Source organism: Catharus ustulatus, chromosome 2, assembly GCF_009819885.2.
Source record: "Catharus ustulatus isolate bCatUst1 chromosome 2, bCatUst1.pri.v2, whole genome shotgun sequence".
Classification (NCBI taxonomy): Eukaryota; Metazoa; Chordata; class Aves; order Passeriformes; family Turdidae; genus Catharus; species Catharus ustulatus.
In genome coordinates, this window is record NC_046222.1 from 103,423,790 (window position 1) to 103,712,147 (window position 288,358).

Below are 288,358 nucleotides of genomic sequence, written 5' to 3' on the forward strand. Positions count from 1 at the left end.
TTTTAGTATATTTCTTTGGAGGCAAATGTGTAAAATTATTAATAATAGACAGATTTTCTTCCTAAGGAAATTCTTTATGTACAACCTATATAATATTTTCTGATTCCTCATTTTACTCTATCATATTTACCTAGTCCCTCTTTGTACTACTCAGTATCCTTGTGCTCTCTCATTACTATTAAAACCATTATTTAAGTATCTTCATACATAAATACTTCCTGCCCTTCATCCTTCAGGTGCACTCATCAAATGTCTCCTGAAAATTCATATTTTCTCACACTGTGTAATGTAAGTTCAATGTGATGTCATCATCTGGAAAAAAGGGAGGTTTCTACCTGTTCTGAGAGGCACATATTCTGAGTATGCCATGATAAAGGTAACACATTATCATTAGATAAACAGAGAAGGGAAATCTTAACTTTTCTTTGCCATGTTATTAAGGTGGTCCAGCATAATCCAAACAAGTACCAATTCACACTCTAAGGTCAACAATTACATTCTTCTACCACTGCTATCTTTAGGATAGCTCATCTTACATGTTAAAGAATGCCAAAATATACTTTGTGATATGTATAAATGCATCTCCTTACTCTACAGGGAGAGGATAGGACAGGTTGCACTGTAGCAACTTTCTGAAGGTACTAATAGTGTGAGAGGAGAGGAAACATTAATTTTAAGCAGTGTTTTGGGGCAAGATTTTATGGGTTTTTTAAGAGGTTAATGTATCAAGCCAGTTGTCTTTTTTTCTTTCCTTTTTTTTTTTTTTTAATTGACATGTTTATGTTATGTTCAAGCTCTACCCTTAATTCCTAAGTTTCTGGTCTCAGTTGTAAAGGAAATCAGTGCAAGAAAAGATATCACTGGATATCTGGTATGAACTCATCTCTTATCTCAGACTTTCTGAGCAGATCTGGGAACCTAGTGCTGCACCTAGAAGAGGGAAGCTAAAATTTCATTATGTTGTGGTTGCAGAAACAGAGATCAGTTGTCCCAGTCTGGACAAGCAGAGCTGTCATGGGAAAACTCTTTGGGGCACTACATCTTTTTTAGGATTTTCTTGAAGAGCAGTGGGTTTTCTGTGGGTCCGTCTTACAACCTGTGTCCCTAGCACTTACAGTAATTTCAGGATTATAAGCCACACCATTTTGACTAAAATTTTGGTCCGAACCTGAAGTGTGGCTTGTAATCAGGTGCGACTTATATATGGACAAAGAACAAAAAGTTGCTGTTTTAGTTTGGAGGACAGGTGTCTGCTGAGAAAGGCAGAAGCTTCTCTTTGAAATGGAGAATGTAAACCCCCTCCCTCCAAATTATTATAATTTTGAAATCAAGGGGCTTTCAGGAAAAAATATGGGAATTAGGAATAACAGTTCTTTTCTAGGGAAATTAAAATAGAAATACAGTACTACAAAGAAACAAACTCCAAACCCTGACAAAGTCAGAGTACAACCTGACACCCCGTCAGGCAGGGTGTTGGTAGCAGTCCCATTAAATGGTGGCTGCATCCTCCTGCAGTGACAGATGTGGCTCAGTTGGAGCAGTGCTCCTGTAGAAGGTGCAGTTTCCCTCCGGAGGTCCAGTGGTGATGTGGAGAAATCCGGTTTTCCTCTGGAGTTCAGTGGAGAAAGGTGCTCCCTTAGTGTCCCAAAACCTCTGTTTTATCTTGGTAAGAAATGTTGGGCTCTTCCCCCTGGCTGGAGCAACTCCCAATGGGATGCAGTAATTTTATCAGTCACACAGTGGGACTCAATGGGCCATTAGCAGAAAATGACTGGCTGGAGGAAGGATGGGTTGTGAAAAGATAAAGAACAATGCCCTGCCTGGTTTCAATGGATGGCCCATTAGCAGAGTATCTCCCGTTGAGAAACGGATCACTGTCCCCACCCTCAACAGATGGTGATAGAATAGATACCTTTTATCACACTCTGTATTGTAACGTGTCGCTTGTAATCAGGTGCGGCTTATATATGGAGAAAGAATGAAAAGTTGCTGACACCTGGAAGTGCAGTTTATAATTGGTGTGTCTTATAATCCTGAAATTACTGTAATTTTCCCAGCCTTGAGTAAGAAGAAAGACACCTATTTTTGGGGTATCCATTTTCAGGCTTGAATCTTATTCTTACAGGACCCAAATTAAAAAAAAAAAAAAAAAAAAAAAAAAAACCACCAAAAAAAAAAAACCACCAAAAAACCCCAAAAGCATAATCTTATTCAAAATTTCTCTCTGTTGCTCTTCCATTTTCAACCTCGAGCAGCTGACAAGCTGTCATTATCTAGCACAATTCACTCTAAAATAAGTGATGGATGCTGCAAGTACCACAGCTATTACAGAACATAGCTCACTGTGCAGCCAAACCTGGCTGATAAACTAGGTAAGAACTCTGGCAGCAAGTCTGAACTGAGTTCAAGCCATCCTAGCAAGTTCTGGGGACTGTGACATGGCTCTGCTTTATCTGTCACAGCCTCAGGGCTGTACAATAGCTCCCAGCCCTGCTCAGAGTCTCAGCTGTCCTCTGTGCTGTCAGCTGCTGCTGCCTCACTGAATTCCTGCCCCACCTGAGTGCTCCTCTTGCTCCAGCCAGGCACATGACATTTTGAGATTGTGGGAATTCATGTCTCAGAGTGGAAAATTTAAGTGGCTCTCAAGCACACTCAAATATCAAAAGCAGACATTAGAGTCCATGAGTAGAACAATGAGTAAAATTGCACTGGGCCATGGAAACTTACAGTCACATTTAATGCCTGCAGTTTTTTATGTTGTGACAGTACATAAACTATGTTAGCATCCATTATTTCTTTTCCTATGCTAGATGTTAGAAAGAGACAAAGTACAACGAAACAAAAACTAGTGCAGTGGGGAAAAAAAAATACAGCCAGGTTTGAGTCCAGCCTCTATTTTCATGCAGTTTGTATTCATCAGCTTTCCTTGCCTTTACAGTGTCCTTCTGAAAGCATAATTTCCTAAAGAATTTGTTCCTCTTTAAAGGTCAGACAGCTGGGTTGCTATCACACAAAGAACATTTGCAGAATAAGCTCTCACATGAATACATTCAAATACCTTGTACATGTGTAGTCAGTTCTTTCTCACAAAAGAGGTCGAAGTAAAGCAAGTTTTCATAAAAAGATGGAATCATTTTATGGAAATATCATTTATATTAGATTCCATACAACTATAATTTATATAATACTCCCACCTGTATACTGGCTCCCCACCTGGAGCAGTGCACCAGCTGTGGGGTCGGCCAGACCTTCCAGCACAGGAAGGACATGAACCTGTTGGGGTGGTCCTCCAGAGGAAGGCCAACAAGATGATGAGAGAGGTGGAGCACCTTTTGGCACTTTTCCCATGAGAAAACACCTTGGGAATTGGGATAGCTCAGCCCAGAGAAGAGAAGGCTCTGTGGAGACCTTACAGAAGCCTTCCCATACCTAAAGGCAGCCTAAAAAGAGGCTGGAGTGGGACTTTTTACAAAAGCATGGAAGGACAAGAGATGTGGGCTTTAAACGTAAAGAAACTGGGCTTAGATTAGATATTAGGAAGAAATTCTTTACTGTGAGGATGATGAGGCACTGGAACAGGCTGCCCAGGGAAGCTGTGGATGCCCCGTCTCTGGCAGTGTTCATGGCCAGGTTGGATGGGGCTTCAGGAAACCTGACATAGTGGAAGGTGTCCCTGCCCCTGGCAGGGGCCTTGGAACTAGATGGTTTTAAAGGTCCAGTCAGCCCATGCTATTCTATGATTCTATGATAATTATATAGATACACTGCCATTAAAAGCAGAAACCAGAAACAAGATACAGTTTTTGAATGATCATTACCAAAGCTAACAGCAAATTTATAAAATGTTATGAAGAGGCACAGGGGACTACATATCCCACTACTGATTTCACACAAGAGTAGCAGTGATGAGCATTAGTGGAGACAGGAATAGTATGAAAATTATTTACAGGAGGAGAAGTAATTATTAAGAAATAGAGAAACCAAGTTATAAAGCAGAAAGGAGCTGGCCTGCTAGGACTGTTCTGCTGGAAGCCTTGAGAAAAAGCTGACTAAAGAAAGAGAAAGATGATATATGTCAGTGGGGTGTGAAAATTCAGACCTGAACTTGTGAGCTGTTCATGCACACTTTCTATTTAGCAGCTTTCTGTCTTCATCAAAACAGTCTCCAAAACTGTAACTATTATTTTAGAAATATATCTGTTTAAAAAAAGAAGTAGCAATAAGAATAATAAAACTTCCACTGTCTCTTGGAAACACATACCTAGGAATTTCTCTTGCACTCATCCAATAAACTAGTCTAGAAAAACCAAAAATTTATCACAGGGTGGTTTTTATTAGCTTTGAAACAATTAGAAATAAAGCTGATATCAAACTAATATACATTCTAAGTAGGATATAATGAAAAGCATTATAATAAAAAGGATAAAGACATGAAAAAAGCATGAAAAAGTGTGGATTTATTTGCTGCTTCAGGGAAAAATTTTCCTTCTTAACAATAAAAACCTCATTCACAGAGAAAATACTGCTTCCAATATGCTTTATTCCAGCATATTCCCATTTCACGGTAAATGAATTATGCAAAATATAAATAGGAGTATTCCTATTGGTCACTGAGGCTGATTAATCTTTTTACCTTTTGCAGACATCAAGGCCATTAGTCTGCAACAACTGCATCTACTCTCAAAACTTGGGGACTGGGGGTGGAGTCCCATATCTGCAGTTCTGAGTTCCGAGTAAATTAAACCCTTTCTGGCATTATCAAAATAACATTTTATGCTTTGTACACTTCCAGTTCTGCTGAAAAACTGTTGCTCCTGACTTAAAGCCAAATCTGAACATTTTTTTTTTTAACAGCTGGATACCCTTGTGACTAACCACTCAAGAGTGCTATTATTGTGTTCAGTGCCAAACTCCTACAACATGCAGATATACAGTAATTTCACGAATACAAGCCGCACCAATTTGACCAAAATTTTGGTGGAAACCCGGAAGTGCGGCTAATATTCCGGGGCGGCTAATCTATTAACAAAATTCTAAAAGCTGCCAACACGGAAGTGAGAGCCCGCGGCAGCCCCAAGCCAAGCTGGAGCCCGGCCGGCCCCGGCAGAGGTGGGAAAGCCTGGCAGAGGCGGGGCCAGCAGTGTGGGGGGCGGGCGGCAGAGCCTGAGCCAGCAGGGCGGGGCAGGGAGGGCGGCAGAGCCTGAGCCAGCATGGCGGGGGAGCCCGGGAGAACTGGGGCTAGCAGTGCAGGGGAGCATGGCAGAAGCAGGAAGGCCGGCGGGTGGGGCTGCCTGGCAGCGGGGGAAGCCCAGCAGAATCGGGGCCAGCAGCGTGGGGGAGCCCGGCGGTGCGGGGGCCTGCAGTGCCGGCCAGGGCGAGGAAACGCGGCGGCGGTGCAGACAGGAGGGGGCGACCGGCGAGCCTGGTGGCGGCGGCGGCAGCCCTGCCGGCGGGGCGAGCGAAAGCGCCGCCGCTCGCGAAAGCGCCGCTCGGCGAGCGAAAGCGCCGCCGCTCGCGAAAGTGCCGCTCGCGAAAGCGGCGCGGGGCGGGGCGGGCGCGGCGCGGGGCGGGCGCGGCGCTCACGAGGCGCGGCGCGGGGCGAGCGAAAGCGGCAGCGGGGCAGGCGGCGAGCCCGGCGGCGGCAGCCCTGCCAGCCGGGCGAGCGAACGCGGCAGCGGGGCGGTGCTGACGGGAGAGGGGGGCCAGCGAGCCCGGCGGCGGCGGCAGCACCACCCGGCCAGCCCCGCCGAGCCGTGGCGCTGAGCTGGGCCGCCCGGCCCCGTCGGCAACCATGAGCGGGCCAAGCCTTCCTGGCCCCGCCCCGAGCCAGTAAAGCCCGCTATGCCGCGATCCTGTTACTAATTGGCCAATTTGTGAAAGCTGCGCACGGATTCTCGCGACGAACGAAAGTGCGGCCAATATTCGGGGTGCGGCTTATCTATTGACAAAGACAGCAACATTGTCGAGGCACCGGGGGTGCGGCTTATAATCCGTGCGGCTTGTATTCGTGAAACTACTGTAAGTGTTTTTTATTTCCTTCAGTTTCTGCTAAACTGGCACGCATTCCACTCCCCTGACTGAGGCCTTGTCAAGTGGTAATTTCTTTAACAGCAAAGAAAAATCAATTCAAATTAAGATAGGAGTGTGAGATCAAACTTTCTCATCATATACTGCAAGCAATAAATCATTAAAAAGTTAATAACCCTAAATGGCATGGTATTTAGTGATCACCACAGTGGTATTGTATTTAAAAATGTGATAGCATAATCTGTACTCATAGTGCAGGCTTTTATGTTCTGTCTTAGCCTAACCTTGAAACACCTGAGATGTCTCCAGCACCTCCTTGACTGCCTACCTGCATTCCTGGGCTTTAGGCAGACATCTCTGTTAGAGCAGGCTTAATCCACTGCTCCAGAAAATCCTCAAATCTCCTTTACACACAGATCACAGGCAGCAAAGATAGAGGGTGTGAAGTCTCTCACAGAAGTTAAATGTCTCGTTTTCCTGCTACTTCAGGACCACTTCAGTTGTGCTACAACACATACAGTAAGGAAAGAAATGAATAACAATCAGCAACATGAAATCATTTGCAATGCTGAATGTAAGTATTGAATTAATCACCACAGAAACTAAATTTAAAGGACATGAATTCCACAGATTTTGTGATATCCAAACAAGTATGGGATTTACTGGAACACAGGTGAAGAAAGGTCTCCAAGTGCAGCTATCAAGCATAAACACAAAGTTCTTCCTAACTAGCACACACAAAGGTCATAGTAAAAGGTGAGCAAGGATGGCCCTCTTATCTTTTTGAGAAAAAGTTCCTGTGTTTTACTGAAGTGGGAAAATTAGCATCAGCTGAAGTGAAAAAGACAAGCTGTACAGAATATAGACAGTTTCAGCACTGTTGTGCCTGTTACACCTCTCTTACAAGGTCCTATGTGACCTGGAGATTTTTCTGAAATAAACCAAGCAGTATGTTTATGTATGCAACTTTTCCATGGGGTCAAAAATGTGCCTTTAGATTTGGAAGTGAAAGAGAGATAGAATTAGCATACAATTGTGTTCAGTAAACAAAGACTTCTTTGCTTATTGCTTCTATGCTTTTATTATATGAATATAACTAAAAAGAGTAAGCTTAGCTATTGCTCTGGGTTGACCCTGGCTGCACTCCAGGTGCACACCAAAGATGCTCTGTCATTCCCCATCTCAGCAGGAAAGGGAAGAGAAAATGTAGCAAAAGGCTCATGGCTATGGTAAAGTCAGGGAATTACCATCACTCACCAATTACCCTCATGGGCAAAACCGACTCAGCTTGTGAAATTTAGCTTAATTCATTACAACCAAATCAGAGTGGTGATAAATAAAACCAGAACATCTTCCAACCACCCTCTCTCCCACTGGAAAGAGTACAAAATTAATTTCTTTAATGTAAGGCATTCCACAGGCTGCAGTTCTTCACCACTACTCCAACACAGACCCTTCCACAGGGTGCAGTCCTTCAAGAATCAGTTTTTCCTGCTTGGATCCTCACAGGGTCACAGATTGTGCCTGCAAACTTGATCCTACATGGACTTCTCTCTCGACAGATCCACAGGTCCTGCCAGAAGCCTGCTGCAGCACATGCTTTCCATGGGGTTGTAGACTCCTCTGGACATCCATCTGCTCTGGCGTGGGGCTGTCCATGGGCTGCAGGAGGATATCGGCTCCAATGTCAACTTCCAAGGGCTGCAGGGACAAACTGCTTCACCATGGGCTGCAGGGGAATCTCTGTTCTAATGTTGGAGGAACTCCTCTCCTCTCCTCTCCTCTCCTCTCCTCTCCTCTCCTCTCCTCTCCTCTCCTCTCCTCTCCTCTCCTCTCCTCTCCTCTCCTCTCCTCTCCTCTCCTCTCCTCTCCTCTCCTCTCCTCTCCTCTCCTCTCCTCTCCTCTCCTCTCCTCTCCTCTCCTCTCCTCTCCTCTCCTCTCCTCTCCTCTCCTCTCCTCTCCTCTCCTCTCCTCTCCTCTCCTCTCCTCTCCTCTCCTCTCCTCTCCTCTCCTCTCCTCTCCTCTCCTCTCCTCTCCTCTCCTCTCCTCTCCTCTCCCCTCCCCTCCCCTCCCCTCCCCTCCCCTCCCCTCCCCTCCCCTCCCCTCCCCTCCCCTCCCTCCCCTCCCCTCCCCTCCCCTCCTCTCCTCTCCTCTCCTCTCCTCTCCTCTCCTCTCCTCTCTCCCACAACCACATGATATGGTTCAAAGCAAATATTTTTGATAAGCCTCTTGTACAGTATGAATCCATAGTAGAGATCTCACAAACCTTTCACATGAGTTTGTAATGTTCAAAGTCGTCAATATTTTTAAAATAATATTTTTATTTTTACTTAGTTTAAAAACACTACAGATTATTGGAATGAGGCATATACCTTTTTAGTAAAATGCTTAAAGATTTTGTTTTCAGAAATTCAGACTTGTTATTATTCTGTATTGCTAGCAAGAATGATTGGTACATGATCAAAATTACTGATATGCTGCTTCTTATTTTTGAAGGGAAAAAAAAGAGGATTTTCCTGGAATTTTAGTGGTGACATTAATTCTTTAGTATCTCATAAAAGGCTATACTCAAGCATGTGAATTTGATGGGACTAAAACTGAGCCCATTGGCAAGTCCAAAGGAAAATTATTCATGAAAGTAGAGCTTTCTAGGTAATTTGGAAGCTTTCAAGACCATATTTGTCATTTAAAATTTCCAAAGACCAGATTTGTTCTGCTGAGAGATTAATAGACTTCTAATGTGAAGAAAGATTATGTTTTTCATAGCCTTTCAAAGTTACTGTAGCTATTTGGAGTCACTTAGAATTTTGCACATTAGAACAATCTCCTTGAAGAAAGATTAGTAAATGGTATGCCAGAGATATTCTCAAGGGCTTCACTCCAGATCAAGTGATTCTAATGATTATCACCCAGGTTAAAAAATAAAGGAATGGATGTTGCCATCATGGAACTATGTACTAATTTCAATATATGCAAGAAACTAGAAAGTTTAGATTATTTTTCTATAGAAACATTTCACCAAGGAGTCATATGGTTCATAGACTGCATCTTTGACTTTCTTTAATCTTTGAGTTTGCACTACCTGAAGATCAGATTCATCAGATTTGATTTCCTGTGCATTCTTGGTCTTGGTTTTAATTTAATTGCTCAACCATAACATTACAATAAAATAGCTGATTCATAGCAAGCCTATTTCTTTTAGATGTGTAGTTTAAATTTTGTTTCCTCTAAATAGAGGCAGCCTTCTCATATAATGAATTCTCATTTGCCTCCAATAACAACTAAAATCCATTAACTTCATTGAAACTAGTCATGTCTAGAACATTAAGCATGGGTATATGATTTTTGCAAAATGCCTCTAATTTTATTCTCATTAAAATATAAGAGTACATTTTTGAGAAAAAGAGAAATTGGGATAAGTTTTTAAAACTGCTCATTTTCAGAAGTAGAGTTAATTTTCTTCACAGTGGCTGGTATAGGGGTCTGTTTTGAATTCATGCTGAACTAAGAGTTGATAATGTAGAAATGTTTTTTGTTGTTGTTGAGCAGGGCTGACAGAAAAAGGCTTTTTCTGTTGCCACACCAGGAAGGAGACTTGAGGGTGCAAGGGAGACTGCGTGGAGACACAACCAGGATAGGAGACCCCAACTGACCAAAGGAATATTCCAGACCATCTGACACCATGCTCAGTATATAAACTGGGGAGAAGAAGAGGAAGGGGGGAGACATTTGGAGTGATGGCTTTTGTCTTCCCAAGTCACAGCTACGCATGAGGGACCCCTGCTCTCCAGAGATGACTGAACCCCTGCCTGCTCATAGGAGGCAGTGAATTTATTTTTTTTGCTTTGCTTTTGTGTGTGGCTTCTGCTCTCCCTATTAAACTGTCTGTGTCTCAAACCATGAGTTTTCCTGCTTTTGCCTTTCCAATTCTCTCCCCAATCTCTCTGGTGGGGAACTGAGTGAGTGGCTGCATGGGGCTCAGCTGCTGGCTTGAGGTTAAACCAAAACAGTCATTTTTGGTACCCAACATGATGCTCAAAGAGTTGAAGGTTGTGGCAGATTTGAGTGGGATAGGTTAGTTTGAATTTATAGCTGTTAGTTTGTTTAGCATGTCCTTGCCATGGGGTTCACTTTCCTTACCGTGTGTTAGAGTCTAGAGCTTGTTGGTGGCCACCTTTTGCTTTCACTGCTTGCTGTGGGGCTGTACTGCTGATCATACTGATCATACTGAACTGCGCCTGGGAATGTTTTGACAGCAGCGATGGCAATGTTCCTGGGCTGGCAGGTGGCCAGGGCACTGCTGCTGTTTTCTGTGCTGCTTTGCCAGACAGGCTGGAACTCCAGGGTGAACTTGAGTTGGAGGAACTGTGACATGTGAAAGGGTCCACATTGGACCAGAGATCAACAGAAGGCTATGCAGGGCCCCACAGCAGAGCAGATGGATGCCTGGAGGATGGGACTTTTGGTCCTGTGAGAAGCCCGGGCTGGAGCAGGATTGCTGGCATGCCTTGTGACACCACAGGGAGCAGTTTGTGATGAGCACCATCCCATGGGAAGGACCCATGTTGGAGAAGTTCAAGGAGGACTGTCTCCTGTGTGCGGGACCCCAAATGGGAGCAGGGGAAGCAAAGATTCCCTTGAAGGCTGTGGTGCAGAGCAGGGTGAAGCAGCTGTCCCTCCTCAACCCGGGGAGGACTAGGATAAGGATTATATCAGTGGTGGGCTCTAGCAGGAACCCCACATTGCTATTCAGGCTGGGAACAATTCAGAAGTTCATTTCAATGTTAAACCAGACTATCTGGCCCAAAAAGACTGGGGTAGAGATTGGAATGGAGGGGCCTTAAAATTAAATAAACTGTGATTTGAGTAGTGTGTTACAGGAATTACTTCAGCGTGCATACTCTAATGCACTTAGATATCCAACTCATAAAGCGGTTGTAGTTTATAATTTCAAAATATTTGAACTGTCCTGGGAGACAGGGTTAGGAGTCAGGACTATCCTACATGAATTGAATTACCACTGCACTGTGAAGTCTGCTATGCTATTCAAGACCAAAGGACCTGTACTATTTAGCCTTTAGTGTGCTGACAAGGTGCTGTCTTGCTCTCAGTATGCATGATAACTTGCATTCCAGAGATGCTCATGAGTGCCTTAGCCAGAAGCTCTCTTGAAACAACAGAAAGGAAAACATTAAATTAGATGTGAATTCTCAGATGCACTGCTGAGCTGTAGCAGGATTATTAGTGTGGCCAAAGAGGAGAAAAAAAAAAATATTTTGTGACTTGATCTAGATTTTTTTCTAGTGTTTTGGGTGTTAATATTGCATAATGAAGTCTTTTAATCTCTCTGGGAAATTACAAAATTTTAAAGTATTTTTTCTGATGCTTCACTAAATAAAACTCTTTTACCATTTGAATCAACAATCTGAAGCTTTTCTCTAGCTCAGAGATTCAGACACAGAAGTTGAAAAAAAACATTTTTACCACAGAATGACAATGAAAGAAAATGTATTCCAGAACACAGCTATAAATTATAGAAATATCATATTTGCTGCAGTAAGAATATATAATAGCTCAGGAAGGAGGGAGGAAATTTTCCAGTTGCTAATTTATGCCTTACACAAAGTTATGAGTATATTTTAATTTTGTGTAATTTTGTATTAAAGGGAGGGAAAAATCTCCTTTTATCCAAAGTAATGTTCTGCTGTGCATGAAAATATAGCCTGAAGGTCAGATAATGCTAAAAGAGAATCACTCTTCTCCTGCAGCACCAGTACAGAAAGGTAGCTAGCTTTGATCTTCCAATTATTTACTCCAACTGCCAAGGCTTTCTTAGCTCCTTGAAGATGGAGCAGGTTTCAGTTACACTCATGTCAGGGGCCAAGGCTGAGCCTTAACCCCAGATGGGGATTGAACTCCCAACCTTCCAGTGCAAGGATATGTTTGGCTCCAGGTCACTTGCTCAAACCTTGTGTCGTGTACAAAGGTCCATGCACCAGACTAAATTTATCTATCCATCTAGTTTATGCTCCTCAGTCAAACCCACACAGACTGTAAGACCCATCCCACCTGAAGCTTTTTTCCCTTTTACAAGACACTTTCTTCCTCAACAGGTATTTTGACTATTTTTAGAGAAGTCATCTGATGAAATAAAAATAATTTTTTTTTTAAATATTGATGACTTTGAATATTATAAGATTATAAGTGATGAAGAGCATCACTTATCAGATGTTCTTCATTTGAGAAGTGTAATCTGTTTGGGTTTAAGCATTTTAAAAAGAGTCCTCCATTTAATTTCCTGTTCATCATTCTGAATTAATTCCTGACTAGTCCACCTTAAAAATTAGTAACAAATCACTTGCTCACTCTTGTACCTCCTGCTATAATCTCTGGTCAAATGCCATTTCTAATTCCAAGCCTTTCTGTATCCCAGCCACCTCATACTATACTGGTCTTACCTGCACTTCCCATACCAGTATATCTTCTGGAGGCTTCCTATTTAGCCCCATCCTCAAATTCATACTTTGCAGAACCTCTCCACAAAGTACTGCTGTGTTTTTAAGCAATCCAAATGTCAGCGTCACAAGCTCGTGCCAGTGAATGAAATCTCACATTTGCTGGAATCCAAAGGAGGAGATTTCAGCCCCTGAGGGCATTGCAACAAGATCAGCAAGAGTTCACCCTGACTCGGGAAGGGATGAGTCCTTTAGTCATGTGCAAAGCTGAAATGTGTAATGTACTGCCACACTCAGCAGTGATGGGAACTTTGCTCAGCTCTGTTCAAGGGAGGGAATTAAGTTTGGGGGGAAAATACAGTGAAGATATTAAATAACTGTGATCAAGTTGATAAATCATATCTGTAAGTATGGATTTCATGGAGGTACTCACGCAAAATGCTTATCCCTTAGCCATTATATTTTTCTATAAAAAACTCTTGAAAAGCAGAATATTGCACTTTTAAAAACTATGAGCTTCATTCTGCAATCTAGTTAATGGTTTAATTAATGTAATATAAATAAAGGTTTTTCATAATGACAGAACAAAATATAACCTTATATAGCCTTAACTTTCCCATGAACAAGTTGCATTTTTAAGGAAAAATAAACAGAATAAATCCTTTGATCAGTGAAGCGTTTTCTTATGCTCAGGAACAGCATTAAGTTACAGTTCCAACTCTTACTTTCATGTGGGAGATATGAATGTGAAGAAAAATTGTACTGATCCTTTTTATTAAAAGGAACTATTCATCTAAGCACTGTGTTGCAGTGTCTGAGGACTGTAAAGAGGAACATTCTTCCCTGTTCAGCTGTAAGTCACAAGCAATGAGGAAAACCTCCAAAGATACACAAAAGATGTTGGTCAGACTGAGTAGGATCATTATACCAACTCATACTTGGTTCCACTGGCAAAACAGAATACTGGCCAAGTCCCACAGATGCCAAGAACTGAGAAAGAAGGCTTTGATGCACAGTCTACTTTTATGATTTTAATTTGTATTTATTTAGGAAATGTATTACAGTCAGCTATGTAGAACAGTTTCACAATACTCTATTTCATTAGAGCTATGTTCTGAAGCTGATGCAATCTGGGCATGAGCTAAAAAGACCGTGAAATAAATAATTCGATCAGTAGAGTAAAATGCAAAATGTGCTTATTCAGTGGTTTCTTAAAAGGACAAACAAACCATATTTTGCTTGGAAGTAGTGTGTAAATTTCAGTTCTTATTAAAAGATTTTTTTTTGGTCTTTTTAATCTTTAAGAAACAGTAGAATGGAATACTTTTATAGTTCCATCCATGTGGAAAATACAAATCCATATTTGGAGCAGATGATTCTCGAGATGTTGCAGCAAATGCTTGGCACCTCCTCACACTCAGAATAGATACTTGAATCCTTTAATACCAAAACAGGTGAGCAATTTTCAAGCTATTTAAGTGTAGCTAGCAACCATCAAAGAGAAGAGAGCAAGATTTTGTTGGTACATACTGTGGGAATAACATAATGGCACAATCTCTGGTACACGATGTAAAACCTTCTCTGCCTTTGAGAGCAGACTGCAAATGGCAGCTATATATAAATCTGTACCATTAGTACCATTCTGCATCATTCCACGGTGCTTGGGGATTTCCTACAGTTTTCAGACATTAACAAATTCATCACAGAAAGGCAGAACTGAATGCTTCAGAGCTGAAGACAAATATAAATCATATCTGATAAAAATTCCTTTGAACATATCTGAGAATGTGCCATTTCCCCCTAAAAGGATAATGCTTTTGGAACTCATCTAAAAATCTGAGCTAGTCCCTTCACAAGACTAGACTTCTTCACAACTGATGGAGAAAAACAATTCACCTAAGATGTGCTCCTTTAAAATTAAAAAAAAAAAAAAAAAAAAAAACAAAAAAAAAAACCAAAAAAACCCCACCAAAACAAAACCTTCAAAAAGCATTGAGTCAGATACATTCTCTCCTGAGAGCTTTTTTCAGTTGAAGGTTTCTTTGATGACTGATTCAAATTTAGAGCCATGTTAAGGTGAGATAAATGTTACCTTATGTATAAAAGCCATCAGATCCAAGCTCACTGATCAAGAATTATGGTTGTAATGTAGGCCTATTCTTCTACAGAAATTTTCTGAGAAGGCTCAGACAAACTTTTCATTAAATCAGACCAGATACCAAGGATATAAATTAGCTGGGTCTTTAGTTGTCATTAAAAACTGACTTTTAAAACACAGTTTCACTGTCTGTGTTTCTGATTGTCTAAATCAGCTTTTTATTTGAAGAAAATATTTATTCCAATTGTTCTCAATCTGGGACTATTTTGGATAATTTTAAATTTTTCCAGTCCTCTGAATCTCTCACTAGATCTAGAAGCAGTGCTATGGACAGAGAGTCTGAAGCTCCCATAGAAGACAACTAATTTTATTTGTTGTTTCAGCCACCAGTTGGAAAAGCACATACAGAGGCATTTGTATTAAACTTTGATGGTTCATTAATTTTATCTTCCTGCTGGTCATGTTAGCAGAACGACAAACATCTGTGGCAAAATGAGTAATTTCTTTATTTCTATTGCTCGTAAGAGTTTCAGCTGATGGACAATACAAATAAATGTTATCTAAAAAGATACTTTGCAATGCTGCTATGCAAAACAATAAGGGCACTTTCTTCTTGGGAGGCTGGAAATACACAGGCATTAGTGGTTGTGGTTACCTCATTAGATTTCACAGACAGGAGCATGTTAAAATGTGTAGGTAGAAGCAGATCTAATTCTCCAGAAGAATATGAAGACCACAACTTTGGTCAGAGTTCAAGTTCACTTAAAAAGCTGTCCCTGAACAGCAGTATAAGTCATAGGCCAGTCAGGACAGATTTCTTAAGGGAAGTGGTTTACCATAATAACTTGATAGCAGTGTCACATCAGAAATATTTGGAAAATGTAACATTAACCAAGAATATAATTCTGAGATGTCAAAAAATGTTTTGCCTAAGAATAATTCAAACACCACAGTTGAAACACAAAAAATGAAAGAAAAACTTAGCAGGACTGCTGTCTCATATGAGAGTATGCTGGGGTTTTCCCATTGGTTTTAGCATCAAATGAGACGAGGAATAAATCTCCAATTTATCCTAACCTTGATCCAAAGTCCATTGAAATCAGAGAGAAGATTGCTGTTATTCTCATGGGTGTGACCCTGAGATTAGGGATCAGGATCTATAGACCACTGCTTGTGTTTGGGAAATCTCCTCCTTCCCATTGCCTGTATGCCAGTCCCTGAAGAATAAAGGAAAGAGAAAAAAATGTAAGGAATTGGCTGTGATGGCATGCTACAAGGATTGACAGTGATCTGGTATTTTCCCTTGTGTCAGGCAGCAGATCTCAAATCCTGGAAGAATTAACTACTCGGTTCTTTGTTTGCATTTCCTGATAAACACTCTAGCAGTGACTAGTTGGTCTCATCAAATAATAACATGTTCAGCTGTCTAGAGTAACTGGGATCCTGTGTGTATTACATTGCTTACAGTATTTACATTGTTTGTTTTTCTCTGACCACAAAAATCATAAAGCATTACCATTAATTTCACGATTACAAGCTGCACTGAGTATAAGCCGCATCTCTGGGTGCCAGCAACTTTTCGTTCTTTGTCCGTACATAAGCCGCACCTGATTATAAGCCACACGTTACAATACAGAGTGTGATAAAAGGTATCTATTCTATCGCCATCTGTTGAGGGTAGGGGCAGTGATCCTTATCTCAACGGCAGATATTCGGCTAGTGGGTCATCCATTGAAACCAGGCAGGGCATTGTTCTTTATCTTTTCACAACCCATCCTTCCTCCAGCGACTCATTTTCTGCTAATGGCCCATTGAGTCCCACTGTGTGACTGATAAAATTACTTCATCCCATTGGAAGTTGCTCCAGCCAGGGGGAAGAGCCCAACATTTCTTACCAAGATAAAACAGAGCTTTTGGGACACTAAGGGAGCCCCTTTCTCCACTGGACTCCAGAGGAAAGCCGGATTTCTCCACATCACCACTGGACCTCCGGAGGGAAACTGCACCTTCTACAGGAGCACTGCTTCAACTGAGCCACATCTGTCACTGCAGGAGGATGCAGCCACCATGGAATGGGACTGCTACCAACACCCTGCCTGACAGGGTGTCAGGTTGTACTCTGACTTTGTCAGGGTTTGGAGTTTGTTTCTTTGTAGTACTGTGTTTCTATTTTAATTTCCCTAGTAAAGAACTGTTATTCTTTATTCCCATATCTTTGCCTGAAAGCCCCTTGATTTAAAAATTCCAATAATTTGGAGGGAGGGGGTTTACATTCTCCATTTCAAAGAGAAGCTTCTGCCTTTCTTAGCAGGCACCTGTCCTCCAAACTAAAACAGCAACTTTTCGTTCTTTGTCCATACATTAGCCGCACCTGATTATAAGCCGCACTTTGGGTTCGAGCCAAAATTTTAGTCAAAATGGTGTGGCTTATAATCATGAAATTACTGTAATACAACTTGAAAGAAAGAAATATCCCTATAAAGCTCTGATTCTCATTCCAGTGGCCCATAGCTGGGTCACAGAGTCTTACATAATGCAATTCTGAAACTACAGCGCTGGGGACAGACCTGGCTGCTCAGGTCTTGCACCAGTCAGGGACTGAAATCCTCTAAGGACAGAGACAGTGCAGCTTCTCTGTGGGAACCCAAGACATCCCTCTGGCTTCCCTGGATGGTTCGAGACCCTGGCAGGGGACTCAGGAACCTTGGCACAGTGTCCAGAACCCCTGTGCCTTTGATTTCTCTCCCTGGGAAAAACTACCACCCTTACTTGAAGAATTACAAGTCACAAAAATTAGGTAGAATATAAGTTAGATTATTATAAGTTGAAAAAGTAGGTTTTTAGGATTGTTTATAACAAAGGTCTGGGGTCAAGATGGAGGAATTTGGGCATGTTCTGTCCTTCTTTCTCTGTCTTCCTAGCATCCATCTTTTAGGTGATGTTGGCATTTTTAGATTGGTTTAGAGTAGAACCAGGCTGTGCAATATAAGTGATAGGTATTGGAAGGTAATTGTAAATAATGTTTACGTAGTTTATATTATAAAAAAGCTAATGCCATCCCAGGGGCAGACAGAGTGTGCCTGGGCTGACTAGCTGGAAGGACTGCAGGTAGTCAGGGAAAGAACTTTTAGATTAGATAAAATAAGCCATCTCTGGAAACAACAGAAGATGTCTCCTGACTCTTTCTCCAGTGCTCGGGCTGGAACACAGAGACTCTAAAACAACATAGGTGATTGTCTCAGGCTCCAGAGACACCACCGACCACACCTCTCAGGGCAACCTTCTCCACTGCCTCACTCTCTGTGGGAACACTGAAGAAAAATTTCTCTTTATGTCCAGCCTGAACTTCTTACAATCTGTACTTGTTTTCTCTCACCCTCCCACTCCACACCACTGTGAGGGCCCCAGCTCCATCTTCATGACCCCTTGTAGATAAACAGGGACTCAGTTGTCCCTGAAGCCATCCCTCTTACTGCATGACCCAGCCAAGCTCTCCAAACCCTTCCTCACAGGGGAAGTGCTCCAGTCTCACTGCCTTGGGGACCTTCCTCCGGACCTTATAATTTTTGCTGATTAAAAACATTCCCCTAAGGATGCTGCATCTCTCCATTCCCTAGAAGTTACAATATAATTTAGAAAAATCCTTTTATAAATTGTCTAAATTTCTGTGGGTGCTGTTTCATTCACTTAGACAGCTCAAACTAACACTGTATTTGTACAAAGAATATTTAAATATCAAACTAAAATACATATTTTTTTAAGCTATAACATTTAAATATAAAACCAAAACAATTTTTAAAAAATCAAGCTGTAATTTTAAACAAGTATAAACTTCTAAACTATATCCATCCCTTTCCAGGCACAAAATTTCTTTGGAAAATGGCTGCAACTGCCAATTACACACATATTCCTACACTGTACATTCTCTCAAAATATTTTGAGTTGCTGCATTATTTCATTGGTACTTCTCACACTGCAGATCTTCCATTTAGTTCCAAACCTTCTGAGAAATTTTGCCATTCAGCTATAAATAGCTGGTAATTTAGCTAACTGTGAAAATGCTGACAGAACATCAATGTTTGTGGGATACAGTTAAAATGAGAAAGACCCTGGATAGTGCAATCAGTCCCACTTGAGTAAACGAATTCAGTCCCTGAAGGGCTATATGGTAGGGTAGCACATAACTGTGGAATGTATTTAAGGACCCAGAATAGAACTCTCACTTGAGAAAAATGGAACACTCAGGTAACTATAAAAATAGTTAAATAAAATTAATAATTTCTACAATTGATAGAGGAAAAAAAAAACTCTTCTTGTCACTGAAAATAATTTTTCAATTATTAGGGCTAGGAAGAAATGATAGCAAAAACATATTTTATCCTGTCAAACTACAAAAAGAATTCCCATGGTTGAGTGTAATCTATAGGCTCGAGAGGTGGGTGCATGGGAACCTCAAGCAGTTTAACAGGACCAAGTGCAAGGTGCTGTACCTGGGGCAGCCCCTGGTGCCAACACAGGCTGCTGGATGAAGGGATTGAGAGCAGCCCTGCCAAGAGGGAGATGGGGGCGGTTCATGAGAGGCTGGATATGAGCTGGCAGTATTCCCTTACATCCTAGAAATCCAATTGTATCCTGGGCTGCCTCCAAAGCAGTGTGGGCAGCAGGGGGAGGGAGGGGATTCTGCCCCTCTGCTTTTCTCTTGTGAGATCACACCTGCAGTGCTGCATCAGCTCTGGGGTCCCCAGCACAGAAAGGACATGGACCTGTTGGAGCAAGTTCAAAGGGGGCACAAAGTTCATCGAAGGAATGGAGCACCCCTCCTGTGAGGAAAGGCTGAGACAATTTGGATTGTCAACCTGGACAAGAGAAAGCTTCAGGGTCACCTAACTGTGGCCTTCCAGTGCCTGAAGGGAACTTACAGGAGAGACAGAGCGAGTCCATTTGCAATGGTATGTAGTGACCAGACAAGGGAAATTTGGTTTAAAAGGAAAGAGGGTTCTTTATATTAGCTATTAGGTAAATGATTCTTGGCTGTGAGGGTGGTGAGACACTGGAACAGGTTGCCCAGAGAAGCTGTGGATGCTCCATCCCTGGAGGTGTTCAAGGCCAGGTTGGGTGGGGCTCTGAGCATCCTGGTCTGGTGGGAGGCATCCCTACCTGTGGCAGGAGAGTTGGAGCAAGATAGTCTCAATGTCCCCTTCCAACCCAAGCCATTCTATGAATCTATGATTCTATGATATATATATATAGAATCATCCTGCTTTTGGTTTTTTTGTTTGTTTGTTTTTTTGGTTTTTGGGTTTTTTTTGTCAGCAGGATACCTATTTGTAACATTAATGATTTTACAGGAGAAAAAATTAACCCTGATTTTTTACCAGAGGTTAAAGAACACTAGTGTTAATGGAAATGTTTTTAAGAGGGAGGGTCAGAAGATTTGGTGCTGTACCAAGAGTAGGAGTCTTTTCCACAATGGATGTGCAGGTCTTTACTGTTGTGTTGAGCTCAGCAGGACAGGGTGCTGCCTGTATGTGGCTTTGATCCTCCTAGACCAGTTAGTAGAAACATGCTGAAGGGACATAAATTACCATTTTTTCTTCCAAAAACAAAATTGAGCATGGAAATACTAGGAAATCTATGAATAGCCTCATGTCTATTGGTTCTTCCCTAGCTGTCTTTAAGCTATGTGGACACTGAGCTTCAGTCCACAGCATTTACCCTACAAAGTCCACATTACCCAGCCTTGAGAGTGAGCCACTACCATCTTTTAGAGTTTCCTTGCCTGAGAAATTAATTATACAGTGGGAATATGAAGAAATTTAGGCAGATGCAAGGAGTTGTAAACCTCTGGGACAACATGGCCATCAATCATTTTTGCAGTTCAAAGAGGAAAGAGCAGTGAATCTATGCTAATCTTCTCTCCAGTCCATATAACCAGTGATAAATATGGCAAACTGTCTTCAGGTAGCAGCAAAAATCTCAAGGGATCTTTTAAATCCGTGTCCCAGTGACAGTAAGTTCTGTAGCTTAGCCAGGTTTCAACTTCTCCAAGAGGTGGCTAACAACATCAGATGGCTCTGTTTCTAATAATCAGCTTCCAAAGTTTCAGCTAGATCTAGACATTTTGTGCCGTAAGTATACAAGAATTGTATCTCAAATCTTATCATTGAAGGAGAAGCTGTGCGAAAAAGAATCAGTAAGAGGAATATGAAACTCTCCCTCTATTCCAGCACAGTATTATAACAATATTTTCAGAAAATTTTACTAGTAGCAGTAAAATAAATTCTTTAATTAAAGATACCTAGATAATAACAAATACTTGATTTTAATGTTCAAAGCACTTGAAATAGATAAAGCTACCCTTGCATTCTAGATGGGAAAATTAGAAGATGTAATAAAAATATGATATTGTGGTCACTATATATAATGCTATGATGTTTTGGTACACTCTTTTTTAAAAGTGCATCTCACTACTGCCCTTATTTACCATACGATGCCTAATTATTTTTTGGTCCTGTTTCAAGTCCTTGAGATAAAGCCTTAGAAGGTGTCATTCAGTTTCATCTTATTTGAAGGCAGTTTTTCTTTCCTGAAAATTACATACCAGTTCAACCAATTTTAAAGGAATACCTTGCATGCAAATTGAATTAAAATTCTCAGGGTAAGATTATATTCAGGAAAAAAAGGTATTTTTTTCTTTGAAATGCTCACAGGACTCTCACTGATTTGCTGTAAGTTCATTCCTGTAATACATACAACAGCTGTCATTGATGTTTCTGTTCAAAGTAATGATGCCCATGAAGCTACCATAGATTAGGTCTCTTTTCAGGAAAAATAAATCCATATAAATTCTTCTTAGGACTCATTTAATATCAACAGATACCTGAAAATGCACATATTTCAACCATGATTCCTCTAATTCATCCCAGCACTGGCATATATAACAACTGTATGCAAACACACAAACATGTTTTCACAATTTTTCTAATGGCATATTTATTACAGACTCAAATACTAAATTTTAATAGTTGAAAGGAATAAGGCACAGGTTTTCATTAAAACCCATCTTTTTGAAAGGCATGTAATGAACAAGTCATACTCTTAGTTGTGACATTATTTTTCCAAAAATTTGTTGTGCTCTTTAAAGTAGTATACCAACATAAACCACTCTTGCCAGTAAGTTTTAACTCAATTGCAGTTAATGTTTGATAATGTTCAAATGAAGTCCTTGTGTGACGTGCTTTTCAAACCTTGATATTCTGAAAATCTCTATAATAGTACTTCTGTTGACAGAGAATACCATGAAACTGTTGCTCACAGTTCAACAGATGGCAAGTAGAGCATGTCAAAGTCTAAAAAAAACCTCAGAAATTAAGCAAAAACTAGGATAATATCTCCTATGTTATAAAAATTATTTTTTATTACAATATGAATGAATATGAAATTTACACAAAGTATTATTTACATTTTCTGAGGCTGAAAAATACTAGTTTATGATTTTGTTCATTTTTTCTTCTTCTTCAAGAATATTTTTGGGGGAAAAAATACTGACATTTGTGTCAATGTAGAGTTAGATGTACTGTTTCCACTGTTTCTTAGAATCACAAAAAAGAAATTCTAAAAATGTTCTGAGAGATTGTCTCCCCTGTTCTTCTTCTCCAGGTTAGGAATGCACACCATTCCTCCTAGGGTGATCACACTGCTGACAGCATAGACATCACTTTAGGATGTCAGAATTCACACTCAGATACTGATCTGTGTGTCACCAACACTGTCACAGGTGACTTTTCAAGATACCTCAGATCACCAAACTTCAAGAATAAGCTTCAGAATGGGCTGTGAATATGTAATATTGACACTGATTATCATAGTGAGGAGTTCTCAAATAGCTACAGCTTGAAAGGTATTTGCAAAGAAATGTTTGTAAACACTGTAGTCTGTTCTCAGCTCAGGTGAGGAGATAAAACTTGGTAAATACATTGCTGCTGTGTTCACAGCGCACCATCGGGATGGCAAGACTGATGCTTTCACTTTTTAAAAAAAGTATGTGAAGATTTTACATCACATTTCTCATTAAAAGGAAATGAAAAGGCTGTTAAATCAAATCATATTTTGTTAGATTTATTCTTAATGGACTTGTATGATACCACAATTTGGTGCTCATAAAGAATCTGAGAGTTTTATTTCTTCAGGATGCCCTGATGAAAAATTAAGACACAGAAATTACTACCAATAATGGACAAAAGTGGTTCATTCTTTATAAAGATAAATCAGGTATATAGAAAAAAATATCTTTCATGTGTATGTTAAAGCAACACTATAAAAATATACTATACAACAGTATATAAATGTTCACAATATTCTCTCTTGTTAACAGTATTGGAAGTATGGAACATGCTTATGCCAAAGGCCTTAAAAATAATAACTGCTTCCAAATGTGCTATGAAACTATCATTACATATTATGTCAAAATCAAGGTTAGAAAAGCCAATTTTCTAAATAAAAAAAAATTAAATCATTAACTAGTGTGTTTAAGATAAAAAAAAGAACCAGTGGCTATTAGCTAGTTCCTGAACATCACACATTCCATGACAACCTTAGGTTAAACTAGGCACACACTCTTATTACAAGCTTGAGGCTCTAGTTGTAACTTGTTAAATTGGTGTGATTCTAATAGAAGTTCAAATTCTTAAATTCGTGAACAGAAACGATAACAAATGTGTCAATTGCTGCCATTTAAATGCTTTATATAGGTTTATATAGGTTCAAAACTGATTTCCTATTTTAGGAAAAACATAACAGAGATAGACATTAAACTATTTGTAGAATTCTTTACTAAAACATAGTGGGATGAGGAGTTATCAAATTCACTACATGAAAAGAAAGTCTGGGAAATTTATCCTAAAATACATCCTCCTATGTTCCAGCTGAAATCTGGAAGGAAACTTTTACTGTATGATTAGTATATAGAAATGGCAATAAATAATAAAAGACATTATGAACAAATGTAGCAAGTTCTAATTCAAATAAACCTCTGACAAATATGAAAATTTATAGTGAGATTAAAAATAATGGATACAGGAAAATATCATTTACATGGCAATTGTGAGCACAATCTTCCTCATGCACTTATGATAGTTCTACCTCAAAAAATATTTTCATTCCTCCAAGAGGTCAACTTTAGTTTTATAAGGAAAACCCAGCAAATATAGCCCGTTTCAGTGCCCAAAAGTCTTTTTTCAGGCTTTTCTCATAGGCCATTATGGAAACCTTGCACTTATTAAATGAGTGCTTTAAATGACTCATTAAACCCATTCTATGCATTGATTTATAAATAGTTATAGTGGAGGAAAATTACCATCAAAGTTGTGTATGCACCTGTTCTGGGATACCTGTTATTTTTTCTGTTCTAAATAAATTTGAAGTGTAAGTGTGGTAGAAGGTTGTATTTCCTAGAAAAACTTGTTCATAACCATAAGGAATGAGTATGTAAGCACAGAGTAGCAACAATACTACCTTCTTTGAACAGATTAGTATAAAATAATAATTGACTTAACCCATTTTTAAATTTTTTTAATCAGATCAGCTTTTAAATTGCCATTGTTATTCATTGTTATATGAAGGAAACAATCATAGTGATCTCCTGTAAGTGTCATAGTTTTTGTGCTGCTGAGGGTCTGGGCATTAATGATAACAAACTCCCTCTGCTAACACATTGAAATGATATTCAAATGATATTCAAAGGCCCTCCATGACCTTTTATTTTACCTTTTTTTTTTTTTAATATCTCAGTTTCTTGTCCTATTATTACTGTCCTACTTCTCCGTGAACATTCCTGTCTATTCTAGAGAGGATCAATTTTTTTTTTCAGTATTTCTTTGCCTGAAAAATAACCCAAATCCCAGATTAAGAAGTACATGTATTGTAGAAACACATGCCAAAAAACTCTAAATGCTTCTTCAATTTCCTGAAAATACTGAAAGCTTGGCACTGTGTAGGTACAAAATGAGAATAACAGAGCTAGTGAAAAGAGTAATTATAACTGTTGTATCTGGCCACTATTAAGGTCATAGTTCCAAGAACATCATCAGTGAACAGCAATTTATAGATTTGTCTGCAGTCTTCATTTCCCTGTTTTACTTAAGCTTTATGAGAAATCACAATACAAATAAAGCTTAACAAAGCATACCAGTAATCCACCTGGGTCTGGAAAAGCAATAAGTTCTAGCAACATATTAATCTCATAGGAGAAAAAAAAAATCTAATGAGAAATAAAGAGTATCAAAGTACAACCCCTTACCCTGACATTTTGGGTTTATACTATACATTTTTAGCAGTACTCTTTGATTGGACTTTGTCATGCATTTGAGGTTTCTTGCTGCCTCAATTAATAATCTTAAAATAAAGGCTTAATTCTTGATGTCACATGCCTAAAAATTCTGCCATGATTTATGAACTCAGTTAGTTTTAAAAACTAACTTCTCATTGATATATCTGTGTTGAATCTCTTCTTGTTATTCAGCATCTTAATAAATGTAGGAAAAGGTGACCTTCAAGACAAAAAAGTGTTACTTCAGAGGCAGTGAATCAGAAATTGTGGAATTATTTGCTTGTTTATTTTTCTAGCATTGTTTTAGGCCTTTTAATTATTGCAGTTAGGGTGTATAAGGTTCTTAGCAGCTTTTATTTTTATTTTAAGTAAATACTATGCCTAGTTTCTCAGACAGAGCTTCATACTATCAGTAGCCATCTCATCATTGACTCCTGGGCCCAGAAATTTCACATGAGATTGCCTTTCCTTCAGGATATCTTAGACTGAAATAATGTTTTACAAACAAGCAGGAGTTTAATTTCTAGTGAGTTCTTTATCTTCAAACCTATTTTCCTCTGGATTTGTTCTACCAAGTTGGGTACCATGTCTGTGTTCTGGGAAGTTGCTTCACTACTCTTCAGTGTGGCAAGGGCCACAAAGTATTCTATGTGACAAAGTATTTTGTCTGCATTTGGTGCTTCTTGCCCTTCCTACCCAGAGTGCTCCTGGGCTGTGCTTCTGCTGCTCACCTTGAGGTGATGCTGCACTGGTACCTGTGGTGCTGCTCTTCCCTCCCACCTGCAACAGAAGCCAAGCACTGTTCTGGCAGCACTAAGCTATGTTGCAACATCTGAAGGCATTAGTCACCTAAATTAGTTAGGTCATTAGGATACCTATCCAGCAAGCCAGCTGTATTCAGCAAAATTTAATTTAAGACTAATCAGATGTGTAAATTTTGATCTTTAAACTACATGAAATTCTTATCTGTAATTGGACCTTAAAAACTATTTTTGTGTGCCAGTCAGCATTTTTAAATACTTTAAATTCAGAAGAGTTAAGTCAGCATTTATCTAAATTGAGTAAAATTGAGACAGAATTACACAATTGCGATATGCTTTTATCTTCCCAAATTATCCTCCCAGGTGGTTACAAGTACAGATATACCCATACTAGTTCATTTCAAGCTTCAAATTAGGGGGCAGCCAACTGGTGCTCAACCTAAACTGAAAAATGCACTTCTGCAGGATGATGGATTCTCCTCTGTGCTCTGCTCTGCTGTGAAACCAGCAGTTCAGAACCAAGGAGACAGCTCAGACAAAGAGGTAGATGCTGCAGAGGGGTAAGCAGGAATCCCAGGGAAGGGCTTGCATTTGAAATCTTGCAGCAACCCTTGGTCTGCCTTGTTCTTTACATGCCCAGGCTATAAGTGCTCCTGACTGCCAGATGAACACCTCAGGATTTCCCCATCTCACACCTCTGCAAAACCTGACAGGGATGTGAGTTGCACATACATCTGTTTCTGTTCCCAGTTTCCCAGTAGTTTAGATGCAGCCTCTTACAGTGTGTGGGTGAGGACTGGATGAGCAGCAAAGAGCCTTGGAATGACCTTTCTCACTCATGCTGGGTGTGTGGGGCTGCTGCACTCAAGGGCACAGAGGGTGGCTAGAGCTCTCCAGTCTCCTGTTGTGATACCTCCTCTCAGAGCAATTTCTCTGGGCAGGAATCACTTCAGCTCCCACCTTCCCACACACCTTTCCACACACCTCTCCAGCTAGACCCCACTGCTGCTGAAACGCTGACCGAGAAACTTTCACAGCAGTGTCCAAAGTGGGTATCTGCCCTACTTTTTTAAAATTTGCTTTCTTCAAACACCCTCAGTATTAAAGTTTAAACATTCCTGTATTTTCTGTTTTGTCTTTTATCTTCCAGTAGCAAGTTATTTCCTTATAACACTCATAGTTTAATTACAAGGTAAGAAAAAAAAAAAAAAGAAAGAGGAAAAAAAGCATAGGAAATGATGAGCTTCTCCTGTAGTAATGTTTATAGGAAGTAAACTTGAAGTTCCTCTAATAGTTCCTGATGGCTTCGAATGTTAAGCTACCGACTGCAAAGATTTGCACAAAGATGCTACAGATTAAATCAAATGGGTTGTTAACCACTGTTAACCCAAAATACTTTCTTAGTGCACTGCCTCAAAGACAGTTTCAAACTCAGAAAGGAGATCTGACTTATTTCACAGACAGCTGCAAATGAATGCATTCTTACCTTGTGTGAATGTGCCAGAGAATATTAACATTAACCTTTGCACTTAACTCATAAATATGATGAACTAGAACCTATATTAATTTTTCTTCAGCTAAGATGTTAATTATGACCCAGTTGTCATAGGATAGAATAGTTTTGAATATGCTAAAATACTCTTTTCTATCTTTCTTGAAATTTCAAGGTTACCTTAAGAATTTCAAGACACTATAATATATATAGCAAGAATGTTGATATGTAATGCTTTCTGTAATTTCTTTCAAGGTCAGAACAATCCCTTGGTATATGTTTGCATATTGCTTGCATACAAACAAGATCTGATTTCAATTACAGTTGCTAGTCACTACTCTAATTACTCATAATGGAACCAGGTAAAACACATGCTTTTTAGAGTTTCTATGGGTTTCATTAACGGTGTGCATTAAATATTTATGTGAGTTCCTTTCCATATCCACAACAAGGATAACAACACCATAAATGAGTACTCTATGACTCACCGAATCTTTTCACTAATTGCTATAATACAATATGCCAAATTCTGCCTTTTTCCAGGTGAATCTTTGTGCTGGAATACACTTGTCATTCGCAATGACTCAGCAAGTGGAGGGCTTGGATGTCTCTGTTGTGGGACAAAAGTCCCTTTTACTCAACTGATGCATATTTGGGAAGTTAGATTTTTAACAGGACCAGGGATCTTCAATCTTTAGCCCTCAGAGGTAGTTGACTACTTGATGGAAATTAATCAAGTGCAATTGGGCTCCTAGTTACATGACAACCTGTTCCCAAATTTTTAAGCTACTCCTGAGGACAAATGCTTGAGGGATGGTAAAAATTAATAAAGAAAATGAAACCATATTTATTATTGTCTCCTCCACTTAAAATTCTAAATACGAGTTTGAACCTTTTGTCCAGAAAGTAAATAGTCTGTGTTTAGCTCCTGTTTCAGTCTAAGGATATTCAAATCTCCCACCTACCTGAATTAGATATTCCATTAGTTTAAAAAGATAACCACTGGAAAAGAAAAAAAAAAACCTGTTGGAATCTGTAAATCAGAGACCTCTTTGAATTCTTCAGAGAGAAATCAGAGTGCAGGGATTGAATTAAAACCTTTGGATGGATTGAAGTATATTAAGACACTCATACATCAAGTAAAGGTATAGGTTTAAGTTTTAGGTAAATAAGTAAGTAAGTTTAAGTAAGTAAGAATTTATTTTAAGTGCTTTAAAGAGTAAAGGTCTTATATACCAGAGCAGGAGCACGAGTTCTAGTGAAGGTTGAAAAACACAGTCCTAGACACTAGTGTTGAAAACAAGTTTCTGCACAGGTTCCACGAACGTAGTTTTAGACATAATAAAATAGTAAGCCATATAGTAAGAATATTGCTTATATTTTTCAGAAAGAACAAGACAGACCATATGCATAGTTTATACGTAACATAGCGTGCTGAGAAACTAGAATTCTAATAGGTTAGGAAGAAATGGTTCGGGTTCGTGTTTTTAGGCTATTGGGTAATTTGTGTGTAAGAATCTATGCACTGGAGAGAGATTTGCTCTTGCTCTCTCTTTCTTCTCTCCCTGCATCACCATTAACATCACCCAAAGAAGACAGGAGCTGTGGCTGCAACTTCAGCCCTCCCAGGGCCTTGACAAGGAGCAGCTTCTACTTCTGATTGGGACTTTACTTCTATTTAGAACTCTTTGCCAAAAACTTTCAACATGGACTTTAATGATTGGGACTCTTTGCCTTTCGAGACTGATGTGCCTTTACAATAAACAACTTTATAGCAATTAATAACTGCTCAACCCATTTAAAGAACAAACAACCTGACAAATAGTGCCCTGCCTTCAAAAACCAAAACTAATGAAACAAAAACAACAAAAAAACCAGAACCCAACACCACACAAACCCTCCAACACCCCAAACCGCACAGTCTTGGTGGCAGAAACCATACTCAAGCAACCTTGTACCTGAGATGATCTCTACTACCTCACTGTGGCTTCTGGATGCCCCAGCTCTGCTTATAGTGCCCGAACTGGATGGGGCATCACGTCCCATCTTGCACATCGACCCTCTAGCTGCAGCTCTCTAGTACTGACTATGCAATGAGATGAATTTCCCTCTCTTTTGTGATTTGCCAAGAGTACTTTTTTTCTGAGAACATTTAACTGCAGTGCAGAATGTCACATACATTGCCAATGTTATTTAAAGTGACAAATTTAGTTTCATCTAGATGTTTTAATTTAGATCTAGCCAGATTTAGGTGAGTGCTAGGGAAACCGGAATTTGGGGCCAGGCAGCCCTGCTAATGTGCATAAAGACCTGCAGGCACAGGAGAACTCACTTGCCAGAGGGCTTCCCATGTCAGGGAGCTACTGAGGAAAGTTTCTCTAGATCATACTTTTCAATGAAAAGGCCTAAAACCATTTTGTATTTGACCATAAGTCATGAAGACATTATTACCAGAGTTACTGTATCAGACTCAGAGGTCTCTCTGAATGAAAAAATGATGCTTTTATTTTTCCTCTGGAATGCACAGATGATTGCCTACATTCATTCTGGTGTATTTATGCAAGCACAGCATATTTTTTCATTCTTATTTACTCCCAGATGCTTTGTTAATTAACTTTTGAAACTTATGAAAAACATTCTCCGTATTTTCTGAGTCTTTTAGTAGGAGTGTTCTCTCTTCCTTTGCCAAAGTATACATAGCTTAACAGGTCTGAAATAACCAATTCATAGTGTTAGCATGTGGTGGAGTATAGGATATGTTTGGTACTCAATGCAAATAGCAATAAAAAACTACAGTTTTAAAGCTGACAACAAATAAATAGCTTGTTTTACTAGAAATCCTCATCCTTAATAAAAAAAATAATCTGCTTAAGACACCAAGAAATCAAGCTAACTTTTTAATCTCATCTATCTGAATGTCTGTATTTCCTATTTTGATGTTCTTTTTCTGTATAGCCTTGCTAGAAAATGCATTTAAAGTCAGATATAACACAAATATAGTTGAAAGTATTTTTGAATGTTTTAAACCATTTGAAGTTATACTGTGAACAACTCTGTTTTTCTGGATTTTGAAACCAGTGACTTTTAGAGGCATAATATGAATGGAAGTGTATACTAATTTACATGTAATTAGCATTGACATTTTATAAGGCTGATACAGTTTTATGCCTCTCTTGGTTGTCTGTTGTAAACAATCCCATAAAGAGAGCATTCTAACATAGCACAGAACATACTGTGCTCCTGGTTTTCACAAAACACATAACTATTTTTTGCCATGAATCTACTGCCATCAAAGAAGCACGAAACAGCCACTGCTTTGCTTTAGCTCTACTGGGGCTTTGTACTTCTATCATATGTTGCCCTCTATCCTTTTTGTCATTTAGACTTGGATAAAATGAATACCAAATGCCACTAAATACGAGTGGAGACCTTTCACATTTATTCTGAAGTGGCTACAAAGGGTACTGAACAGTAGAGAATCAGACTGAGATTAAGCTTCTGTTTAACTTGCTATATAAATTCAAATGAAGTATAACTTTTTGAATTGAGAGTGAAAAGGACATTAAAATAGACTTCAAAGAGGGGAAAAGTGAAGAAAAGTTAACTCCCAACTGGAATTTCTGTAATGGCAATCGGTCTTTCTCACTGTGAATCACACCATGAGCATATGTCTCTCAGAAGAGCCCTGCTGATTGCTATGGAGCTGTAAGATTTGCATCAGCTTAGGATGTAACCCAGTATTTCAGTGTAGTATCTGCTAACAATTAGCCATGAATTATTTTATACAAACAAAGCCAAAGACATATTATTTTAATTTCCTCCATTAATCTCCTTTTGCTTGCCTAATAACAGATGCCATGTATTTCCTCTGCCAAAATTTATGTTTTACTGGCAACAGAGCAGGGAATCACACATTTGAATTTTATGTAAAAACACTACTTTAATTAACATCTGGCCACTCCCAGAGACAAAATACTAGACAATATGGATCTCGAGCCAAACTTAGTATGGCAAGCCCCACATTCCTAAATACTTCTCTTCATTTTTGGTACTTCACAAGTATACTGAGGACTGTTGGCAATTAACTTTTGTGGTCCATGAAACTAAAACTTCTCCAGTATAGCTAGTGTTCAGCTAAAAGTCCTTTTGCTTTCTTCTAGCTTTTAATGGCCACCAGAATAAAGCTTTAAAAACACAGTGCTGTGGAGAGAGATTAAACACCCAATACACGCAAGAGAGGAAAAAAATAGGATACACAATTCTATCTACTACTGAGGTCAAATAACAAACACCTGGTTAAGACAGGGAAAAAGAGTGTCTCTTGTGATTTCTTTCTTTACATCAGAAAAATGCTGAGGCCTGTCTCAGGCACACTGACACCAGCCAATCTGGCTATTAGCATAACTGTTATAGTGAAATCATAAGTCTCTTGTGTTTCCTTCTTTTCCAGCCATAAAAAGGTGAGGCTTGGCTCACACTTGTATCAAACACTACATTTAAATATTGTAGTTTATTTTCTCTTTAGGGAAATCTCCCACCAGGGTCACCAGGCTAATCACAGCCCACTTTAAATCAACGGAAATGGGAAGAAAGTAGGAGTGAGAGAGGGAAAACAGGCAGATATATTGTTAGTGACATTTCTCAACTTTGTAACTTCTTTTCCCCTGAGACCTCTATGAGCCTCCCAGCAACTTAGAAAGAATGATTCCCGGTCCCCTGAGCTCCCATTTCCAAAAAATTGAGCCAAAATTTTCAAAGAAGTTTAGCAAATTCTCTTTCCCTTTTATCCCTGCAGTTCATTTATTCTACCTTTCTTTTCTTTCTTTTCTTCCAAGTGGTGTCTCACTGTCTGACCCATGAAAGCCTCCCCTCCCACCTTTTGGCAGTGGGAACATAGTAACTGAGTGACACTCTATCAATAATCATTCTGGCTGCTAGAAGAAGATCTTGCTTATTTCTTCCCAGCTGGCAAAAGTAGAAATGTACCCAAAGAGTTTACATCTGACTTGAAGTTTATATGAGATACTGTAAGAAACTAATCTAAGCTAAACAAAAGTATTTTTCAACTGAGATAGCATTTCCTTACAGCATCTGCTATTTTTACTGAATCCAGGTATTAAAACAGCATTTGTCCAAACTGTTCTGAATTGCTAAATGGCCTGCATGAAAATAAATTTTCTAAAAACACACACTGATTTCCACCACAAGAATTGCAATCACAATTTTGACTTTTTCTTGTAGATAGTTACTAATTATTGTATTGGTCTAGAAACAGAAATGACCATTGGGTTCAGTTTCTTTCAGTCACCCATCAATTTATCCACCTTAAACTGTATCACAATCCCTGTCTCAGGTCCCACCCTCAATCTTTTTGCTCCTGGAAGAACAAACCAACAGCTACTCCTCCTTTGCAGGGTACAGCATCACAGTCTGTCTTGAGGCTGTGAATCAACCTCTCATCGTCAAAATAGACAAGAGATCAGCCCACAAACCAAAGCAGAAGATTATTCTGTTATTTTGAATTATGAGCTTCCCAATAACTGCAGTTGGATTTAAACATATCATCCATTAAATACACATTCTTTAACATAGAGTACCCTTTGATGTTTAACTGGAAGGGATTTTTATGACTGAAATGTGACATAATATATAAGGGTAATCTACAAAAATGAAAAATGACATATACTTAACAAAGAAAAGAATTTAGGAAATCTGAGCCCACTGTGAGTCTGGATTCACTTTTGTTGTCACTATGCTCTGTTTGCACGATCAGGCCAAGATAAAAGCAAAGTTGAATGTTCTTCAGACTTAAAAGATTTGTTCCTCATTTCAAGAAGGAATGATGCAAAGTGAGAGATTTTTCTCATGAGTAATCTCTGTAGAGGTTTTAATTTCTTTGAAGCCAGACAGCAAAAAACTTCATGCTATCAACTTTCTCTAGAAGAATGGTAATACACATTATACCCTCCTTTGAATTTGCCTTCTGATGTATTTCTGACCTGTCTGGCAACTAACTGTGCCCCAGACAACACCTGTGTATTTGGGGTTTGTTTTAGATAGGGCATTCCAATGTTTCTACAATGTTTTGGAATAGATTTTAGATGTGTAGATGTAAATCATGATTTGCCACTTAGACCCATATTCAGAGAATGGTTAATGACCTGTCTTGTTTTGCAGAAAATGTGTAGCTTTTCTCTCTTCAAGATCTGAGAAAAATACAAATAATTTAAGTATTTTCTTATTCTTAGCCATGTGACTTTTATATTTTGGGAAATTCCTTCCCCAGGTCTTTTTCCCCAAGGCAACATGATCTAGAAAGTTTATTCCAGACATCTGCCACACCTCAATGAGCTTGAATCCCTTTACTGGTCTGTTACACAACCTGACTCCAGAGCTGCTCTCTGTATTTGTTGTATATAGGTGAGTTAGAGAAGTTCTGATTCCTGCTTCTTTGCATCTTCAGGTGCCAGGTGCCATCTCACTGCTGTAGAAAGCTCGAGGGTAATTGTTTGCACATTGTTTAATCCATCTAGACATGTCTTGATGACACAGCAGAGAGGGGTAGTCAACTCCCACGTCAGGAGTCACTAGAACCTGTGTGACCCCATTTTCCTGAATGTAAATTAGAATCTAGCAAAATTAATGGCAACATTTTAAATAAAATGGCACCCTAGAGGGAGAAAAAGCCTCCCCTTAGTACATTTCAAATTTGTATATCATAAGTGCCCATTTTTACTCCCAAGAACACTATGCTTCAATTTTAATAACCTTCAGCTTTGTTTTGAAAATGATACTAAAGTTAAAATATCTCAATATATTTGTTATTAATTCATAAAACCCATTATATGTACAATTGCTACAAATAACTTCCCTAAATTATGAGTACTGTAAAGAAAAGGTAATTATTTTTTTTCACTCTAGCACATTTTGTTAACTGAAGCTAAGTAACCAAGCATAATGATGGCAATAGTAAGAAAATCATAATTAAATTGACTTGAGTTTGAAGCTAAACCTTAGTGGAATTGATGTTTAATAAGTTTCTGTAATCTGACCAAGTGTGTTTATACAATACTCCTTCAAACTAATAAATTCAGTGGTATTTAAAGGAGTTGGATTGAGACATAGACCTGAACTCCATTTCCTGTGCATATTTCTGAACCACACAAACTTGTGAGTGCACGTACACATATGTGCACACACATGCAAAATCTCAGTATATAACATTCCTCATACAAATTATTCATACCCAGTTTTTTCTCAAGATTCAACCCTTCAGGAGTGCTTAGGATCTCTTGCAAAGTTAACATTTTATTCAGAGTTAAGCTTAATCTGGTTACACTAATTATGCCTGCTGAAATCCCTGAATATGAGAATGAATACCTGATATATCTTTTCATACATATTGCTTCCTTTGCCTTGGTAGTTTCAGTAAGGTTTACATTCACTACCTTTCAATTATTTTTGTTATTTTCCACTCTTTCACCCTTACACATTCTGTGATAAACATTGACATGTATGAGATCAAGTAATTCAAAATTTTTGCCTGTATCATGGAAAAAATACAGCTCATCTTTCTTTTACTGTTCTGAGAGAAATTCAAGCATTCACTGAAGAATACATTCCCAATCATGAAAACTTTCATTCAGCAACTCATATCAGTTTTATCCTTAATAAATCTTAGAAAACACCAAAAACACCTGTTATTCTCCTTTGTGGATGTTTTTCTGTATAAACAGAAACTGGAGTGAAGCTTTCTATTTCCTCTTCATCAGGAAATCATGATTTTTTCCATTAGCATGCTCTTTTGCATTTTGCAGTCTTTGCCATAAGGCTGTCCTGATAGCCGATCTGAGCAAGTCAAGCATATGGATCCTGGAAAACTTTTTATGATGTTTTAGGCAATTATTCTGAATTGCTGATGAACTGTCACCATTGTATTCACTGCCATGAAGTTCCCAATCCCAAAGCACGGATACACTTTGCCTACATAATAACCTAATTGTGCTCTGTCTCATAACACCTTGTCAGCTCTGTACCTGTTGTACCTGTTATACCTGTTATACCTGTTATACCTGTTATACCTGTTACATTTAAGTAATAAAAAACAAATAATGTCCTTGTGGGAAAAGCTGATAGAACAGATCATCCTAAGTGCCATGACATACCTTTGCAGGACAACCAGGGAATCAGGTCCAGACAACACTGGCTTACGAAAGGCAGGTACTGCTTGACCAACCTGATCTCTTTCCTGTAACAAAGTGACCACTCTGTGGATGAGGAAAAAGCTATGGACATGGTCTACTGAGACTTCAGTAAAGCATTTGACAGCATCTCACCATTATCCTGGAGAAAATGGTTGCTCATGGCTTGGACAGGTGTGCTCTTTACTGGGTGAAAAAACTGTCTGGGTGACTGGGCTGAGAGAAGGTGGAGGATAGACATAAATCCAGTTCGAGGCCAGTCACTGGTGCTGTACCCCAGGGCTCAGTACTGGGGTCAGTCCTGTTTAATATCTTTATCAATTATTTGGACAAGGGGATTGAGTGCATCCTCAGTAAGTCTGCAGATGATGCCAGCTTACGTGGAAGTATTGATCTGCTGGAGGGCAGGAAGGCTCTGGCAGAGGGACCTGGACTGTCTGGATCAATAGGAAGAGTACAGCAGCATAAGGATCAATAAAGCAAAGTAACAGGTCCTTCTGAGTTACAACAACCCCATGTAACATTTCAGGCTTGGAGAGCAGCGGCTTGAGAGCTGCTCAGCTGAAAGGAACTTGGGAACTGTTTAAAAGCTAGCAGGATATAAGCCAGCATGTGCCCAGGTGGCCAAGAAGCCCAGTGGCATCTTGACCTGTATTAAGAATGCTGTAGCCATCAGGACTTGAGAAGTGATTGTCTCACTGTCTCAGTATTGGTGAAGCCACACCTTAAGAGTTGTGTCCTTTTCTGAGCCACTCAATTCAAAAAGTACATTGAGGTGTAGAGCATGTTCAGAGAAGGGCAATGAAGCTGGTGAAGGGTCCAGAAAGCACGTTCCCTGAGGATCAAGTGAGGGAACAGGGTAGATTAGTCTGGGGAGGAGGAGGGGAGACTTCATTGCTCTCTGCAGTTACCTGAAAAGAGGTTGTAGTGAGGAGGAGGTTGGTCTCTTCTCCTATGTCACAAAGGAAAAAATGAGAGGAAATGGCCTTAAGTTGTACCATGGAAGGTTCAGATTGAGTACAGTAATTTCACGACCATAAGGCGCACTGGACTATAAGGTGCACCTCCGGGAGTCGGCAAATTTCGCAACTTTATACATTATATGAGGCGCACCAGACTATAAGGCGCACTTTTTTTTTCTGCTGCGAAGGTCTGTGCCGCGCACAACAAAGTAACGAATTAGCAACTGAATCCCATGATTGTGGAGTTTACTGGCATGTGCTCAATTTGCAAACATTTTTCACAGATTGGTGTAGCCTTTAAATGCAGCCCCAAGCACCCTCCCCGTGTGCGGGGCCCAGCACTCCCGCCCGCCCCCGGCTGGCAAGGCGGGGCTCAGGGCGGCCACGGCTCACAGCTGCTGCGGTTCAGGGTGGCCACAGCTCACACCTCGGAATTGCTACAGTTCAGGGTGGCTCGGGGCCGCCCATGGTTCAGGACCATCTGCGGCTCGAGGCAGCGCGGCGCTGCCCACTCCCTCTCTCCCTGTGCAGCTGCTACTGGTCAGGGGCTGGCCGGTGCCGCCCCCCTTTGCATCTCGGTGCTCCTGTGGCACCACCCCCCCGGCGGTTCGACTCATGGCTCACACTTTTTGCAGTGAGGAGCTGCGCCATGTGCAACAAAGTAACAAATTACTGGCAAGTGCTCAATTTGCAAACATTTTTCACAGATTGGCGTAGCCTTTAAATGCAGCCCCAGGTGCCCTCCCCGTGCCGCGGACCCCGGCACTCCCGCCCGCCCTCGGCACCGGCTGGCGCGGCTCGCAGCTCCTGGCTACCATTGCGCCGCCGTGGGTCCCAGCTTCCCCTGCCTGGCAGCTGCAGCTGCCGCAGGCCCAGGCACTCCCGCCCGGCGCTGGCTGGTGCAGCTCAGCTTCTTGTTTCCCCCGCGCCCAGGCCAGGGCCAGTGCTGGCTCTCTCCCTCCCTGTACGGCTCCTGCCGGCTGCAACCACCCGCTCCTGCCCCTCCTCACGACTCGGCGTTCCCGCGGCACCGCCCCCCATTGCGGCTCACACTTCCAGGCTGGCAAATTTCGCAACTTTGTCTATTATATAAGGCGCACCAGACTATAAGGTGCACTTCCGGGTTAGGGGGAAAATTTTAGTCAGAAGGGCGCACCTTATAGTCGTGAAATTACTGTACTAGAAAAACAGTTTTCACTGGAAGAGTGGTTAGGCCTTGGAATAATTGCCCAGGGAGGTGGTGGAGTGACCTTCTCTGGAAGCATTCAAAAGGCATCTGGATGTAGTCCTTGGGGATATGGTTTAGAAGTGATTATGGTGATGCTGGATTGATGGTTCCACTACATGATCTTGACGGTATCTTCCTACTTTAATGATTGTGTGATTGTGTGATTCTGTGATTCTGTGAAAGTGTTAAGACTGCAGTAAATATATGGGATAAACTCATTAGATGTGAGTAAGTAGGCAATATTTGTAGCATTTCTTTAAATAGAATACATTAAACTGAAAACACATTCCAATTTATTTCAATTTTTTATGGTTGAAGCCATTCTTTGTATAATTTGTTCAGGTGCTCTGGCATTTGACTTTACAAGTCCTCTATAAATGCAAACTGTGTTTTTGTGAAGAAGTGAGAAAAGAAAACTTCGTTGAAATGAATGAAAAGACCTTTCAGTGACTCACAGTCCTTTCCAGAATTTTCCTTTGTTCTGGCCAGGTTTCCTGAAGAAATCTCTATCCCTACTTATCCACAAGAGTGTACCACATAGCTTCAGAGGAGAAAGTACTAGTGAACTTTAATGGGAGTTCATATCTTTTCCCAATTATTCAGCGCTGTCTCTGAAACTATCTTTCTAGATCTTCCTCCATCTTCTTAGCATTCACAAGCAATGCAAGACCTGGAATGCGTTCTCAGGGCTGGACTTCTGCCCTAAATGTAGTTTGATGAAGACAGGAAAATACATCAAAAGCTTTCAGAGGTAGCTATAGGGTAAAGAAATTGAGCTTGTTATCCTTTAGAATCTTCAGCTATGAATTAGAAAACTGACTGCATATTTCAGAATGTGAAACAAAAATAAATTTACATTCATAGTGTTTCTACTAGTGTAATTTAGTTTCTCACTGGAAATAACTATAAACTCATAAAATAGTTTGAGCTGGGAGGGATCTTAAAAGTCATCAAGTCCAATCCCCCTGTAATAACCAGGAGTACCTACAACTAGACAACATTACTCAGAGCCCCATCCAGTCTGACCTTGAATGCTTCCAGGGATGAAGCATCAACAGTGTTCCACCACCTTCATGGTAAAAAAAAAATCCTTCCTTATAAAAAAATTATTTCTAATGTCTAGTCTGAATGGAATCTTCCATAGTGTTCTGTCTCAAAACTGATAAATATATTAACAGCAATTTTCTTAAGACTTTGAGGTCTGATGAGTAATGGATAGGTAAAGAAGAGATAAGTGGATTCCAGCAGTGATCCAAAATAATCTGTGATAGTGTTTAGTTTTGTTTTTGGGGGTTTTATTTTATGTTTGCAAGCTGTCTGATCCAGAAGTGTCATCCCCTTTTGCAATAAGAAACACATCTCTTTAGGGCTGCTTCCAATATTATCCAGTGATTTTGAAGTGGTTAGTAGACACCCACATCATTTGGCTTATTAATAATGACACCTTAGAGTATTCCTGCCAGAATATGTCACTTCAGTTCCAAAGAATTTTACGAATGTTATCTTCTTCATTTGAATTTTCCTGTCTCTGTCGTAAACAGTTCCAAAAATTACTTCCAATTGCTTGACCTCAGAAAAAAAAATAAAAATTCAGAAGAATGTCATGCACAGTTTACTCTGTTTTGTCTTTACATCCATTTTTCCACACATCTGTGTTGTTTCCCAAGGTGTCTAGAGCCAGCTGGATATACACTTGTTAAAATACATTCATCATTCTGTAAGTATTAACAGTCATCAAGGTCCCAAGACAAAGTAGCATTTCTTCTGTATTGGCTAACAGTTTAAAACGGCAAGGCCCCCGACTGTAAAGAATGAGACATAAGGATAAAATTTACACAAATATTCTCATTTGAGTCCAGATTTAAGAATTTTAGAGGGTACCAATAAAGTGCACATCACTGGAAGAGAAACAGTGTACAATTAACCAAACACATTTCTATTTATCCCATGCCCAAATCCAAAACACATTGTTGTACACCAGTGACACCCTCAGTAGGTCTCCAAATCCCAAAGCAACTGTGCACTTGAGCAGAAAGCCAGTCCTTTGTGGGAAGGAATATTTACATCACCTTCCATTATGAAACTGATTAATAGGTCTCAATCAGGAGGATAATCTTTCCAGTATCCATACAGAAACACTGAAAAAATGTAGACTATTCCAAATATGTTCCTGCCCTGAATCCCCATATCTAGAGGAAAGAAAGAGAGAAATAAAGTTAAGTGCCTAAAATTAGGCTGTGGAGATTCCTCATAGCAATCAAAAGGAACTTGGCCTGAATATGCAAACAAACATGGTGAAATTTCCAATTTAAGAAAAATTAGATTGGATGAAACTAAAAAAGAAACAGTCTGGAATAATTTTATGATTGAATATGTGCCTTTGCTCTTTAAATTGGTCAAATTCTGATGAGGAACACAATAACAAACCTTCTTGCCCTGATTCTGTAGTCCCTGCATTTTCTGTAAATTTTGCCTTTAAAATTAAAATGACAGGTGACAATGCCAAATATGATAAAAGGCAGAAGAGGGTTAATTGGCTAAAGAAAAACAGAATTCTAATAACTATTCCTTAAAGTTCCCCTGGCTCTGCTTTTAGTCTTCTTAATGAAATAATAAATGTATTTTTACAGATGTGCAATAGCAAAAAATGTAAAAATCAGAATATCATCTAAAGCTCCGTGTCTTATTCACAGGAGGACTTTTGGTGAAAGAAATCTCTGGATTATAGGAGGGTAAGCAGGAGGAGTCAATTGGGTTTACAAATCCCTGGTGTGTGGGATGATTCAGCGTGGATAATGAATAAAATCTCTACCTCATTAAATGAAAAAATTCAATGTGTAGTCTTTTATAGCGGCTGATGAAGGAAGAACAATTCTATTGGACACATTTTCTTTGTGCTTGGTATTTTTCTCATAGGCTCATGTGATGCTGCATTTTTAAGTACAGATAAATGTTTAAGGTTTTCCCTAGCTACTGATAAGGGTTACATAGCAGGTCAAATTATCTCATAAAAACACACAAATGTCCTTCACTCAAGGAGATATATAGGTAATCCTAGGCACATCTACAGGCTGAGTGGAGAAGTGATTGAGAGTAGCTCTGTGGAGAAGAACTTGGGGATGAAGGTGGATGCAAACCTCACCATGAGCTGGCAGTGTGTGCTCACAGCCCAGAGAACCTGAGCTGCACCAGGGCAGCATGGCCAGCAGCTCAAAGCAGGAGATTCTCCTCCTCTTCTCTGCTCTGATGAGATCACGCTTGGACTTCTGCATCCAGCTCTGGTTCCCCCAATGTAGGAAGGACATGGAAGTGTTGGAGCAAATCCAGAGGAGAGCCATGAAGTTGTGTATGACTGATTTTAGATGCTTTGGGGATTAGAAACATGTTGCTGGTGTTAGTCAAAATGTTGCCAGGATGACCATCATCATCTCTACACATTTCTATTTCTGCCCTGTATGAAATCTAAATTTTTATTTTTCTACCCATTATGAGGGAGTAGGGAGGGGCAAGGGTGGCGGGAAGGCAGCTTTGTAGTTCTTTGTATTTCTAAGAGCCTTCCCAGAATTTCTTTGGGCGCTTTATTCTGCTAGTGTCAGGCAGATAGATCTCAGTGATCTGTGTTTTACACCAGGCCCTCCCATCCCTGTCCATTTTTCTAGAGGCATTTATAGATACAAAGATCAAACAATTTCAACTTCTAGCTTCTGGAATATACATCTCTCAGATTTTCATGAGGATGAGAGTTCTATGTGTCCAATGTCCTCTTTACCTCTTTCCAATCCAAGCCAAAGGTATTTTGTAAATTGCACTTCACCTTTTCGATTTCTGTTTATAGAGGGGAAGATAACAGCATTTAAACTGTCTATATGCCTACATTAATTTCTCTGTCAGCTGCCAGTGGTTTTGGAGCAGTTTTGGAAACATTGCTGTCTGTATTTGGGATGCTTTACCAACATAATGCATGGAGACAGCCAGAGCTCTTTGACATGATGTATAGTAGGATGAAATTAAGAAGTGAAATGATTATTTATCATCCATCAAAATAAAAGAAAAACAGGTCTCCAAATGAAATGACAGGTTTAAAATGGAACATAACCCAGTTGCTGAATTCAGTGTCAAAAATGCCATGCAGCCACAGTGAATAGTTTCAAAGAGTAAAATCCAAAGATAAGCTTCATCAGAGGTATCTGAGTAGAGTAAGCAGAATGTCACCTCTACTTTAGAAGTTTTCAATCTTGCAATAACCAGAAGCTGGTTTATATGATTTGTTGAACAGAGTCAGCAATTCAGGGTGCTGAGCTAACAGAGCTTCAGTCTGAACCAGGTGGACCATCTTCATCTTCTTACTTTCCATGCTGTAATGTAAGCAAGCACGGTATTTTTTTTAATAGAGCCACTGTGATGGGCACTGATCTCTACCTAAACAAGCCTGCTTGTACCCTGAGAAATACTTAATCAAATAAATCAATAAAGAATCAATCAATAAATAAATCAAATAAAGAATGCTGTGCAGAGGTACAGTTTGTAGCTGGCACTGAATACCCCTGTCTGTGCTGTACTATCAGCAGCCAGCTCACAGTTTTGGACTGCCTTCAGAGTCTCCTGTTTGCAAGCTGTGAACACTTTGCACACCCATCAGAAGACAATTCTGCATACTTCTATATTTATTTAGAGCAATTTAGGTTTACTAATTTTTTTTAAGTACCCTTCCCTTATTTCCATTTTTATTGCAAAACATCTCCTCTGCAGCTGATTTAAGTTTCTGAATCCTCCTCTTAATCTGCCTGTTATATCATCAGTAATTTCTTGTAAGTTTTTGCTTGACTCTCTCACACATTTTTAAGTAAGCATATGTTGTTCTGAGTAGGACATATAATGTTTCTGCACTATGACCTCTGCTGTCAATCCACAGCTATGGTAAGAGCAATGTCTTATTTTCTAATCTAAAAATCAAGGATCCCTTTCTTTGTTCACAGTACAGCAAGAAAAAAAGACATCAAAATGGAATATATTTCAAGTGTTTCACTGAGTAAGCCATTACCTTGAATAAGGCTTTTGTAATGCCAATGCACTGTGACTCATGTAATTCAGATGTGAAGCTAATATGCTGTTTGAAAATGTACCCGCTGCTGAGATGATTCCTAAACAGGGAGGCAAAGAAGTGATTATTAGATAGGACAAGACATGAGCTGAATTACTGAAATGTGCGATAAAGAAATCTAAGCCTCTACAATTTGTCTGTCAAAAATGAAGCTTTTAATCAATTTAATCAGTGTAGCAATATATTAGCTCAGCAGCCTGCCATCTCGGCATGTAATTTTAACTATAAAGAACATTCTACAAACATTATAAAGCTCCAAAGTGCTCTTTAAAAAGTCCCTAAAACATAAACAAGGTTTTTAACAGCCTGTGTCAGCAGGGCTAGAACAAATCAGGGATGTAATGAAAAAGATTTTTCTCTTTCCCTTAAAAAGGGATTCTACAGTCCTTGCCGGATAATTTGACTACACCCTCATTCATCTGTGGAGGCAAAATTTAACCTTGATTTCTCATCTTGTCTCCAAAATCTCACTATTTTCATGCCTCATGGAAATACTTTTAGTAGTCTTCATTAGTTCTCTCAGGGTACTGAAATCATCCATTCTTAATTCCAGCAGTATCCTGGCATACACACTAAAACACAAAGGAATGTTATAAAACAGTATTAAGGGCAAAAATTCACCTTCAAACTGCACTGAAGTGCAGAACAAATTTTCATAGGAAAGTATTACTGTGTATAATCAGTAAGGTGAAAGAACACAAAATCGTTTATATTATTTTGATATTTTAAAACATTTAAATGAAGGAATTACTGTAATTAACTTTCCTTCATGTTGCCAGTGCCTCACTGTGAAAAATACCTCCCTAAGCCTCCCAGAGGCACACAAGTCACCATGTACTTGAAAACGAATAAAAGCTAAAGGATCAGACATGTATACATGATGGCTTGAGACAAAAAATGGCTATATAAACCCACATTTTTCTGTGACCATGAAAGGTTGCAGTAGTATTTTAATGCACCATGGTCTGCAAAGTTAACTTTGGGTTTATTCACGTATCATAAATATACAGTTTTCTGTGTCCAGGAGACTGTTCAAACTTCTTTCTGTTCTGACACCTTCCAATACAATTTGCTTACCCACAACTATGGGAAAGGATGTCTTTGGTTTTAAACTTATGTGGTAATTTCTCTCTTTTGGAAGTTAAACAAGGGAGCAGTGATGGAATCTTCCACAGGAATGGAAAAGTGTTCTGAGAATTGCCCTTCTATCAAGCTGAGTGTGAGAAGAGCCTGATGAAAACTAGCCCCCAAAGAAAAGTATTTTTATCTTTGTTCTGTAAAAGGAGAAAATTAATTCTCAGTTCCCAAAGAAGGAGACAGCATGTGCAAAAGGGCAGCAGCTGCACCATCACATTTAAGCCTTAGAAGTATATCCAACTGGAGAAACAGATGTGAATTTGGAATAAATGTAATGACACTTCACCCTCAGCGCACTAGTAATAGTGACAAAAGGAAGCAGGAGATTAAATCCCAGGACTGCCATTTATGCCTAGGCAAAGCATATATGTGAACTAGCATGTTAAAAAAGAGGCACTGGACAGCTCTGTGAATTAGTCTAATCAGCAACAGATTTCCTCCCAAATCAGTAGCTTTCAAGTTTAATAGAAATGTTCAAAAAATAAAAATAAGTTCATGGAGACAAAGCACACAGGACCATACACCATAGTCTGTGCACAGGTCACTCTGAAAAAGTACTCTCCTATCAAGATGTAGCAATTGCTCTACCTGTAAAGTGCGGTGGGATCCTGGCATGTTTACTGCTTCTTATTTATTGTGCAAGTCAGTAAGCTGTTCTGAGAAACCTCTGATCTTGTCATCAATTTTATAAAATGGGTTTTTTCCTGGGGTTCCATGAATCCCAGAAGTTTGCTGCTCACTTGCAAGCAGCTATAAGAAGTATGGGTTTCATTTTGTTTATTCTTTCTTATGCAGCTCTTATCATATGTGTACATATGAGAATGACTGTTGACATCAGTGAAAATAATCAGAGTGTATTTACTTCCATTATAAATATATATATATAAACCTTTTGGAACAACTCACGTGGCTATTTCATAAATTTTAACAAGGTTGTTTAACCTTGGGCATAATTCACTTCAAGAAGTTTGCATGGTCTACTCTTGTTTCAGAGTTTTGCATTGTAAAGCAATAAATACACAAGTAAATTTCTGATAATAACCATTATTGTACAACTGAAATGGGTAATCAAACCCAACAAGATATTTCCTATTTACATGTTGTATTAATTTGTCTGACCATAAACAATGTATTAGTCCTGTCAAAATGGATCCCATAGCATCAAAAACCACATCTGGTAGGGAATAGTAACATTCTAGGCACTATATCTCTTGTCAAATAATCCTTCTATATATCTATCCACAGCTAATTATTTTAGACAGTTAATCAATTCAATTATTAGTGAAATATTTCAAATCCTTGGCTTAGTAAATCTTCATTTTTTCTGACAAGGGGTGCGGTTACGCAATGTGTTCTCTCTGGTAGAGGAGTTAGCTAAAGAATCTATTTCCCCTTCCCTATTTTAGTGCTCACTCTCACACTAATGCTATATTCATCATCCTTAATACAATCACTTATGAAGCTACAAGGTAAACCAGGTCATTTAGATTATTTTGAGTTCAAAAAGAAACATCAAAAACCATTACTGCATTTCTGCTTATAGCACAAAACAAGTGAGATTACAAAAGATTTTGGTGGAAGGCAGGGAAGCATTCAGAAAAGAAAGCACTTCTAGATCCTGGACTGCAAACAGCCTAAGGATTTTGGAATACATGTGGCTCATTTCCCGGGAGAATGTTTTTATTACCTGCATACAAAATATCTGGAAGGAGCCAGAAGTCAACCTGGTAAACCATTAGACAAGAGCACAGTGCCAACATGATTGGCAGTGGTAGGTTAGTTCTCTTGTAGGAACTCTCTGTCCTAAACTGACACAGATTTTTCCACTTTTTCATTCCAGTCACAAAAAATAAACAAAGCCAAACTTGGCAACACAGAACTGAAAACACAAATCTTCTTGTTTAACTCAATGTCTAGTCATGAAAGAGCGGCTTTGCATTTATTTTGTCCTTTAGAGCCTTTTTTTCTCCTGGTGTTTCAGAGATGGTCAGAAAAACAAACACATTTAGGCTTAATGTTCCCTATCAATAGTAATGGCCGCCTACTCACGATCTAACTTTTTAGAAGTTTTTTGCCTATCTGAAGAAAAATTCTCTCTTTATCAGTAGTGATTAGGCCTTAGACTAAGATTCCGTTGGACACTTTGCTAGGATCAGGTGAGTAATTTTACCCATTTTTTGTTCAAGCATCTGAGTTGCCTCCCTGGATCTTGCTTAAATCTTGTGATCTTTGAACAGTTCAAGTGAAATGAGCTCTGAAAAGAAGGTCTGAGAGAAGACCTGTTGTCCCCTGAATCCTCCTTTTGGTCATTCTTGTAGGTGGGTACCACATTTACTAACAACTGGAACCTTACCAGTTTGCCAGGACTGGTGAATATTTGTTCAAGCATCTGAGTTGCCTCCCTGGATCTTGCTTAAATCTTGTGATCTTTGAACAGTTCAAGTGAAATGAGCTCTGAAAAGAAGGTCTGAGAGAAGACCTGTTGTCCCCTGAATCCTCCTTTTGGCCATTCTTGTAGGTGGGTACCACATATACTAACAACTGGAACCTTACCAGTTTGCCAGGACTGGTGAATAACAGAAAGCAGCTCTGTGAGAACTTCCACCAGCTCCCTCAGTATACTTGGATGAAGCACATCTGGCCTCATAGAATTGTGTGCATCTAAACATATTATTTGCTCCTTTTTTACTGACTGTGGAGACATTCTAAAAACAACATCAGATGTGGAGGTAAAATATACTTTTACCTGGTCAAATGAAACCTACTCTTAAGATTTAGCTTCTGTGCCATATCTCTTCCTCGTTTTCTTGGTCTTACTATTTTAATGCAACTATCAAGCAGTTGCATGACAATTAACCTTGTGAAATTTTTTTGACAGGAACAAACAAAAGAAAGAGAAAAAACCTATTTTTCACTTTACACTTGACTGGATTCTCCATTCAGAACTCATAAAGAGCTCAACATTCTGGACCAATTGTTAGATTGGTAACCTGTATGTATTTGAACAACTATATATCTTTATATGGAGAGGATTAGACGGATTAGATATGCATTTTAATTATATGCCCTTAAAATACTGTCTTTAAATGCACAAAAATCCTATGTATAAGCAATTGAGGTCTTTAAGACTATTTAAATTACACTACACTGTAGCAAAAAAATAAACCTATATTAGGCTAATTTGTTTGCTTGCTTCTAAAGAAGGGTCTAAATTGTAATAGATTGCAGGAAAGATTGTCAATCAATATTGTTTAGCCATTCAGCCTTTCAACATTTATATATTCTAAACATCTTTCTGGCTTTTTTCCTGCAGGTATTAATGGGAATACTAACACAAAAGGTACTATAAGCTAAATAGGAGCGTGGTAATTATTGTGCAAATGCTAGAATCACTGGACTTTAATTCTCCAGAAATGACAGCTACAGGCAAATATGATGTGACTTACATCTCAGGGGTATCATGATATAAACAAAGACAAATCTTCAAATTAAGAATCAGAAGAGTAAGATTCCAAAAGCTAGCAATTTTTCATAGGTTCTTATTAATCCCTTTAAAATATACCTAGTGGCTGTGGTTTCAATTAATCACATGCACAGCAAACAGTCAGATTCTTAGTTTTATACATGAAAAAGGCAAAAGTAAGGGCAAAAAACATTACTTTGTCTTACAACCTATTTAGCTAGCTATTTATCACAGCTTCTGCAGCCCTGCCATTTAATGCTGCTCCTACAACTTCTGACCATTTTATGATGTGATCCATTTATTCCATCTTCCATTCTATTGAGACATTTGAGCAGAGATTCCCTCCTCCTCACTGGAATGTGGAGACATCTGTTTTCCAGGGTCCTGCAAAACATTACACAGAGCTCTCCATGGATCTCTGACTCTGTCAAAGTGGTCTGACAGTCACTCTCTGCCCACGAGTCTTCAGGTCATTTAATTTAGAGCAGTTGTTTCAGTCCAGGACTTCCTTCTCATGTCAAATCTTTCCTTAGTATAATCTGTCAAAGATGATTCCTGGTTAACAGTTTTGATGAATGTACCAACTGTGTGCATTTTAATGCAATAACAAAAATTGAAGGTTTTCTGTTTTGAGGTAAGAAAAACCTAAAAGTACAAAACCCACCATGTCTAGACATTCCTGTATATTTTTCTTGCAGAAACTGCAGATAATGCTGGCTGAACAGCATCTCAGTTAGAGTCCTGTCCTGCTTCAGAACCAGCAATGTAGTGAAAATACCATTCTCATTTTACAACAGTTCATTAAATTTAGCTTCATGTTCATTCATGCAGTAACAGGTACAAAGCATGTTCATATGTACTCTGATTATTAATGAGTCCTAATTCTACTAACATAGTCATGATTTTTTTTCATTGACTAATTTAGGAGAAAGGGAAGGAAAACTTCAGAGAAAAAAAGAAGCAAAATAATGGAACCTTGAACATTGTAAAGAAGCAACACATGGAACATTCCAGCCCCTGGCTGCCCTGCTCCTGGCTGGGCTGGGCTGGGTCCTGGCTGACAGACCCTGCCCTGATGTCCTCTATGGAGGGTCCCATGAGACCTGAAGTGTCCTGGCAAATTAAATTAATTTGTAAAGGAATGTATTATGCTTCTTGAATTTAAAGTTTTCTAGTAAATCTTGTTAATATAAGTGATTAAATCTCAATATATTTGTTCTTGGGTTTTTTGGATTTTATTTTGTGAGGGGGTTGGGTTTTTGGGGGGGGTGTTTTGGTTTTGCTTTTCTTTGGGGGGGGTTGGGTTTTTATTTTGTTTTGGTTTGGTTTTTTGAGGGGGACTTTTTTTGGGATTTTTGGGGTTGTTTGGTTGGTTTTTTTGTTGTTTTTGTTTTATATAGCAATAAAGCAGAGGAAGTTGTGTTGAGGGTTGGAAATATTTGAGTCTTTTCCTAACAAACTACTTTTACACGTTGCTTTGAATACTCATGGACATAATGGACTAAGTAACGCATCCATAAATTGAAAAGCATACATATAAAAAATTCAAGTAACGTTGGTTACAAATTTCCATAAAACTATAAAGTGCAATAAAAATAATGACTTAAGGATTTCATCTAGAATGAAACCATGAAAATTGCAGAATTAATAAAGTATTCTTGCCAGAATAATAATAATAAAAAAGAAGAGCAAGTTTATCATCAGATATAAATTGAGCTAAGGATAATGAAAAAGGCTATGACAGAACTATAATGAAAGCAGCCAAAATGATAAATAAAATTATGCTAATCTGAATTTTTAATAGACCAATGGAAAGACAGTGAAGATATACAATCCAACCTGCAACTAGGTGTTTCAGTAGAGAAGAATATCCTCTTCAAGCAGGTGTCCTTGTGGTGATACCCAGCCAGCATTACAACAAGTGTAGTTAACTTAAATATGGATATAAATATATTCAAAGATAATATAAGTATCATGCACTGTTTTAGACTTTGTCTTCATGTTTGTTACATAGAATATCACTTTATTTCAAAAAGGGTACAGTAGTTTCACGAATACAAGCCGCACGGATTATAAGCTGCACCCCCGGTGCCTCGACAATGTTGCTGTCTTTGTCAATAGATAAGCCGCACCCCGAATATTAGCCGCACTTTCGTTCGTCGCGAGAATCCGTGCGCAGCTTTCACAAATTGGCCAATTAGTAACAGGATCGCGGCATAGCGGGCTTTACTGGCTCGGGGCGGGGCCAGGAAGGCTCGGCCCGCTCATGGTTGCCGACGGGGCCGGGTGGCCCAGCTCAGCGCCACGGCTCGGCGGGGCTGGCCGGGTGGTGCTGCCGCCGCCGCCGGGCTCGCTGGCCCCCCTCTCCCGTCAGCACCGCCCCGCTGCCGCGTTCGCTCGCCCGGCTGGCAGGGCTGCCGCCGCCGGGCTCGCCGCCCGCCCCGCTGCCGCTTTCGCTCGCCCCGCTGCCGCTTTCGCTCACCCTGCGCCGCGCCTCGCGAGCGCCGCGCCCGCCCCGCGCCATGCCCGCCCCGCGCCGCGCCCGCCCCGCCCCGCGCCGCTTTCGCGAGCGGCGCTTTCGCGAGCGGCGCTTTCACTCGCCGAGCGGCGCTTTCGCGAGCGCCGCTTTCGCGAGCGCCGCTTTCGCTCGCCCCGCCGGCAGGGCTGCCGCCGCCGCCACCAGGCTCGCCGGCCGCCCCCTCCCGTCTGCACCGCCGCCACGTTTCCTCGCCCTGGCCGGCACTGCAGGCCCCCGCACCGCCGGGCTCCCCCACGCTGCTGGCCCCGATTCTGCTGGGCTTCCCCTGCTGCCAGGCAGCCCCACCCGCCGGCCTTCCTGCTTCTGCCATGCTCCCCTGCACTGCTAGCCCCAGTTCTCCCGGGCTCCCCCGCCATGCTGGCTCAGGCTCTGCCGCCCTCCCTGCCCCGCCCTGCTGGCTCAGGCTCTGCCGCCCGCCCCCCACACTGCTGGCCCCGCCTCTGCCAGGCTTTCCCACCTCTGCCGGGGCCGGCCGGGCTCCAGCTTGGCTTGGGGCTGCCGCGGGCTCTCACTTCCGTGTTGGCAGCTTTTAGAATTTTGTTAATAGATTAGCCGCCCCGGAATATCAGCCGCACTTCCGGGTTTCCACCAAAATTTTGGTCAAATTGGTGCGGCTTGTATTCGTGAAATTACTGTAAACTCATTCAAAAAACCATAAGCTCATTCAAAATCCACAGTGTACTTTCTCTTCTGGGTTTAGTTTTGCTGATATGAGATGGGTGTGAGTGGACACACAGAAATGAAAACCAAAGGTCTACTTTGAGTAACAGAAGCCTTTGTTTGGTGCTCATATATATATATCTGTGTCATCAAACATGTATTATTTGGAGATAGATAGATAGATAGATAGATAGACAGATAGATAGATACAAATACATGCATATTTAAGCTATTTTTAAAAAAATATATATGTATCTGTATATATATATACACGCACATGTCCTGATAGATGAAATTTTTGGTCCAGACTTCTTGCTGGCCAACTGCTTCAGATTCCATTTGAGGAAGTTAAACAACTGAGGATCAAAGGTGCTTTTAAGAAAATAAAACCTACAGGTCAAATAGGTACACTTGGACAACAAAGAATGTTAACAAAAAGAGCATGTTTGAAGAACTGCTTGTTTTGAGTCTAATGTCTGATGAGCAAAATCTCACCAACCAATCCAAACAGTGGTTATTGGGAGTAATATTTACATATATATTTATTGTTTTATCTTCCCATATGTACACTGAACATGTAAAGATATAAAGTTAATTATTGGTTAAAATTACTACCAATTGGCACAATAAATTATATTTGTCAGACTCCAAAAAAGAGAGAATACTCTAGAAGGAGTACTAACATTTCAAGCATACTTACTGTACATATTGCAGCAATTATTATTAATGTACCAGTACAATATTAAAATGCATTCCATCAGCCTGGAATAAAGAAATCCCATTGTAACAAAATGGCCATTAAGTTTCAAGGATTTACACACACTCTGAGTGTACAGCCCTCAGACTTGAAGCTAATTATTGAGCAGAAAGGCACCAGAATAGATCTGGAAAAGTTAGATACATGTTCAAATGGTATAGACTTTTTTTTGGAGAGGTGCATGGATAATACGTGGAACAAAAATTTTAAAAAAATAAATAAAAATATATTAAAAAATAAAATTTAATAAAAAAGTAAAACAATGGATAAAGAAGCATAACATGTTCTGAACTATTCACATATATGTACACTGTCGGTTGTTGGAATCATCTACTAATGGGGCATAAAGGGAAAATTATTAAGAGAAGAGATATGAAAACCTATCTTTCAGGTATTGAGATTTGAGTTGAGTTCTATTTTGAGATAGGAGCTCTGCTTCAGGTATATGTCCCATAAAACTGCTAATGAAATAGCTGGTATTTTTCTCATTAACATTAACTTAATAGGAAACAGATAGTTTCTGTTAGTTCATTTCAGTAACAGTCATTGAAAAGCTACAGATCGTAATGACTTTGAATGACCTACTCACTTATTTGAGACCTGAACAACTGACTATTCCTCTAAGAATTTAGAATTGCAATATACATCTGTCACTAATTTTTCATGATGACTCCATCTTTAGAACCCACTAAGGGAAAATAAGGGAAAACATGTTGCATCATTTAGGCTGATTTCTGAAAAAGAACAATTTGTGCCTGGTTGATGGGCCCACTTTAAGCTACTAATTTTTGGCAATACTCAAAGAGTTACATTAAAATAAACATTTTGATAAGTGCTAAGAGGCAGTCATGAAAGTTCTTCCAAGCTCCTTATCTGGTGCACACATCTGGTCGTGAAAAGAGCATTGTGCAGGGGTAGTTTTGTAAATATTTTACATCTACTTGTAGCAGTGTCTGACAGATGATATAGGTAAAGCTGTGCAAACACTTTAAACATAGCCCAGCTACAGCAACTGTCTCTGTGAAACCTGAAAAGACCTGATCAAAATACAGGCGCAAGTCAGCAGCAGCTGAGAAGAAAAAGCTTGAAAGACAGCAGAGATGTACTTGCAGCCCAGAAAGCCAGTCAGGCTGCATCAGAAGAAACACAGACAGCAGGTTGAGGGAGGAGATGTTCCCCCTGTGCTGCACTCCCATGAGACCCCATCCAGAGCCCTGCATCCAGCTCAGAAATTCCCAACACAGGGAAATAATGGACCTGGTGGAGAGAGTTCCTGGTGGAGGAACACAAAAATGATCAGAGGACTGAAGCCCCTCCCCTATGAGGAAAGGATGAACTGAGGTTGCTCAGACTAGAGAAGAGAAGGCTCTGGGGAGACCTTGTTGCAGCTTTTCAGTACTTAAACAGGACTTATAGGAAAGATGGGGACACAATTTTTAGCAAGGTCTCTTTCAATAGGACAAGAGGTAATGGATTTAAACTAAAGAGTTGATTTAGACAAGAAATGTGAAAAAAATATTTTATGTTTTACCATGAAGGAGCTAGTGAAGGTTGCCCAAGGAGGTGGTACATACCCCATCCCTGGAAAGTCAGGCTCAAGTTGGATGAGGTTTTGTGATCTAGTGAAAAATGTCTACTTACTGTGGAGTGATTCAACTAAATGACCTTTAAAGGTTTCTCCCAGCTCAAATTATTCAATGATTCTATGATGAAAATGGATTAGTTTACCCCACAGATTGAGAGTTTCCCCTGTGAAAAGCCAGTCTGCAAACTGTAATATGTTACACCAAGAGGTACTGATGATGTGACATGGAAAATGAAGATTGTGTCAAGGGAAAAGCTATTTAATTTCAGCAGTTCCAGGCTCTGGAACTTGATCTGTACTGTTAAACAAGCAGAATCTCTGGTATGTCCTGTGTATATATTTGGCCTTCACATTTTATTCCCAAACCATTCCAAGGACTAGGCAAGAGTTGACATGGGCTAGGAGCCATCAACAACAAAGTTTGGGTGCAACCTCCTACTTTTGCAGGACAAGGTTGTTGAATGTAACAAATATGGTCTATTCCACATCAGCTGTACACATCTGTCCTCAGCACACAAGTACCACCCCAACACATTTAGTGCTCAAGAGAAACAGATTATGCAACAAGAATATCTTTCTGCAGGGAGATTCTGACTAGATAAAAGGAATTTTTTTGTGGTGACAATGGTCAAACAATGAACCAGGTTACTTAGAGAAGCTATGGGATCTACCTCCTTGGAGGTCTTCAAGATTTAAAAAAGCCCTCATCAACCTGACCTGCTTCAAGAGGAGATTCAAATTAAATCATGCCAAGAGGTCTCTTACAACATAAATTATTATTTGATTTTGTGATTCATGTTCTGTTTCAAATCAAATTTAGTCTGTGCACACAGGTAAGGAGAATTTCATCCACGAAACCCATGGTTTCTTAGTCTGGCACTATACATCAGATGGATGAATTTTAAATTTTTTTATGAGAATAACTCATGTAATTTGAGTCCCAAAAAAGACCATTACTGAAAGACAAAATGAGCATTATTAAGTTACATAAGATAAACAATAGAAGTTTGTGTATTAACTTAACAGACACATGCAATCAGCACATGAATTACATCTGGCAAACGTGCGTGAAAAAGTAGGGAAAAACCATCAAATTCAAAATACAGATAAAAGGGATCTGAACAGCCCTCCATAATGGCCAGTTCATAACATCTCTAACACTAGAAAACAGACCTTCACAGACAAGATCTTGGTCATGCATGAAATTTGATATGTATACTTTCATTCTTTTAAAATTGTGGTTTCAAGTAGATTGATATCTTGGGGTCCTCATTTTACGTAGCAGAGTTTTCAAAAGTCCTGAAATACTTCAGCAAAATACACCCATTTTCAAATGTAACTAACTCACCTAAGAAGTACTTCCCACTAGAAGTCAAAATGGCCATTAATTTATACATTTTATGTAACCCAATCACATGTGTCTATGTGTATTTTCCTAGTATCAGTTTCTTCATTATGAAGTTGTAAAAAAAATTATGTATGTACTACCTTTGATGGTAAAAACATTGATTTAGATTGTAAAGGTATAAAACCAAACAGTCATTACCAAAATCTTTCAAGACTTAAACAAATATCATGGAAAAGATAGATAATGTCTTGCAATTGTGTCTTGAAGTAAATATTCTTGCATGCAGATTTTATTGTTATTTTTCCATGACATGACATGATTAAAAACGCAGAAACATTTAAGTGAAATTTATATTTCTTATATTAAGTGTGTTGCCAGCACTTTCTAGATTCTGATCAAATCAAAATAAAAGATAAATTGTCCTCACCCACAAATTATTTGCAAAGATTACAAAAGTTATTAATGATTGTATCACTTCATGCTTACAGAGACTTTATTCACACGGATCACTGGGAAAATAAACTACAACAGGAACTGTGTCAATGCATATATGACATCCTTAATCTGCAACTCTGCAAATGAACCAAGTCCACATACTGGTTACAAGCATGTTTTTCAACACTGGCATGGTTGATGATTTAAAAAAAAAGTTAATTAACATTAATGAATATTAACCTCAATGATTTCTAATATAAAGACTGTAGTAAACAAGATTTCACACAGAGGAGACACCAAAACTGAATAATTAAATAAGTATTTCTTTCCCACTTTAATCTAGGAGAAGGAGCATGCAATCATCTACAACAGAGACCTAAAGGCAGGGGTCTGGTAGGAACCACTCTGCTCTGTCCTGCAGCACTTCAGTTCCCTCTGTTCTCTCTTCTCAGAGTACTTTGGTTGGAATTCGCTTTCCTACAACTTCTTCATTAATTAGCATACCTTTTTCTCCTTTTACTTTATTTAATCACTTAGACAATCTCATCCTACAATTTCTCTTCCTGAAATTATGCCTCTACAAAACTAATCTTTCAGTGTGTTTTGCCTCTGTTTTTTTGATCTTTCTTTCACTATTTATTTGGACTACAATAAGGAGAGGCATAATGCAATGTGTCCTAATTCCTGAGAGTTTAAAAGTCACCAGGAGTCAATAATAAAAACTGTGACTATTAAAAAAAATGTATCAAATGTATTATTTTCAAGACTAGGAAATAAAATCCCAGCTTTGAAGGGGCTAGCTTTGCAATACATGCCTACAATCAGCTTGACACTGTTAGTCCTATAAAGCACATCTTTTTAGGAGAAATGTTGAAAAGGTTGTTTCACCAGGAGGAGAACACTGGTAAAAAAAAGATTCTTTGTGGAGAAATAAAACAAATATCAACCACAAAAGAAAAATTACTGAATCACCAAAGTCTTAAAGAAATAGGGTGGTTTTTCATATTTAAGAACATGTATGAGAAAAATGCATCTACTAAATTATGTGTGAAACACATAGGTTTCACACAGAGGTCCAAGTTCTAATCTATCTGTTAAAACTGATCATATTCTTCCCCACCCTTTGATTATGTGGCTTTAGAAATGCATTATGCTGCCAAAGAGGATTAAACTGGATTTGAGATCCATGATGGTCCTATTATTTCAAACATCTAGAAACAGCCTTTTGTTTTTGTTCAGCATTAAGCAAACTGACAACCTTCAACTTACCCTTCCTGCTGTGGTACACTGTGTAATGCCTGTAGTCTACTTAGCTGGGACTGATTTTCATTTTCGACATTACAGGGAAAGACTATGAGCATTCAGTTAAAGCTTATGTAAAATATAGCTTAGTCTATCTAGCAATGTTAATCTTGGCCCCAATCCAGCAAAGCTCTTAATATTTCTTAATATTCTCATTACATTCAGCAGAAGAATTCAAAATCAAATCTAAAACTAAGCTTGGAGCCAGTTCAAGGTTTTCAATATAATCTTTGTTATAACACTGAAAACAGTAAAAAAAAAGCAGAACATTGTAAATCAGGAAGGACACAAGAAACATTTCTGATAATAAGTTAAAAAAAGGATACATGAGTTTAATTTTTATTCTGATTGATGTAAGTTGGATATGGACTCTTAAACTAGAACTAGTCAGGCACTGTTGATAGTGATCTCTGTTTGAAATGTCCTGCTCTCATCTGGACAATCAGATTTCTTCCAGTGGATAATGCCAGGCTAAAGTTCTCTCTGGATCCCTCTGTACTGTAGTAAAAAAAGGGCCAAAACTGAGGTCAGCACTGGACCATATGACCCTTAATACCTAATTGTTAACAGCACTTTCTGGCTCCTTTGGCTTTTTGGAATACTCCAACTTGCTTTCTCCAAGACAAATTTCTTACAGAGGTGGCTAGCCCTAAGCATTGTGGACCACAGTCAGCTGGCAGCAGTCAGCCTTTCAGCAATAGATCAATCCCTGGACTTTTATTTAGCTTCCATGGTTGGGAAATAGCTCAGTAAATTAAGCTCCTTTTGCAAGGTGCCTTGTTAAAGATCACTCCTTCCCCTACTTTTTGTCTTCATGATCTCTCTTCTATTATAAAGGTTATGAAATCTTTTTAGCTCTATACATGGATTTCTCAGTCTTTCTGTTTTTGTACAGGTAAAATAGGCTATCATTCCTTTGCTTCAGATTTGACAGAACTCCTGAAAATCTTGAGGAAAAAATTACTTTTAGAAGAACCAGCTTAAGTTTTAAGTAGCCTTTCTCTAATTTAAAGGGGCAGATAATCAAAATATAAAATTAGTATCTGTATGGTATCACCAAGTTCAGAAGTTGTTTTCATTCTTTCTGTCTTTTTCTTGACTGACTCCCAAAAGCAGAAATCAGATCATTAAACCAGACAAAGGTTTCAGTCTGTTAAATATTTTGGGTATTGAACTCTACAGTTCCAGTAAAGTTTTATCTAATGGTTAATGACCAACAAATTTACAGTAAATTTTTACATTCTTTATTTGAAACAGTTAAAACACAGCTAAATCACAAGAAGGAAAAAAATTCAAAAGAAGAAGATAAACTTCCTTGGATGCCCTGATGAGATGCAACATAAATTCCTTAAAGGTATTTCCCACAATCATATATTAGATATATATTAGCTCAGCCCATTGGGAATTTCCATACACATTTAGTTTGTGTCATACACAGAAAACAAAACCACTCTCCACATCCAGTTGTGCTCTAAGCTATACAGTTATGAACTTTGTGAATAAGTTTTGCTGTAGTTTTGGATACAAATTATTTTTTGACTGTGCACAGGGAGCAGATATCCTCTTTGACTGATTATAATTTGCAAAATAATTTTAAGAAAGGTAAGTGTACTTACTTTTGGACACATGTCCAAAAAAACAAAAATAACCCAAAGTTATTCTTCTTGCAAAAGGAAAAAAAAGAAAACAAGGACTTTTAGTACCTGTCACCTTACTAAAAAGACTTGAACAGCAAGATGGTGTTTTAAATAAATGGAAAATATTTCATCAAAAAAAGAACTCAGCTATTACTTTATTTTACTGATTGTTTTGTAGGCAGAATAACGTGTTTATCTTTCACTGACCTCAAAGTGAGTGAAAGAAGGCTGATATAAATTCTTGCCATTCAAAATGACATAATGATAACAGTAGCTCTGAAAAACCATGGGAGATTATTCTTGAGCAACCACTGGAAAGTGATGAATGTAATTATTGTAGGTTAAATAAAACAGATTAATACAAGGAGAGGAGTTATATGGGCATCATATGTGGGTGATGATATTATTTTTCCTTAATTTATTGACTTTTATAACTTGTATTTCATTAATGAATGATATAATATTGACTTTTAATATGTCTAGCAACAATTGTCAGGAGCAGTATTATATAGTACAACTAATTGTAATAGCCTTGGTAGACAAATATTATCAAAAAACACAGTTAAAGGAATGAAAATAAAAATATTCTCGTTTTTATGAATTTTGTGTGCCAGAAATCTACCAAAAATAGCAATGTGTATACAGACTTCAGGAATTGCTCATGAAGTATCCAAATGAAAGTTTATATGTCAGGACATAAAATGTAAAATGTCAATCATATCACTGGATATGTGGTTTTTTTCTTGCTTTGCTGAATGGACAAGCAGAAGCACTGCTTTCAGTTTCTGGCATTAGATGAAATTAGGTGTGTTGCTTTGGATCTTGGAATATGATATGCAATGCTCTGGACAATAAGTTTCACAGAAATATTTTATTTTTCCAAGGCACTAAGGCAAAAGGACATAAACACAGCTTATCTACCCTAGGGTCTCAAACTGAAAAGGCACAGCAATTCAATTGAGTCCAGCTGATCAGACAGAAACTACGATTCCTTCTGGAAGGAAGATCATCAGAAAAGTTTAAGATCAGATATAGTGAGAAAGACAAACTTCCCAAGGAAAACAAAATTTTGTAAGCAACATAAAGGGATACTGATTAATCAAGCCACCTAAGCTCATCACACGAAAAGTAATCATGCATATACTACCTCAAAGTAATAGACCATGAAAGGTCTGGTATTCAGTCAAGATCAAGCCACATACTTATTGCTAGTCTTGGAACTCTACCAAAGCAGCAAATATGAGACATAAGTAAGTTCAAAATGTTCCTTCAAAACATTTCTACTCTCAATCAAGATGAAATGATGACTCCATTTCAGCTCTGTAAGACAAATGTCATCTTGCAGAAAGAACAGTGAATTTTTTCAGGAGGGCCTCTGTTGAGCCAAATGCAGTATCATTGTTTTTTCAAAGCAATCAAGGTGACAAAGAAAGATTCCGATGACAGCAGAAAGCAAGGCTATTGCTGCGGTTAGTTTGACTCCTGTGTTATTCTGTAACAGACAGAATAACACCTATGCACATGCTATGGGGCCAATGACATGCAGCTGCTATGTGTCAGAAAATATCCCCAGAAATCCAGAGCTCAGATTATTGGAATAAAATATTTGAAGGTTTGTAAATGGTTCTTTTTACATATTAGTTTTTAAGAAGTATTTTTTCACCCATAATGTGCACAACTACTATAATAAAGGTAGAAGGAACAAGTTTCTCAATTCCTCTTATATATTACTATGATTCCTGTTGGGGAGGAGGGAAGGTCAAAGTCTCCTTATCCATTCCCCTCCAACTGTTTTTTTAACCTTCCTGATGTTGTTGCTAAGCCTCCGCAAAACAAGAATAAACAGAGGGTGAGGATGAATTAGAATGGAGCAGATGAAAATGTTTTACATCATGAAGAAAAAGCTGATAACCTAGGAAAACAGATTATGACTTCCCAAGCTCATTTTAGCAAAGCAGATACATAATATAAATGTAGCAATGCATTTAAATATAAATGCATTTGCCACATGTACAGATTTTCAGAGTTACTGCAGTTTCATATTTCAGAGCTACTGAAGTTTAATATTTTATTTGTGAACAGAAATATCAAAATGGCTGTGTGCAGTTCATACAGACTTAGGGCTTTCTGTGGCCCTAAGCATACAAGCAAAACTTCTTTACCCCCTTTAAGAGCTCTTTTTTTCTTTGGTTAGCTTTTTGGATATTTGACCTCTAACCTAAAGCCTGCTGCAGGAAAACACTATCAAACCCTTCCTGAGTTATGAAATAAACATGCAAAAAATTGCTTTCTTTAGATTCTGTTGTACTTCATTCATCTTATCATTGTTTTCACTCTGCAAAGGTATGCTAAGCTTTCTCCAAAGCCCCCAGGCAGCACAACAGTATTACAATAACATTTGCTGAAAGGCCTCAGAAAGACCTCCTACGCTGCAATTCCTGTTTGCCTGGCACATCCAGGAGTAAGTTCTTTTAAATCATGTGTCTCAGCAAGTTTTACACACACACACTAATTCATAACAAGTGAGCTTGTTGGGTTTTGGGGGCTCACTTTCTTTTATCACAGGTTGACATGTTGTTGAAATTAATCACAAGCTGTTTTCCCTAATGGCTTCTGCAGGGAAGTTGGGTATTTTGGAAATCCTATTGTGATTTGGTATAAAATATGAATGTCAGTAGCAGCTGCTTTATCTTATAATGCTGTGTAGAGTTAAATAGTAAGGCAGTTAGTTATATTAGGAGGTTATCTGGAAAATTACCATATGATTTGTTATATCATGATACATTGTATGGATAAGCCTTAATTAAATAATGAATTTATAAATCTTTCAAATGAAGGATTTCTTTCTATACACTTACTTTTCTTTTTTCTTTAAGAACAAGTGACTATCTATGGCTCAAAGTTTCTTAAAATCCATCCTTATCACCTTTATAGAAGTTCATACCAATCAACCAAACCCAGGCTGTTCTGAACTTCATTCAGAGCAAGCATATTTACACTTCATGAGAGATAATTGGACTAGTGTGTGGACCAAACTAAGTTTCTAAAGTATGAAACCTGAATTCTGTCCCTCAGCTGAAGAAACACAACAGCATAGAGCTTCAAGCAGAAATCATCTGGTGGTGTTTGTGTTCATTTACTTTGGCTCAGGTGACTTGCTCATACTTGCTGAAAGCCATCTAATGTGAAGAGAGTCGAAGAGTGCTTAGGAAGAAACCTAGAATTGTTGCATCTTTAAAATGTTTTTCTCATCAACAGCTTCCCTAAGCTACTGATGGTTTAAATGGAAAATAGATCATGCTCCAAGTGAATTAGGGATTCATTTGTTGCCTGGAAGCTTGGCCAGGAATAATGGTCAGACAATGAATATCATAACTGATGAATATTTAAAAACTGGCAGGGACCAAGCTAAAGAGAGGAAAATAAGAATTATTACACAGACAAGGAGATGGAAAATGTGCTTCTTACTTAGAAGGTGAAATTCATGTAAATCGGGCTTTGCACACATCAGAATTAATCTGCAGGACAGGGTGCTCTATATACATCTTGTTTTTATTGCAACACTGAGAAAGAACCATCTCAAGCAATTTATAAAGAAGCAGTTCAGTCCTGAGAAAAAAAAACTGAAAAATATCAATCACACAGTCAAGGACCAGATTCACCTGACAATGTTTAAGAAGACACCTATGCTGTATAAAGTGTTTATACTTAAAATATTTTCCCCATTAAAAATTTCCTTTTTTATGATTAGGTTTGGAGAGGAGCATCTGGTATGTTTGTTTGTTTGTTTGTTTTGTTTGGTGCTTGTTTGTTTGTTTGTTTGCTTGGTTGGGTTTTGGGCGTAGTTTCATTTATTTAGCAGGAAAAAGTCGTACTTTAACATCACATGTCAATTGGGAAATCTCTTATCCCATTTAGAAGCGAAGATTTCAGAAATCCACCTGCAGAGTTAGTAAAATAAAATTCCACTGGGAATATTTTTTATTGTTGCATTGTATGGCTGCATTTTCTTCTAAACAGGAAGAAAAAGCAGAGTATTAATGTAATGTACTAATACCCTCAAATGATACTTCTATACATTGGGAAATTAGAAAAGCAGAAAGCTTATGGATGCTTGAAATGCTGAATATTCCAGTTTAAATTAAAATAGTTGAGCCATTAAAAAAAAAAATCTTTAAACATTCAGATTCATAGTGCAAGTGATGACAGATTTATACCTGGGCTTCCACACGTGTGTCCTAATGTGAGATTCAAATGATTGAGGAATCTGAGAAAAGTACACAAGATGGGCAGCATAAAAAGATGTTCCCTAAAACAGACTTTATATAATCCACAGTAAAACGTTAACATCATAATAACAATAATAAGCAGAGCCTTGCAAGCTAACTGAAGAATTTATGCTTGCAAATGTGTCCCACATGTCTAATTTTGAAATCGTGAACAGAGTTTTTCTGCTTTGCCTTTTAACAGGATGAGTTACTACCTTGCTCTTTAATGCAAGGGATGCAAATTTGGTCTGCGTTAGCTCTCTCGCCTTAGTGGCAGAACACTCCATTTTGTCTCGGTCTTGTCCTGTTTATCCATTCTGACTCTTTCCAGACTATAAAAAACTGATTTTTTACTCTGCTCATATTCCATATCAGGCTTATATGTAATGGAGGATTTGAGAAAACAGGTGGCCATAATTGCTTTGATAAAAGTTTCAACAGAAAAAGTGGCTTGTCAGAATGGAAATTGGCTACATTCACCACTGTTAATATAGTGGAGAGTTATTCACCAAAGGAAAAATATAATGCTGGCTAAATATGCTATCACTTATAGCCATTGAAATTATTCAAATCTATAAAGCAAATTATTTTAAGACATAACACAAATGAGAATGATAGCAAAAAATGTGGGAGTGATTTTTTTCAGGTAGAAAAGGAACTAAAATTTAGTTTCCCAAATCCCAGATGAGTGCTACAAATATAAATACAGTAAACAAAACTAAACTCCTTTATTCTTGTCTGAAAGTTTAAAAAATGTTATGTACAAAATCCTCCAATATTGTTTAATTTTTAAAAGCCATCCCAGCTGGAGAAGGTTCATTGTTATAAACTCAGAAGTTATAAAAAGAAATAAGGTTAAAAAACATCTCCTATTCTAAATGTTTGTTGCTGGCTTAGTTTAGATGGCTCCTCACTCACCGTGCTGATTCAGCCAGCCCTGAATCTAGCTCTGCACCACATTGCCCTCATACTCTACTTAGAGATAATATTTGTGCAGGATTCTTTCCTCCATTGGAGAATTTGCAGATAATGTCAAGCCTCGTAGGGATCCCTGTTTTCCTTTGGCAAATATGACTGCAGAAATCTTGATAACCTTCAACAGTACACTGTCTGGTGAGTATAAAAATATTTCATAAAGAACTGAATGAAATTCTGATCAGTGTTGTTTTTCCATGAGGGTTTTGTAGTTGGCAGTAAGTCAATTTGTCAGAACAGAATGCAGCTGCAGCAAATATTAAGTGTTCTGAAAAACATCATTCCAATTATACAAACTCTAAGTGTTTTTTTCTTGCCAAATATGCCACCCAGAATCATTGGTCCTGTTAATCGCCAGTTTAAAAAAGTTATCTCATTACTAGTACTTACAATGGATTTCTGGATATGACTGTGTAGGTTCACTGAAAGACCTATAATGTCTCTTCCAACACTAATAATTCTATGATTCTAATGCTAGTACCTGACTAATATGACATGAATTATCAAAACTTGTTTGCTGAAGGCTATTTCTAGCAAGAACAGAACATTTTTTTGCCAAGTAAACCTACAATGCTCCTCTAAAGCAGAAGATTCTCTAATATGGGTGGTCCATTTTACAGGATTTCCAGCATCTAGAAGAATCTCTCTTTGCTCTTTCCATTTGGAAAGTTACAAAGCCAACATAAAAGTGGCCAGGAAAGGCTGGACTAACCTTTTCTAATTATGAACTAGCTGGGTCATTGGGAATGCCTGCTGGCATACATTATATTATGCAAGACAACTGTTGGACGGTAATACAACACTGGCCACAGCCAATTTATAAACACCTGTGGATTTGCAGGAATCCCTAACCATATGACAAAAACATACACTTTGTACCAGAACTGTGTACTGTTGGAATCATGAATCATTTAGGTATCTCTGGTCTAATACTGATCATTTGGAGTTCCTGCATATTCTCAACAGGAACTACAGAGTAGCATTTTACATTTCTTCCAACAGCCACCATGTGTTTCCAATAAGAGCAGCAGTCTGCAGGTGCAGTTATCTTTTGCAGTACATAAATTTTAAGGAGACTGAATTCTTTTTCTCCCTTAACAAACACCTCTGAGACTTGCCATGCAGTTGAGACCTTGCCATTGAGGTGTCACCTCTGACCTGCAGTGCAACACGCTGCAGAAGAAAGCAAACTCCGTGGTCTGCACAGAACACCTGTCTGAAACATCTGCAAGCAGCCAAGTCAACAATTTAATGAACTGGCTCCTCACAGCCCTGTGATTGCAATCACTCTGCAAAGATTCTTAAGGAAGCCAAAGCTAAAAGTGCTCGGAATAGTATGATTTATAACACCAAAATGCTGACCTTTTGTAGACTCAATATGATCAAGACTTATATTTCAGTTTGATGTAGCCTGTTAAAAACACCAGTAACATGCTAATGCTTTACGTGCTTAGTGGCTTAATTTGCCTTTTTACCTATGGACTTGTACCCATTTGGAATATCCAGTGGAGGAAAAGTCCACTGTAAAATCTTGGAAAGACAACTTCTGTCCACTTGTGACAGTAATACTTCTATCTGCTCATGCAGTGATTGAGATCCCAGGATAAAACTATTCTTTCTTAGAGTTTGCACAATCTGGGCCAATATAAGGATGTCATATATAAGCTCTCATAAAATCCCACAGATTTGTATTGTCTACCAAACTTCCTAGGAACTCCACTGTGAATAGTATCTTCGGGTTTTTTTGGCAGGGGAAAAGTGTTGGTTTATTGGGGAGGAAGATGGTTCCTGAAAGGTAAATACTTCAAAATTTCAGAAGCTTGGAAAAGTGTTCTGCTGTGGAGCACACAAAACTGCTTTGATATGCTTATGGGTCACCTCTCCTTACCTACCAGGGACTATGTGTGTGCACAATGAGGTAAATGGCACCTGTCCCACAGCCCATTACCACCTGTCTACCTGTCTGTGCTTTGTGACAATCTCAGCTGAGATGAGCTCAGTCAGTATTGCAATCATGCCATATTCTGAGCAGTACCTCTCCTTCTGAGTTACTAGTTCTCACTTGCTAAGGACCTGATGTCACACTGAAATCAAGGTAAGCAAAAAAAAAAAACTACTCAGAATAAGGTCCAACACACCTTTACTATAAACACAGCATAGTTATTCTTCCACTGCAAAACATGTAAAACAGTTTTCTGTTGAGCCTTTGCCAAATTATAAATCTTACTCAGTTATCTAGAGCATCCTAATTGAGTCATTAGCTCTTCCCACTTATCTGATCATTGCGAGGCTTATCTTTCCTGCTTAGGCACAACTTTTTCTTTGCTTCTTCCTACTGCAAAAGTGCATGACATAGCCCATCCCTTTCCGCATACTAAGACTTATAAATCTCTAAGGTCCCTAGGATTTTAAAAGTGGCAAGTTTGCCCTTTGTAAGCCCTAGTATTTGGAGGTCAGGTTCTTTATGTACTGCAAACTGCAATGTTGCAGAGCATAAATTGAATGCCCAGACTTATTTTCTCAGATAAATTTTTTTATCTGAATCTCTTTAAAAACGGGGATTTATCCGGTCATCCTCAATGGAAACACCTGTAATGCTGATAACCTGGCCATTCCAGACAAGCCAGTCTGCTGAAGAAACAGATGTTCCCTGTCTGTTAACTCTTGAAACTCATTTCAAGTAATCTAAGGCACAAGGGTGGCATAGCTCAGGTAGACGGTTCAAGTGACAGGTTCATTTTAACACATTGCCATGTTGTGGTATAAGAAACTATCACTATATACATATATATATATATATATAATTATATATACAAGCAGAAACTACTTCTGCTTGCAGGTTCTCAAGGTATCCCACTCAATATAATTTGAAAATTAAATAAGTTTGCATATTGAAAAACTCTTTAATATCATGTAAGGAGAAAAATCCATTTAAAATATGTTATTTACGTAATCAGCAAAAGTTGCTTTCCAGCTCATTTTTTAATGTACCAAACAGTCATGGTTTCTCGCAAGCGTCCCTACATTTTTATCCCTATTGTTCTGTTGTAAGAATGATTGTAACTTAAATAGGAACTTCTTTACTCTGATGGAAGAGATGTGAGCATCTAGGGACATGAGAATTAAAAGATTTACTGGTTCCCAGTTAATTCCAGTTCAGGACAGTTCTCTGTTAATGCCTCTCTTTCCTACCCCAGTATTGGGTCTGGTGAAAATTATATCTGACAAGATTCCATAAGAAAAATAACAGTATGACTGTCTTTCTCAAGTGAATCTCTAGATTCACAGCCATTTACAAGAGTAAATAACGAAGATGATCTACAGGACATATATGCAGTAAAAATTACCTAAATACACATCAAGTACTTCAAAAGAGTATGACTGACTTTCTCCATACCCATGTCATATCCCCTTAAGGATTTTTTTTCCTTCTTTTGAACAGAAGAATCAACCATTCCTTAGGACTGAGAAATCCTAGTCCTGTCCTTACGACTCAGCCTCAGGGACCACTCGTGGCTCTTATAGTCTTCAGCATCTCTATTAATGATCTGAATGATGGCACAATGTGTGCTCTCAGCAAGTTTGCAAATGATTCAAAGCTGGGAGGAGGGTTTCATGGCCAGATGGTGGTGCCATCATTCAGAGGAACCTCAAAAGGATGGAGAAAGGAACAGAGAAGAATACACAAAGTTCAGCAAAGGGAAAAGCAAACTTCTCCACCTGAGGAAAAATAAGCCCTGTATTTGTACAGGCTGATTGCAAAATGGCTTGAAGGAACCCTGACAGAGGAAGATCTTTCAACCAGGTGCACAACATGTTGACCATGAATCTGTAGTGTGCTTTTGTGGCAATGAAAGCCAGTAACAGCCTAGACTGCATTAGGCAAAACATTGCCAGCAGGTCCAAGAAAGTGATCCTTCCTCTTTGTTTAACACTGGTGAGTGCTGGGATCAGTTCTTGGCTTCCCACAAAAAAATAGATGTAGACATGGTGGAATGAGTGCCGCAAAAGATGACAAAGGGGATTAATTGAATGGAACATCTTATACGTGAGGAGAGGCTGAGAGAGTTGGAACTCTTCAGCTTGGAGAAGAAAAGGTTCAGGGATGATGTTATCCATGAGCGCAAATATGCAGTGGGGAAGATTAAGAAAAGTGAGACAGATATTTCTCAGTAGTATCCACTGAGAGCACAAAGGCATGAACATGAATCTATGAACATCAGGAAACATTTCCTGTGAGGGTGATTCAGCACTGTAACTGGTTGACCAGGAAGTTGGTGGAGTCTCTGTCTTTGGAGATACTCAAAACCTAACTGGACACAGCGTGGAGCAAACTGTTGTCATGGACTCTGCTTGAACAGGAAAACTGCTCTAGACCAAAGAGAATAGACAATCCAAACCCATCTACTCAGTGAGATTCTGAGTAATCCTTTTTATGTTAAAATTAAATGTTACTTCTGGGATCCATTTTCAGATTACATGAGACAAATGGCCAAGCTGGCTGATCTCAGTATACTCTGAACTCAGTTAGTCAAGGTTCATATAGAACTAAGGAGAAGTTTTTAAAGGGACTTTAATCTAATAATTTTAAAAATTGAGTGAAACTTGTCTAGCTTCTAGGACTCACATGACCAGAAACATAAGAACTTTTTGAGTAAGCACTGACATGATAAAGTGGTAAAGCCCTTCTTCCTCTCTGGGCAGCCAGGAGACTAATTGTCTCCTTGAACATAAACTAAGGTGGAATAACTGTGTTGGCTGTCCAAGGTAGTTCTGGATGTACATGCAAGTTTCATATAAGCTTCCTGACCCTCAGTTATTAACAAAGTAATCCTTCTGCCCCTGCCACACCAATAAGTGATGCTTTTTCATTTTATTTTAAAATATATATACTTGTTTATAAAAGTTCAGCATGTTAAATTATCTTTTTACTCCTTTAGAAAATGGACAGGTTAAAAGCTACATTCACTGATGGCAAAGACTGTGTTTCATTAAGCATTATTGTCACAATAAAATTAAACAAAATCCTTTCATAAGCTTCATTTCAACCAGTCTACCTTTTCTCAGCTTGCAGGTTCTTCAGTTTTTTAAAAATTATACTACATAAAGCAGAGAGAAATAGTCATTGCAAACTAAAAGGATTTCACAGTAAAAAAACACAGAAATGAAAGACCATATTGTGAAAAGTGTATGAAGTAATTAGCACATTGAGCTGCTCTAAAAGCTGCTGGCACTGTCTGGAGATTAAGTCAGTCTTTGGCATTGCTGATCATTATTATTTCAGAGTTGCACTTTTAAAGAAGGATTTTAATGAAAGGCTATGGGATTAGTAGTTGGGGAAGAAGAAGTCTGTATTATGAAGCAGTTTTATAATGAAAGTCCATGTTGTTTGCAATGACAACAAAAGCAACATAGCTCCGGTAATGCAAATTGCTAGCTTTGCTTTATGCTGAGCTTTTACCTGAAAGCATGACTTTGTACAGCAGCCAGTGAATTGGGAAAAAATGAATCTATTTTCTTTACAAAAGAACAGAACAAAATAATCCCAAAGCAGGTTCAACATGTGGCTCTGAGAAATTTGGCAATCTTTTCTTGAAAAGGAGTTTCAAAAGAATGTGTTGATTCCTGGAGACATGTCTCAAACCATCTCTTGATTCTCCAGTGTGTTTTTTTCTCTCTGGAATTTGAATGAGTTGCTGAGTTTCTTCTCACTGAAAATAGAATTTTTAATTTTTTCAATTCTTGGTTTAGATATGTATGAAATATTTGGCAATCAGCAAGCCTGTTAAAGGTTGAGGTCTGAGTTTCAAGATACAGATTTTATCAGGACAATAACCATTAATAGTTGTGAAGTAGTTCATGAGAACAGTGTAAGCTGTTTTCTCTGGTTTTCAGGTTGACATTTTATGCAGCTATCTAAAGACAAATAAACATTGAAAAAATAGATATTAAAAATTAATTAAACTTGCATTAGCCTTTCTGAATTTAGATGGGATGCATTAATTCACAAGAGATACATTGCTGTATATTCTTTGTATATTTGGAAATACCAGGGAATCCCAAACTTAAGGATAATAAGAAATTCCAGATCATCAGAAACTAGAATAAACAGAATAAACATTAGAAAAATATGTTTATCACTGCCTCATTCCATCTGATCATGTGAAAGCAAAAAGTTTGCTTTTGGAACATTCATATTTTCTTTTACAGGAAAGCATAGAGATTCCCATCAATGCAAAAAATCTGTTTCTATGTGGACAAAGTTAAATGCTGCTCAACTTTTGCTCTTTAAAGAATTCTCTCTTTGGCTTATTCTTCAGATTCCAATATAGACCATTATAATAATTTGAAATAATGACAGATCTTAATGTCACCCGATCAGATATTGCAAATGCAATGAAAACCAATTTCTTCAGGACAAGAAACATTCATTCTGCAGGTATCTTACAAAGAAATTATTTTCAGGATACAAAATTAAAGATGAAAACAAAGTCTATGTTTTTTCTCTATTTGATATGCTGCCCTAGGCAATCCTGTGAACCTTGATAATTTTGTAATATTTCTATCACTTTGTTCTTATTCCTTTTATAAACTGGTGGAAGTAAAGCAATTTGGAGTAATCAGATGCTTTCTGTTAGCTTCTTTATGCCATCAGCACAAAAGAAAACATTCATTCGAGAACTTCATTTTTTCTTCAGATGAAGTTGTCTGAGATTTAACATTTTACAAAAAAAAATTTCCTGTGTTCCTTGCCAGAATGAGGCAACAATTTTATCTCTGAACATAAGGTGAGCAGTTCTTTAAAATGCAAATATATGTAAAGAAACACTTCACACAGTTTTAAACCATAAACAAAATTATTCTATTCATGATTTTATATTAAATCCTTATTAATATGGTAATGCATTATTAGGTACAAACCTAAGTGCTTAGAATCAAAGTAAAGATTAAATAAAAGTAATTTACTCTGTCACAGTCTCAATCTTTTATAGATACTTTCCAGGTGACTAGTATGCCTGAATCTTAAACAGGGTAAATTTGCACCATTTGGAACTACTTGGAAATCCTTTCATCATTTTCTTGAAAGAAATGTGTCCCAAATAGTTCAGCACATCATACTCTGGAAACCATTTAACTAATTTATAGAAACAAGACCACTGTTGAGAGTGTGGCCTGCATCTACCAGACATAATGATGCTGCCTTATGTTTTGTTCCTTCTGGAAACAATCAGTAACACACGTGCCAGAAATAATATTTACTGCATGTTCAAAAAGTACCCAAACACCAGAGACACATGCATCTCATTGACTAGGTGGGGAGTATATATATAAATCTACAAGAGAGAAGGATATCCTGATATGCATAAGGTATTTCAGTGGCTGGCAGTTTCAGATCATTTTTATATCTAATGCATCATGATTCAAAAATACCATGAAGATAAAACATGTGAGAAAAAGAGAGGACTGATGTGAATTGTAAAAGGAAAGCTACAGAGAAAAAACAGGTAGAAGACAAATTAAGAGTTTTCTGTGACAAATTTTCAGAGCTGCTAGAGATATCAAGCAGATATCAGAAACAAAATATCCCATTTCTACAAATTCTTTGTAATATGCAGCCAAATTATACATGTTAGATGCTAAAACTGGGATATCTGAGAAGCACAAACTAATTTCCTGGGACTATCCAGGGGGTTAAGTGTTGTACAATTTCGTGAGATTCAACAAAATCAATTCTATAACTTTTTTTTTTTAATAAATATTATTGACGAGAACTTGCTTCCTTAAAATCTCCAATAAGCATTTTAGAAAAGCAGCCACTTTTTCTACCTACTTCTAAAGCTTTTTCATCTCAGTTAACAGAGGGAACTGGGGAACATTGCTGTATACAAAAGAAAAAACATACTGAAAGCTATGTAAATTGTACCTGACTAGAAATATTTTTTTAGTACCTTGTCAATCTTTATATGTTCCTGTGGAATACAAAATATCATTTGTTCTTTAATTTATTCTGCCTGTGAAGAATCTCAGTTCTTGTTGGAACTGGAAGATACTTTCTCTTTGTCAGTGACGGACAGGCACAACACACTACATTATCAACAGCAGTCTCTTGTTCTCTTGTCTAGTTCACAAAGCATTTGTGGGGATGCATCCTCCAGTGACAGGATTGCAGCACAGTCTGCCTTTAGCCCTCTGATGTAAGAAAGTACATCCCTTTAGTAATGTGATTTACTTTAGTATACATTCAGAATAACTACAAATAGGCCAATAGTTTGAAAGAGATGCAAATCAGCATGTTTGAATCAGATTTAGTAAGTGAATTAACCAGTAAAATGTACTTTTACATTGAGGGAAAAGACAGAAACCACAATTGACCAACTGCAGGCAGGGAACAGAAGTTACTGCCTTAGGGGCCCACAGGTTGCCTCAGCATAACATCAATGAAGGTTCAGATTTGATCTCACCAGATGAAAGGATTAGTGCATCTGAGAAATGTCAGAGAAAACAAGATTACAGTGCATGTGATACATAAAGAACTGAGGGTTAAGTATGCAGAGGACCTCTGCCAGGTCAGTTTGCTGGATCTGCTCTTTTTCTCTGAAGGCAGAGTAACCTACTAGCAAATCTTCACTGAAAATGCACTGATAACTGAGTGCATTATGGTTCATCTTAGAAGTGTAAGTGCTACATTGACAGCTGCAGCTTTAAAGATTGACTAATACACAATTGGATGTAGGTAAGCTAACAGAGGACTGGATGGCTGTGATAAGCCCCACATGGACTGGGAGTGGCTGATATATAAGGATGATTGGAACTGGCTGCTGCTGGGACTGGAGGACACCTCCAGCTCACCTGGGCACCTCTGCCTCCCCCAGGGCCCCCACACCAGACCACAGGGAGGCTGACTCAGCCATGCTGCCCAGAGTCCATCACAGCATTTGCTCTCCCTGTTTCCTGCATCATCATTGCTCTTGTGTGGGTTTTTCCCTAAACTCTGGAATAATGAGAGGATTATGGTGTATCCCACTAGAGTGTTTTTATTCTAAAATGAGACTGGGGGATAAGTGACACTGCTGGAGTTGCCATGTGGAGGGGTGCTAGGGTGAGCCAGGGGGACCTAAAAGGTGTGGTTTAACAGAACAGCCTGATTCCTTGTTTTATTCACTGCCTCTGGAGTGTAGTGTCAAGGGAAACTTATCCAAACTCTGGGCTTTGTCCCAGGCCTTGTTAGTTGGAGTGATCCTACCTAGGGTAAGAAATAAAGCAAGTATTAAGCAGTGTGGCTGGTCAAGCATCTGGTACTGGAGCTTCCTACCTGGATGTCTTTCATACCCATGGAGGCAGCACATATGTTTAATTACAGAGCAACTGAGCTTGTCCTGCCAGACAACTTATGATGGTTTTCTTAACTCCACTTTACCTATCACAGGATAACAGAATGGTTGGGGTTGGAAGGGACCTCTGGAGGTCATCTGGTCCAAGCCCCGTGCTCAAGTAGGAGCATTAGAGCTTTTCATGCAGACTATGTGCAGACAGTTTTTAAATATCTCCAAGGATGGAGATTTTACAATCTCTCCAGGCAACCTGAGCCAGTGCTTGGTCACTCTTACATGAAAAAGTTTTCTCATGTTCAGAGGGAAATACAGTTTAATAAGTTTGGGAGATGTAATGGAATATATTTCCCTCCATTTACAACACAGCATAAAATTCAAGCAGTATCTCAATCTTGCACCCTTTTAACAGGTGCATCAGTCACTAAGAACTGTTTGACATTAAAGAGGCCTTAGCTTAATACATATTAGCACTTAAAACCTTATGTCAGACAAATTCTTTTCTCAGAAATATTTGTGATAATATAAGCAACAATGAATTTGCTCACCTGGAAAATCTGCTTTGGTATCATATTTTAGCTACATACAAAACTAAGACAGTCTTCACTTTTCAATTTACATTATTTCTATATTACTTAAAAAGAAAAATAAAACTTGAAAACCAATGGCAAAAATATTTAATATTTATATGTAACTATTATTATGCACATGTGTATATATACATACCCTTATGGTATGCATGTGTACACACATAGAAAGAGATAGATATAGATATAGACATTGATTATAGATATAGATATACACCTGATGTTTCTAGACAAAGTAAAGCTTTATTGATGAGAAAAATTTGTCAGGAAGAATCTCTGACCTGGGTCAAGCTGATGAGACAAAACCGACAGGTCATGAATATCAAGACCTCCTTCAGTTAACCCCACACCACGTGAATGTTATTAGGTAATTACTGCTTTAGATGTGTCAGAGGGATTAATCATGTCTCTATTAGCATTTAGACAATGAAGTAGCTGTAAGTGAAACTTACAGTATAATACTACTGTAACATGGCAAATACTGATACTTGAAATATTTTAAACTATATAAATGTCAGCTTTCAGGCGATGAACTAACCTCATGGCCAGAATGCTGCCATCAGTCATATGAACCTCCCTTCAAGGCTCCAGAGTTAGAGGTAAGCACACTACCATTTAATTAAAATACTAGCTACAGACCCTTCTCCAAACAGCATGGAAGACAATGACTGACAACAAAGTTAATTGATAAAAAAATATGCGTAGTCTTTAAAATTATTTACAAACAATATAATTTAAAGAAATGCATATTATCCATGTACAAATTATAAATTTATCCAATTTAATACTGTAATTAGTTTCTTATGGTTAATTTGTTCACCTTTTCAAAATCTATCAGCATCTTGACTTTACTTAGGCAATAACACGTTTATACTTTCAATATTTATTAGGTTTCTGAGCAAGACTACAGAGATAATTTCAGTGAATTAGGGCTCAGATATTTTTTCTCCTTTCTCTGCTAGTATTCATTGGTTAAAAAAAAATTAATTTGCCTGGAAAAATGGGAATGTTTCAAAAGTTTTGCCTCTTTGTTGTTCTCATAGACTTTGGAGGCACAGTAGCTGGGTAAACATAGAAATGCAGTTGCCAAACATTTAGGGGCATGACTTTTACTGCTGGCCTTGCTTGATCATAAAATTGTACCTCTCTTAGAAACTACGGTTTAGGCCAAAAGGTTATTTTTGTTATCCCATTTTCAATATTAAGTTATAAAATATCAAGGCTACCTAATTACTGCAACAGTAATTCAACAGTCTATATGTTCATACTCACAGATTGCTGTCCTGATTTTGGCTGGAATAGAGCTCATTTTCTTCCTAGTAGCTGGTACAGTGCTGTGTTTTGGATTCAGTATGACAGTTATGGCAGTAACACAGTGATGTTTCAGCTGTTTGTGAGCATTGCTTACACGAAGTCCAGCTCTTTTTTTCCAGGACTTTCCAGTTTCCCATGCACAGGCAATAAGCAGGTGCACGAGGAAGCCGGGAGGAAGCATGGTCAGGACAGCTGACCCAGACTGCCCAAAGGGATATTGCATACCACAGAACATCATGCTCGGTGTATAAATCGGGGAGTTGGATGGCACCTGCCAATCACTGCTTGAGGATGGACTGGGTATTTGTCACTGGGTGGTTTAGGTTATTGTGCATCACTTGTCTGTCCTGGGGATTATCTCCCTCTCTCCCTCTCTTTTTTATTACAATTATTCTATGTAGTAATAGCAGCAGCAGCAGAGGCATTATTATTTACTTTTACTTTGTTCCAACTATTAACCTGGTTTTATTTTGACCCACAAGTTCTATTTTCTTTTTTTCCACAATTCTCCTCCTTATCCCCCCAGTGTTGGGAATGAGGAAATGAGTTCACTTTAATGTAGCATTTAGCTACAGCTGGGGCTAAGCCACTAAATTGCTATGAGCAGATCCCTTTTGTATGATGGCTTTCTCACAGTTGTGACCTCTGAATAGTCCCTGCCTGTGCTCAGGATAAGGAAATCTGGAGCTCATCTTTCCCAGTGAGAAGGTCCCTGGTCCAGAAAAAAGACCAGTTGTGGTGTGAGACTCCAGTCAGAAATAGCTTCTTTCTTTCACAGGAGAAGATACATGAAGGAGAGCCCTGGTTACAAGGGGTACCCTACTGATGGCTGTGTGCTTTGATAACAGCAAAGGATTTATGGCCTAATATTTGCAAAATTAAAGGTGGGAAGAGAAAATTCAGAGCAGGTGAACAGATGGTGCATCTTGAACATAAGAATAGTGGTTGTGTGTACGTGCCTAGAAGAAATCTGAAATTCACAGTTCCACTAAGTATTGGAGGAGGTCTTCCCCTCTGAGCAGTATAGGGCAGTGGCCACAGTAAGGGCTCACATGTAAACTGCTACTTCTTTGAAAAAGAGAATGTAGTTTTTCATCAGTTTTACTCCAGTCACTGAAGTTAGATCCATGCCTTTAGCATCCCTTAATAACATGTCCACAAGAAAGAGTATAGCAATGCTTGTAGGAGGAAAAGAGTATTCTTCGACTAGAGCAGACTTTATGCTTTGAATTTTTATAACCAAATAAATTAGATTCTAAGACTTGATTTTTCAGAGCACAACAAAAAGCTTCTGCCTGGATTAGCTCCCATTCAGTTTCTCATCTATATGCAAACACCTAGTGCAGAAAAAAACTAAAGCAGAACTAAGAAAATGCCTCACAAAACACCTTCATATCCATCCTATTCAGATTTTTCAGGTTTTTTCTCCTGTAAATCGGGTCACTCTCAATGGGAATTCAGGTAATATATTTTGCTTAAAAAGGGCTCTCCATCTAACATCACTGCACTTAAAAATACCAGTTAATATAAACTAAAATCTTTACCTAAAAACGTTTGGATTTCTATGTATCTATAATAAAAATGTTTATCAAAACCAGAATAAAATTGCCAGTGATAGGAACAAAGGATTACATCGCAGAGCAGATTTACAGCTTGGTCTCCATCATTGCAAGGAAGTATTTGAACAATAAAATTTTACTTTTTATGGGCTGGATGTCTGCTTTTCTATGGCCAGACTTGTTCCCATGTAGAATAAAGTATGGAAGTTCTCCAAACAATCCTTACTTTTTCTGGGTAGAGGATTTGATAGAGTGAGAGAGAAATTGTGTTCCCAGTTTGAGCTGTGCTTTACTAGCTACACTGAAGTAAAAAATAATCTCTCCCAAAACATGTGAAGAGAAACAAAGTGGCTTATAACAATCCTTGCCAATGTTTTATTGCAAACACTAATGCGGCAGGATTATTGACCTCTTTGGACCTTTTGACCTTGGTTAACTACATCTTTAAAAAATACCATTTACTCCATGCATTTTTCTCCATTAATGGCAGTAATTTGTAACCTTGTGGTATTTGTTCAGCATAGTTCAATGAGGTCTAGGGAGAAAATAAATGTTGCAAGCATAGCTGGTGGCATTTGAATACTGAGTTTTATCATTGAAAAAGATGTTTACAGATAGTCTTTTCTTTCCTTTTTTTCTAAACTTTATAAGAAAAAATATTATTCTATCAGTTTGTGAAGACTAAAAGATTGTTATTACTATTTTGAAATTTTCACACAAAATTGTAATCAGAAGTATCATTGAAGTATATAAACAACCCATATTTTTTGTTAATAACCTAAAATAAAAACAGTATATATGGCATTATGTATGTGACCTTTAGAAACACAATCTCTTCTTTCACCTAATGTCCCAGCTTCTTGCTTAGGTGTTGGCTTTAGTGACAGAAAGCACAAATTTGATGACAGAATGAAAGGCTGAAAGCACCTAATTAATTATAGCAATAAAAAGGTTCATATTTGTCTTCGTGCATGGTGTGTATACTTATATTTTAAATGAGAAAGAATCAACACTTCCATGTACTTTTAGACATCAGAATTATTTTAGGAAGATAATTTCCATTTCAAAGCTGTTCCTTTTTTCTTCTAAGAGCATGTGACAAGGATCTATTTCCCCCTGTCCGGTTCTTTTCACAAACACTGACTTTATCAACATTCAATCTCACAGGGGTTTGCACCTTTTTTCAAAGCCAGAGAAACAGTACTCCACTGCTTTGGTTGTACTGCTCCTCATAGAAACTCGTTATAATGACACAGAATATTAATCCATTCATCTTGATCTTAGTTCTTGCATGTAAATATGTTGCCTTTCCAGCCTGAGAGCTAGTATATCCTGAAAGCCAGAAGTGACAGAATATGGGCAGTGCTATAGGAACATCTCCATTCCAGTCCCACTGATTCACTGAGCTGTAAGGGGTCTAAGTCATCCAGGTACAAGATTAGCTACAGAAGATATTAAGGATAAAGGACACCAGTGTTTTACCCTAAGAGCAGTGCCAACACAAGACTCAGCTGCATTTGTGTTGTCAGAAATCACAGATTTTCTGCTTTCACTATAGTACTGATAATATCAGAGCTACCCGAGCCTGTAAAGAGTAATATACTTAATAGCTAAAGATTTTTTATCTGTAGCAAACGATGTGCATGGCCCTAATAAAATGTACTGCTTTACAAATGGGAAATAAAAATCCATCACATATTTCAGTGTGAAACAAAGTCTCAGGTAATTTGAGATTTTATGCCAATCTAATGGCACTTGTGAGGTAAACAGCTATGTAACTGGGGGAAAGAGCTGAGGAAAGGCTAACACACCCACCTTTCCAGGTGTTTTCAGTCAAAAAAGAAGTGAGAAAAAGTCCTTCAGATATAAAGCTAGATAGAAGATATTGATACTGTGGTACCGTAACAACTGATGAACCAAAACATTCTTCAAACATTTATCTACCTGATAAGACAGAGGCAGTTTTGGAAACATGTTCAACTCTTCTATAGACTGAAGTGTTTACTCTATCATGAATTGGCATTAATCAAATCACTCAGTATCTCCAAAACCTCAGTTGCCTTTTTAAAAAGGAAAAAAAAAGCATTGTTTTGCATTAACTATAATGTAATGTATGATTTGTCTGATGTTAAAGAATTGTACTGCAATATGATGAATCCATTTCTTCCAGAAGTGTTCCAAAATTCCACATGTCTGTTCCTTGGAATAATAAATAATTTAGCAAGAAAAAAGAGGGCAAAAAGGTAGACATTTGAGAAACTAAATTAATCCAAGTGGTTTCTTTTAAAATTAACTTGATTTCTCTACACCAGACCTTAAAAAACTTGACTCCCATCTACCAGGTGTGCACAGTTAAGGCTGTTTAGCTTTTTTACTGAAATACCAACAAGCAAGACATGCAACCTTAGTAATTACAAAGTACACTACAGAAATTTCTTTTGCTGATTAATCCTGATTTATTGGTATGTTGCTCTTTGAATCTAGAGGTCAGGTCTTGCAGTGAAATTCGAGTGGATTTCTTAACTTTTTTTTCCTGAAATACTGCAATGCAGAAATACTGAGATTTTGTTAAAAAAATCTTAAGCTCCTTCAATGCCATTCAAATCATTAAATCCTAACCTCTATATGGCCCTATTTTACCAGTTTGTGAAGTGGAACTAGACACCTTCATTAGCCTCTCAGCTAAGTATGCAAAACCTGAGCATTAGCCAGTGCTCCTTGTACAGAGCCCTCTTTATGAATAACCTGGGAAATATTCAGAGAGAAAACGTGCCTTGCTCTCAAATCATTCCAGAAATCTTCTCTTACATCATAAAAGCCCTGGATTCTACCTCAGGCTGATGCAATTTAGAGGCTGCTTCAAGGATTCAGGGGAAAACAATAATTGATTACTGCTTTCTTCTTTTGCTTTATTTTCCTTTTGTCCCTCCCTTGGGTAATGCAAAGCAAAAATTTAGAATAGAATCTGGATTAAACTGCTCTGGAAAATATCCAGTTCACAAAGTGCATAGCTGTGAAATACCATCATATCATTGATGGCCGGAATTAGCTATGTTATATGTTTCTTTTGAAATAGCAGCAGCAAGTTGCATAAATGTTTCCTTACAAGATGAATACATTAATCTATTATGTGATGAATGCCAGTGCTCACACTATTGGTAGTAAATGTCCTTACAGTAACCTGTAAAAGTGGTTATAATGTATAGTAATATCATTTAAGCACGTTTAACTCATTATGTAATGGAAATATTCTGAAATGCTACTACATCCAATACTATGTTTGTAATTGTAGAATGACTTTTTTGTAGTTAAAATACTGATTTTTATTTGATCAGTATTGTGAATAGGGGTCATGTTACTGCTCAGATAGCCTCTGCGGGTCTGCAACCACCCGAATACTACTTTTATGATAGCAGAATTGACTTCCAGCCTCACTGGTTTGACTTAACCAATGAGCATACCTTTAGCATTCAGAACACAGCTTTTGCTTAGATTTTGCTGAATAAACACTCGACAAAAACTTTAGAAGGGGATGTTTCTCACTTCTACAGTTAATTTGCTTTCTGAAGGTAAGACCCTTATTAGTTGTGAAGAACACAGATTTAATATTCAGTGATGTGTATTTTTAAGCAAATTCAGTCAGTCTTTAATCCACCAAAATCTTACAGAATGCTTAGAAAGCTTTACGGGGGGTATTGTCACACGCCTGGAAGCTTACTTATATAGGAGTAGTTCAAAGCATTGACATCAAAGCCCTAATTTTTTTGCCATTTAACATTGTGGAGGTGAGTTTGGCAGACACAACATCTTCAATTTAAAGCCTAAGGCAAAGGTATATATCTCTAGTCTTGTTCCATTCATGTTTTCATTAATTCCAAAAAAATATTTTCCTTTAGACTTACTCTATACTGCACATAATAGAATCACTTCAGCAGAGTAAGAATTCTTGTAATCATCCACCGAATTATCTTAAGTTATGGAAAGGGAAGAAGAAAACTGAGTTGGGATCAGGGGACTTCAAAAAGAAAAATGTTTTATTGTTTTCATGGCTCCAGACTGTAGTGATTTTGTTGATAATTATAAAACTTCTATTTTTGAACCAGGCATACCTGCAGGGACCCATACAACCCCCATTTACAGTAGAGGACTGTCAATGTATCTGTTGGCTCATCAGCTATGTGTGAGAAAGGACAACAAAAAGAAGGGCATATTTGTTGATAGGGTTTCTTAATGTGGGAGTTGCAGAGACAAATTTAAAGGAACTTAGAAAATGAGAAAAAGGAGCACTGAAAAGTAAGCTATACATAAACAGTTATTAGAACATTCATGGTAACAATCTTTATTTCTTCAGGAGGAAAGGAAAATCATAGATTTAGACAGCCTTATTTTCATATTTTTTTACACACCATTCTAGTTACAGCTAGGACACATCCTAACCATATCAAACTATTGGTCTGGTAGGCAGGTGACTGTTAAAGATGAAGAAGTAAGGAAAAAAGAAAGGAAAGTAAGGAAGGAAAAACCCTCTCCTGGCTCACTTTTAGCATAAAAACCTTTTCATTTGGGGTCCCAGATAATGTGGGTGTCAACTATGGAGAATCATGCAGCCAACTTTCCAGAAAAACCCCTCTTCCAAAACCCTAGCTGAATTGGGAAATCTCCTTATCCAACATGTGAACAGACTTGCTGTGCAATACCTGTGGGGACAGCTGTCCCTCCAGTTGGAATGGGAAAAACATACAGTCACTTCAAAATGCCTGGAATACTGATGTGGTGATTGCTATTAATGCTAATACTACAATTTTTAAGTGAAGTCTGAGATACCTGAGTCATCTATGGTTGCAGAAGTTTTGTGCACTGGTGTGAACACTGGTGTGATACCCAAAGCTTGGTGTATGCATGGGTAACAAATCAGTTAGTTTAGCCAGCTAAAGTATTTATATCCCTACAAAAGGTGGACACTCAGATACTTTTTCTCCAACTTGAATGGAAAGATCACAGGGGAGCCAAATTTTTTGGTAATTCCAAAAGCATTGAATTATCACTGGATTTTCTCAAATTCCAAGGCCGTGTTTGCCCTTACAAAAGAGTGCTCTATTTCACACATACACAAATTCTCAGGGGACTAAATCTCTGCTTGTGCTTAAGGCAAAAAGGAAAAGCTTGTTCATTTGTGGTGATACAAAAGCTTAGGCCAGAGTTTTTAAGCACACGGGACAATACTCTCAGTAGTATTGTTAACCACAGAAAGTTACAACAGCATACAAGAAGCAACTCAGTGGGGTAATGTAAACACATGCTGGGGAAGTAAGGGATGCTCTTGAGAAATTAAGGAAGTTAATGTTTTGGGTTAATGATGACTTTCTGGAAATTCTTGGGAGGTCAAACTGTATTCTGAGAGATCTTTGGTTTCTCATGATTGCAAAGCTTCTGAATCCCCCCCACACACACACAAAAACTGGTGCCATGCACTGTATAGTTGTGTGAAATGAAGCTCTCTGTAGGAATAGCTCACAATTTTCTATGCATTCCAGTGAAGCCAGCGTTGGAATGCCACTGAGGTCCTGGCATCTGTGTTTTTAGTAGGTGGTTGAATGGAAAAAAAGCCTTTTGGGAGGTTCTACCCAGAAGACAGCTGTAGCAACACAGGGGTTACCACTGTCAGAGTTGTGCATTTGGCTCATCTCACCCATGCATGTGTGTTTACTAATGGAACAATTTGATTACCTTTTAAAAGGTGTACTCACTGCTTGGTTGGTTTAATAACCAAGGATCTAAAAAAAAGAGTTTTTATATGGTAGGGTTTGGATTATCTGCCTTCATGCTTGTGTTTCTTTCAGTGCTCTCCCTTCTCAGTATCCTATTAATCCACTGCTGTTTGAATCCTTCGCCTCCTCTGCCCTGCTTTTGGTGCTGTTCTCCTCCCATCCTTCACCACCCTTTGTTTGTTACAAATAAAATGTGATCATAGTTACACACCTGCTGTTCTCATTTCCTGATAACATCAGAATACTGCTTTCCCAGCAATGTGAAACCCACAGCAGTCAGAGACTTCTGTTACATTTTCCTTCTTTTTTTGCGCATCTTTTTTTTAATATTTGACATTAGGTGAAAAGCAGTCTTTACTTTTACATTACCGCTGTTTTGAGCAAGCAAGGTTTCTATTTCTTTGAAGATAAGAACAAAAAATCTATTCTTTGGACATAGCTTTGCTATTTTGCTCTATAATGGCAATATTGACTCTTCTCATGCCATTAGATCATCTACCTTGAGGCCAGGGCAATAAAGATGCTTAATTTGCCTCTCACCTAACCTTGACATCTATTTTAAAATATGTGATGTGTTATGGGAGAAGCATAATACCATCATCCTTTCCTCCCTTCATTTCAGATTATCTAAAATGCATGTCCCTGCTCATGCTACCTTTACCCTTCTTTTCAGTAAGTTATTTGGGAGTTGCTTCCTCTATTTAATTCCTAACTACTGGAAGTTGATACTTTCCTTGCTTTTACTGTTGTTTGCTCAGCTCTATTCTAATTCCTTGAATATATCCCATGACCATTCCCTTCATCTTGTTTGCACTGTTAACAGTGCCAGCTCCCTATTTATTGCCCTTCCTTCAACCCATTTTTCCAGTTGTTGCCATGTGTTTGCTCTTGCCATCTGCTTGCTACAATTACATCTCACTTAAAAATCTCTCTGTACACACGTGAGTTGCAGATGGAAAGTTCCTTTTGTCGGTTTGCTCATACGTTTATTTACTTTCAAAGAAAAAGAAAAAATTACCTGAAGTGTCTACTTCCTCTTAGTCTGCATTTTGCAAGGTGGGAAGGGTAAATTGGTCTTGTGTAGAAATATAGAATCAAGTATGTTGTTGGTGCTAAACAACTTTTGCATACGTATTTATTAAATTACACAGAGATATATATTTAAGTTGCAACAACCATAAAAGATTTTCACAGTTCCTTACTGTGCTTTGAATTAGGCTTTCCTGTTATCAGCTGCAGTATCTGAGTCAGAAATTAATCTCTTGCAGCTTTGGGGTAACTGTATAATGCCAAGATTACAGGGAATGCTATTACCATTTTCATGCCTCTCAAATCAATTAAATAAATGAAGCCAATGAAACTACGAGCTAAGTAAAATGTTAACGTCACAGCAGATTTTAGTCATGATTACATACATAAAAATCTGAAATACCACTGCTTGGACCCTGATACCACCTAATTGCCTTTGAATTTGTATTGGTAAAACTCAAGTTGGAAATTAATTAATTCTCCTTGCAAGGAGAATTATATAATATCTTGGCAAACATGAGTGCTCTTTATAATCATTTTATGAATGGAAATTAATTCTATTGTGCATTCTGAAGATGTATTAGAATATAAGATGGCTGAATATGTGATAACTCCAACACCACATGCTAGAATTATTAGAGTATAAAATATTTTTGAATATGCAGTCTTTCATACTAAGAATATTTTCTGTTATTTATATTGTAATGGTAAATATGTACAAATTCATTGTAAAAAATTAAAATTCTATATGATCACATTTTTACTATATATATATATATATATATATATATATATATATATAATATACATTTCTTCAAGTGCAATATTGTACGTTTTTTGTAATTTCACCTTTCCTGAAAAATTTAACATTTTTTAGATGAAAATTCAGGTGTAACCTACTTTGGTCCTACCCAGGGAAGAGTTTATGCCAAGAATCTGTAATGTGGAAATAATTCAGACCTCTAAAAGCACAAATAAGAATTTAAGTATTTTCCATCGTGTAGCCATTGACTATAAAGAAAAATTGGGAAATGTTGAATTATTATCTTTGTTCTAACTCTGTGTCAGCAAATTTCACTTTTTTTTTTTGTCCTGTCACCTGTCTGTTAGCTCTAATGAAGCTGAGCCATTCCGAGGCACTGAGAGGACTGGAATGAAAGAATATGAGGTAGTCAAAAGTTCTTGCTTAATAAACCTTTATTAACCTTCTTTAGATTCCTTCTCATTATGTTGATTTCAGTCTTAGGAAAGATTTAAAAATGTATTCAGAGAAAGTGCCTGCTGTGGAAAAGTTTGGTTTGTGAGGAATGTGGTGGTATGCCAACTCTTTCAGCATGGAAAGAAAAAAACTAAGAATACTTGCCAATTAAGGTAATGTAATTCAGCAAGCCAGAACCAACTGCAAAATAGTCCTGCTAAGAGTGAAATAACATAGCAGCAACATAGGAGTGCAATCCTAGCAAGGATTTGTGAGAATCAGTTCCTATAAAACAACTTTACATTAAAATTAATTTGTGGTTGAAGACCTTCACCAAGGAAAGTAATACCTGGGAGGAAAAGAACGGCCTCACTCTTTATGGTGTGACCAGGTAGCATAAACTAGTAGGGACCAAGTAAAACATTATTAAAGTCACTACTGAGCAAGAGGATAATGGAGTCTTGCAAAAACACACTTTTATTGGTAGCACCTTAGAGTCAAAATAGTGATTTACAGTAGCTGAGAAGGTAGTCTTTTATCTTCAAAGAACTCCAGTTCAAGGAGCTTTGAATTATATTTCCCTCAAGACAGTTTCTTAGTATAGGGACGCTGCTACAGGGTGAATTTATTGATTGCATCTTTGATGCTACTGGCTAAAGGGAAATGGCACTGTATTTTCTTTTTGTAAGCTCAGTGTTAAGGATTTCAAAATCAGTGCTCTTGCCTTATGGAATGAAAGATGAACTTGTTAACTTTCTCTTGACCTTGAGGAATAACTATCATAGAAACCATTGTTCCCTATATGCAGATTAATATTTCTCTTGCTTTTCTGATTTCTAAAGAGAATACAAACTCTTTCCCAATTTGGATGTTTAACCCAGGTATGCTTACATTCCTCTTTGGCTGGACAGAAACAATCCAGTCTGTGAGAAACTCTGGTATAAAATACAGTTCTATCTTAATAACATTACTGTAGGTGAATATTATGAGCATTATTAAAGGAAAGAATATGTCTACACAGAATCTGAGGTGCTATAGTAGCTGGGAGGAGATTAATAAGACCCCTGGCACCCCAGTCATTGGATTTCCCATCGAGCAGCAGAACTGAAAGAGTTTAAAATATCTGTGACATGATGCAAATGTTAAACCAGGACTCAGAGCCAAATTTTGCAGACTAGCCACGTCTATTAAATTTCAGAATAAACAATGCTCCTATTGGTATTACTTTCTTGTTTGAAACACAGCTCTACCACATAAAAAAATAATCAATCCAAGATTCTCAAGCATGCTATGCTCTCTCTCTATTGATTTTCTAACTGTTGCCTGTTCAGAGAAAACAACTTGGGATTGTACATTGGCTTATTACAAGTATAATTTTGTGAAAACATCTACTTCTTTCCTCTCCTGAAGGCATGCAAGTGGGGAGGACACCAGCTGTACTGGATCCATAATAGTAGGATTGGTGAAGAAATTTGGGAGGGGAATCAGCATGCAGAAGAGAGAAAAGATGACCAGAAGGGAATCATTTATTGTGTAATATAGATTGCTTGTCCTAGGAGCAGGCTTTGATTACCTTATTAAATTAATCAAATTTGGATTTTCTTTTTAAAATATCCAATAAAATAAAAAATTCTAGAGTACAGAGTGAATATTTTTCTTTGAAATTCCTTGTCTTTACTTATTTCCTATCAAAGAAATACCTAGGAGCTTGAGAATACATTTATTGATTAATTATAGGATTTTAAGTAAAAACAAATCTCTAGTCAGACAAATTGATTACCTAAATAATAACCAAGAAATTGCTGTTATCTATATTTCAGTAGAGCAAAAATCAGGAAACAGCAAAATTCAGTGATGTATTTGCCAAAGTTTATACAACTTTGATGCTTTGAACGAAGCCAAATTTCCTCTGTCTCTAGCCCTCAGAAAGAGGTTAGCCTTGCCTGCTGACAGGGTTGGTGTCCAGCAGCACTTCTGGTTGAATCCTCTGCAGTAGGACTGTGCTGGACTCCAGTCCTTTGGCTACATCCATTTCTTGTGTACCCTACAAGACACAGCACTGTGCAGCCAGGTGGTCGCTGCTTTTTCCATACAATAAACAGCATTAAGGCAAATGTCATATACAGACCTGACAGAAATAAATTGCACAAAAGTGGTGAAGCATATGGAGAATTATTTAGTGGTGTGGAAACTCCTGGTCAGTACTGGCCTTTCCTCAAGTGGCAATGTTTCTAGGTGATGAATAACTGCAAACATACAGTGCTTATACACATTACCAAATCTTTGACTTTCTACATGGCTTTTGTCTGTTTAACCAATACTTTTTCCTTTCTACTGTATTTTTCTATTAAAAGATACCAAATGAAAGCAGTCTAACTTTTTTCCCCAAAGTTTTACTTAATTTACAATAAATTTTAAAACATTTTTTACATAAAGCAAATAATAATGTATGACCTTCTGCAACATCAGCTCTACATTCTGAGGTGATAAACAGTTTCCAAAATACATCTGGTATCTTTCATCTCTCAGTCATAACTTTGCTTCAAAACCAGTGAAAATATACCATGAACAGCTTAGATAACATTCCTTCAAAAGTATGTTAAAAATCAGAGTTGACTAAGGCTAGGATTTATTAATTTATTAATAGGATAACTCATGTACATAAGAAACATGCTTAGATATTTATATATGTAAGAATTATCTTCTGATGTCGTGAAAATCACCAAAGAAGCTTTTAAGTCTTGTACTCTCGCACATATGTTATACCAGTGCAATAATGATGCAGACAAAATTCGGTTTGAAAAAAAGCTACTATACACAGGATAGGTTCTTCTTGAGATCTCCATTTCATACTATGAAACAGTTTTACATAAGTACTCTATGTTCACTGAGTCAAAGACTTACTCTTAAAAGTAATGTGATTCTATGATCCCTTTCAATTTTAACAGCAGTCCTCTTAAAAATGAGACCCTTTATAAAAGCAATCAGAAGCAATCTTGCACTAGTGATAGTATTATTAGAATTATTTACACTGCTTCATCTATTTTTTGAGAAGTTTAATAGTGTATCCAGAGCTAGGAATTCAAGTTCTAAGCAGAACAAAAATATAAGTAAGAAGTCAGTAATCTTTGATTTAGCAGTAAGAGTTTCTTTGTTTCAAATAGTAATAAATACTGGAAAATTGAAGAGGATCATTGATTTTAATCCTTAAAGAAGAGCTAATATTCTGCAGTAACCTTTATCCACTTTAGAAATGTATGAGCTATACTTTTTCCCCTCTGCATTTGATATTCTAAAATTTGACTTTTCAGAATTTATTTTACACTGTATTCCACTCCTGCCTGTGTTAATTTCAATAAATTTATCTATCATCATTTTGCATTAAATAACTGTAATTACTTCAAATGGCAAATGCTTTCCATTCTGCCCTTTCCCCTTCAAGTCCTTTAGGAACCAATGAGAATAACTTTGCAGTTTCTTGAGGAATGCACTAAAATGTTGCAGAAAAGATATGCAGGCATTTATGAAAAGAAGAACTGGGAAAGATTCTTTCAGGCAGGGTATTAACCTGCTTTCACTTTTCTTTCTAAGTGAAGTAGACTTAGACTTTTCTTTCCAAGTGAAGACAAATAAGAGAGTGATTTGCTTGAATACTGGACTGAGAGATGGTGCCCCACTGCCTGGGAACACTAGATGCAATAGGTAATGGGAAGACTCAGGCTTCAACTGGGAATTGGAACAGGTCTAAGAATGCTCTTCAAGAACACTAAGTTTGAGACAGATTCCTAAACTTTGAAACATGCAGCACAAATATTGAATGAACAATGCGTCATGGATAGGACAGAGAAAGTGCATATGTAACAATCACATAAAGTGTGTGCAACTGAGAGCTTTGCTGCTTACACTGAAAACCAAAATTGAATGTAAAATATAAGTCACTGCTGTAAGGTTAAACAAAAGATAGAGATTATTAATGCAATAAAAGAGTATTTCCATCTTTTTGGAATGGCAACACATAGCAACCACTACATGACTGTTAGGGAAACAGTAACAGACTGAAAAATGAAATGAGCTTGAAGTATCTGGCGGCACTTTTTGGGGACTTGCTCACTGTCCATTTCACTTGTGCTGCATTTCCCCAGACATCCACCTCTCCTGAAAACAAGGCTTTCAGGAATGAAGTAGGAGCCCAGTCCTCATATATTTAATGTTGGCTGAGACTTTGGAACATTCCTTTTAACATTCACATTCTCAAAAACAAAATTAATAATTCTTAGGATTGTAGTTTATTTCAGTGCCTCTTAAGCTCTGGAAACCACATAGAATCTCTTCAGGCCAAGTTCCCTAGTTCTTTATTTTCTCTACCAATATAAAATACTTCCCAAATACTTTGAGTCCATTAGATATTCATCATCCTGCTTCTGCATTAGTCTTCTGCTTGCCTTTTCTGAGCAAACTATATCCTTCAATTATTAATGCTGTGACACATGTCAATCATCCAAGAAGTTTTTAATCAACCAAATGTCATTTACAGCAAAATGCTGCCCATGTAATAAAGCCTCTGCTTCCTCCTAGCTAATCCCTACACCATCAAATATATTTGATAAACAACCCCCCATTCCCTTTTTTGTCCCTTCTCTGACCTTATGGCAAATACTTTTTTTTTTTGCTAATATTTAGATTTTTTTAAGGGCAGAATAGCTCACACCAATCTGGTGAGTTTTGTGAACCTGTCTCAATAAATCAGTAAATTAGTGTGAGAGAGGTGCAGTTCTTCTTTGTGTCATAGGGTTTATGTAACATTATTCCATGGTCAAGGCAGCTGACATTCTGCTGGCAGCACCATCTGTTCACAGACATATTTATTTCCATGTCACATCTGTCCCTAAAACTTGACCTTTGATCAGCAGAATTAACAAAAAAGCCACCTGAGCTCTTGACCCCTTCACCTCCCCATTCCAGATCCTTACAGTAGCTTCTAATCTGTGTAAACTCATTCCCAGTAGTGTTATAAACACCCACACAGAACACAAGCGTGGAGGGGTGTCCAGAGGGTTGGAGGAGCCCTGGCAATATTTCAGTATCAGCAAGCATTTGGGTTCCTCAGAGTGAACATGTCTCCTACAATGTCAAGTCATGTCAACAGATGGGTCCCATTGTCAGGCTCATCACCACTGCCATGGACAAATCTTATAATCTCATAACAAAAGTGGTGTTACTTGGTGTTCCTCATTCAATCTAATCCTTTAAATTCTGAACTGGATGACAATTTCACATTCTTCTCTTCCAACCTCTCTCCCTCCATTACCCTTGCTCTTTTAAAATTATAGCTTTTCTATCTACAGGGAAAAAATCTCAAAAACATAAATATTGATTGTCAGTAAACCAGAAGGTAAATTAAACTGAAAAAAAAAACCCCAAAAAATGAAACCTCATATTTTCTCTCTTTATAAAAGTCTAGTACTTTTTAAAGCATAAATGAGTTTGGTAATTCCAGTGATTATTTTTCCAATGACAATTAAAAGTACTGTAGAACAAAAGGATGCAAACTCATCTATCCTTAGGGGTAAGAGGTTGAAGAGAAGATAAATGTCCCTAGTTATAATCTTCTGCTTCAGCAAAACCCCTGGCTGAATTCCTGAAATACTTCCTGAAATAGACTCTTGTAAAAAGTCCAAGTTACAGCAAAATGAACATATACACATGGAGTGCAGTGCTATAGACAATATCCTCCATCAGAAACATTTCAAGGTAAACCTAATATAATATCAAATCAATCTTTTTGTGACATGCCAATTAGCTGCTGTGCAGATGTTTATTTTTTTAATTCTAGCATAAAAGATTTGTTGAGTTGGTGTAAAAACAAGAAATTGAACATTTTGAGACTGAGGTATACATGACAGTGTATTTTTTAATTGGAATTTAAAAAAAATCTTGTAGCTACTAATTGTATTTTGTCTTAAATTAATAATGGAGAAGCATCACTGTCCAATTCAGGCAAAATTCAAGATATCCAATGAAAAAATAGGGGAACAGCAGTTAACAAAAAGCAAAACCAAGCTCCATAAAGAAACAAGGAACCCATAAAAATGCTTTTAAAAGAGTGGACTTCCCATGGCAGAATTATGGCTCTTAGGGGCAGGGCAGACCACAGCAGAGAGGACAGAGGCTCAGACAATAGAAGCTGTCAACATCCAGGATGTGTAAAGGAAAAGTCAGGAGGATTGTCTCTCAAAAAGAAATAACTAGAAAAATCACCAAATAAAGGGTGAGTGGTTCGCGGAACCAAGGATCTGTTTTCAAAGTCAACAATGATAAGCAGGTTTGGTTTGTTGGTTTCAAATCTGGCAGTTCTACTATTAAATTTAAAGTGGATTTAAGGGCAGAGGTGACTGTGATTTGTAAAGACACTGCAAGAGATGATCCCTGGAAGCAGATGGAGTGGTTACAGAGAGTGCTCTGTAGCCCTGGGGACACAGGAGGTGCCTTGTTCAGTGCAAAGTCTACCTCAGTGACATGGGGAAGGCGTGTGCCTTCAACAATCTGAGCACTAATGAGATTCCAGACACTGAAACCCTTAACTAAATCACAGTTATTGAGAAGGAGATTAAAAGCAATTGGAAGAAGCTTGGCCTAAATCTGGCAATAATGGCCTAAAATCATGAAACAAGGGACCTTTTTTCACGCCTTTTGCTTATGCCTTTTTTCGTGCCTTTTGCCATTCTTTCTGCTCATGTTTAAAGAACATGGAGACGCCAAAGCAGCAGTCACTACTAAACTGACAGTGTAGTGGGCCTTTCAGAGCTGATGTTAGTCATCACTTAGCTAAGCCACACACATTTCTAAACAGCATTAAAATGTGTTAACAGTAATACAATGTTAATAAATAACTGCAGTATTCCAAAATGTCCAGCCTCACTGAAATGCCACAACTAAAGGCTTCCATTGTACAGGTGGGTTTGATTCCCATGACATGTTAAAACATATTTCACAGATTGACAGTATAGAACTTGCAGAAATGTTCTCTTCAAGTTTCTGATAGACTTTGTCACTTCATTCCTTATATATTTCCATAATTTCCAGATGTCTAAGTAATATGTAAAGGTTCTTTGAATTTATTGGTTTTTTCACTCTTTACCTCATTAAAATATTTCTTGTTCCTCTTTAGGTCACTTTAGCATAGGTTTCTTCCCACAACGACTTAAGAAATTATCTCTTCTCAAGTGATGGATCTGTTCATTTAAGAGAAAGCTAAGTATTCCATGGGAGTACTTATTCCATATGTATACCACAGGAGAGTTTACTAGAATAATAATAATAATAGCAGCTTGACAGAGAGAAGCAGCTTTCTTTGCTCTTTACAGAGTGCTGTCCTGTGTCAGTGGCACAGTTACTGAATTTGTGGACTATACCTTGAGCAGTCCAAATGCACAGCAAAGAGATGTGCAGGGAAGCCAAAATTCACACCTGTATGCCTTTTACTTTAGTCCATTTAGTACCCCAGCCATGGTGATACTCTGCACTGAGGTCCCAGAGTTGCAGGTCTGCATCTGCAGATGTCTGGGCTAATGGCAAAGAGAGGGATTTCGATGAATCTTCTGCAAAGCAAAGTTTTATGGCAGAAGCTCTGCATGGATTCCAACATGATGGGACTTGTGCCCGTCTTCTTTGCATTGTGTCTGCCTACCCTGTCACCCAGTCTCCTCAGAAAGACAGTGTACTGGGTGTGAGGGGCTCCTCTCTGCCCCTGCTGTAGACATTCTCTGCTTCAACATGGATGGCTTCTATGACCTGTTTGCTCCTTTTGCCAAGGATGTGCTCACGCAGTCATTACACCTCTCCCAGCTTGGGTCAGTGGGCACCTCTGTGCTGTCTTTTTTCCCTTCTCATTCCATAGCTCTGCAGTGGGACAAGTTGCCTTTCCACAGCATTTTCACTGAAGGCACTCCTTTCTTTCTGCTCCCAGACAGCCCCCGCTGTCTCCCTGACATCCCCAAGCTTGGGGACACCTGTGGTACAAGCAGAGCCAGCTGGGTGCCCAGCACACTGCCACAGCCACAGCAACCCCACCCACCTGCCTCAGCTGAGCTGTCCAGAGCCCTTGGTGGTCTCCCCAGAAGCTCATACCCTGCTAAGAGTAATGTGCTACCTGACCAAGCAGTACAAATTCTGGTAGCTGCAGCTCCTCAAACCAATGTTAGGTATGTAAAAGAAGCAACACAAACAGGCCATTGCCATTGTCAGTTAAATACTGAAAAACTCACTGAATGGTAATATGGTCAAATACCACATGAATCCTAATTCATGCAGTTTTGCAAATTAAGCAACCAGTAAATTCTCTAGAAATATGGCTGATCAAGTTTTCATTTCTCAAGACCTGAGCAATAACTAATATCTGACAAAATAAAAATATATTGAGAAGTTGTGGGTTTCATTTCCTTTTAGATTTGCATTCTCAGGGGCAGTGTATGAAGGGTTTAATCACAAACCTACTGAAAATAAAATAATTTATAAACTTCTGCTTTAAAAGAATATTTTTCAATTTCTTTGTAATTTGACAGGCCTGTAATATAGTTGAAGTTATTTTGCCACATTTTTTTGGTTTTTTTTTTCCATACAATTTCCTTGCTATTTAAGATGTCAGTGCTTGCCTTACTGTTGTTTCACAAGTAATTAATTAGAGAGGATGCGGAATCCCCATTCTTCATTATCTCCAAAACATGAAAGGGCAAGTCTCTGAGCGACCCATCATCTGTGACAGAGATGTTCTAGAGATGTTGAGGTCAGCTGAGATAAAAGAACAAGCCTCCTAGATAAAGTCTGGAGCTAATGAAAACACTGATTCTGATGTTTGACTCATAGTTTCCCAACAACTATATATAAAATTCTGAAATAAAAGTTGTTCTTTGTTCCACATATTTTACAAAGCTACTGACAAATGTTACAAAATCACCTACAATATAAATATGGGGTCACCTTAGGATTTTATATAAGTTTTGCAGATGAAGTGAGATCCATTTTTAGTCAGTGTGACATATTTAGTTAACCGGAACATAAATTATTAATGGCATTTATCAATGCAAATATGAGTTATAACTATCCATTTAATATTCAATTTTGTATGCTCACCACAATTTCTTGTGGCCAGCATGGCTGATGTGTAGAAAGACAGGTTTTCTATTCTACAAAACTATGTTGGGTTCATAATAATTTAAATGAGATACAGCTGCAAATATTCTTTATATTGAAAAGCAAATATTACTTTGCTGACAAGGAACCTTTTACTGAAATCTGCTCTAAATACATTAATACATATTATCTTAATGGATTTCTTTTCTATTGGAAAGGTATCATAAACCTAAATCTTCACAGCATTAAGCAGTGATGAGAAACATGCTTTCAGTGTGTCACTTACAACCAAGAATAGTAACAGAGACAAGTCTTTCACAACAAAAGTAATGCACACAGATCCACTGTAAAGCAAAACTAAAATTCCCTTCGATTCAGGTTAAAAGACAAGAGAAATTAACACCATCTTCAGACAAATAAAAAAATACAGGCTTCATTCACTAGTGTAATTCTACTGTCAGTCTCTGGTGACTCAGCGATTCATGAAGCACTTTCATCAATTAAATGCTATCCTTTGTGACAAGAGGTATTTCCCTCAAAGCATGAGAAAAATGTGTCTAGATGTTCTTTGTTTACAGTATGATTCAATAAACACCAAGCAAAAAATAACAGTTGTCCCTAACTGCTCCGAGAGGACAACTAGCACTCACCAGTTTGTTTTTTTCTTGTAAAATTCCTGCTTTATGGTTACAGTCTAGCAGATCTTGGCTTGCAGGCACATTCACTGAAAGTCTGAAATATTTATATTTCAAGCAAGTATTGCAGCACATCTCAGAAAATAAATTTAAAATATTAATTTGAACATTTGCAGACAACTACAAATACTGGAATTAATACTAGAACTTGGATGGTGGCAAAGAAATTAATACATCAGGACAGTAGATTCTTTTGGTACCACCTATGCTTTTCCATTTCCAGTGCCTTCTCTACCTTTAACTTACATAAAATGACAGCATGGAAATTCCAGCTTATCACTCTGCATCTACTAACTGTGCAGTCAGAACCATTTAAATCAGGCAACATCTAAATAAAATATAAAAATATGATAAAAATGTTGACTAATCATTAGTAATCAGCAAACCCAGTTACTGCCAAAGATTGAAAATTTTGAACCTATTACACACATACTAATACTGAACAGCTTGTGCAAAAGATAAGCAAGGTCTATATGCTGTACAAATACATTTGCACACAAATATAAAGAGATATTTGTGTGCAGCATATTTGCCTAACTCTCCTGAAAAAATGACAGTCCACTGTTTCCGATGTTGATTTTCCATTGAGAAGAAACAGACCTTCTGAATGCAGCTCATGATTAAGTAACATGAATAAATCACCAGCACATGTACGGACCTGGGTACAGAAAGCAATCATAAATTCTTTCGTTTCTGTGCCTCACAGCACTCTCAGTAAATGCTCATAGCAAGGCATGTATTAAATATTCATGGACGCTCCTGCAGCACCTTGAGCAGAAGCAAGAAGGAAATGAAGCACAAAGCAGAGGGGACACAGCACTGCTCCCTGCACATTGGCTCTGTTTCAAAGCTCACATTCTCACTGCTCTCCTTGGTGCTTGCTTTACCCTCCCAGGTGCTACAGGGCCTCCAAGGAGCTGGCAGCCACTGCCTTGGCCCAAGCCTTCCCTGGGAGGTTGGCACAGATTCAGAAAATGGCAATATAACACCTGTAATCAGAAAAGAGTAAGGTGGAGGGTGCACTCGTTTTGTACTGGAACAAGCTTTCACTGCACTTATTTTTTTATGCTATAGAATCCTCTGAGTGTATTCTGGTTTTATGTGCACAAAAGCCAGGTTGTACAGAAGGGCAAGTGGCAAAACCCACCCCCCAAATGGTGAATACTGTTTAATATATAACAAATTTGCCTTATTTCATATGCTTTATTTAACCCAGTCACTGTGTCCTTTAAACCAACGTAGAATAAAATATTTATTTGAAGATATGGAAAGAGAAAATGAATGTCTATTCTGAATTATAGCGTATAGAACACTCCAACCATTTGTTTTTGACAACCTACCCATTCACCTCCTCAAGTAATATATCATTCTTATCTGGGTTTACTGAACCACAACAGTAAATATTATAGAAATAGTCCAACTTGCAGAGAAACTTAACAACAGGGATGTTTCTAAATATTATTTATTTATGTAAAAAGAAAACCAAAACCAGAAATGTAAGCATTTATTCTAATGAGATGGAAATACCAGGAAATTTTGGAGTTTTTGATCAAGTTAACAAAAAATAAATGTTTGCTAGGTAAGCCAAGAGTTACCCAAAGGTGCATCTCCAAACTAAGGCTATTGCACCTGAGAATAATAGTGCATCTAGGAGAATTTGAAACAGTTAAATATTTGTACTAAGACAGATATTTATATTTGTTAAAAATACACAATTTAAACCATGGGGTACTGCACTTTAGAACAGAAAATACTCCAAATCTAATGCATACACAGACTCACCATGAGTTTCAGTCATGGAAATCTTGCAGGATCAGGCCACTGGCAGCAATCCAGCAACTTAATTAATTTAAGTTAGCATAACAAAAGGATCAACAAATCTTCACTGTGAACTATCAGTTAGAATAGAGAAAGGGTAAGCTCTTATGCCTGACTTTTTATTTCCAGTATTGGTTTGCAATGTAAATTACTCATATGATATTTAAACTTATTTTCAAGTCCTTTTGATGACTACTTAAACAAAACAAAATGCTGTAGTAAAGAGAAGATAAAATGGTATGATTTCATACACAATGAGATTTAGATGAAGCAGAGGTACATGATGTGACACTGAATTTTCTTAGATGGTTCTATCTCTATAACTCAAGAAAAGCAAAATTCTAAATTCTGCACGGAGGAGATAATGTAGCAATATTTCAATGTAGGATAGTTTATTACATAAACAGTATGTACAAATTCTAAACATGAAAATAGTGAGTAAAAGAAATCAGACTCTATTTACATTTATATTTTTTTACAAAATGTTTTTACAAGAAGTGTATATTTTTTCTCTAAATAACAGGACAAACACATAAGACCAATCTTTTTGTATTACATACATAAATAAATATTGACTTTAAATGACTGTTATAGGAACATAATTTCTACAGCCAATCTGGGTAACAGAGAAGCATTTGTTACCTCTACTACAATATAATTAAGTAAAAAGGAAAATTTTTACATATAGAGCTCTGTTAATTACTTTGTAAATTGTACCTTATTAATATATCAGTAGAGGTAATACAGTCGTTACATTTCATGCCCACAACTGAACAATGAGTTTTGGCATGCAAACCCACATATAATCATCAACATCTGCAGGTATCCATTTACATTTTTTTAAATAAAGGGTTTTCTTAATCATTGAAAACTACATGCAACAGCTTATTAGTAGCATATTCCTGGTTAAAATGCACAAGTTTTGCATAACATTGTTTTTAGTAATTGATGTTCACAGGTACTGATCAAAAGGGTAGGAACATACTTGGCACATAGTATAAGAAAATGAATTAATAAATAAGTCAATATCACTATGACATTTACATATACACAAAAATAAAAATTTTTATGCTGTTTTACACAGAATTTAGAGCTGTCTGGTTCCCCCACTTTGTTTTACAAGGTCCTGATTTAAGACATTATTCAAACAAACTCTGACATCTATGCTTGCTTGATTTGAAGCATCAGTAAAGCTCATTCTAAACTGCACAGGTTTACTTCCATCCAACTGACTTCCTTTTTGTCAACCTTCCAGAATCAGGGCCTGCTTATTGGAAGCTCCCCCTGACTCTAGCTGGGAGCATGAAGATGAAAGTATTGTGAAATAATATTCAGTATTAACTCAGTGTTAAGATTTCTATACAGTTCTGCTAATACCAATTAGCAGAATTGCCAAATTCCCATTCACATTGGCAATGACTTTGTGTGGGACCACACCAAGTATCAGTGTCAATGTCAACATTACCACACCATGTCCTCAGCTCTTTCTGAAGACACTAAGTTGAGAATGTTCAGTGTTTAAAAAATCAGACTTCTTATTTATTGTCTGTGTGCTATATTCTTAATGAATATTCAAGTTGGTACAGCACAAGCTCTGTCTTATTTTCTCCTGCTCTATAAACAACTCAAAAATGGTAAAAAAAAAAAAAAAGATATAATGAGAAAAAACCAGCTTCTTCTTATACAAAAATCACCAACGAACAAAAAAATGCACTTCACAAAGCAGTTAGCAAAAATAGCATAATCTTATAATTCTCCTTTAAGAAATAAAAATAAACAAAATACATCCTGAATTCAACTGACAAATCCATCAGAATCGTACACAGTAAATAATACATTAGTGTAAAGGTGCAGAGTATCTTAAAACATACTAATATCTCTAATATCATCCCAATATTAACTCTGAATTACACAACATCATTAGAGAAAATAAATCTTTAACTAGGGAATTAAGTAGTAAATTGCAACTCCATTGCTGAATTAAATGTTTCATGTGGCTTAGTCTAGTAAATTAGGACAGTACCCTGTGTGATTCAGCAAACAAAGCTTTAGAATTAGGCACTAAACACTTCAAATCTTTACTGCTAAATTAAAAAAAGTAATCACAAAATCACGCACAGCTGGGAATTTAACATCCATGCATGAGCTTTGTTGACTTTGTATTTTTCATTTTTGGAGAGTGACTCCAAAGGTGAGTTGATAAGATCATTTGTAGAAGGAAAAAAATAATTTACATCTTAGTGGACTCTACATAATACACTTGATCAATAGATTTCTACTTTATCAACTTTTGGTTTTGATCAATCTAGTTCAGAAGGGAAAAACCTCTCAGTGTTCTTTACAAGAACCTTGTTACATAGAACAGAAGAATGTTTCAGAGAGAATCAGCAAACAGTAACCATTTTGATTCTTCCCAGAAGGATGATTATATGAGCACTCACGGCTCCTAACTTCCTGCTTAACTCCAATGAATTGGCATCACTGTAACAAAGACCAACATCCATGCTTTACAGTGCCACTATGAATGAAATGTAATTTCATTAACATTAATCAAGTCACTGTAGATTTGATCCAGCACAACTAGAACAGACTGTGATTGAAAGGTTTGGACAGAATTCTTTAGAAAAGCCTGATGCAATTACTTTCCCTGATTCTGCTGATCCAGCAAACACCACAAAGATTACTTCTAGACACATCTATGCCCTGTGCAATCCAAAATGTGAAAGCAGTGCTGCACACCAGTCCAACAAAATTTTGTTTTCTTTGTAAAAGCATACACATGAAACATTTCCATCCTGACAAAAATATCTCAGACTTTGGCATTCTGAAAAAACTGAAAATAAACCTTTATACTACAGATTTTTGGAAGAAGAATTCATCTGCTAATTTGTTAATGTATTTTGGAAAATAGAGGAAAGAATTAAAAGCACCATAGCCTTTAATATATTTTAAGTTATTTTTAAAGGCTCAAACCAAATAACAATAGAAAATGTCTGGGAAAATTCTTGGTCACTAAGTGAATATCAAAAAAGACAATATGCAAAATAGAAAAGGAATGGAAAAGAGCCCTTTAAAACTGAAGGTAAAACTAGAGAAAAATTGTAGTGAGCAAGTGATCAGAAATTAATGTGGTCTCGTTCTCCCTTTGTGGTATAAATGCTGTAAACTTCAGTATAGATAAAACTGAGTATTTTGTGAACATTCTGCTGTGATAAACATAGCTCTGATCCTCAGTTTCAGATAGGTATTTCTTCACAAAACAGTTTTTTTCATCAAGGCAAGGGAAATACATGTACCACTAATGTCCAAACTCCTCTTACTGAATATCTCAGAAAAATATGAAGCACAGATGAGTCTGTAGCATCTGCTGGTAGAAAAAGTGGCCACGTTGTCCAGTTGGAGTCAAGTTTTGAGGTACATTAGTCTGATGTGATGATTCCAGGAGCAATGAAAGCTGTGCCAAAGAATTCAGGAGCACTTTGAACATCTTGAACATTAAGACCTGATTATGGGTATTTGTATGGATGTTTATTGGCAGATACTTTCTACCCTCTCAATAATAAATCCAAGCAGTTTCTGTTTACTATTGAGACATGTGTCTCTGTGTGACAAATTATTCTAGACAGTTTATATTGCACAATAAGGCAATATGAATTCCCTTATGGTTAAAAAGGGCACCCTTCTGTCTAAATTTGAAAAATGAATTCAAATAAACTATAAGCCAATGTTTTCCAGATGCCAGAATATTGTCACATAATTCTTTCTGTAAGCAGAACAGCAAAATAGAGCCAATACATCTATCCTTCTGTTCTAAAGATCCACAGGGAAAAGAAATATGTGCATCACAATTCAAAGCCAAAAAGTAGCTACACAGCTACTTGAATAATAAATGTGCCTCAGAATTTCAGTTTCTAAAACTTTAATGTTAAATATTCAGATTTTTAACTAGAAAATTGGTGTTTCTATTCAAGGTAATATTATACCTTGAAATATTATGCACCAAAAAATTTTAAGCAACATTTTAAAAGTTATCCTTCTATGACCTATCAATTAATTGCATTCACTGCCATCAATTCTACACAATTCTACTAATTTCCATTTGTTTCTCTACAATGGTATTTCTACCCTGTATATCCTTTAACTATTGGCCATATTAATAGAAGATCTACATGATAGAAGATTACCACTTTAGACCAGATGGGTAATTCATATGGATCATCATCCTCCTCCATGGTGACACTGCAATTATTAAAAACTGGGTATTTCAGGGTTTCTGCTACTGGTGTTTATTTTACTTATGTCCTTATTTCAGACAAATGGAGATATCCTTTAATAGCACAATACACTAGGGCTCAAATTTATGACAGGCAGGGCTTTAAGTAAAATAGATAGTTTAAATCTACATGGCCTCTTTCAAAAGTATGTATACATCACAGCACCTTGCAAATAGTAACACTGAATTCAATAAGAGAAAAAGCTGTATACACTGCATCATTTCAACCTACTTTAAACACAGATTATGAAAACATTATAATGAACAATATAATGAACATTTTCTCACAGGTGTTCAGTTGGATATGATCTTCAGTGCTGGTACTGAAGTGATATTTGCTGTTTGATTCATCCTGGGCATGGTGCAAACATAATTCTTCATGGCTAAACTACAGAGAAGTAGATACAGATCGTACGGGATGGTAACTTCCATTGGAAAACTGGGTTCACTGCTCCAACAGATGTGCTGTTACCCAGCCCTCATTTGGGAGCTCAGTTTTTTTCCCTCAGTTATTTGAATAATCATCTGAAACAGTCTAATATTTCTCTGGGGATGGCTTGTAGTGATGTGGATGATGCTGCTTCAAATGAGGTCCTAAATAAAAGAACAGGAAATTATGCACATATCAAACCCTGGATATGTAAAGCCAACATTTATCCATACTGAAAAGGCTTTGTGAGACCTTCAGCTTTCAATCCTTCAGCTTATAAGTGCTGAGTCTGTGCTGACAACTACATGTATTTTCTGTCCAGGAAACTTTAGTGGGCCTGTGAAAGGCTGAAATTATTCAAGCAGACAAATTTTGAACTAATTGTATTTTTTATTTGGTTTTTCAAATACTGAGCTGTATTTTTCAGAAACACATGAAGCACTGAAAATGGCCATTTAAAGGTTCGCACTGCTTTAGAAATATGTTTAATCTCTAGCCATGCTGGACTGAGAGAACCCAGAAAAATTTAATCTTGAGAGCTATATAATCCTCCAGGCTGCACCTGGTGCACGGACCAGCTTTGAATCCTAAGTGCTACAGACATAAGCCAAAGAGCTGTGGCTGCAATGAATGGCAAATGATAGACCACAGAAACTGAGTGAGAGAAAGACTGGGTTTGCTTCCACTCTCGTTGATCGACAGCCATTGGGGAAAAAAGCCAGTATTTTCACACATCTTAAGTTTATGGAATGCTACTTCAATCAGTAAAAATTTTAAGGCTTGACAAAGGCTTCCACTCTTTACAGGTGGAAGACTGGAATTTGATAAATTGTCCCCAGCATGTGTGAACAGTGCAGTGCTTACTGTGGGGTGCAAAGGGAGGAAGGTCAGGCGTCCGGAAGGATTTGATGGTGGCTGGCCCTTCCCCAGCCGTGGTCAGCACCTGAACTTCCAGGCGGTACAGCATCGAGGGCCGCAGGTTGGGCACCGTGAGGACGTAATGATCCTACAAACAAACAAACAAACCAATTCTCACACACTCGAAAATAAAACACAGCTGCTCTGCTCAAACACATCAGTGGTTTAAACAGGTCCTCTCCCTGCTAGCAGCCAAAAATTATTTTCACAGAATTCCGTTAAAATGGTTTAAGGTATGCATCACTTTTTTGATTGAGTGTGTTTTGAATTTTTTGCTTTCCATTCCCTTTGAACAGACACATTTTTGATCATAGTACTATGGTTTCATGTGCACAAGGTCCAAGTTGTTACAGACTTTTATGGAAAGTATAATCACTTTAGTGATTCGCTCATCACTAATAAAATGAATTATAGTGTATTTTTCTAACCATTCCTTTTAACAAACATGTTCATTACATAAATTTGTTTTTATTTTGGATTTGCATGTGAGTTCAACTAATTGGTAATTTAAGTAGTGGCTGGCCTGGGGCCACTTCTGCAGCTAGTGAAAAATAATGGTGTCCACACTAATTTCAGATTTGTCCCAGTTACACCACAAGAATTTGTCTTCTGTTCTTAAGGTCATTTATGGTATGATGGACTCACTTTTCATTGCTCCATACATTTTGTGGTTCCTTAGACATGTGCTGAATAATTTCAAAGGAATTTTACAGAAACTTCCAGATGGGAATACATCTGGATAAAGACAGACAGATACTAAGGAATCAGAAGTAATTCATCTAAATCAAAATCAAAACTATAATCAAAGCATCATCTGAATTAAGTTAGAACAAATCTCTCATTTATTCCAAGCTGTGACGCCTCAGTCCGAGGAAGAGTCCAGCTGGAGCAGTGATGCTGGACAGTGTGGGCTACAAGATGTTCCTGCCACCAGCCAGGCTGGTCTGGCCAGGAATCCACAGGACAAGTTATTCTGGTTGGCACTGTACCCACCCATGTGGGGCAGCCAAAGCAAGTTGTGGGAATAACTTTGGTTATTCCTGTGGGATAATTTGCTGCTACTGCCAGAGTAGACAGCAAAGGGAAAAGGAGAGAGAGAAAAAGTGGGGGAAACATGTTGTTTTCCTGGCAAATCAGCACATATTCTGAGATGGGACTGCCTTTAACAAACCGGGTTGAAGCTGTTCCATCCCATATAAAATCCTGCTTGGGTAGGGAAGAGAGAGGAGTGCATACATTGTACACTCACTCTGCTCATTCAGGTGCTCTTCCAGCAGTCAGGCCCTGTGCATTTCAGCCCTGTTTAAATACCACATTTTTAGTCAGAGTGAATAGTCCTTGACATAAAATACCCTAAATTTTGGTGGTTTCTGAGAGACAGCAGATACTGTTTCAACTCAAATCAGAGCCTTCTGCAAGTTAACCAAGTGCTATAAGTAAACAGGTATGTACAGTGATCGATAATTAAAGGCATCTCCAAGTTCTATAATTTAAAAGACTCTATAGTTTTAAGACTCTATAATTTTATAGTTTATGTTTCATGTATCATCAAGAATAGCAGCTATACTTTGTATCACTATCAAGGAGGAAAAATTAAGCACTTCCTGCTCCAACTTACTTGCAGAACCAGTGTTTGACACCTGCATCACCACTAAACATTACAAATGAGCTACAGACACACAAACTTAGGGAGCCAGTGGCAGAAGGAAGTACCAGATGACTTACTGCTGGCAGTATCTGTGACTGCGAGATGATGCTGTTGGGTAAACTGTTCTGCCGGCTCTCTGTGGTCACTTCTGCCCAAGTGACCTGAAACCCTGTCATGGGCTGGTGCAGGTCTGCCTTAGAGATCTTCCAGGAAAAATGACCAGTGATGTTGCCTTCCTGAACAATGAAAGATGCAGACAGATTCTCGGGTTTGGCCAACACTTTGGGTGGAACTGGCACTACAAATTTGGAAAGCAGGAAAAAAAAAAAAAGATAAGCTAAACTCTGAGAGATAATCTTCAATAATATTAATTTAATTTAACAATCAAGGCCAGGCAGAGCTGTGTTTCTGGTGTTACACAGGACCCAGTCAGCTTTCCACCACCACGTTTTCAGTGTTAACCAAAAACCTATGTTTGATATATTCCACTGACATTTTGGGCCAAACTCAAACTTCAGATAAAATGCTCTCAGCTGCAGGTGCAGAAAAGAAACCTATGGCACCTAAAGAACTACGTGCCTCATTTACAGGGAGCCTTTCTCCTGCTGCTCGTATTTCAGAATACCTGAACTCAGACTGGAAGGTTTGGGACCACGAGAAAATACACAGGGTAGCACAGAACTCCATAATTCAGCCAAAAAGTAAAATTCATGCACTAAAACTGTAGTACAAGTTAAAGGGCTTCCCTCTAACCAGAGACAGAGATATTCACATTTAGCAGTGCAAAGCCGTGGCTGACCTGACCCAGGACCAGATGCCAGTTCTGCAACCAATATCTCCATAATACTGCAACTTCCATAACCTCTAGTAACACATTGTGATAGTGCTGTAAAAGATATAAGTGCCTGTATTTCTTATTTGAGAGCAGAATTAACCTGAACAAAATCAAACTGAAAAAGCTGCTTGCATCTGCAGATGGGTCATGCCACCATAATCATGTTTACAATTATCATCCATCATTACAATAAATACAATTGGAAAACTGCTCTTCCTTACAAAAAACCCCCAGCCATGCCATTACAAATATTATTGTATGTCCACTATGATTACACTCAATTGACAAAACAGTAATAATATACTAGCCAAAATCAATACTGCTGTGTATTTTTGCTGATTTTCTCATAAGCATTAGTGGTATTTTTATTTGGTTTGGATATCTCATTTTCTGTTCTAGAGCTGCTTTTAAAGACTCTCTTTTGGTGATTAGAAATGCTTTTGGAACTAATTGGCACTTCTCCAGATCATGCCTTACCGCTTTCAGCAGGACAATTAATGTGCTTGTGTTTTTTTTCTTTAAACGCAGAGCAAGGTGGGGTAACAAAAAAAGTACTCTCAGCCTTAAAACGACCTTTAGATTTTGCAGGCAGAACAGTTACTTTGTATTTGCATGAAAATGACAGGTCCTTCAGAATAATGTAGTTTTCCTACAACAAGAAAAACAAAAAGATCACATGCTGCAAATAGAGCCCGAGGAAAACAAAAAGGAAAGAAATATTAACAAATTGAAAAATAACTTTGGCAAAAGATGAAAAGTTTTCTCCAAAAAAAAAAAATCTTCCTGGATTTTAAACACATGCCAATGTGGTTTTAACTCAGAGTAAAAAGCAAGTATTGTCAATGTTATGATTATTTTCAGTAGTAAAATATATTAGCATGGTATTTGAATATGTCCTTCAATTCTACACAGTTCCTTCAACACATCTGCTGCATCAAAGCAAATGACTTCTAATATTTAGAACAGTCTCTGTGAATGATGGCAGTGGGGGGAGCAATGTGAGGATATAAATGCTAATAGAATTAAATAAATGTAAGAAAGCTGAGTTAAGCTGCTGTAAATGACAGGCTTCATCTATGTTTAACTTTTTCAAAGCACATTTAAAGTTCAGCATGGCATTATGAATGCATATTTTTCCTCTTCAGTACATTAAGTACTTCTATATTCTTATCAGGAAGAAAAACACCACAGCTAAACACAAAGCAAAAGTCTCTATTTAAGGACAATGGGTGGAGAAGTAAACTACACAAAGTGTAAGTGTCCTGCAAAATTCTTACTGTTGTCTGAAATACTTTTGAAAATTACAACCTGAAACTTTTAGTACAAATTAAATATGAAAAAAATGTTTAGTTTGTTGATTTTTATCCTGGAAAAATCTCTAAAAATATGTTACTAGGTAAGGTCAAAAGTCTTTCACTACTTTTTAGCTCTTTAATTCCCTTCAGAATCATTAATTTCCCATATTCTTCTGCATAACTCCCTCTTTTCTCTCATTGCAAATTGGTCTACCCTTCACTTGGAAGCTCATTTTTGATGGGACACATGGACTGGACTGAGAATGGACTCCCAGCCTTCCACCTGCCAAGAGAGGGGTCCAAGAGGTTCGATGTCTACTTAAAATTGTGATAGAACTATTTTTATTTATCATTACAGATTGGATGAACCCCCATAAAATGAATGGAAATAAGGAAAAAAGTAAATAAGTTCATTAATCCCACAATGCATTTGGACAGATGTCCAAACAGTCTTTCCTGACCTCTAGTGGAAATAAACTTCTTAAATGTTAACCTTCTCCTATCTCCAACGTGCATATCTTGAAGTATTGCAAATGATCACAACATTTTGTCAAAATAATTTTTTAAATCCACCTCTAAAATGTGCTTTGCTGACCCTATGAAGCCGTAAATCTTACAAGCTGGCACCATACTGTGTGAGAAATCACATCTTTTGATTTACTCTTTTACATGCCATTAACCCTCCTGAATTGATGGGGTAGGACAGATCAGGGTAAGAAGGAAAGGTGAATTGTGATTTTGTCCATTCTGCATAACACACTAAATCAATTCTGATGCACCAATCACATCACTCTGTTTTTCAAATAATGTGTTATAGAGACAGATTACACTGGATTGCCAACAAACTGAGTATGAAGTACTGCCACTGCAATATATATCTGGGCTGACATGTGCTTACATGAAGCTTTTCTCCCCATCTGATACCTGTCTGGTTTCCAGATTTTCCAGATTTAATATCTAGCATTTGTCACCTACAGTCCTTCTTTTCTTATCTATTATTCTCCCCAGGGAGAATAATCACCTGAAACTCACCTGAATGTCTAAAAGAAAACCTGGTTTATTAATTACTACTATTACTGTTCAGTATTTGCACTGCACTAAAGTTCTACATTATTAATTGCAGATAAAGCTCCATGTTCTATATGCTGTAGAGATAAGTACCTAGTTAAGAAGTTTGTCTGGTCTCATTTTCTGAATAACAACAAAAACAAATAAAAGATTTTAGCCTAGTGTGGATTAGGAAATCCAGGCAACCCAAACCAGTCCAGATACATAATTTTTATCTTTTGCCAAAGAACATAAAAAAGAAAGCATCTTTACTGATCTATGGAACAGGGTATAACACATACTGTTATGTTACAGAACCATCCTTTCTCTTGCTACCTAGGAACTACTCAGAGTCAAGCAGAGGGCTGAATGGAGACTTACATAAGTCAGCTCTGTGACTTTCCTAAGTCCTTTGGTGTCATTGTGTGCACAGGACTCCAGTAACCAGTGGACTTGGAATTGATTCATGCTGATATCTAAATGATATAAAAAGAGAGGAAAAGACATATATCATAGGTATGTTTTCACCAAAAGATATGTAAGTATGTTTTCACCATTGCAACTCTTCTGGTTTCTCTGGAAAAAAAACAGGACTTTCAAGTATTGTGGAGTTGGTAATTCCTCACTAAACAATCCTGAATATAATAGAGAAAATATTATACACCAATGTAATTTAAACCTTGTATCAGCTAAAGGAGATAAAATAGTGAAATTTCATTTTCAGATACGTTACAATATGCTGCTTACATGGAAAAAAAAGGATTTAAATTGAGAATTAAAAGAAATAATTTCAATGCTGCTACTTCTAATCATCCTGCAAATAATGGGACTGACTTGGTGTCAACTGCCTGACTGTTTATATTGTTACAGCATTGCAATACTGCTGCCTGGCACTGCTTGAGAAATCTGTGCCTGAAGATATGTGAAAATGTCTGTAAATCCCCAAGCTTTCTTCTTTCAGGATATGCCATAAAACCTGTTCAGTATCTGTCCAAATAAAACTCTAGTCTTGACTCTTATGAGTAATACTGAAGGCTTAAGTTTACTCCCATTTAAATCAATGACAAAACTTGCTGCAATATCAACAGTATAAGCTTTCAACTTATTTCCAGCTTTTCTAGCTTTTTATCCAATAATGCTTGAATAAGGAAGCAAAACAAAGAGCAAAAAAGAACTGACAAAAGAAGGAAAACTCATTAAGTAGTGCAAGTAGTTCCTGACAGTTTTCTGGATTTCATTCCCTATACAGGGGATATAAAATTATGTCTGTTATTATTAATTAGCTTGGTATGACAGAGCCACTAATGTGCCTGCCTGTGGGTTTCGGAAGGGAAAACAAATATCTCTGACGCCTTAAGGGCTGATCGGGTATTAGACTGCTATGAGCAGTTTGGATGCAGAAGAAAAGGATTGTAAACTAAAGAGAAAATGACTAGTGTAGGAATCTAGCTGAAATGGCCTCTTGAAATAGATTTTTGCAGCAGCTATTCTTCATAACAACATGTATGCTAATTATTTTTGCAATTTCTTTGGAAACAATATTTCTTTCAAAAAGAAATCTATTAAAAAATACATTTCCTGCTTTATGATTGTTCCCTCTCATTTAAAGTACATAAAGAAATGGATGTGCTTTTGCTTGTTTCTTCAAGTTTCCATTTGATGTGCCTATTGGATGAAGACTTCCAGTTCACTCCATTATCGAGTATCACCTGCTAGATGATCCTTAAGCCATTCAATCCTTCTCTGATTATTTTAAACTATCTCCCTGGGTGGACTGCTCTTTGCAAAGCTACAAAATATGTATTTTCACTTGTAATACTCTTCACTTGAAATCTATAAATAAATCACTATCATTTGGCTAAACATTTTTCTAAACTTTGTAATTGTCCAGCAGTCAGGGGTTGGATAAAACACATCCCTATGGTGGGTCACAAAATACCACTACATGGGCAACTGGGATAAGGCAAATCCCAACCACCAAGACCTTAAAACAGCTTAGCATTTAGATATATTGGTGTAGAGGTTTACTAGGCCTCTGTTCAGAAATGTAATTCAAGATAGAATCACAGAACCATCAAACGGTTTGGGTTGGAAGAGATTTTAAGGATCATTCAGTTCCAACTCTGCTGCCATGGGCAGGGACATCTCCCACTAGACCAGGTTTTGTTCAATGCCACATACAACTCAGCCTTGTACACTGCCAGGGATGGGAAAAAATATTTATTTCCAGCTACTAGCACACTGGAATCCTCTTTGTATTTTCAGGCAGGTCCACCTCCATTCATTATGTGAGTTTCTACTCCCAGACAGTCCTTTTCTTCCTTCCTTCCTACTTCTTTTCTGCATTAGCAAACCCTTAGTAACCCTTCTGTAAACCTGTGGTTTCTGATAACTGATAACCGGAAGAAAATAGAAATACATTAAAGAGCATAGAAAATTAGAAATACATTTTTTAAAAAATCTATCTGCTTGTATTGTAAATATAGGGTGAAGGTTTTCATAAACATAACTTCTTAATTTTATTTGAGCTAATGAATCTTAAATTTGATAGTATTCTGGTATTCTGATAACAACCTATACTGAAAATAAAGGATATTTTTTCAGTGAATATGTAACTAAAGGTTATCTGAAAAAGATTTTTGTATCACATCTACAAGCACATCAACTGTTATAAACTGGAAGGCATCATGACAGCGAGCAAAACTAAAACTTCTTCAATTCTCACCTCCATATTTATGATTGCTGTTATCAAAAAAAAGGAAGATACACAGGTTAAATAGGAGAAATGTAATAACAATTCACAACAACTGCCCCCCCCAATTTTCTCCTTTTAAAAAATCTGTCCTGTCAGTGTCCAAAGTCTGACAATACAACAGAATAAAATGTGAAATACAATAAGGAAATAGCTCCTACTTGAGAGAGAAACTTTTTTTAAAATAGGGAAAGGTGGGACATTTTTGTTTAAATAAAGCTAGAAGGCTGAAAAACTCAAAATGTATATGCAAGTATGAAGTATGCCTTTAATATTTTTAATAGCAAAAGGAGACAAAGTGCATGAAATTATCTAAAAAGCCCAATAAGAAACTGAGTATAAAGGATGAAAATATGCCTTTGTCTCATAAAGTTGCTCATAAAGATCAGGCCTCAAGAGTTTTATGAAACATTATACAGCAGATTTTGTATTTACCATGCATGCAAAGAAAAGCTTCTCCCAGCCCTCCTCCCAGCAATGCACACTGTCCTAGTGAGATCACAGCTATAAATTTTCCTTAGATTTTTGGGTTTAGCTGTGCAATGCCAACTGAGAGATAGGTACAGGATGAGCTGCTGAGCTGCATCCAGCTGAATGTCAGCCACTGCCACCAGAGCCAAGCATTCTGGATCAAGCTCAACTAAGGTTAATACACTGAGTCCACAGCCACGTCTTTTTCCAAAAAGTCATTTGAGTAGTTAATATGAACAGAATACTCATTACCTAATGGGACTGATTTTGGACAGTTTTATCAGAAAACTCAGCTATTCCTTCTGAAATAAGTACAAAACACTGTGAAGAAATTGCCAGACTGCTTCAGTCTGGTTCCCTGCTATTTCAGATGTCACAATATTAATCTCTTGAATATCTGGAGTTTTCTTGATTTTAAATTTCCAAATATAAGTCTTTATAAAGCTTTTAAACGTCATTATTCTCATGGTTAGAATGTCTATAATTTGATTCTAGAAATAGTGATGCTTGCACAAACAGCAAGTATTTCCCAGAATTCAAAATATTTGCATAGAAACACTGAACTTGAAGGACATAATGAGTATTAGCACTCATTTGAGCAGGACTAAGCTTGTGAAATTAGTCAACAAAATAGCCACTTAAGTAAGAACAGCAGGCAGCTTATTCAAATAATTACTTTTATTTCAAATTTACATAAAGAGAGAGGAAAAAAAAGAAAAGGCAATGCAGGACAATTGCTTCAAGAACATCTTAATGATACCGACATGGAAATTACCTCCAAATGCCCAAGCTAAAGGGTTTTAGGTCTGTAAGACAAATGCAGATGATTAATCCTTTCAAATAAACTAATAGTTGATGTTAATTACTTTGACTGTGATTTTAAAAGTAGATTTTCTGAAGTATAAATTGAGTTTCTAGACCTAAGAAAAAATACCTACACAGATACCACATGATCATGTTGTTAAATCCCATGCATGCTTAGCTTTTTTGCTCAACAGGGTATGCAGCTAACTTTTCTGGACAGAAATCTTACATCTCTAATTAGAAATGTATGGATCAGGGAATGCTTTAAAGCATGGGGTTTTTTTTAATTTACCCCAAACTGCCTTTATTTTCACAAGAGTATCTCCACAAAGCCCTCTATCAATAGTGTTTAGAAAGATGTTCTTCACCAGATATTTGTGCTTTCTCCCCGCTCCCCAAATTAAACACTTTAGTTCTTTTTTAATAAATACAAATAAATATATTTCTGATTTTTCTGGATGGAAAATGTGCATTTATTCTATATCTTCAAGCTGTAAAAACAGCTCAAAATTCTACTAATGCCAATGCCAACTACAGTAATTTCACAATTATAAGCCACACTGAGTATAAGCCGCATCTCCAGGTGTCGGCAACTTTTCATTCTTTGTCCATATATAAGCCCCACCTGATTATAAGCTGCACATTACAATACAGAGTGTGATAAAAGGTATCTATTCTATCACCATCTGTTGAGGGTGGGGGCAGTGATCCTTATCTCAACGACAGATATTCTGCTAATGGGCCATCCATTGAAACCAGGTGGGGCATTGTTCTTTATCTTTTCACACCCCATCCTTCCTCCACGAGTCATTTTCTGCTAATGGCCCATTGAGTTCCTGACTGATAAAATTACTTCATCCCATTGGAAGTTGCTCCAGCCAGAGGGAAGAGCCCAACATTTCTTACTAAGATAAAAACAGAGGTTTTGGGACACTAAGGGAGCCCCTTTCTCCACTGGACTCCAGAGGAAAACCGGATTTCTCCACATCACCACTGGACCTCCGGAGGGAAACTGCACCTTCTACAGGAGCACTGCTCCAGCTGAATCACATCTGTCACTGCAGGAGGATGCAGCCACCACTTAATGGGACTGCTACCAACACCCTGCCTGACAGGGTGTCAGGTTGTACTCTGAATTTGTCAGGGTTTGGAGTTTGTTTCTTTCTAGTACTGTATTTCTATTTTAATTTCCCTAGAAAAGAACTGTTATTCCTAATTCCCATATTTTTGCCTGAAAGCCTCTTGATTTCAAAATTATAATAATTTGGAGGGAGGGGTTTACATTCTCCATTTCAAAGAGAAGCTCCTGCCTTTCTCAGCAGACACCTGTCCTCCAAACTAAAACAGCAACTTTTCGTTCTTTGTCCATATATAAGCCGCACCTGATTATAAGTCACACTTTGGGTTCAGACCAAAATTTTAGTCAAAATGGTGCGGCTTTTAATAGTGAAATTACTGTACATGTATTTGCCACTTGGAAAACTTCAGGCTCATATGCACAATTTAAGCATCTTAAATTGACAGACCTCAACATAGTCTAAGCCATGGCTGCACAATGGTTAATAGGAACACCCCGGGCTAAATCACTTTCCCACAGAATTTAAAGCTCTGAGTATCTTTCAAAAAAATAAAATGTCAGGTAATTCAGCAAATTCTCCTGGATGGAAGTTCTGATTTAAATTGTTCAATAGTTTATTTAAAATAAACTACATTTTAAGGGTTTTTTTTCCTTTTCTTTTTCTCATATTTTTCAACCTCATCCATGTTTCTTTTTTATACAAATACATTACTGCCAGCCATATGAATAATTTCATTGAATGGGGTTTCTTTTTTTTTTTTACCATGCTACTGCAGACAGCTACTTTCTCTGCCTGAAATACTTTTTCTCCTTTATATTGCAGTTACTGTTCCAGGAGGGTGTCAAATCGACTATCACAAGGAACTGAAACTTTGTAGCTGAAAAATTGCCATAGCATGGCCATAACAGCAATGAAATTTGCTCATGCAGCCCAACACAATCAATTCAGAGCTTTTTACCTAGGAAACCAGAGGTATTTATTTCTTTGTATCCCCTGATCCACAGCAAGAAAATTGCAGCAGACTGTTTCAGGAACTGGGAGAGTTCTGCCACTGGTTTGCTTGAGGTCTTTAAGTAAAGCACTTCATGGTTCCTTATCTCTGTTCCACCCCTGTCAAGTGGTGAAAATTATAACGGTGTGTGCTGTAAAAGTGATTTCAGCTCTTGCATTTTATTCTGATGTGGGTCTCTAGTATTTGGTACAAAAATGCCAATTAATACCAGCTGTGACAACACTATTATGCAGGCAACCAAATTACAAAAACTTATTAGAAGGAAAATCAAATGGAATTTGCTGGAAAACAAGGTTTCACAGCAGACATGTTCAACAACAGCAGCTCAAATTAAAGTTTAATTACAATAAAAATGTCTGGCATCAATGGTAACATCAAGTTGATTTCTGCATCATAACAGGATTGAAAGTAATTAACATGCAGTGTCTGATAGATTTTTCCATTAGAACAAAATACAGTATAAAAGTAAATATTACAAAATAAGACATATGAAAACCTTTACCTGCTAGCATAAAGTTAGTAATTTAATACAAATAACTAGCAGCTGCAAAATGGGTATTTCAGTAAAAAAAGAAACAATGTTCTGTAATTTTTGTCAAGATACCTCGGCAAACAGACTCACTCCAATATATACACATATAATTAATATACTAACTGTATGTCAAAAGGAGTTGTTATCAAAGCTTGGAAGATAATGAGGCCTACGTAAGCCTGCTGTCTTCATTGTAAGCTAAACTTTCTTCAAACAGAATGCCATAAGGAGGATGAAATAGATCTGCAACTATTTTAGAAATAAAATTATTGAAATAATTTGCTCTATGTGCAGTTGAACATTTAAATTTATTACATTTTGTTAGATCTGATATTTCATATACCAAACCACAATGATTTTTTGTGATTGGCCACATATTTTTTGTTTTGCTTTGCATAGTGGTGGGATTGTTCTTTCAAGCTTCTGAGCACATGGGCCATTATTCAACAAAGCACTTAGGCATATGAACAGCTGTGTTAACTTCAAGAGCTAAGGCTAGATAAAGGATCAGGCCAGAAAGCTTAGAACCTAGCAAGATCAAGACACTAAGGATCATCAAAACTATGGTTTAAAGATGGTCTTGAACATATCTTTGATGGTCTTAAACTAACAGGAAGAAGAAAATATGAAAAAAAATTAAGTAATTTCCTTTCTGGATCATGTGTCTTGCACCATTACTGCTCTGAAAATAGGCTAGAGCAAGGAGAAAAATATTTCATATTTAATATCACAACACAGGACAGAATCTGCTCAGGGCATATGAAGTACATGTCTCAGTATCTACAAGCCTGTAAAGTCATGGTATGATTTTTCAGAGCTCTGTACAAATCCTGTGCCAGCATACCATCCAGGAAACAAATAGTTACCTCATTGTATTGAATGGCGAAGCTGCAGCAATGGTAAATGGTGAAATTAATGATGTAAAGTAAAAGATATTATCAACTCTGAGGTGCTCAAAGATTTGTACAAGTCCAAGGCTTCCTGAAGAAATGCTCCTGCTCTTTCTCCTCCCAGCACGAAACCCTCTTTACAGCTGGGCATCTGCTACAACCCAGCACTGATTCCAGCCCACCACTCCAGCAGAAGGATGAGCAACAGTGCCTGCTCTGCAGCAACCCTGCCTGCCTTTCCACACCACAAACTAGAAAGCAAATATTTGAGACAGAATGTGAAGGCTCACGTTCGTATGTTTTTTGGACAAACATTGTTTTCCATGTCTACATAGACATTGAATATATGGAGTTTTCCATCAATGCTTTTTCTGATGAAATTCAGTTGCTGGAGAGGTCCTGAAAAACATGCAGGGAAGGCCGAAATGTGGGCAAAGTCCAACTGAACAATTGAAGGAGTGTTATTTACTACTAGTTCCTTCAGTTTTGAAGACATGATTAGCATGAAGTGATTCACATGGTATTTATTACATTTAAATAACAGCATGAGGGAAGATCAGTTTGGGAAGGGACACTTCAGTGTACTGCAAAGAAGTAAAATATTATCTCAGTCACTACTAGATCATAACATTTAGTTATTTCTTCATATACTGGTTCATGAGCCATTGTACTACTCTGATTCATGGTATCCAACATTTGCAATCTGAAACTAATGATAGGACAAGAAGTAATAATATAATAACAAGTGCTATTGTACTCATGGTAGTTAAGCAAATGCAAAATGAGGTTAACATAATTTACCTTCAACTAAAGTCAAAATGCTGCATTGATGAGCAATGCATTGCAAGTCTCTCTGCAATCCCCTTTTCCTTGTAAAATCTACTTGTTTTGCCACATGCATTTAATAGGTAAGCTCTCTTGAAAATTATTAAATTATAACAGCTCTGTCTCTTTTGCTTCCTCTGCATTGATTCACCTGATGGTGTAAAAAAAAATCCAAAGTTTTATTTGGTTATGAAATTCACAGTACTCCTGACATCCTTGAGAAGAAAAAGCTTTTAATAAATACCTATTCAAGGAAAATGTTTAAAAATAACACCCAACCTTCAGTTGACATTTAAACTTCACTCAACAAACAATTCCTAGCAAGACAAACTATACAGTTTCCTGCTCTTACAAGAAATATAAGCAGTTTTTATTAAATCACAAAGATTTTATTTCTCACATTATGCCATTTAAAACAAACTTTCTTTCTATAGAACAGATTCTTTGTATAATAGAACAGTAAGCCTTTCCAAAGATGATATTAACAATTACTGTGTAAGTTGAAAACAGGCCTGAGACACAGTATTTTTGTCCATATCTAGACCTAGGAAGCCTCAAGGTTTGAAGATGTTTATATTGAAGGATTTAAGCCTGGGATCATCTCTAAGCCGGATTACCTCTACCCTTACTTATTTTCCCACACACAACATCCTATACAAAGTGAGTTCAACAGTATCTCATTCTGGTTTTCCATTACAAGGAAATTTGCCTCTTGTAAGCTCCAAGTCTCACAATAGCTGCTTTTAGCCTGAATAGAGGCTTTCTACATTACTCCCTCTCAGCCAGATTTTCAAAGCTAGCTAAGCATCCCAGACCTGAATTTAATGGAAAAGAAAAAAAACCCAAACAAACAAGTCCAAGGTTCACTAAGGTTATACATACACTGAAAATGTCACCAGGTACTCTACCATTAACTTTAGCCTTCTGTGTAACTTTGAAAAATATGGACAGTAATCTAGACGAGCAGACCATAATGAGGGTAAGTTCACTATATTAAGGATAAGTAATTTTGGAACCTCTGCCAATTCCAGAGTCAAAGTACAGACTCATCTTGCCCCTAATTCCACAGTGGGAAGAGATGCAGGGAGGCACCAGCTGCTCCCTTCTCTCTCAGACCTCATGCAAAAGCTGTATATGGGTGAGTTCGCATGGATCCACAGTGACCCATGGCGTTCCAAAACGGGACTTTCCTGGTATGCATTACGGAACACCATACCAGGATGTTGCTTTGCTGAACTGGTTTTCAAAAAGTTTACAGCTTTAATATGCAGTTTCTAAATCTGCAGTTTAAGATTGACATGTCTACAAGAAATAGAACAGAGTAAAACCAGGTTAAATATCTATAAAATCATGTGTTTACAGACAAGGTTAACAGAGCAAGAATTAGGATTCATATAAATGTAGAAGAATTGGCTTCAAAACAAAACAAACAAACAAACAAACAAACAAAAAGTGGTTCTACATAGAATAAGTACCAAAAAACTCTGGAACTCCATAGCTAAGGATGTTTCAGATGCCCTGCAATTTGTTTACCCTTACAGAACACTGGATATGATTGTGAGGATAGAAGCATCAGAAGTGAGTAAATACAGTGAAATCACATTGGGCTAAAGAATTTTGACTAACTAGAAGTTGTCTGAAGCACAGACAATAATATGCAGAAATACCATTACACTTTCCCTACTCTTATGTTCCTTTGGATTTGCTTTTGGCCACTGCCAAGAACAGAATACCTCTTGGGTAGGATCTTTGGTCAAAACTACTACAGGTATTTTTGCATCCAATTTATGGTTACATGAGCAAAAGAAACTAATGTTAACAACTCATTATACGTCAGCTGCATATATGGGTCATCTGAAAATTTCAGTTTCAGATACTCTTTTTTGGTTCCTTTTCCTCCAACTCTAGCTATTCCTTCAAATAGTCCAGTTTCCCTCCCCTGTTTGTAGTGTTTATGTAACTCGTTTTATGGCCGCCTTATAAACCAGCTAATTAAAAATACAGATTAAAAAGAGGCACGTGGAGGAAAATTGACCCAGTTTACAAGAGGACACTCATTAGTTTAAACCACCTTCACCATAAGCATGATGACTCTCTGCTGATATGTTAACCTCCCCTCATCATAAGATCAATGCTTTCTCCAGAACTTAGGCAGGCTAAGAGAGCACTCACGAGCAGTTATTAGCCCATAGCTCATGAGAAGCATCTTGTCAACTGCTGAGCCTCAGTACATTTAACTCACAGTAGAAATGGCAGGATTGCTCCAGGTATGAAAGTGTAAGCCTGTGAGACAGAGCTTTGACTTAATATGACCTAGTGATATAGCTAGGGAAAGGAGAGGAGGAGCTCAACTGGTCAGAGCATGGTGTTAATAGTGTCAAGGTTACGGGTTTGATCCCCACAAGGGCGTTCACTAAAGAGTTGGACTCAATGATCCCTCTGGGACCCTTCCAACTCAGAATATTCTGTGATTCTGCACTTGGATGGTAAAAAGCCTACCATTTTACCCCTCAGTTATTGACACTGCCTAACATCAGACATTGCCACTGACAAGTTTAGTGATACTGTATATGTATGCATATATAAATATAAAGTACAGTGCTTGTGGTTAAAATAATTAACTTCATATGTTATGGTAATACTCAGGAAGTAATTAGTAATCTAGAAAATTGTGTTATTCAGACATAGACATATTGAAGGTACAAAAAAATGCTCGTTTTGAAAATGTGTTTTTTCCTGCAGAATTAAAAATCAGGCAAGAGTTTTTATTTATTAGTTGGCTGGGTAAGTTTTTCAGTGCCTTCAAGTGGATTAATTTTGCAATGGAATATTGAATATGTATCTTTGGCTTGAACTCATGGACCAGGTAATTTGCAATTACATTTCTATTTAAACTTTTAATGTAAGTTCAAAAGAAATCCAGCTTAAATTTCTATCAGTTACTAAATTTAAGAATAAAAAGAAAACTTCTTTTAAACCCATAAATTAAGTCAAATTAAAAATGCTTTCACAATGACTAAAGGTGTTCTGGAGTGTGATTCAGGTGATACTGAGGACTCATGCACAGCCCACACTATACAAAAATTTTAATTAAACAATAAATGGTTTAAATGTACAAAGTGTGCAAATGTACAAACCAATCCAGTACAGCCTTCAGCAAACATCAGCAGGTGTCTGTTAAGTAAAATCAGTCAGTGTTCTGTGCTGTCTGTGCTCTGGGAACACAGTGGGTAGTTCTGATTTTACTTGTGATTATTTGATTTCCTGGCAGACTTTGAATCAATTCCAATTACATTCCTGAGACTAGTAGTTGGACAAACTTGCCTCTAAATCTCCCAAACCAAGAGCTTTAACCACCTACCCTGAAAGGTATGGAGGTTTGGAAGCAAGTGCAAGGCAACAAGTAATGGTTTCTGTTCTGCTTGTGAAATCATGAAGTAATGCAGTAAACTGTGCCTTTGAAAAGACTTTCCAATATTGTCCCATTTGCAGGGGAGACGCCACTGAGGTTGCCACCATTGTAAACGTAATTTTAAAACTTTATAACTGGCCCCACTAATCAATAGCAGACTATTTGAGAATTTGAAAACCATCTGCTCTACCAAATTCTATTATTCGTGGTTGATGTTTTTCATGACTTCCACCAGTAACATTTTAAGTATTGTAAGTATTTCACATCTGGACAGAAACCAGAGTCCTATAGGCACTTCATAAAGTAAAGCAAGCAGAACTGTAGATGGTCAGATGCTCCCCTTTACATCCTTTTAAAAAAGGCAAAGAGATTTTTTCCTGAAATTACATTTAGACAAAGTAAAGGAGAAAGACAAAGTTAGGGAGGTATAGGAACCACACAGATACTTCTGACAGAATATTCTTCTAACTCCAGAATAATTTCCCATGATAATTAAAGCTTACAGCACTACCTATCTCCTCAGGCATGATGCTGTAGAGCCCATAAGATACAGGCATCTGAATCAGCAGTAGCACATGTGGAAAATCAAATTCTGTAATATCTACCAGTGCATTTCTAAAGAGGTGATCTAGTTCAGTGAGGAGTCCTGTGATTAGAGTCAGCTTTACTAATTAAATCCCTAAGTACTAATGCACATTATACATAGCCACACAATCAACCACTGCTGAGACAAAGTCCCTGGAAGTCTGAGGGCAATATATTCACTATAATTAACAGTCAAGTCATTTTGTTGAAAGAATTATCTGGACCACAGTGATATCCTGAAGTACATGTATTCTACTATTTGGATATCAATAATTAGAATATGGCCAGCTGCTCAAAACTAATCCGTCCCGTGCAACAACTAAAAACTAAAACTAAATAATGCTTTAGTGTTAAGCAAGTACTGCAGAATTCTTTACAGTAAGTGCTGGAAACTCCAATTGCCACTGAAGGATTTCTTTAACTTCAGTGGCTCCTTCCATGAGAAAGGACCATTTGATATGTGTTATCAATGGGAAAGCTTTCCTTTCAAAACGTGCCATATGAAATACCTTATTATAAACAAAGAGTCAGCACACACAGTCATTTCATTTATGTCCCTGAACTAAGTGAAAGTTAATTTTGTTTTCCTAAGATCTGGGTTTAAAAGTATTTGTGTTAGCTCTCTATTTGCTTTGCCATGCCTTACGTTTTATTCTTCTCTGTAATTGAATTCATTATTCTTGTTTGGTTGATTTATCCGACAGTGGAGGATTCTCTGCCTCTCCCTGCCTTAAGTATTCTTTTTTCTTCTGCTTCAGCATTTACAGAAACATAAAGAAAGAAGCCTGAAGCCAAGTCTTAATGCATTTTAAATATTTGTCTTTTTAAGTAAAACCAAGAGGCAGATATATTGATTTTAAATATCTGAAAGTACATAAAATGTCTAATTTAAACAGGGGGAAGTAAATGCATATAGACTTAATTCAAAGAAAAGGAAACTAAAGTGTTACCTGAGCAAGGTGAGTTGTATTATACTCAAATAACAGGCACTGAGAAAATGGTAGTGAAGGCAGAGCAATGACTGAGAAACTACTGTTGTGACAAGTGCTTTGGAAAGAAATTACATTCTGATATTTAAGTGTATTATAATTATTGCAGTAATTGATGAGAATTGATGCAGAGAGTTCATAAAAAGTGGGATTATTTTTTCCTTCTGTCTATTGGCAAAATTTTATTTTCATACACAGATTTGCAGCAACACAGAGGCTTTTCAGCTAAGTCCAACACTCAGCTCTTTAGTTGCCCAACCACAGAAAAACAGAGAAAACTTAAGCATCTTTTCTATTTTCACACTTTCAGCCTTGATTACTGCACAATATACTGAGGTTCTTAATCATTCTTAAGTATTAAATCTCTTTAAATAGGGGTTTCAGAGTGCATCCATTTTTGGTAATGATAGTACTCTCTGACCTCAGTACCAAGGAATTAAAAGTGATTTGTTTAATTTGATTCCACTACTTGACAATTTCTAAATTCACACATCAAGATGGCCAAAATATCTGGCCATGGAACATGTTCTACTTTCCATTTACAAAAGGGGGATTCATACTGTTTAAGGAATGTACTGTTTCTCTAATCCCAGGGCTAAGTGAAAGGTAGCAAGGAAGAGATTTTTTTTCCTTCAGAAAGAAGCTAGTATTCATATGCAACATGTTTTTGGATGACTCTGTCTAGTAACATCATGTGCATTTACTAAATACCTTGTACTGCTTGAAGTGTGGAGGTACTTTTGCTAGCATACACCATGCAATGATCATTGCCATCAAACCAAAGTATGCGAACTGAAAGATTATTTCAGAAAGAGCTTTATTTTAATGTAAAGCCCAGATTCTACATTCCATTCATGCCTTATGCTTGCTAACTTTAATGGGACTTAAGAAATGACATTTGAAGAACAGGCCCAGATAAGTCCTTCCTGCTTACCAAATTGTGGCACATTATGATGCGTAAATATGGAAATCCATCCCCTCACTCAGGCTTTTATTCGAACACTGAGTTTTATTCAGACACAGATTTTGAGTACTGATACGCAGTCACTCCTTTGCTGTATAACACAGTCAGTTTGGTAATAGTTTGCAACACCCCCTCTGGTGCAGGTGCTGCACAGGATAGAGGCTTGATGAATTCTGTTCAGAAGAATGATATAAATTATCAAGATGATGGCCCTGATGTCATCACTATGTTCTTTTTACTGCCTTCCTAAAGGTTCATCTGCAAAGTTCTTCATGGAAGAATTGTCTTTGAATAGTCAAGAGACATCATCATACCTTAAATCTGTACCTTAACCTCTGTAAATCCTAAGGCACGCTGCAATAAACTTAGATGGCCTCTGCAGGCTGGTGTTGATGGAGGAAAAATTATCTGTCATTGAAAAAACAGTGACAATATCTGTTACAGGGCCTTACAGACAGGACTGAATAACTTGAATTAATTTCACAGTTAGTTCAACTTTGAGCAAATGGTTGGACCAGCTGATCTCCAGAAGTCCCTTCCTGCCCATTTAAATTCTTCTATGATTCTGCACTATATCTAGCTCTTTAGACTGAGTAAAATGATTGAAATTCAAAAGAAAAATAGTTTCTCAGATAAAATGGGACCAATGAAAATAAAGAAATAATCTAAAACAACCTTAGGAACAATACAAACAATCCAATTCAAATCTAATTAAAAAAATTATATAAGGTCTTTCCTCTTGTTTCTGTAATCTTTGGGATGCTGTGAGGCTACAGTGCAGGGACAGAGTAAAGGACTCTTCTAGAGAGCCATCTTAGTTTAGAAGGAAATTTAAAACAAAAATCAAAAAATCTCTGGCCTGCATAGAATAGTACAAACACAGAATTAGGAATACAATAAAAAATCCTGAGTTATTAATATAGAAAAGTAATAACTCTGTTCTTACCAAAGACTGCTGTTATAGCAGCTATTAAAGTTTTCATTACAGCTAAAAGAACCTATGTCAACATAACAAGGGCAACTGTAGGTTGAGCAAAGTTCAGTAAATTTCAGCAAAGGTAAAGGCAGGGTCCTGCACCTGGGGAAGAACAACCCCTGCACCAGTACAGGGTGGGGGCTGACCTGTAAAGCAGCTCTGTGCAGAAGGACCTGGGGGTGCTGGTGGACATCAAGCTGTCCATGAGCCAGCAGTGTGTCCTGGGGGCCAAGAAGGCCAGTGGGATCATGGGGGCATTGGGAGAGCATTGCCAGCAGGGAGGTGATCCTGTCCCTCTGCTCAGCCCTGTGAGGCCACATCTGGAGAGCTGTGTCCAGTTCTGGGCTCCTCAGGACAGGAGAGATGCAGAGCTCCTGGAGCTGCTCCAGTAGAGGACAAGAAGGGCAAGAAGGATGACTGATGGACTGAAGCATCTGTCTTATTAGGAAAGGCTGAATTAGCTGGGTCCATTCAGCCACAAGAAGAGAGACTTGAGAGCATTATCAATGCTTACAAATGTCTTAAGGATGGGTATCAAGAAGATGGAGCCACAGACTTTTAAGGTGTCCCCAGCGACAGGACAAGGGACAATGTGCAGAAACTGAAACAGAGAAAAGTCCATCTAAATGAGGAAAAAATCCTTTACTTTGAAGTGACAGAACACTGTAACAGGATGCCCAGAGGCGTTGTGGAGTCTCTTTCTCTGGAGATATTTGAAACCTACCCGGCCATGATTCTGTGCAATCTAGTCCAAGTGAACCTGCTTTAGCAGGGAGGCTGGCCTAGATCATCTCCAGAGGTCCCTTCCAAACCCAGCCATTCCATGATTCTGTGATGACATACTGGTTTAAATCTTCATCTAAAATAAAGCCCATCCAAAATCCAAATAATATTTTTATTTCATCATCTCTGCAACCATCTCTTGTTCACGTCATGAAGTCTAACACAGAAAGTCCAAAAATACTTGAAAACCATACCAGACAAAGCAAAGACCACTACAACCAACTGAAATTTGATCAATTTACAAATGTCCAATATGTTTAAGCTTGAGACATTTATTTCTTGAATTACTTTTTTATCATGGTAACTCTCACACTTATCACCCTACTTATTTCACATGGTTTCATGCTGCCCTCTTAATTTTTCTGCAATAAAGTCTAATTTAGGACTATAGAATGGCCGTGTTTCTCAACAAAAAAAATATTGATTTTTAATAGCAAACTACATAAAAATGAGAACATTAGTGCAATCAACAGGGACTTCTGTGTTCATCCACCATGTAGGAGACAAACAGGTCAATTTTTTGTCAGGAACTATTTGAACTCTGATTGCCTACCTGCAATAAAAATAGATGCCACGCCACTGAGCAGGCTCAGGTAAGGTCTCTCTCAGTATTTCCTATTACAGCTGCTGCACTCTACTACCTCCTAGAACTCCCTGAACACCATCTAGTGCAGTTCATAAAGGTGAAAGATGTGTGGGTACAGTTCCCAGCACAGCTGTCTCAGTAATGGCTGTTTTTCATGAAGACAGTGTGATTTTCCTGCTGTGCTCCTTGCACAGTCACACAGACCTGCTCTGCAGTAAATTGTTACTAGCAAATTTACAGTGCCTCATCCATGCACTACATAATCTCCAAACTCTTGCAAGAGCTTATAGAAGCTGCTGGCTTCTCAGGAGCAAGTAATTGGCTATATTTTAGTTCCACACAAGGCAATGGTTCCTGCTGGGTTACTGCATGTGCTGCCACTCAGAATACTTGTTTGTTTTTTTTTTTCTTTAAAAGAAAAAAGAAGAAGGTAAGTGTGATGACCTGCCATATTCTGCCCTTCTTCACACACCTTTGCTGTCACTGCTTGCTCTGGAAGAAAAAGAAAGGCATCTTAGACTGCATGGCTGGGGCATGTACCTAAACGCCCCAGTGCATCTCACAGAACGTGTCCCAGCCAGGGCCAAAATGGGTTTCTGGGTGTCCTCTTACGTAACTGGGTGCACACAGCTCCACACAAGGTGAGTCAGCTGTACAGTCAGCAAATCAGCTAGTACATCCCTGGCACAAGCTGACAGCATGTAAAGCCATGTCATTTTTGATAGGTCTTTGACATAGTTGTCTTTGACGTTCTCCAATTCTGGAAATTATACCACTTTGAAATCCTCTTATTTCCAAACTGTGAGTCACTATAAGAATGCTGACTGCCTTATTTCTTTTTATAGCCATTTATAGCCTTTAATACAAATCTTACCTCCAGGTATGTTGCAGATGGTGAGATTCAGCTCCAGATTTAGATGGAAACATTTACATTTCTATGGTGCAATGCCTCTAAGTTCAATAGCTGTGTTATAACACCATTATAAATAGTGGACACCTAGTTCAAGATATGTGTGTTGGAACAAGAATATTGCTGTTCTGCTCAGGATTTTCCCTCCATTAAGTATAACTAACTTTGGCAAACTATTCACAAGGTGAATGTCAGTAGGGGTGCTGGCATTTTGGTCACAGGACACATGATCTTTCTTCTGGCAGCAGGCTGGCAGGAAAACAGCTGCAGCAGGATTGATGGTTCCACTGGGCAGTCTTGCCTGCAGACTGTGAGTTGCACAACCCTGTCTGACGCCTGTGGGAGACATCATTGTCTCCTCATCTTTGAATCCTGTCCCTCATTTTTTTCAACACAGACTGCCAAGAATAGAGCCTCAGCTCACAGAGAGACGTCAGGCATCTCTAAGCTTCCTACAAATGAGCTGTCTAGGCTCCCCTCTGTTCTCAGTAAAGAAGAGAGGCATCTCCAGAGAGCAATTCTGCTGCTCTGGAGGATGAAGTGCTTCAGAAGTCACCTGCTTCTCTTTCCTTTTCTAACAATAAAAGGAGCTTGGATGATGAGTTAACATCTCACTTGCACAGGCTAAAGTTTAGGGTGATCAGTCCCAACAATGCTCAGAATATATAAATCTCACTTTGAATAACAAAAACCACATTTATGTGGTAAACTAAATATTCCCAATTGAAATTGCCTCAACTTTCATTTAAACTTTAAATTGTTCCAGCTTTCCATGAAGCAACCCAAAAATGAAATTTAATGGGGAAAGCAAGAAAAAACAAAAAAATTAGCATAGCCAAGACAGAGACAAATACTCAAAAAGTGCATGTACTCAGTTGAACCAAAGCTTGCAGGTTTTAGGGAGGAATAAGGATGGATTTGAAAGTCATTAGCATAGTAGGGCCTGGAAGGTAACCATTCAAAAAGGCAGGCAAAGGATAGGAAGCAAAGGATACCTCTCACAATCCACAATATCCTGTGTGACATATTCCTATGTTACATAGCATAACTGAACATTTATATAGCCTGTCCTCTTAAAGGGTGTTGCCACACACATCTAAATCCAAAAGCACTTAAATATTCCTGAAATTCTTTGAAAAATTCAAAAAGAAAACATGACTATCCACTCTGTAACCCTTTATTTCAAGCAAAAAAATGGAATTTATTTAATTTAGTGGCATTGATACATATATAGATTGCTCCAAGTTAAAAAAAATGAACATTGTGAGAACATTTTGAAGTGTTCATAAACAGCATAAGAACCTGTAATGGCTAAACTGGAGCAACCTATATGCTCTTAGAGGACAATAAAGGAAAATCTCTTTAGTGATTTCTGAATATTAATAGAAACTTAAAATTTAGGTCATTTTCCTTTTGACTGGAGGATTAAACCTAAAATTGTCATTAAGATTTTTCTGAAAACCAGAAGGATGCAGCTTAGAAGAAAACTAACTTCAAGATGTTTTCTGGTTGTGTTCAACCATCCATTCTCTTCTAAATCAAGCTGACTGATGAAGTTTGGCACAAAGGTAAACATTCATATGCTCCTCAAAACTTTTGTGGGTAATACCGAATTCTGCTATTTAAAACCTTACAGAGGTAATTCCTATCAAACAAAAATTGTCTCAGCTCTGTGAAGATGCAGTGTCCCAGCATGACTGACTATAATATTTGGATAGCCGATTCATATAATTTCCTCCTGTAAAACATATGCATAGACATAACACAACGAGGAGAGACAGTGTTTCCCTCCAATGTGAATGGGTGTAGGATTCAACTATTAATTACTTATAATATAGTGTTAATGTTCTACAACTCTGAGATGGCAGATAAGAGTTCTCTTCAGAGAAAATAGTAAAGCAAAATTTGACAAACCTGTCTTCTTCCAGTAGACTTTGACCTGAAGTTGATTGTCCTGATAGAAGGGAGTTCCAATTTTAAGAAAACGAGTGGTTTTCCTTCTTTGAAAGGTTGGGTAGGGATCTACCAGTCCTTTCTGTGGTTTCCCAGCAGATGTGCGTTCCTCTGCAAAACACAGAATAATCAGGAAACTATTTAGTTAACTACAGTGCTGTACAATGACTATGCTAAATTTGCTGAAATTCAGAAAATAATAGTATCTTTATTCCAAATGAGCTTATTTCTTTTTTTTTACCTAAATCAAATAAAGAATTAACTCTCCATAGTGGTTGAAAAATCACTTGCTTGAAATTCAGTTGAATTTAGAAAGCGACAGAAAAAGATAAATGTGTTTTTACAGGAAAATGCTTTGTAAATTTTCCAAAGAGTAATAAGGAAATGGACTGTATTTATATCCCCAAGAACAAAAAATGTTAACACAATGGTTTTTTAAACAGGCAGAGTGTCTACCAGTAGTTCTCTGTAATACTTCACAGTCTTTATATTCATGCAGTGTTTGAATATGCACAAAATCCAAGGACAGCATTGAATGTAACCCACAGAGTGCCACATGTGGTTACTACATCAAAGTAAATATAGACCTCTGGTATGCTATATAAGAACACTGTGGTCAGATTAAAGATGAGCACTTAGGAAAACATTGCAAGAGCAGAACTTTCTTTCAGCAATTCCCTTGGTGTTGTGTGCCTTGCTTCCAACAAGAAGTTGCAATTGGATGTCCTTCATCCAGCATTTTGTTTGGTAAAAACTTATCAGCATTTAGCAGGGTTGACAGTACTTACAGGTATTTTTTTGAAGAGAAAGACACGTTCATTCAAACTGCACTTTTCATTGCACACTTGCAAATGCATCTGATCCAATTAGGAGAATCAGATTATAAACAAAAAAAAAGTTGTATTTAATTCAATATTACACCTAAGCTAAAGAGTCCAATAATAAGGAAGTGGTAAATTATTAACTATATACTTGAGAGAAAAAGATTCAGGTTTCAGTGATTGCCACAAATAACATATAAACTTGAACATTTTGCCTTATATGCAGATTCTATTGAAACTCACTTGCTTTACGGCCAAATTTTACTTTCTCAGTCCTTTGCTGAATCTGATATGATTTTTTGTTTTGTTTGTTTGCTTTAAATTAAATACCAAACTTAACAAAATTCTTTCTTAAGGTGACCATAATGTTACTAATACATAAATGGAAATGAAAAAAATTATAGAGAAGAGTATAAACTAAAATCTATTAGGTATTCCTCAATTAAAATTATTTTAATTTTATTAAATCTTTTCTTTGCTATTCTCTGTCTGCTCCACTTCTACAAAAACCAGGACAATCAATTTAGAATATTTCTATATAAAGATCAAGCAAGAATCTTGCTACATTTCCCAGAAGTGAAGCGCACAAATATAGTGAGGCAATGCATTTCTGAGTGTGGGGAAATGTCATGCCAGAGGGCTGAGGTCAAAGCTCACAGAGGTGGGTAGGAGTAAATTACTTCAGAGGGGTGTGGGCTATCTCTGCTCTGACAGTAGGACCAGACACTTAAAAACCAGTTTAATTCTACACAGAGCAGAGTGGGACTTCAGCAAAATTGGCATGTTCCTCCTGGAATTACTTCCCAAAGGCCATGCAAGTCCCAAAATAAACACAAGCCATGAGTGTCATGTCCTAGATATTTCAGGCAATTTTTTTGTTTCTTTTTCATATTTCTCCATCTGCTTCTGAGTATTCTCAAAAATATATCAAGAAGGACTGGCTCTGTACCTAACTAACCTGAGTGAGATATAGAAGATGAATTTGCATCTCCTCCAGGAGTAGTTTTTACTTGCTTTTCTATGTAAAATATAATCTAGTCATTTAAAAAAAATGTCCAAAAAGGCCTAAATACACCTTTCAGCAGAGTGCTCTATCAAATAAAGTGAGTGATATCAGTGGTTTAGGTTCAAAGAATCTTGAATCCTTTACGTCATGGCTTTAAGAGAAGGGATCTTCAGATTTTTCTATAAACTTATTACTGAAATACTCTAAAACAAGTATGTGTTTTAGTTGATACAGGCACTGATTTTCAGTTAAAAAGAAAATACTGCTCATTAAATAAATGAATGTTCGTAATTTGAACAGTTAAATTTCTTGAAGTATACAAGATTAAAAAGATATTGTTCTCCATATAGTTTTGCTCTAGCTTAAAACACAATACAACAATTAATGAACCTTTAAGTACAGAAAGGTCACCCCAGTAAAGCAAAATAAAGCACAAGGTATTAGAAAATCTGTACTAATTAGACATAAGTAGATAGGAGATTTTCATGAAAAGTACTGATGGTCTGTTTTCTGAAGCAAAACCAAGGAGAGGGGCCAAGTCACATGTGAGGGTATAGCATAAATGAACTGCATTTGATAGAGGATTTATAAGCAATAACTCAGATGTGACCTGCATCAGATTCTGAAAAATCCAATGTTTTGAAGAGGGAAAACTGAAACAAAGATCTACTTCTCCCAACATAAATCTGGAGTGATAGAGACCAAGAGAGGTAGAACATTAATGAGGCCATGGAGAGCTAATACAGTCCTTCCACTGAAAGGATTTCTCACAGTAAGCATGGAATAGTACAAAAAATGACATGCTCATATATCAATTACTCAGTTTCATTTCAGAAGGCTTTTGTTATATCGAAGGTCCTTATTTACCACCATATTTAAAGATTATGATGGTCTGACCTAATGTCAAGAGTACCAATAAAGCATGACAAAGGTCAGTTGATTAATTATCCCTGTTCCCAAGATGGAAACATTTATAAAATTATACTAATAATAAAATGAGACAAAGAACTTTAAAAGCTAGCCCATTTTCTCTTTGGCTAGTTGTATATAACGGCATCTAGAATTTTCTCCCACTTAGCAGGACACAGACCAACCTCAGACAGGTAAAACACCAGCATCAGGATTCTTAGCTTTAACATAAACTCAGCTGTGAGTTGAGTTCTTCCTTAAAGCCATGATGTCAAGTGGCAATCACATGGCAATCAAGATGACTGGACTAAAAACGAAATACCTTAAAGTTCAGCACTGAGAGCCAGAACTTCACAGAAACTTTATCAGAAAATTGCATAAGGGGGAAGGTGAAGAAAAAAAATTTTGCTTCTTTATCTATTGAACTTCGCAGGGGATGGGGAAAGAATTAAAAAAGGAGCCCACTCCACAAAAAAGTTCTTAGGAAAAGAATTAGCAAAATTTGAAATCCCTCATAAACACCAGTGATGCTCTCTAATGGCGCTCAATGGCTCAGAGTATGGAATTAAACACCCAGTTTCCACAATTATTTTTCCTCTATTACCTCTCCTGTGTCCATACAGAAAAGGAAGGAGATCTTACTGTGGTAACTGTAAGAAGATTTTAGTATCATGCACAGTCTTGCAAACTAGGCTACTTTCCTAGGAGATGAAAAAAAGCACAGGTACAATCTAGGAGAGCCAAAAAGGAAAAGGGAGAACTTATATTCACTTACATTGGGTTTACTGAGGATTTAACTCAAACTTGCCTAATATACAGCCTGTAAAGAGTCAAGCTAATATTCTGGTATGGATTTGAAGCAAAGACTCAGTGTATGGAAGAGATGAAAACTTGACTTTCTACTTACTCTCAAGATGGCCCAAAAAATTAGTTAAGATTAGTTTAATATGGGAAAAAGAAGGATACTTCAGCTTATTTTTGTTTCTTGGTACATTAATATGTGAAACAACCACAGACAAGAAGGTCTGTTATAGCTAACAACCACATTGCAATATTTTATGTATACACAAACAGAATATGGCAACAATAGCAGTTGGTTAGTGAGGTTGAAAGCAATTACCGTTCTCTTATGAAAATGGCTACAAGTTTAAACTGCAAGTGTACTTTAAAGAAGGAATGTAAATGAATAGAAAATGAAATTTAATCAGGGCAGAACAATTAAAATCATATTCGTTAACATCCTATTTTCAGAACTCTGCTGTACTAGTTAATCAGAGTCCCACCAGCAATTTGGGCAGTAACTCAGTATCGTACTGTAATTGTATAAACAGCATTTAAACAAGGCTAAGAATTGTGGCTTTCTGACAGATTCAGATAAAGTTTGCAATTACATTACTTAGCATGTGAGGTTCTAAACACCTTAACAATATATAATCTAACATCTAAACATCCTGAGATTTTAATTTGAATGTGGGTCCTATGTGTGAAATATTTTGAGAATGCATGGTGGTCAGACATGGAATCTGAATTAATGGGCTACTAAAAATAACCAGGGTTTTGAAAAACATTGCAGGTTAATACTTTCCAATTAAGACACACACAAATGGTTTTATTCCATCAATTTAGAAACACAGTCAGTATTTATACCTGTATTGATTCTAAAAAATATTAACACTAGATTTATGCAAAGGTGTCCATTTTCTTTGCAACTGTTTATTTTAGGTGAGTAGAGTCTAAGTCAAAGAATTAGGCAAAAACTGTCACCAGTTTTAAAATAAGAAATATAACATGAAAAGGTTCTCAACTTGACCAGGAGATGATCATTGTGCTATGGAACAGCCCGCTTTCAGAAAATCATTTTTTAAAATTTAAGAAATCATTATATAAAACATTCAAATTCCAGACAAAGGAGAGAGAAAGTATTCAGGTGTTTGAGTATGATTACTCACTATTATTCCTGATGTCCTGAGTTGTGCTAAAATGGAGAGAAACCTTAGCACTTTTGAGGCGTATCTGACCCCAACGTGTTACTGCCTGCAGCTCCACATTGTAGTTGCTGTTTGGTTGGAGCCCCTCCAGGACCACATAATTTTGGGCCTGTAATGGAATAAATACACAAAGCAGTTACAATATTGCAGAAACACAGGCCTTTATTAAAAGCAGGCTTGTTATCTTAGGCACACTACTATTTTGAAGTTAGAAAACTCATATATAAATTTCAGAGCAAAATTTCCTTTCTGTACAAGATTTCTTTAACTGGACTATGCTTTTCTGTGTAATTTTAAAATACTAACCTACTTGATGTTTGCATAATTTTGGCAGTTTCTTGGCAATTTCAAACCTATTGTTTAGGCAAAACCTAAGGGGTTTTCTTCTATATAACAAGGTTTCTCTTATGCCAAAATCATTTTAGCAAAATGATTAAGCATTTTATTCCCCAATTTCTGTGTTAGTAAAACAATTGGAAACTTTTTTCTAGAGACAGCTGGTCTGAAGAATAGCTGAAGTCCAATATTTAATACATTTTTCAATACATTCTATTTGTTTCAACTCTTGAAAAAAAATTTGAAAAACAAGCACCAACCAAAAATACCCTCTCATTGGAAAGAACACTTTTCCTGTGTAGAATGGAAAATAGAATAGAAAAAATACAATTTCCAATGTCATGGAAGTGTATAACATGGGGAAATAACAGATTAGGTTTATCATTCTCCAGTCAAAAACACATACATTAAGGCATGGAACATGATATTGCAAAGAAGAGTCCAGCCTTCTCAGTCTTACATTTTATTTTGCTAGATTTAATTACAAAAATATCCTTCTAGTCCATATGCCAGGTAGAAGATATTACTCCATATTTTCATTAGAATTCCTTGTGCCTTTTAAGTTTGACAGTCCATATAGAGTAAAAAAAGATAACCATGTACCAAGGTAACCATCTCATATTTAACACCTGGAATTTTAAAAAGGGGATTGCCAGAAAGTATTTAGTATTAATTATCTTTACTTGTTTAGTGCTGAAATATTGACTATAAATCTTGATTAACAGTGTCAATATTGCAGTCAAACTAATTCAATGTCTACCTGGAATTAATTCATACAGAAATCAGTATGAAATTATTTGGATCTGGCTACACCTAAAGGTAAAAACTGGACAAAAATAATCTTCACTAATCTTTAACAATTAGAACTTTTCCACCTTTTCTGTTTTGGTTTTTTAAATGTCCATGCATTTGCCATTCTTTAGCTCAAGAGCTGCTACAATACTCAAATGACCATTGATTTGCAATGGCATCTGGAGTGTCCTGAATGTCACTGGCATTGCTGGGCAATTTCATGACATGCTGCAGATGAAAAAGTACAAGTCAGGAGCACTATGGTAGATATTGAAAGAGCCCATCTTGTCTATAAAACACACCTTGTATTTTCCTATATTCAAGGTCAGAACTTGGTCTCAAGTTACTGTAATGTCCTAAGGGACCTGCTGTAATATTATTCGTAAGTAGGAAGTACCCTATGGAAAGGTGTTAAAGACCCAGCTCAATTTTAAAATACTCTGAGTTTTCTGATGTATGGAGCAGCTTGGAGAAAGAAAGCTCCCTGTTACCTTTAGGCTGAAGTCCTTTCCATTATCCAATGTCAGGCTTCTTGTGGAACACAAACTTTCCTATGTAGCACAGTCTAACCTACTCCTATCCTGACACGATTATTTTTTAAAGGGCAATAAAGACCTTCCTTTCTGAGCAAATTGACTTGCATGATTTCATCACACAGCATTCACTGCCTTTATTTCTGTCAGGGTTTGGTGACTGAGGGACAGAAGGGGAATTGTGACCCTCTGACTGTCATTCATCACAGTGCAATGGGCAGCTGGAGACAAAACACAGTGTTAACATAGACATGGGACCAAATTCTTACTAGCAAAAGCACTGAGAATCAATTTAACTAATCAATTTAACTGCTGTTATGTCCATCTAATTATTTCTATTAATTGCTTTAAAATAATATGCAATATGCTTAAGGATATCATAACAAAAAGTCTTCCAGTAAAGCAAATATTTAATACATTACTCAAGAAATTCATAGGAACTTGCTGCTAAGGAAATATTGCCAGATCTTTGGTGCAGCAGTTTATTTAAAGAGTTTTGAGTATGTTTGTCCCTCAGAACCATACTGACTATTTAACAATTACTCTGTGACTGTCACAAGTTTTACTTGCATAATGAAAGAACAATGTGACAGACAATGTCAGGCTTTTAACATAAAATAAATACCTAAGGAAGCACTAATTGAATAAATCTATATTTAGAGGACTAACAGCATTTAACTTTTCATTCATCTTTCCTGAAAAATCTTACCATATTCACCTGTATTCTAAGGCAGAAATTTACTTCTCTCCAAGTTCAGGTAAGAAAAGAATTGAGAGGTCAAAATTGTCTACGGGCTTCATGATATTAAAAATTAAGACCTCTACTTTACCAGTGGGTGAAATCATTGGAACTTATCACACATTTTATACTTACACTCTGTTTTGTGTCAAAAATAAGCCATATTTCTGTCCCAGTTACTGATTTCTTTCTTACCCCATCAGTAATCTTCCTTCTCTTTTTTTTTGCTGGAATTACGTATTTGCTGTATGTCCAGCTCCAGAAGACTTTGTAGTGGTGCACTGGGATATCAGGCTCTTCTGGAAGATCCCAAGTAATCATTGCATTTACACTTCCATCATTGTTTGCACTGATATTGGCAATCCTTATATTAGATGGAGCTGGTGGAGCAGATGGATCTAGAATTTAGAAAAAAAATGAAAATATTCTAAGGGAAAAATTATCTTCAGTAAGGTAAAGATTATCTTCACCTCATGTGTTTACGAGACATTCACAAGCTGGATTAGACACTCTAAATACATTGAGGAAAATTCAGGCAAAGGTATCCTGTAACTGATATGGCTTCTTGTAAATTCTAGAAATTCAAACGCTACTAAAATCAAAATTATGGGTTAGCATCTAGTTTGTCATTATTCTGTGTTGTTGATAGTTCACAGACATAATGAAGCTTTATCAGAATGTACCAGACTACCAGTTTTCCTTCTGTCACTCACTACTTTAAACACAAAGTGAGAGTAAAACACTCCAGTACTACAAGTGGCCTTGTAGAGTAACCACAGAACTGTATGGATGAAACACTGAATATTTTTTCGTTGCCAGATAATTCTCAGATGATGAAATTATGTTTTGACACATCGAATCTTTCTTCAAAATTCTAATATTGATATCTACCACCATGGGACATAAACACATCCTTACAATAAATGAAATTAAAGCATAATGATATATTACACCTTGGTAGAAATCTATAGGGTTTTTTCCTAGATTGTCAAAAAGCAATTAGCTAGCCCTTTGATTTATTTCACTATTGTGGTTCAATTCCTGGTCAATATAAACTGAGATAGTATACCTTCAGTTGTCTTTGTGTTGACTCTAGAGTCAAGGACAAACAACAGTCAGAGTTTGAATAAGATTCAATATTGAATTTTTTCCAATATTGATTTTAAGGTCCTCCTTGTGGATTCACTATATAATATCCTGACCCCAAGTAATGTGAGTCAAAGATTTTGCAAAAAAGCTTCTGAAAGCTGTTTACCACCTCCTACTTTTTAATCCCACTTTTTAATTTCTATCCTTTTTTTAAATGTCTGCAGCAGCCAAAAATTGTTGACAAAATACAAGGAAATTGCAAAAACAAAATTTCTATAGAAATGAGACTCAAAAAAATCCAAATTAAAACTATTTCAGAAAAGAAAATTAATAATAATTAAGATATGTTATGAACTTGCAGCCATATGAGCCATCACTTATTTGCCAGAAATAAAACTGGAGGTGTGAGGAGGGGACATCAGAAATTCATTTAATGTATGGCTCACCTCCATTATTTTATAATGGTAAATGAGCTGTTAAATAAACATTCCAGGCATACTTAATTCTTCAGATAATCCCTATGACAAATTTTCTCACTGAAAAATTCCATCAATTAGTTTATTAAAAAAGACACATTCAGAATTAATAAGACAGCATTTCCCTCTTAAAGATCAGCAGATGCTGATCAGATGCTGAAATAACAATGGATACTCCTATTTCCTCACACATTCCATTTTAGTTAAATAGTAATGGATGCCCCTGTTTCCTCACACACATAATTCAATCTAACTTTTGGCCATAAAGGTTACAAAGCATACTTAAGAATTCTGGAAATTTAAAGTAATTTCAAAATAGTAAGAATGCCTCAGTTCTTACTTGTTTTTTTTTTAATTCACTAGCGAGTCAGTTGTTTTTATTTTTTCTGGCTATGAAGAAGCACTGCTGTTATGCTTTTTTCCTTACTTTTGAAGTTGCCAACCACTCCATCCTAAAGTATGCTAAACTATTTATTCCAGAATTAAAGAGTAATTTAGCCAAGTGGTTTTTACTATTCTCTCATACAATTTTTCATTTACTTCTATTATTTAAAAGGGAGATATAAAATGTAATTTATGTAAACTAAATATGAACAGAATCATGATTCACACATCTAAGACATTTATTAAGCATTCATCTTCACTGATTTAGAATATTAGGGGTTTTTTTATGTTATATGACATTTTATTAGAGATATGAAACATTTATAACCTGAAGTGCAACATGATCATATTACTGTAGGTAAATTATTCAGATTATCTCCCAGAAGTGGTATGCATCATGTATTATGTATACAAAACATATGGGATAAAATTAAAGTGTTTCAGAGAATATATCTTCCCAAATGGTCAGATATAAGCAAAAATGATTCAACCTATAAAACATGTGTGTCTTCATTCTGCATCTACAAGAGATAGAGAATCATTAAAAAAAAAAAAAAAAAAGATACAAAATTTAAATGAAATAGTTTTTTTGGACAAAGTGTATTACACAATTAAAAACATTTTGAAGTTCTCTTCAACAATCTTTTGCAGGCCTAAAAGCAAATCACCAATTTTAGATTCTTTTTTTTTTTCAAATGTTTGGACACTCATTCCACCAAAAGAAAGTAGTAAGAAAGAACTATTTGTGTACTGAAACCAATAGATCATTTCTTCTAAAATCTACATCACCAGCATATCACCCTGTACATTTTATAATTGCACAGTTTATTGAAAACATTACTTTATCAGTAGCATTTCTTCTGTGCTCACTAGACACAGTCCAGGCAGTAGACAAAACACTGATCCACATTTGAAAGAAAATCTACTAGTGTTTCTACTTTTCTGCGTGAGAATAAAATACTGAGTTAAAAATCATTGGGTAATTACGGTTAAGGACAGAAAGAATGTTCTCTTAGAAGGAATATACATGTGAAATAATATAGCAATAGCAGATATTTTCCTGAGTGCCCTCTTTCTTCAAAGACTTTTGCAAACCTTTCAAATGTCATCCACAAAAACACCTTTGAACAAGAACAGTGGTGGTGGTAGAAGACAGAAAGGAGGAGATCTGCAGCTAACAGACACGAAAAGGTGAGACATTGAAAGTAACACATTTTCTATAAGAGCTTTATTAAAACTAGTAGATTAAGAAAATAATAAGCCAGAAAGATATAAAATATCAAAGATGAAAAAAAAACTTATTAAAATATTGCATTTAATCAACTGGAAAAAAAAATCCTGTCTGTTTGTGCAGATGCATCAGTAAAATATTTTGAGGATTTGGGGTGTATTACCTGAAATATTAAGACACTCAGTGAGGATTTTATATCAGATTAGGATCCATTCCATATTAAGTATTTCAATACCAATATATAATTTATTCATTTATTTTGATATATTTCTGTGACACTCATCACTATTACAAGTGACAGAATGATCATTTTGTAAGTTAAGAATTCAAGAATATTAATAGTTTCTTCATTTGAAAGTATTTTGTTTCACCAGCAAAGCAGACAAGGGAGAAGGAATAGCAGGGTAGATAATGTGATCTCTGTTAACAGGAAGAAAAACCAAACAACCCAAACTCCAAAGAAAGCACTCAAAAAAACCCCTACACCCCCTAGGTCTCCCAAAAGAGTAGGAACCCAAAAAACCAAAAAAAATCTGTGACATGTTTACAAGCATGCTCTTCTACAATGCATGCCAGCCAGTTACCACCTAACAGATCAGTTGTTTTTTTCTGCAATACTGAATGGAAAAGTCATTTTCTCCGAGGTGGTCTTATGCTTATGTCCATGCAGATATTAAAAGCACTATACAACCCATGCTAAAATACTTCAAGGTGTAATAATTGGTACTGAATCATAAAGCTGACCACATAAGGTGTTTGTCAACCTAACTATAAAGCTAAAGTGACATTCTGCTGGCTATAAATCTAATACCATTCTACTGTTAGTCTTCATATACCTGTGATCCCTTTGACTGACTACCACATGTATAATTCAGAATCACAGATGTAAAATTACTGGAATGGAAACTGCTGCCAATTTTTTGAATGCAAAGTACTGAAACTTTATATACATGAATTTATCTGAGTGTTAAATCAAATACTTTGGTTTGCAAAAAAGAGCGATGCTAGTTGCAGTTTTCCCTTTGCAGATGCAAATAAAATACAAGTCATTCTATATATCCTAGAATTTGGCACAGACAGCTGTCCTCAACTCCAAAAAAATTCTGGTCTCAGCAGCCTGACAAGTAAATCGCTTCTCACTGCTAGAAATGATAGCTTCATTAGGTCAAGGCTGAAGCTGCTGTTCCAGCACATGGGGTAAATACTCCATTTGTCTGGATTGTGTTTGGCTTGAGCATACCCAAAGGACTTAAATTCCTGTCTTGCTGGCTACTCAGCCATCACAAGCAAAATTGTGTCTCCAGTTCCCAAAAGGGAGGATTTCTTGCTGCAAATAAAGAAAAAAAAAAGAAAACCCTCACATCATCACCATTTCAAAATGAGCACCTTCCCACACTCATATTTCTGAACATAGTAATAGTTTATATTTTCCAAAATTCTTTAAATCAATAGTATTTGGAAACACTTTTGCAAAACCTTAAAAAACAGTACGGGATAGCTGTACACATGAATCACATCATACACTGCTGCAGTGCATCCACTTTTTCTTTCAATGTGGCAAATGTAGTGAAAACACTCAATGATTTGGAATAGGTGTCAGAGAGGTGAATAATGGCATTGGAATCAGAATTCTCATTCTGAGTTGTAAAAGTGAGAGCAAGTGTGACAATAATTTAAACTCTTCTTTATGGAGCATTTTTCCTGACTTAAAATAGATCTCCCATTGCTATCTTTCAAACATGATACCTTCCAACTCTAAAAGTCTGCTGAAGCTGCTCTACAGACAAGTTTCCAACCATTAAACAGTTCCTCAGCATAAGCAGGAGTACTGGCTCTGCCCGATAGAAACGGCACACATAAACCAGCTGTGCAACAGCATAAAAAAATCATTGGTCTCAAAGGAGCAACAGAAAGAACTTTATTGCCATGAGTGGGTGTCTGTTCTGGTTTTTCTAACACTCAGTTATGTATGCATGAAATCACATCCAGCATGGTACTTATGCGCTGTGAAAACAATGTTGTCTGCTTCCTTTAGCTTGACAATCTATCCAGTGTATGCTGGCAACTGCCTTCACGGTGAGGATAAAAACTTTTAGCAGAGGTGGAAGGGTCAGATGGTTTGGGCTCATTGTGTTGATCTTTTTGTCTCTAGTACCTATCTAGAGACCAGTGAGATAATATATGACATAGAAATGCCTAACACTGACTCCTAGAGTTAACTTTAAGTCTCTGTTACTGAGAGTCATTCTCATCACAAATTATAAAAAGCTAGGAAAAAAATAGCCTAAGAACTCGGAACCAAATGCAACAAATTAAAAATTGTATTACTGGTGCCAAGCAGTTTCTGACCAGTTAGGTTAAGCTATTCAGTGCCTGCTTACTGGAAGAAAAGCACAGGTAGTTTCCATCCAAGGAGACTAATTTATGGATTGTAGGAACAGTTCTCTCCAGCTTCCAGAAGAAAGCAAACAGCTTGGAGAGAGCCAGTCTAAACATGAATAGAAGGATATTTGTATCTCTCTGGATCAAAAATGTTCTGTCAGATATTCAGTTACCTTTATTTATTGCTGCTATTGCAAATTGTTGCCACTCAATTGAAGATACAAGGAAAGCACACAAAATTTAAAAACCCTGAAATAAGAAGTGGAAACCACTGCCAAAATAGCAGAAAATTTTGAACAATTTTAGCTGACTGTATCAATATAAAAGTCCAAGTGCACAATCCCACTTATATGAAAGAATCCACTTTCTAGGTGCAGTATTCACTTAATTTTTCAACCACTCTGCCACAGACAGATACAGTCCAACCCGTGTTTCTTACAATTTTGGAATCACATTTTGGCAAAACAAAGCATCACTTTATTCCCTGTGAGGGGTCATGTCAGACAAGTGCATGAAAATCCTTTGTTTCCTTTATAAAAAAATTATAAAAAAACAGCTTTAAAAAATGAGCTCTGCCTAAGCTCTGAGTATTTAAAACATTCTCAGCTGCGTCACTTTATTTGCTATTTACAAATTAATGCCAACAAATAATGTTCACCCTAGATGAAAAATGAGGCAGTGTAGATCAGCTAATAAACCTTCACCTCAAATGCTTATGGTATAAGAGCATCCAAGCTACAGTGGATCAGACCTCAAAACACAACTAGATGAAGAATGGCAAGTTGAAATGCTTGATGAAATCCTCTTATTTTCCTGGTTTCAACTTTTTCATGACTGAGAAATTAAATTACTTTGGAAAATGAGGAGCTTTATTTAGTGATAAAGAAGTTAATGGAAACTACCTCAGAAGACTTAACATCATTTGGAATAAAACAAAACCTTATTTTGCTGTGTCTACTTAGAGAGCATGATTTTTTCATTTTCAAAGACAAAAAACAGTATAAAGCAGTAATGTGGTAACCAGACAAAAATTCTCTCTCTGAGAAATTACAGCACATTTTTGAATATTCCTCTTAACATCTTAAAATATTTAGTGACAGAGACTTTGTGGTGCCATATTTCTTCCTTGATTCAGATTAAATATCATATTTGTCCTCCTTTAAAGGAAAAAACAAACCCAAATTATTTTCTGTTCATTATTACTTACGAGCAATTGGTAAAAGTTCAGCATCTTGCGTGAGAAACTGTCTTAGGAATTACTGTCATGTTTCCTGATCAAAGGGTTTATTTTTGAAGAAACCTTCTGCGAAGTCTGACCAAGATAATAATCTTCTCTTGGTCTTGGCACAACAGGGTGAAGTGAAACACTGATGTGAATTTCTGTCCACGCTTCACACAAACATAGCACAGACAGGCTGCAAAGTTACAAAGGTGATGTGCCAAAATCCACTTTTCTTTTCCAGACTGGAGGTTAAATGTGCCTGTAGGAGCTCAGCAGGGGCCAGTAGATGCTGGGACTCAAAAAACTAGGGACATCTGAGCAGCAGTTTCTTGCCTCTCTACCAGGCAGGGGCTGTCATTTCCCACTGAGCTCCAAAGTAGTAATTAAATGCTAGTGACCCTATAACTGTTACCCTCTGCCTGCCTACGTGGGGACATGGCAGCTCAAGATACCAGTGGAAGAATCCCAGCATCATTTCCAGCAGTCAGCACCTAGCAGCATCTACATGTGAGTCACCTAGAGTATCTACACATTTCATCTGGCAAACTCGACATCTTTATAGCAACCACTGACAGTTCCACAGCCCCTGGAATGGCCAAATGAGCTGCCAGCATAGCCTGGTGTGGGCTGTGAAGCTGATAGCTAACTGAACTCCCTGCTGCTTGTCTGTCAATTCACAATCCTCCGCCAAGAGCTGGAGTTCAAATTTGAAAACAGTTATTTTTAGTGTTACAGAAGCCTCTTGAAGAATGCTGACTACTTACTTGCTGCCAACATCAAAATTTTTGTTTATTAGGTAAGAGTATGCAGAGGTGCTACTAACTCCCACTGCCCTTTTCACAAAGTCCTAAAAGTGCTCTCCACCCCCACTAGACAGCCATGAGTAACACTAAGGAGAGCAAGTGCTTCAGGGGTAGCTACAGAGACCACAAGAGGACTCTGGTATTTATGTAATGATTTCAAAACCACAGGTTCCTGAAACACAAATTACTGACAGCTGGGAGACTGTTCTGAAGAAATACCCCTATGTGCTTATCCTGCTCTTACACTGTTATCCAGAAACCCACCTTTGGCTGAAGTCAGATTCCGGACTAGAAAGCTTCTGACTTAGCATGGACATTCTTATATTTATTACCAACGATGGTATTTTGAGCACGGCTAGCACACCCTGTAGGGGGCCAATTTTTTTGAAAGTGGTGCAAATCCTGCCTGAAAATGTCACGTTCCAGCCAAAACCTCAGTGCTACCATCATATACTTTATTGCAGTAATAGTGGTTTCAAGTAGAATAGGTGGAAAATACTTACAAACTCAGTAAAATAACTGTCGATGATATCAATTTAAAAGAAATTTGGTGCCAGATTCAGCAACAAACTGTTGTATCTGCTGAAGTGCTGTTCAAGAAGTAAAGAGAAAGGTACTGCTGCTGAAGAGTTCTTACAGTAAACTCAACACAGCTCAAAGGAACTGTATTATTTTATGTTTCTGAAATGGTATGCTACATAAGTATCACAAGTTCTTAAAATAATACTTCTTCTATACCTTAAGAGGTTTGTGGTCACAGAAGTAACGGGACAGCTATGCCAAGCTTCCTACAACAAATAGGGATAGAGCACCAAAAAAATTCTTAAGGCTAACATATAGTTATTTAGTAAGTGATTAAACCTTCCATACCAGCAAAACTATTCACGTGCCTCTATAAATGCACCTCCAAAAAGATTATTTTCTAGGACTGACTACAGCCAAACAGCAAACTAAAAGCCAGCACAGGAAACCAAAGATGACAACTGCTTGTACTGCAAGATAATTCTGTCTGCAAAGTATGCAAAGTTACATCAATGTAAAGATTCCATCACTACTAAAAATAAAAAGTCTTTCTATTAGAAACTGCTTCTATTAGTAGAGTGAAGAGTGCTGGATCTCATTCTTTGGCACTAAGGCTGACTAGCATGGTCTGGATATGCCCACAATATTGACTGCCTTTAAGAGAGGGTGACCACTTCCAGATCATGGCCAATGGGAATAGTTTCTGGCCTGCGCTAATCCCTATACTATGCTAAGAGTCATCTGGGAAAATTCTTCCTTATGTTGGTCAAAAGAACAAAAGGCAGAAGCCAGGAACTTTACAGGATGGAAGAACCATTTCTCTCTCCTCCATTCCCCATGTACCATTTACTGGTACAGAAATAATTTTCAAAGTTATTTTATTACCCAAACAGTTGCAAAACCAGAAGTATCAACAAAAATTCCTACAATACTTTTTGGATCATCCGGTATGCATTTCTAAGGAACAGAAACATTCTGCTTTGCATTTATGCTCTTTTATTCTTAAGCACTTACAATTAGTGCTAGCAAGGGGAAAGTTATATTAAGAGGTCCAATGTTCCATCAAAACAATGCTGCTACAATTACTTAGATACAGGCAACAAAATATTCTAATACTCTACTAAACATATGATAATAAAATATTTCTCATAACTAAAAAGAAAGTAAAGACAAACCTCTTGGATTAACACATTGAAAACCAAGTTACTCCATATTTCATGGTCAGGGTCATGTAGTTTGATCCAATAATGTAGAAAATGTTTCAAAATAATTTTATTCACAGAGACCCTTACTGATAAAAGAATAACAGTTCAACTTTTAATTTGTTTGCTGATTTCAAACAAATTTTACACCATTTGTAAAGTCAGCAGCAAAACTACTCAAAAAGCTGTGGATAAGGTGAGAGATAGGGAAAAAGCAGCTTGAGTCTTTCTCAAGCTACTCAAAGGAAAACAGAAGAGAAAGAATTAATAACAGAGATTAGCACCTGCTGTTGGCACAGGAGGGTGAGTGAGAGATGTGAGTTTGGTAAAACCATGTTTGCAAGGGGTGTTACCTTCCTTGGACCAATGAACTTGATTCTATTCTGGTTCTGTGATCTAGTCTATAAAAGTGTGATTGCTTCTTTAACAAATTGCCTTTCTTCTGCCTCTCAAGGAACTCAGTGTTGCAATATTCTTTCGCCTCTCCTAGCACTATAGCAACAAAAACCCACCTGTTAAAAACCTGCTGCCACGAGAGAAGGCAGATCAGGTTGTGCTCCAGGTGTGAGTGAGAGGAAGGTGAGTAGCAGACAAGATGAGGGCAGACTCACCTCTGGAGGAACGGAAGTGCTTGCTGGGTGCTGTGAAGCCCCTGGTCCCGTGCACGTTGACAGCAGCCACGCGGAACTGGTACCACCGGCTCGCGCGGATGTCCGGCAGCCGAACGCGCTCGTCCGTGGTCTGGTGGGGAAAATGTCACACTTACACTGGCTATTCTGACATGGTTATCTATCATCTGTGCTGCACCAGCCAGTCTGGCTGAGTACACACCAGCACCACAGGCTTTATGCAACCACCTCACCTGACCCCAGCCATCATTCTGCACTGCAGAGCATTTACAGCTGTGAACAAAATGATAGAAGCATCCAATTTTATAGTGCATTGCAGGTCTCTTCTGGAAAAGGTAGCCTTTAGAAAACAGGTGAAGTGTCGTTAAAGTCACAAAATTAGTTTTGCAGTTATCACAACCTTCCCCAGTGTTTAGGGTCTCACTGTTCAAGTGTTGGTGTTTCAGGGAACACACTGCCCCAGGTGATAGCACTGATTTCTTCAATTCTCAGAGAATTGGGGGCTCAAAATAGCTTAATGAAATCCAGTGCTGTGAGACTTTTTCCAGTTCATAGGAAACCCAAAACTCTCAGATAATTAATGTAAGCCTTCTTCACATCTTTGGCACTTATGTCAAAAAGACAGCCTTAACTCTTCCCTGAAGACTTTTCTCAGGTCATAGGAGCTGACCTCTTCTCCAACAACACCTACTGAGCTTGCCAGTGTCATGAGTTCAATTTCCAAATCCTGAGGGGAGAAATATGGCATAAGCATAGATACATTCTGAACCCTTTCAGTAGGAAGTGCTTTACACATTCTTATTCTGAGCTCTCTTTTCTTCCATTTTTTACCCCATTAAACTTTTGAAGAGCTATCTTTTCCATTCTTTCCTTTTTTCCGCTAAGGTACAAACACCAGAACTGAACACAGCCTCCTGGTAACCACTGAATCACTTCCAACTACAGATGTAGCATTTTGGTAGAACTCATCAAAAACACATGCACTTGGAAATTTTAGTTTTACAATTACCTCTCAATTATCCAGTTTACTTTAGTATGTCATGTTTACTACATTTTGATTTAATTCTTTAATCAAAGTAACACTCAAACATGAGACAGATGTCATGTACATGTCTAAATATATTACAATCATTACTGATTACCATTACTGACCAAACATGCAAGCCCATTAAAAATGTAGTTACATCAATTTATTTTTACAAGCTCTGTTTTATACAACTTCAGGAAGCCACCTTCCCTGTATAGGATTCAATATTGCTTGTAATGATACTAAGTAGCTCCCAAAAAAAGGCACAACATAATTTCTGCTTTTTGCTCCCTTTCAAACCCAAGAAACCAGCAGCTGCTGACTTGACTCAGATAACCAGAAATGGAGGAATTTGCTTCAGCTCTTCTGCAATGGCCTCTTCAGAACCCTGACAAATATAATAAGCAGGTGTTATCCTGCACTTAGTTTCTTCATTTGGTGACAAACAAAATTTAGGGAAACAGATATCTCATTTGTGTGTGCATGAAAGGAAAAGAGACCCTTTCTAAACCATATTATTGACTACTCTCAGACTGCTAAGTGTTGTAGCCTGAGCCCTCTCCATTCAGACCACTGTCTTTGTCTTCTCAGCTTAGGCAGGGGTAACAGTCTTGACCTTGTCTGCCTCATTTCCTTCCCTTTTTTAACTTTCTTGTTACCTGTAGAGTAAATTATCCAAGGTTTATCTCAGAGAAGAAAGAGACTACCCGAATCAACTTTTGTGATTGTTTTTATTTTATGTGGCACTCAAATGCCCTTTTTTTCCAGCAGCCAGGTCCCCTTCTACTGCAACTGGAAACAGGTTCAGGACCAATATTTAATCATAAATAACAGTTACAGTCTTGTGGGCTTTTAAAAACATGTTTGCTGAACCTTGTTACAAGGCAAGCATAATCAGAATAGACTTGATCCCGAATTCCTCAAAGGGATCTTGTTTGTCACCGGCATCAGCTCAGCTATTCTGCTGATTAAAAGAAAGTATTTCAGTTGTGTCAGTTTCCCATGGCAACAGCAAAAAATGTAAAATCAAACAAACTGTCAATCCATAATGCCAAAATTATTTTAATTTATGAATATGCCTTGGGCCTATTACTTTCATCATTCATTTTGCTGGCCAAGTTCCTGCTCAGTTCAATGGCACGCAGGAGGTCTACCTCCAACTACCATAATATAAACTACTTCAGCACCTCTAAGTATCCTGTACATAGATTTAATACATTTCTAGAAAGAACTAAGTATTACTGAGATATCTTATACTGCCTTAATGCCATATCTATTTTTTTTTGTTTAATTGCTTTAATTTAGTTAGTCCTTACTACTTAAGTATGTTTGGAGCTGTGATCACAATATTCAGAGTCCTTTCAGTGTCTTTCACATTAATTTAAACTCACTAAAAGCTATGCTGAGTGGTACTAAATAACTAATGATTAAATTTCATTGCATACCTAAAATTGTCAGAATATGAAAGACAAAACCAAGAATTGTATAGAATTTTTAAGAATCAAAAATGAAAGACAAAAACAAAAGATCACCACTCAAATCATTACAAAATCATAATTACTGTTTATTTGGCTATGCATCACCTTTTTACTTATAAGACTAACATTTGGAATCTAGTTTCAGACCCTAATAGGTGTTTTATTTGGAATAAAATAATGAATTAGTCCTCAGATAAAATAACTGGCCAACATGTATCATGCAAAGTTCAGTGATGACAAGGGAAAATCCCTATTAATCACACTAGGATACAACTTCATATAAGAGCAGCATGCAATTTTAATGACATAAGCTGGACAATACACATAATACCTTGACATTCCTTCTTGAGAGTTCATTTTAGGTCCAAGGGACAACAGGACACTTCCAATGGCCAGAAAGCAGAAAGAGGTTGGGCTTTTGCGTGAGAATTTGGCTGAGACTTGCCCAGAGCTGCTCCATTTAGGAAGCACTGACAATTCTACTCCTCTTCCAGCAGCTCTTAACTGTTTAAATCCTGAGCCCTTCCTGTAAGTAGTCCCCCTCATCCTCTCCTTCAAAAGGGGATTATCTGTTACTGTCTTCAAAATGCCTAAAGAAATCTCCCTCTGCTGCTCCTACAACTGACTGATGACCAAGAGCACCCCAGAGCATGGATGGCCTATCTTCAATTCCATCCTTTGTATGAGAGGTGAGGGAAGATATTGTCTAGCACCTTGGATGTTGCAGGCTATTTAGAATTATAACATGTTGTATATTTACATGTAAAACTGTCCCTTGGAGAAAGAAAGGATGAAAATCAGAATTTCTTGCAAGGGAAAGGTGAGATTTACTATGACTGGGAGGGAGAAGAAAGAGAATATATCACCCAACAGCACAGCAGTTTGACCATTCAGGTGGGATTCTTGTGTCAACACTCCAAAAAGTGCATATATGCTATGTATATTTGTTAAAAATTGGTGCAAAATAGTCTTCACAGCAAAGACTTGTACAGAGGAATCTCCTCTGTCGAAGGATTAGAGCAATCAATGGACTGTTTCACTGTGCTCATTCCTGATTTTTCCCCACTATGAATCCTGGACTCCTCTCTGTAGCACAAAGGTTTAATAGAAATAGGAGAGTACAGCCTTACCCTGCTGTGTTCACAGCTCTACACCTTTGGACACAACACAGTGATAAAAGAATTTGCATTTCAGAGAGTGAAGAGATACCATCCAGGGTATCAGAAAAGCTGAGTTTATATTTCCTCTGATACAAAAGAAATTCTGAGTGTTGTATTCACTACTCTGTCAAAGGACAGCAGACCTGCCCTATTTCATGTGAATGCAATCCCTCTAAGACTGCTTACCAAAGCAAGCTCCTCCTGGGAGATGGAGGAAGAAACCTTTAGTGTGCAGGACTGATGGTTAGCTCCTGCAGGTATTTCTCACTCTTACAGGCTGAGAACTTTCTTGTCATCCTCAGAATCAGAACTTTGTTTCAGAAGCTTTATTTTTGTCTACAGAGTTTAGACGATTGCAAAGTGAAGCACTAAGGTCTGTCACAATCAAGCTATCAGTAAACACTGTCTTTTATTTGTTTTACTAATGGACTAGACTAATAAACGTACTTCATTACTGTCTGCCCATATGTGATACATGTGTGTGTGTGTGTGTGTGTACACAACATCCATTCACACAACACAGACATGTTCTGTCTGAAAACAACTGGCATATTTTAATTAACTTTATTATATTATAGTAATATGATTAAATACCTGAATTTCCAATGTAAACAGTAATACTACTATTTTTAGAGAGAACTAGTACCAAATGGAATGGGAAGTTTGTTCAAAAGACACACAGTATTTCTATAATGTAATGCAGCTGTTCCTGCTCAGTTGGCTAAATCTTAAGTTACAGTACTGTAGGAATCTTCACATAACACTTAAGACACTCTTCATCATAGCCAGCTTGGCCAACTAGCATCTTAGTTACCACAGTTTTTACATTAACCAATGGAAATCCCTTCCTCGGGAAGTGAAAAAAATAACTAGAATTGTTTTCAATATATTTGCTTGCTTTATATTATTGGAGAGCAAAATAATATGCTAATAGATTTGAGTCTTTTTCCTTAAAAAGAAAACATAAAGATGACACAACAAACGTAGCACAATAAAATAAACAACTTTTTAAAAATTATTGTTTCAAAGTAAAAGTACAAAGTAAAAATTTGTGTGAAACATGAGAAATTACTTGCAAATTAAAATTAGCTCCTCTAAGGGCAATAGAAAACAGAGAGGTTCTTTTGAAATTTAAACACCTAAAAGTTACTGAAAATTATAACCCAATAACAGACAACAAAAATAAAATATTAGATGAGTAACTCTGATGAACTCTATGAAATTTCTTATAAGAAGACGCAAACCATAACTTTGTATAATTATGCTACATATGGGGGTAAGCAAAGAGAAATTTGATCTTTGATTGCTCGTCACATGGTCTCTACCTTAAGTTGCAGAGTAAAACAAGAGCCAGAATCATCTCCCTTGGACTGAGATGCTCTAGGAATTCTCAGCTAAAAGGCTGAGCTCTTCCCAGTCTTTGCTATAATTAAGGGCTCATACCTCAATGTTTTGGAATCATACAAGAAAAAAGTCTCAGTTAAACAGACAAGAAAAGCCTGGAGGCTCTGCACACAATCACTTTAGTCAAACTGGATATCCATCCTTGTTGCTGATATTGCAAAATAAATTCTATCGCATTCAGCCAAACAAATTTGATTGCCTGGTGGGATGTCTCAAACTACAAACACCATGGAGGTACACTACTCTATAAAGACAGAAATTCTGATTGCTAGCACCCCTCAAGGGTGCCCAGCCTGCACGTCCCATAAGGTATACGCAGTTCACAAAGCCAGTCAGGCATCCTGAAGCATGCTTTGAACTGACATTCCCAGTGGGGTCCATCACACAATCAAATTCCTGTCTCCTGTGATGCAGAAGGGACAGTGAAGTTGTCAGAAAGATGTCAGTGTGAGGAGGCTTCTCCTGCCACAGTGATTAATTCAGCCCCTTCTGCCCACATTCACCAGACCCCAGGAAAGGCAGCTGTCAGGCTTCTTACTCTTGCTCTTGCACAGGAACATGTTTCTGAAATACTCTCCTGCAGCTCCACTGCCAGGCAGGGGTTCATGTATGTTCAGCCACTGTGGAGCTACAAGAGCACGTTCCCAGAAATGTGCAGGAGTTCTGTTCCTGAGGTGAGAACAGCACAGCACCGTGCTCACTCTGCAGCCACAACAGCTCAGCTTCTGCAGTCTAGCACATACACCTGGTACAGTAACAGTGAGCAATAATTCAGATCTGGCACATTTTTGCTACTTGGTATTTTCCTTGTAACAAAGACCAGAGGTTGTTTCCTGGGATGGAGAATGCAAGTTCAAGACCTGCACCTCAGTTGAGAGACCACAGGTCACTGTGACTTGATCAGTTTTGGACATGCTCCCTTGGGCTTGCACAGGCAAGGTTTCCTATCAGGGTCTGCTGCAGGGGGCTTTTTCTGAGCAAGACTACAACATAGTGACAGCTCCCTCTAGCACCACACTGAAGCTAAGAAATTCACTTCTGAGTGTTCAGTCTCACAAGCTTGATAGTATTGCAAGATAGCATTTTCCTACACAATCTGAATTGAGAATGAACACAAATTGTCACAGAATCCAAATCTCTTCATCTATTTTGTGGATGGTTCTACTTACTCTCTCTTCCCTTTTTTTTTTTCTTAGCTATAATGATATTTTGCAGATCTTTTCAAAATCAGTCTTTTACTTTTCTTGTCAGCAGGGATGAGGGTGAAGCAGTAAGATAAACGATTGGAACTCTGCCATCCAGGTGGACTGTCAGCATGGTAAAAACCAGATTGAAACTGGGAAGGAACTAAGTGAAAATTTATGCTCTGTTGGCTGCTTCTCATTAAGAAACATTTGCTCATGAATCTTACATTTTCAGCCTGGATTGCACTGAGTGATAAGAGCATGACATCATAGACTTTTCTGAATTGGGAGGGTCACACCTGAGAAAAACAACTTTACAAAGAATAAAGGCCTTAGTCTCTTTTTTCCACTCTTTTTTTCTTCTTCTACCTTTTTTTTTTTTTTTTTAAGATAAATAGCTCTTTCAACAGTTGGATTTTTTTAACTTTCGACAAAACTCAAGCCATGCTTGCACCATGGACACAGTGCAATGAATCCCACTAAACTCAGAAGTCTCTAGTGTGCTTCTCTGAATGGATTCTGGTCTCTAATTCTACATTTTTCAAAAGACTTGTGACATTCTGGGACTGGATCCATATTGCTAACGAAGAACTGACCTGTGCCACAGTTTGCCAGTTCGTAGCATCATCCTCACTTGGATGGATTCCTTGATTCCACCTCCTCTGAACAACATAGATCACAGGCTCAATGGAAATATTGAATTTTGAAGACCACTTCACCTCCAGGTCTCCAGACTGATGTTCTATGAATTTTAATTCTTTCCGGGGTTTCAGTGGAACACCTGTAGTAGGAACACACAGATAAAAACATATGAGTAATTCACAAGATATGATTAAGACATTTGTAGATGAAGCTGTATAAAAAATAATTAAAAAACAAAAAGATTGCTTGTCAGAGAAAAGGCCAAAGAGGCAGGAAGCATGGAAGTTTCAGAAGGGCTCCTAGCTAACTCATCTCTGCTAACATTAAAATTTGTTTTTAAAAAATCTTCAAAATTATTTCTTTATTTCATTAAAAAGCTGCAAGACATGAAAGTTGTAAGCTAAAACTGACTTTACAGAAAACATTTGCCCAATACAACTGGGAGAAAGATCCCTTTGATCCCAAGCAGAATCAGCTATACCTGTTGTTCAGTTTTTCACCCAATTTATCTTTAAATGCATCTAATAACAAAATTTCCATTGCATCACATGTAGTATGTTTCACTACTTCTTTATCCCTTCCAGAAGAAATCTTTCTGACTGCCTCATTTAGTCTCCTCAGCTGCATCATAAACTCAATACTAGTCCAAGATGTTCGTGGATTATGGGGAACAGATTCTTTCTTTTATCTGTGGAGAAGCTCTTCATGTAGCACAAGACTGTTATCATGTTTCTGAATGTTTTCTGCTTCAGTCTGATAACCACAGTGCACTCTATTTCCCTTTAAAATCGGTGTTCCCATATCTCTGCTCACTCTTGCAGTTGCCTCTGGAAACTCTCCAGTTGCCCAACTGCCCTTCTCCAGAGCCAAGCCTAAAACTGGGCACAGATTGTGTCTAAGCTCTTAGCAGTGCAGACCAGTGAAGTGTGATTATTTCATATACCTTACATTAGTCTGATGTACTTAAGAAAGCTGTTTGCTTCTCCGTGGCTGCATGAGCTTATTGACTCACATGCTGCACCTGCACTGCACAATGTGTCACTCTCCTCTCTTCCCTAAAGAGCTAGGAAAGGTAACTCCAAGATAACTTGGAATAGATATGTTCTATCTAATGTGTACTATCAAATTGTTGCATTTCAGAGAAAAAAATATATTTCTAAAATATTACTATAATTTCTCATTACACAGTGACACTAAAGGACAGCTATTTCTGTTGTTGTACTGCCTGTAATATTCAATGTTTTGAAAACATTTGCAGTAGCTTGAAGGAAAAAACAACTCTTCAAATTTGGCAATTTTTGATTAAATCAACAAATCAAGTGTTAGATGCATTTCTCTAGACAGACATTAGGAATACTTATATTTGAGTGTGCAGCATTTTGTCACTTGAGAACACGCCACAAATAAGATCTCTGTGGTGAACAAACCACTTTTGTATTTTAAGAGGCGTTCTTACAAATCTGAGTACATAAGTAGCTACAAGTAAATGAAAATAATCTTGTAGATCTTCAAGAAACCTAAAATCCACCTGGAAAAAAATGTGGTACCTAAATTTTGTTATCACAGAAGTTTAGACCCTGGATATCCTTCAGTAGCCTAAAGTCTTAGTCTAACATAGCAAACATGACTTTGGATTACCCCATTTGCAAATGCTTCTTTAGATATGATACACAACAATCCTGCAATTTAAGAAAACTTCCATCTGCTTTGCATTAGGGGCAGTTGGATTCACTTGATTGCAAGAATCTCAGCCTCTCCGGTGTTATGGAATCGCGTGCAGATGGAGCGCGGCAGCGCAAACAATGAGAGCACAGCACAAGTGCTCTTTAAAATACTTTTGTAGAACCAGCACCATCAGTTTAATATCCAGATGTGAAGATCCAATTACTCTTCAATGTGCCTTTGATTGTGTAAATGGACAGCCCTTTTTTTTTGTGCTGGAACAAATTAGTCCTCAGTCTGCAGTGCTACAAAGTCTGCATTAGTCCAAAGTCTGCAGTGCTTAACCAAAGAATTCAAATCATTGATCATAGTATGTGTGCAATAGCAGAGTCCAGGAAATATGTTTCTAAAGGTGTCTTTCAAAGAGCACATGCATCTCTGTGCCATGAAAAGTAAGTGCATATTGGCGAGTCATGAAAACCTGTACCTTAAACATTGGTTCCCCCAGAATTCAAAATGTTTCCATAAAGGGCTTTGTAAAGGGTACATCCATAGCATCGATACAATTGTAAACACGGTTCTGCAAGGACTCAGAAATGGACACTTTTAAAACTGTACACTATGTTTATAATGCAAAACTATTTTCCTTTAAGCATGAAAAGAGTCATTAAACTGTGGGTGACCACCTGACCCCAGTTATCCTACTATAATCTTGCCATACCATCAGACACTTTGAATGTTCTGATCTTCCCTTCACAATTTACCTTTTATTACACAGATCTGCAGAGACACTTTCTTAAGTCCTTCACTAGTTGAGACAGTGTAAAGAAGAGGGATGAGGCAAATGATAGAAGAGTAAGAGAAACATTTCATACCTCTACTAAAGGACATAAATTTGTCAAGACTACATAACCAATTAGTAATACTTCCAACAGAGATGAAAAAATACTTGTTACATTAATTCAAAAACATTTGCAATATAGGTCTTTAGTGGCAGTGTACTTACATTAGTATTTTTTTAGAATTGGACTTTAGCACTCAGTACTAGAAGGCAAATTCAGTTTGTTAATCCAGAAAATCAGATGGAAATTTTATATCTACTGTTGTAACTAATCTCCAGCACTTGATCAACAGTAAAACTGTAGAAACTTCTGCAGACTCTTAGATTCAATCTGAGTTCATTTTCAAGCTGTGAGTGCTGTCAAAAGGATAAAAATAAGTACTGAACTTATTCACTAGATCTTAGTCATGCTTGCAGAGTTTGCTCTTCCTTAGTGACAGGAAGGTCATTTACCCCTGGAGGAAATGAATAGCAAGCCTGCTCCACTTCTATTTGTCTTTTGTTGCAGAAAGACAGGTTGAAGAGGCTAATTAGCTGAATTCATCAGCTGAGAAGGCAGTAGGGTATTCAGCTTGCCCTTCCTCTGCAAGACATATATGCTCTTACAAGCCAGCACCTCCTGCAGATCGGTGATAAGATGTTAGGGAAGGTTAGTTCTGCTCCCATTTAATCAGGCCAAACAGAGACCTTCCAGTGTGTGGTTACAGAATGTATCATATCCTGTCACATGCTGTGTCAGATCCAGCAGCATTGAATCTTGTGTTATTTGCTTGCTTGTTTTTACCTTTTCCAGTTATTATATTTACTGGAATGCTTTGCAGCTGTGGCATGGAGCTTGATCGTGTAAATCATTACATACACATCACGAATGCCGGCTTCACCACTCTAGTCATTTATCTCAATAAGAGAAAAGAAATAAATAAGTGATCCATTTTAATAACTTCCATTTTGAAAGGTACTATGTAGTGGCATGTACTAATTCCTTACACTTTTAAAGGAGGTGCTCTAAAGTATCCTGCAAACAAGAGAGTTTCCCTTCTGCACTTCACACTGAAAAAGATTTATTAACATTTTAGTTAAAATAATGAACTTAAAAATAAATTCACCATCTTCTTTACCTAATTTATCACATTTCCAACCACAGATGGAAATAAGCATGGATTCAGACCTAAGCTCAGAGCTTAAATCAGAGTTCTGCTGATTAGGCTCCCAACAGAGAGCCCATGATATGTGATTAATAAGTGAATAATATTTTTTTTTTTTTTAATTTTTTAATTGATTCTTATACAAAAACACCAACCTTGTGGAAAAAGAATATTCTTCTCACAAATGCTTATTTTTCTGCATTAGGAGAACATTTTTCAAACATTCCCATGTATAAAGACTTTTAAAATTACAGTTAATTAAAATCTGGAATTTGGCTAGGCAAAAAGAATCTTAGCTTATAGGTTCTCTTCAAAAGATGTCAAAGGAAAGGTTTATTCACAGAATCTCAGGACTCAAATAAATTAAAGATTTGTGAATAAGATTGCCTTAGATTTAAATAATGAATTTATATATGTATCTATGTGCAGATATTATAATCTTTCACTATGCTATTCTGTCTTGATCTGTTCTTTTACCAGATTATTTCACAGCTCCTACTTGGTAATCCCATCTGCTTGGTTTGTAGACATAAATGTTATTTCTGATTAATAGGACCTGAACTGTTTATCGTTAAATATTTTCCTGCTGCAGTCTCTCTCATCCGCATCAAATTAAGTGAGATTTCACCTAAACTGACAAAGTTTGTTCTGCTTAAGATGACTAGTAATAGCCACACATTTACATTCCACAGATTTCCACTCATGGGCTTCACAAGGGGGAAAAAAATCAGAAATTTAAGCAATATTTCTCTCTGATTTTCCACCGTTTCACTGCGCAGCCACATCTCTACAGGTACCTCTCATTTTTCTTCCTATCCATACAAATTCCCAGCAAATGGAAGTCCTGGTTTACTAGGAGACCTCACAGTGGCCTAAAGTTATTAGCCCAGTATGAGTACAGATTAATAACCTCTACCTTTGTACAGATTTTTTGGAATTTGGCACGTGTGACCACATCCATTGGAACAGCATTTCTTCACTCCAGAACATTCAATATCAGCTTCACAGCTTTCAACACAGGCAGCTGCAAAACCACTGGCCTTCTCAGGTGCTGGGCAGTCCCCTTGCTTCACAGACAGGATGTACTTAAGGAATTCACAGCTAGTTAGGCATTCATAATTCTTCTTGGGGAAAAGAGGCTAAAAGGAAAACAGAAGACGTGTGTGCTTTCAACAGGAACAATGAAAAAAACCCCCAAAAACCCAACCAAACCCCATCAAAGAAAAAAATGTTATAAATTTTCCAAGACCTCCTAAAGGATTATTCAGATTTTCATCTTTTGCAAGACTATTCCTGAATATTTACATATTTAAGCCACTTCAAAAAAAGCATTCCAAGTAGAGAATGATGAATTCCCTCAAGTAAGACCGCCATATATAATGGAACAATGTTGTTTATATCTGCCAGCTTTCCCTTGTTTTCCTCACATTGACTGGCTATAAAGTTGCTCAATGACAGATTAGAAACATTCCCAAAACAAAGGGGAAGCAATGGTCAGACAGTCTGGTTTTTTTGGACTATCCCACATTCTTTCCTCTGTACTTTACAACACTTTCCCCACAATATCTGATGTAATGCCACTCTAGATAAATAAGGGAAATCTTGTTTCATTATACTGTTTGAACTAAGTTGGCTAAGAGAAAATTTTTTGCATATTTATGTTCTTGCCAGCATATTAGTAATTGTATAATTCTTCATGGAATTAGAACTGCATTTATGATAAAATGGTCAGCAGAAAATACAAATTAAAATAAGCTTGAAATATATTGATTAAAGATCAAAGTAAATGCCACTTACTTGAGAAACCTAGTCCTAGATATTTAAGATGCTTCAATGCACAGACATTTTACAGCATATGTAATACTCAGAGGTTTGCAAGGTCCACTTAAAACAGTGTTTAAAATAGCTTCTACAACCCTGGGAGAATACTGTGTGTGACATGGAAATGGCTGTAGCATGTAACTGGCATTGTCTGTAGCTGGCCCTTCCATACGAGAGCAACCAAAAACCTTCCACACTGATTGATCTGATTTTACGGGTTCCTAAGCCTCCACAGGAGTTATAACCCACTCTCTATATCCAACTAGCCACGTAACTTCTGAAAATTCTTCCATATTCAAATGTTTTACTTTCTTGCTTTTACTCTTCTCAGAAGTCTGGCAAAATGAAGACTTAGCTATCACAGAGGCCCAGGTGTTTCTCAGATTATTTATTCTCTTAAATCACTGTGGCCCAAGAATGTACCCCTACATTTCTCATCTTTTCATACAGGATTTTGAACCAAGCTTTCAGGCATGGATTGGGGTGTTACAGGCTTTAACCAGCCTAAATGCTGTAAAAATGAGCAAGTCTCTGTGTCTCCTACTGACCCCAGTGATTCTTGGACGTGCATTCCTGCTGTTCCCCCAGCTGGAATGCACCTGATGCCATGGTTAACCAGTTAAAAAGCTAAATGAGCAGGAAAATAAATGTATAGGAAAAAAACAAAAACAAAATAAAACAATAAATTGTCCCTCACACATAAGGTTCCCTTTAACTCAGTAGTACACTCCACTGGTAGATAAGAAGTAACACATGAAGCAGGGACTTTGAGAAACACAAAGCTAAATTGTTGCTTCCAGGTTTTTTACAAAATGCAAAAAGATTGAAAACACTCTCACAGGAAAACAGCCTCCTTTAACTCAATCAACGTCTATGGAGTATACATGAGTCTGAGAGAAAGGAAAGTGGTCCTGGGCTTTTGTGTTTGAAGCTAATTTCAAATCCTAAAACATCACAAATTTGCAGCTACTTAATTAAAAATGTTATAGCTCCCTGAGGCATAATACGTCCTCAAGGCTTCTCCTCCTCACCCTATTTCACAGCTCATTTTTCAGTTAGCTGCTAAATGTGCTGCTCCTCATTATGAGCCTTTGAAGTTCTAAATTTAGCTTTAACCACAAAACACTAATCAAAGAAGGATGCTCACTGTTTTTAACTACAATAGAACAGTGTTCTACAAATGTTTTCCTTTTAAACCAATTTTATACATATTTTCACCCATCTCTAGAAACATACATCTGAGTGAAGAGTGATATACAAGAACAAAACAAATTAGATCCACTGAAATTGTTTTTTTACAGTACTCTAGAATTTTGTATATAAAAAAGTAGCAAATAATCTGAGTTTAAAAACTCTTACAAGGCTTGGTTTTCATGAGAAACTTTTATTTTGTCTTCTGCTGTAACTACATATATCACTAATTCAGTAATTGCTGCATCTAAAATTTTCTTAGTTGAAAGTACAGCTTTTCCTAATCACCCTCATGATGCTTAAAATAACAAACACAGGACATTCTCTCATACCAGAAAAAAAGTGTCCACAGTAAAGACAGAAGAGTTAAATCAATGTACCAGTAAGATCAATATAACAAGTGAGGTCACTTCTGTTTTTTTATACTAAAATAATAAAATCATCCTAATAACTCACTTTTATAGACTTGAATACACTTTAACCTTTTTTTTTTTATAATAAGGCAACTTTCTATTGAGCTGATACTTCCATTTTGAACTAAAACCACCTGTGAACTGAAACAGATCACTTCTACCAACTCAGAGCCATGTTTCAAGTCCAATAAAAAATCTCCTCCTCCGCTCTAGTTTGACTGATTCAGGTTTGCTTCTTCACAGATTATTCTGGTAGATGGTTCAAATATGGTTTTCAAAATATTTTTTCTTGAATAATTACATATTTTGATATTAGTCTTCTGAACTTCAATCCAGTTACTCCTAGGAAATTAGTTTTATAAATCAGACTGACTTTCACATACAGAAAAGTCATCAGTCCTAGCTATCCAGCATCAGGATTTTTCACACAGCAACATTTTATCTTTTAAACAAAGACTGTCTTTCTTACACGTGGCCAGAAAAGATAGAAGGGCAAGCGGTAGAAATAATATCTTAGAGGAGAGATGTAACAGCATCTTCTGAGAGATGCTATGTAAGTGTCACTGGATCAAGTCTTTAAAGTACAAGTCGAGATAAATAATTTAGTCAGAAAAAAATCTTTTTAAGCTCAATATTAATATAGCTATATTGTTAAATGTGTATCCTTTCAAATGAAGGCAAATGCTACAAAAAGGGTTTTCAGCTGTCTCCTTGAAGCTAATAATTTAAATTAAAGAGACTGCTAGAACAAAGTGAGAAAGCGTGCCCTTGGGCTGACCTACCTCACAGAAGCTTTGGCAATGGTTTTTCTTCAGGTCCCAGGACTCTTTGCAGGGCTCCAGGCACTAGGAAGAATCAGGAGGCAGAGAAGTGTCAGAAAGAGAATGAAAAAAACAACCACAAGATAACCTTATTTTGTCTCCAGTTTTCCGGCCCACAGGAAGTTAATAATCCACTTCTCCTGGGGATAAAATTGTGTCATTGAGTCATGGTGTCAGAACAAGGTCATGAGAAGTCATGGTTAGATTACATTAAATATTTTCAGTATTTCTTACAGTACAATGCAGTCGAGTCACTTGTTTATTACACCATCCTACTTTCTGACTTACTGGGTGTAGGTCTTAAAACCATTTAACACCATGCTCCTGGATCACAGAGACAATGTCTACTCTAAGCACTACTCTAAACTCTAAACTACAGAAAGTGAAATCTCCTCACTGACCAACCTAGAGATTAGACAGGCGCACTGCCTTCACAAGAGAGAAACTATTTCATCAAGCTATGGAGTAAACTCAGCAGAGGTTAAAACACTATTTCCCTATAAATAGTCACTGGTCTGATAGCAAAATCACTTTATTTCAAGTATCATATTATCATTACTTCACCATCAACCTCTGCTGCAATGCTTATACAAAGAGCTGAGATACAGAGCTAAGCTTCACACAGCATAAAGAAAAATCACACCGTTAAGAGCATTTACAACAGTTGAAATATAAATTCAGATTCACATCCAGAAACCTTTTCTCTTCCTTTGTTAGACATAAAATGTAGGAAAATACTGGCATTGCTGGGAGTTAATAATACCTACTCCTCCTGGTAACAGTGGAAAGATACTTAATGCACCAAAAAGAAAGGTCTTTGACACACAATGCAATATTTATGTAATTTTCTCTTATGCACAGTACTAGATTGTATCAACATACATTTATGCTGTTTAAAATCAAACACGAATTCATATAGGCTGCACCTCAGTAGTACACCTGTATCATCAATGTAGTAAAAAACAATAGTGTTTAAAAAATCAAGTATTTTTTGTACTAGCATCAAAGCCTAAAAATGTAATGAAACCATTATTCCCAGAGGCTACATATTTCAGGAAAATACCATTTTAAAGCATTTTCTTTATATATATATTTTGGTATTTTAGACTCAGTTTCTAGATCTTCAAAATTCACAATGTGTTATATATAGATTAATTAGAAGGATACATTATAAAATGTCACTGAAGTCAGTAAATGCAATTAATTTCACAGCATTGTTCCTGCTGTGGTACAGATACTCCACATTTGAGCCCAATTCCATTGTCATATTTTACAGCTCTCCTGTTCCATGAATTTAGTCCAAAAATTACTGAGTATAAGTGGTTTAAAGACAAAATGAGGGACATTTTGACTATTTTGTGACTTTGTCAGTGATTCCCAAGACTGCCAGGTTTGTCCAAGGTGTTGGTACCAGTCTTTATCTCCAATGCAGGTAGGGCTCCAGCAGCTGATGTCTCATCTGGCTGTGACTCTGTTTCCAAAGTCATTCAGGACAGCCTAGGCTACTTTCACAAGTGCCCAGCACCCCCTGCCTCAGGGCAGGCAGAGACAATGGGCATCCTCAAAGGGAAGATGGACAAAATGAACCAGGGCTGGGCAGTACTCTGCAGTCCAGCTGCTCTTGGAACATGTCAAGGAAAAGAGATGATGGAGCCCTACCTAGCCTAGTCATAAGGGCTGCATGGGCTCTGACAGACTGATTAGGGGACACACATACCTAAACACTCACAGAAACACAAAACACCTCTCTGGTCCTGCTGTATGAGCAGTCCTCAAAGCACTGAGGGCAGCTGCAGAAGCCAAGTGCCTGCCTTTAGTGGATCTGTACCATTGTACCATGTTGGCTGAAGAGTAAAAATGTTGCCAATAGAAGATCTGGAACAGTTTTGCTAAAGAGATATTTATTAACCTTGCAATAGCAAAAATGAGAATGAGAACAAAGAGAGGTCTGTGCATTTATCCTCTTGGTTAACCTATTCTGAAGTTTCCCTAAAGTTGGAAGCTAGAAACATTGAAAGCTTGGATCCAGGTCTCACCTTTGAGTCAGTCCTTGACTTAAAATGTAAATGAGCTGAGATCCTGAGATTCCTCCCACTGCCTGGGGATTTGATTCAGGATAAGGAGGAATCTGGGCAGAGCAGCAGCTGGCAGCTGGTTTGGGCTCCACTCTATCTAATAAAAAATACCTGCAGGGTACACAGCAGGGCAGTGGCACAGGGAGCATCCCAGCAGCCCACTTGGCAGGTGCCACTGCTCCCTTGGAGCCATCACTCACCCTGTCCTGGCACCACTGGTGGGCTCTGCACTGCTGAGGCAAGGTGAGATGTGAAACACAGCACTGGACATCACAGGACAGTGGCACTCGTCAGAAGATGATGGGTGTCAACCACACCAGCCTTGATAACTCAAATCCTCCTGAAGAGCTTGTTTCATCAACCCCAGTGCTTAAACCTGCCAGTCGGAGGCTTTTTTCCTTCATCCAGACTGCTGCAGAGTTATTATTCAGTACTAAGCAATTCTATCAAAAGTCAAAACATTTGCTAATGGAAAGCACCCCAGTGTTTGTCATTCCTCAAAATTTGGGAGGTGGGAGGGTGTATGTACATATGCATACTCTCATAGATACAAATCTATGTATAATATAATTCTACAGACCTGCTGATATCTAGACTGCGTTAAATTAGAAACAAGAGCAAAATATGGTTTCATTCAAGGAAAAAGGGTTGCCATTGCTTAAAGATATTTCAGGTCGTATTTTTTATTTCATCTTTTTAAAAATGCGCATGTAAGGGCTATGTTAGAGAATTATTTATCTTTTCAAATTTTTAATCTATAAATAAAGCAACCAAGAGAGTAGCATATGATGCACATAATTTACATTAGTTAGTAAAGGGGGTTTTCAAAATAAGTCTCCTAATATTTTTGCTTAGGAAATAATGGTTATGATATGAATGGAATAGAATTACACCAACACAGCACTTTTCAAAATCTAGTGAATTGCAAAACATTATTTAAGTACTGAAATAAATATTTATTAAATTACTATATATTTTTTTAAATATTTAAATTAAATGTCTGCAAATGACATATTTTTCACTATTTAAACAGGAGAAAAAAATTCTCTCAGAGAAGAGATTATCCACAATATTTTTTTATTTCACCAGAGTGGAAACCAAGTCATATGCAAACTGTTGTAAAAACAATGCAATGTAAATGTTACAGCTGGAATAATTCTTATCATTATCATTCACAATTCCCATTGCTCCCAACAGCAAGGTCAGAAATCAATGGCTTATGTTTACAATATATATACAATATAAGTGCTTTGCTGTCCTACAGAACATAATTAAATAGAACTTAGATGATTGGGAGAAAAAAAAGAAACAAAACACTTTTCAGTGTACAACTTCCCAATAACCGGCCATGCATGAGAACAAGTACCTGAAAAATTCATTTGCTCACTATCAGAGAACAGGGTCAGGAATTTACCCAGAGTCAAAGAAGGATATAGTGTTCATCAGTCCAAGAGAGAATGATTTTGTGATGAGTCCATTTAATATAAGGTTGCACTCAATGTAACCACAAGAAAAGTGATTTTGAATCTGGCAATCTCGGCACAGTGGCAGTAAACACAATGTAAAACAGAAACAAGCAGCAAGAGAGAAATAACTATTTTGATATCTGGTTTTTTTACACATCTTTAGTGCTCTAAAGATGTTTTTAGAACATCTTCCTGTTTCAAAAAATCAGACTGTGAGATGTCTGAAGAACAGAAAATGCACAGCTGCACATTCACCTAGTTCAAACTAATGAATAGCATACTAGTTTGGTGAAAAATACTAGGACTCTGGCTGCACATTTGAGGAATGTACATAATTTTTTGTCAATTCATGTTACAAAGGCCTATTCATACATTTGTCTCTGCTGTGTTAATTCATGTCCTAAACATTTACATGGGTAATTTCACGAGTATAAGCCATACCCTTTTGACCAAAATTTTGGTCCGAACCCGTAAGTGCGGTTTATACTCCGGAGCAGCCGATACATGGATGAAGTTCAGAAATTTGCCAACCCGGAAGTGCGAGCCCGCAGCAGCCCCGAGCTGAGCCGGAGCCCACCCGGCCCCGAGCCGAGCCAGTAAACGCCGTGATCCCGTGATTCTGTTACTAGCTGGCAACTTTGTGAAAGTTGCATGCGGATCCTCACTGCAAACAAAAGTGCAGCTTATAATCCGGTGCGCCTTATACTCATGAAATTACTGTACTTACATTCCGCATATTAAAATGAAAGAAGTGTTTAGTTGTGAAACTGAAGTTAGACACACTTTACTAAAGAGCCCTGTTCTACATTTTTAAATCTCCAGTTTAAATGGGACTGTATGTGTGACTGCATGTCATAAAATTAAAAGCTCACACAAATAGGACGATATGCAGAATTTCAAGAGTAAAGATTCCTACAAAGGCAGGTAGGTGAATCTCATTTCTCCAGTGGATCATTCCCAATGCTCTCCCAAGCCCACACTGGACAGCTCAACTGATTCAAAGGCTTCACAAGAGCACTGCTCTGCATTGAGTGGCTCATGGTATCTCATGGTATTGCACTCAACTGGTGGGCACCTTTCCTCGTGACCACGTGCTACAGATGAGGCATTGCAGCACTTCAGGTATGAGCTATTTCAGGTGCTCATACACCCCATCAGGTCATGCACCCATTGAACATATCTATCTTGTTTGAAATAAACTACTAGAAGTAAAGCTGCCCTAAAAAATCAGCCAGTTACTCAGGTTGAAAAAAATTTATGAACCCAAATAGAAAGGTTCAACTGCAGAACCAGTAGGTGTCATATTAGCTTGTAGGTTGATATATGCTGCTCAAGAAGCCTCTGAGCATTTTGTGAGATCCATTTTACACCAAGTCAGTCTCTTGCTTCTTTCTCTTCCCTCTCCTCCCTATTAGCAGAGTGAATCATCAGAGCACCAGTCATCAGCTTTCTATAAGTCATTGTGACATTTTAGCTCTGTGCTGGTTTAAGCTGGGATAGAGTTAATTTTCTTCACAGTAGCTAGTACAGGATATGCTTTGTGCTGGATTTGTGCTGAAAGCACTGTTGATAACACAGGGATATTTTGCTACTGCTGAGCAGTGCTTACAAGTGCTTACACACAGCATCAAGACTTTTTCTGCTCCTCACCCCATCCCACCAGGGAGAGCTGGGGGTGCAGGAGTTGGGAGGGGACACTGCAGGGACAGTTGATCTCAAGTGACCCAAGGGATATCTATCCTATGACATACGGCGCACAATGATGGGGGAAGAAGGAAGGGCAGGGCATTCACAGTGCTGGCCTTTGTCCTCCCAAATCACTGGTACATGTGATGGAGCCCAGCTTTCCTGAAGATGGCTGAACACCTGCCTGCTCATGGGAAGCAGTGAATGAATTAATTGTTTTGTTTTGCTCAGATGCACAACTTTCACTTAATCTATAAAACTGTCTTTATCTCAAACCACAAGTTTTATCACTTCAACTCTTCTGAATCTCTACCCCCATCCCATCATGACTGAGAGGCTGTGTGGGGCTTAGTTGTCAGCTCAGCTTAAACCACAACCAACTCCTAAAATTCAGTTACACAGCATTGACTGCGAGAGGTCTATGTATGTTCAAAACTTTGAAAGCCTAATAGTTTTCAAAGTTTGAAAGTCTAACTGTGAAACATGATCTTTTGTGGCTACCTGGAGTTACTCCTCTGTCTATGTTCAAGAGGTTCTCATGAGAATTACATTAGTAAAATATTTCCCTTGTAACTGAATAAACAAAAGGGTTAAATGACAGAGAATGGTTCCCTGTCTGTGTTGCCTGTTTTCTCTCCCGTAGGTCAGTGAGCATCACCATTTGGTGAAAAGGAGTGATTTTGTATTCGAGGATCTAGTCTTAATTAAATTAGTTACAGTTGGGGTTATTCTGTGACATTATCATGTACACTGGGAACCCAGCTGATACTGTCTGAAAGTACTGCTAATTGTAGAGCTGGTTTTGAATGAAAGCCAGGTCTTAGGTTTTAAATAGTTAGGGGGGTTCAGATTTCTTGAAATGTGTTTTTTGTTGTTCAATATTGATGATATCCTGACATGGATTGTGATAGGATAGATGATAAGGTTTAGGGCTAATAATGACTGTTTTGGTTTTTTTCGAAGTCTGTTGCTCAGAGCAAGGAAACAACAAAGTGGCTGGCACAGAAATGAAGGGAATGGTGTCTCTGTTGGAGGTGCAGTTACAGCTACCTTAGCTATTCCGAATCCTCAACAACTGTAAGGTAAAACAATGAAGCACAAACCTCCAGGGTCCTACAGTAGCAATTAGGAACTGATAGGGACAAGGAACAGCAGCCACACGGCCACCATCACATTATATAGTAACATACTACACAAGAGTGCACCTGCAGGTTGGGATTAATCTGAGATTAACACCCTAAGAGACTTTACTGGTTAATTCACATGGGATCTCATGAAAAGCAACTTGGCATTAAAAGTGCCAAGGGTTAGGTTGTAGGAAGACAGAATTTTGTCTTGAGTTCTAACATGGAAACATAAGAGGGAAACATAACCTATAACAGCACTGACCTTAGTCAAGAGGAATGAGAATTGTATTTCCTGGCAGATTTTGGTAGATCCCTTATGAAAAGAATAACAAAACTGTATAACAGAGACAAAAAATCTAAGGAGAATTACGTATACAATCTGCAGGTGAAATATAGAACTTACTTTAGATAAGAAATACTTTTTAGAATTCTAAACCAGCATTACAAAGTTTAGTTTCTGGTTTCACATGCAAGAAGTGTGCTCTCAATAAACAGGAAAGTGTTTCTGGAGGTGGGACTGTCAGTGTCTTACAGCAGTCCACTACAACCTTCACTTCCTAAGCCACATAGAACATACCTACAGTATTTTCCAACTACAAAATTCAGAAGGACAGAGGAAAAAAATGTTCAAAATAATATCCATGTAAGTAAGAGGAGTACAATGCACTGGTATATTTCTTTGAAGCTCTATTTTGCTACTTTAGCAGAGATGTAGTCAAAAGAATACAGCTCTGCTCACTTGGCCTCGTACAAGGCTTAGAAACACAGCTAGTGAAGCAAACTACAGCAGTTTCAGTGCAACTATCTCCTTTCTGTTACCAGCACTTTGGAGAGTGGTCTGGTCATTCACATGGTTGTTTCAGAGCAGAATGGAACATTTCTGAGAAACTCAATTGGGTGCAAAGTTGAGCAGCATGGTTTAAACTGCTATAGCAAATAGCTGCATTTGTATTTATTTTCCTTGGGTGTGGAGGGACTGAAAACACACACATGGATGGGCATTACCACTCTCCAGAGTTATGCAAACTTATTAGTATCAAATTAGGACTTAGAGTAAAGGAAGTGTTCAGAAGAGCCAATTGTTAGTTATCAAACAAAAACATGAGCTTGAAACATTTATTTTTCTTAATTGCCCAGCTCATTTCAGAACACAACATCAGGGTGCCAGTCCCACAATATTAACTGTTAGTAATTTGAGTTACTGAATACCTTCAATACCCAAAGCAAATAAAGGAAGCCTTATGACCTACAGGATCTGACTAGGAACAGCACCAGTATTTCCTGGAACAGAGATAGGGAAAGGGCTAGTCACAGTCTATCAGTTAAGTCTGTCAGACCTTTAAATATACAAGGTAGCGTTACAGGCTTTGTTCCGAAAATCATGGCACCAGAAAGACCAAGTCCACTGCCAAGAACTTCAGGTCAAATATTCTGGAAGTCCATGTAGCCTTCGTTGCTAATTCCCAAAATTAAACAGAAAGTAAAAGCTGCCAGAAAAGCTATACATGTACTAAAGGCAAGAATCACTGAAAGTGTTAAAAAATAAACTGTTTTGACATAAAATATTTGGGAAGTTACTACTAAAAAAAAAATAAATTAAAAAAAACGGGAAGTCATATCATCACACTTCAGCTGAAATGCAGCAGTTTCAACCATAATCCTTTTAGAATGAAAACAACTTTCAACTCTGACAGCTTGGTATCTATCTGTATGGTTCAGTTGTCCAGCATGTCAAATTTTGCCAGTAGAAGGGTTTGTTTAAAAGGACAGAATAATTGTAAGACTCTTTTCAAGTTTCTCTTCTTTGTTACCAAGTCAAAATCATGGCCATCGATGTCAACAGAAAACTGGCTCCCAAACATTAGTTCATTCCAGACCAGTTCTTGTCAAAATTTGTTTACAGGATTTTGTACCAGCATATGAAACTGGGACACATACTTTCTTCTCTTTTTCTGCCTCATAGCCTAAAGTTTAACAGTCACTAAAGAACAATTTGAGTTCTTATTCTGCTTGATTTTGAAACATGGAATTGAACCCAAATCTCCTACATTCAAGATGAATCTCCTAAACACAGAGAATTTGATGGAGCCTTATCTCTCCCATTGAAATTCTTTCCTCTTGTATAAGCAATGAGTGCTTCTGTAGAAGAGACCCTTAAATGTCAACCTTTCACCACGAAGGGGTATGCCCTAGCATCACACACTGGAGTTCTTTTGAAATTCTTATAATAGGTACAAATACAAAAAATATACTTTCTCAGTGCCAAAGCTGTTCCACCACCACTTCTTTGCTACAGAGATAATATTCTTTACACTCTCTTCTTTTTTTCACATCTTTCCTTCATCTACCAACCTACTTTGGACTTAAAACTGTTGTTCTAATTATCCCTATTCAAACTATTGCCTCAAAGATAATTTCCCTATCCTTCTGTTACTTTGCTTCTATGTGCTGCTACAAGAGCCAATTAATTTGGGTTTTTTTTCAAACCTCTTCCTAGCCCATATCTAAATCTTCACATTCTGAGTTTTCACCTGTCAACATATAAGGCATAGCATTGGCAAAATGCTATGGAGCAGCAAGTAAAGCCTGGAGCACAAGTGCACACAAAAAATATATACTGCAGCAAAGTGCATAAATCATTTTAAATCCAACTAGGAGTGATACACTTTAAAAACATTAAGAAGCTCTCTGTACTAAACTCCTCCTGATAGTGGTAATAGCTTTAATTGCTTAGTGCCTTCCTGCTTCTCTCTGTGCTACTGCTTACATACAGACTTCTTTGGCAGTGTAGCTACTGTATTAATGAACAATGAAATGAGCTCCCTGAATTAAACAGTATTAGCAGTTTTGCTTTTCTGCCCTAACTTTCTTGAGGCTGCAGTCCTGCAGTGCAGCTCACCAATAAACTGATTTGTCCCGTTTGCATCTGTTCCACAACCAATCTGTCATAAATCAGACAACCTTTTCCTTCCTGCTTTTAAAGCTTCTCCAAGATGGCATCTGGAACTTAGACAGTAAGTTCCAACAAAAGTAAAGCAACACAGTAAGAAAATTTCCACCTGTATGTCCCTACTGTTACTAGGCCACTGCTCCCTGCCACCACTTCCATGCAGACAGAATAAAAATAACAGTAATATTTACTGCTAACAACACAAGGCTGCAAAACTGTAACAGCTTTTCCCTTCCAGATATTAGAATTGTGGATGGACTTTCACCTGTTGTTTCCAGCTGTAGTGATAGTGCTCAGCTCATGGATAACTTTACAGGTGAACTTGATGACCTTAAAGGTCTATTCCAACATTAACGATTCTCTGATTCTATAAAAGAGAAGCCCATCTTATATACTAAAATAACGTCTCTCTCATAAGCTGCCTTTTCATTTCCTAATAGTTGACCATTTGCTTCAGTGATTACATAATACTTTTAAAGTAAAAGTGAGTATAAATATTTTGACATTTTTTATATGTAAAGAATTTCCATTGAGAAAACATCATTCTTTTAATTTTAAACAGGCAAGGGAAAGCCTCTTCAAGCTGGCACTTTCCCCTTCCAATCTGTTACAAGGCAGCTTCAGAAAACCACACACAGTCTTGTTATAAACACCATCTTGCTGTGCAACTCAAAGTGTCTGTCAGAGCAGCACTGTTCCCTCCAAGCAAAGTCAAATTTTTTGTTGCCGTTTTATAAATGAGTTAAACTAGTGAACTCCTCTGATAACAGATGACTCGCCTTACACATCACCCTGCAAATTCACACATACATTTCTGAATGAGAGAGCCGCAACTAAATGTTCTTTTTGCTTGTATCCACCACAGTTCTATGGTTTTATAGACCACCGAACAATCAGAGACCACAAAAAAAAAAGGGGGGGAGGCCCTCTTTGTCTAAATCGTTACTTTGTTTCTCTCCCCTGGCTTTCCATTTCCCTCCCAGCACTACCATCACCATCAGAAACGACATATTCCGCATTACTAAACAGCGAGAGCCATAGGGCTTTTCACTTCTAATTTCACGCCACAATAAAATGCAGTGGTTGTTTCACTGGGGGACCTGAAAAGCCTTCCTTTGTGAGGCTGCTCTGACGGTCAGGTTAAGCATCACACGCTGGCAGCGGGCATCTGTGCATGCCTCTTCACGCAATTATGGCAAAACGGGGAGGAAAAGCAGCAGAAAAATCAAAAAGGAGGTTGTCTTGGAAAAAAAAATATATTAATCCCCTACTCAAAGCGTGTGATTCACATTCTTTGCCTGGCCTAAATAGTTTTAAATATATCTTGTCTACCTCATTGATAGACCAATCATTCTAATAATAGTAACTCTAGAAAGTTTTTATTGTACTTAGAAGTTATGCTTGTTGCTTTAATGGCAAATCTATTTACCTAAAGTAGACTGATGATACAAATATCTGAGAGGAAGGAAAAAGATCTAAGGAGAAAAAAATTGGATATTTTTATATTTCAAAGTAAACCAGCAAAGATGATCAGCAATAACAAACAAATATGGTGCTCCTACAAGTACTTTTAGAATTGCATTCTATTTATGCAATTGAAATATCGCTTAATTCTATAAGCAAGTACAACAGGAAGAAAAAGGCAAAAAGATAGAGGAAATTCTGACAAGTTTTCTACATTTATCTTGGCTTTTTCAGATACATTCCCACTACACACTGAATGTTTTCTGTCCCATGTTTAGAAACCCTATTGTATTCATTGAATCTTTTGTGGAGAGACAATGTGATTCCTTTCACAATAATCTCTTCATGTATCTTAACACAGCCTAATGAAACATCAAAATTACTAAAATTCTTTTAATTTACATTATAATTAATAAAATAAACACTTGGAAATAATTTCAAGGTTTGGTAGTTTCACATATTAGGTGAGGGAAAAAATTAAATCTAAACAAAGTAACCTAAAATAGTTATTTTGTTTCAAATTCTTTTCAAGTTATTTTAAGAAATGCCATTTCTCCTATTATTTTTCAATGCATGCTACACATGAGCAAGGAAGGCTACACATCCATACTAAATTTCTTTATCTCTAGTTGTTATGCATTTTTAGGTTATGGTTATGTGATAAACATAAGCAAATCTAAACCCATAATGCCATCAAAACAGGGGTAGGCCTGAACTGGGACCAGCTCCTGCTAGCCTACTCCTTTTGAAGCAAATGTGCAAAAAGAGGCATTCTAGATGAAAAATTGACCAGTTTTTAGGTAAGCAAACTTTTCCATTCAGCTCACTCAGTAGTCTCATAAAAATCAGATGTCTGGGTTGGAGACCTAGGCAAAAAGGAAAGAGAGAGGAGTCTGTATACACCTCTTTAACTGAGAGCCTGAACTTACAACAGCTTAAGCCAGCCATAAAACCACAGTCTAAAACCCAACTAACATCTGATTGTCCCTCCCAGGCTGAGTAATGAAGGTTAACATTATGGTGTTGAGAGGTAAGCAGGACAAACTGGCAGCTGAGTTAATAAATAAATAGTTCTGATTAAAGTGTCATAGAACATAAACTGTTAAATCAAACTTCAGCCTTGTGCTGGAAGAATCGAGCTGGATACATTTTCCCAGTCAATACTCTGGGACAGACTACTGTACCTGTCCAGACTGTCTTGTCTGTCCAGATTGTCACAGACTGCACGACAGGAGCACACTCTGCTTTGAGTGAACATGAATGTTATAGTTCACCTCTGCAGCTCAAACAGGCATCACTACATTTCATCACTGTATAAACTTAGATTGATAACTGGGCAAAAAAAAAAATTCTTCCAAAGCTTTTCTTAAATTTGAAATTTAGCTGTCAGGTATTACACACCATTCCTAAAAGTACTCTAGAATTGTGACTCAATAGGTATGGGGTTTTTTTAACTTTAACTTGGAAGCTGTGTGTTTCAATTAATTATCCACCAATTTCAAATGCTATTCAAACACACTGATCTTTCCTGTCATGAACTGCAATACATAAAGGCAAAGACTGAGAGTAATACACTTCTAGACATCCATATCATAGTATGCAGATGCAAAGATGATTAAATGATCTTTAACATTTGAACTTGATGATCTTTCCAATCTAAATGATTCTATGACTCTGTGAAATGGAATATAATCATGATAAAGGTGATGCTGCAGCACAGCAAAAAAATGTTAAGTGGGCACTTGGGATGTGTAATGCTTCACCTAGTTTTCTCCCATTCATCTTAACAGGACTCTTGAGCAAGCTCTCAGAGGAATCAGAGAGTAAGATTATGGAAGCAAATTGGCATTAAGCCCACAGAGAACAACTGTCTTGAAACCAGCACATAGCATAGCATTATGTTGACAGACAAAATGGATAGCTTGCCTTTTTATGCAAATATATGCAAGGAAAGGCACACTAGTTAATGAACTACAGCCAAAGGGTCTGAACCAGAAGTCATAATTCCAGATTAAATCAGCACGGACTGCAGGTGCCCACCAATCTCAGGATCTGACTCCCTCTGATTGCTCAGAGGCATCCTAAATCTCACAGTAAGGCATGTCTAGATAAGAGTACCAGAACGCTCAGTGTTGTATAGAAAGCATGTAGCTGTGAGTTGGTCTGTAGTTACTATCATTGTAAGCTGCAAAATTTGACAATCCTAGAAAATCTTGAGAGCTCTGGAATTGCATCAGCTCTAACTGGATGATATTTTTTACCACACCTCTCAATAAAAACATGGTTAGATTGGGCAGAAGTTATAAGATGGCAGGGTGGAGGACTCTCTGCAATTGAAAGGAAGAAAACAATGGCACAATGGATGAGGGAAATAGAAGAGGAGGTGGAAGGCAAAAAAAACAGTTCTGCAAGCCTTTCTGTGTGAAGGACTGCACTACATCCTTGAGGATAAATTAATGTGTATGCAATACTGCAGCTTTTCACTGAGGATATTACCACGCCTTTTATTTTCTAATAGCTTTATTTTGTCTATAGCTCTTTTAATGAAATCTTCTAGGGATTTTCTTTTGCTAGCTAAATTCTCCTTTTGAAACCAAACATCAGGAAAGAAAGTACTGAGGTCCATTGCCCATTCACAGATACCTATGTCCAATATAATGGCAACTAGCTTCCAGCTGCTGTTCCTGAAAGATTTTCTTCCATCTCTCACACCTGCCAGCCCCACATGGATGCCTCCAGAACTCTAAAGAAGCTCCACTGGACAAAGGCGTTAATATGTAAAAAACAATATGGCCCAGCTGCAGGATTCAGTCTCAGATAGCTGAGCTGCACGAGACAGGAGACAGAGACTGAACCTGTCATTAGCTGATGGAGATCTCATCAATTCAGTCAATGGCATGTGAAGGGCTACACAGTGGATGGCATCCAGGTGTTTCCTATAGGGCAGGAAAATTATCTCTCTGGAGGTTACTAACTTGATCCTTGTTGACAACACCTGGGTTTCTCCATCCCATAATAACTGTACAGAATTCAAAATTCAGGTGTCTGAATCTCAAAACCTATCAGTGGTCAAAGTATTGTTAATTTGACGGGCACAGTGGAATTACAGTTTTGAGTAACCACTTCTTACCCAGCAACTGTAACATTCCAGAATATTTCTGAAAACAGAATACTTCTGTAAAAACTATTTCAGGCAGACATTTATAATTTCGTAGCTGTATTCTGTTTCTTAAATATAACAACACTCAGTAAATAAGATAGAAAACTTCTCAGGAAGAGAATTCTGTACAAGACAAAATAAAATCTGTTTCACCACCAGTCACATGATTTTACATGTCACATGATTTTACTCATATTTATTCCCTCAACCCAATTTTAATTTATATAATTTTATATTGCTGTAACATTTAAAATATGTTTAGTTCTATATATGGAACCATCAAGACACAAGTTTTTGCTTATTCAAGCAAATTGTCCTTGTCTTTCTATATCTTTTCACAGTACTTCTTTGGGCAAATTACTAGAGGTTAATATATAAGCACCTTAGGGCAACCATCCTGTATTTGTCTGAATAAATGCATCAATTGATAATGTATAATAAAAACTAATTCTCTACTTTCACTAACCTACTCAAGGCAGTTAGATAAAAGTTTCCTATTTTACCATTACTACCATGAAAAACTGTCACTGCCTAGAGACAAAGCTGAAACTAGTACACTGAAAATGGTTACAGGATTACTTGTAACATAAAATAGATATACAGTCATTACTGTAAATGCCACTGTTGTAAATCAAATCAGGAAAAAGCTACCCTTTTCAGAAAACAGCTCAAAAACTTTTGACTAGAGGTTTTGGATACATGAGAAGGAAGAATATTTCAGAATTTGACAACTAAAAACATTTGAATAATGCTTGAGTGAAGAAATATAATCCCTGTGTTCTGCATTTTACAATAGCCTAATGGAACGCTATAAAAGTTTGCATACATCTGGCAAATGTGCTCTTCAAGTATCCTGAAATTGCTTACACATTCATATAGAAACAACCTCAGTATCAGAGATCCAATTTTGTGCTTCAATTAAAACATGCAATTTTCATTAAAATTAGTAGAAGCCACCTAGGCAATCAAGGAGACAGATTTTGGCTCAAAGTATCTTAAGAATAATTTATGTATTTGGCACAAATTCTGAAACAACATTTAGGCCAAGCCACTTACATAAACAATCTTTCTAGTCATATTCCTACAAAAGGCAAGAGCAGTAACAGCTGTCACAGCTCATTGTCCAAATAAATCAGTCTCTTTTTAATTTTAACCTCTTAGACTAATCTGTACCTGAATTTTTAAAACACTCAATTCAAATAATGTCTTTTTTTTTTTTGCTTTATTCTATGAATATAATTTTCCTTCAGAAAAATAAAAAAGTAGCTTAAAGATTCTAGTCTTCTAAATTGTGGCCATTACAGTAGATTTACTTCTTTCATGCATTTTTTTGCTCAGTGTAACTACTGCAGTCCTTTCCAAACCTGAAGATGACCAACAAAGACTAAAAAATACTTCAAGATATTTTCAACAAAAGAGCTTTTCCAGCAAGGGAACATCACTGTAGGTAAAGATGGACTTCATCTATGTTAGAAAATCTAAACTTACTGAGTATATCTCAGGCTTTATTTTGGTTACTAAGACACATGATACATACAAAGTCATTCTAATCTAGATGAATCTTACAATACCATAAAATGTGCTCTTAAAGACAGGGCCTATTACAGTAAGTTGAAACAGTCTGCGCCAGTAAAAGCTCTTTTATGCCATTATAATTACATCCCTGTAAGTACTTTGATAGAGGAGTACTGAAAAGCTCTATACTGCCAAACCAGCTGCTGATAAAGTTTTATATTTGTCTCCTCTCCTGGACCTGACAACAGTATGACAAAGGAACTGTGTTAAGGTCATTCAAGTATTTTCTAAAGTAGAAGAATACTTCTAGCCAAAAACCATTATAGCTCAGTCCTTAAAAAATGCCACCATATCTCTTCAGGCACAAATCCAGTCCAAGAAGGTGAAGAGAAAAAACATATCAGCCTCATCAGTAATGCATTTTAAGCTAATTTATTAGCACTAACTGTTCTCAAGTAACTGACTGCACTGCAAATACTATAAGCTGAGGCTTTCTTTTAAGAGCTTTATTTTACTTCCTTCATGGATAGTTTTGGCACATTTCTCCCTTTCCCACTGTAATAGCAGGACTAAATTTCATTTATTCTGCAAACTTCCATGTAATATCTCAGAAGAAAAAAATACTCTGGAGTTTGTAATGCATCATATTAATAACTCAACTGCTCCAGTTATTCCCAAGAAGGACAATCAATCATTACATTTCCTATATAAGTGTCCAAAAGCTATTTCCTCCATCACAGCATTTTACTGTTTTGTTTTTTCCTAAATGACAACTACCTTACAGTGAGATTTCTTTAAAAAAAATAAGCAGAAACTTAGGTTTAAAAGGCTCACTTTGAGTAATATAACAGAATAAGTACTATAGAAGACAAGGACATTTCATGTTTGAAACAATGTCTTCAAAAATGTACGAAAGCAGAAGCAGACTAAACAGTGGCATGTACTTTCCAAGTGTACACAAGGAACACATCATCAGTCCAGAATACTTACCATCCTCCCCCTATATATAAATATGCTTGAGAGTGTGTATATGCTAAAGCTTTTCACTGTTTTTTGTTTAGTTCCACACACACCACCATCATCACCACCACCGCTGCCAAATTATGCTAATGCCTCACAAAAGTTTTATTCAACTTCATGCAGATCATGCACAGTACAAGACCTGTAGTGGGCTTCACCTCCCAGTGCCTTGCTTCTTGGAGAGCCATTCCAACCAAGTGCAAATCAAGTGTTACCAAAACAGAACAATAGTGTTTTCCAACTCGTTTAATTCAGTTTGGAGTGAGATGGTGTCTTTACAAAACAGTCAGCGAAGGTTAAGTGAGAGGCATAGAAAAGTATTAGTCAAGATGAAGTCTAGAAACAGCATTCTCACCCCTAGTTGTTAAGCACTGCAAGCGAGAGGAGACTCCAGTGCCATCATCCTTTATAAAGAGAGTGAGCAAGCAGTTGGCAGAGATGAGCAGGTGTGGCTCCAAGAGCAGCATAAACCAAATCAACTGTGGGCAGAAGCTGTGCTTCTGTCCTGCTCTGTCTGGGCTGCCCACTGTGTTTATCTTCAGTACTTCTGTTTAAAAAGTGACCACACCTTTAGGCTGGCAGTGCAGACAAGCCTCCCTCAGCTCATCTCCTGAGCAGCTTCCAGGCAGAGGTGTGAGTTGACCACCTTGATCACTGCCAAGCCAACACAGAGCACTGGGATGGGACCAGGAGGTGAGGAAAGGGAAGACTTTCCCTTCACACTGATACAGAAAACAGCCTTATGGACAGCCAACCCCAAAAATTAATTGTGTCTTGAAAATGTTCTTTTTTCATCATCCTTTACTAAAAATAATTTGAGACTTTAAAGTGATCATTAAATAAATAAAAAATGAAGCACTAATGCTTTTTTTTACTGCATTTAGAAGATGTGCTGCCATAATCCTGAAAGAAAGGAGTACTGCATTCTAAAATAATCAAGTCTGATTTGCCCTACTTTTGCTCAAGTTCTCAAACACAGACACATAAATTTGAGCAATCTGAGAGTTATAAAATGCACTCACAAAGAAGACACTAATACCATCATGCTGCTTATGACTGGTCCAATAAACAAATTTTCACATAGAAATTAAAATTTTCTTATTAAACCATTTTTATACTGTTTAATTTGCTACTAATTCAGGCAAAAAGCTTATAGACTTTAAAGTTGGACAACAGTGTTTGCAATAATATAGTGCATATATCTCAATTTATTACTTTATTTTCAAACTAACACACGTATTGAGGAGCAAAGTCAAGCTTTTTATTCTAATCTCACAAATCCTCACTGAAAGCAAGAAATTATGGGAATTGGAGAATCTACTGGGTTTCAGTTCTGGCCTCCATGGTCTGCAGCAAGAAATTCCAAGTCTCAAGCTGTGAACTGTCCTTGTCTTTTACCAGTCTACAATATCTCACCCTCCATGCCAGCTACATCCTTTGCTCTGCATCTTCACAAGATTTTTGTGCATATGCAACTGTTTTCAGAAATTCCCTTTAAAAGAAGCTGAAGAGCTTCTCAAGTGCTTCTCAGTAATATGAAGAATCCAGGCTGAAGGAGAGAGAAAAATACCTATCTTTCCTAAAGCTGATATTTCAGTAGATGGCAAAAACAAAAATGAATAGATCTTTATCAAATCCTGAAAAGCTTAAAATGGAAGAAATTAAGATATACTACTGGCCCAATGAAAAAAAATCAGAGGAAGAGAAAGGAAGTGCATTCTGAAAACTCTATCATAAGAAATTAAGTTTTTAAAGTTGAAAAAAATAATCACAAGTAGCCAATAAGGCTTAGAATCAAAGTCAACTGACATCAATGATATCTGTATTTACTTCAGCAGGTTTTCAATACAGCTATAATTGCTTTAATTGAGTCTTGAAAGATAACTCCTGATCATGTCATACACATTATGATAACAGATAGTTGAAAACTGAGACTGTTAATCACAAAAGGTCTTTTTTCCCCCATTCATTTACCATCTCTGTTGTTTGAATGAATTAATTTTTTGTAAATACTTATCCAAGTTTGCATTTTTCCTCAACAGCTTCTAAAGTAAATGTTTTACATTGCCAACTCTCTTTATGCATTTTTTTGTTCAAGGTGTGAAACAGTTTGCCCTTTAAAGAAAAGTTTCAATTCTGTCCTACCATTTCTTTCCAGTGCAATTAGCTTTACCTTTTATCACTGAGGGATTAGTAGATAATTTTTCCACAAATGAGTACATTTTCAGCATAATGTCAAAATATTAAATATTTAAAACTTTGTTTACTAAACTTCAGCAATTTTAAAACAATTTAAACATTGTATGCAAATGTTTACATTTTATTGTAAAAATGTGTATAAAGTGGTGACTTTATTAATCTCATGTCTTCACAGTTCTTGTCTCTTTCAACAAGTACCTAAATTATTGCACAAGATTTAACAGTGAACTTTGTCTGCTGGAGCCTATTAACAATACAAAATATACAAATTTCTACAACTTTGCAACTGTACTGGTTTCTAGATCTTTTTACCAGTTTAAAAAATATTGTTTTGTCCTTAAATGTTGTGTTTAATTACTAACATTTTCTGTTAAACTTGATAGTAACTTCATTAGCATAACTTCAAGGTGTTGTATTCACACTTTTATAATAAAGAACTGTTCACAGAAAATGTGTCCAGCTCAAACTACAGTTCTTAATTGCTAAAGTAGATTCAAATTAGCATTCACAGGCTGCATTTCCCTAACAACAGGCTTTCAAGCTGAAAATAATTTGTAATTCAAAAAGGATTTTGGTCAATAGATTCTAAGCATACAAAACATCTTTGGCACTTAAAAATTCCAAGACCTGTTGAAAACTAAACTTATGAGTTTACATTTTCTTGTTTCCTGTTATTTTCCTCTGAAATATTATTAAATGGTTATATGATTTGATAAAAGTTGGAACTATTCCCAGACATTCAATTTAAACTAGGTTTATTGATAATATCTGATGAAATCTTAATCTATATTTACAACAGTTCCTCACTTTGACTCCAAATGATGTAATGTCATTATAGTTTAATAAACAGGAAAAGATGTTGAGAAAAATAATCTTATGTAAATTTGAAACACACCAGCCTCCTCTTCAAAACGTTTGTCTGTGCATATGCACAGATTACAAGTACAGCTTCTGCAATATGTTTACTCCAACAACAGATGCAGAAAAAAAATAGGTTCATACATTGATTAATTATATAGTTAAGCTGTGTCTAGCTGTACTGAATGTGCTTAAATTACATGCAATTTCATTTTTATGAGGATTTATGGCACATAGCAAGCAATGAGATTTTTAAAAACTTAACAGGACTTTCCTACTGCAAAAAATAGAAAAGCACATACACAAAAGTTTATATTTTCCCATGTTTGGTTGCCTTTGAAAGTCTAAAATAAGTAGAGATTATATGATGGAAGCAACATGTGGTATTAGTACTTCTCCACAGCACCACACTTCTATAAAAGCGTTGAAGAAGCTCCTGAAATAGCTCTCACAGAATTTAAAATGTGATTTCCCCTATGAAGTCTGCTTATGATTTGCACAATAGATGACTTCTCTTGATTTGCACTGAATAAGAGTGAAATAATAGACGGGTCAAGTTCCTGTGACAGAAGAGATGAGCACCTGAAGTCCTCTCTCCCTCCCTCTTTCCTTCTAGCCTGCCCCTCTAGCTTGATGCCCTCACCCAGCATTCCTGCACACCCACCAGCTTCTCCAACTGTATGTGCTGTTGGATGCAGGGAATCTGACATCACAGGGCAACAAGAAGGAAATGCATGCCTAGATACAGACCTGCCTGTGTGTGCCTACAGAGAGACTGTATTCCCAGGGAAGAGAGCTGACTCCACATGGGGAGCAATACTCCAGAAGACTCTGCTGTTCTGTGCCATTCCCAGATGAAGTGTTTTGCTCTGAAGAGTAGAAGTGCTTCAAATAATTTCCCATTCCCATTGAAACAGATTCAAGTATTATCTCAGCCATGAGAACGAATGAATGTAATGTCCTAGTCTGGGATTTAGGACATAGCAAGAATTTCTCCCTGAAAGCTCAAAGGTCTCACTTTCCCACAGCTACATTGTTTTTTCCACATCACAACGCACGTAAGTTTCATCTGTATTTTTATTTCATATTTGTCATATTGCATACTTTTGTTATGGATATTGCATAACAGGCAAACTGCTGTTGCGTTAATTCCGTCTGTTGAGTGAAAAAAAAAAGGAAAATCATGTAAAGAAATTTTTTAGTCAATTTTAGCAAAAGTACTCTGAGACTGAAACAACAATATATTAACTTCACTTCTTATTTTTTGAGTCATACAATATGTTTTGCATATTGTCATAATTTTAGGACACATGCCATCTAGGAGAAAGCAAGATCCAAGATCAAAGACTTGGCAGACAACTTTGTAGATTATTTCATTATGTAACCACCCTTCTATGCTAACTCCAAAAGCAAAAGAGTTGCTACAGATGGTTTCTGATGTCCATTCTTTCCTCATCATAACTGCAAGACATATTAGAACAATTGACAGCTTAAATAATATCCAGTCAGGCCAGACCTGTTTTTCTTTCAAAGAAAATTAGAAGTATGATAGTTATGGGCTTATCCAAATGCTTCCTATATCCCCCCCACCTTGCATATTCAAAAAAGTCTGAATGTTGATTGTTTCCCACACTCAGCTCACATACAGGATGCTTCAGTATTCAATTAGTCAATACGAACTCTAAATTAGATTTGTCTCAGACTCACTCTGTAGCTCCTTAGTCTCTTACAGCTGATTTAAATATGAAAATGAAAGCCATTTTTTTACCAAAGCTAAAAAAAATACAGAATACATAAAACAGAAGTTTTAGCTTCACAGAGAAGTAAAGTATTTGATTTCCTATGAACCAAATTACTGTATCTTTTATATTCTGGATCACAATATAGGAAATAAACACTTCCATAACATTTCACATCTCTATCATCAACTTCAAACACCATCACTAAAAGACTGAGATGATTTACACAGCAGCATGGGCAGGATAGCAAGGACTTATAAAGACGTGCTTGTAGCAAAAACCCTATGTAGGCCACCAATCTACTAGTCATTTTCTTGCTCCAACTGTTGTCAAAAGACATTACACCCTTACACTGCAAGAAGTTCACTGTGTATTGCTGGCCATGTAGGAGTTTACTACAATCAATACAGTAATGTTCATGACAGACCAGTATATTTTAAATTGAAATTAAAGTTATCAAGTATCACTAAGAGCACATTAATTTAAAACAATCTATTAGAGCAATTGATGATATGTAAGAAGAATTAAGCTCTAGCTGTAGTGCAAGAAACAGAAAAACAAACTATGGCAGAATATTTTCACTCCTATCAGTTTATCATAGTGTCATCCAAAAGAAGGATAAAACCCCAGAATTAATCCAAATGCAAATCTAGCCAAAAGGAACACACATTATAACACATTGAATAGTCCATAATATCCCAGTAAAGCTTCCACTTTGGGAAAGCTATTTACGCTCCCACAGCGTAATCCTTTTTCTACTTAGCACAATGAAACGTAAACACAGATATAATTAGAAGAAACTGTGAAAAAAGTTCATTATTTTCTTGGTAGAGTATAATGAGTCCTTTTCATTGTTGTGTTATTTGCTTCTCTTTCTTTCTTTCTTCCTTGTTCTAGATCAGATGCCATGAAAAATATCATATAATTCAGTGGTATTATCCAAGAAGACATTAGTGACCAGCCCCTACATGCCTGAATGTGTACCCTGTCTTATTCTTGCTTGGGAAAAAAACAAAAAGCAATATAAAACTAGGATTAACATCTGACAAGAAATCAAGCCTCTCTTCCACCAGAGTTCCCCTTGGTTGCTATTCTGTTAGTGTGTTGTGTACGCATATTTTTTTCTTTCCTGTCTCTCATTGCTGATTTACATAAATTCATACCAGACTTCAGCTGATGCAGACTCCTAACAAAGACGCTGGACAGTATAAGCTTCCTATGCTCACTGAAGTATTTCATTCCACAAAGACAACTGCAGGATACCAGTATTAATTTAATTTCAAACATCATCACATCTTTCTGCTAACGAAACTCTTCAATTCTTATATAAACCCAAGTATGCGATGTCAAATGTACGTAATAGAATTATTTTTCAGTACAACAGCAGACCTAGTGATATATATATATTTGGTTAAACTGACTGATATCTACATATTTCCAATGAAGTCATGGAAGGTATATATTATTCCAGTTTACAGATCCAGGGAAGTTATAGAATACAGAGAGAACTTGCCAAGGCAACTTAAAGTTTATCAGCAATACAAATGTGCATTTCTCAACTGCAGGTAAATCAAAAGAACCTTACTCCTACCTGAGTTACAGTTACCTATAAGCACCTCACCATTTAAAATCATCTTCTATCCCTGGGTGACAGCACAGATATGCCCAAACCTTAAGTACTACATTCAGATTTTGCTGTGGTGATCCTCATATCCACCTCTGTCTTCTGTTGTGTTCTCTGCAGGACAGAATACTGTGCCCTGAGATTTCCTCAGGCAGATGGGTCTTTTGACTTTTTCCAGTCAATATTAGGCTGCTTATCAAAAACTGCAAATTTGTCTGGATTAACTTTGACTGAAACACGTTAGGATGCGTTCAGAGGAGCAGTAGAGTGGAAGAAGCAGTAATCATGGGGATAATGGAGAGCGGGAAGAAATGATAAACAGCTGGGGGACAATAGCCTCTTCAGTGGTACTGCAAGGATCCCAGAACCAGAATCTGTAGTCCAGCTTGAAGGAAAGATATGCATTGTGCTAGGAGGAGAATTTACCTGGTTAGCCTGAGCTCTGAACAATTGCTAAGTGAATGTTCACTGTGAGAAAGCCCAGTCAACTGAACTAGAAGGATGCTAAGAGCACAAGTTGAAGGTAACTTACAAGTATCAATGGAGAGGAGAAAAAGTAGTTGATTTACTTCTCATCCATGGACTTAAGAAAACCTCCCACAAGCAGTAAGTGTGAATGTAAACACAGAAGAAACAGCGACACCATTTAGGGTAGTTAGTGTGCAAATTAACATTGGCATAACTTTATGTAATAACAATATGATCATATCACAACTCAGTTTAAAGTAATTTATATTTTTTTCTGTATTCCTCTTACAACTGTGAATTTGAAAAGTGCAAGCAGTGTCCCCTTGTGAGCAAAGTCACCTGCAATTATAAAGTGACCAAATAACTATCAGTCCTACCTGCAATACTCCTTAGTGATGCGGATTGTTAAAAATTAAATTATACTTTCTTGCAGCACAAAAAACAGCCTGTGCAAATCTAAAATTAGCACATTCCCCCCTTCAAGGTGTTTTATCTATTCCATTAAAATATTCACATCAAGCTGAATATGAATTAAGTGCAGTTTCTCTTCTTCCTCTTTTAAACAAAATCTGCATTTCAAAGGAAATAGATATTTTTGTGTTGGATAATGAAGAGTATCTGCCTACTCTTCCTTTTGTGTTTCACATTTCATATCTCCTCTATTCAATTTTTCATCTTAAATCCCCTAATTTGGTTAGTAAGAAATGCATTGTCCCAATAAGCATATATTATAAACAATCAAAGGGTCTGTTTCCTAATTTGTATAGCACTTCAAGATGATACCTGTATCTGTATCATGGAATAGTTAAAGCTGGAAATGACCTCTGGAGAGCATCTAGCCCAACTCCCTCTGCTCAAAGCAGAGTCCACTAAAGCAAGTTCTTCAATATAGAAAGAAAAGAGTGTTGCTATTGTATGCACTTTTATATTATAGAGCAGGTTCATTCTTTGATTATATTAGGATCCTATACAGCTACATGAACAAAAGCTCCATAAGAAATAATTCCTTTGCTTCCCATGTAAATAAATTAAAATTATCCAACAAAAGACTACAGCACTATATATAAAAAGGTAACTACAATTACAGATATGCTCAGTCTTCACAGAGTCTGCTTCACCATAAAACAGAAGCACCAGAACAAAAATAACACTAGAGATAAATTAAATTATACTGCCATAAAAGCCACCAGACTGCTGTGTTTTAAGAGCTGGTCAAGGCCATGATGTGGGAATGCTTCAGTGTGGGATGCCTGGAACAGGCACAACTTGAGGATGCAATTTTAGATATGAATGAGCTACTGGACAAAAAGATGAATAAACAAACATTAGGCATTTAGTATTTTTTTTCTTGTAATTCTGGCTAACCAGATATATCAGTCATTAACAGATATTTAACCTATTTTATAAATAGCAACATGTTTAGTATTCTTCAGTAAGATAGAGATTATACATGTATAGACATTTTATCCAGACATTCTTGCAAATACAACTCTACAGGCTCCAGGAGCTCAGGCAGAAATCCTCTGTAAGTATTTCTGCATCAAGAAAAAGCAAATCCTGGAGTAGAGAGAACTACTCCAAGTCAAGCACCACTGTTTATCTTCAGGACCACACTATCTGCAAAGATGGCACTGCAAGTTCCGATGAACTTCAGTGCTGTTACCACACTGGCACTTTCAGAGAAAATCACACTGACATCCTTGGGGACTGGATTTTTACCTGAAAAACCCAGTAGAGAAAGCATGTACAAGTATCTCTAAACTGGGGCCCAAGTAGAGAAATCTATAATGGATGACCACAAATCCAACACATCCTAGTTTTGCACTGCAACCTCTCACTGTACGGTCTCTTTTTAAAAAAGTTTTCTCCCAGAATATCATGATGGTTGTCATTATTTCAGAAGCCTGGTTACAAATATGGCCATTTTGAACATGTGCTTGACTGGTCATGCTTTATAAAAACATATATTCTAAACCAAAGATGAAAATCTGGGTGACTTGCCAATCGGATAGCAAGAGAAAAAAATTGAGTTTTAAAATATTGTGCAGTGTTAAAGAAACAAGCAGCTAAAAAATTCACAGGAACTAATTTACCAAGATAAGCAGTTCATTTTATTCATTTCAGAAGCTCAAAGAGAGGTTCAAACAATGCATAAAGCCACCATTTTCTCGGTGTGCCACAGGCTATCACCCCCCACCAGCATAAAAGCAACGTTTTGGGAAGCAACAAAAATAAGAACAGATACAGAGAGAAAAAATTAAATCTGCACTTAGAATCAACCAAAACTCACAGTTTCAAACAAAAATTCTTCCCTTCTGGGGAGAAAAGGATGCTTCTACCTATCTGAATGAAACACTGGACTCAGGGAAAGGCAGTTACATTTTTTTCCAGGGAAGTGACACTACAGGATGGAAACTGAAAGATGAGTTGAGATGATGTGTAGGACATCTGCAAGTAAAAATGCCAAATGTTTGTGCTTCTTTTCTTCCTTTTCACAGCAACTCTAATGATCAAAGGCACATTCATGTAAATGCTAGCAAAGTCATGACAAAGGTTAAGACTAATCCACACACTTGAAGAATCAAAAGATTCTCCAAACACACAGCCCTTTAAAATTAGAATTTAAGCAAGTGGAAATTAGAAAGTAGGAGAGATTAGCATCTTTGAGTACTGTGCATTTCTGCTTAGGTAGATGCTTGTTCACACAGCAGAAAAACAAGGGAATATGTTCCAGCTCTCCCAGACACCAGTTTCAACTTTACATTATTTTTTAAAAGCTCAGATACAGGACAAGATGACCAGACTTGAAATGTGAATTCTGTATAAAACCTGGACCATAAACCAGTCACAAAGAATGCATATGAATGTATTATCCCAGCTGTTGCCAGCAACTTCCAAAAAGAAAAATTGCAGGTTTGAAGCCTACTTGCAGAATCTTCAATTTGAAAGATGTAATTTCTAGAGGAAGATTTTGTATGACTGAAGTTGTTCAGTTTCACCAAAATTTTACGTGGATACAAAGTAAGGGAAGACCCAGGAAATTGCTGTACTGGATTTGTTCACTGGGAGGTATGACCAAGTAAAGCCCTCTGGATTCAGGTCTCAAGAAAAACCTCCTGGGCCAGGTAACTGGATGTCACTGCCAATATCATTTCACTTGCTTCATTGAGAATACAAATTATTAATTTTTAAATAAATATATAGATACATATATACTGCATTGACAATCTGCATTACAAATCTCAGGCACTAAATGAACAAGTTCAGAGGATACAAACTTGAAGAAAGAAGAGAAAGTTTCACTGCTTTCAGTAAAAGCAACTATGATATCAAAATAGACTTAGATAATTAGCATCTTGAAAACATATCACATTAGGATATGTTTTCCTTTTTACCTCATCAGACCAAGGAATATCTGAAAATTCTGATATTTTACATAAAGACTGACAAAGGGAGTCAGACCAGTTTATCTACACTTGGACTGAAACTCTTGTTTGTTTCACAATTTTCTTTCAACCAGATTTCCAACACATTTTTATAATACCAAGTATCATTAATGTATTTGCCACATGTTCTGCAGATAGAATATAACAGAAATAATTTTTAAAAACAATCTTTTTCTAAGCAATCCAATTGAATGCCCTAATGTTCTTTACTGAAGGGCCCAAGCAAAAAAAAAGAACCTGTTAGGCTTCTCACCCTTTTTAAGAGATGAAAAGAATAAATCCACTGAAGATTGTTTCTTAATGTATTTTCCTTAAATAGTGTTAGGGAATGTTGGAGGGGAGCAGAGTTGTGTCCCCCTCATCCCTTGTTTTTCTTTGTGGGAGCATGCTATTGTACAATTAAAATGTCTTTTCAGTAATTTGTCATCTGCTTTGAAATCATTCCTTTCAATATAACCTTTTGTTAAGATCAGGCAATAGAACACATCTCCTCCTGCAGAAAGGCACAAATTAAATTTCTAGTACACACTGGGTGGATGAGTTCTACTTACAAATTGCATTTCATGAGCATTAACTCAGTTGAAAGATGAAGATATTTGACATGCTTATAACATATCCTGTATAAAAGCTGGAGTTAGTACAAATTACCACATTTGTATTCTCAAGCTGAAATTCAGTATCACAAACTCCTCCTTAAACTGGTATAATTTGACAAATGTTAATCATCATACTTTCACAAAATTATTTCTGGTTATTCACTTTGCGTATACATATGTATTGAAGAGGAGAAAGCAAATAGAACACATATTGACTTGGAACCTTAAAACCTGTCTTCCTTTCACCTACTCCAATGTTCCCTGTGGAGTGGCAGCACTATCATAACCCTTACTTCCAAACAATTTCATATTATTGGAAGTCCTGCATAAACAGAGACTGCAAGCCAGGACTTTTATGACTGCCCTACTGCCCATATTTCACTAAGTCTGAAGAAAGTTTACAAACCTACTTCTTTACAGAGAAATGTCCCTCTGCCTTTAGTGGTCAGATATTTCAACTCCTTCTCATGTCCCGATGTGCAGAGACCATGCTGCTAATGCCTACACTTGTGCATATAAATCTCTAATCTGTCAATCCAGCTGCCTGTGAATAGTCTATTTAGGTTGGGTTTAAAGCAGTGGGAAGTCGACCTACACGAGAGAGTTCCCTTGTAAAATGACCGGAGGTCAGTGTTATTATCTCTGTAGGCTGCCAATGGTGCATTTGTTCCACCCTGTGTATGAGTCATTCATTTATAATAAGCTCTACAGCGCTTTGAAAGTGCTGGGAGGGATGGGTACAGAAGCTTATCTTCTGTCAATTGGCTGAAGCATAAGACGACTCCAAAAAGAGATGTCCTCAGTATTTAACTGCTCAACTAGAAGATGATTTAACTTTGTTATAAATAAATTAGAGACCTTACACCCAAATCCCAGTAGAAGCATGCTGTAATCCCACTTTCTATTCAGACTGCCACTCAGCCATATACTTCCCTCACTTTTGAAGTTCTCACTGTTTATAAATACCTGCTGAAGATGTGTATTATCAATAGCAACCTCCCATTAAAAGCAAAAATAGTTACAAAAGCCAGTTTAAGCAATTAAAGTACAACTACATCATCCAGATGTAATTCTAGATCCAATAATTTATCTTTCCAACATAGAATTTAAATAATGCAAATAAAACAAGCTCAGTATTCAACTGAAAGTACATATTTGAGTTCAAATTTTCCAGATGCAAAACCCCCATATGGTTTCAAAAGAGTAGAACATTTCTCTTTTATAGGTTTCTTGAGAGAGTAAGAGAGGAAGGTGAAAGCAAAACACAATAAAACAAAACCATTTCAGCATTCCTCAATCACTGACATTTGTAAATGACTGTGGGATTCATGCAAAAAGCTATTCTCCTACTCAACATATTTGTAAAACATATTTACATGCAAGTATTTAAAAATTTTAATACAGAAGTGTCGTTTAAATGCTTCACACACTCTTCTTACGAGGCACTCTTGTTAGTCTTGGAATTCCTTCCACAATTCAGCTGCTGCCGTTTTTTTCCTAACTTATTCCATCTCTCTGAGCAAAGAGAAAAAAGCATATATAAGATGTGGCAGTTTTGGATGGTGGACTATAGAACCAAGGAGAAGTTAGTTAAAGCTTTCTTAACACAAGAGACAAAGGTGTCAAGACACATAAATTTCTGTGGCTTTGTCTTGAAAAGATATAGAGCAATATAACTTGTCAGCTTGACAATTCTTCCAGGCTTTGTTTACTGTTCTTGCAACATTCACAGAAAATGAGATCACCAATCAGACAAGGTCAAAATATCATGCTATCCAAATGCTGGATAAAATACAGCACTGAGCATGCAAAGTGAATGTCATAGATCATTACAGAAGAGCTCAGATTACTGTAGACACACAGTACCATGCTTCAGTAGTAGCTGGATTTAATGCAACATCTACCACTATGACAGACCATCCCAAAATAACTACATATATAGTTCATCTAAATTTTTTTAAAAATGCCTTTAATAGTATTATGGAGCCATGAATAAAATGCACAATCATTTTCTGAGTATCCATATTTTCCATTTCAAATATATTTCTGAAACTTATCCATGTCCTTTCCTTGTTATGTGATGCCTACTTTCAATTCAAGTACCAAATGTGGAGTCACTTGCAAAGCTGAAACAGTAGAATACAAACAAGGAGCGGAAAGGTCAAAATAGGCCTGACATCTTTACAGGCCTGTCTTCTCACTGACAGATTTCCCAAAACACACTGTGCTTCTTGTTAAGCAAGTGTCACCAGTTTCTTTATTGTCTTCTTCCAAGGTGTTAAACAGCTCTGTACTGTTTGATAACCTGTCATCACCCAACAAATGTTAGCAATAAAGAAAAAATGCACTAGCTTTCCATGACAGCATAATAAAACATACCCAAGAGATTTTCCCGAAATTCACTATTTGATAAAAATAAAATAAAAAGTACAACTATATTGAGGTTTTTCAGCCTTTCTCCAGGAAAAAAAAAAATTTAAAAAAACCCCAAACTGTAATGCACTTAAAATGTCACCCCACTCTAATTGATCAATCAAGAGATTTCTGTGCAAACATAAAACAAACTTGCCACGCATACAATTGTTTGAATTTCACTGACCTACCCAGAAAACTGACTATTGTGGGGGTAAAAAATTTTTAAATTATTACAATATGGCACTTTCTTTCTTTAATTCCATGGTGAAATTTTTTCTTTTTTTCTTTTTTTTTAATAAGAGCTAGACAGTTAAAACCACAACTCATTTCTCTAAGAAGAGGAAGGTGTGGTAGGCAGATGGCAGAGGTGCAAAAACCCTCCACTAGGATCCTGCTGGCAGGGCAGGAATGATCCCTGACATTTGTTGGTGAAGATACAAGTATGTGATCTGCCTACACTACTGTGCTTCCTGATCGTTACTCTTTCACCACCCTGCTGCGTCCTTGCTTTTTTTTTTTTTTTAACAGAGTACCATGAATGTATTTTAACATTTTTATTTAGTCTGCCAAAAGTAGAAGTTGAAATAGCCATTAAGTGCACCATACAAGTCATCAATCCTTTTAAATCAGTATTACACCTGACAATCTTCCCACTGTAGAACCAGTAAAAAGGAGGAAGAAAAGCTGGATTTCTAATAAATTCAATCTATTTTGCTGTTGATGTTGTCTTTAAAGTACTGCCTATAGATTCACTCACTTCCTTACAATAACTACTTTCAAGTGTATTATAAAGTAAATTTGCATAATGTTGGACCTCAGGAATAATGAGGACAAATAAGCCTTTCCCTGAAGATGATGATGACCTACTTACTTGCCATTTAAGGAATTAAAGCCCTCAATCTGAAGTACTTTCAAACACTTATTAAGCCTAGAAAACACAAAAATCCAATTACTTCCCCTACAGATGGATATACTTTGAATGAAGTGCATGTTGTGATTTTTTGCACCACTACAATTAGCAACAATAAAGTTACATCAATTAAGTTTTCTGGGTTTCAGTTAATTTTATGGGAGGGTAAAAATATAAAGGAAAAAACAAGGCAAGAAAGCTACCAACTAAACATCTTTTTAAAAAAAACACTCATTTGTTATTCAAATGTGTTATTTAACTATAGATTAATTTTAAAATATTCAGTTATGAAACAAAGATCTAATTCATCTTTTGAAGAACATAAGCAATTAAAAAGGGATTATTTATGTATCATGGTCCCACCAAAAACACAGGCTACAATTATTATAGGAGTTTTATTTGACACAAGGTGAAACATGACTTTGGATAAGGAAATTGTACAGCAGGAATAGCTGAACTCTGAAGAAAAACAATACTTCTGTCATGCAGATACCTTCAAGGATAAATAGGAAAGGAAAATAGAACACTGAATAATACAAGTAGAATAGATCACCAGGAATGAATGCTGATAAAACAATGTTTCTTTAAGAAATATTTGCTGAGCCAATGATCTTCCAAGGTGGCAAAGACAGGTTTGGTAGTGTCTTCACTGATTTAAATAGTTACTCCCCTCTGTTGTCTCAGTGCTTGTTTATAGATATAAATCGTAACATTTCAAAAATCTCACCCAAAAAACTGCAGTTCCCTTCCTTACTCCTGGCCCTTTAGGAGCTTTAGACATGCCTCCTGGAGAGTGAATAATGACATTTCCTCAGATATCACTCAACAATATGGTCCAGAATCAAACAAAAGTTAACAAGTATAGCCAGACTGAGCTCTGCCTGCTGGGTCTGACCATGCCTCCCATGAGCATTCCTGCAAGCAAGCATGGTTAATTCTCCTCCCAACGAACTGCATGGACCACGCCAGGGATGTATTTGGAGCTCTGCATTATGTTCTCAAGCCAAACTGAAAAAATTCCAGATTTAAGAAAAGTAACACATGAGAATCCATGTAATGCTAAAGTCTGATTTAAGTAGACAAAATTTGAAAAAAATCTATGAAGTGGTAACTGCGGTTAACCAGTATTTTTTTGTTTATTAGGGTTAACAGGTTATATTTATGTAAAACAAAATTGAGTCTATTTCCCTCCTGAAGGTACACAAAGTTCAGTGAGTAAAAATGCAGCTAAATATTTCACTTAAGCCAAAAAATGAAAATATTTCATTCCTAATACAAAACCACTTTAAAATTTGACTCTTCATTCTTAGCTCTGAAAAAGTTCTACTATTTTTGGAGAGTGCAGTTAAAATCCCAAGTGCCATAACTCAGTTTTGTTTTCCTGTTCGTATCCTGATTTATTGTGGCTATTGAAATTTAATGGATTTTGGATATAATAATATCACGCCATGAGAAAAATAAACCTAGTCAGCTGTATTCTTTATTCAAAGTCAGAGGCTGCAAACTCTGACATTTGTTGGAACCCAAGGGTTTTACAACTTAAAGCAAACAGAATATTAGATATATTGGGGAAAACATCCTTGTCCATTACTCAGTCTTCTGGTTCACACTCCAAAGGAAAAAAATTCCTTTATAGATTTTATTACAGCAATCCTCTAATTTCTAAATGCATAAGCTGAAAACACGTACCCGAAACAAGAAATCCATTTTGTACACACATACACCAGCATCAAAACATTACAAGGCTGAATAGTTATCCATGTCTTCCATTTCAGTGTAGTGGATCCTGTTGGCATTCCTGCATGGACAGTTCCTTACATTGAACATGAACCCAAAATACTGCTTCACATCTTCCATATGGATTAAATGCATATGTCAACATTCAATAAATATGGCTATGAACATCCCTTTCACTTTACACCCCATGTAACTGTTAAAATAAGGATGCAAATCAATTGTAAATTAGTTTACAGGAAGTACTGCATGAAGTAGCCTTTAGAACCATTGCAGACGTCAGAGAGTTTACGGCATCCGAAAAAAGGTCGGAATATTTTCCTGTCACTATCTCCATAGTGGGACTTCTAGCTCTACAGTTATATGCTTCCACTGTGAACTTAAATTCCTCAGGTTGTTGAAATAGCTAAAAATATTTTAAATTACCAAGATCAGAATGTATGCTCATAATCCATATAGTAGATGTGTATATTATGGAAAAACTGTCAGAACCAGTTACCTTTCTGATCCATTAACCTCAGACTATACCCCGAAATTACTTTAAGCAGAACTTTTTAAGGAAACTCAATAAGGAGATCTACTTAAAATTCATAGCACAAAACCCACTCCTTAACACTGCACTCTTTCAGAAGCATTTTTCTCTGTTGTGTATAGAGAGTTATTCTAATATACAGAGCTAAATGTTAATTAACTCTTTAGTGTCTGATTAAATATCACAGTTAGGGTTACTAAATAAAATGTGCAATTTCTGTTTAAGGACAGACTATGCTTCTGTGCTCAGACAGCTTTCCAATTCTTTGCAGGCACTCAAAAGTAGAAAACAGTCATAGCTCTCAATTCCAGCTTAATGCTTTCCTTACACTTCAATGAATGTGTGGAGAAAAGGGCACTTGCATCCCTGCCTGTCTGCCTCAAAGACAGTTGCCTCCCTCTCAGCACAGTAACTCCATCTACCGAAGCACACCTATATCTCCTTCAATATTAGAGTAATGGAGAAACTCCAAGGGAGGTCACATGAAAAAGCACAATCTTAACTTACAGATGGGTATAAAGCTTGTTGAAAGTCAGTATTCCTTACTTCAGTGGGTTTTGAATAATGCCCTGGTCTAGTCAAGCAAAACTCTTTTTAAAGTCATGGTTAAGAGACAGACATATGTCCCTTTCCAGTGGCTTGAATGTATTTTATTACTACATTAAAGGCCAATGCAAGTACATTTTGTCTTTGTCACTTAACTAAAGATGTATTTGACCTAACTCTACAATTGTCTCCCACAAGAGGAGAAAAGGACTATACATTTAAACAGACTATTACAGCCTGTTTTGCACTACAAATTAATTAGGTTAATGAAATGTAATATAATAAGATTCTCATCTCAACTGCAAATTTATAAATTTTGTACAGATTCTCTGACTTATCTGAGCTATTAAAATTTCCTAATAATAATTCAGGCAGCTGAGCTTTGGGAACTAAGATTGTATTTGGGAAATCAAAATCTCAAATACACTTTCAAGTCACATATTGCTCTCTGCATATAGCATGCAAAGTTATTGAAAGACAAGAAAAATATATGTACAAGCTTTGAGCAAACTGAGTGGTGAGAGATCTAGTAAAACTGAAGATTTTGGAAGATAAATCTGTTGTTTGTTTTCAAGAAGATTTACTGCTAATTCTCCTTAGTCTCAGTAGTAGCATCTGTCTTTACTGTCTGACCAGTGTTGCTCCAATGATAATCACCCTTCTGCTAGATGTTACTTAATCAACTGCTTTTTAGATGACAAAAAATTTACAGTTGATTAGACTGCATAGCTGCATTGGTATTTCAAAAGTTTCTAGTAAGGGATTATTTTTGTGCTCAAATACCTCTCAATAAAGGATTCTGCAGTCTGAATATCCCTGGATTTTGAAGAGGGTTCACTGAACCAGATAAAGCTAAGTTAAAGAAGCATTTAGTGCTTCACCACACCAGCTTCAATAATATCTGTTGTGTTTATATGTGAGCACCCCCATGCACACATTTCTCCCTTTAGCTGCAGTGTATGTCTCTATACATCACAGCATATCCAGATTTAAAGTCTAAAGCCAGCACTTGATTTTCTGAGAACTGAGTTGAGACTGCTGTGCCATTACTCTCAAAGCCAGTGTTGGCACAATTCAGTCATTAATGGCAATTTTGTGTCCTTTCTCTGTGAAAGAGGGTTCACTTAATCCTCATCTGGTTATGCTCAGCACTGGCTGGGTTTGCTCAATAATCAGTTCCAATTTCAAACAGCACACAATCAGATTTGAGCACCTCCTTAAAGCAGATAAAACTAGCCAAAAGAGCACGCTCCTAAAGAAACAAACTTTTCTGTAAACCTATGCTGAAGATCAATGAGAACCTCAGCAGAATTCTGCATTAACAAAAACTTGGGCTATAGGGACATTAAAAAAATCTGATCTTTTCTTTCCTATCCCTCATAAGGGCTCGGGCAGTTGAGGTAATTTTTTTTACAAGGGAAAAAAGAAAGTAACTTGATTCTAGTCATTTTTACTAGAGACAGTAAGTTATCAGTAGCATCATTCAGAGTGAAAGTCAAAACACCTTCCATTAAGTCCTAAGGTCTGCTCTTCCAAGGCAAAATAATTTAAGGTGCACAAAACAGTAAGTGGCAAGAGCTGAGAAGCCCCAACAAGCATTCTGAAAAGGACATATCCTTTAGGTTGCACAGTATCATACAAAAATAAGTAACAGGGCTAAAGTAAGGTTTTTTCCTAGCAGTAGGTTATTCCAGACCAACAGGTTTACTTACCTACTGAGAATCTAGCTGCTAACACAATTAGACTGGAAGGATGACTGACATGATCCAATATAGCAAATGTAAAGAATATGAACTTACTTCATGTTCACTTATTTCATGTTCTAACACAACTGTTTTTTCCATGCCCCAAAAAATAAGACTTGATATTTACAAATATAGAGCAATACATCAGAGCATTACAGAGAACTGCAAATATTGTTTGGATTTCAATTCTGTTTATTTGTCATTTCTGAAGACTCTTAGGAACAAAGGGATTCTTGTAATCACAACACACTTACACACTAATGCTTTTGTATAAACATAAACACTGAATCACAAAGCTCTTTCTTCTATTTCCCCAAACACAAATATCCAGAAACTTCAGACACCCTATTTATTAGCTAGTACAGCTTTAATCATCTAACCACTATGGCTCTCTCAGTCCCCTCTACCTTTTTATAGATGATTATTTAAAAAATCTAATAATCCATAAGAATGCAAACAATAAGTATTACATCTGCCTTATTTCTTACATGTTCATGACTTTTCTATCTATTAAGCAGAACAGTAATCTGATCAAGTCTTATGAACTCCAATTCCATTAAACCACTTTACTTTTACTAAATGAAAGAAAAACAATCTTTCTAGCAGATCAAGAAAAATCTTTATTCATTCCATCTTTTTAGACAAAAAAACCAAAACATTCATCATTTCACCCTTTTATGGGTGCCACTTAAATCACAGCACCACTATTCCCGCTGAACTTTACAAAGCTATCCCTATCTGGCTCTAGCTTTATTGTGTAAATAACAGTGGCTCAACACACTTTCCAGCAGAGATGTAAGATTCCTGGCTAAGAAACCTGGAATGTTTCAGCTACTTCAGGCTAATGATCTCTCAAATGCACACTAATATGTTTGATAGAAGTCTCTCAGCATGTGTGCACAGAATGCTTAACATAAGAATAACACTACTGTGGGCAGGGCAAATCGTTGACACCATTTCAGACTGAGTTAGATGCTGGAGGCACAAATTAAAACTGTGAGCTTTCATTTCAGTGGGCTTTGACAGATGGAAGACTGCATCAAATCTCTGATTGTTTAAACCATTAACTCATCTTTCCACCTGCATTATATCTGGAAAGAGCGCAGCTGGAAGCCTGAAACAATTGCTTGAATGTAGAATTCAGGAGTGTATATTATTCTAAAAAGAACATAAACTGCATTTTTGAGATAGAAAAACAGTATGATTATTTGGCTGCACAATTTATTTTTATTTTCACATTTTCCTCTCAATTCTAAAAACCCAAAACAATAGCCTTGCAGCCTTCTCACAGAATCAATCAATCAGGGACCACTGCCGTGACCACTGGGAACAAGAAAGTTGTATTGCAATTCACAGTGCGTTATGATGATCCCCATTTATCTCCAGTCCTTGTAAATGCCACGGCACATGCAGCTCTAAATTATGCCTGCTGGTCTCTTGACTTTCAGCTGCCTACCATAAGAAAACCTTGTGTAAGGAGCTGTAAAAAAAATAAATTATGCCTACTTCACAAACTCTCTTGAAATGCCTTTCCCCCTCACTCCCCACCTTAGGGTTAAAATACATTTTTCACTATGACAGCCTCAATGCAGGACTCTGTCCTTTCATGTTACTCTCAGCAGCAATCAGCAATCTAACTGTTGTTTTTATAGGGAAGCACCTGTTATATGCTCAGCACTTCCAAGTGCTTGAGTAGAACAGCCTTGGAACTGTGGAGTTCACACTGCTAAATCAAACCAGAAAAATGGAGCAGGAACAGCAAAAGCTGTCCATTTACATCCAATTCAGCAAGAATGGCCACTAGAAGGCAATGGGATTTTAAGGACAGGAGCTTTGCAAATGGAAGGAAGCATGAGTCATTTGGGGCTTAGAAAGCATAAGTAGAAAAGAAGAATACTTTGGGCCAAGAATTCCATTGAGGGGCTGGACCATCTACCATATATAGAGAAGTGCAGATATCTGGGACTGATAAGTCTGGAGAAAAGGTTCAGAGGGATCTGCCTCATATTTATAAATATCCATTGGGATGCAATGAAAAAAGAGACAGCCAGGCTCTTCTCAGTCATGTCTATGGACTAAAAAAGAGGACACAGGCATAAACCAAAAAAAAGGAAGCACAGAAACTCTTTTGTTGTGCAGGGAGTGAAACACTGAAATAGGCTGCCAAGAGAGGTTGTGGTCTTTATGTATGGAGATACTCAAAACCCAACTGGATGTGGTTCTGGACAACCTGCTCCAGCTGACCCTTTATTAGGAGATCTGAAAGGTTTTTCCTTCCAACCGCAACAATTCACTGATTCTTTGACAGATTTTTAAGAAACACATGGATGGGCGCACAGAACAGTGACACTAGTGGAGAGAAAGAGATAAAATAGCACATAAAAATTTTCAGAGGATAAGTTAAGGAGAGGCAAAAAACCCCAACCTAGGAATTATGTAAAGATGTGAAATTTATACCCAACAGTAAAGTTCAAGTCAGTGAAAGAATTAAAAGCATAACATAAAACAGTTTATTGCTGTTTACAAAAAGAGCAAACCTCCAATGCAAAGTTGTTACCCTTAAGGTGCTTGAGTCAGCCTTGCAGATTATTTTCTTAGGCCAGGTTTTGATAGTATTGCACATAACAAGTAGTTCTTAAATCCACATATAGCAGGAAAGATTGATCAGCAAATTTAATGTTTATCGTAATGCTTAAACCAAGCGAGTTAATCAGCAATATCAAGGCTGGAGGCAGTCTGGGATGCAATGTTCATGCACTATTGAAGTTTACAGTCCAGAAGGATGTGGGTTGGGCAAAGAATAAAGTCAGGACCCTAAATATTAGGAAAGTAAACTTCCAGCTCTTCAAGACGTTAGTCAACAGGACTCTCTGGGAAACTGCTCTAAAGGACAAGTGACTAGAAAAGAGATGGCAGATTTTAAGGACATGTGTTATAAAACACAAGAACTCTCAATCATCAAGTGTAAAAAATCAGGAAGGGAAGGCAACAGACCTGTATAGATGAGTGGAGACATTTTGGTCAAGGTAAAGGGCAAGAAGGAAATGCACAGGCATGGAAGTATGGACACCTATCCTGGCAAGAATATAAGGACATGGTCAAACAAGGTTAGGGAGAAGGCTGAGGTATGCAACATTTTTCCTCTCATACTTCATAGGCAACCTTTTTTCCCTCCACCTCCTGAGTGGACTGGACAAGAGAGGGACTGGAGAAGTAAAGTCACTCCACCTGTAACCAAAGACCAGGTCCATAACCACCTGAGGAACTGGAACACGCACAGTCTATGAGACCTGATGAGATGTACCCCAGAGACCTGAGGGAACTGGCTGAGGTAGCGGCCATAATATTCGAAAAGCCATAGCAGACAAGTGAAGATCCAGGAAAAAGGGTACTGGTTGCACCCATTTTTGAAAAAGGCAGAAGTACCAACTTCTTCTTTTGGGAACTATCAACCTGTCAGCCTCATCTTTTTGCCTGGGAAATCATAGAACAGATTCTTCTAGAAGCTATACTAAGGCACGTAGAGGACAGGGAGGTCATTTGAGATATATGGCATGCCTTGGTTTATCCAGGTCTTTAACAGGGTCTCTCACAAAACCCCTCTCTCTAAGTTAGAGAGATGGATTTGATAGTTGGACTCTTTGGCAGAAAAACTGGTTGGCTGATCTCATCCAGAGGGTGGTGTTCCCTAGAGGTGTCCAGAACCCTGGGCATTAGTTCATCTTATCATCATCATCATCAGTGGCATAGCAGAACTGAGGGGGCCCTAAGCAAAACCCTCTGCAGATGACACCAAGCTGTATGTTGTGACTGACTACTTGAAGAACAGGATGCCATCCAGAGGGCATTGGACAAGCTGAAAACGTGGGCCCATGGGAATTTTAAGAGGATCAACAAGACCCAGCAAGACCCAGTGCAAAGTGCTGACCTAGGTGAGAAAATCCTCTGTATCAATACAGACTGGGGGGTTAAAGGATTGAGAGCTTCCCTGTGGAGAAGGACTTAAGGGTACTGATGGGTGAAAAGCTGGATATGAGCCCACAGCATGCAACTGCCCTAACTTCCCTGGGCTGCATCAAATGCAGAGTCATCAACAGATTGTTGAACTGTCCCTCCAATCTGCTCCAGTGAGAACCCACCTGGAGTGCTGCTTCCAGTTCTGGGCTCCCCACCACAGGAATTATTGTTTAGACCCAGTCAAGAGGCGGGCCACAAAAATTATCAAATGGGAAAAGCACTTCTTCCAGGAAGAGCGGTGAGAGTTGAAAGTTGTTCAGCATTCAAGAGAAGAGAGGACTTTGGGAAGACCGTATTGCAACCCTTCAGTACTTAAGAAGGGCTTATGAGAAAAATCAGAACTGAATTTTAGCACCTGTTGAACAGGACAAGGAGTAACAGTTTCAAATAAAAAGAAGATAAATTTAGACTAGGGGTAAGGAAGACATCTTTTATGATGAACGTGGTGACACACAAACAGGTTGCCCAGGGGTTGGGAGATGCCCTGTCCCTGGAAACATTCAACGTCAAATTGGATGGGACTCTGACCCAGTTGAAGATGACCCTGCTCGTTGCAGGGGGATTGGACTAGATGACCTTCTAAGATCCCTTTCAACCCAAACTATTATATGATTCTAAGTAGGTTACATAAAGAGAAAGTTACCAAAGTAAACATGACACATGAAACCAACCCTTCAGCTGTGTGCCCTCAGAGATACATAAGACAAAAAATACAGTAATGAAAAAGTGTGAATGTCTTCTGTATTTCTCCAGAACCCACAAAGTAAACTGCATTTCATTTTCAGAAGTAACATAATGAAACTGTCAGATAATATCTGTACATAGAATAAAAACCATAATAGCATTTTCTACCCTCATGAACATTGGGAATTGCAAGTAAAAATGTATAAGCTTAGCTCCAGAAAACACAAACCTAATAACAACCACATCTGGGCAGAATTCTTCTCTCTCAACACTAAACACATAACTCTTCAGAATTTCTCACTAAATTCACTGAGAATTGTGCTTGCAGAAAGAGCTAGAATCCATCAAGATTTTATTATGTGACTTTTAATTATAAAATCTCTCTTCAAAAAAAGAAAAAGTATTCTAAGATCTATCATTTTAACAAGTTATAAACAAGTCACTATCAAAAAGTGTGAGTGAATATTTTTCATCAGCAGCACTAGACATTTGGGTTTAGATACCACATACTCAAACAACACTATTTTAAAAACTGACCTATTCTACTCTTCACTCCCTAGCAGCTATCATTTCATCTAAAAATAGACTAATTTTTTCTATAAATTTCCATTTAGAGAGAAGGGATCCAGTATTAATGAATTATGTACATAGAATCATGTAGCAAAGCTAATTGACTACCTGTGCTGGAAACAATTTGAATTATAGTTTAGATAAAACCTATACATTACAGACACTACTTCATCCTGTATATAACCTGTACCTGATAATGCTTTAAAATAATCACTTGGGTAACTCAGAGTTTGATATATCATAACAAATATGAATAGTTGGAGGCGAAAAGTAGGAATAAGCCCAAAGTAGCTTATATTTACCTACTTACAGGGATAACCCATGTCAAAATATTATTTAAAGGCAGTCTGGAAATGACAGGCATGAATATATTTTTTGCAATATTTTGCCAAACACTTGGCTGTGATGAAATACTTAAGCCTAGATGCATAAGAAAACTAGATCCATCAGTTTCCAGCTTTAACTGTCTTTCTCCAACCAGAAAATACCTCCGCAGAAGTTCTATTTTCAACTCCTCTGATGAATCAGCTGTTGGCAACAGGAACTGGGAATTTATGTAGTCGTGTATTCAGAAAAAAAAGAAGGGAATGTCTGTCTGGTTCTCTCACCAGATAAGCTTTTTACCCCTGTGGTGTCTAGGAATGAGTAGAGCTGACTGAGATCCAGATGCTGGTCCAACAACTGTGTTAAGAAAAACTGAGCCCAGCTCAATCCAGCCCACTTTCTTTTTCAGTCTCTCCATGTTGCAGCTCTTTTTCCTCAGGCTGTTGTTTATGAGTCCACCTCTGCATTACTCAACAAGTCTGACAGGCTGCCAGCCATCCACCGGTAAAGCAAAAGAAAATAAATGCTATATTTTAACTTTCATTACGTAGATCAAATCTGAATGGAACCACAGCACACAAACAGTTCTACACCATGTAGTATCAATCCTAATGTGGGTGTCAGTGCTAGTGGGAATGTGGAGGGTTGAAGAGTGTATGTGAAATGCTTCTACACAAACATAGTTTGAATCCATTCCCCTTGTCCTGAAGTGGCAACAGGATCATAGCTTTCTGTCAGCAGAGTGGTTTCCAACTCCTCCTGTCTGCTGCCCACACTGCATGCACTGGTGTAAAAGCACCTCAGCTGGCCTGCTAGCCATGTTGTCTTCCTAAAGGAACAGCCCTTAATTCCACTGAGATAATTCTCTGGTGTTTCTCTGTTGGTTTCTGTAACATTAGGAATCCCTGGCTTGTCTCTGTAAGACTGCAAGCGCATTCTAGTGTGGCCAGCACATTCCAGAGTCACTGGCAGAGGGTCCTCTTGCCTGCTGTCCTTCTGACCTTCACTTCTCATTCCACAGCTTGCCAGGCACAAACCTGATATTGTCCCCCTCCCCTATCACAACTAGTTTAAAGCTCTGTCAATGAAATGGGCCCCTCTGGTTCCCAAGCAGCAACTCTCCTCCCTGAGAAAGGTGAGTCCTTACTGGTACAAGCATGCCTGGTGCTGCATAGACCATTCAATTGTCAAAAAACCCAAAATTTTGGTGGTCGTACCAGCCACAGAGACATGTAGTAATAAACTCAGCCCATGTGTAATGTGGTGAGCTAGAAAGTTCGTTCAGAAGACATCGTTATGCACGAGGCGTTAGACCCCGCCCTCTCCATGCCGTTGGCCAATCACAGCTGTATCGAAGTTACTTAAGCCCGTGTTTGCCGAGAAATAAACACATTTCACCGTCGACTGCATCAGTGTAGCGAGTGATTTGTCCGGCGACTGGGATTGTAAAAGTGTGTGTGTGTGTTCGCCGTGGCCCGCTCTAGCCAGGTCGCCACTTGCCTTCGTTTCTCCCCCAACGAAGGCAACATAGTGGTGCCGAAACCCGGGAACACCCCCAGGTGTTCGGGTGAGGGAATAGCCCCCGATACACGCGACTGAGGACGATCCGGGTGACGGGACTCGCACTGGAAGAGGTGGGCGGTCGAGGCAGCTGGATCTGACCCCGACGGTGAGGACGCTCACGTACCGCCAAGAAATGGATGCGCTTGGCAAGGTAGTTCCCCAATTGCATAGGCAATGTGGCATCCAATGCAAATCAAGGAATTTTGATTACGTAATCATGCAGTTGTTGAAATTGAGGGCGATAGACCGTACCACAGACACCCTGCATTCAGGGTGCTGGAGGGAGTGTACTAACGCCTGCGCTAACAACGTGATTGTCTCCAGCTCTGGTAAACGTTTGGAGAGCTGGGGAGGAGTTGTGAAGGCTCTGGAGAGAGCGCTAACAGAGCAAGAAACTTGGCGGGCAGCCCGAGACTGTTTAAAATTCACACCTAAAGTAGGAGTCGCTGCCACGACTCAAACTGCGATCAGCGATAGCACGCCGCTAGAAACTGACAACTACTCACGGCCCCAGTCCGCTAATTCGACCTCTAAAGTAACCGCTAAGCTATCGCCAGATGATGAAAGTGTTTCCAAGTTTTGAAACAATTCTAACAAAGCGGACTCTGACGAAACTTTAAAAAGACCATCCCCGTCTGCGCCCCAAGATGGCACCGAGCCTGAGGGCGAGGGGCGGGGCCAAGAGCTTCCACCCGCGTCACGCACAGGCAGTGACGAACATGAGGGGCCATGGCGGGGCCGCGGGTGGAGGCTGCGGAAGTGCTGCTGCGGGAGCTGCTGAGGGAAGAGGCGCCGTCCCGCATTGCCGCCCTCGCCGAGGAGCTGTTCCAGGCGGCGGAGGGCATCTCTGAAGAGGATGGGAAGGTGGCGGAGAAAGAAATTCAGAAAGCAGCTGAACTGGGTGTTACTGTGGAGGATGCACTGCTAAGACAGTGCCAGAGACTAGAAAGAATGTGAGTGATGACACCACAGCAAGTGAACTGGAGCTAACCTCTGAAGCAGTGACTGGAGACAGCAGAAGCTTCCTGCGCTAAAGAAACGATGGAAGTTAGTTGTAACGGGTAGAGAGTACGCTGCAGTAAAAAAAAAAAAATGATGATGTCATAAAGTGGTGCCCATTAAAATCCATAAAGCCCGTGCTGTCTAACAAAACCAATGAAACTAACGAAATCTCTGAGTTTCTTTTGACAGGTTCACCGCCGTGATCCATCTCATCAGCCTTGCGTTCCATCTTCGTGCTTCGGTGTCCTGTTGTTGCCAAACCCGCTTCATCGGCCAAGCAAAGAACTCGAAGACAAGTTCCAGCGTCACGGCCAAACGTTCCGGCAATGAAATCAGTTCAATTCCCCTGTTTACCCAACAGCCCTGTTTACCACCCATGTGTTCACCCTAGTGGGACTAGTTGCAGTTGTTGTACCCGTGTTAATGTTCGGTCCCCGTTTCATTGTTAGACTGGATAAGTTATAACCAAGTTGCGATTGCATTTAGACGTTTAAAATAGTTCGCGTGTTGTTACTAATATGTTTCACGAGTTGTTACTAACATCAGTTTAGCACAGCTGCGAAGGCTTAATCGGTCATGGAGAGGGGGGAAATGTGGTGAGCTAGAAAGTTCGTTCAGAAGACATCGTTATGCACGAGGAGTTAGGCCCCGCCCTCTCCATGCCGTTGGCCAATCACAGCTGTATCGAAGTTACTTAAGCCCGCGTTTGCCGAGAAATAAACGCATTTCACCGTCGACTGCATCAGTGTAGCGAGTGATTTGTCCGGCGACTGGGATTGTAAGTGTGTGTGTGTGTGTTCGCCGTGGCCCGCTCTAACCAGGTCGCCACTTGCCTTCGTTTCTCCCCCAACAAAGGCAACAGTGTTTCTTCCAATGTTGCTGCCTTCAACTGGAAGTATAGAGGAAGTCATAACTTGTGCCTCAGATTCCCTTACCAAACATTCCAAGGCCCTGAAGTCCTTTTTAATCATCCCTGAACTATGTGGCCCCACTCCATTATGCCCTATGTGGAAAATCAGTAATGAGTAGTAGTCTCAGGACCATTCCAGATTAAGAAGTTTCTGGATGACGTCCCTAACCAGGTCCCAGGAACGCAGCAGATCTGGATGTCTTGGGTTGCAATACAGGATGTAACCAAAAGTATCTATTCTACCACCATCTGTTAAAACCAGGTGGGGCAGTCATCTTTATATTTTCCACAACCCATCCTTCCTCCAGGGAAGTATCCTCTGTTAATGGGCCATTGAGTCCCACTGCATGCCTGATAAAATTGCATCATCCCAATGGGAGATGCTCCAGCCAGGGGGAGGAGCCAAGCATTTCTTACCTAGATAAAAACTGAGATTTGGAACACCAAAGCGGCCTTTTTCCACTGGATTCCAGAGGAAAACCAGAGCCTTCTACACCACTACTGGACCTTCAGAGGGAAACTGCACCTTCTGCAGGAGCACTGCTTCAACTGAATCACATCTGTCACTGCAGGACTGCAGTCACCATTTCATGGGACTGCTACCAACACCCTGACTGACAGGTATTCTGATGAGTCAGAGTATTCTGACTCTATCAGTGTTTAGATTTGTTTTTTATAATACTGTATTTCTACTTCAATTTTTCCTAGTAAAGAACTTATTACTATTCCCATATCTTTACCTGAAAACCCCTTAATTTCAAAATTCTAATTTGGAGCGAGGGGGTTTACAATTTCCATTTCAAGAAAGGCTCCTACCTTTCTTAGTAGACACCTGTCTTTCAAACAAAGACACTGGTATATTGGGCCTTCTGTCCCCTTAAAAAGGAATCATCTGCAACTCAATAAGCCTAAGTTCAAACAAAACAATGATCTATGAATGAAGTTAGACAAAGAAATTTTGGTTTCAAATATTTTTCCAAAGAAGTTCACAAACTTCATCAACCATAATGTCAATTTTATCTCAACAGTGGAAGCCAACCCATCAATTGTCAAGAATCAAAGAAGAAAGCTCTCAGTCTGCTTCCGTAGCAAGCCAGTAGACAAGGAGAAGTGAGTACATGATGGCAATGAATTAGAAACTATTGCAACCAAAAACGACAATTTATTTTAAATTATCACAAAGTATTTTAACATATCAAAATTACACATGTCAAAACGGGGCAAGCATTCAAGAGTTCTCTTGTGCTTCATCTTGAAAAACAGATTTCTGCAAAGATCTTACTAAATTAAATTTAATTTTAAATAATTGGTGAATATTTTGCTGCTCACTGTCATCTGAGATATTTAACAGAATCACAGACAATCAGGCTGGTCAAGGACTACTCCTGATAATCTACTTGTCACCCATGAGGACAGAGATGGCTTTCAGAGTGAGGCGCTCCACCACCTTTCCACGGACTGAGGTAAGGCTGACTAGTTGATAAATTCCCTAGGTCTTCCTTCTTGCCTCTTCTGAAGGCTGGGGTGACATTTGTTTTCTTCTAGTCCTCAGGCACCTCTCCGGATTGCCACAACCTTTCAAAGATGATTGTGGTTGGTCTACTTATGGTGTTCACCAGGTCTCTCAGCACTTGTGGGTGCTTCCCATCAGAGCTCATGGACATCAAGGTGTTCTCTAACCCACTCCTCCCTGACCAAGGGAGTCTTTCTTACAAAACTCCTTTACCCAGGTCTCCTGTGTCAGAGATTGCTGAAGGCTGGTCTTGTCAGTGAATTCTAATGCAAGGAAGGTGTTCAGCAATTCTGCCTTCTCCTTGTCCTCTGTTACCACAGACCCCTTTCCATTAATCCAGATGTGTCTTGGTCTTCCTTGCCTCATTTCTACTCACTCTGACACCCCTCTATATACATTCCAAGTGGCCTGATCCTGCCTCCATCTCCTGTGTATTTCCTACTTACACTGGAGAAATGACACAAGTTCTTTATTTATGCACACGTCTCCTGCCTACTTTGCCAAATTTCTTGCTCACCGGGATGCATCATCCTTGAGTCTTGCAGAAGTGATCCTCAAGATCAACTAGCTCTCCTGAACCCCACTTCCCCACAGGATCTGTTCCCATAAGATTCTTCCAAGAAAGCCTCTAAAGAGGTTAAAGCTTGCTCTCCTCAATTTCACACTTACTATCTTGCTTGCTGCCCTGCCTCCTTCTTGCCCAATACTGAATTCCACAATCTCATGGTCACTGCAGCCAAGGCTGCCCCAACCTTTGTATCTCCAACAAGACCATGCTAGTTGTATTAAGGTTGAGCAGCACACCATTCCTTGTGGAATCCTCCACCACTTGTCACACTCACATAAATCTCCTCCACTGAGGTGCTGAGAAGCAGTGAAAGGAATTTTTAAAAGGTTAACAGAACTCTCTGCATCACTTTGAAAATTTCAGTTAGCTAAAGCAATTTTTTAACTTTGTATTGCAAAACACAGAAAATCAAAGCTATCCTGAAAAGACAACATTATGCTTAAGTTCAGCTCTGCTAACAGTTTAGCCAAGTTTATATTTATTTATTTTCTAAATATGGCAAAGCTGCTTTCTTAAGGAAAATATATTATCTTCCTAAGAAAGAATGAAAAACAGGGTAACACAACTGCAAAGCACATGTTAATAAGTAATTTTGAACTTAAACTGTTTTATAATACAATATAAATTTGTAGCATGCTTACACTGGCCTCAAGATACTGATTGAATTTTAAGATAAAATTCATGTCAGCTTATGTACACCTTATGTGGATCTGATAAACTTGGGAGTGACTCAGATATTCCTATAACCTTTTCCCTGCTTTAAAACCAGGACTACATTTCTAGCACAATCCCATCTTTGTTGGGCAGACACAAACCACTGGAAAACCTTTCAGATTACTTACCACACCAGCCTTCCCAACTAATTTTTTTAAAAAATTGTATCATGATCATTGTGGAACAAGGCCCTCATGCTTTCCTGCAAAGGCAATTCAGTTATCATGAAATACATCCTCTGCACATCTATTTGGGGCTTTCAAGAAGAATTTTAAGAACAATAAGATTTTACTGCAGGAGTGAAATCCTTAGCAATGTGGCACAGCTAATAGGAAATGTTCCATTCTTATATTGACACTGTTATATCCTGGATTTTAATACTCATAAAAGCAATCAACTGTTTTATTTACCTGCAACAGAACAGTAAAAAAATTGGCCCATTTCCAATCCCTTTTATGTCAACAGAAGCTAGATCAGCAAATGTGTAATCTCATTCTTTGAATGTATACAAGAAATCAACATGTGTTAAACTCAAGGGTTAGCATCTGCATTTAACATCAATTGCATTATTGAAACAGAACAGAACAATGCTACTTAGATTTAATTCCATTTTCAGTATAACCTTCATGAATAAAGAATAATTATTGAAGTTAAAAGGCCTAAATTATTGTAGAAATACATTTTTAGGATATTTAGGCAAATTTGCAATGAATGCAGCTTCCATGGTGTTTATGAATAGTCAGCAACAAATGTGCAATTCCACTTGACCCACTAAAGCTCTTAAATTGCTTCTTCCATGAGAGTCAGTTGACAATTAGCTCACTTACCCTTTAGGCTTACAGGGTTTAAGTGCTATAATAGCAAAGGGGTATCAGTAGAGCTAGTGGGATTTGTGTCCTGAATACTTTCAAAGAAACTCAGGTTCAATATAAAAATTAAACACCCAAACTGAATGAAATGTTGAAATAGTGGTGTTGGAGGAAGATTTTCAAGTTAATGACGGTTTTACTCTCTTCTGATCAAAAACACTGAAAAAACCACAAAGGAGACATCAGTTTCTAGCCAATGTAAACTTTCTTAAAATGACAGAATTGTGTTGGTTTAACTACACTTGATATGTATCCTCCAACATGATTACTTTGTCCTGAAAGAGTAAATCACTTGGTTTTAATTTTTGACATTTTATTACAGGTTTAGGTTTCCAAATAAAATATAAACTGACACTTCTGAAAACAGGCCAAGAAGAAAAGTATAATCTACAGACAAGAGACTGAAAGCAGATAGGCAACAAATGAGAGAGGAAAAAGCAGGACTTACCTTTGAACACTGCTTATGATTCTGGCACCAAGCAAGTGACCCATTGTTCTAAAAGACAAAGGAAATGTACATGAACGTTAACATTTCTTTCAGGCTAGATATATTCACCCTAACATATTTAGGTGGAATACATCATCCAGTTCTGCTTAGACAATGATGTTGGGCCACAACATAAGTAGTAATCCTGACTCCTAGTCCCTTTTGTGGAGTCAAAAACCCACACAGGTGTAAAGCGAACATAAAGTTAGGAAAGCATTTCAGCAGGCAAGTTTGGTGGAAAACTGACTAAAGTAATCTTTTAGTCCATCTTTGTAAACACCTGCTGTCTAGAATGGCTTAATAGACAAAAGGTAATATTTGCATTTAAGAAATTGATACATATTAGTAGTGATTCATTAAAAGTCCACAAGTTGCATTTCAATATTGTAGAACAATTAAAATAAATTGTCAAGCAAAGATAATGAATAACCTTTAAGTAAATGGAAAATTCAATTAAATGCAACATGAGTTTCCCAAAAGTCACCTGTGCCAGTTTGATTTTATATTTTTGATATTAAAGTGTATTTTTGAGATAAGGAAACAATATAGCTCTGATTTATCCTGACTGGAGTAAAACAAGCAATACAGTAGAATATGCAAAATAATAATTTAAGCTAAAGGAAAAGAAAACACGACAAGAAGAGAAAGAAGTATGAAACTGTCACAGGGACAAACAACTTGCTGTTCTTCTAGAGATTTTGGAAATTTTGGAAACATCATTTCCTGGTTAAAAAAACCCACAGCTCAGAATTGTATGTTTGTGGTGTTAAAAGATGAAACAAAATAACTATTTACTTTCTGTATAGTGGAAGAGTGAAACAATATCAGGAAGACCTAAATGACCGAACATGAGAAACGAGGTACAAACTCTGCAACACACCTAGGCTGACATACTTAAGACATTATATGTACGTACTTCTTTCATCATTTATAAGTCCATACTCTGTAAACGGAATGGATAAAGATTCTGGTAAATTCATTGTTTAGAACAGGATTACAACTGTCAGTCTGTGAGGTAGTATAAGGACACCCTTTCACAGGAATTAGGCAAGGTACTCCTGCAGGGAATGTGCTGCAGTATACCATCCCTGTCAGCACCAGCTATAGATCTGGAAATCAGTTTCCAAGGAGGAGGAATTCAGGTAGGCCAGAATGCTAAGTACTGATATAGCAGCACTATATCTTTTTTTTCCTTTCTCCTTTTATTTTTCTTTTTTTTTTAATTTAAGAGTGATGCAAACAATGGAATAATACACATATGTTACATATGCTGCTTTGATCTGTCAATTTTCTTCACAGTTGCTAGTATGGGTTGTGCTTTGGATTTGTGCTGGAAGCAGTGTTGATAATACAGGGATGTTTTTGCTACTGCTGAGCAGGGCTTACAAGTGCTTACACAGAGCATGAAGGCCTCTTCTGCTCCCCACCCCCTCCCACCAGGGAGAGCTGGGGGCGCAGGAGTTGGCAGGGGACATAGCAGGGACAGATGATCCCAAGATCCCAACTGACCAAAGGGATATTCCATACAATATGGTATCATACTCCACATATAATGCCAAGGGGAGGAGGAGGAAGGGATGGATATTTGGAGTGATGGTGTTTGTCTTTCTAAATCACCACCATGCATGATGAAGGGGATGGCTGAACATCAGGGAAACAGTGAAATAACTCCTTGCTTTACTTGGCTTGGCTTTGCTTTACCTATTAAACTGTCTTTATCACAACCCATGAGGTTTTTCTACCTTTACTGTTCTGATGCTATCCCCAGTCCCACCCACAGATCAAATGAGTGAGCATACATCAAGTTGAGTTGCCAGCTAGCTCTTAACCACAACAAAACTTAACTTTGTATGTATAAAACTCACACAGATAAAGTAAAAATTATTCTGTCAATGTAAAATTCAGAAGGAGAAGGAGATACATTGGAATGGAGACAACCACAATAGTTTTTCAAAACTGCAGCATTGTGCTCTGATCTCAGCAAAATTTGTAAGCTTGAATACAGTGATTTGCTACCACAACTATGAAGCCTATGCTTTGATGACAGATATCTCTTCATGAATGTTTAAAAAGATCATGTTTGTGCATGTCTTCATACACATGTATGGTCACATGTTCACAAAAGCTTCCAAGTTGTGGCCAGCAGGTCAAGGGAAGGGATCATCTTCCTCTAATGAGTTCTCACAAGCCACACATGGAGAACTGCATGCAGTTCTGGGATGCTCAGGACAAGAAAGCAAGGACCCGTTGGAGTGGGTCCAGAGAAGGGCCATGAAAATGATCTGAGGACCAGAACACCTTTCAATAAAGGCTGAGACACTTGGGGTTGTTCAGCCTGGCAAAGAGAATGCTCCAGAGAGACCTTATTGCAGGCTTTCATTTATATAAAAGACATATCCACTCTTTTTCACTCCTTTCCACTTATTTGCATTTATTCAGGAGCATTTTAAAACAATCAGTTCATATTATTTAATTTCAATATTTTATGAAAGTTTATTTTATCTTCCAACAGATTACAATGCAATACTACTTGATTTTATAATGCCATTTTTATCTGTCATTATTATAAAATTTAGCTAAAAAACTGCGATTCACTAGCATAAGATTAGCTAACTATGAGCACCATCTCAGGGCCAACCCCTTTGAAAAGAGACATAAATAAAAGAAATAAAACTTTAGAACAGCTATAAATAACATAAGCTAGTGGGAATTCTTTAGTATTACTCTCAATGCTGTATTAGGATTTATTATTTCCATTTACAAACATAGCCAGCAGCAATGTTAAAACAATATTTTATGTGCTAGTTTCAATTTATCCCCCTTTCTTCTTCACGTAAAATGTGACAGAAGGAGCTGATTGCAATAACAGATCAGTAGCAGCTCACCACTTTTTCAGTTATGCTGCTACTTTCCACTGAACTAGAAAAAAGCATTTCTGCTTTTAAATTATCTGTTACTTGAGACAACAAAGCCATAAATGGCCAGATGTGTAGCTCCCCTACTTGATAATTTCAACATCTACAACTGTTTTCATTTCTCTACTGAAAACTATTAGTACTTGAGTTAAAAAGGAATTCTATCAGAATGTGAAAATACTGTTTAGCAATTTCAACTTCATACAAACTAACATGATGAGAATGATCTTACATTGTATAAGGAAAAACAAATTCTACAGGTTTCCTTTGGACAGCAAGGTATCAGAGCAAGCACAAACACTAAATGAAGGCTCTCTTCCACTCTGCATCTTAAAACATGGTTAATCACAAACATCACCTGTGATTATTGCTCATGCCTGTGTACCTAGCTGAAACCATAATTTAAAATAATCAGAAATTTGTGTTTTATCTGTAGCATTTTATATGCTCACACAGTCCATTCTCAGTTCCCTCATGTCTGTTTTTCTTCAAACATAATTCTGACTTGACTTATGCTGGTGAGAGTTTTGACTTAGCCTTTAGTGGTGGCTTCAATCTGCAGTGCAGAAATGGCCTGAAGGAAGAGTTAAAGACCACTTTTCCTACCCATTTATAAGCCTTGCACAGTGTATCTTCTGGCCAACTTTGGAGCACCCTAATCTGCATGCTGAAGAGAGCAAACTGCACTCAACAGGGCAAACTCCAAGGATCCCATCTTCCCAGGCCTGACACATCACATGAAAGATGTCAGAGGAAACTAAAGCAGTCTCCAACATATAGGAGATGGATTAGAGGATCTCAGGTCACCACCTGAGCCTCACACACCTTCAATCTGCCAGGAAGGAAACAGTGGGCAAACTTCAAGAATCAGACCTTCAAAGACCAGGGCTGTTTGACATCTACAAGAAAAAGCGCTTACAAAAGCAAAAACAGAAGGAGGAAAAAACCTAAAACAAAACAACAGATAAATATTATAAGATTCATAGGATTGCAAGATCATATTACAAGATTCATTTCAGCAAGTATTTGTGCACACTTGCTTTCCTCTGGTAAACCACAAAGGTCCCAAACAGTTAAGACAAACATCTATATTCCTCACCTTGAAAAAAAGAAAGCAGCATAGCATCTCTTGTAAGAAAAAAAATACATGCAGAGAAGCAAGAAAAATCAATCTTCTATCTACAGTGGGCCCCATGGGGGGGAAAAAGTTAATAGCATTCACAAGCAAGTACAAACTGGTCTTTAATTGGAGCAATGGCAAAAAAAACCAACCAAAACCAACTCTATAAAATGACTTAATTTGCATCTCTCTCCATAATTATGTTAGGAGATACAACCGTTTTTGAAATACCAGAGATGAGCTTTGAAAATTAACTAGCCACTTAATCTGCTATGACAGTAGCTGTATACCTATTATCAGTTTTGGAAGCTTCTTCTCCCCTGCCCAATCTTCAATCCATATTTGTGTGAAACCACTGTCTCTCAGAAGTGGCCTCTCCTGATGACCTCACCGATTCTTTCAAAATGACAGAAAAGCACAGAAATAAACCTTTCAAATAACAGTACCCACTGAAGTAAAACAGAACATTTGAGTAGACAGATCAATAACTGCTGCAATGATGAATTTAAAGAGAGCTTCCCAATATACATTTTCCTTACCCTTTCAAAAATCTCAACAGCATGAAATTAAAAGTAACAGTAAAATATAACTTGTGTTTGACATGCATTTCATGACTGCATGCTCACTATGACATAAATTAATACAGGAACTTATCTATGTCAGTGCTGTGTGTCCCCAGGCCCAGCTCTGAAATGTGGAACTAAGGTGCAAAATGGAAACAACAAATTCAAACCAGGCTTCCCAGCTCCCAAATACAAAAGTGTGCACTTAGGAATGAATTTCAGGAAAGCTTGTACACTTAGTGGGGAGAGATATCAAAACCAACAAATAGGAAATGTCAAATAAATTTATTTCTCAATGCCCTTCTGTCAAAAGTAAACACAAACTTGTAATTAATGTATGGGGCAGGGGAACCAGAGTCCTGGGCTCTGGTATTTAGTTATCCTTTTGCATATAAATAACTGGAACATATTTTTCTTTGAAAATAAGGCAGGAAAATGAAAAGAGGGTACCCAATTATACAACACTTTGAACACCTGCCCTGCGAGTCTTTCACCAAGTTACAGCAAATTTTACCCCTTACGCATCTTGAGATGACTCAGCAACAGAGTGAAGACTAAAATCTGGCCAGTGAAACCAAACCACTCTCTAGAAATGAACAGGAGAAAAATGGAGCTGGAGATGGTGAAGGAGAAAGTTAAAGTTCAATAGCAAGGTCCACCTCAGAAACAAGACTGGCTCTTTCAAGGACAACTTATGCAAACATACTTTTAGCATTGTTTCTATTGCATGCTTGTCCAGTGTCTGCCACGTTTCATGACCATTCACTGGAGAAGCCATGGATAGAAGAACAGTATGAGATTAAAACATCCATGAAACATGATAAAATAGCAGTAATATTCTGCTTCAGGAAAGAAAGGAGGGAAACACAAAACTGAAATGAGTATATTTTGCTCTTTACATAGTTTCTGATTTCATTGTATATTTTATGGAAATAATTCATTAGTAAGGGATTTCTGTTTCCTTATCGTGGTTCTAATAAAAAAATGAAACTGAAAAAGTAAATATCAACAAATAATACATTGAATGTTATTGTGTAGCTTTGAGCCATTCCCATCTGTTCTGTGGGTAGATCCCAGGAAGAGGAGATCAGCATCTTCCTCTCCACTTGCCCTTTTCAGATAAAGTACAATAAGGTCACCCTTCAGCCTCCTCCTCCTCTCCAAACCAGACAAACCCAAAGTCCTCAGCCACACTTCCCAGGACATGCCTTCCAGCCCTGTCACCAGTTTTGCTGCCCTCCTCTGGGTGCATTCAAGGACTTTCATATCATTATTAAATTGTGGGGCCCAGAACTGCACACAGCACTCCAGGTGAAGCTGCACCAACACCAAATACAGTGGGATAATCACCATTTTGAGTAGCTGGTGGTGCTGTATTTGATGCACTCCAGGATGGGATTTACCCTCTTGGCCTGACCCCCATTCAGCCTGATGCTGACCATCACCCCAAATCTTTTTCTGCAGGACTGCTCTCCAACTCCACCTCTGCCGGTTTATACTTGTGTCCAGCATTATGCAAAATCCAACATTTTTCACTTGGTAAATTCCATCCCATTAAACATTACCCAGTGCTCTAACCTATCTACATCCCTATGCAAGGCCTCTCATTGCTCAAAAGAGTCACTGGCACCTCCGAGTTTGGCACCATTAGCAAACTTGCACTAATGGTGCATTAACCTGCTGCCTCCAGAGCACCGATAATGTATAGAACAGAGCTGGCTCTAGAACCCAAGGAGCACCAGCCAGATGTGCCCTGTTCACTAAAACCCTTCAAGTCCTGACCTTCAGCCAGTTCTTCCAGCACTCCATGAATCCACTCATACCACAGGTGCCCCTGGCATTCCCACAGCCTGGCTCATCTTTTGCCATGCCTGAGGCTGTTGATGACCGTGCTACCAGCACCCAGCTCTGCCCACCCCATGCCAGCCCCTTTGGGGCTGCTCCCCTTGGAGAGGCCACTGTCAATGAGGTCACTCCCAGCCCCTGGCTTCCCATGCCCTGGGAGTCAGCCCATGCTGACAGCACAAGACTCTGCTTTAAGGTCTATAATAACATCTTCATTTATTCCTGATGTATAAGTAAATGTCCTTAGACTTTATTCTAGTCAGCAAAAGCACAAAACAAAATTTCAACACCAAAACCAAATAAAGATCACCCAAACAAGAGAAAACAAAAAGCATATAAAACCATGTAAAACTACCAGAACAAAACAATACTGCATAAAACTCTAATGTGAGAAAAGGCAGGAAATCAAACAGCATTTGGTATATATTAGTCACACTGTTTAATATACTACTATCAAATAACTTTATGACTGTTATATAAATACATATAGAAATCCAGCATTAAGCTTAGCTATGTATATATATATTTCCTCTGCCATCTTATTACAACTCTTAAAACAAAATTTTAAAAATTAAATTTAAAAAATAAATAAATAAAAATAAAAATAAAAATAAAAAAAACACACCAAACAACAGTATCCCGAAAAAAGAAGCTGAGGGCAAGAACACACTTTGGAACAAACACCTGAAGTTATTCTTTACTGTAACTAACTACTGCAATTCCTCACAACCAAATCAAGTGTACAACCCCCCTTAGAGAAAGCCATTTTTATACCACAGATGTTTAAACCATAGAAAAGTCAATGCTGGTTACTGGTTAACCCAAAGTAATTAAGTTAAAGAGATGACTGAATGTAAGAAATACTTACAAAACTGATCAGCCTAAAAATTCATTCTCTCATATAACTGCAGTTTACAAATATAAACCAAAATTCAATTATCATGGGTCACAGTGTGACTCACATAGCCATCTAACTTTAAATATCTGGATTTAACACCAGAAAACGGGTATCACAAATAACTTTTACAAAGTCTTAGTCAAGTTTTATTTTGGATTTATGCTGACATTGCCATCATCTGTAATGTGCTAGCTCCTATCAATGATATGGTAGGTCCTCCTGTAGATGACTGGCCACAAGTAGAACTATATTGACCTAAACTTTGCATTGATATTTCCTAAACAGTTCATGCAAAGTCAGTCTTTATTGATGTTACCAAAACAATAAAAGCCACAACTTCATATACACCAAAATCAGAAAAAAAAAAATAGACCAGAGTAATTAAAAAATTAAGTAAAATCAGCAACAATTACCTAAATTATGAAACACAAAGCTATTTGTTCTCTGGCTGTCATCATTAGTAGGTCTCTAGAAAGACAATCATCAAAACCCAAAGGCCATTACCAGTGAAACAGTAAAAGATCAGTAGTTTTGAAAACATAATACGTATTGCTTGGATTAAATTTGCATCTCGAATGGGACACCTTTCCTCTTTTTGGAGCACTGTATTCTCAAATACACAGAAAAACTACTAGATAAACACAAGCTGTAAAAATAAATGAGCCACAGGAATCCTTGTGTCCCCACACACTTGTGAGTTATGACTGCCTTCTTGTGGTTTCACAGACTGCACTCTTACCACTTCTAAGACTGATCTCAAATGAGGTCTTATTTTGTTTAGCAGAAGTTTTTACGAATCTGTAAAAGAATCCAGATGAAATAAACTTCACTTCTCCATGCAACAGGAGGAATTCAATACACTGACGCTAACTTGAAGTTATATATTGAATCTCAAAGTACATTTGGGCCAAATTTCAAACATATTTTTTGGAATTAAGTAACCCAGTTGAAGTGAACAGAAACTAGACAAATAGCATTAATATGGGAAGCAAAAGATAGCTTGTCAAGTACTTCTTTGTAAGCTCTAGTTCAAAATCCCCACTCCTTCAAAATGCTAATGCACGTCTTCTGTTGTGGCAAACTAGATTTGCTATACATTCGAAATAATGAAATAATAAAAAAATATGCTGGCTCAAGGATGTGACAGAAGTGTAGCCTTGGGAAATTAACACCAAAAAGAACAAAATGCATTCTAAAACCGGAATGCTTACTTATGTAAAATATAAATGTAGACATACTCAACCTACTTTGTATTTAAAAAAAATACAGCTAGTCCACAATATACTGTAGGATTCAATGTTTCAGTTTGCATGCTGCTTTGAATGCTGATTTGTTTTATAACTGAAAGGTTGCTTTGAATGCTGATTTAATTTTATAACTGAAAGCTATAGTCCATATTACTATTCTGTATAATTATAAGATCACTGGTTAGCTGGGTGATTCCCAACAGCATGTGATGTGGTATGTTTATCACAGGCTGCATTTGCCTCCACTGCCTACCAACAGAGCTACAGACTCCCTGGGAAGTCATGTGAATCACAGAAACACATCTATTGAACAAAACACCTGGTTTTGATGGGCTTGATCTATGCATTTACACATATTTCAACTTTCCCCTTCAACTAGTTCTAGCCTGGTCCATGGACACAACGCCCATTAGTTGCTAAAGTACACTAAATCCCAGGGAATTATCTCTCCCAGTTATGTTAGTCCAGAAGAAGTCCATTGCATGAACTCTCAGAGTGGTCCATGATGTGAAAGAAAAGGTGATCACAATACTTGAGACTCACTCCCAAAGCAAACTCTGATCCACATTAAAACACTAATGTGTAGATGCACCTCAGACATTTCTAGTATTTGTCAAATACACAAGAGTAGCAATTCAGTGCTTTCCATCAGACTAAATTTTCCTCAAAAGCCACGCTGTTTCAGGGCCAGTCAAGGCAACTGGACTTGCAAAATGCTTAGGGTTCTGTTGTCTCGCATCTTTAAGAAACTAACCACACACGCAGAAAGAATAACAACCATGCATTTTCATATCAACTAAAATGCCCATTATAAATAGACTAACCATAAAGTACACAAACAACGGATAGCCCTGCATGCTGCATCGTCATGGAGTAATTTCTGATTACAAAAACTGCTAAATGTATTGTTTTACAATTTGTAAATGTAAATGTAGTTTACACTGTACTACATACTGGTCATGTGATGTTTCACTGTATTTTCTCCTATTCTGTTCTGGCATCTATGAGAGGGACATCATTATGTACTATACTTGTAACTTTGGCAAGAGTATGGATACACACTTTTCCTTCAAACTTAGCGCTCTTCAGCAGCCATGTTACTATGACTCAGTCAGGTACCATCAAATTATATACTTACATTCTTGGGCTCAACATACTATTTATTTCCAATATAATTGCATGAAATTCACGTGATAAATTTCAGGAATGCATTTCCTTTCTCTTTGGCATGTGTTACTAGTTTACAAGATACTAAATATTTCAAGCCACAGTAGCAGCCATATCCCCACAAGCTGATGGATACATATGGAAAACAAATGAAAATATGAATTCCATGCAGCACCTTTCTCAGCACAAAAAAATTTGAGTCAAGTATCTCCTTATTCCTATTGTCTTGATGTATTACTATAAAATTTTTCTTATTGAAGGCAATAAGCTCAATAAACATAATTGCCAATATGAATATTGTGTTTCAGTATCTCCTAGTATTTTTAAAGCAAGTAGCAAAGTATAATCTCAGCAGAAAAACTTAGCACAAATAACAATCCTACAGATTAAATATGTAGTTTAAAATTTGACCATAATACTCACTGGTAGCTCCAGAGACCTATATTTGTAACTTTTTTTATACAAAAATCATGTTTTGGAGGAATTATTAAAGTGCATAGCAAAGCTCTTAAAAGTAAAAAGTGTAAAAATTAACACAGTCCTTGGAGGTCTCACAGTTGTTTAAACAGTCTTTGGGGAGTTTTTTTTCCATTTTCCACAGAAGACCTGTCTCAGTGAATGAAGTGCACCTCACCAGACCTGGGATTTCCTACAAGCATTTGCAAAAGGGTTGTGGTCATTCAGGAGCTAAAGATTTTTTTCAAATAAAAATGACCCTTGGACTTAGACAGAATAGCCTATCTGCAATTTAAACCAAAACCAACGCAATATTGTTAGAAATCACACAAACACCAAAAAAAAGTCTTTAACCATGACAGCTAAAGCAGCTTTTCAGAAAGAAATCTTATTTCCCTAATATATTTTAATTGTAATCTTTCCATACATCTGCCTTCATTGTAAATATTGCAGAGAGACAGAAAAGATGTAATGAGTGCAGTTTAATAAGCCCAAAATTTGTTGTTTCATCTCTAAAGTACAACTCAACAAAAATTTTACCAGACAGGTTAACACTCTTCTCTCCATTGCTACTACATTTTTGGCCCTTGGTCTGTCCCTTCCCAACCCAGCTCTCACTTCTGCAGAAGGTCAAACACAGGGTTGCCAAATTAAGCCTGTCATAAAGACTAGTAGGTGGCAGTAGCATCTGCTCAGGTACCACACATCACATCACTTGCTGAATGTCCTTCTAACAGTGTCACACAAGCAGAGGAAGTCACACTGCCCTCCTCCAGACCAGTCAGCGCTGCTGTCTTTCCCCAGCTCCCACACCTGTAAACCCTGTTGGCAGGGTTTGTGTGCAGACCACATTCTTATTCCTATCCCATTTTAAGGAATGGCAATAGCTGCCACAACAGCAGAAGTTGATGACATTGTATTGACAATGGATGAAAAACAGGCATCAAGGAAGGAGCGCATTGAAGGCTGGGTGAGTCATTCCCTTTCCACTTGAAATGTGACATATCTGCTAACCTGATCCTAGCTGAGACCCTATGGCCCTACAATGCTGACAGTATATTCCTGAGAGAAAAAGCCTTTTAATGCAAGTTGAAATATATTCTTCCAGTTTTCTTAAGGGTTTTTCCCAGTTTAAGAACTATATGCTATAAGAAATTTATATTCCATAGGGAAATTGCTGCAGTCCAGTGTTCTAGGCCACCTTGCAAGCAACCTAAGACTGTGAAAGGAAGAAGAGAGAGAGAAGAAATCAACATTAAATTATATTAATAACAATATGCTAAAACTACTCATACAATTAAAGGTACAGGGCTATTAACTTGATCTTTCTTTAGTGACAAACTTCAGGGGAAGATTTATGTTGCTTCATCACATTCCCATAAAATTCCCCACAAACATAAAAGCACTTCATGTGCCAGGTTTTTAGAATACAATCTTATAACTAACTAATGAAGACATACCATAAAAGGAAAATAAATCTCTCTTCAAGGCAGAACTGAAGCATTTGTCATTAACACATATGGTTACCAGAGATGTAGCTGTTATGCAGAACAAGCTGACAGATCCATCATGTTTCAAACCTTTCTGGCACCAAATGAAGAGTTAAAAATTAAATCAGGTTAATTTGCATTGAAGTTATTGAAAGGCTTGTAACATGAGAGATGTCAAAGCACGGCCTAAGTCTCTACCCTAGCCACAGCATTCTAAAGCCTCCAGTTAATGTAAATAATTGGATATGGAATTTCACAGAATTCCACTGCATAGACCTTACCAGTTCTGATATCTTTAATCCAAATCCACAGCCACAAAAGAAAACCGTTGTAACATATATCCTTAAGCTCATTAAATGTGGACAACTGCAGTTAATACCAGTTGTCAATAACTTGTACTATCAGCAGGCATTTTATATTAAGATTTTGTTTCTCTTTCTTAAATCACCTTTTTTTGCAGAACTGACAAATATTTCAGTTGTTCCCTTTTTGGAATGTGTCTGATACTGGTGGTTTGCTCAGGAATTCTGTCCCAGTTATAAAGTTTCCTTCCATTTTACTAGCCTTCTCACCTGTGTAAAGCAATTGGGAAAGAAAGACAGTGAAGGAGTTCTGGTACTACAAGGAGATTGATAATATTCCAGTTTCTTTTTCATTGGACTGAGGAGCTCTGCACAATTTACTTTCTCAGTGGGAAGTTCATGGGTGAGAACAAGTTAACTGAGGCTCAATCTATACCAGATGGATCTACTAGGTATGACTAAGCATCTTAGAGGAATAAAAATTTGACATCTGCTCCTATTATTAAGAGAACAAGCCATGCCTGTTGATGAAACTCACAGGGGCAATTCCTGAGGGCACCTGGATACATGGGAGTAACAATCAGAAACTGAGCAGTATTTCACCTTTAAAAATATATTTGTCTACTGCCTTTAGTGGTATTTAGCTCTGGTTACATTAAATTGCTTCTACTTTCCCTTGTCATCTGAAAGAATCTCTTCTAAAAATATTTAAAGATGCTTTACATCTAGCATATAACTGGCAATTCGATTTTACTTTGTCCTCATGGCATTGTGGTATTTACTACCACTGTGAATCGAAAAGAAAGATGTCATGATACAATAAGATGGTATTTAACAAATTCAAGTTAATAGTCTTTAAACAGCATACTGAGAACTTTCTTGTTTTTAACTCCAAGCAGGTATTTCTAGTATATTTTCACTGGCCTCAGCTTATTTCCATTGAAACCACAGGATACATTACTATCAAGTGTAGGGATATCAGAGTCAGGGCAGAAACAAAAGCTTCAGAAAGCTCCTGTCTTAAGCTATTAATTATATAAGTGGAAGAATCAATGACTATCCATCAGAAATCTGAAAGATCTCCAGTTAAAGAAAACAACATGACCCTACCCTACATTAATTTGTAAAGCTCTTCAGTCTTTAAAAACAACTGAGTCATACTTGCTATTCCAAAACAAAGGCAACCAGCATATCCTTTAGCAAACTGTAAATGTTCACTTTTCTACTATTTGGAAAACAGTTGGGGTTAGGTTTAACATTCAAGTTTAGTTCACACTGCAGCTCTTTCCCATAAGGACAGTTTTGAAAACAGGAAGAAGACTTTAAATAATTGTTTGCTGTTCCACATTAATTGCCACTGAAAATTCAGGTTTCAATGATGTCCAGTGCTCAAACACACAGGTGTGAATCTATGAATAAACCAATTATTTTACAAGAAGAACTAATACGCTGCACATGTGCATTTCTACTCCACTTGGTCAGTGAGGATCTACTGGGCAATAAAAACCCATGAAACCAAAAGCCTACTATCTTTCACACTGTGCATTCAGCTTTTTAACTCAAAGGAAAAATCCAGCAATAAGCTCCTGGCTGTAAAAATCTACATCTTCTTTCCTTATTTATTTTGACAAACACATCCCATAGCCTGCTACTAAATAATATATGAAGTGACACACTCTTCATTAATTGGATTATTTTTACCTCTTTGTGTCAGTTTGTCTAATCCCAAATGTTTCTTCCTCCTACTGCATATCCAGACTGACCAATGTTTGGCTAATTCTTGATCTCAGTTCACAGTTGCATAGAAAGAAAACAGAAGAAAGCCTCAAGCTCTTTTAGTTCCAGTTCCCTTCCCAAAATTGTTAGATACAAATTAAATGTCAACATATTATACAGTCTTTGTAACTAATTAAAATGGGGGCAGATAACGGTGTGATTCATTATTGTCTAGTTGTAGTTATACATTAACATGATTTTATTGTTGTCAAAGGAACTACAACCATCACCTAATCCAAAAAGAAACAAAGAAAAAAAACCCCACTGTTGAAATAGTTTCTATATAGGGATACAAATTTGAGGTAAGAGAAAGGCAGACAGTTACTCTATTAGGACATCATCATCACAATAATACATTGTTATCACCCCTTCCTCGCTATTTCCTGCTTCACCTATCTGTTCAGCCATGTGCTAAATTCAAAGGAAACCCAAAGTACTTATAGCACTGAGGTCAAAACATGAATTTGCAGCGTCTAGGTCCAAAAATGCCCTGAGGTCTGACTAGAATGTTCCAGTCATTAGCAGTTAAAAAGCATGATCTGTTAAATACAAATGATGTATTGCCCTATGCTCACGGTCTAAATCACTAGCTGAGAAATCACATTTATGCACATGAACTGATATTACTTTTCTTTTTTTTTATATATATATATAAATTACTGTGAAGATAACTTCCCTAAAGAGTAATCCATTAAAAAAAAGAAAAACAGAAATATGTTGCTAAATTCTCATAAGAATGACAAGGAAAGTTGAACTACATTTGCACTAGACTAAATGAGTACATTATTCTCATCCAGTCTTCACTATCAGCCTCAATTTCTGACTGTCTGGATGGAAGACATTCGCTCTGAAGCAAATTCCTTTATATTATCTTATTGCAGGATCCATGACAGCTAGATTGCAGCCCTCACAGGCAGAAAAAACAGGCTTCACTACCTTGGCCAGGTTTGCAGTTTCAACTGTGACCACTGGAGGAATTACAGTGGCAGCAGTTGGTCTAAGTTCTGACATCAAAGACTAGACTAGCTAGAACTCTGTTGTGAATTTTCATAGAGGCTTTTCCTGTAACTGACCTCTTCAATGAAGACAAAAGGGTTTGCAAAGCATTTTTACTATGCTACAAACAATAAAAATTAAATCTTTAAACCAAGCAAAATTTCAAGCAGCTGAGAAAGAAAAGAAATTAAAAAACATTCACAAGAAATAGTTACAAACAACCCACCCTACAGACTCATAGCATCTGTTCTCTGTTCCGTAATTCCTGAATTTCAATTAATTGTGTCACAGGAAATTCTACAGTGCCCTCTACTCCCACATAATTTCTCCTACCAAGATTGTTAGCCTGCTAGAGTTCACCCACATCCACCTTTCTCCATTCTGAGACTCTGTCCCTTTTCTTGCTTCTCCAACAAGTTCTGAAGACACGTGTTCCTCAGCAATCTCAGCTGCGTACCAGAGAAGTCACGTCCTTTGCAAGCTTGAGACAAGTCTCTTCTTTAAAGGAATATAATTACATTTGTACATATTTATGTACGCACATACATAACTTTGATGTCATGTCTCTTTGACAGTCTAGAGAGATACATTGGTTAAAAGTGTTATTCACAGTAGACAACAGAAATTCAATTAAAACTTTCAACTGGGGTTGTTCCCCAAATCTGGAAATATCTGATATCCTTTTCAGTGGATAGAATAACTGTGTGATTCTTTTTAATCAGAGATGAAAGGAATAGTACTCTACTTTCAAGTTTAAAGGGTCCACTTACCTTTCAACACCCCCAGTTCTCCATCTCCGTGTCCTGTGACCTCTTGGTCATTAACAGACTGAAAAACGGATACAACTGGAGTTGGGACACCAAGTTCACAGCACTCTACATTGTTGACTACATGGACCTAGTGTTCATACATGGACCTGATCCAGCTGAAATCAACAGAAGGCTTTTCATGGACTTCAAAGGTTTTTGAAGTATAAAACCTCATAAGGCTCAGCTGTGGGAAAGATCAAAAAATGAAGATTCTTGGTGTAAACTCCTAGGCAACTGCTTTTTTAATGCAAGGTTTACATTTGCCAAGCACCAGTTACTAAATATCAATACAGATGTGTCTGTCTTCTGTAGGATGCTCCTGATACTCAGTCATTATTCCTATTTTCCACCTTTAAAAACATGGATGCTAAATTACAGCACTTTCTTTTTCTGTTCACAAAAGTTGGCTATACACTCCAATCCAGCTAGTCAGAGAGAGCAAAAATTCACATAGAATGGCCAGTGGAGATGCAGGTCAGCTTGTGAATAACAATCTCTATCAATAAACGCAAACTCAGCACTCAATCTTAAGTTGCCCATTACAAAATGACAAATGATGAGCATCTGGAAAATCAGTCTGCTTTTCAAGCTGTCTCAGAAGTGCAATGTTTTGGTTTTGTTTTTTTCTTATACAACACTTACTAAATCAAATACATTTAAATTAAGTTCAAAGCACTAGTTAATCACCAAGACACCCCATATTCAGACAAGAAATAATGCTTTAGTAATAGTTTTAATATGAACACTACCCATCTGAACAACCTCTTGCTCTGTATTAAGTGGCTATATCTTCCAGTGGAAAAAGATTTACATTTTAGAACTGACAGGGTTTTCTTTCAGAAGTTTTCTAAAGCTTTTCAAAAGCAGCATCTCCTCCCCCTCACCAACATCACTGTGACATTCAAACTATTCTGTGCAAATATTTTCTATACATAAAATGTCTGCTTTAAAACTTATTGGTAATTCCTGTTGGGTTTATTGCACCTGGTATCCAGCACATTTACCAAATTAACAGCAATTTTAATTTTACAAACACAAGTATAGAGAAATATTTTTCCTCAAATATGTAAGAATATTCAAGTAAATGTGAGAAAAATATCTTGGCAACTCCTGCTGTTCAGTACAATTGTTCACCATTCACATACATTTTCATACAGTTCACTTGATTTGCATTTAAACTTACATTTGAGACACAGACAAGTATTTTAATTTAGGAAAGCAATGAGCAAGTCTGAGTCATCTAAAATCCTAAATATCTAAACAATGACCAGGGGGTGGAAACCCCTGCACTCATACCAACTGTGCAAGCATTCACTGAGGCCAAAGAGATTTGGGTCTGGTTATGAGAAATTTAATACAACTCCCACTGAAATCAGGGAGGTTCATACCAGACCAGGTTACAACAGCAAAGACTAACAACGGCTCAATTACACAATATGGTGAACAATGCAGCTGTTTTCATTAGATGCAACTGTTGTTTTTCTAAACAAACCTTTCATTTTCACAGGTTTTACCTAAGAGTCTGTTAGATCTGTGCACCTTTTGTTCACAACTGCAGATCTTGATAATAAGAGCACACCAAATGCCAGAATAATTACCCAAATTATACACTATAGAAACATTAAAAACAGGAGACTCATTGGGACTTTTAATGAGTTTTGAGAAAAACAAAGCAATGACAAATGCTACAATTTGTCTCTGGAAATAAATTTACAGCAGTGTGCTTTACGAGACATATGAAAGTCAGAATTATTTAATACAGGGGCTATTTTTGGAAAGGAGATGAGTACTAAAATGGCAACAAAAGCAGATGGCACACATCTTCACATTTAGAAAAGGTTGCAAACATGTCCCAAGAGAAGTAAGTAAACTCACTGCCTGGGCAGCCTGTCCATTGGAACTGAAACACTCTGGGAATAACACGCTACATATCCACCATATTTCATTGCAAAAGTACCATACATCTTTTCAAAAGATTTACTGAAAAACAATTTATCATTTCAAAATTATTCGAGACAGAATAAATGGTTTCTTCATGACTTCCAGCTTCTCTACAGCAGAGCACAGAGACACACATCCCCTAGACTTTGAGCCTGGCCACCACTTTCCCAGCTGGGACCCATTGCAGATTATTGCAGGTGCAGGCACTTTAGAGTTACAGGCAATTTGAAGGCAGATGTGCTGGCATTTAGACAACTAGCTTCCTGACTTGTAGGTGAAATCTGGTATTGCTTATCTAGAGGTAATCACTTGCACATTATTTGCTTGCAGATATAAAATCTGAGAACCTTTTATTACTTAAAGAATTGCCTGTTTTTCTTCAAAAACTTCAGTTGTCCTGAAACGCAACAGTCCTTCTACAACACTAAAAACAACCTCCTACCACCATATAGTTATCAGTCATTCCATATAACAAACATTTAAGGATTTACTCTTCCCTTTTATAGCTACTAAACATTATGCAACATATGGCTCTATTAGCTTAAAACAATATTTTTCCATACTTTCAAAAACAATTTTGAGTTAGCCTTGGCTCATCTAGCTTAGTACTAATTCCTAAGTACTAAATCATAGTATATTGCTATTAGATTTACACTAAATCACATTTACAGGAGGAAATTTCTCTCTAATTTCCTTCCATATATCACAAAACTGGCTTACCACTTGAGGGATGTCTACGTTGTATCAAAATTTTCAGCTACAATTCATCCACTTTGCAAATAAGTCAACATGAACACAGAACCCCTAAGTGACCAAGGTCATCCACAGTGTTGCCTGTATGTTTCTAACCAGTGCCCATTTTAAAGAGTTTAAATCTCTCATGAGCGAGTTCAAGCAGCAATCTCAATTCCATATCACACAACACATTTACATCTCTATGTACCTGGACACTCCTCAGATGAATAAAGAAATGGATTTGCTAAGATTCAATTTACTACTGAAGATTACCCACTCAAAATACTGAAAACTATAGTGAGATGTACCAATATCTAAAAGGATAGAAAAAATTTGATTTAGCATTAATATTTTGGTTTTAATGCACTGACAATCATAAATGGTCATATGTGAACTCATGCAAGAAAATCTAAATCATGAAAATTAATTTAGAAGTGTGTAACAGTTATTTAGCAGGCATTACATCTTTAAAATGTAGTCAATCCTATTCCCTGTTCCAGTCACTCCTCCACACCCGGAGTGACAGGTCCAGGATTGGGCTCCCCATTACATGGAAAGAGATGGACTTAGTGGAGGGAGCCCAGAAAAGGGACAGTACTCTCACATGAGAAGAGGCTAAAAGAACTGGAAATGTTTAGCCTGAAATAGAAAAGCCTAGATGGTTTCTCATAGTTTTTGTAAGTACCTGATGGGAGAGAGTAAAGAAAATGAAGTCAGACTCTTCTCAGTGAAGCTCAGTAACAGGAAAGAGGCATGGCCAAATCTGAAACATGGGAAACGTCACCTGGACATGAGAAAACACCTTTTTTATTACTGTGAGGGTGGCTAAACACTAGAACACGTTGCCAGGAGGTGCTGTTCAGCCCCAGCTGCTGTTACTCTGTGAGCACATGGCTGTAACCTCTCCAGTGACTCCACACCACAAACACAGGCAGTTTTACTGGCTACTACCCTAAACTCTCAGGGCATGTTCTACCACCCTCTCAGCTTTTGACCCAGTAAACAAGACTGACCACTCCTCTGTCTTAAGTAAATTATCAAGTTGCACATCTTACACAGGAAGACACTTGAGCTTGAGAGGTCTATAACAGATACCAGCTAAGACAAAGATCAACAAGTTCACAGGTCAAAGTAAACAGTTTGCTCTCCATAACATTTTTTAGCCTAAGTAGTTACAGTGATTTTCAAGCTCTTATTCACAAAGAAAATTTTAATCATGCCAGATTTAAAACATGGCTCAGATGGCTGGCAAAAGAGATTAAAATTCAAACTGATATTTCAGTAGACTTGAAAAAAAAACTAAAGGTCACTGCCATGCCTGTTCCCCCAAATTGAAAGGAGTTCATCCACAACTAATATCACAAATGGGAAAGGCTACACCCACAGACAGAAATGCAAGGAATTTAGTTCACTCCACTAAAGCAGGCAGGTTATGCAGAAAACCCCTACCAAAACTAATCTGAGCATTCAGGTTTCTTGTCCAGCTGTATGAGGTCCCTGTTTATATCCATATCCTTTTCAAGAAAACAAAAACTTTTGAAGTAACTGATCTCATCTTCATGAGGGCTTTACCTACTGTACTAAATTACAAACAAACTTTGAATACATCAAATTAAAATTTGTACCTTTCTCCTGGAGATCAACTAAAACACTGAGACAGAAATGGCCTAAATAAGAAAATGCTGAGGGAAAGAATATATCCAATGACGTCACTGTACAACTTCTAAAATAGTATGCCTTTTCCAACACCAGATTCACAGTCTCGGTGTTTCTTACGGACCCTGACAACTTAGTCCTTCCTCTCACTCCAAACTAGATGAGGAATTGCCCTTCCTATTTCATAAGGACACCATACTAACACCTAGGCATGCTCTTCTAGATAACACAACACTATGATATATCACTGTAAGGTTCAATCTATACCTTCTCCTCCTAAGCAGGTCATTTGATGGTCATGCTCTTGCTTACTGGAACAACACTCTTGCCATCCTCTCCTGTTCAGGTGTTTTAGGGAAAACTTTGTCAGAAAAAGAAGCACAGCACTAGGAAATCTGCTTTATCAAGGCAGTGACACAAGAGCATAGAGAGGTTCCAGTGAATGCTCCAATTACTCCCTTATACATGTTTGCAACAGTCATAGTAAAACCCTAGTGTCAACACTCAAAATGGCTTAAAATAAGTACTCTGGACATAAGGCTAGAGAGATGAGTTCTCTTTGCCCTTACCTTTTCTGGTCACAGGTCAATGAATGCTTCATTCAGTGCTGCCCAGGGGCCTAAGTTACACAGTTGGGATTAAAATGCTTTTTCTCATCTGCAAAATTTCAGAGCAAGCTAAAGCCCACTGTTGAACACATTCCAATAAGATAGAAGAGATATGTTGGAGTCCTTTCATTTAGACATTAAACATCATTCTCTATTGTGTCTTTTGTGGATGAGTATGCAATTAATAAGATTTTATATAAAAAGAAGAATCCACTATGACCCCACCTGCTTGTATCTTTTTGTTTGATTGCTTAGGATGAAAGAACTTTGTCCTAGCATGCTCTCTGTGAAAGTTCATGGCCTGGAGATAGGCCATAGATATAAAACACACACATTTCATTGGGTGTAAGACCCATGTGGTGCATAACTCTCATAATGATCTCACTTATCCTTTGGTACAACCTCTACATGGAACTTCCCAAAACCACCAGAACTGGAAAACTCCCCTGGTCATGGCAATTTTACAGGAATAAGCAGGCATCCATGCCCCTTCAACAAACATTCTGAAGACCAAAGATTTTTGATTCAGGTGACTGATTCTTCTTCTAGCCTGAATCAATAGTCTACATGGAAAAAAAATATTATTTGACCTATGCTTCAGTTAAAATAATCTCCTACTGACAATGTATATTTAAAATAGGCTAAGAAATGTTTCCCAAGTGTAAATTAACAAATAGGTCTTTTAGAAAGAATATCTTTCTTGAAACTTTTAAAAATAAGGACAGTAAAAAAATGGGTGAAAATTGTCTGTGAAGGGAGGAAATGAATTAAAGTCCCTTGTGAACACTTGGAAGTTGGAAAAATATTAGTTGCCATTCAAGCAAGAGCCAGAAGGTACAGAATTAACCCAGACTTCCTATTCATGCTACCTCATTCTCTTTAAAAAGTTGTCAGTAAGGTGATTTTAGTACCATAAGCTATGTGAAATTAAGTCTCTATGAATAGTTTTGGGGACATCATCTCTCGCAAAGCGTCCAGCTGCTGTCTCCCTAATCCCCACCACTGAGGCTGTATCTAAAGCAGGGCTGAGAAATGAGTGGGTCAGTCTTTGAATTCTTGCCTAACTGGGAGACACTAGAGTTCCTTCCTGCTCTGATTGGGAAGACCTAGTGTTTAGTTTGCTTCAAAGGTTGAATCAGATTACAAGATAAGTGGGCATGTGAAATGAAAAGAACTCCAGAAATTGCTACCAGTTGAGATGAAAAGGGGAGGGGAATGGCTAGAAGGAGGGAGAAGAGAAAGGAATGGAAGGAACATCATACCATTTAGCCCACATGGAATAATCTGGCCCAAACCTGCACATTCTGCAGTCCACTGTGTTTTATCAGTCTCCTGTGAGAACACTGGATGCTTGATGTACTTTAAAACTCTCCTCCTTTTCCCCATTATAAGACAATGGAGAGCTTAACTTTATAAACGAGCACTTCATCTTCCAAACATTACAGTCGTTTCATGTCTAACAGGAGTTTAATCCCTAGTAATTAAGATAAATTACCACGTGTTTTAGCAGGTTGGGGTTAAAACTCTGAAATTTTCAACCGATTACAAAAAAAACAGCCAGTTATCAAGTCTTAACTGAGTAATTCCCTACTTATTTCACTCTATCTAATTAAAATGTAATCACGATTGTTTGGCAGTGTGCATTCTGTCAGCAGTTTTACGTTGAAAAAGAAATCTTGCCAAGAAAACACACAAAAAAGGTGGGGGGGGAAGCCTTTCACTATGAATTGGCTTGATCTAAACTGCCTCTTTAGCCACTGAAACTGTAAAACAAGTAAGTTACAACCGCTTGACAATGCAATAAAAAACACTGACCGCTCTCCGGGATAACGAGCTCTGTTAATGGGTATCCCCCTTGCAGGCTATCCCGGGATGCAGGACCACGCTGACAGCGAGCGCTCCGCCGCCCCCGGCCAGGGCAGCCCCTTCTGCACCCGTCCTGGGTCTCTTCAACCCAAACCGGCTGCAGGCACCCAAACAACATCCTACTGCCCTTACACCGCACGCACTCAGCTCTCCTTTAACACTCTTTCTTAATTTTTTATTTCTTTTGATATCGGTTTATCCTTAAACACCTCTGAGACCTGCTTTTGGTGCCAACACCTTTGCTCCGAACGCAACTCCACCCAAAGCACTTGGCCGGGCGTTCCCGGCTTCTCTCCGAGCGGCGAGCCCGGGGTGAGCGAGCGGCGCGTTCCCGATCCGTGCCACCCGGAGGGACGAGTGGCTCCCGCCACACCGAGCTCGCCAGCCCTTCCCCAAAGGGGCTGCGGCTCTGCGGGAGAGAACGGCTAGCAGCTCGGAAGGGTTTCCGTCTTTTGGATGAATTCGGCTAGGTTTGATATTTGCGCAGTGAAGAACAGGTGAGGAAAGGTAAAGGGAAAGGCGAGTGTGTAACTACAAGAGGGGAAAGGACGGGCAGACACCCGCGGCTCTTGCACTAGCGCCGCACTGCTTCCAGCTTTCATTTTAAGCCTCGCAGGTCTTCAATTCCATTTCTCCCCACTTTATCCCTAATTGTCCACTCCCGTTAGCCAGAGATGTGTCTCTCTGTCCCAGAAAAAGAAAAGAGAAAACGTTACCCCCACCCTCACCTTCCAGGAGCTCAGAACCAAGTATTACACGTTCACGATCACGGCTCTTACAAAACAACCTCAAACTTTCCCAGCGGGCTGGGGAAGCGAACCACCCACCTGCGGGCGGCCTGGCGCAGCGGCAGGCGGAGCCCCGCGGGATCGCCGCCGCTCCGCCCGGCCCGGAGCGCCGTGTCCGCCCGCCCCGCCGCCTCCGACACCCCCGGAGCAGCGGCCCGGAGCGCCGGGCACCTGCGGGGAGCCAGGGCAGGGTGTGCCAGGAGCCGCACGACCCGCCGGGCGGGGAGCCCGACCCGCACCCACAGGCACCGACGGGGCTCGGCGCTGCCGTGCCCACCTGTCCGGCGCCTCCAGGTGCCGGCCATCCCCTGGGAATGCGGGCCCCCAAGTTCGCCAAGAGGCGCCCCGGCCCCGGCCGTCCTTTCCGCCCGCGCCCCGGAGGACACCAGCTCCCCGGCAGGCAGGGGGGCTCCCGGCGCGATGCCATGCCCCTACCTGGAAATGCTTGAAGAAGGCGGAGATGCGGGTGATCTGGAGGCTCAGGCACCTGGAGGTGCATCTGGCGGCGGCGAAAGCCTCGTCCTGCCTTCGGGCGGCGGCGGCGGCCCCCGGCCCGTCGGGGCTGCCGCAGGCGGCCGTCACCCAGAGGAGCAGGGCGAGGGACACGCCGGGTGCCCTCCGCACCATCGCTCCGCGGGAGAGGAGGGCACAGGGCGGCCGGGCGGCTGCAGGCGCCGGGGTGAGCTCGCTCCCGCTCGGCGGGCTGGTGCCGGGCTGCGCCGGGGACGGACACCTCCGCGCAGCAGAAACTACACAAGAAAGTTCAATCATTCAACTCCCCTCACCCCCGTCCTCCCTCTCTCCCGCCCGCCCCGGCCCACAGCCCTCCCCCGCCGGCAGCGGGCGGGCCGATGCTGGCAGCGGCCGCGCCATTGGCTGCGCCGAGCGCCGGCGGGCGGGCCCCGTGCCCGCGGGCAGGCCGGGGCGGCGGGGGCGGCCGGAGCGTTCCCCGCATCGCCGGAGCCTGCCCCGCACCGCCGGAATCTGCCTCGCACCGCCGGAATCTGCCCCGCACTCACCGGAGCCTTCCCCGCACGCACCGGAGCCGTCCCCTCACCGGAGCCGTCCCCTCACCGGAGCCTTCCCGCACGCCGCCACCTGCGGGGCACGGCGCGGCCGCGGAGCGCACACCCTGGCCCTGCACACGGGAGGGTTTGGCGCCAGGGCCGCTGGTAGCCAGTCTTAACACCCTGCTTAATTCTCTTTTATTTCCTCTTATAAAAATCAATTTTTAAAAAAGTACGGGGACGCAAGAACGCAGGGAAATCACTTTTTGAAACTCGGTGTTTCTTGCAGAGTAACACTGCGGTGAGCGCTTGTCCCAAGGTGAAACATACAGGCTCCTCTAAAGAGTTACTTGAAAATGAGAATCTACAAGTCATTAGTCCAAATATCTCTGTGAAATAGCTGCAAAGACTAAAACAGCACCTTGAGCAGTAAAATGGCCCCATACGGTAAATACCAGCCTCGCATCCTTTCCCTCTTGCCGTCCGCTCCCGGCCGGAGCGTGTGCCGCAGGATGTAGCACAGAGGTTACCTACCACATTCCCTGGGCACGCTGCATGGACTCCTCCCGTCGCAAGTATGCGCTGCTGGAAACAGCAAATGGATCATTTCTCACCGGAGCCTGGGGATTGAACCTCCCAAACTTGAAAATCCCACGGTTTATGAGCTGAAATAAGTAACTTCTAGGCCGTTTTCAGGAGTTAATGCTAGATCAGTTACTACTATAAGTAGAAGTTTCGTGTGGTTATCAAACCCTGTATTAAAAATACTTCAGAAGTCATCTTTACTAGTACGAGCTCTAGTATAAGTTAAGTGTTCACTAGGAAAGTCAACTAAAATCTCATAAAAGTCATCAAGATCTTCAACCATTCTGGTACTAATTTTACATAGCTGTAATTCTTCTATGAATGTTTTTATATATACAAGTGTGAAATAAAAACATATTCCCCAATGTTATTATTCTCACCAGACTATATGCATGCACCTTTCATGCATTTATATATCAGAAATTCAAAGTATAAAAAGTGTGCTACATCCCAACTAGGAAATCACTTGTTAAATTCTGCCGTTAGATTCTAGCTATAGTTTTACCATCTTGCCACAAACTTAAGGCACAGATTATGAAAAGAGTTCTTATCACAAGTATTGCAAACATACAAATATAACAAAAAGCAAGGCACATTTTAGTTTAGATGTTACATTGCAACTTACAGTCTCTCTTGTCAACTGTCAGAAATCTCCACTTGAGAAAAGCCAGAAAGCCAGAGTCAGTCCTGCCAGTGTTACCAAATGGAGATGACAGCTTGTGCCCTTGGATGTTTGAAGGAGTGCAGCGGACAAAAGGCGAGGTCACCTGCCACATCCTGCCACAGAAGTTGTCCTGCTGTTTGCACTGTTTACCATACTCTGCTTACTGTTTTGGAAATGCCCTGGCTAATCAGGGAAGACCTGCACCTGCTGAAGCCTTCCTCATTTTTTGCAGCTGGAATGGTTACCTTTCCCCTTGTTGTGAGCAGAGATCATAAAGGTTTCACAAATGCTTTTCATAATTTTGACTGATATCTCACCAGAGAACCGGTTACTTTGCCTGATCCAGCATCTCTATATTTACAAAGTAAAAACACACATGACAGAAGAACACAGAAATAAATCCGCAGTCTTAGCAATGTTATGACAAATAGTGGTGACCCATTCAGGCCTCAGTGTTAAGTTCAGGACTTCCCAGTTTCCAGCTGACAATCTTTTAAATAGTGTTTCTTAAGCCTTGACTAAAACTTTTGCAACTTTTTACCTTGAGTCATGAAAAGAAAATTGTTTTGCTGATTCATAGTGTTTACAGGCACATTGAATGCATTGAACTTTTACCACAGATAATAAGAGCTGCCTGAAAAAATTTGTAACTTTCTGTAAATCAGATACAAATTTAGAAAGGTCAGAAAACTCAATTGATATATCCCCTCCATGTTAGTACTAATGCCTTTTATGTCATGCATTATAAGCTCCAGCTTGAAGTAAGGGTATGAATCGTGTTTCTTTTGGTTTATAAAGTCTGGTAGCAAAGGGCATAGAGCCCTTAATGATTAAAAAGTTAGTGAATACACAGTTTACTCAGTTGCTTTTGTTTGAAAGTTCATGGTTACAGAGATCATCAGTGTAGTCACTAAATTCCTTCTCAGTAAGGGCTGACTTGGTTAGCACACAAAAGACTGGCTGTTCACTTCCAGTAAGACTGTAGTTACACAGGTCCTGTTCCCCTATGTGGAGATTATGAAACAGGCTTGGTAGCTAAAGAATTTACTAGGTAATTAAAACCCACTACGGACTAAGTATCTGTTAGAGCAAAAAGAGTAGATATGCAAGTTTATGCAATATGCTAATTTTAAGGACGTTAATAATTTGGCTGCAGAATAAAGAAAATTTGAAATAAATTATGTATATTTCAACCAACCTGTAAATATAATTATGGTCTTTAACCTGATACATAGACATATGGATACATTCATGTTTTGCTCCCTCTTTTTTGTAAATAAATTACATTAAATATTCTTTTTGTATTAGAAGTAGTAGAATTAGTGCTAAAAAATTCTTGCGAGTGCAGAGTATTATTTTTCTGCTAAAAATATCCGCATTATTTTCCTGCCTGTGCTTCAGAAGAGTCTGACAATGTACAAATGAGGTTTTTTTGCAAACCAGGGGCTGTTTTTTCACAGGAGACAGCGCCACATGCTGGCATTGCGAGGCGAGAGCCACCGGGCATTGTGCCGGTTCAGTTCTGGTTGATGAGTTGGGTTAAATCGATTCCAAATTAAGATAACTTCATCTTAAATAATTGCTTCTTACTCTACAGGGAACTGCCAACATCATGTTCTAATTTCAGGCAAAAAAATAAAATAGATATTGTTAATGTTAACAATATTTACTATTTTCATCTAAACCACTGTATTCTAGCTCACGGATTTAGTTTATTGTATGAAATCACCCTAATGTGCTGTTTATTGTCAATTTTCTTTAGCTTTAACTATGTTATATCAAAGATGATAGTAACTCTGGGTACAACATAATCCCCCAAACCCTGTTCAGGAACTCAGAATGCAGGGGTGCCTCTCCAAAATACTAATGGAGGCACTATGGGGAGTAGAGACAATGAGTCAGGGATCTGTCTGCAGCTGCAGGGCCATGGTCCTGTCAGGATCATGGAGACGTGGTGGGATGGCTCCCATGGCTCAAGTGTTGCAGTGGAAGAATCTGTGTCTTTTATGAAGGATGGGGTGAGGAGAGGAAGTTGTCCATTATGTGAGAGGGCAGATGATGTGTGTGGAGCTCAGTGGGATGGATGAGAAGAGAGATGAGCACATAAGGGTTAGGAGAGTACAGGTAAAGGTGATGTTATAGTGGGTGCCTGCCGCCTCACTAGGAAAAGCAAGTCAATGAGCCCCTGTACAAACAGATGGAAACAGCCTCAAGCTCTCAGGCCTTGGTCGTTGTGAGGGGCTTCAACCACCCCCAACATTGCCTGGAGGGACAAGACAGCAAGGCATAACCAAGCCAGGCACCTGGGGTGTGTTGTTGGTAACTTCCTCCTCTGAGAGATAGAGGAGTCAACCAGAACAAGTGATCTGCTGGACTTCATACCAACATGGAGGGGCTTGTTGGGATGTGAAGGTCAAGGGCAGTCTTGGTGGCAGAGACCATGAGATGGTGAAGTTCAAAATCCTGAGGGAGGAGAGGAAAACTGAGTTCAAAATCCAGGACTTCAGCAGAGAAACTGCCTCTTCAAAGATCTGTTTGGAAGAATGCTATGAGGTAAGGTCTTGGAGGGATGAGAGACTCAAGAAAGTCATTTAATATTTAAGGCTCACCTTTGCCAAGCTCAAAAGCAGTCCATCCCAAAGAACAGAAAGGAAAGCAAAAATGCCAGAACTCTGTGGATCAACAAGGAGATCCTAGCAATACTCAGACACTTAGAGGGTGGAAGCAAGGACCAGTAAGTGGGAAGAATACAGAAACATTGAGAATCCAGGGATCAAGCTAAAGCTCAATGGAATTGAATGAGCCCAGAGATTTCAAGAACAAGAAAGGCTTCTATAAGTACATTGGAGACAAACATAAGACTAAGGAAATTTGGGACCGTTGCCTAATGAGACAGGAGACTTGATTAAACAGAATGTTTTCTTTGCCCCAGACCTTATTATCATGACCAGCCTTCAGGAATGCCATTTCCAAAGAGCAGGAGGAAGGTTGAAGCAAGAAAGATGCAGCCCTGTCAGAAGAGGATTAGGTCAGTGAACATAAAAGTAAACTGGACATGAGTCCATGGGTCCTGACAGGATGCACCCACAAGTGCTGAGAGAGCTGGTAGATATCATTGTGAGGCCAGTCCTGGTAATCTTTGATCACTCACTGGGAGAAATGCCAGCTGGAGAAAAGCAAATGTGATTCCTATCTTCAGAAAGGGGAAGAAGAACAACCCAGGGAACTGCAGGCCAAGCAGTCTCATCCAGAAACACATTTTAAGGCATACTTCCTTAATTCTTAACATCTTCTTTGATGACCTGGCTGATGGAGCAGGTCAAGTTTGCTGATGACACAAAAGAGGGAGGAGTGGCTGACAATCAGTGAATTGTGCTCCAGAGAGACTTCAACAGATTGGAAAAATGGGCTCTCAGGAACCTCATGAAGTTAAACAAGGGGAAGTAGAAACTCCTATACCTGGGGAGAAACAGCTCCATACACAGAAAAAAATGCTGAGGAAAGCAGCTTGATAGCAAAGGTCCTTGGGGTCCTGATAGAGTTGAATATGAGCCAACAAAATGCCCTGACAGGAAAAAAAAAGTGAAAGATATTCTTGTCTGCATAGGGTAAAGTGCTGCAAGCAGATCCAGAGTCATCCTTTCCTTTTCCTCACCACATGAGAGAAAAGGACATAAGGAGAGCGTCCAGTAAGGGCCGTGATAATACTGAAGAAACTGGATGATCTTTCCTATTAGGGAAGGCAAAGACAGCTGAGACTGTTTGGGCTGTAGAAGAGGCGGCTGAGGGCTGTATATATAATTTATGTACATTATCTCCTTAATGTATATAAAATCAAAGGAGACGCTGGCTCTTTTCAGAGGTTTCCCGTGACAGGACTAGAGGCAATGGACAGAAATTAAAACTGAGGAGGTTCCCTGTGAACATCAAGAAATACTTTTTCTTCTCTAAGCCTGGTCAAGCACTGATGCAGAGTGCCCAGAGAAGTTGTGATGTCTCCATCCTTGAAGATACTTCAAAGGTGTCTGGACCTGGTCCTGATCAACTGCTTGGGCAGGGGAGTTGGACCAGATGACCTTTCAACATCGACCAGTCTGAGATTTGAACAGTACAATAACTGAACATATAAATGTATTTTCAATTGCACTTCCCAAATGGAAAACGAAATTTAAATTAAAATGTTCATTTAAAATGTTAGCCTTGAAAACTCATTGCTTGCCATGGTCTTCAATGAAGTCTGCAGGTAATTTTTTTAGAAGTACTTATTTAATGCAGTAGTACAATTATGTTTTAACTATATGGGCTTTTTGAATATCAGTGGTCTATTTGTTTTGTTAATGAATTCATGGCCAGAGATTAAAGAGATTTTTACATGTCCCACTTACAGTGCATGTTTAGTTCACTAATTCAGGATATATACAAGGAAGGGAGCACAAATATAAAAGACATAGAATAATTTAGTTGTAATATTAGGTATATTTTAACTGTATTAACTGCACTTTTATACAATAAAATGCTGGGAGATGGCCAGGTCACCTATGATTTCTTAATTGTTTTCTTGCTAGCAACAGTTCACCAAAGAAATTGTAATAAGTAGAACTCTGGTAGACCAGTCCTTATTCTTCTTTCTGAGCATTGAAATTAGCCTATGTCTATAGTTTTTTGCTGCTCAAAGGAAAAACAGAAATGACCATGGAAAATAAAGGGATTTTGATAGATGTTTCCACAAAACCATTCTTTTTGCAATTAAAACAATGGAAGTCAAAGCAGACACTGAAAGAATTAATTTGTGCCAGAAATTATGCCATTTGAGAACAAGCTATCATGCCTGTGAATGGGAGAATGAGAAATACTTTCTTATGGCTTTGAACATTCTTTCAAGGTTTGAATACAACTCCATTCCTTTGTTAAGGACTATATAGTAACTCTTTTTTCCTTATAGTTTCTTATATCATTCCTTCCTCATGTGATCCCTGAAATTAATGCACTTCTCCAGCTCCTTTTGAGAAATAGAATTTTGCATAATCCTGGGTCAAGCCTGTGAGTAAATTCCAGAAATCCAACTCTGTATATCCTAAAGCTGATATTCTTCATTCGTAGGTGGAATCCTTATAATAATACTTATTCCTGGGAGCAATTCAATAGGAATTTTCTGCATCACCATTTCCTCTTGAACAAGAGAAATCAGTAATAGGTAGTAAGAATATTAGTAGTGCAGTTATCAGTCACAGTATAGGCAGGATGAAGTGATGATTCACTGTTACAAAAATCTCCTAATTTGTGTATAAAGCAAGAGGAAATCTATGTCTATCCAAAGGTTTTTGAGGAAATGTACGAAAGCAAATAGGTAATTTTGAAAATGTGCTAAGTCTCATATTGCATGTTTGAGAAACACAAGACCAGTGAGGTCTGTGGTGGGGTTTGAAGCAAAATGATGACAGAGTTTTAGTGAGATTTTTCCCAGGCATTAGAAACATAACAGAAATCATAAAGATGCTTATTTTAAAATTTAGGAAATGAAGAGTAACTGCTGACATCATCAGTTGTCTGTAAGAAGGATTGAGTTTTTTAGTGTTGAACTACAATTTAATGTCCTGTGTCTTCATGCTGTGCAGAGGAGAAGCACGTAAATTCAGAAATACAAAGAGAGACAAGATGACTAAAACAGAAGGCTCAGAAAGCACCTTTTGCTCTGCTGTTGGCAAATAAATATTTGCTACTATATTAAGGGCAGAGAAAAGAAGTCACAGTATTTAGAATTGAAAATGATAGGAGTTTAGCTGCATGGATGAATATAAAGGACTGGATATTAGAGATATTATGCCAAAGAATTCAGATTTAGACAAACTTTAATTTTCAAGATGTGAGGATCCACCCCTTAGACTCAAAGATGGTGCTCAGGTGATGATCCCGAATAAGGTTTCATCCACAACATTAAAGAAAAAGACTAAATGAGATGAATTAGGAAAATGTTGCACTTGAGACACCCATAAAGAAGGGTCAGAGGCAAGCTATGCTATTAGTTGTATGAACATACTTATTTCCTCCCAGGGACTCTTATCTTCTTCAGGGTCACACAGAATAGGGCAGAGCCAAGGCTTCAATCATTCCAAATCTGTGTCTTCAACTAGTTTGCAAAAATAAATTTTCCAATAAAAATATATCTTACTGGCATGTTCCCAGCTGCTTCTTGTCTCTTCAGTCATTTGATCTGATTTCTTGTTTCAAACAGTCCATAATTCTTCATCTTGCATTTTGTATATGCTTTACTTTCCTTCTGATTGCATTAGAACATACTTTTAAATGGGCACTTCTCTTTATATCAGGAGAGAAAACAATGTAAAAAGCAACACATCTTCAGGGATTTTTTTTTTCTATAGTTGTCTTAAATTAAGAGTGTGTACCTTATTTCTAGTCTTGGCTGCAGTATTTATAAATCTTTAGACATTGAACTTTTTTCCACCTTTTGGGTACATGAAGACTTCCTTTCATATTGAAATCCACCTGAAGATAGGTCAAGATGCATCTGAAGCTAAATCTGGGATATAAGGGAGGTTTTCCTGCAGACCATGATTAAGTTCTTTTATAAATGAACCAAATTTCTTTGTGAAGTGTTGCTGTATTGCAGATTCTGTAAATCTTTTTTTTTTCAGAGACTTTCCAATCTTGGGGTGTATATGTAAGGATTGGACATGTGATTCTAGTAATAGAGTCAATACCATACCAGTGAAATGTGGTATCTATAATCTGTCTTTATTTGTCTTCAACTTACATAGTTACGAGCTGCATTAGTCTTAGTCACTGTATTTTGCTGGGAGCTCATGTTCAGTTGGTTACTCACCAGACCCCAAAGGCTTTCAGAGACAAAGGCTTTCCAAGAAACATTTGTGTTTGTGAGTGTGACCTACTTTCTGTGTTCCTAGATGCACAATCTTGCATATGGCAGCATTAAAATGCATGATGTTTAAAAATGAATTCAGATTACTGAGTGATTCAGAATTCTGTATATATTATTTATCATTTGAGTCAATAATCATATCACATGGAAACTTTGTAAAAATTGATTTTATTGTATGTTTCTAATCACCGATACACAAACTAAATAACATTGAGTCCAGAACAGCCAGCACTAAACTCATTAATTTGTTTATGATTTTTCATTTACAATTAGTTTTGGGGGAAGTATTATTATAAAGATTTTTTTTCTAGTACACATAACACAAATGTTTTACACTGATTATTGCTGAATGCCAAATTTTAGTTAGCAAGTCACACAATACAGCAAGTCACATGCTTTTGACATTGCCTTTGCCAATCAGATTTGTAATCACCTAAAAAGGCAATATCAAATTTACTTTTTATATGTATCTGAAAATTGCTTCCATGCATTTATCAATTTAATTTGCTACCATACTTGCCATTATTGCTTTTGCCAAGGAGAGGCAGACCTATCAAGGTGAAAACCCTCTTGGGTTTGAAATCGATCAATGGATGTGTGTGGAATCTGAGCAATTGTAGTAATTCTTTTTAATTAGCCTCAGTCCTATGCAACCACCCAGCCTTTTACATGACATGTATCAGTTCTCTCTCAATCAATGGATAATTTTAATATCATTCATACTTTAAGATTTATTTGCAAAATATTTAAGAAAACATCATTCCAGACACCAGAACTGCAACATAATTAATTGATCCTTTTTAAACATACCTAGCTAATAATTATGAAGTCTTAATATTTCTGTTCAGTGTCTGAAGTAACATTTTTTTAACACAAAATAGTTAAAAGCAAGGCATGATATATAAAAGCATTGTGTTCCCTTGAATTAAGAGGAAACCTTTTGATGTGCTTGAGAGGTTGTTGTTTGTGTACTCTGTCCTTCAACTTAAAATAACATCAAAAGTGAAAGAATGAAAAGTGACAAACATTAAGAAGAAGCTGATCCTTAAAATTTGTTTTTTATGGATTTTCCTGCTGTGTTGCAAATGCTAAGATTTTAAATACAGAGTAATTCTGACTGTTGTTCATAGTTTTTTTCTTCAAGGTTAATCAATTTTGAAATTAATAGAAGGAAAATCCATAGCAATTTATTTGCCTCTTTACCTAATCTTTTATTAATTATGCTAAAATTTATTAAGTATGTAACGGTGCTTTTGCATGTGCAGACAGACATATCTGTGAAAAACTCCTAAGTGTAGTGAAGGACTCCAGAAAAGTTGCTGTGATGGTCTAATTTGGCCAAAAGAAGTAATTAATTATGGCTTAGCTAGGCATGTGAAATGATCCTGCCAAATGTCAAAAATACACCCCCTATTACTGCTAAGCACAATTCCCTCTGATTACCTCCAAGGCTAATTTTGAACTGTGTGTCTCGAGCAACACCATTGATTTGTCTGATTTGTCTTTACAAATGTCACTGAGCAGATGGAGTTTGGCAGCTTCTCCAGTGTCAGTGTATGTACAGTAATTTCACGATTATAAGCCACACCATTTTGACTAAAATTTTGGTCCCAACCCAGGAATGCAGCTTATACTCAGGAGCAGCTAATATATGAACAAAGTTCTGAAATTTCCCGACCCAGAAGTGCAGCCACGGTGCCGAGCTGAGCACCTGCCAGTAAAACCCGGGATTGCGCGATTGTTACAAGTTGGTTACTCTGTTGTGTGGCGGGTGGAGGTGGGCTCCCGTCGGCCCCGTGGCGGGGGGAGGCGGGGGGCTCCGTGCCTCCCTCCCGCTGCCACTGCAGGTGCGAGCAGGCTCCGTCCCTCCCTCCTGCCGTGGGTGCTAGCGGGCTCTGTCCCTGCCTCCCGCCACTGCCTCCGCGGGTGCGAGCGGGCTCCTGCCAGCACCGCGGGGCAGCGCCAGGCTGGGGCGAGCAAGCCCGGCAGCGGCGGTGGAGGTGGTAGGCGGGGGCGAGCGAGCCCGGCGGCGGCAGAAGTGGTGGCCGGCCCCAAGCAGCCCCACCGAGCGGTAGTGACGAACTGGGCCATCCAGCCCTGTCGGTAGCCCCGAGGGGGCTGAGCCCGCCCGGCCCCAAGCTGAGCCAGTAAACCCCACGATTCCATTACTAATTCGTTACTTTGTTGCACGTGGGTCCTCTCTGCAAACTAAAGTGCAGCTTATAATCAGGTGCGGCTTGTAATAGTGAAATTACTGTACTTAAGATATTGGGTACTCATCAGGCCTTCATTAGCAAGAACTATTAGTTATAGGAACTTCCCATTTTCTCCTGGCTAAGAGAAAAAAATCCTTTTTTTCCTTTTTTTTGCCTTTCTACAAAACCTCTGAAAATTTGGTTCAGACTTTGAAGTAATCAGAGCTTAATAGTGGAAGAGTGATATTGTGTTGTGGCTCTCCCACAACATACATTCCAATGTTATTAACACTTTGTGCAGAGTTGATGCCACTGCATATACAAATTAAATAGAGAATCAAATAGTTATTTACAGCTGGCCTACTAAGCAGAATTCTCTCAGCTACATGTATGTCATTGAAAATATGCTTTTATATAGAATGGAAATGCTTGTAAAAGATTTAATTTTAACTAAAATTTTCTAGGTAAAGACTGCTTTGAAAAGAAAATATGAAGCAGTTTGCTGCTTACATTAAATAATCTCCTCTCTTTGGGTTTGTAATGAAGTGTTTTACACAGGGGGAAAGAAAAAAAAGAGGAGCAGTGTTTAAAAAATGCCAAAATCAGTTTTGGGATTGAATAATAAAATATTTAAGTATAACAAAATATTTCAATATTTTTTTTCTTACTGTTACATGCCAGTAGGAGTGCTGTAGGTGAATATGCTTCTGCTGATATGCCATGAACTGATAATTATAAAAAAACCACATAGGGTAAATTTTGAAAATCTACCAAATTAACAAAAATAATTATTACTACAGCTTGTTTTTTTCATTTTAGCTAAGCAAAAATCACCTCCAATTATATGTTTTCCCTGTTTCTGTTTCTAGGAGGTTTTTTTAAAGTTTAGTTTTAGTTCCAAATCAGAATTAAACCCTTTTTTTGAAGTACCACATTTTCAATTTTAATTAGACTGCCAAGAATTTAAAAGGCCTGTCCACAGTCTTATCAAAACCTATTTAATAGTTTTAATATCAAGGAAAAGATGTATTGGTGTCTGGCATTTCTGATGTTTTGATGATCTGAAACAAAATGAGGATCCTCAGAGAATGTTTGGGTTTTGTGCCACTCTTTAAACTCCTCTAATTTAATTGAGATGTTCGACTGACATTGCACTGGGCTGGATGTTGAGCTCTTCTTTGGACACCTTTTCCCATTTGCATCAGGTCTAATCACCCTAGCTGAAAACATCCTTCCCTACCCACTGGTCACATAAAAAAGTAAATCACAATTTTAATGTTGGTTACTGCAGTGACAAATTCTGTTGTTGTTTTGTATCATGATGTTGACAGGAATACCATTTTTTCTGACCTGCTCAGGTTATTTGTGTAGCTTTCACACTTGTGTAATCTCAGCCTTATTTAATAATGTCTGTCTGATCATCTATATTGCTATATCGACTTTAAAAGCAGAAAGACAATGTACTTGTCAAATGTTTTATCCCTACCAAAATTCTATGGTTGTCATGGTAACTATGGAAAGAAGGAAAAAAGGAAAAGCAGGTTGTGATTTTCTTAAAAGATATTATTTCATGGTTGTTAGAAATAAAATTATAAGAAAATATGGCACTTTCATCAGTGTTCTATAAGGCAAAAAAGAGTTGTTCATAATTTTTACAAATAAAAAAGAAAACAAATCATGTTTTATGTTCATTAGAAATGACATCAAATCTTCATTTTCATTTCAGTCCTCCTAGCCCAGGGCATTCCTGACAAAATAACAAAACTCAATTCAACCTGTGCATTTTAACAGCAGAAAACCCTTTCATGAACATTACAGTTTTTGAGAGTTCTTTCATTATGTTTTCCTACCTTCTTTATCACTTCATCATCACAAAGGTGATATTTTTCACCCTCTTAAAATAAAATATAATGACTTTGTATAAGCTAGATCCCTTCCTAGTGACAAATTACATTGTGCTAAAGGGCTGCATGACAATTTAGGAGACTTAAACCATTCTAAAAGTCTATAGATTTTACTGAAGATTTTTTTTTCAGAATTGGGTAAATTACTCCCCATTTCCTGATTTACCTAGTTATTTTTAAATAGGCCTAGTCAATGTGAAAGTGAGTGACAGGATCAGATTATAAAAGATTTGCTTCTCTTCTTCAATCTGAGGAAAGCTTTTTATTTTAAAGTATTCAATTTGGAGTAGTCAAATTATTTTTACATTCAGACATACAGTTTCTTTCTATGTTGCCTAAGTCTTTCCCTCTCCAAAAACTTCTTGTAAATGGATAGATGAAAAATCTTTGCAACTGTTAAATAATAGTACCATTTCGTCTGAAGAAAGATTTCAAGAGTTTCAATACTCACACTCAGGGTATTTGGAAAATACTTTCATTTTGACATAAATGAAACTGTAGGGAACCTGTCCTAAAGACATAAAAACTCGAGCTATAATGGTCTGTATGGTTTACAGTTTCCATGAGAAACATCTACCAGTGTAGCCCAAAACTGTTTGTGAGTTTTGAATGAGTCACATGTTTAAAGACTGTTGGAGAAGTGTTTTCATGCCAATTTGCTGCATTACACTGGAGATATTTAATTAAATTTTCTTTGCATGTTGCACCCCACTGAACTCAGGACGATCCAGTCCTTATGTGACAATGGCTTACGCTGCTGTGATGAATCTGAGAAGTGAGCCAGTTCCCTGGAATACAGTATTTCTGCAATTCCTGTGATATATTTGTGTAAAGATTTGAGTGAATGATTCAGCTCTTTTTAAATTGGGGTATATATATTTCCAATAGAAGATGACAGCTTCATCTTTATGTTTTTTGTGCACCACCTTAGGGAGAAATCCTGTGGAAGATGTAAGTGAGGTTTGATAGCATAGCCAAATACTTTAGCATGATGATCACCAGAAATGGATAAAAATAATTGTCGGCGTCATTTTGATTTTTGCAATTTTGATTTTTGCAATTTTGATTTTTGTAATTCCTAGTTTAGAATGCTTGAAGTTATGATTATAATACCATTGGGTTTAGATGCAGCTTTATGGAATATAATATATTAATATCTAAAATTCCTTTGGTCAGTAGTTGTCCTGTATCTTCAATAAATACTTCTAAATAGAAATTTTGAGACATGTATGTAAAATTAAGTACATGATAACATTAGAGTCATGTTATAAAGAGGCCTTCTGCAGAAAACCTTGAATCTAATAATCCCCATCTGATCCAGTTTAAATCAAACAGTGGGATAAACAAAAGCATGTCTGTAAGTAAGGATTCTGATTTTGAAAGGCCAAATTTTAGGTAATTGTGAGAACTGATTAGAGACAATGACTGGATTGAGAGTTTAAGGACTTTAATATAGAAAAGCCATGCACATTAACTCAAGAGTAAACTCTATCTGGAATTTGCAGGCTAAGCAAAGAGGAAAGGGTTGGACACAACATCCCAGGAGTTGTAGAGTTAAATTACCTTCAGACTTGTAGTGGATATAGAAAGAGGAATGGTAAAAAGAAAAAAGGATTGGTTTTATTTGTTATAGAAAGAGTAAGGCTAAAGATAATGGCTTGCAAAATGTATTTAATACATTAAACAATAAATTTAATCAGAAGTATAAAAAGAAAAGTCAAAGTAAAGTGATAGAAAGCAGAGGTAGTAATGAAATGTAAGATTTTTGTTAGTGTAGCTCTAGACTAACATGCCTGTTGTGCTTCAATTTTCAGTACCACTAATGAATCAGAGCACCAGCCACCGGGTCCCAGCCTTCCTGCAGGCCAGCCATGTGGCCATGAGTTAGTTATATGCTGCAGGGCCTCCTCTTGCCACAGAATCATTGGTAAGAATCCCTGTGTAGAAAACTCTTTGAAAAATGATAGAGTAATTTGCAAATCTGTTTGAAATTTCTGTATCAAAGGAAGAATCTGCAGAAATGGAAGAAAAACATTAATTTCAACTGGTTTATTTCCTGTAATTTTTCCATTTGTTGATATCTATCTTCGAATCAGTATTGATTTTACCGGTTTAGGCATATCATAGTATTTATGAACTGAAGTGGATTTTAAGTAAAGCGTAGATATTTTAGAATTCCATCTTGCCATACTTTAGAAAAAGCTTTCAAAGTGTAAATTAGTTGTCTCTTCAAGCAGATAAGTTAAAACAGGCCTGTTCAAGAACACCTAGTATTCTATATATTTATTCTTAAATTATTATTTTGATGGAGGACAATTTCCTGGTGCAAACAGTTTTTTCTGTACAGAGCAGAACAAGTTTCTTCCTCTGTGGAGGATGAAAGTTCCTTCTGCATGGAGTTTACCAGGCTCACTGAGAATACATAAAAGATTCACATATGTTGTGTTAGAAGAAAAATTAGGGGCTGAAGTAATTGTGTAACACATTTAAAGACTACATCACAGAGACACCATCTGCACTTCACTAGGAACTTGTTCCAGCTAGAGACCAGATTTGTCCCCAGAACTACCAGCATGAGGAAGCTTAATTCAGTTTTCCTTGGTCCTCTCTCTTTAGTTTTGCTGAAAAGATGAATTAATATTCGCATATAGCCAGACACTTTTCTCACAAATGTTATTGGGTAAGATCTTGTAGTCTGAATAAAATATAGCTGTTAATAGATGCATTTTTTCACATACAGCAATTAAAAAAATATATCCTGTGCTTTGTAGCCACTTCTTGTCATTACCCCAGCATTACCCCAGACAGTTTTCTATTATGTGATCTTCTAATAAGAAAGTCCTCTCACTCCTTCTCACACATTTTTTTCAGTTGCAGTCAATTTTGGTTTTCTGTTTCCTTTTTTTTTTAATAATCTAGCCAAGGAAATTGGTGTCTATTTGTAGGGATAAATCAAGAACAGCAACAGCGACAGACTTGTGATGATGACTGTCTTAGAAACACATGCTTCATTAAAATTTCAAAACAAAAAAACCCCCCAAAAAACAGCCTGTGGAAAGGTCAGAGACTTTACAAACTTAGGCCTCTCTTCTGCTGAGTTTTGTGGTGTGACCCTGAGCAATTCTTTTCACTGTCCTGTGCTCTGTGCTTCATTTCCTCATCTTTACAAAGAACCTTAGAGCTCTTTCTATGCCACAGAGGCTGTGTGAAGAGAAGTGATGATATACAATGAGAAAAGTCTAGCCAAGGAGGAGGGATATTCATTTCCTTACCTGTTTAATACACATTTCAGCTGCTTATTTCTGGTTTTCTTCATGGTCATTGGAAATAAAGAAGTACATCCAGGGCACAACTCATCTCATCCTAAAGGCAACATTGAAAATCAGTGAGATGAACAATGTGCCTGTTCCTCTCCACTGATTGCATAGGAAATCTCAGGTGTAGATGTGAAAATGTCTGTAATCTGCAGGCATTTGGTCAGATTACTCAGATAAAGAACTACCGAGTTTCTCATAATAAGGAAGTTGTATTGGATTCAAGACAGTACTTGCAGGCTAAATCACTGCCTATCACAGAATGAGAGAAAAACAATCTGAAAGAGACCTCAGGAGATCATCAACTCCATGCTTTTGCCCACAGGTAAAATCAGCTGTACCTGCCAACTCTAATAGATGCTTACCTAACACATCCTTAGAGATTTCCATGCAGATAAAGTGTGGGCAGTTACTCAGGCAAAGATATACCATCTTCTGAGTGTAAGTTAAATCCCATTGCTAAAGTGTTTATCTCTATAAAAGTCATATATTGTAGACATATAGAAAATTTAAATGTGTTTCAGTATTTTGCTCTGCTTATAATGGTGAGGGAGGCAGCGTGGCTTTCCATGCATACCTTGAAAATTCAAACCCAGCTGTCACATGCACTCCTGAGATAATCTATTTAAGATGTTACTTTTTTATCAGAAAAAGATTTGTGAGTTACATTTTCAGCCAGGAGCTCTACTCCTTTTATGCATACCTATTTACTTCAAAAAAACAGACATCTCTGCAAATGTTTTTCTGCGAAGTAGTTTCTTTTATAAATACCCTTATCGAAGTCATGAGTTTACTGGTAGATCACAGAATGAGAGAAAAACAGTCTGCAAGAGACCTCAGGAGGTCATCTACTCTGCTTTTACCTGCAGGCAAATCAACTGTACCTGTCAACTCTGATAGATACTTACCTAATCTGTCCTTAGAGATTTTCAATGACTGAAACTCAAAAAGCTCTTCAGGCAATCTGTTTGAGTGTTGTCATGATCCATGTCATTAGAAAGTTTTACTTAATATCTATCTTAAATCTTCCAAGCTGAAATTCAAACCCATTAATTCAGTTTCTATACTCTCTAGGCAGGGAGAACTGATTGTTTTGTTCTTCATTCCAGAAGCATTTTACATTCTTGCAGATCATAACAATGTCATCCTCTTTTACCTAGCTTTTTTTTCCCCCTGAAGCATTCAGAGTAGTACACTTTTTCAGTTCCTTCTTCGTGGATGTTTTGTTTGGGGATTGTTTGGAAGTATGTTTGTACATGTTTTAAATAGAAGATACTAGAGCATCCTTCCAGTGTTAGTGTGTATCAGGTGTATTCTGATACCAAGGTTTTGGTGTCAGAAAGGGAGCTACAGGGGTGTGTGATGAGACCAGGGGCTGCCCTGTGCTGGACACAGCTGTTTCCAGTGGGATCTGTGACAGAACAACCAGGGGACAGTGCTGGACCCAGCAGCCAAGCTAATGGTGCCCTTGGCAAAGCATATTTAATGAAGAGCAAAAAAACCACACAGCAGTGAGGAGTGAGGGGAAAAAAAAGCATGACAAATAATCCTCCAAACACCAAGATCAGAGAGAAAGGAAGGGACTGGAGCACATTCCTTTGTGGCCTCTGTATAGGCTGGTCCATATATTCACACTGCAGACCACGGAGGACCCACTGTTGGAGCAGATTTTATGCTGAAGGACTGCAGCCCATGGAGAGGAGCTGTTCTGGAAAAAGGGAAAAGTATGAAGAGGAGGAAGCAGCAGACAGAAAACTTTATGTACTGATCACAATCTCCATCTCCATTCCCCACCTTCCTTGCAAAACCTGATGAGGAGGAGAGCAAGACATTGGAAATGAAGGGGCAAAGTTGAATCTAGGGGGGAAAAGTGCCAGGGAGAAAGGTGTTTTACTTTTGTATCACACCATCTCACCTTTAATTGTCAAGGAATGAAATAATTTTTTACAAAATTGAGTTTGTTTTCCTTGTGACACTAATTGGTAAGTGATCTCCTTGTCTTTATCTTCACCCATGAGTGTTTTAAGCTTTTTTACTTCCCTGTGCTATTAAGGAATGGGAGTGAGAGAGCAGCTGGGTGGGTGTCTGGCAGTTACCCAAAGTCAACTCACCACATTCCCGCTACAGGATAATCTTTTATATTAAACATTTTCCCTGCTTTTCAAATACATTTTATATATCTAATGTAAAAAATAAAAGTCAAATAATAAGTCTTTTCCTATCCTATCTTTCTATCACAACTCCATATTTAAAAAAAAATTAAAAATATCATTCAAACAACTGGACTTTCCTATGCAGAACTCAAAAATTTAAACTGATCATCTAAAACCTCAGATCATCAATTTCACCTGCAAGAAGCAAACCAAAAAAATGCTACTTATTTTACTTTAGAAAAATCAGTCATTACTAAAACTAAGATTAAAAATCTAGCCCACTTTCTGATAGTTATATTTCTGATTAATTATGTTAATTCAGAAGTCTCAATTAACCAAGATGCCATTTCAGCCATTCATTAAGGAAGAAAATAAAAATGTTCAAAACAGTGTGAGTTTTATATTTTTACTTTATTGCTTTAATTATTATAGAAAGAAATTACAAAATTTTAAAGTCAGAAAGAATTTTTCCCGTCATGATAATAGTATTATTTTTTTAAAAAAGCATTCAGCCTTCAGTCACATCTTTCTATATAACTTCATAGTCTAAAATGGTGCTTTAAATCTGAAATTGATTTTAAGCATTTTATCTTAAAAGTGTATTGAGACTCTATAAAACAAATAAGGAATTGGGCTACAAAGAGTAAAACTGCCTCATCATTCATTCTTTATAATTAGCATGTTTGGGTTTTATGCATTAATATGTGCATTCACGGGTTCCTGGCTCTCCTTACTTCTGTGTGATAGTGTTGAGAAAGGTGACAGATTTATAGTGGGGGAAAAAATTGTAACACAGTTTCTTTCTTGCAAGTTATTTATTACAAGGTAGTTAATATGAAGAGCCAGGAAGTACAATTTATATGGGTTTATTGATTAAAGTAAAATTATAGCACAGGGGCAGTAGAGTAAGACATTTTCTTGAGAAACAGATGATGAACAATATCTGTGACATAATTTCTGTTTCAGTCTCATCATCAATCTATTGAAATATGTTCCAAAAACTCACAGAAGGCCCAGGCTTCTCCATTTCATTTCTGGTGGTGTTGTAGTCAGCACTCCGTAGAACCATGGAATGGTTTGTTTGGAAGGGGCTTTTGAAGGTTATCTACACCAAGCCTCACCATGGGCAGGGGCACCATCCACTGCACTACTTTGCTCAAACCCCATTGACTCTGACCTAGAACTTTTACAGGGATGGTGCACCCACAACTCCCTGGGAAACTCATTTCTAATTTCTTACCACCAACTTTTTTCCTTATGCCCAATCTAAACATGCCCTGTTTCAGTCTAAACCTGTTGCCCCATGTTCTGTCTCCACAACTCCACTGAACTTGGTGCCTGCAGGACTGTTTCTCACATGTTCCCACTCCTCTCTCCTGGCTGCTGTTGCAGAACAAGCTCAGTCAGCTTCTTAGGAGTGTTATCCAAGACATGCTTCCACTGTCATGGTGGACTTGCCCTTGGGCAGCAGCAGGTTCATCTTGGAACTAGGTGGCTTTGAGTCTTTCCAACATTGGCAAAGGTTCTGACATCTCACAAGAACTCACCCCTGCTTCCCCATGCTACCAAGCCTTGCCACACAAAACCAATACACAACAACTGTCCAGTTTTCCATCCAGCAGTATCCCCAAGTCCTCTGCAAGGATGCTCTCAGTCCTATCATCACCCAGTCTCTGCGGGCAATTGCCCTGACCAGGTGCAGGACCTTGCACTTGGCCTTGTTGAATTTCATGGGGTTCACACAGGCCCACTTCTCAAGCCTGTCAAGGTCCCTCTGCATGGCATCCCTTCCCTCCAGCATACCAACTACACAAATCAGCTTGGTGTCAACCACTATTTGAGGAAAAAAATTTGTTACAGAATGACAGTCACAAAATGGGTCTGATTGGAAGGGACCACTGTGGGTCACAAGGTCCAACATCCCTGCTCCAGCAGGGCCATCCCGGAGCACACACCACAGAATTCCATCCAAATGGAATATCTTGAATATCTCCTGAAAAGGAGACTCCACATCCTCTCTGGGCAACCTGTTCCAGTCCCTGGTCACTCACACAGTAAAGAAGTTGTTCCTCATATTCAGGTGGAACTTCCTGTTCATCAGTTTATGCCCATTGCCTCCTGTCTAATTGCTTGGCACCACTGAGCAGAGCCTGGCTCTGTCCTCTTGACACCCTCCCTGCAGATCCTTATGTACAGTGACGTCTCTTCTTGAGGCTGAACAAGTCCAAATACCTCAGCCTTTCCTCATAAGAGGCTGCAGTCCCTCAGTCATCCTTCTTGCCCTCCACTGGACCAGCTCCAGGAGCTCTGCATCTCTCTGTCCTGAGGAGCCCAGAACTGGACACAGCTCTCCTGATGTGGCCTCACAGGGCTGAGCAGAGGGACAGGATCACCTCCCTGCTGACAATGCTCTTCCTAATGCCCCCATGATCCCACTGGCCTTCATGGCCCCCAGGACACTCTGCTGGCTCATGGACAGCTTGTTGTCCACCAGCACCCCCAGGTCCTTCTGCACAGAGCTGCTTTCCACGTCAACCCCTACCCTGTACTGGTGCAGGGGTTGTTCTTCCCCAGTGCAGGGGAAAACACTGCATTTGTCTTTGCTGAATTTCCAACTGTTCTTCACCTTGGCTGAACTTGCTATAGCCTGGGTTTTTTTCCATTAGACTGCGGGTGCAGTCTGAGAAACTCCGTGCATTGAAGTGGAGGTTTAGGCTTGAAATGAGCACATATAAGGTTTTGCTGTTGGTTTCAAGGCCTTTTTTGGTTTGCTGCATCACTGTTTGAATTCTGCCTGACAGAAAAGCATCAAGGAGCATGATATTAAAGTTCATTGAATGTTAAATTATATAAAAAGTAGTAATGAAATCCTTAATGAAAGCTTTATGGCCAGATTTTTGTTTTTATCACAGAATAAAAACCTTTGCTTTTTTGGAATCATTCAAAAAAATCCAAAATATTCTCTGAGAGAATTCATTCTGTAACAAATTATGCCTTCATCCTATACTACTTTAGAAAGCTGCTTTTTACCTCAAGCATATATGTCAGGATACTCTGCTATGTTCTGATCTAACAGCACTTTCACAGGCTCCACTGGGACTCCACTAACTTCACTATTTCAAGTCCATAAAGAAGATTTAAACCAGATCCTATAAACTCGAGTGTTGTACAAATGTAATGGTTGTCTGATGGCTACTATTCCAATTCTCTTTGTACAGTGTAATTCAGTAATATGATCTCAGCCAAGGGTAATGTTTTTATGTGGATAGAATCTGAGACTGGGACTTAGTAACCTCATGCTCTGTTCCCAGATATGTTTCAGATTTACTGTGCAGCCATAATTAGATGTGATGTTCTGTCTGTGCTTTGGATTGCTGTTCGCACAAGGACAATAATGCTTCTTTACCTTGGACAACCCTTCTGAGAAATATGTGTAAAAACTATTAATCTGTTAATTATTTACCTTATTACCTAAGTGTCAAGGACAGCATCACCATAGCAGCCATCTATTATGTTAAGACTCCATGACTTTTTTATCTGTCTTCTGCACTATTTAGGAGTGCTCATGGATTTTGCTTTTGGAAGGATTCAGTACTTTCCAATGGAAATAATATTACGTGTTACAGCTATCATAGCTGCAACACGAGATAGAAGCCCATCTTGGAATTAAAGGTTTTGCTCTGTAAGCTCCAGGTTTTCTGCCTAATTTTTCATATCCATCAGTGCTTTCTGCATGTCAAGTGAAATTTCCTATCAAACTGAAAAGTTTTTGATGTGGTGTGTTCCTTTATTCTCTTGTTATAGCCAACTTCTAGCTTTCTAGCTTTATATACTTCAACATAAAATAACAATGTAAGAATTGCTTAATATAGTTCTTGTTCTGTAGATTTTGTTGCGGATACAGTGATAATTGGTTTCTTCATGTTTCTTTCAGTGTACTTCACCCCATGCTATTTCCAACTATTTCATGCTGTATTTTATACTCCTTTCCAGCCAGGCTGATAGGTCTACTCATAATAATCTTTTAAACCTACACATAGTGTCTATATTTGGAACTTATGTTATTCCTTTTGTCAATCTTTCCTCAAACATTGTGCAAAGAAGCTGCATATCACAGTTAAATACTCAAGCACTTTCTGACCTACCTTTGCCTACATTTATGTTTTTCACTTCCTTCTTCTAGCTTTAGTATCTCTACTGTTTTTCTTGTTGTGTACATAATTATCTGTTCCGTACTGAAATGCACATTAGAAGTCAGTGACATTTAAGATTTTGCAAAGTGTTCCTATTCTGCAAATGCAGAATAACAACATTGTTTCTGCCACAATGCTTTGGGGTAAAGCCAGTCTTTCAGATGGTGATTACTAGCATTTTATTTTACAGTTCAAAAAACTGCAACTCCTACAGTAGCTCACCAGAACCCAAAAGTAACTTATAAATATGGACTCATTCTACCCAGTATGTTTTTTCTTTATTACTTTTGATATTTAAGAGCTATAATGTACACTTAATCGTTAAATTAAATTAAATGGTTCACTTTTTTTGGGTACCTTTTGTCCTTTGTTCCAATAGGAAAAAATATTTAGATTCTCCGACTTATTAAATTGATTTCATCCTGCATGTACAGAGAAGGAGCACTTCTAATGCACACAGTGTGCCAGAAATCCTGCCTCTCTTGCAGTTAGTGAGCTCTGGGAAGATGCCAGATTGGGAGCAGAGGTGCCCAGAGGCAGACTTACAGACAGTCTGTATAAACCACATGCGCAAAAACTGCCCTCAGGCTCTCCTTTGGGGGATGCAGCTGGCCTTGGACACTCACAGAGCCTGCAGGAAAGTGTCTTGTGGTGACTCTACCTGACTTTTGGGACTACTATGGATGGGTACAACAAAGGCAGAAACTACACAAGGGAGATGGATTACTGAGGTAATGCCCCCTACAAAGATTTTATTCTCTTGCCTCTGACTCTCAGAAGTTAAATGCCTCCAGCTACAATGTTTAGCCTTCAACTAATAATTCAGTTAGAGCCAGAAGACCATGAACACCACAGGATGGGATATCTTTTTAAAATAAGAAAATAGGTAAATAATAAGAATTCTTATTATAAGAAATAAATAAATTAGGTAAAGCACAACTGTCATGCTTTCATAGAATAAATGGGGCAGTAGACAATTCAGACTATTATAAATGAACTGCTGTTCCTACATTGCTGTATATGGTTCTTTATGGTTCAAGTGGAGAAACATGGCAAGCAGCAAGAGCTGGAAGTTCTGCATTTAGTGGATCAGAGACATTCTGGACAAGGAAATAATTTCTATTAGCAGGGTGAATATATTTTATTAGAGCAAAAGTTTGGTCATCCTACTCCAATTGTTCTGAGTGATGAAAATATAACATACTTGTATGTGCTGATCAAGGTTTATCCAAAGGTCAGGCTGAATTCTTAAAAGAAATGCTGAATCTGTTTGTATCAAATTATCTGTACAAAGGGCTTGGGACTGTGTCTCATACAGTTACTATTAAAATACGGTCACTAAATGAAATAATGTTCAGCTTTGTGTCTGAATCTATTAGAAAAAAAAACCACAGCAATAATGGAGGAAAGAATAATCCATGATATGTTCTTTGACATGAATCTCATATATTCTCCTTTGCTGTAATGTGGCTTATGGGATACTGCGTTGTCTTCTGCATTTCATTAAGGTACTTTTACAGCAGTCTCTGAAATTCACCTGGGGCTAGCCCTGACAGGGAGTTCTGACCTTTTGATGGATATAGTTCTGCCTGTAAAGTAAGCTAATGGTTAACCTTATTCCCAGTGGGCAAGTGTCCATAGTGCAAAGCCCAGCAGTGCTCAGCAAGCCTGGGTCAAATCCTCAACTGGTCCAAATCATCATGGGCTCACCAAGTCACTATACATCAGCTGAAATTTGGTCTCAGTAAAGGCAATAATGAAATACATATTGCTACTAGTGAAATCAAGTTTTACACTTCAGATTCAGCTAAAATCAAGTTGATAATAATACTATTATAAAATAAATTTTGAATTTAAGTGTGGTAATATGCTACTTAGAGCAGACTAGGTGCTGTCATTTGGAATTCTCCTCCAGCTCTACTGTGTAATAACAGGGCTTTTGTGCAGAGATCTTTGCATTCTCCCATGCAGCAAATGCAGTGTATGACACGGGCTCAAACCTAATAAAAAAGGAGGTTTTGAACCCTTCTCCAGGGAGGCATGAATTTAGAGTGTCTGGTTGAAATCACACAGAACACATCTTCCAGTGACTGACTGGCTTCTCATCTCCCTGGCTGCTTGGCTGTGATGTATTGGTTGAAAAATCAGAGAACACCTCGGTGCTGCACTTCCTGCAGCATTAAACAAGTGTTGATGTCAGGGCAGGGGAACAGGACTTGGGGCAAGCTCTCTTCTCTCTCTTCTTCTCCCCTGTCACTGGAAATATTTTTAATTAACCTTATCTCCTTGTCTGCTGTTGAGCCACTTCTCCAACTGTGTTAAAAATTTGCGTGTAAATAATTTAACATAAAAAATGTGAAAAGTGGCATGGTTTTGAAGTGCTTGACATTTAGTGCTTTCTTCTGCATTCATGTTTATCTCTTTTTGCTTTCCTTTTGCCTCCAAATGTCGTGCTGCCAAACATCTTTAGTCATGACCTTTATGAGTTAAACAGACTGAGCAACCAGAAATACAGATCCAGTTACAGTAACTTTCAGATGTATGTATGTACAAAGAATTATGTAGCTATAGAACATGTACAATGAAGTTTTATTTCTATATATTTCACTTACAATGAAGTTTTATTATTTCTATATATTAATATAGATCATATCAGATCACATGCTGAAGGCTCTCCAAAATTATATTCACTGCAGCCCACATGAGCAGGTGATACAGTAGTCTACTTAGAAGTAAGGATGCCATAAAATGCTGGACAGTTTTGCATGAATAGCTTAAAGTAGTAATGTATAGACTGAATTTTATCATTATAAATATCTTTGAATATGTGTTAATTTCACTGAAAATAAATTCAGCTTAATTAATATTTCTTCTCTGATTTGAATAGTTGCAGTGACTCAAGCCAGTTCCAAGATAATTATCAAGAGTTTTTTTAATAAAAATTGGAAGCTTTTGCAGGAAAAAAATGAAACAAGATAATAAGGAAATTAATTTTATAAAATATTTCCATTTTCATCCATTTTCATACAGTTTCCCTGAATGATTTGCAGTAAAGCAGTTCCTAATTTTTTCAATCAGTAAGAAATGTTTTTTATCTTTATTGATTTTTCTTTCTTTTTTATTTATTGCCACTGGATTTAATTTAAGATATTCTGTGGGATTAGACATTTTTCTTGTTGAGACATGGGTGAAGATAATTTACTCTTTATAAAAGTTCTAGTGATGAGGATATTTTGAAATATCATGGAGCTGGGAAAAGGAACAGAAAAATGAAAGAGATGAGTAATTAACACAGATTTCAATGATGTGACAGCAATAAAATTAAGATTGATGGCATAAATGTTCCAAGATTAGATTTCTTTGTTGTGACTGAGAAATAAAACATAAATTTTAGCTAAGACCAAAAAAACCAAGATTTGTTTAAGAGACTGAAATGACAAATAAAAATAAGAAAGAAAATTTATAAATCACTTTTCTATGTGGGGTTTTTTTCTTTCTAGCTATATCATAGGTGTAATAAAATCTATTTCCCCTCTGTACAAATTTTGACTTCAGTGAGATTAATGATATCTATCTATGAGTTAAAACAAAACCAACAAACTTTTCAAGAAAGTCATATTTTAAAAAAATTAAAATATGATCTGCATAAAAGTTATGAAGGGAAAAAACCTCTTCTAATGAAATATAAAATCTACTCACTACTAATTACAATTAAGAATTTAAAATAATGTTCACAGGATTATTACACAATATTGCCAACAAATTACACGTAAACACCTGGTATTTGTGCGATTGCTGAGGTATGAATTTCAGGAAGTCCTAAGTAGTCAGTTTGTCAAATTTTCTTCTGAGGTACTGCTTTTGGGAAGTAAAGATTCAACTTTCATAATAATTCCCAATCATCAGTGGTTCAGATGTCATCTGCTTGAATCCCGCTGGGAATATCTCAAACCTTTGAGACTACTCTAAACAGGATTTTTATGGCTTAAGGTATACTGCAGGCCTTTGTGATTAAAAAAAAAAAAATTCCATCTGATGATCACCACATCACAGTTAAGATCTGACCACTGTCCCAAAATGTAATTTAATCCATATGTGCAGAGCACTGGGGCTGCAGCACAAAACCAATATCTGTGACATAGAAAGCTTGAATCACATATGCTTGAAATAAATGTCAGACAAGAGGGAAAGCCCAACTTCAAAATTTCGTGGTAAAACACAAAACATTTAGATGCAGCAGGTGCATTTAGCAACCAGTAATTCATACCCCTCACCCCAAAAGTTGGTTAGTCAGGAGGAAGGAACATTCCCCCATGGATTTGCTGGTATATATTTGCTGCTGGTCCCTTCTAATGACTCAAAAGAACTTTTTTTTTTTTTTCAACATCATTGCCTTTTAAAAGCAAAATTTCATTTTAAAGACATGCACTTAAAACTGTTACATTGTCTCTTTTTTGCCTTTAAGATAACAAGATATGGTACTTTGCAGTCATTATTTTTGCAGAGAAACGTAGGTAGCAAGGTGTGTCTGTTATAAGCTGTGCCATATATAGAATGTATTATCTAAGCCCTATCAGAGGCTGTGTCAAGGGCCTCAGCCTAAACTTCATCTGCATTATGGATTTAGATGGCCTTGCCATCCTCAGAAATATGCTATAAAAGTGGTACTTGAGCCCACAATTCCACTTCCTATAGCAGCTTTTACTTAGATCATGTTATACTTTTTAGATTGGAATTTTCCTGCAAGTATTTTTTCTGCAACATTTAAAACATGAGGCCAAACTGAATTATTACTGTTGTTGTTGTTGTATTACCTCAAGAATGCGTCTGATCAAATGCATAAGTAAAATTTAAATTGTATTTTATTATGTTTTTATGTCCTGAAACACTTATTTTAAAGTGTTTCAACTTCTCATTTGTAGGTAGAATTAAAATAATTTTCATATTCATATGAAAAATGAAGCCCGTATTTTCACAGACACTTTAGGTACTTTTTATCTTATTTTTTGCTACCTTTTTCTTAATTTGTGCTATTTTCTTTTGTTTACTAATTGCTATTATCTAGATTGAGTGAAATGTAAGTAAAATATTATTCTTGCTTTAACACATCTCAGATCCAACATGGTGGTGTTTAGTTTGGCAAAAATAGTAATAGAACAGAACTGATAGCTGAACAAAGATTAGATAATAACTAAAACTGCAAAGCAAGCTGGCCTAAAGGAATCTTGGGATTGATTCAGCAATGCTGAAGACAAACTGTTCTCTCTCCACAACCTCTACTTCTAAAGACTTCCTGAGAGTTCAATTTGGAGAAAAAAATCTCTGAAGACATGTTAGTTTTTAAGAATTTTCTGTCTTCTGTAAAAAGTAAATTAGAAACATTAAAGTGAAATGCAAACAATAACACAAAATTATGAGACACTGAATCTGCTTAATTGAGAAATATTGAGGAATATAATGAATAAAATGCTAATCAGGATATCTGTGGAAAAATAGAATTTAAAGGTCTATATGTAATAAAGTAACCCACATCCTTCTTTCATGAACATACATGTGAAATAATTTACTCTGAACTTGAATTATAAATTATTCATTATAAATTTTATCTATTGCATGGAAGCTGCCACACTGATTTGAAGACTGAGGAATTCACCTCTTATCAGAGGGGCTACATTTACAGACATATTTAGAATAATGAATGCTGTTAGCTTGTTGATAAGCATAAACCTCCCAACAGCCTTGGGAATTCAGGCTGTGGAACAAAATCTCTCATTGACATTAGTGGAAAAAATTGAGCCTGTGCATTGGTATTTTCAGAGAATTTTCGTCTTTCTTAAAATTCCAGGTGTTAACAAGCCTTCAGAAGAATCCAGGATCTGTGGAAACTACACTAAGAAAATGTTCCTAATACTCTTTTATATAACACCTTGCAATTATCCCTAATGATAGAAGCTGTTCTTGACAAGAATATTAGAGAGATATGAACATAATGTTGAAATATCTTCGTATCTATTATCTCCTTACTCTATTTAACTGCTGATCATTTTTGTGAAAAGAAAGGATTCCCCTTAGTCAGAGGTAAAATGGAGTTTTCTAATAGATAAATTACAATGACATTCTCAGGACCAATCTTTCTCTCAGATGAGAAAAATGGTATTGATCACACATCCACTCCAATTGTTTTTTTAAGTTATTTTATTCTGAAATTATTTCTGCATTCCCAAAATGCCTAAAGCTATTAAACAAGTTTCCTCTAAACTGCATTAATTTACTCTAGTGAAAATGAAGAACTATTGTTAACAGTTGGAAACATTACCAAAACTTCAATACATCTAAGATAACAGAAATTAAAGAAGTAGTTATAAAAGAAGAGGTGGCACTGGTTGAAATAATCTGTCAGGGCAAAATCTGTCATAGTTGATGAATAATGTACAAAGATGCTAAACTCTAACTTAGTACTATGAGTAGGGGAAAAAAAGCAAATTCAGAATCCTGTAGATACTCAACAGGAAATACATCTCACTTTCTATAAAGGTGTTTGTTTGTATGTGCAGCAAGGTCTGCAGTGGCCCCTAACTCATGACAGGTTTTCAGCTACAGTAATTTCATGGTTATAAGCCGCACCATTTTGACTAAAATTTTGCTCCCACCCTGGAAATGCGGCTTACACTCAGGAGCGGCTAATATGTGAAAAATTTTCTGAAATTTCCAACCCCAGAAGTGCCAGCCAGGGTGCCAAGTCAAGCACCTGCCAGTAAAACCCAGGATTCTGTGATTGTTGCAAATTGGTTACTCTGTTGCACGGCGGGTGGCGCTGGCTCCGTGCCGGCAGCACGGGGGTGGGGGGGAGGCGGAGGCTCCGTGCTGCCATCCCCGTGGCCTGTGGGGGAAGCGGGGGGCTCCCGCCCCCACCTGCTGCCGCCGCTGCAGAAGCAGGCATGCTCCACCCCCACCTGTTGCTGCAGGAGCGGTGGGGCTCCTTCCCCTCCTGCTGCCGCCACTGTGGGCGCCGGCGGGCTTCGTCCCCGCCTGCCACCACGGGGCAGCGCCAGGCTGGGACGAGTGAGCCCAGTGGCAGTGGCAGCCGGCCCCAAGCGGCCCCGCCGAGCTGGGCCACCCGGCCCGGTCACCAGCCCCAAGCGGGCCGAGCCCGCACAGCTCAAGCCGAGCCAGTAAACCCCGCGATCCTGCGATTCTGTTACTATTTGGCAACTTTGTTACACGCAGGTCCTCGCTGCGAACGACAGAGCGGTTTATAATCAGGTGCGGCTTATGTATGGACAACGAATGAAATGTTGCCGACACTCGGAGATGCGGCTTATAGTCAGTGCGGCTTGTAATCATGAAATTACTGTACTCAAATCAGCCTTGCAAACTTATCAATTCCTTTATTATCTGTCCACATCTTGCAGAATTTAAGCACTTTTAATTAAATTGTAGACAACTCCATATCTGACATGTCTTCAGCTTTCTAAACTTTTGTACTTTGTAGTAAAAAAGTAAAACTTTTAAAATATGTAGTATTAGACATATCCAAGAACATATTTTGTGGATTTTTGATCTTTAATATGAGAAAAAAATTTGAGCCAGTCTTCTAAATATCTGCAGGATTTTCACATTAAAATCTAGTTAATAGCAGAGGCATGTCTAAAATGCACTTGAGTTGATAAGGCATATTTGAATTTAATTGAAATGGGATAAAGTCCATTTTAAGTAAAACTTTTTATGCCTTAATGAAATATTTAGCAGTTTTTGTCTGAAGTTGATTGGAAAACAATAATACTCAGTGCATAATAATAATTGATATCTACTGGCTACATAGTCTATAGCATTAGCCCCATCATTTCTGGGGTTTGTCCTTTTTTGTTGGGTTTTCCCTTTAATGCCCTGATACTCCAGATAAGCTGCACAAAAGGAGTGATTGGTTCAGTGTACCCTCTGCTGTCACACCAGAGTATCTCAAATTCCTCTTTTTTGTGACACTATGCTTATTCTCCGTTTTCTATTCCTTTTTTCCCCTCTAAGTATTACTTACAAGAAAATAAAAGAATTTTTTTGTCATTTACCTTTGAGCTAATGTAAAACTAAGCAGTTTGCAGGGTTTTCCACTAATCTGAGACTGCCAGGACATCAAGATTAGGGAAAGGCAGCTGTTGTTTCTTTTCTCTTATGAAATTCAAAAAAGATGGGAGAAAGATGGTAGTAAAACAAAATACCTAAAATGGATTGCATTATACAGTTATTTTCCCTCTGGGTTTTGGGGTTTTTTTTCCATTTTAGGGCAGATAAAGAGACATTCATATTATTCCTCAGAAACAGTTCATTATCAAATGGTGAACAAATGAGAGAATGAAAGAGTGAATAGGAAACAGCAACCTTAATGGAAGCATAATCCCAAAGGTGAAATTAAGTTTTATGTAGTTTTATGTTAGGAACTTCTATGTTTATGAAAATTTTTCTGACTGAACATTTAGACTCCAAGACATCTTGTCTCTAAGGCCCTCAGATCTCAGTTCACACAGATTGTGCTGGAAAGTATACAGAAAATTTTTGTGGCAAACAGCTTTAAATGAGTCTTTCTTATTTTATTAGAACCGGAATCTTTGGAGTCCTCTGGATACCCTCAGAATCAGCTTCTGTAGCAAGTTGAATACTGCTGTCAGTTATAGTTTAGTATTTTGTATATTTTCAAAAAATTTGTCCCAGAGGAATAATTTTTTTTGTTGAAATTTCTTCGTTTCTGTAACTGCTTATATTTAACCTCACTACTTTTCATCCTAAAGCTGAAAGACTGTACATTTCTTAACGGCGTTTTCACTAGTGAATTCCTTTTCTCTTGTCTATTGGTCACCATCACATAAGCTATTTTAATAATGAAAACAAAATTATATGGATTAGAATAATTCTAATACCTTTATATTACATACTTTATTTTAATATATTTAAAATGTAGCCAAAGCTTATTCCAAGTAAATGTTTAGAAATTCAACACCAATTCCACTTGCATGCTTTCCTTAGTTTATCCATCAAGTATTTTTTCACTGTGTGCCTTAGAAGTATATAGATGGTTTATAATTGCCGTGAATTTCCTCACCCATTCAAACAACAATTACCCTTCACAACTCCCAGATAAAGAAGAAAAATTTTCTCTTGTCCTCTATCAAAAATAAAAAGTCATTGTTTTATTACTTCCATTTACAGGAGCAGGTGAGTAACTAAATTCCATTATCAGCCCTCAGTGTGTTAGTGGCATGACAACCTGGACAGTAACCCCTGATTCCATTTCAGTTTTTCTAACCCATGGATGTCTAATCAGAAAGATTATTCTTATTATAGGTGTTGAAAAAAGAAACTATTTCATTTTAGACCCCTTGAAAATCCTCTGCTTTTTCTCTATTATATAACTGAGAAATTTCAAAGGGAGGTGATAGGGAGCTTATAGAGTTGATCCTCAGCTCAACAATTTTGCACAGCAAAACTCAGCTGTAAGTTAACTTATAAAAGTCACTGACTATGTCCTGCCATGCCAGAAACAAACATCCACAGTGTCTCTTTCAGGGTCTTCCATTAGTTGAAGCATTCATTCTTATTATTTCTGCATCATTATTTCTCTGTCATACAGCCAAAAAAACCAACAAAAAACAAACAAACAAACAAAAAACCAAACAAAAAAAATTGAGTTAGCCTTTCTGATAGACAGAGAAGCATGCAAATAAGAATCAGCATTTTACCTATTCAGTAAGGTGCATGGCAAGAAACAGGGTATGCAGAAGGTACAGGAAAGTTTGTTTGGGGTTTTTTATGTTCCATTTCCCCCTCTCTAAAATAGCTAATCCACTTTACCAAGTGAGCCAATGACCATATCCATTTTCGATGAGCTGTACTTCCACTTATTATTAATAGTATTATCACTATTAATTAATTAATTTATTAATTTTGCCCTGTTAACCACAGTAACTGCAGAAAAGAAGTGCCTTAAAGCAATAGAAGAAAGGCCAGAAATTCCAGCCTGAGTGAAAAAAAGTTCTTTAAGATGGCAATCCAGTATATGTTTGCAGGCCAGGAGTCCAGAGACACTATTGTGTGTGTAAGAGAAATTAGAATATTGTTTTCTGTACGTGAAATATCTTGAGTTTTCTGATTTGAGTCAAGTCACACTTAGAGGTTATTTTAGGTGTCACTCAGAACCACCTTTAAAAAACCTAAGGAGCAAACACAGCTGTCTTTGATATAAAATGATGTCAGCATTCCATTTTGGCACTGGTGCATGATTTATGTGGGGGACTCTCAGCAAAGCCAGGAAACAGACTCTGAAAGACCTCCTAACTTTTCTCTTTTTCTTGTCATTCCCTGCTTTAGTTCTCAGAACTGCCCCCAGGAAAGCTCACATTTGCAGCTTCCCTGTGGACAAGTGGCAGCACACAGCTGCATAGTGAAACTCTGCTGAGATGGAAGCACAGGAACTGTTTTCCTGACTGGGTACTTCAAACACACTCTCTGGTGTGAAAATGTGCAGGTGAACAGATAAACAGAAGGAATTAATACTGATTTTCATATTAACATTAATGAATTCATAAGTGTGAACACTGTTGTTTACCCTGGCATCTCTGAGGTTCACTGTGAGAACTGAGGTGGGTTTTAACAATTTTGCTTGTTCGTTTCAGTGGTCCAGATAACAGAGGTTAATTTATGCTAAGAAATTTGGACTAAGGCAGGTATAAATTACATTTCTATATATTGTGACTAATACATCTTGTCAAATGGCCTGATTTTATTATTTTTGTAGGGATATATGAATCTGATACAGAATTTTAATAAGCCTCTGACTTAGTGCTACATAAGAATTTGTGGTGTATAGTACCATTAAAGCAAGAGTAACCCTAAATATAGTTGTCAGTGAAGCTTCACGTTTTTGTAATAGTTTTATGTGGTGTTTTTGTGGATTTGGATCTATTCATTTGGCTTCCAGTCACATTCTACTCAAAGTGTTTCATCATCCAAACTTCCAACAAATAGAATGGTGTCAAGAATAAAAGTTTGATATAACTTTTCTCCTGCAAAATGTAGATGTTGTCCATTTCATACATAATGTGTGGGGTGACAGAAATTATATTTGCTAATGTCTGAAAATCTTGATTGTGGTATGTGAAAGAAGCACAGTGCATAGTAGAAGTTATTCCTTTGTGTGTTTGAATCTAACATATGACATAGGACATTTTTTTATGTGTCCCATATCCCACATAAGAAAAAGACTGAAAATGGGAATAAACCAATAATGTGTGCATGAGTTACAGAAATTTCATTAGCTCACAGCATGCATACCAGAGGGTGTGTTAACCTCTCAAGGAAGTTCATCTGTGCCTTCCCAGGCATCTCTCCAGGTGTAGGACTGTGCTCCAGAAGAGCAGGATTTCTACTTCACCTGAGAAAATGTCAGTGAATAAGCAGCCAGGTTGCTGCTTCATTTGAGTGGAAGGGGAAGGTTTGCTTTGGAACATAAGTCAGTGTTGGGGACTGCTGTGAGAGTCAACACTCAGAGAACAAGATAAAATGTAGATAAAAACCCTCTGCATCCACATATGTCTGGGCTTTTTCCATATGCAAATCTGGCAGAGGAGGTTTTGGGGTGGTGGTATGTTTTTTTCATTGATTTTAATGGAAGGAAAAAGAGCTTGTAAATAAGATTTGTGGCAGAGAAAAGTAGAACATGGCAGTATTTTATATGGTTCTGCGTTAGGTAACAGCAATACTCAAGGAAAACAGAGTAGGAAGAACTGGAATTTGCAAGTGCAGCTCATGCACAAATCAAGATCTTCTACAGCATAATGAACTATATATATATATATATAAATATATATATATGTATATGCATATACATACATACATACATACATATATTTTATATGTACTAAAACTGAAAGGTACCCTGGTATTGTGCCAGGTACAAGAACAAACCCAACAACATAATTTTGCAATTAAAAAGAGGGAAGTGACAGTTAGTGGTTGAAAGATCTTTGGTTAGATGTGAAGTATTTTTAATTACAGTAATTTCACGATTACAAGCCGCACCTGATTATAAGCTGCACGTCCGGGTGTCGGCAACATTTCGTTCTTTGTCCATATATAAGCCACACTGGATTGTAAGCCGCACTGGATTGTAAGCCGCACTCTCGTTCGCAGCAAGGATCCCCGTGCAACTTTCACAAAGTTGCCAATTAGTAACAGAATCGCGGGATCACGGGGTTTACTGGCTCGGCTGGGGGCCGTGCGGACTTGGCCCGCTCAGGCCTGCCAATGGGGCCGGGTGGCCCAGCTCGGTGCTGCTGCTCAGTGGGGCTGCTCGGGGCCAGCCGCCGCTGCCGGGCTCACTCACCCCCGCCTGCACCACCGGCGCCAGGTAGGCTGGTCCTGGCCCAGCGCTGCTGGCCCCACTGCCGCCATGTTTGCTCCTCCCGGCCCGCGGCCCAGGCCTGCCCGCTCAGCCCCCACTGCCTTCGCTCCCCCCGGCCCAGCGCTGCTCGCCCAGCCTCCACCACATTCGCTCCCCATGGCTCGGCACTGCCCTGCCGGGGGCAGGTGGGCTCGGCTCAGCTTGGGGCTGCTGCCGGCTCGCATTTCCAGTTGGCAAATTTCAGAACTTTTTTCATGCATTAGCCGCTCTGGATTACAAGTGCACTTCCAGGTTCGGACCAAAACTTTAGTCAAAATGGTGCAGCTTATAATCGTGGAATTACTATAATCTTAAATCAGAAGGAGGAAGGTGTTCCTGGTGGCATAAATCTGACTGAAAGAAGCTAAAAGTATTATGTTTTGGGAGCTTTTGTTGGGTTCTGGTTTGTTTATTGGTTTTGGGTTGGGGGAGGGAGGTTTACATGAAGGTGAATTGCATTTCAATTCATTCAGAGATGCAAACCAACTGTAGTGCAAAACTTCAAAAATTGCATACACAGAGGGCAGGGGAGTGAGGAGGGCATTGAGTTGTTGTACTGGAAAAACAAATGCCAGAAAAAAGTTAGTCCTTGCAGCAGGAGAACAAAAATGAATTTGCATCAGAACTTCACACAGTCTCATGTGAGTAATGATCCCAGAAATGGGGAAAACGCCTTGCCTTTCTAGGCACACAACACTGTCCTCCATCAACACACATGATTGCTGTCACTAAAGTCAACTTGGTTGTGACCCAGAGTCCCTTAGCTCATGCATGGGTGTTTTCCCTTGACTTCGGTGTTAGCTCACTTTTTTGACCAGTCCATATTTCCTAAAACCAGCCTCATCATTCTTAACAGATAATTCCAGAATTTTAAATTTCTGGAAAAATGAGAGGTGCTATTAAACCTCATCTTCTCTTTGCTCTCTCAGGTTTTTTGGAAATAATTTCCAAGCAATTGGATCCTGTAGTCATTTGCCCTTTTGGGAACTGGATTTGTTAAGCAGAAAAATTGACATTGCTATAATTCTTAGCCTGTGGAGAAAGATGACCTTACATAAACCTATAAATGTCAAATTTTGGCAAGAATAGAGGCAGCCCTGCGGGATAGTTTGAGTCAACTATATATTTTATTTTAGAGATTCAGACTAAACCTAGCATTGGTTTAAAATAAAGTCAAAAAGTAGGGGATTGTCTATTAAATCTTATTACTGGATAGAGATAATGTGGTACTATGTTTCAGTGTGAATGTGACATATAAAACCTAGATTGGACTTATTAAAAATAGGATAACGACCTAACTTCCTGAGTTCAAGCACCAAACTGGGAGAGAATTTGCAGATCTCTGCTGAATAAAGATGCAAGGTAAGGCATTAGCTATTGTAGTGAAACAGGAGTGGAATATCTTCCTTTATTTCTCCTGTTTTCTTTTCATGATCAGCATTGTGATGACATGCTTTTAAATTGTGTAGGGGTAGACAAGAGAAAAGAGGAAAGCTACTGCTGTCAGGATGTTGAAAGGAAATATGGAAAAGTATGAGAAGGATGAGCCCATTGAAATTTTTATTGCTAACTATTCAGTGCTTTTCTATCAGTTTCTGAAATATTTCTGTTTATATCAAAAGTTATAATTCAGGTATTTAATGCAATTAGCATAAACTCTGTCTTGCTTTAACTCATGTTAATCAGACCAAGTTGCCCTAATTACTGGTTTTAAATGTATCTAATTAAAATTAATTTTCACACTGAGGGACATGAAATGTTAACTTGACATTTTATGCAATTTGACAATATAATACAATTTTGAAGCTCTTTTTAAAATTATTTTTATGGTGATGTTTTAATTTAATTCTATTCATATAATAATATGATCTATTGCTGCAGATTATTATAACTAAGGTTTGAAAACATTCTCTGTCTTAAATAGCCAAATGCTGTTTTATATCCTGGAACACTAGCAGTAGAAATCATGAATTACTGAAGGCGAGACATAAAGCTAACCATTTATCTCTCATCTTTGCTGCTAATTGACTGAAGTGAAAATTCATCTGAAAGGTTTCATGTATTTACTAATGACTTTCAGAGAATACTTATAATTGCCAACCATTGAAATGAAGATGCCACTCATAGTACCAGCAGGTTTTCCCACGCTGTTTCTGACCTGCAGAATCCCTGCTGCTCCAGTGTTTGGCTTTTCTTAAGCAAAGACCACCATTTGTGTTAAATTGTTCTGTAGTGTGTGCCTGAGGAATTATGTTGATTTCTGTGCCTGAAATATATCCCTCTCTGTTGACATAACATGACTACATAAGATGACCAGTGGATGGACTAAAGCTTCCAACTAATTTTTTACATGGATACTCTATTTTGAAAAGAAAAGCTTCTAAAATCTTGCTTCCAAGCAATTTGTTTAATAGACTGTGCTGCATTGCACTTGTTTAATAGTATGCTTGGTTATAAAATGTTTGATATATTTCTTCCACTATGTTTGCATAGGAAAAATAGTCACACAGTCTAATAAACTTGGGAACAAGTATCTTCAGTAATACTGCTCTACCAACAGCAGATTTCATCCAAATTGTTTCTAAAGCTGTGTCTTGACATAGCCAAACCCATGAAACCCATGTTACAATTTCCATGCTGCTTACAAAGTTACTTAAAATGTTTAGAAAGGATCTGATCTCACATTTAAACTTTTGTCAGAGTAAGGTAATAACATACATTACTGCCGCTTGTCATTTCTGTCTGGTGAATAAATTGAAACAGATGAAGTTTGAAGACACCAATATCACCAAAAAATAAAATCTGTATTTCTCCTTTTCAGAAAAACATGAGTATAACGAAATTCATTAAAATTTCTATGAGGTTGTTTAAAGCCTTAAGACTCAATTTCTAAAATAATTGCTTTTCATTTTCTCATTCAGCCTATACTTGCTTACAATAAGTTGTCTAGGTTTTCACAGCTGTTCTGTATTTATAGTCTAAAGGGAAATTCATGTGTCAGGGATGGTATGACAAATAAATGTTCCATATGTGTATTTTATTCTTAGGTGTATTTTCCTATTAGCCAACAGAATGTCAAGAAATACAGTTTGTAGCCATTTAACAGCACACAAACAGAGCCTGTAGGGTTTTTTTGTGGCACATCCCAACCAATTGAGAAATGATCTGCAATTTTCTTAAAGAAGTGTAAAATTTTACTGACCTTTCAGACCTTTTGGGACTCTTTACTACAGCTATTTCCCTTTCTGGAACTCTCAGAGTAGGCAGATGGAAATCATCCACTTCAGCATGGCAAGGGAGAACTGCAATAAATCCACTTGTCATCAAAATTTTCTGGGCAGCATCTTCAAGACAATGCATGAACTTCTCTGTTTTCTCCCTGTTCTTTCTTAGGATAAAATGTACACTGTATCATAAAGACCTTGTGAGGAAACTAACTTAATATTCCCAAGTTCCCAAAAGACTGAGGCTCTGCAGCCCTGTTTGCAGAAGGGAACCTGCAATGAGCAGTGTGTCTCTGGCAGTCTGTGCTGGGATGGCCTCTGTGCTCAGGTTTGCTTTAATGTGTGGGCCATGCATGGAAACAAGTGAAAGTATTGATATCATTCTTGCTGTTTGTACACACAGCAAATGAGCCACATATTACAGCATATTCTGTTGACAGAGGTTCCTAGAGTAAATGGGACCTGGAGAGAATTATTCAAGAATTATTGACATTCAACATTTTTCATATACATCTTTGCCCTATCTAGTCCATAATAATAAGTTCTTATTACATTGCCAAAAGGGAGTCATAGTGATTTTAACTTACCTTAGGGCTGCCAGACAAGTACTGATTACTGAGACATATATTGGTGGATGGTTTTTGATTGTTGTTTTATTTTTTTTACTAGAGAGTAATGTAATGGTGAAATGAATTAGACATTATTTGTGTAAGCTCCATAATAGAACCAGAATAGAATAGTAACAGATCCAGCTCTTAATTGGCATATGTCTTGCCATTTAGGAAAGATAAAAAGCCTGGCAATATCTACTAGAAAGATCAAACTTCCTTTCCTAATTTTCCTTTGGCAAAAGATGTGGAGTAGATAATCTTTGATCAACAGGAAAAGCAAGAAATGTTGCAGTGTTAAACAGGACTCAGTTTCTTCATGCAGAAAAAGTCCATATTTATAGGAAATATCAGAAGGCACTGTGTTAGATCTAACTGGCTCACAATACACTCAGTTTATTGGTCAGTAAATGGCTAGGGTGTACGTCTGTCAAATCTCTCTATTTTTGGGTAGTTTACACACTTTGTTTGCTGATTCCCATGGGACAGATTTCTTGCTTATTACAGGTGCAAACAGTTCTCATCCCAGAATAGTTTGTTGTGCTAACTGCTGTCATGACTTTTCACATGGAAAGTTACAAGCTAACTGTTAGCTTAGCCAGAGTAGCAGGGCCTAAACCATATCATTTATAAGGCCTTTCTTTTATAATGTTTCTACATGTATGCACAAAGAAGTATAACCCCCAAGAAAGCTGCATTGACAAGTAATTATCAGGAACACCAAGGGAAACCCAAATAGAAGACTTCAGTGTTAGGCAAAACTTCTCTATTATCAAAAATCTAGGATTGGATTGATTTTTCTTCCCTGGCTGTCCTCTAATGACTTTGTCTCTGGAGGTGTTTATCTTTGTTTATCTTCCATTACAGTCAATAAATAAATAAAAAAAAAAAAAAAAGGCTGAATTTAGGTGAAATTAATCTCACTTCAGCTTTCAAGAACCTAAGTGTTCTCCCACCAGCCTTTCTCCTGTGACTGGTACTGGAGTATGGCATTAAAATGTGATCCTTTCAATTACGTTGAATAAATACCTCTATTTGCAATAATAGATCATATTTCTGCCAGCTGGTAATGCACTAGATGGAAAGCTATCCTCTTGTAGTAGATACCATAGAGCTAAATAAATGTCAGTGCTTTGTACTGAGAAAAGGTACTTGTGTAAAGAAATGTTTGGATATTTTTGCCGTTCTCTGCCTAGAATGAATGAAATTTCCAAACTGCATTGCCAAGTAATTTCTACTTGTATGAATTAAGCTGTGAAGAACTCAGTTGTTTTGAGCTGAGTCCTTCCATCTATTTATTACTACTGATATAAATTACACAACACATTTAAGCTTTTGCAGCTTATCTATAACCATACCTGTGCTGTTAATAGGCTCCCCAATAAACCACCCCAGAGACAACAGTTACAAGCATAGCTCAAGATTTCCTATTAAAACATATTTTCATTTTGCATCATACACTACACTGGTGGCAGCCTATCAGAGAAGAGTAATTTTCCAAAGCATTTAAGAACATGTCAAGAGAAATAGCTAGATGTGTTTAGATTAAACATTTAAGTTAGAGTGCACTTAAGTAAGTGGCTAAATGTTTTACTGGACTGCAGCAGCTGTGATGCCACAAAACCTCACAAGCTCCTTGCTTCCTTAAGAATTACTCTATAACTCATTATGTGAATAGCTTCTGCCCAGAAGCAGTCTCCTGTGAGCAGGCAATACCTTCTGGCTCTTTAAATTTCCACCAAACTATGGCTGAACATTGTGCCCTATGGATCAGACTTTTCAGAGTGTGAATTCATATCAAAAGCTCAGCTCATTTTCATCCATAGATGCCCTGACATCTCTTCTGCTGATCCCTGGGTTTGCTTTTGGTGCAGGAGCCAGAATCTTTCTGAAGGCCAGTGCCCAAGGCACAAAACTGATTCACTCTTCTGTAATTCAAGTTCTGCACCTTAAAACAATTGAAGGAGGAAAGGAGTAGGTTTCTTGAGGGGTTTACTTGTGGAACAAGTTTCATAGAACACTCAAACTCTGACAAGAGTCTTAAGCACAGGTCATTGTCAGGGCTGACCTAAAATGTGATTCCAGTGAGGATATGTCCTCATGTATTTTTATAATGTTTTTATAATGTAAGTCACCAGCAAACACTCCATCTCCTCTAACAATGAAATTAAACTGTTGCAAATGTGGTATATTTACAGCATGGCAAATACATTTATCTTCTCTTAACCACTCACCTGATTGCTAAAGGTTTTTAATAATGCCTAAAGTAATGGGACCTGAATAATTCATGTCCAAATTAGATATGCATTAATGATCTCAGTGTAGTTAACTGGAAAACTAGGATCTGGCTTAGTGTATGCTTAAAGCAATAAAACACTTTGAAGGCTAACTGTGACTGTAACTGCTAGGCTCAATAAAGCTGAGTCACTAAAAAGGAGTGATTTAATCTTTCCTGTTTACCTTCTCTGAAGTGCACTGCTTGCAGAACCACTACATTAAAGGAACACTTTATTTTATGTAGCCAAATAATCAGAATTTTGCTAACATGATTTGCAAAATGCAATCGTTTAATTATACCTTTTCCAGTGAAACTGATTATGTACATTTTCTGTAATAGATTGTTTACCATTTAAAGAGTTTGATAATCTACTTATATATTGAAAATTAATCAGAATGTAGCTTTCTGAGCATTATCTCAAATTTTGAGCACAGTTTCAGCTGCAAGTTAACCATATCCAGATAAGGCTGTCTTTTGAAAAAAAAAGGCAAGATGTAAATCGGGTTAACTGCACCACCTAATTAGTGGCTTGCATTCATTTTCTTCTGTCTTCACTCAGAATCTGGATTGAAAACACAAAGGAGATGGATTTCTTGTGTTCAGGCTTGGTTGTTTATTAAATCTTATCTAAAGTACAGAAAGTTCTGCAACACTTCTAGCCACCAGCTAAAAGCAAGCAAAATGGAGGTGAATCTAGCTAGTTATGACGTCTTTTAAAGTTTAACAGTTCAATAAAGAGCTAACCCCTGTATTGTTTATACTTTTGACCCAGTAACCAAACCTCTGTTTCCCACAGGGCAGCACTAACTATCCAACCAAAAACTACTACCTGAAATCATGATGAAGAAGGAAGAAGATGATAGAGACAGCACCCAAAAACCTCCATCTTGTCCCATACCTATTACTATATTCTAAAAATCCCAAATTCCAAATCCTTCTCCATGTGAAATTACACACTTCTATTCTAACTACACACCTGTGACTCTAACTCATATCTGGAAGCCTTCTCCAAGGTCTCAGGTCAAAAGCAGTGCTCTCCTGGGGGTCAGTGTCAGAAAGCACAGAAAGCTCAAGAATCCCAGGTTTCTGGGTTCCAACAAGAAGATTTATTGCCAATAAATAATTAATTAAATAAATAGCCCAGAAACAAACAAAACACACACTAAAATAAAATAAAATAAAATAAAGAGAGAGAGAGAAAATAGCCCACAAAAAAAACACACACACACAAAAAAATAATAATAATAATGAGGGGTCCCCTCGGCTGCAGTGCCGCGCGCGGGCCGCAGGGGGCGCTGCGCCCCCGGCTCTGCCGCAGCCGCTCCCGGCCGGCGCTCGCAGGGATGCAGCCGCACAAGGAACACCCGCTCGGGCTTGAAATCCTCCTCGTTTCGGTCTGGCGTTATTCTCTCCACTAGTAAAAACCTCTCTTTTGTTTTCCTTCAGCGTTGCTGACGATTTCATATTATGCTTTATGGCTATAGCAACAAACCTCCCTGATTCTCACGTTGTGGCTTTGCCATCACTGTGGTGAACCTGTCTATTTTTGGCTGGGATAGAATTAATTTTCTTTACATCAGTTAGTGCGGGGCTGCACTGCACTGGAACACAGAGTTGATAATAAAAATTTTTTTTCATTATTGCTGAGTGATGCGTGCGCAGAGCCAAGGTCTCTGCTGATTTTCCTACTCCCAGGCTGGCAAGAAAACTGGGCATGCAAGGGAAATTAGTGGGGGACACAGCCAGGACAGGTGACCTCAACTGACCAAAGGGATTTTCTAGACTATATGACATCATGCCCAATATATAAAGCGAGGGGAAGAAGAAAGAAGGAGGCATTAGAAGTGATAGCCTTTTGCTGCCTTTTTCTCAACCCACAAGTTTTCTAGTTTTTATGCTTTCAGCTCTCTCCCTGATCCTAGTGGTGGGGGAGTGAGCAAGTGGCTGTGTGGGGCTTGGATGCTGCCTGGGGTGAAACCACGACAAAATTTTACCACATTTATTTGGAACAATCCTATACACTCTAAATAGGTTAATTTAGCCCCTCTTTACCATTTCTGCCCCTAAATTTGTGAGCAATTAAGAGTCTATGACAGTGGCAGACCAAAATATATAGGTGATACAGCATGTGTCCTGTTTGCATGTATGCAGCCATTTTCACCCTAAGGCAGCCCAAATGTTCAGTGCAGACCAGTATCTGAGTGAAGGAACAGATGGCTTGTGTCAGTGGTGCATGGTCCAAGCAAGGGCACTCAGGAGTCAGCAGAAGGCAGTCATTTTGTCCCTCTACTTCTTCTCAACTCAGTTTGTTCTTCGCTCCACAAATAAGATTCAAGCTCATATTTGACACTGATTACGAGCACTGCAGCCTAATAAGAATATGAGGGGTAATAATAAGGAAGGAGGGGAAAAAATACAGTATCTTTCTTTTCTAATTTTTGTATACAGTATTGAGGCTATAATGTTTCAATCTGAAATAGCTATAGGTTGTTGACAATAGAGTTATAATTTTGTGAAACCCTAAAGTGGATGGCTGTGTATATTTTACCACAGTAATAGGACAGCTATAGAATAACAGAAAAAATAGTATGGAAGGAACCTCTGAGGTTATGCACTCAACCCCCTCCTCAAAGCACTCCTGGCCTACTCCTGGTTGCTCAAATTCTTGCACAGTTGGATTTTGACTACCTGCAAAATTTAAATTTTACGCATTCACTGTGCATCTCTTTCCAATCTGTGACCATATCCACACCCTTCTTTGCTGCAAGGGTGTGGGGCTGACTCATGATCAGTGTTGTGCACCTTGGGCAGTTCCAAGCTGTGCTGGTGCAGTCTGCCAAGGCTCCCCAAGGATGGTAGCCCTGCCTGCTGGTGTGTCCAACATCACCTCTAATTTACACACTCCTCAACATTTCTCAGGGTCTCATTGCCCAGATCATGACTGTCTGGTTTAAGGGATCCTCCAAAAGTACACTGAAAGAGTAACTGGGAAAGATAAAGGGAGGAGTATAGGAAGAAAATTAAGGGTGCCCAAGGAGGCTGTTCAGTAAAGAATCATGCTCAGTTGGCAGAAAGGTGGCTAATAGTGAGAGAGCAGAGTGCAGATTACTGATCCCAAGGTTCAAGAGACAAATAAGTGGTGAAGTTTTGTGTCATTGGAATGAAAATAGTTGGGCAATGGTTGGAAAAGGTTTTGCAATACGGTTGGAAGTAGGAATTTAAGAGGAGCACTGCACAAAATGGGAAGAGGAGACAAGTACTTTTATATTTTTAGCAAAGGAAATTGGTTCATATTAGTCCACTCTTAATATTTGATTATATTTTTGTTCAGTTAATGAACTAAAATTATTGTTACTTTCTTAATGCTTATGTAAAGTACTAGAGTGTATCACACTAGAGTGTATCACAACCTTATAAGGGTTAAAAAAAAAAAGTTTCTAAAGCCCCAGATTGTTCATATTTCAATAGTGTGACTGGGTATCCTGTAACAGATAAAAGAAAAACATTCCTCTGGAAAGGAATAACCCTCCCTGCCTTAGTAAAGACTAAATCTGTGTTCTGTTTCTATTTAAAATGTAGCCAAACTCTTCAATGAGATGGAATTTCAGTTCACTTGAAGAAAATGTGAAGCAATACTCTGCTTGTTTTTTTCCTTCTAGAGTCAGTATTACCAATGAATTTTCTTCCATTACAATATGCTTAAATATGTTTTTTCTCCATTGGACAAAATTCTCACTGTAAATAGAGATACTGAGCTTCCCTTAAGTCTACATGATTTCTATTTATTAGCTTTCCTTCAAAGACACATGAAAGTTAAAATACAGAAGAGCATTGTCCTATTCCCAGCCTTAGATCTGAGTGATAGGAAGTTGCTGGGCAAGAAAATGAAAGCAATGATTTTAGCTTTATCAATATTGAGCAAAATTTATATAGAGATCCCTTTAAATAGAGAAAAAATATTCAAATCAGATGATGATTCTCAGTGGAAGTACACAGAGACTAACAATAAGAAAGGAAGACTGTTTGGGAAAACTTCAATTTTTTACTCTGAGAACATTATTTTGGCTCTTACCTCAAATTTATGAGTTTCTAAACTTGAATCTTAATCAATTATTTAAATCAGAAATAATGTGCAGACAAAATTTCACATGCATAAAAGGAAGAAAGCCACTGGTAAATTCAGTTGTATAAAATAGTAACACACTCCTTTAGGACCTAACACTATTTCTTATATATCTAGATGAAAATCACTTTCTCTGACCAGTGGGAACTTAGATGCCTAAAAGCCCTTTTTCAGTCTCATTTAACACTTTTCATTGAAACTGTTAGGGCTCAAGTGAAGCAGCTAACTTCAATTATGATTTTAAGTTTTTAATGATTTGACATTTGAAATAAAAACAGAAATCATGCAAATAAGGCCTGAATGGGTTTCTCTCTTAGCTGTTGTCATTCACCAATGTGAGGACTAAATCTGACCTTTAATTCATTTTACCACAAAAGGGACAAGACTGTCTCACAGGACATTCTTGTAAGTATTACACTAAGTTCCCTGTCCTATCATCTTAACCTATATAACATTCCTCAGTTAATTACCCAGAAAAAAAAAAAAAAAAAACCCAAACAAAAAAAACCTGCTTTAAGATTTTTAAACATCAAGTATACTTTTATACCATCAAATTTAAAAAACCCAACACATCAGGAGGCAAATAAAATTTATCTGAAACCTTCATGACCTTTCACTTAGAATTTTTTCAATTAATATAATATCTAATATATTGATTTAAGGCATTTACCAAATAGTCCCAAACTGCAGACTTGAATCTCTGCAAATCTCTCATGTGAAAAATGAAGCTTGTTTTTGTCTTAAGCTGAACTGAGCTACTCCTGCACTGACAAAGATTAATATTGAGTTGCAGAATGCTGTTTAGATTGTTAGGCTACTCGTGATGGGACCTTGATATCTTATCTTGAGGAATAAGCCTCCTGCTCTAATTAACCTTACCTTGAGCAGAGTGGGGACTAGAGCTCCTTTCATGTGGGAAGATGGCTTGTAAGGATGGCGCAGAAGGCAATTTTCCTCAGTGAATTGCAGCTGTACTGATTGCTGAGGAGTGGAGACAGCCTTGCCTGCCCAATGAGGATGGGGGTTATAAAAGAGTGGGGCAGCTGGCTGAGAGTAACTTAGAGAGTCAGGGTTTGCTGACTGTGCTGAGGTAAGGGGCATGTAGCCATGCAAGGGACAGACAGGTAAGGAGATGCTGTGTGAGGGACAGAAAGGATTAGGTGGCTGGGTAAGGGATGGCTTGGGGTTAGCCAGTCATACAGAGGAAAGAAGGAATCAGGGCTCTGTGGAGTTGCCTGAGAGAAGGAATGGGAAGCTTTTAATAAAGGACAGGTGATGATGCCAGTTGTGTCTGTCTCCACATAATTACTATGGTTTCAAAACTCTTAGGTCCTGTGATCTGTTTCAATCATGTCAGATATGTTTTTTGCTATTCCAGATGCCTTCTTTATGCATGCACTGAGAATTACCATCCCACTTAATGACTTTGGTTGAATGGCATCCTTACCCTCTCCTCAGCCTCTTCAGCTCACAGCCTCACATGCTGATGTAAAGCACTGTGATCCACCCTGCAGCTGCTCCAGCTCCTTCCAGCAGTGATCAGAGCTTTCTCACTCATCCAGAAATATAACATCGTACAATTACTGTTGGCCAAGGATGAAAGACAAGTGTCTCTTCAAGTTCACCTTACCAATATCTCCCCTCTTCCCTTCCATGTTCAGTACATGTGCCATAGGAGTTCCTGAGTAGCCAGTGGAATGCTTCAATGTCATCATTTATCTCTCATTGTAGAATCTTTATTTTGGCACTGTCTAGACAGTTGAGTAGATCTTCTGCTAAAAGTTATTAAGAATTATGCTACTTGGTAGCAAAATAGTCAGTCCTTCTCACCAGCACTGGCCTGTGACAAATTATATCATGTTTTTGTGGAGAATATGTGCCTTATTATGTATTAAAATCTGTGTACTAATAACACCAGTAAAATGATTAATCTAAGCCATCACATTTGAAAATATAAAGACTGGAGTGGGTTTTTTTTATTGTTCATAAGTCAAAGTATGTCAGTGATATTTATTGATTTAACAGCATGGACTTCTTGCTTTATATTTCTTAGGTCTTCAACTTGCTCTTATTATATCTTCAAGTATAAAATAAATTAAGCAGTGTTCTGCACTAGACATACATTGTAATGGACAGAGGCCTGTCAGCTCAGGTGTCCAGATACCTTTGGAAAAGCAATTGTTGCAATGACAGTTTGCATCCTATATAAAGTCATGTGGCACAGATTATTTTATTAGATGATAGACAAGTGTTTCCATTCTGCAGAGCAATTAGCAATCCTAGTGCTTGCTATCCTTCCTGTCTGGGGACCTGAAACCTCTAGCCCAGTGGGCTTAACTTTGAGACCATGTAATAGGAGAGAATTAAAACCTAAACAATACTAATTTAGATGGTAGTTAAAGCAACCATCAACTGACTGGTGATATTGTAGTCTGTTGCCTGGCAACTGCTAGGAGCTGAGAAATTAATTATTTCTTTTAGACTGATATTAATTGCCTCATTTTATTAAGTTAGGAAAAAAAAAGAAACAAACAACATTACAATGAATTTAAAAGCAGGCAGAAGAAGATTATCTGAGGAGAGATAAAGGATTAAATAATGTAAAACAGAAATGGAGCAAGGGAGAGAAAGGAGAGGAAAGTATTTGAAACAGGATGTCCAAAATATGTCTTCTGTGTAGGAACATTGCCATAGCAATGTTACTGGGTTGGTTGGTTTGTTTTGTTTGGGAGGTTTTTTTCACTCTGGAAAAGCTACCTCTTGACAAAATAGAACTGTTTTGATGCAATGATTTTTTTTCTTAAATATAGGCCTCGATTTGTATAATTTGTTGGTCCAGTGCTGAAGAACTTTCAGATTAATCTTAAATAACCTAAAAAAAATCCCCTTAATAATATTTATTTAAACTATCTTTGAATGAATAAGAAAATGTAAATTCAGGTACTTATTAACTAGAGTAGAAAAAAAACTTGGATCTTCAATAATGAAGCTGATTTATCCCACATTGTGATAACATCCTCTCCTGGCTTACATGGCTTTAAAATGTTTCTCTATTTCCAAAATTATTTCTGCATAATTTTTCATGTTGCTTATAGGAGAATTCTAAAGATCATCCTCTGCAGTGAACAGGACAAGTTGTAATTAGCTGAGATGATGAACATGGCTAGACTTTGCCAAAAAAGAGCAGCTTTCATACAGCTCAAATAATTCATTGCAATGAGTTCACCTGATTATTTGGGTTTAAGGAAAGAAAACAAAACCACATTATAGTACAGGCACGTTTACTACAGTACAATTAGTGTGATTGTAATGTAATTACAATGCAGTTCCAATTTGTTAAAAAATATTCTTGCTAGTGTCTGAATTATGAAGTCTAATTGAGGTTTACTTGACAGTTTCATCTTCTGTATAACAAGAAAAAGTCCTTGTCCGTTGCTTCAGTTGTCTCAATTTTTTGTTTTTGTTTCTCAGAAGAAACTGGATCAAAAATCTCTGATATTCTACTTGCTATAAGGATGTCCAGTCAACTGCTTGATCAGAACATCTCTGTATGATGGAACCAGTGGTTTTGTCATGAGAAGGGATTTGGATTGACTTTCCCTTCTACTGCATAAAATGTGTTCAGACTTAGTGAGTCTAAGTTATGTTGATTCCTTAACACAACTTCAGGTCACTCCTGATGTGATTGGCAAAAGAACAAGGATGTGCCAGTACTGAGCACCACATGGCTGTTAGCACTCAGTTCCAGGGGCCAAGTCGCAGCTGAAGCTGACGGCCGGTGTGCTGAGGGACTGAGGCAGGGAGGGAAGGTGGCATCTCTGCTAAGAAATGTTAGCTTAGTGTCTCTCATTTAACCCTAGAGCTAGCTAGGCCAAGGATGAAAGAAGGTGCTCAAGTAAAATCAGATTTCATGCCTAAAATGGTATCTGGGATTTAGGTGATATCCCTTTCTCCTTAGAAACTGGCTTATTCTTTTTCCTGTAGTCCTGCTAAGAGGAGTTGCTGTCACCTTTAAACAAGGTGTCTTGATTTGAGGTGAGCCAAATGAGCTCAAGTGCTCATTACCTGTGTCCCAAATGAGTGCCCTCAGTGCTGCAAAGAATTCCCATCCTCTCCCCACTGCCTTCCTGGGCAGGGCAAGGGAGCAGCAAAGGAGTCTGATCCAACTGCCCAGTGGAAAAGGCACTCTGCTGGGAAGACGGAGCAGTGAAGCCCTCTGAGAGGCTGCTGCAGATTGTTTCCCATGACTTCTCAATGCAAAATACCAAAACAGTTGTGGGAGCAGGAGCCAGGACTTCATGGATTACATAATCTCCAGTGCAGCTTGTTAAAGAGTGGTATGCCTTTTCCTGGAGACAGCAAGAACTGGAGCACTATCTTGAAAGTTTAAATACCAGAGGAGGACTTTGGAATAACCTGCACAAATGAATCATCTCCCTAAGCTTCTGTGAGAAAGGTGCTGGAATGCATCTTGAAGGAAATGGGTTTCTATCCTTTTCTAAGGCCCCTGACCTCGGTGGTATCTTGTGAAAAAAGGGAATTGCAAGAATGCAGAAGAAACTGTAGTCTGACAGTTCTACTTAGTTCTCTGTATGTGGAATTAAGTTATAATTAGGATAGGGAGCTGTAAGAGAAGTCACATGCTCTTTTGCCCTGAAGATCTTAAAATGAAAAATACTTGAAAAGACATTCTTAACCCAGAACTGGGAACTAATTGGTTGTGGCTGTACACAAGGAAGCATTCATTATTTTCAGTTTGCAAAATATTCTTATCCTCAGTATTTCAAGATTCTTGCTACTACTTAGATGGAAAAACATCATTAAAAATAAATAGGTTATACTGAGGGAATTTTTTTAGCATGAAGTACTCAATCTCTTGCCAGAACTTAATGAAATTTATGATGTGAGAATGTCTACCAGCTGAAAAAAAAAAAAAAAACCAACACCAAATGCTAATTTTTTTCAAGCTGTAACAATTCTATAATAAAATAACCTTTGGAGTAGCTACCTCAGGGATTTTCACAGGCACCACACACTCTGCATAGAGAAAGGACTAACTATTTGTGGGAGACCTAAGATCATTCTGCAGTGTAAAAGTAGCTAGTCCAGCCTTTCTTTGACAGTTGTTCCCAGCTGTATACATTAAGTGGATATATACTTTATAGCTAACTGAACATCCTTTGACTAGAACAGTTGTACGAGTAAAAGCCCACAGCTCTTTAATGATACTCTGCCACTCCACTCCACAGGACAGCAACTTCTGTTTGTGAAGAGCAACTTTCTATGTAGGCACTTCAACTGATGTGGTCCTCACAGAGAGCCCCAGATCTTCCCAGGGCCTTGGGTGGATCCAGCCTGGAGCAAGGCACTTCCAGAGTTCTGAGCTGAGGCTGGCACCATCTGCCTTACTGGTGGCAGGCAGCAGCAGCCCTTGCTGCTCAAACAGGAAAGACCCTCAGGAAAGGACATTATGGATGATCAAGAAGAATGAATCAGAAATGCGGCCTTTGTCAGCTGCTGTGAAAAGCATATTCTTCTGCATGATGAAGAAAACTCAGTATATGGAAAAATATTATTATTTAATGAACTCCCATTGTCATTCTCATTTGAAGTTGCTAATGAGGCTGAAGTCAATATCCTTCATCTGTTCAGTAAAGTGAATTCTTCATTTTGACAATTCAAGATTGCCAGTGGGAAGACGCAGATTTGTGAGAGGAGCTAAATGGTGTTTACTGTGGTGACTGATTATCTCCTGAAGAATCATGTGTTTTTCTCCAACAGTAGAGGATATAATTTAATTAGACTGTTATTTTAAATGTTCTGACTTTTTTTCATGCATTAACTTATGGCCTGTGGCTGATAGAAAAGAAATTAACGCTGACTCCTTTGAGTGTGGAATGAATTGCAGTTTGCAAGGGGAGAAAATTAATTATAAATGCCTGCTATTTAAGTTTTCCAGATTCAGATGATAAATGAAGCAATTATTACATGTCAAGTATATAAACAGTAATTCGTCAACATTTCAGCTTATTAATTCTAACATTTGCCATTCCATGTAACATATTTATCACGTTTTATTGCCTGTTGATGAAAAATCTAGCTTAGTTCTCTCAATTATCTTTACACAGCTGCATAATGAAGCAACAAAGTAAGGATGTATATCACAGTCCCGAAGGCCATGAAAGGGTTCTTGTTTGTTTTCACTTGAGCTGAGAATTGAGACCTGAGCCTGGCCCAGCTACAGGTGTTCATCCTCATTTCAAATTCCCAGCCTTGCTCTCAAGGTGTTGTGCTGCCATGCTCCTGACTGCCCTTCAAAATCCATTTCTGCCTATTAATATGTGCCCAAGCCCCACTGATTCAGTCTGCCTGGGTGCTCCTTCCTGCTCTTTCTAATCCCATCTCCGTGGCTTTCCTCATCCTTTCTCTATGCCTGCGATTACATTAGAGCTGGACTGGGAGACCTCCATCATTTTCAGATCTGTCTCTGAAATCCTGGTGTTCTGCTGCACTCCCCACAAACTCTGCATTGGCATGTGTGACCCATTTCCTTTCACCCTCTCATTCTCAGAGACATTTATCTAATCCAGGATCCTCCAAATTTTACCTTATGGACTGGAAACAAAGGCTTGAGCTCCCTCTTGGCAGACAGCTGTTAGTTAATGATCTATTTACGGAGCTGTTGTAAAATCTTCCTGTTCTGCACTGTTGCTTTGGTCTGGAGACTCATCTAGTACAGGATATCAAAATGCAGAAGCATGGCTATGCAAGTGGATAGATAACAAGTCAGTCTGGGTTTCCTAACAGTTTTTGCTGCTGTGTGATATGTGATTGATTGTTTTATATCCCAGGGTGAAATTCTGGTCCAAATTACATTGGTGGAAAACTGCCATGACTTTAACCACTGGTGTTTTGTTATTCCTTCACAAGGGTAGCCAAACCAGGTCTTGGGCTGCAAAAAACACACTAAACATGTGCCACTTGAAACTAAAGGAGAAAAGTTAAAGCCACATTTTACAAACCAGCCACTTTGGGAAAGGCGTGTATGCTGGCAATTGCTGCAATGGCTACAATATACTCATTTTAGGCTTACCTGTAGCCAAATGTCTTTGTTAATAAACTCAAAGTCTTCTAGCCTTAAGGTGCGTCAGTCCCTAGGACCATTTAGCCACAAACACATGGTGCATGTGCATTATGAAGTGAAACAAAACCCTGCACAGAAGCATGCATTTGTCACAGGCACCTTTGCACCAAGAAATGGGGTCTTTTTCCCCTATTGACAAGACTGAGGCTGAAGCAGATCACAGATGACCAGGGTGATGAATGCAGCAAGTCTGTGTTTTGTCCTGGAGTTGCACAAAACCCAGTTCTGCTGGGCCATCCACCCTCAGAGCCATGTGTATGGCATCTCCCTCTAAATTTGTCTTGTGTGTCTTAAGTCCCATCTTAAGAACCGCTGAAATCCTTCCCCTCCTCGAAGGGAGTGCTTAATACCCTTTAGCTTTTTTGACTGTTTCAACATACAACATATGAGAAGCTACGGCACATCAAGTAACTGATATTGCTCTGATGCATTCAGAAGCAAATTCACTTAATTTGTTTGTGTGCAATATTTATTATGAATCAGTATGTTTATAGGAGCTGGCATAATGTTTTCAGCATAGGATAAGTTGGCACCAGAGTCTAACTATATCATATAAAAGCAGGATTTGCATGTCACCATATACAGTTAAGCAGGCAAGCAGAGAATCAGTTTTAAACATAAACTTAGAAAGAAATACCCAACTTTGTAAGATTAGCATTATTTTTTAAACAGTTTTTTAAAAAAATTGCCCATACAAGATGTTAACTGTAAAATACTTGAGCATAGATGGAACAAATGACTGGCTGACAGTGTTTGTTCAGAAGGCTGCACAAGACAGCGATAAAACTAGAGAGGAGGATGTTATAACATCTGACATCCCAAAATAAATTATGAGATCATGAATATAACTTTTTAGTTGACAATCTCAAGTTTGATCCATACTTCCACCCATGTCTTGGGGTCAAACAAATGTTACCTCTTTAACAGCAGTCTCTTTCCTTGTCTTGATGCAGTTCAAAGAACCACTTGCAGATGTTCAAGGTTACTTTCCTGCAAGAGAGGGGGAAGTTATTACATTTCTCATAAGAAAATAGACTCTTCTCCACATTTGCCTAATATATGTATCAGGCTATGCTACCTGTTTTATCTCACAGGGTAAAATAAAGGTCTTAGAAGCTATGCTTGTATATGAAGAGTCATTGTGGTATTCATTGTGTAACCAGGCATTTTGGTTTAAGCTCAGCTGAGAGCTAAGTACTGTGGAACCACTTGCTCCCACACCTGAAATAAAGACCGTGGGTGGTAATAATAATAATAATAATAATAATAACAATAATAATAATAATAATAACAATAATAATAATAATAGTAAAGAGGAGACAACAGAGAGGAGTAAAAGCACAGAAAAACAAGTGATGCACAATACAAATGCTTGCCCCCTGCTGACCAATGTCCACATACATGAACCATGAAAGGCAGCTCCCAGCCAGCTCCTCCCACTTTATATACTGGGCATGATATTCTATCGTTTGGAATGACCCTTGGGCCAGTTTGTGTCAGCTGTCCTGGCCATGCTTACTCCTGGCTTCTTGTACACCTATCCACTGGCAGAGCATAAGAAACTGAAAGTTCTTTACTTAGGATAAGCCCTGCTCAGCAGCAAGAAAACACTGGTATGTTACCAACATTGTACTCTAACGGCTACTAGAAAGAAAAGAAAATAAAATCTCTATCCCACAAAACCAAGACACTAGAAATAAAGAAGTAAAATAGTTTGATTTCTCTTTTACACTCTAAGAAAATCACAGATAGGTATTTCTGAGATGATCACCTTGTTTTGAAGAATCAGAATTTGTTTCAATTTCTTCTTGTCAGTAGTAGTACTTTCTTTCAGCTTGTATGTTTTTAATGAGAACTGAAACAAATGCTGAGTTTTATCTGGATAGTATCCGAAGCAGTGTTTTGCAGATATGTACCCCTACTTAATTTAACTGGCTTTAGCAATGTTTGAGGATGATTTCGATGTCCTCTGCTGACTCAGTTACAAAGCATGCTAGAAAAGCAGAGAATCATATGCTGATTGTGCAACCTCCACCACCAGTGCTCTACTTGCTGCTGCTCTTTTTTGATTGATATATCTGAATATCTTAATCCATTCAGGGGGATCTCTATACACCCTGCTTAGCTGGAGACTAGAGGTACCTCCTAGGAGATGTGATAGAAATATTTTAATGAGAATATTGTATTTAAAAAACTCTTGCAGTAAATAAACCAAGTTTTGTTTTGTTTGTTGTTTTGGTTTTTTTAAAAGGATACACTGATGTTTACAGTGATAACTACCTTGTACAGAATCTACAGCTTTAGCTACAGTAGAGGCTCTCGGAATACTTTCCATGCAGCCTCAGTAGAACTCTTCATTGCAAAAGGCAATCAAAATTTCACAGCAAAAATCTAAGGCAGATACTTATCCAAGCTGTTGTCATTTGGAGCTGGACAAGAAAATGAGAGAAAATACATCAGAATCTGAAGGGTATTGAAGGGAGACCACTTCAGATATTTTTGAGCAGAAATCAACTCACTGGCTAAATTAAGGTGTACATGCTGTGCAACTTCAGCTCACTCAAAATGCAAAACCTGGGGTTTTTCAGTAGGCCTTCCAGCAAAAACAGTCTCAAAATAAAAATACATAAATCCATTCCAGTCTGGGCTGCCTGCTGGGATGTGAGAGAAATAAAACATCCCAACAAGATATATTTATGATGTCTGGAGCAGGCTCAGTACAATGAGGTTTGGACCAAAGACTGAATTACCATTTGCTAAGCTATCCACAGTGACAGTGAGCAGAGAAGGAACATAGCAAACCATTTACCTAATAATTGAGCAAATAGTCTAGATCTTTTTAAACAAAACTATCTTGAAAAATATTTCAGTAATAGCTGAAAAATGTGACTAATAAAACCCCTAATTTTGTTCAGGAGCACTTGCAGTGAGTCACAAGGAATGCAGCTTCTATCCTCTATAAAGCAGGTAATTTGCAAGATGCCAAAAATTTGCTTGTCAGGACACAGCATTATTTATTTTTGTGCTTGGTTGAAGGTCTTTTGTTATTTTCTTGAGGGGTAGGAACAAGTACAGCACTCTGATGAATGTCAAAACAGGTTTTTTTTACAATTTTTTTAGAAGCATTACAAACAAAAGTAATGATCAACTTTTGATGTTGACAAAATCAAAGATATTATGGAAAAGGTAAATATTCTGTATTCCACAAATATGGGTTGAGTGAATTTGACTCATGGAATTTCTTGCACACTACCAAAAGCAATGTCATGAATATTAATCCTGTCTCTACTTTAAAGAAGAAGCAGAAATACTGCAAATTAGATTTATCAATATTAAATACAGAAGTAATTTAAATTCTAAACATGTTTTAATCTTGACAACATTTGTTACAGAAGCCACATAACTGTCTCTTTACACAAAAAGAAAAAAGAAAAAGTGATTTCTTTTTTCATACGCTTCCTCAAAAGTCTTTAACAACATCTGGATTAAAAAAACCCAAATTCACAAATAATTTTGCTATTACATTTAAACTGACAGCAGGAAGCATCAAGCTAAAGAACACCTGAGTTTTAATTGATGTATCTGATACATATCCTTTACTTTCAGTGTTTGGATTTGCTATGTCTTCTTTTCATGTCTAGTTTTAAAAGTTCTTATTCTGTCAGAATCTTTACAATCAAAATTCAAATTAATAATTTCATTTAAGCACAGAAACTGATTCAGGATAATCTAGCAACCTCTCATTTAGAGAGAAAATCCATTGAGAGGGGAAGAGTAAAGACAGAATGGAAGTTTTCCAAGAATCAATAAACATTTAGGAAAATACTAGAGATGAGAGCGTGTAAAATTATTATCAAGCCTCCATGCTGGTGCATTTATTCACTGTTCTTGTAAATGTGGAGGTGTCAATGTGATACTGTCTCCACTGAAGTCTGAGGAGAAGGAGTTGGTTTTCTAGTGACTTACAATACAGAGGTTCACCATATCACTAAGAAATGGCTTGTCTGAAAAGTACAGAGAATATCCCACAGGAACCTTGGTTTGCAATATGAGCAGGAAAAACACTGTTCCTTCTTTTGCAACTTAGCCCCATGAAAACTGAGTTACCTGTAGGAATTACACCCAGAACTAATGTTAAGGTATGCAGTACCTTCATTAATATGCAATTAACTGTCCTTATGAAAGAGAGGAGAAAAGTAAGCTGGGCTTTATCTTGAACTCAGTTCTTTGAAAAGTGGTTTTCAAAAAAGCCAGCATCAGCTTTCCCACAGCCATAAATACAAATCCATGGAGCACATGCCCTCCTTATTTACTTTTTCAGGTGTATGACCAGTTTCTAATCTCCTCAGAAGTTACTTTGCTGTGGCAATGTGTAAAAAAGTCCTGAAGCTGCTCTGAAATTCTTTCTTCCCAAGAGTAAAAGTGACAGATAAGAACCCAGAGGCCCACCTGCATTCTGCAGGTAAAACCTGTCTGTATGAGTGGACAGCCAGCAGACAGTGCCAACAGTGGTCAGGAGCTTTGTGTGGACTTGTTGGATGTGTCCAGTCCTGGTAAGGTGTACCATGACCCCTGGGTGCCTTGGAGTTCCAGAAGGGGATCAGTCTTCTTCTAAGTCCAGAGGAACTGCTTGGCTGTGTAATTTCTGAGAGTCTCTCTTTTGGGTTTGCTTTAGCTGGCTGGAGTGTGGAGAGGCTCCAACTCCCACTTGCCTTCTGCTGGCCCTGGAAAGTTCTCACTGCAGCAGAGCCCCTTCTACACTGGCCCCATGGGTGTCCCTCAAGCACTGGGCATGGAGTCAAGTGATGTTTCACAGCTGCAGGCTAAAGTGAAGACATAGTTAGGAAAGCAGCAGGTGAGCTCACAAGATGAGCAATTCTTGTACATATTTGGAAAATTGCAGGCCATTAAGTTTGATTCAAAATTGGCTGTAAATCCAGAACTGCTGTTCTTTCCTCCTCAGATTGGTCCAAGCATAAGGAAGAATACAAGTCCACTCATGAGGAAAAGTTTCCAGGGGATTATTGTCTCAGGCATTAAACAGATCTCAAGAGTGTTATTATACACATCAGGTCAAGGAGCACTGTGAAGGCTGTTCTTGCTCTTGTGTAGGACCCTCTTCCCTGTAGCTGCAGACTAAATTTTCTGTAATTTCTGACAGACCTCTGCACTTGTGTTCCCAGTCTCCAGATAAGTGTTTTTCTGAGTATTTAAATTTACCTTTCAAGTTTCGTCTATTCATAATGTTGCAATGTATTTTCTCATCTAGACTGCATCAGCTTCGTTGGCTCCAAAGTAGTCATAGATACATACAGTCATTTTAATAAAATTCTAATAAATTTAATTTTAAAAAATTTAATAAAATAATAAATTATTAAGCACTATCTCGGTCATATTTCTCTTTACATTTTAGTCCATGTAGCCAGAGTTCAGGGTGGGCAGTTTCTGATAATCAAATACTAAATAAAAAATTCTGTTTCATAAAGTATAATCACAGAATGCTTTGGGTTAGAAGGGACCTTAATGTCATTCCAACCCCCTACCACACCTCCCACTAGACCAGGTTGCTCAGAGCTCCATCCAACCTGGCTTTGAATACCTGCAGGGATGGGGCATCCTGAGCTTCTCTGGACAACCCATTCCAGTGCCTCACCACCCTCAGAGTAAAGAATTTCTTCCTACTATCTAATTTAAACCTTCTCTCTTTCAGTGTGAAGCCATTCCCTTTGTCCTGTCACTACATGTCCTTGCCCATAGTCTTTCTTGTAGGCTCCCTTCAGGTACTGAAAGGACACAAGTAGGTGACCCCAAAGCCTTCTCTTTCTCAGGCTGGACAAACAGTTCTCTCACTCTTCCCTCATAGGAGAGGTGCTTCATCCCTTGGATCAACTTGGTAGCCTCCTTTGCACTTTCATAACGTTGTTAACTAACACAGTTACATGGGGAAATGCAGAACAAGTCCTAATTTTACTCTTTAGTATTGGAAACAGTTTAATGATGAGCTACTGGAATCAGTCATGGCTTTAAGTCCAGCTGGAGATGAAACACCACACCACTACTCATCTGACCCCCCTCTCTTCCCCCCTACTTCAGTGGAATGAGGAGGAGCATTGAAGCAAAACTTGTACATTGATATAAGACCAGTTAAATAAGTGAAAATGAAGCAAAATATAAAAATAATGGTAAACAATAATGACAATAAAAAGGGAAAAAAACAAAAAAGTGATGCACAGTGCAATTGCTTACCACCTGCTGACAGAGCCCTCTTCACAAACCCAGATTGGCCAACCTGTCAGGCAATTCCCCCAGTTTATACACAGGGCACGACATTCTGTGGAATATCCCTCTGGTTAGTTCAGGTCACCTGGCTAGCTGTGCTTCCCCTCAGTTTGTTCTTTTGCCTACCTCCCTGCTGGAAGAGCATGAGACAAGGAAGAAAACAGTCCTTGCTTAGGATAAACATGATTCAGCAAAAAACCAAAACATCAGCATGTTATCAACACCATTCGCATTCTGAATCCGAAACCGAGCACCGTGTACTGACAAGGCAGTAAGTGTACCCCAGCTGAAATCGGGACAGAGCTGCTCCAGGCAGGCACAACTTGCTCCAACCAGGCTCTGCACCGTCCCAATCTCACCCCACATCCTCCATCCAGTGGGACCATCCAGCTCAGAGCATTCAGCCTGGACCATCCAGCTAGGAACTTCCAGCCTGGACCATCCAGTTGTGATCATCCAGCTGGGACTATCCAGCCTGGACCAGACAGCTGGGATCAGCCAGCCCAGATCATGCAGTCAGGAACATTCACATTGGACCATCCAACTCGGACCATCCAGCTGGGACTATCAGCCAGGAACTTCCATCCTGGACCATCCGCGGTCTCTGCCCTTCCCCAGCAGATGGAGCTGCGAGGCACGGCATGAGTTGCAAAGGCAGCCTTTCATGGGAGGGAAAAAC

At 37.9% G+C, this 288,358-nt stretch overlaps 1 protein-coding gene across 1 annotated transcript; it reads right to left on the bottom strand.

Annotated features, from left to right (window-relative positions):
• Window positions 1-95,287: 95,287 nt before the first annotated feature.
• ANOS1 (anosmin 1) lies at window positions 95,288-229,322 on the bottom strand. Its single transcript, XM_033052325.1, has 14 exons — window positions 229,116-229,322; window positions 205,464-205,511; window positions 156,968-157,030; window positions 153,677-153,899; window positions 149,067-149,251; window positions 142,200-142,329; window positions 132,473-132,675; window positions 129,839-129,986; window positions 125,115-125,264; window positions 106,012-106,106; window positions 103,766-103,937; window positions 102,531-102,751; window positions 100,752-100,893; window positions 95,288-100,051 (listed from the first exon to the last, which is right to left on the bottom strand). Exons 1-14 carry the CDS (start codon window positions 229,305-229,307, stop codon window positions 99,993-99,995), a joined length of 2,031 nt encoding a protein of 676 aa, XP_032908216.1. The 5' UTR covers window positions 229,308-229,322; the 3' UTR covers window positions 95,288-99,992.
• Window positions 229,323-288,358: the final 59,036 nt, after the last annotated feature.

Coding starts and splice junctions, on each gene's coding strand:
- ANOS1 (XM_033052325.1), bottom strand. CDS start 229,307: ATGGTGCGGAGGGCACCCGGCGTGTCCCTCGCCCTGCTCCTCTGGGTG. Junction 205,512..229,115: donor CCTTCTTCAAGCATTTCCAG/GTAGGGGCATGG, acceptor TTTGTCTTTTAG/AACAATGGGTCACTTGCTTG. Junction 103,938..106,011: donor AAGTCACAGAGCTGACTTAT/GTAAGTCTCCAT, acceptor TTCTTGTTGTAG/GAAAACTACATTATTCTGAA.